The sequence below is a fragment of the Colias eurytheme genome, chromosome 1 (genome assembly GCF_061535395.1).
Source record: "Colias eurytheme isolate Ceu_HAF_F1 chromosome 1, ilColEury1 Martin Lab GWU primary, whole genome shotgun sequence".
NCBI lineage: Eukaryota > Metazoa > Arthropoda > Insecta > Lepidoptera > Pieridae > Colias > Colias eurytheme.
Window position 1 is genome coordinate 4248726 of NC_142980.1, and position 288358 is coordinate 4537083.

The 288358-nt window shown below is 32.6% G+C and overlaps 2 protein-coding genes and 1 long non-coding RNA gene across 3 annotated transcripts; 2 read left to right on the forward strand and 1 right to left on the reverse strand.

The window, feature by feature from the left end:
- Nucleotides 1-21988: 21988 nt before the first annotated feature.
- On the reverse strand, nt 21989-169544 carry LOC149910973 (glutamate receptor 1-like). Its single transcript, XM_090101549.1, has 19 exons — nt 169379-169544; nt 116375-116407; nt 102078-102224; nt 83487-83614; nt 70438-70564; nt 43432-43685; nt 42953-43087; nt 40013-40216; nt 34766-34873; nt 33569-33776; nt 32648-32742; nt 30157-30318; nt 29636-29764; nt 29197-29285; nt 28701-28851; nt 28413-28504; nt 28174-28270; nt 27473-27733; nt 21989-24474 (listed from the first exon to the last, which is right to left on the reverse strand). Exons 1-19 carry the CDS (start codon nt 169482-169484, stop codon nt 24406-24408), a joined length of 2595 nt encoding a protein of 864 aa, XP_089957675.1. The 5' UTR covers nt 169485-169544; the 3' UTR covers nt 21989-24405.
- LOC149910974 (uncharacterized) lies at nt 128426-131283 on the forward strand. Its single transcript, XR_016457064.1, has 2 exons — nt 128426-128489; nt 130423-131283. It is a non-coding gene; the product is annotated as an uncharacterized LOC149910974 (long non-coding RNA).
- Nucleotides 169545-206120: 36576 nt separating the features above from the next.
- On the forward strand, nt 206121-281224 carry LOC149910975 (glutamate receptor 1-like). Its single transcript, XM_090101523.1, has 18 exons — nt 206121-206356; nt 221923-222075; nt 231025-231152; nt 235445-235574; nt 249666-249919; nt 250983-251132; nt 257082-257288; nt 258202-258309; nt 260793-261018; nt 261344-261429; nt 263177-263344; nt 265413-265544; nt 266426-266514; nt 274968-275121; nt 275632-275795; nt 278994-279108; nt 279236-279493; nt 280936-281224. Exons 1-18 carry the CDS (start codon nt 206260-206262, stop codon nt 280999-281001), a joined length of 2685 nt encoding a protein of 894 aa, XP_089957649.1. The 5' UTR covers nt 206121-206259; the 3' UTR covers nt 281002-281224.
- Nucleotides 281225-288358: the final 7134 nt, after the last annotated feature.

Here is a 288358-nt window from a genome sequence, read left to right on the forward strand (position 1 = left end):
TGGGAACGGTTACAATTGTTTCTAATTTCTCCTATTGTTACTGAAAATTTAAGACCCGCTCAATTACTTCTCAATGTGAACAAAGTCCTTCTAATATCACAATCCTTTTAAGAACCGAGAAAACAATAAGACTGGAAAGAAAATTGGACCTTTTCTTACGTCTATACCTACTTATACTGTCCCTAACTTGTAACTAAGATAAATTTGGCAGATGCCCGAATGTAGGTACCGTTCCCTCAATTAAGCAATTAGAAAAGGTTTACCCTTTCAAGATTCAATAATGCTTCGTTATAAAGGCGCACAATGTCGCTCTAATAAATGTGAGTGCATTTAAACTCTTTTGTTAATCCTGACTAAAATAACTACATACTTTTTAAGCTATTGCATAGCTTCTATTGCGGGCCTTGAGCGCGGGGACCGAATCCAGAAATTCCGTAACGAAAAAACCTCACGCTCTCCACTCCGACGGGCGCGGAGGTGTGGCTTGAAGGAAGCTTGAAGGCATAGCTTGCAATAGCTTTACCGCGGCTGCGGCAGTCCCCGAGTGCCACACGTATTTTTTTGATAAAGTCACGATTTAGAAGAGAAAGATTTTTAGGTAGCTTCATCCATATTTGTCATGATGATAAATAGAATAGCTATCTTCATGCACAGTTCGTTTATTAAATCTTATGTTGTAAGTAGTATAGGCGCAGTGGTCAGTAACAAATTCGGCGTTTAATAAAGTTTATATGGAAATTGAGGGGTTCATGTCAAAGTTACAAGCCTTTAAGAAGTTGTTTCTTTCAGAAGTCGGTCACTTGCAGTTTACCTGTGTTTATTTAATGTAATTAATTTTGTAATTATTTATCGTGCCTTGAAAGTTCATAATTTCTTTGTAAATTCGTTTATTGCATGAATAATCTTACAAAGCATTTTCTCATTAGGAATTACATGAAAAGGATAGACATGTATTGCCGCTATTTAGACCATTCAGTATCTATTATAAAGGTTCTATCTACTATCTTGGTGAAATCACCATCAGATATCCTTCAAGATTCGGATATCCTTCAGATATCCTTCAAAGTTCGGTATATTGTGTAATTAATCCCAGGATACGGTTCGATCAACATTCCACTTAGCACTTGGATGCATTGCGAAATACAGATCATATGTGTATTTGCTTACAATATTGGTTATTTCTCTACTTGCTAGACTTTGTTTGTTTAAGCTTTATTGTACTTTTATAGCAATTTACTTGATTGAGAAACAATTCGTGTAAAATATTGTTTAATTGATGTGTTAGATTTGTTATTTTTTATCTACTTTTAAATTTCATCACATTGTTTTACAAAATAAAGATATTTGGAAATTCATATTATTTTTTATGTCACACTTGGAAATTTCAAAAGATACCTATGTATATTAAAATAATTTGGAAAATCCAAAAGTGCACGCCTCATAATTTTTTTTAATAAATATTTATTAATTATTATTTTTGTTTATTTAATAACAATTAAACCACATCGAATCAGACCCTGAAAAATGAAAGGGTTCTATTCCTGAGCATACTCAAGCGTAAGAGAAAAAAAAAGACTCGATTAGTAAAGTATTTCGGTCGTGTTAACAAGAAAAAGGATCCGCACATACAGACACACGGACGTCCAAGACAGAACTTTTTTAAACTGTTTTTTAACTAGTTTAAATAAAAAAATGACATCAAAAATATCATGAACGTTAAAAATAGTGTTTTTTCTTAATATGTGTGTGTATGTATTATCTTACAAGTGCAATGTATGATACATAAAGACATTTTAAGTTTGAAAAATCAGATGTTTTGCGCGAAGTGACAGTAGTACCCACCTCAACGCTTCGCTTATGAGGCGTGCAATAAAATAAACGAACAATGTTGGTAAAGTAAAAATATGTGTTTACCTACAAACATTTATAAACGTCCAATGCTATTTAGATTCCATTTGTCTCCAATTCTCGATACATAAAAAAGTGAAGTCCCTTGTCCCCTAGTGGGGTAATGGGGCGATTTTCACTGAGAATCGAACCCAGGACCCCTCGGTTCTACGCTCACGCGTCAACCACTGTACCAAGCAGGCGGTCAATTCTCAATACATGCTTTCCACGAAAAACAGAACATCAACAATATCTATTTTAAATCCAATCACCTGTAAAAACCCAAATCAAAGGGGAATGTATTTTTTTCACGTTCAAATATTTTCATTCATTCTTCATTTTATAGCGTAAATACCTTCCGTTCCACTTAATCCATTCACCGTCCATTACACAGAAAGAAGAGCAGGCGATCTCGGAAATTAATATAATCCGCCTTTAATTTTTCGTGTGATCTAAAGATTAAAGTTAGGAGGGGGACCGCCCCACAATTCTACCCTGTTCCAGTCAATTACTTTTCAAGTGTCTAAGGTATACCTGTTATAAATTCACGCCGTGACCTGCATCAACAAACCCGAATAAACTCCCCGAATTTTATCCCTCCTTTTATCTTATTTACGTAAAGAAAATTTTAAAAGCGACACGTAGTAAAAATATCAAGGGACTGTTAAAAGGTGGATTTTAGATACGTGCTCGAAATTATGAACTGCCTTTTATTTTTGCTTCATATATTATGTTAATGGCTAGTCAGTCACTCGATCGCTGTTGTTTTAACGTATGGTGCTTGTAAAATTGGTGGATTTTAGGTACTTGTGGGCCAAACCATATAAGGAAAAATGAAATGAATTTGTGTAATGAATATTAATGCTTTTAATTCACACTTTTTTTCCTTGGGGTACATGTCAATTAGGGCGTCAAAAAATAAATATTAAAAATTTATGAACATTATTCCATACCAATGCTCTATTCAGTGAAAAGAAATATTATGATATACCCAGCTGTCCAATAACCGAAAGAGTTGGACATGCGACATGCGACACATAGCGCACTTGACCAGTCGATGAATAAAGCACGGTACCTATATCGTGAGTGTAATACTGCAGAGCGTAAATGTAACAACTGAAAGAAACTTATTGAATCACGGTGGTGACTAATAAAAATCATAATTTAACAGAGTTTTCCTTCCTCACATAGAAAATCGAACAGTTATTCACCGATATCACGGGGCTCTACGTTTTATAAAATCCACTCTGAAAAAAATCACCTATGCCTCCTTTTATTTCATCAAATAGAACTAAAGGATTGTTTGTCGATGCTTTTTTTCGTCCGATGTTTTTTTGCCTTTACAAACAAAGGTAAAAGTTTCAGATGGGTGTAGAGTTGGAAAATAAATTGACAAAAGCAATGTCGGTAACTGTGACCAACGGGTTTTAGGAATTTTTCAAAAATCCCAGACGAAATAGATCACTAAATCGCCCGGGATTTTTACACGTCCAGCGAGATTTTACCTTATTCAAGAAATGATAATATTATACTTTATGTTACTCCCGTATATTCCTTAGACTACGCCTTCCTCACCTTATTATTTTTTACAAATATGTAAGATGTTTGTATAATTTTGACAAATGCGAAATATTTACTAGTTTAGGACACCTAATGCTGATTCCTTATAATATTATGCCTCGATTATGTCTATGATGTCTATGCCTAATTGGTAGATTGTTCGCCTTAATCATACTAGTGTAATCACATCACTGCACACGTATAATCAACCATAAATTGACTGCTTTTGATAATAACCTTGAAGGAAATTTCTGCAGGCTATTATCGATACTATATCCATACTAATACCGGTCAAATGTGGCTACTTGACCACATTTTTTTACTTTTTCTTAGCTAACTTATTTATATTAAACTTTTATTAACATTTTATGATTTGTTCATGTCATGAATGATTTCATCATTCACTTTTACTAGGTATTTCTTTAAATATATTGAATCTGACATTATTTACAAATAAACGTAATACAGGTCAAGTTGACACTGATGTGGTATCTTGACCTTGCACATCAGTTTTCATAGGTAGATGCTTAACATTCTTGTTTTAGGCTAAGTTGCTATTACTTTTTAATTCTTCGACTTTTTAAATATTGCAGCCCGAAGCTTTACAATAAACTGTTAGGCTCTGGCTACCTGGTCAAGTTGCCACGGGATTTGTAATGATTTCATACAAAGCATTACATGTCGGATAGGGTTGTCACAAACAAGACACAAATTTTAATGAACTATTTATTTATTAAACTAAATTTAATACATATGTATATGTATATTACTTAATACTTATAGGTATTTATTAATAGGTAAGGAAACATTTATTTTTCATTAGAAATATGCTAAATCGTTGTCATCAAAGAGAGTATAAGTATCTGGATTGTCCGAAATTTGCAGCAAATTTATTGATTTTACTATGCAAAACTCGAAACAGATAAAAAAAGGAAAAAATGCAGTCACGTTATTTTTTGTGTCAACCCTAGGCGTAGGTCAAGTTGCCACGCAGCGGTCAATGGCAACTTGACCTAACCTGAGGCATCAATGCCCAAGCAAATATTTCGACAGATGAGCCTAAAGTTGGATAGTTCCCACTGTAAAATCAATCTCTAGGGTTTATTACACAACATATCAAAACTGTACTCACCTGAGATGTGCAGTTTAAGCTCTACAAACATAATAATACTGACACCGGCAAAAGATCCTTAGTCACAGTCACACTTCGATACGTTATATTGCGAGAACCAACAGCGTTACCGCTTTAAAATTAAAATATGTTGCCAATTAATATTTTAAAAACCTACCAACATCGATACGTTAGGTCAATTTGCTTTCAATTCTACAAAATTTGATATTTTGTTGTTAAACGGAAGGTGTGGTCAAGTTGCCAAGTAAAGGTCAAGTAGCCACATTTGACGGTATTATAAATGCGAAAGTAACTCTGTCTGTCTGTCTGTTACTCAATCACGCCTAAACTACTGAACCAATTTGCATGAAATTTGGTATGGAGATATTTTGATACCCGAGAAAGGACATAGGCTACCTTTTATTGCGAAATATGTACCACGGGCGAAGCCGGGGCGGACCACTAGTACTAAATAAATAGCGTAATAAACCATTTAATACTGATTTTCATTCATACATAATATTTCATACTCTACATAAAATACATAATATAGAAATATAAAATCTGAACATGTAGACCCGGCACAGCGAGTGTTTTGGAACAGAGGCTAAGCCCGAAACCGAAATATTATATTTAAACAATCCCAAAGCACTTACGTGTTTTATTTCATTTTATACAGTCTCGTAAAATATTTAAGGAGAAGTTTAATTCACTGCCATATTTCTCGCCGATGAAAAAACATTCAATTCATTGTAAGTCGTAAATTCATTTACTTTCCGACAAGGAATAAAAGCTATTGCGAAGTTTTCTTGCATCCAAATTGAGCCTCGGAGGCTTTTCAATCCAACTTTCGTAAGAACAATTCTGGGGAAAACCAGAGAAAGGATAATATTAATGTTGGGGGCTGTGTCTTGTGCTAGTTCTGAATAAGCCTGTTGGTTGACGAGCGCCTGTGTCCATGCGAACCATTGTACAGTCCTGAACATCTATTCCTGGGGGTCCTATAAAAAATCATCAATATCGTATATATTTGTCTAGAATTCGCCTGTAAAATAGTAGTAAATTAAAAAGGTTTGTTATTACAGGTAAATCAAATCTAGCCTTAATTACCTACTTTAAATTCAAACCGTTCGACACATTAAGAATTAAGATGCTCTGGACAAGTGGAATTTTTATATGAAAATATTGCGTAATTGTCGGATTTAACGATTAAGGGTGCACTCACACACATCAGTCACCGTCACGGCACGTCACCGGACAGGATTAAAAAAAAATATGTATCAATAGTTCTAGTATGACTCTGTTCCCACACGACAGTCGCCGGCACGAAATCTATCAGTGATGTCACCGGTCAGGCACGTCAAATAATCTTTCCATACATGTATCATACTTTTATCCCCACTCACCCGGTGCCGTCACGTCTCAGTTCAGTCAGCGTCGTGCTACCGTCAATTGCTACATGTTCTCTAGCGTGACACACGTCTAATCACTGACTAACCTGATGTATGTGTTCAATGATTCAGTCAAACCGGCGACGTGACTGACGGACAATATGACGGTGACTGGTGTTTGTGGATACGTACACAAACCGTCACCGATCAGTCATCGGTGACTTGACGGTGACTGATGTGTGTGAGTGCACCCTAATACGGATTGAAAACTATATTAACATAGAATGACAGATTAAGAACTTTGAATTTCGTTTAAACGAATAGAAATTGAACAAAATATTATCACAAATCGATGTAGGATACTTACATAGCTAGAATTTATTTTATAAAAGGACAGTATCGAATTTTATTGACAAAGACATAAAACTGCTGTTAGACTTTCTCCATCCCTTAATCGTACGAACTAGTTTGCTCAAGTGAATGTTATTTACTTCGCAATGAAAAAAGGCTATACAAATAAAACAAACATCCCTTTATACGTTTAAGAAATACTCAAAAGCATCTAAACGGATGCCAGTAGCATTGAATTAGGCTGTAAATTTACGGCATCACACGAACGCAATCAAGATGAAAGCTTTGCTAACACAGATGAGGGCTCTTCACCTCCTTACGTATTATTCGAAAATATTGACCATTCTTTGTACATTTTACATTGCTTGCTTTGCATACGTGGCAACGAGTTCCACTGTCCGAGAGAAGCAATGTACACAAAGCAATTTGTTAACGTCGATATCTGTTTTATGATGGTGATAAGCGTTTAGCTCGCATCTGAAAAGGGGATCTCGATTCTCGGGTCCAAGCCATGTGTAATAATCACTAGCTGAACCAAAGCGATATTAATTTTAAAACTTTCCTAAACCAGTGCGGAGGGATGACACCAAACTAGAGTTTATGTTATAACAAACTTGAAATTAGGATTTTTAGGGTCTAATGGCTTTTTGTGACGGGTTTACTAATAAATCAAAGTTAAATTGTATCGCAGAACATTTTATGGATCCTTCGTTTATTAATACGTTGGGACTTTATGTTATGAGATGAGCACGAATTTAGATAAACACCGAGTAAGATTAAATTTGCTAAATTATTATCCAATATAGATGGAAATTATTATTGAATAACGTAATCCTAATACAATTTGCTTCATATTAATATCTATTTAGAAACGTATTGTTATATTAGTATAATCCCTATGCAATCAGACGGAGAAGAAGATTAATAAAATCACTATGAATTATTTTCAAGTAAACCGCAATGGAAGTCATCGGTTTAAAAACACAAATTCCTACGTCTTTCCGCTTATACTAATCCGTCTTTCCCTCCGCCATTTCAATAATTATTTCCATTTATTTTATAAAATGAATATTTTCAATTACTTAGTATCTCTTCAGAATGAAGCTTAGAGATTATCGTGTGATGAAAGTTCTTAAGTTATTATGGTTGAAAGAGTATGCATAAAGACTGAATGAATATTCATACATACAAGTATGATTAAATTTATTTTATTTTTATAGACATTTATTTTATTTTTATTTATTATTACACTTTAACGTGCTGGTATACAAATACATTCTTAAAACTAAAACTTATAACTAGGCGAGCCTTTTATCTTCCATTCATATTAATTGATTTTAGTGTAAAAAAGAGAATAAATTAATAATCGCCATGTAAATCTAAACATAATAATATGTTACGCATACGCAAGCTCTTCTAGCTCTGCTCAAGAAATAAATGTTTGGGAAATTCTTATATAAAAATATATGAATGGCGTAAAAGTGATAATTTGGTCTCGAATTCTATACTTTAATTCATTGAATTCTCGTCTGTCGTTAAGTCTAACTTACCGCTGTATGATTAATGGTAGTATCACGTCCATTCTAATTAAATGCCGGCAAACTAGGTAATAAAGATATATTTTATTCAGTTGACTGACCTTGCTTCGGCTTTTACAGTATATTAAAGGAAAAGTACACCATTTGAGATTTGAACTTTTCCTTTTTTTATCGTATATTAATTTCAAAACTATATCAATTAAGAAAATACCCATATTGTATGCTCGTATCAATATTGTATCTATAATTATTATGGTAAAGATTATATATTTTTTACAATAGTAAAGCCTTGGTAATAACTAATAACCAAGTTTTATAATATAAAAGTGATACGCTTGTATACGATTATTGTTTTTTCGTAAATTATTAAGTCGGGATGACCCGAGCGGGACGAGAACCTAGTGAAATGTCTAAAATATAAAAGTGGAACAAAACATGACACAACATGTAAGTTACAAATGTTTTATTGAAGTATTTATCATCTTTTACTTTTCAATTTTTACATCTCTTTTTAAGAATATGTAAACCACGAGACAACTAATGCATTCTTCAGAACATATTCATTAGGCTATCGATAGGTCCCCAAGGACAAACAATGCTCACCTAGTCAATTTAATCACGTTAATGGAGGTTTGAAACTTAGCAAATCCCTCTAACGCGCTTATGTAATTGTGAACCAGTTGCTTCAGATACAAGCGATACTAAAAGGGTTTCACTCAACAGTGGTTAGAAAGAACCGCCTTTTCCGAATGTCGGTTATAAATAAAAGTTTACACCGCATTGAGAGTTTCAAACAACTTTTAAAATATGTTTTTATTGATCCAATTTATTGCGAGTTTTTTTACTATATAAAGGAATATTATTTTAATTAGGTTTATGTCCATATTTTGAAGTTAATTGTTTGAATTAATTTGCTGTTTCAAATACTAATATAATTTGTCTATGGATACGTTCATCATCATCATCAGCTTATAATTTTCTCACTGCTGGGACACGACGTGGCTGTAATCCATCACGCTGGCCAATTGCTAGATTAAATAATAATTTTGATGTTTTGTTCTAAGTAGTGACAATATTTTGCACACACATCTTATTTCTATTTTGAGACATGTTCCAAAGGTTCTGAGTACTTAACCAGCATAACAACCAATGTTCTTGAACTTCAAAATGCTACATCAACCGTGAGGTTCTGTGCACGTGTACATCTCGCTTCGCTCAGACGATTCGAGCGATTCATACCTCAGCCATAACAACTATGTTCTCGTGAGCTTCACGCAGAATTGTTCGAAAACAAAATTAATTGTACATTCAACGTGCAGCCTGAGTGAGGCTTATTCAATTCGTAGCTGAGCAACAAGTCTATTGAAATGTTTATGTTTGCCTAACAACCTGTTGGTTTCTCCATTGATATGATGCACAGTTTGCGGTAAGACAAAAAATCCAATCATACTTTGAATATGCTTGCAGTTTTAATGGGGATATTTGGAATGTTTGGGCTCATTCTTATTGAACGATGAATGGAATAGTGTCCTATTTAATCCAATAAGTCATACTTATTCCATGTGGAGATTAACATTCTTTTGTAATAATGGTTTTAGATCCAGATATTAGACGTTGATGACATTGATTCATATCGCACAGATCAAGGCATTAGATTTACATTTTTTTATAAAACTCAGGAGTAAGAATCTTCAACAACGGTTCTTGAACTTCTCTTCAAGTCTAGATCGGCCGACGCGAGTTTAAAATCAAAGTAAGTTTTTTCTAACATAATTAATTCTATTTCGAAATCAACCAAATTATTTATAACAATCAATTTAGACTAGCTAATCAAAAGTAAAAATTGTCTTACATAATTTGTTAAAAAATTTATTCATCTAAAATTGTTTTCAAAAAGTAATAATAATAAATGACCAATTATGGCACTGGAATAGAATTCCTTAGGCGTTTGTAAAACAAAAATAAAATGAATAAAATAACAAACAACATTGACATATCTACAAAAGGTCGAACATCACTGCCGCAGGGGATTCTTCTCTAAACTCCAGGTCAGCAACATTCATATATACAGAATGAAAATTTTCCATGGAGGAAAAGTACTTTAAATACTGAAGATAGCATTTTGCGGAAAGAAAACATTCATTTATTTTTAAAAAGAATTAGAACTGCATTTAAAGATCGTCGAATACTCTACGTCCGGTAATCTCTGTTTTGCTAACTTTAGCTCCAGTACCAAAACCAAAGAGTCTCCTCTCTGTGGTGGTTCCATTAAAACGCCTTAAAATTATTTTAAATTTTTTTCTATTCTTAATAATATTGGGTAAAATTAACTCATATTGTGGTCATAGAGAACTCACACATAAATTAAAACAACTACGAAACATATTTTGAATGCATATCAAAAATATTCTAGAGCTTAAAAAATGTTATTTTTTATGTTCAAGACCTTTACAATTATGTCATTAAAATTCAAAATCCATTCAAACAACAGTATCACAGTAACATAGTTCAAGCAAAGCAGCTACTAATTAGTATCGAGAGTTGCAAATAGCAATCTTCGAACAATCGGTGCTACTCGCCCCGACTGATTACAACGCAATCTCTCGTCAACCAACTAAATTAACCGGCTCTTTAGATACATCGATAGTTTTCAATTTGAGGTTTATTTTCGTTACTGACCACATTTAAATATGCATAGGACTTGTACCATTTTGGAAATGTAAGACGTAAAAAAATTGACCGATTTTTTTGTCGTATCTTGCGTATGATGCTTAATTACTAATTACGTTATTTATTGACCTCTTGAATTTGAATGTGTAGAGAACCTTCTTGTACCTTTTTGAACGTAAGCCGTAAAAAAATAACGATTATCTTTTTCCTAATTCCTAATTATCAATATTATTATTAATTTTAAAGAAAATCTAAACAATCTCTTATTTGTTACATAACACTTTTTACAAAATCCTCTGATACTCCATCATTCACTGTATTGTAATTGAAGATTCGCACATCAAGTATGTAACATTCATTCATCCTCATAAATGTTAGCATATTTTATTATAGTCGTAGAGGATATTACTTCGAAATGAAATATTAAATGCATTTACTATGCAATTTTAGTAGCGTGATCGAAATTCTGCTCAATATTTGATACCAATTTCATCATAAAATATTTGGATCTAACTCAAATGTGTTATAGCATTGACTACGGAAATAATGATGTAAGATATTGATGAAGTCATTATCATATTATCAGAAAACTACGATAAATATTGACTGTGACATTTTTTTTTCTTATTGTGATTTTGATAAATAGTGAGTATGGAATTACGCATAACCTTCGTGTGTTTAATTTTACGCGATTAATAGATTGTGTTTAAAATCCGTTAAATTCCCATTATCCAGTCTGCTGGCCATTCCAGAACAAAATCAGTAACCAATATAAAAATATCTGTGAAAATATCTTAAAGCGGCTAACCATTATTATTCTCAACAGCGAATTTTCAAGTCTCGTGCATTTTATACGATTGCAATCGACGTCCGCTATTATCGATGTAAGTTTCCGATTTAGCAAACAGAGAGGAATGAGAATTTGTTCTGAAAATGGCCATGCGAGATCTTCATGGAATTAGGACATTCACCAGCTCGTTGGTCAATAGAAGTTTGAGCCAATCGGGACTGCAAACAACGCGCAAAGTTGAACCATTCTATTGACCAATACGTAGCACAGGTAGAACTGTTTTAAAGGGATACGTTCTTATGTGAAATGGGTTTGGTACACATTTGAAAGCAATTTAAAATGGATACTGGAATATTCAGGACATCTTCGAAATGAAATGTTTACAGCTAAATGAACTGCGAGATTGGGAATTAGTAACGTGTGAGGATCCTGACCGATTTACAGTTTATGGAAACGGGTAGATTACAAATTATCGAACTAAACAGTTTAACTATATATATAAGTAGAGTTGGCTTAAAATATAGTTATACAATTATATTAGTTCTATACTAATATTATAAAGCTGAAGAGTTTGTTTGTTTGAACGCGCTAATATCAGGAACTACTGGTCCGATTTGAAAAGTTCTTTCGGTGTTAGATAGCCCATTTATCGAGAAAGGCTATAAGGCTATACATCATCACGCTAAGACCAACAGGAGTGGAGCACAGCTAGGTAAATTTTTATTACTTCGAAATACTAAAAGATGTTATGCATTACATCAACATTATTCACAGTTCCCTTTATTAGCTTCGTATTAAAATTGTTATTAGAGTAAAAGCATTAATTACGATAGATTGGTGGTAATTCAATATACAGGTCTATTAAAACTAAGTTTTAGAAGAGCTCTTATTAGTACTTGATACTCTAGAGTCTAGAATGTTCTTGAAGTATGAAGCTAAAGGTTTAACCTTTTGCAACTAATGAGGAAATAATTGAGCAACAATTTTTCATTTCATTAATTTTGTTTGAAAACCTTGCCATAATATTATATGAGTAGAGAAGTGAACTTTTGTCTTTTGACCTTAAATAACTCGATTGTTACATGATAGAAAATAATTGGGGAATAGTGTCTGATGAAAATAGTGTTTTTGAGTCTGGAATATTATGTATGTTAAGTAGTAGTTTTCATTTTAGTTTAGAGTTAGTTTGTACAAATAATATGTATTTATTAAGTCTAAAGGTAAAATAATAATATGGATTGCTATTCTATTAAAAAGTCTTGTTCCTTTGTGTATGCAGATTTAGTTTTCTATGACCGCATTCTCATTACATAGAATTTGAACTCGCGCGACAAGAGCCCTTATGTATCTCTGAGTTAAGGTCGAGTTTCAATTGTATAATTAGTGCATTTCTTTGTCTGGGAAGATATCACTTACATGCTGAAGGTCAAATTGCTTTTTTTAGCTTTGTGTACCGAATTACCTCCTTAAAAACGTTCTTTGGGAAAAAAGAATATGCTGTAGTTAAACCTGACTATAGATATTGTCCATACTAATATTTTAAATGCGAAAGTAAACTTGTCTATCAGTTTGTTTGCATGTCTGTATATATATCTTCTTCACGTCTCACTAAACCGATGAATTAAATTTGATACAAATATAAAGTCACCAAATTCACAAGGGAATGGGAACTATGCGGGTTTTCCTTTGACAACGCGGTTGAAGCCGCGGGCGAAAACCTAATGTGTTAATAAAAATGTGAAACATTAATATTTATCACAAATATAAATGAGATTAGAGGTCCAGATTAAGTTTCGCTACACACAAGGTTTAATTTCACAATGTGTCAACGGCCTTAGGGATATAAAATCTAGAATGCGAATAAAGCCTAAACGACGTCATAATAATTTTAATATGTCGGGATTACGAGACGATAACTTCTCACTCATTTGCTCTGAGTGCACTTTGCTATAGTATAAATGAACTAAATCATTAAATTTTATGGTATCCAATAATGCGGGGCACTTCCATAAGTTCCAATATTTGAAATAACTGCAGGTTATTAAATCTTACCTAATTCTACTTAACTCATTAATGCATATGTATTTACCTATTATAAGAAATAGCTGTGTAAGTTAAAAAGGAATATAAAACTATTATATTTGAACAAAAAACATAACCTCCTTTAATTCGAGAAAATTTAAAGAAGTTCAATGAAGGCACCGTATTTCAATTAAAATAAGATACATCGAAATCCTGTCAATGTTTTGAGGTAATAGTTATAATATACGAAAAAATAATTGAATTGATAAACTCTTATCTCTTTCTGTTCCTCTCTTTCTCCTCTCTCTCTCTCTCCTCTTTTTTCGAAGTTGGTTAGTATAAATAACACCTCATATAATACAATATGGTATATAAGATTCCTTTCTTCGCGTTGTGACGCTATGTGGATTTACGCAGACCTAAGAACGATTTTAAGTAAGTATCACAACAGAATTAAAAAAAATCCACAACAAAGCAAAAAAAGATTCGCATACAAAACTAAATTCAATCATAACACTAGGCCGGTTACCTAATTACAAGTTGTTTTATATAAAAGAGCAATCTATCTTGATTATTTTCGGCTGTGCTCAGAATGTGGTAATAAATTAGATGTTAATCAGTGTGAGCAGATCGTTTGCTCCAATATTGTACTGGAGTTAATGTGGACTGGCCGAAGGATTATGCCTTGTGCTTCGTTTAACGTACTTTTGCGAGTATCTTTGCCTTTTTTTTCACGAACATGTCGTGTACCTATAAGTAGTGTTAAACAAAAACGTAATCCTCTTCAAAGTTGAAAGGGCCAGACTGAACAAAATTGAAATCGTCAAATATGACGGCACTACCAATCAAATAAAACTAGAGTCATAAAAATCATGTCACCTAGTCGAAAGTTCTGAGGTAACTAACCCAATAAAATACAGTCGAATTGAGGAGCTTCTCCTTTTTTGCAGTCGCTTGAAAGTAGATATTCCTGACCAATACTGAGTTTATCTACGGTTCTCGAGATATAGCGTACAAATGCAAGTGCATTCCCTATTTCATCATTCTGTCGTTTCATATTCAATTTGAATATTATAATAGATAGTAAAACAGCTATAGATAAGCTTATTAATCGAGATACCCATTTTATAAATCACATAAAATATTAATGTTTTTTCTGATACTCGTACCTATATTAATCCTTTCAATCTATTTGTATTAAAATACAAGTCTCAATACGGCTTAATACTATAATTTATAAGAGAATTAATTAGCTCTTGATCCTTTACAGCTTATAATGAAGTACGCATGAACAACTACAAGAAACAATCCTGGGCAATGTTATGTGAACCGTTTTGTACTATTGCTAGAGAAATGTGAAACGGTTTAATTAATATTTATTTTTATTTATTGATTTTTACAAACTTTATATTACACAGAAGAGAAACAATGTTAATACATGAACATGACATGAACGTACTTCATTTTTGGTTTGGTTTAACATTCAACTTTATTTCTAGATTTGAAACTTTTTTGTCACTAATTATAGGCGAACGTACGTGTTGTCCGTAGTATTTTTTTTGGTACAACATTTTGTAGATGTTCATAGTAATTAAAATTACCAATCTGTCTCTAAGGAGTAAGGAGACAGATTGGTAATTTTAATTATATACAAAATAAGTTTTGTTTATAAAATATGCGACACGATAATCGACAACACGATCTATTATAGTCAAGCGAATAGAGCCTTATGTCACAGTAACGAAAACAATTCTTTAGAACTTTATGACCATACAATATATTATGTATATATGTATCGTACTTAATAAACCCTTTAAATACATTTTTATGTAACCTTCCAGTAACACATGTCTAAACAATTTTTGGGTAGTGGCTAAAGTCTGCTATAATCATTCTTAGTTAGGAACATAGCAATAATGGTGTAGATCAACACCATCTGCCGCCGTCTGATTTATGACATCTACAGAAAAAAGTTTCCACCTACGCAACGTTTATACGATATCGTTACGATATTTCGACTTTTATAGTCGTAAGGAGTTCACTATAAGTTGTGTCTTGTAAATTCGTGAAAATCTAAAGTGATACTATGTTATGCAATGTTACATATTAAAAAAGAGACTAATTTATCAGATTTATCGTGGCGTTCATGACGTGTATTTTTGTGTATCTTAATCGTCTGTAATTATGGTAAAAACTCGGTCAGAGTAGTTTTTATATAGAAATGCAGTTTGTATTCCTTTCTTCAGTGTCAGTTTAAGATTATCTTAAATACTTTGGTCAAAAAATCCTTTTCCCTAATATGAAATGGCTAACTCTAAAATTAAATGTCCAATAACGCCTAGCTATCATGTGAACAAGCCTCAACGCTCAGTTCTTTCTGTAAATGACGAAAAAAGATTTTTAGCACAATTCAGCAAATCTGCACTGGAGACCGCCCACTGATATTGCACTTTCCGGTTTTTATAAATTCGACGCAGTTCAGTATTTTATAGGTTAATACCTTTTATCGTGGCAAAGCCTTTCTTTGTTTAAAGTGTTATATATTTTGATGAAACTCATTGTGTGAAAATCACATGAATGAGATTATAATGTAAAATGAGCAGTTATTTCTTCTGTATCTCTGCAAAGGTTTCATCTGTTTATGTTTATGAGTATTATCGTAATAAAGTATGTTCTATATGTCGGAGATCCCCCCCCCTGATATTACCGAACGCAAGCGCATGACTCACGAAGTGCACTTGGACATGGCCGTGGTAGCGGACGGGCATTCTAGTGTTGGAGCTCGTGCCGAGCGGACTTGTCTGTTCGAGTCTATATCAGTCTCTATATTAGTTTGAGTTTAGATTCGCTATACAAAGTATTCATTTCAGTTCATTAGTGATTATCAGTGTTAGATTCCGTTTATGTCTTTTGAGTTTTGATGCTCGAAGTTACCCAAGACGCCCAATGTAGAGGATATAACCAACCCACATAGTCTTAGAATCCAGCCGCCGCCGATATCAGAAGCGGGATTGCTTTGAGCACAAAGAATAAACGTGATTTTTACAATCGTCATGTGCTAATGTAGACACGTTATAAAATTATTTTGGAGGTGCAAATAGTATCATGCGACGTTTAATCGTAGCCATAAGAAAACCGGTGAGTGCTTACAACATACAACAAGTGGAACAACAACGTGCGTTATGTAATGCCATTGTCCGTTGATCTGTGTTTTGAAAAAAGCCGTTAAAGTTATTATTTGTTACTATTTGCTATTTATGATGCGTTAAAGTGCTTTGCAGTGTCTATCATGTCCCTTAATTTATTTTCTGGTAGCAGAGGGACACAGTAAGGAGAATTGTTACCGTATTGTGTAGCGTAATGTGACTATGTTGAGCCCGCTGCGGCTGCTTGTGTTAACTTGCAGGGTGGCGAGCCAAGCGACGTGAGTGCCTGTCGGTGTGTGTCGTCGGGTTGTGTGCGTCAGTGGCTTCGTGGCGATATGTGAGTGTGAAGGAAGTTGCCACTTTAACCGTGTTGTCGCGTGTTTCACGGTTTGACAAGCGTTTGCAGCGTGTGGCCCTTGCTACTACTGAGATTGATGCCGGGGATTGCTGCAGCGAGAGCTCAGGGCAGCCGTCTTTATGCGGTGAAGGGCTTCGCAAATTAGTGACATTTACAGGACAAGTGCGAGGCGTAACAGGGCTGCTTCGCTGACTGTGTGCTATCAATAAGCCTGTATGAGACCTGCGTGTGAATGCTATTCGCAGACAGCAGATGGAGGGCGCGCGACGGATCAGCAGTCCTCTTAGTGCAGGGTTTAACCATCGCGAGTCATTTGTTTCATGTGTGGCGTGTCTGGCCACTTTGCATCGGATTGCACGAGCGGACAAGGTGCTAATGATTGCACTAGGCATAGAATCACCGAAAACCAGCGGGTCAGGTACATCCAGGTTCCATGAGTGCAATCATTGAGTCAACACGTGCCGTGTGGCAAACTTATGGACAACTGTGAGTCATACATGTTTAGTTTTGTTTTTTTGGTGCTGAGTGTACCCTTATCAGAGATATAATTGCTAGTAGCAAATTGACTAGAAAGCGTTTTTAATAATAACATTGATTTTAAAATAATCTGTTAACATGTTGTAGACAGTTCATAACAAGGTTTATGGCAAGTTACAATAGGCGATTACTTTTTAGTAATTTTAATTTGTGTTTTGCCTAATCATTATTATGATAGCGATGCTAGCTTATTAGGCTGAGAAATTAAATACAAAGTTTACATGTGTGATATTCTAATGTGTTACATTATTGCGTAATAATGTTCTTAATTGTAACAAGTCTGATACGACAAATTGTTTTGATATTTATCACGCTTACATTGGCTTCTTTTATTGTTCGTATATAACGGACTCGATTTTGAACCTACTTTAATGAGACAGATTTAGTTCACACTGTGTACATTTACTAAGGAATAGTCACAATACAATAATTTCATCTTATTGAAGCGTGTTGCTTAGTTAATTGAGTTTCTCTCTATTATACACTGGTACCGATAGAAGAGAGATAGGTACCATAGAGATTAGGGACATAAGTCCAACATGCAGAGGCGTGAATTTCAATTAGAGAATTTCAATGTGTTGTGTTTTAGTGTATTATTAGCACTAATTTACCATCTGAGTTACAGCTGTTGAAATGTGTCTGTTCTAAGGAGTTTTGTGCGTTGAACGAACAGCAGATTGCGTAACAAAGTCAATGGGTTTTTAACAGCTTGATTAATGAAACCAAGTAGCTATCTGGTTAGCTTCTGACGTGGAACAAGGTACAGTGCGCTTCCAGATTGTAGTGAGGAGTGGAGTGGATGCTTTGAGGAAGGTAGTATCTTCTGTAAACCTATCCAAATGTGAGTTTTGAAAGCAAAGTGTTGAATACTTAGGCTTTGTTATTAAGGATGGTAAAGTACAGTCACATAGCTTATACAGCTTTTTATATTTTCTGTTTGTTTATTAACAGTTTTCTTAAATTATAGCACTATTGTTTGTGCTTACAAGTTAAAAGGGAAGTAAAATTGATTAGTGATTACTCATCATCACATGAGCTAATCAGTCGAACGTTTATTAGTCTTTTAACATCACAGCCTATTCTTATGGTGTATGACCGCAGTTCACATAGATGCGAGCGCGGATGGATGTGGTACTGAACTGATACACAAACATGACGGTTAATAACATCTAGTTGCTTACTACAGACGTAGAACTACCTACTGCCTTAGAGACCAGGTTTTACTCCCATGCACACGAGACCGTAGTTTAAGTTGCAGCAGCATAGCAGTGGTTAATTCAGTTATGCACTTCAGGTATTATTTACAGGTTTGCAAGTTTGCAGTGGTGACTGATTGCAATTCGGTGGGAGCCGTTTAGTAAAAAGAGTACCTAGTGTCTTCACGTGTTCACAGGTAGAGAGGGTCTGCCTCCAGTCTTTCGACTTTGATATTATTTGGGGAAAGGGCGCTACGATAAAGCATGTTGTTTGCTTTTCGCGCAATCCACATTCACTGTCACAGTATGTATTTCGATTATTGCAAATTGTATGGGGCAGAATGAAGTCAACCTAGCTGAGCTTTCCGTTGACTGGCTGCCAGGACCATGAGAGGCATTTGGACGTGCAGAATGAGTTGTTACATGTTGAGTTATTACTGTTGTCTGGAAGACATATGCGGTAAGGTTGCAAATTATTTGTCAAGGTGCAGATAAAATGGTAAAAGATCATTACAGTGGTACATAATATCCACGATTTAGTCATGCATCTGGGCTACATGTCTAAGTTCGGGCGTAAGTTCGTTGTGACTTCTTGCTAAATCTCTAAGCCTAGCTCAGGTAGAATTCAAGCAAAACTCTTAAGTTAGTATTCCGTGCAAATTGATGCTACAGGGGAAACTTAGTGGGAAGAATGATGTTAAGGAGTATGTTTCAGTCTAATTGATTCTTTCACCCGATATGTTTTGCTCTATTACTTTAAAAATGTGTAGAGTGGTTTAGTAGTACTAGTAGTAGTATAATGGCACTAGAGGCCAGTGTTAATTTGTTTTGATAACTAGCCAGTACGATTGATAATCGGGCAGGTGCTTAGAAAGTAAATGTTTTCTCAGTTATTTTGTAAAAAATAATAAAGTTACATTAAGATGTAGTCTCCACCAGGGGTAGTGGTGTTAATGATCAGGTAGATAGTGACGAGTACCTACGCTGAAAAGGTGTGCTCATGGCAGTCATCATTCATCATCGTCATCGATATAGTCCACTACTGGACATGGAAGTCATCATCATCGTCATCGTCAACATCATCTGCCTTTCGTAGTAACAGCTGAACATGGAAGTCGTCATCGTCATCATCATCAACATCATCAGCCTTTGGTTGTTCACTGCTAGACATAGCAGTAGAGTCTAGCAAACATCGATATTGTCAAAGATACGTTAGGTGACGTATGACTGGCAAATTGGCAATGGACTTCACTATAAACCGTGTTACAAAAGCTAGATAGCTGAAGGAGCTATTATTTGTTAAAGGAGACTTTGGGGTTAATGTCTGTAAGTAATTGATAATGAAGTCGATCAAGTTGTGATAAAAGTACCTAAAGCTAAATAATGGAAATTTAATATTGGTGATAATCTTCTTTTCGAAATTGAGGAAATAAATCAGAGCAAGCTTGACTTGAAGTTGAAGGGTACGCTTAAAATTGTTGAGGTGTAGTTATTAGTACCACTTTAAATCATTAAATCCCAAAACCCTCATAACATAGTCAGGAAAATATCCGACCATGAGGTTATTAGTAGTAGCTAGTAGTATTGGTAGTTAAAATGACGTAAGAGCTTTGTGTAAAAGGGGAGACGTTAAATGTTTTATCTGGATTTTGTAATGCATTGTAGTGACGTTTGTTGAGTGGGAGTAGATGCAGTTGCCATTTGTCTCTTGTCTTGTTCTTCGTTACGTTGGTGCGTTAACGAGTAATGTCGTTGTAGCGACGGGTTATCCTTGCTTTCGTTGGTGCAAAAGCAAGATGAGTCGTTGTAGCGACGACATTTAGAGTTGTCCTTGTTTACGTTGGTGCGTTTACGAGAGGAGTCGTTGAAGCGACGATATTTTGAGATATCCTTGTTTTCGTTGTTGCGAAGCGAGATAAGTCGTTGTAGCGACGTTATTAAGTGTTAGCCTCATTTCGTTGGTGCGAAATTGTGGTGTGTCGTTGTAGCGACGATGTTCCGTGCTTTATTTATTTCGTTGGTGCGAAATTGCGGTGAGTCATTGTATTAACATTATTCAGTGTTGTGTTCGTTTCGTTGGTGCGAAATCGACATGAGTCGTTGGTGCGACGTTATTCAGAGCTATATTACGTTTCGTAGGTGCGAAATCGAGGAGAGCTGTTGGTGCGGCGCTGATTGATGAATAATGATTATTGTTTGTTTTAGTGACGACCTAAAATGGTTGACGAGAATCAGTATGGCCGAGCAGGATACTGTGAGTATGTAGTCTTTGCAGAGACCTCACACGAGGACGTGTGATCGTCAGAGATGGCCGTGTCGGAGATCCCCCCCCCCTGATATTACCGAACGCAAGCGCATGACTCACGAAGTGCACTTGGACATGGCCGTGGTAGCGGACGGGCATTCTAGTGTTGGAGCTCGTGCCGAGCGGACTTGTCTGTTCGAGTCTATATCAGTCTCTATATTAGTTTGAGTTTAGATTCGCTATACAAAGTATTCATTTCAGTTCATTAGTGATTATCAGTGTTAGATTCCGTTTATGTCTTTTGAGTTTTGATGCTCGAAGTTACCCAAGACGCCCAATGTAGAGGATATAACCAACCCACATAGTCTTAGAATCCAGCCGCCGCCGATATATATATATGTCTTAATTACAATTACGTATTGATATCTAAAACAGTAATAGGTACTTACTACTATTACTGAAAATCATTGCTTCACAACAGTACATGCTGAGCAGCGACCCTTTTTATCACCACACTCATTAGGAATAAGTACTATTTTTGGTTTTATGTTTTATTTTATTCTTTTGTCTTGTTTGTATTTTTTTTCTTTACAAATGCACACCAAAGATTTGACAAATAAAGTTAAAGATTTCGGAAACCGTAGGTAATTATTTTTTTTATAAACAAATATAAAAATTCAGAATAAAAGTGTGCTACGATAAAATTTTAAATCTATCCTTATGTTTGTAAACAAGTCAATGTTTTTACAACTGTATAAATACAGCAATACAGGTGCGCATTTGAATTATTACCAATGTTTTATTTATTTACTAAATAACTTTCTATCTCTATTTAAATGGATTACACTGTTTGGAATTCTGATATTATTGGCTGAGATTAAATGATATTATTGGTGTTTTATGATGGATGATATCTTCGAAACAAATTGCTTCTACTTAGTAACCATTTAGTTGACTGACTAAGACTATATTCTATTTCTACCAAACATAATAAACCATGTACAAGTATTTCAATTTATAAAGCTTCAAAGAAACACAATATACGAGTAACATTGAGTCAATAATACTCGATCGATTGTGAGTTAAAAATGGATGCTTTCGTTTGTTTTGGGTAAGGAAATCAAAATAAAACACGTATTGGGTTTTATACCTTTATTGAATATATCAACACTTATAATTTCCACAATTGGATACATGTACCTTAATTCTATTTGCGTTAAACACATAAAAGATCTCTGAAGTAGTAACAAAATGATATAGATGAAAAATATAAAACAGAGTAAGATGTATAGGGATGTAAACGATTATGTAAGTCAGTCAAAATAAATATATTATTATAACTAATTGAAACAAATTAAATATATTTTAATGGAAAAGTACGATCAGGTTTCAGGTGTACATTGAAAATATTCCTATTCATAGAAAAAAATAGTCAAAATATGTAGGTATCAATATTTTCAGAACCACAATAGTATTAGACAGGTTAGAAGGTCGTGCCGTCAATGACACGAGACATATCATATATTAATTTGTATCGAAAATGAATTTAGTTCTGGAATATTTTCATCCCAATTTGGCATCACCGACCGTATTTTTCCACCCAATTAAGTCATAAATGTGTAGATATTAAAGTTAACGTACAAAGATATGTGACAATAAATTAGGCGTAATGGGGCTTGTATTTAGACCTGAATGAAAGAGCTCTGTATATTTTCTCGTTAGGCCCGGTCCAGACCCTTCCACAATTATGACTTATCCTTTGACGCAACCTCCAACACCAATTTTCGAAAAATGTAATCAAATTACACACTTCCCACACAGGCTTACCTCCCAGGGTGAGGATTTATAAATTTCAAATATAAATTAACGTTTTAAACTTTAAAACTATGACTGTGTCCAAAAACCATAACCTAAAGAATGCAAATTGAGATCAATACCAAATTAGGTTTAAATTTCCTCCCCTGGTTTTTAAATTCAGCCTTTTACAGATGGACGGACATTACCGTACATCCATTTTAAATTTATTAGTAACAATCCTCTCTTATTTCATACCATTTCTAACTTATCAATTATTTGGCACTTTCCACAATTTTATGATCTTCGCCGTTTAAAATTACACGTTAAGTTTGGCACGAAACCAGCTGTTCTGCTGCAATCATTGTTCAATCATCAAATATTTAATGTTCTGTAAATTGCATCGACAATAAAATAAATCCTATTAAACATTTATTCCGGACGGAAGCTCGCCGAAAACAAATTAAATAATTATAGCCTCAACGTTCATCAAGTGTTCTTATATTCATGATATGATCTGTTCAATTATATGCCTTTGGCATTACATTATATCTTATCGTAGAAAATTTTTAATTTCATAAAGGCTCGTGTGAACATTATCTATATTTTTAAACAAAACCGCCGTTACAATACAGTTTTAAGAGCCCTTTATTACAAAATAAAGTGATCTTCACAGAATACTTAAATGTATTAAGAAATTATATAAAAAATATATGAATCACTTAAGGACAGGTGTTTAAAAATAAACATACAAGAGTTCTTAAACAGGAAAACATACTTACTAACATCGAGATTGGATTATGTATGAATTGATTTATTAATAATAATCATTGTTTTATTACTACCTAACCTAATAATCATAAGAGGAGAATAATTAATAATACTACAAATCTCAGTAAGTAGTAGGTATAAAATAGCTTACAATATTTTAGGATAAAAAAATATGTCCAAAAGTGTTTCAGCAAAATAAACTATTTACCGAAATGAGATCAATAGAAAGTTGAAACAATGTAACATAACTGTGCCGCATTTGGAGATTTATCATTAAAATAAAATAATAGATTGACCTTACCGACTACAATTTACTAACTATGGGAGAGTAACGCGTACAATAAATATTACGTTACCATATCTAATTGAAGGATATTACTAAACATTTATCTTAAGAGACCCTGATACTCATCTACTCGATGAGATCCGATTTAAAGAGAGAGGACACCTAATGTGGTTATAGAACTGTATTATATCAGTTTATCATGGTACCATTGAGCGATATCTAGTCGTTTCATTGATTCCACTGAAGATAGTTACAATAATGTAAGAGAACTCTACAGTTATCCTCAATATGCAAGCTCCTTAAATGTTCAGCAAATTAAATTATACCAAAATATAAAACTAACACTCTTCGTAAACAAAACCCTAACTTAAGCACGCCTTGAATGTGCATAACGTATAATATAAATCCGTTTTATCCAGTCAGTAACTAAATAACAGTTCGATTTGGTAAAAGCTTTAATCTTTTGGAAACAGCAACCAAATGCAAGTTGAGGTATAAAAAGCTGACTCATGTCCAGTCCGCGCGGAACTATCGTTTTGGCATCGACTGCTCTTTTTTTTTCGGGTACGTCGACGAGCGTCGTTGTACGGTTAGCAATGTATAGTCAATGCTTTGTTGAGCAGCGAGCAAAATGTTGTTCCGCGGCGGCTTTAAGCATTGGTCGCCTCTTACAGCTGGTACAACTCGATGGAGTCGGACAGACGGCGACGCTGGGACGCTCGACGCGCACGGCCGGCATCCCGTGGTGAACATCAGACTTGCCTGAACGTGCCGTGCATGACCGTCTCCTCTTGGGCGGGCTGGTGGGTCGGGGAGCCGTACTGTGGAATAAATACAATGTTATTGTTGGGAGCAGAGATAAACTGCACTGCATGAATTTATTTTGTCATGGAGAGTAAGCGTCTAGACTCTTACATAAACGAAAAAGTTATTAAGGTGGTAAAATTTTCTTGCTAATTTAAGCAGGATAGTGGTGATGATTATAATATTATCCGTTTCAGGATATTTTTTAAAATAAATATATCCAAAAAAACACTTCTGTTCTATGGACTCTGTCTATTTCAAAAGCATAATATAGAAATAAAATTTATTCTTGTACAATTATAACATTTTAATGTAATGCGTATCGCTTCAACACAGGACTACAATTTCATTGCCAAAGTACACAACTCACAAGTGCTGTCTCTGTACTGGCCACAATAGGTCTTTATATACTAATGGCTGACAGGTTTTGATTAGGCTCGGTCTGAACTCAGGCGTCTCAGCCAGGAGTTAAGCGGATTGGAGCAATTACGAACAATCGGAAGTGGGGTGTTTGTGTCAAATTAGACCTGAATTAGACGGTTGGATATCGGGCACCATATCTGTAATTAATGACACTTCAACATTAGCTGAATACGGGGTGTTAGTACAGGAGTATATATAGTTATCTTGAATCGATATCACGCTGAACAATTCATTAAATTGATGTTGCATGAACTAGTAACTCCTTTTCTCGAGTTTGCAAAGAAAAATAAGCCATTAATACAACCAGTAAGGTTTGACTTCCCTATTGTATTGTTAGCGTTGAGAAAGAAAGCAAGAAATCCGGAGTTTCTTGGTTCCTTGTATGTAAGTATCAGATTTATTGTTTAAATTAAAATCTTGAAAATTAAAAGCCATTACGAACTACATAATATGACATATTTGCCAAAAAGAGATTCAGAAAGTTAAAACTTATATTTTCTTGCTACAAAATAATTATGTAATTATTAAATTGAACTCAAAATATTTTATAACATAATATTGTGATTGATATAATATGATGCATATTAAATGTTCATAGTAACATCTTGATCAATTTGGAATATTTTTTTCTCTTCTCCATAACTTCCTGCATTTTATTCTATTCGTGAGACCAATCATTTTCATAGACGGATTTAAAAGTTTTCTTTAAATTAATTTATAGATAAAACCAAGTCAAACTGTAAAACACAGACAATCAATTCAGTTTCCGTTTTAATAGATAAGTTTGAAGTAGCATAAACGGAACATCTCCGGATATTAGCTATAGAACTGCAGATATTAATAATTGAGATCCTGTGTGCCTATTTAAATCAATTTTATGTTGTTGGAAAAGTATGTAAAGTTATATGGACTTCAAGCACAACTATTTTTCCTCATATCTATGCGTATCAATGTTATTTTGTTTACAAAGGAAGGAAGTAAATAAATCTGAATAAGTCAATTTGCGAGTTATTTGAAGTTTCGTTTTTGTCTTGTTTTTTGTGTTGTTGTCTTAAAAGATAGATTTTAAGAAGCACTTAAAGTATTATGCTTGTTCATTTAAATTTGAGTATGTTCCTCATAAGTAACAAAGGTTTCAAACATGATTTTCTTCAAATTTCTCTACAAGCTATTATTTATTAATAATTTTAACAAGTTTGATTTAATTTCTGTAAACATAGTAATTTTGTATGAGACATTCCTTGCATAATAGTAATATTTTGTTCTCTATGTATTTTTTTCATAATAAAGAAAGGTACAACTTGAAAACCTTTTCTGAAGACGTTGGTTGAGTAACAAAACTAATTTTATTATCTTTGATCTCGGACCCCACTTTGGTGTAATATGCCAAAATACAATAAGAAATGAAAGCGATAATTGAGTTTAACGGTCTTATAAGAAGCGGTGAGGGATAAGTAATTTATGATACGCATGTTGTTTATCCTCTTTATAGGAACGAACGCAGTTTTGACCTACTGCGTCAAGAGGAGTGATGTGTTTTTTAAGCTATTGCATAGCTTCTTTCGCGGGCCTTGAGCGCGGGGACCGAATCCAGAAATTCCGTAACGAAAAACCTCACGCTCCCCACGGGGATGGGCAGAGGTGTGGCTTGAAGGCATAGCATGCAATAGCTTTACCGCGGCAGTCCCCGAGTGCCACACGTCTTTTTTTAGTTAAGTTACAAACTATACTACAAAAATATAACAGTGGTAAGGAATTTTAGATATCAGATTAGATAAATGGATGTGTTAATTGTTACAGAGAAAATGGGTTTGAAAAATTATGAAAAAGTAATGGCGAATATTTTTTTTCATGCAAGGATGTGGAAATTTGATGTTGAATATATACATGTAAGGTAGGTGATCGTCCGACTAAAACTGTTAATTTTTCGTTTATTTTAATTACTCCACCCCTACTCATACTCCGTAAAGGAAAATACCTGACACCTTATTATATTCAGGGCATTTTAAAATATTACAACCGGAGATTTAAATTTGCTTCAATCTTTACCTTTTGTTAGCTGTGTTGATATAGAGTTCAAAAAGTTCGTCTAAAACAAGCCGGTAAGAAACTCAGTAATAACTGTTTTAAACAACTTTTATAAAATATCGGTAAAATTATAATATGATTTTCCGATGTTCTGCAAATTTTGTGGAGGTGAAAATCGATGTTGATGTCTTATTTTTAGACAAGATAAGCTGCTTTGGTCACGAATTTTCCTGTTAATTTTTTGATGTTATGCATTCCTAAAATAGATTTGGAAATAATTGGTACTTGAAAAGCTTTTCATATGTTGGCCTTTCTATAGATCATTATGTCAAAATCTTTTCCTCATATAATTGCTGCCTTTATAAAGAATCTGATGAAATCTGACATATCAAACATATTATGTGAATATCAGGATCAATAATTAATAAAATATTAATTGTGAAGTAAAATTACAATGGTAATTATGTTTTCACCCTTAGTTCTTACAGCATCTATGTAGAACAAAATCATCTGCCGCTATAGAATATGAATGAAAACATAAAATGAAACCAAAAAATAACTTACTGTATAGTTAACAGCATTCCAGTCAATCGGTTCCCGCTCGCGAAGCGTCCTGTGTGGTGTGGACTTAATAGTCCTCATGGTTGGGCTACTCGGAGTACGGATTGGTGTCCCAGGGGGGGAGATGTCTGGGGGAGCCTCGCGAGCACATTTGCGATGCACAAGATACTCGATGAACGACGTGACCAGACCGAGGCCTAAGCCAGCTAGCAGAATGTAGAAGAGACCAGCTATCTGACTCAGGGTTAACTCCTTGCCGTGGTTCTGAAAATAAAAGTGGTTGAGTGATGCTGGATTGATCGATTTGATTGGTTTTTTGGGGAGTGATGTTATGAAGGCTTCATAGGTTAATTTTTAACGTCAACATCGTTTTGGAGTAAAACGGTGGATATGAAGGACATTGATGGGACTGACATATCCAGAATAAGACTGACTCACTTAAAATTTGTAGGAAAAATGTATTCAGCAAAATAATATCTACACTCTCAGTTCAATTTAGAAACTAAATCAAAAATTATTTACTCTAAACTTCTGATATTTCGTAAAAGATAAATAAAACTACTGGACTACAAAATAATATCATTTAAAAGTTATCGTCAATTCGTAGGAACGGATGAGGGTGAGGAGCTAAGTCCGACTATCATCTTCATACAATGTAATGAAAAGGGGAAAATAGTGATCATAAATACCAAAACATTTCTAACCTTTCCGTTGCACGTCAGGGGTATAAACCATTTGCGAATTAGGCGGTACAATTCACCCTCATTCCTAAGAGTCTGAAGCGCCATGTTCACACCATCCCTAAAACGACACGTAACGCTAAAGTAATAAAGATGAAATTCGAAAGCACAGCACAGCGCAAATTGCAATCGCGTCGCGCAAAGACCTTATAATATCAATTCGCAATGACATATTTATTTACGTTCTATTGGAAATAACTGACCGTAACGGAGATCCTTTCGGGAAGGCGACCGCAAAATCTTGGAGCCCAGACTCCATTACCGAGATCAGCATTTCGCATGGTTTGGTGTTTTCCTGAATGAGAAACGTAAAATTAGTATGGATTTGGGTTTTGTGTGCGATCATTCACCTTGAAGATTGGAGATTGAGATGTATTGAACTTTAAATATTGGCATGTTATCATATATATCCGTTTATATCCTTGTAACATAGAAATCAATTATTTTCTTTCCAGTATTCATCAAAGTTGTGATAATTTTTAAATACTTACAATAGGGCATTTCGTGACTCTGTGAACTGGGTTTAAAGGAGGTTGTAGCTGAGCGAGGGTCAGATGAGTTGCCAAATTAGCCGTGTATATAACAATGATGAACAACGTCACAAACCACCAGACACCACTTATGATCCTTCCAGATAAGGATCTAAAAGGGCAATTGATAATTTAGTTTTAGTTTATTGTTTGAATAAAACGTTTCTGAATAAGAGAATTCTTTTAAATAGGTATCGATAGAAATTGATAAAAAACGCAATCTTTAAAATAAGAATATGGAAAATAGAAATTAAAAATAATACCTCTCAGGCAGATTATACAAAAGAATGAATCCAGCGTGTCCAATTAGAGGACTTATATTTTCAATACGTAAAAGAGCGATAATGAGTTCGTCTGATACTTTAAAATGTTTAGGAATTTGTCTGCGTTTATTGACAATGATGTTTTACAAAGTATTTTTTTAAAAGAATCAAGTATTCATATGAATATATCTAACCTCGGAGTGTAACCGCTCGATTGTTGCATGAACGAGCCCACAGCAAACCAAAGGGCATTCCATAATGTAAACGTATTCTCAAACGTAGCCTGCAAAGATATTTGTATAGTAAATATGATAAAAATGAAATTTTGTGTAATACCTGACGAGATTTCTTAGACAAAGAGTCTTGATTAAATAAAACCCATTGTTCTCCAGACCCAAAGACTAAAAGAAATTTTGTGTCAGAAAAAAAATACAACGACTTTTGTAAACAACTGTTATCTTGTAATTAAATGTGATGTTAATTTAAATGCTTACCCATTTGCTATTACTAAATTTAGATTCGACTAGTTATTCATTACCAATATTCCCTTTAATGGGTCCTCCGTTTCCACAATTCACGTTCCTCTGATTAATATTGTATATTAGTCTTAAATAGATGTTACTGATAACTCACCTGCGGTTTGTTCCGAACATTTCTGGAACGTCTATTTGTCTTCAAATGCAGCTGATATTCGTCTGGCGAGTATTTAGAGACGAGATACAAGCAGAAGCTAACAGCCAGGAGGCTTCCTAACACGGCTAGCTGTAAGTTCAATAATTCTGTCAATTCTGGTTGTTCTATATTGGTTCAATAATTATTGGCGTGTTAACGTTTGTAGCGGTTCCAGTTTGTTAATTAATTTGATAGTGACTTAGCTTTTCTTAGCGCTATCAAGATGTTTTTGTTTTTAACTAATTAGTACGTGGGAGTAGTATTTTCGTTTATTTTTATTATTTTGTCGAGACAAATTGACAACATTTGAAAAAATTGAGCGGGGTCAATTATTTTTGGAAACCTTCACTTTTATTCACTATACTTACACGTTTCTTAATATATCATCATTTAATTAGAAATCAAAGTTTTAAAACCATAGGTACTTTTTGCCAATTACAAAAATAACATTTTTCGCTACAAATAAGTTCGCAAATACGCACCCATACTTCCTTAGACAGCGGTAGGAGGAAGGTAAATATAGTGTCGGTCGGGGAAGGCACATCCTGCGGCACCGTGTCGAACGACAGGAAGGTCTTACTGAAATCCACCGCCTCTTCTCTGTCGACCGTTACCGTGAGCGATGATATGGACAAATCCGCTTCCTATAATAAACAGTTATTTTATTTCCGCGAAGGGATTTCTTGCGTAGCATTCCGTTTTGAAGTATTATGTCGTTGTGATGCGTGTTTGTGTGTGCGTGTACCATTCATTGTTCTTTTTTGAAGTATGGGATCATTTTGATATGTGTGTGTGTTTATTGCAAATAATCTACGAAAGGATTTGTTCAGTTGTAATATTTAGATATGTGTGAATATTCACACACTTGCAACTACTAAACAAAAACTACGAATAACCACGTGTAACCACCGTGGATATCTAAATATTACAACTGAACAAATCCTTTCGTAGATTATTTGCAATAAATGCCTAAAACCTATGCGTGTTTTTTCGTGAATTGCACATATATTATACTTTTTGTTCAGTGGTTAGATTGGTTAATGGTCAATATATATTTTAGAGCTATCTACCTAAATTTTCTGCTGATTTACAAATCGGTTTTGGTACAGAGGCAATTACCATAAATTGACGCTTTAACTTCAATTTTATAACAAATTAATATAAGTGCTTTATGAATAAAACGTCAAAGAATATTATGTATTTTTTGGGGAATTCTAGAAGAACATTATAAGTGTCTCTAGCTTTTTCTTTAGCGTTTGAATTGTGTGTCAAAGTCGAGCCTAGGTATTTTTAGGCTTCGTTCAAATGTTCAAGCTTGAATGGTACTTCAGAGCCTAAAACAATAGGATCATTCTATCAACCCACTACAATAATATTAGAATTTGTGCAAAATATTATTCTGGTATAATTTTCGTATGAATAGTTCAATACTTTGTTTGTATTATTTCAATAAATACTAAAACAAATATACCACAAAACTAAATACGTGGAAAATTTGTGTCATTTAATAAATATACATAGCAGGCCAAATAATTTTCATCAAGGGAAGTTTGGTTTAAATAAAAGTATCATATCACAGGTGACTAATTATGCTTTAATTAAAATGTTCATTAAAATACTTCAAACATCATCAACATCATTATGTTAATCAAAACTTACATGTATGTTTATATTAATTTATTATTATGCCTTTGAGAACTGGATTTGTGAATTTCGTATTAAGTATAACAAATTAAAAAATACTTTCATAAAACAGAATATTTCGTAACTAGTACAAAGACGACAACTACCATTTCAACGATACTAAAAAATATCTGCCTTAAAACCATCTAATCTTCCCATTAAAAACTTCAATACGAAAGTACGATTTTACTAACACTTCTCTAATCAATATTATAAAGCTGAAGAGTTTGTTTGTTTGAACGCGCTAATCTCGGGAACTACTGGTCCGATTTGTAAAATTCTTTCGGTGTTAGATAGCTCATTAATCGAGGAAGGCCATTATAGGCTACTAGCTTACCGCCCGCGGCTTCGCCCGCTTTGTCTAAAACCTAATAAATTATATACTAAAACCTGCCTCTTGAATCACTCTATCTATTAAAAAAAACCGCATCAAAATCCGTTGCGTTGTTTCAAAGATTTAAGCGTACAAAGGGACATAGGGACATAGGGACAGAGAAAGCGACTTTGTTTTATACTATGTAGTGATAGATCATCACGCTACGACCAACAGGAGTGGAGCCACGGGGGTGAAACCACGCGGAGCAGATAGTGTATTATAATACCGAAGCTGATTGAAAATCTGGTAAAATCCCGTATACTATCCCTACAACGTATCATAAGTTATGAATGCGTGCTAGGGAAGCGGCTCTAGAGATTTACTCCAACAACAGCTAGATACACTCATTTTCGGAATATTATATTGCACTTTAGATATTTACAGCGAATATCGAAAATCAGCTTGTCTAAGGTTCAAGTTGTTGGGCATCTGCATCGTGCTCGGGGGGATTTGGGAAATTGTTAATTATTACTGGCTTGTGTTTGATTTCTGAGACGTTTCAGTGCTGTTAGTACTCTAGACGTAGTACCTACAAGATACGTATTAAATAGCCTTCAATAATTGCAAGTCAGTAGCTAGGTTTTTAGACTTCTTGTTCATAAAGAGATGTTACTATGTTATTTCATACTTATTTATAATTTAGAAATTTAGGGATATCCTTCTTGTGTTATCGATTTAAATAAAACATGAGTTTTAAATACCTATTGGATACTATGTTATGTAATTTAAAAAAAAAGATAGGTATATATTTTGAGTGTAGTTTCCACACAATCGCCGTAAGAGAACGTCTACTTTTAAATCATAAGCGTCTCTAATAATAATTATTGAGGACCGGTCGTTTCAAAAATGTCCCTATAAAAACTATTTATGTATTATCACATAAGATTATAATTATATAAAGCATTAGTACTTACCTTGCGAACCAATTCTCCAATGATTCCGTCCCAGCCTCCCGGAGCGTCGGGGTTCTCTTGCCCGTACTTTCCATCCTTGACTAATCTCATTTCATCTATAAAATATTAATGTTTATTGTATAAGCTTAATATGAGATAAAACTATTACCTACTACATAAAAAAAAACTAATGTAGTAACATTTTTGTCTTATAAATTACTAGAGGTCCGCCCCGGCTTCGCCCGTAAATAAAAGCAGCCGGCTCGCAATAAAAGGTAGCCTATGTCCTTTCTCGGGTATCAAAATATCTCCATACCAAATTTCATGCAAATTGGTTCAGTAGTTTAGGCGTGATTGAGTAACAGACAGACAGACAGAGTTACTTTCGCATTTATAATATTAGTATGGATAATATAGTACTTGAAGAATATTCATCTAGTATCTATAAGACTTGTATTGGGCACTATGAAAATATTAAAAACGTTGTATTTTAAAGGATTTAAGAAAATCTCAAAGAAAGTGTATTTAACATTAGCAATACCTACTCCTGATAGTTTAGAATGTATATTATACATTCTCCTTAAGTGCATCCAACTAAATGCTAACTATTGTAGTGAATTAACTGCATGACTATTACTTAAATAATAAAACTTTCATATAAACTCCACATAACTTTATTTTAATATAAAGTTATTATATTTGTTCTAGTTTATTAGGTTTTTCTTTCTTAATATTATCTAAAAATTGATAATTATGTAACTACACGTTAAATGTTCACATAATATTGATTGAATCTTCGGTCTACATAAAAATCTATCTATATCTTCTTCTAATATTATGTGCCTAACACTAACGTATGTATGATCTGATTCAAAATGTAAACCTTAATTATATCCATCAACATTCAAATTTGATTTCAAACACCAACTGAATAAAACTCACATTTCAACTCAAGTTTTTCCATGATCAATTTAGCGAGGTCCACACAAAAGCCTTTGTACTTTGTCTTGGAGGTATAGTCTATGACTGGTATGACATACGGATCTTCGTCTATCGTTGTTATAATGTACGTCTTATTGTTCTGGTATGAAGGCATCCAACGCAGCGGGTTGAGTGTGGAGAGCCCTTTATCGTCGTACCAGGTGCCGACCTGATATGCAGACGATAATAATGAAAGACGTTTTGTCATGCATCAGTGTATACTGTATAGACGACAATACATAGAATCTTGTAGCGCTCTGAATTTTGAAAGTAACTTGAATATGATGTGAATGCATTGTGAATGTTATGTGAATCGTGTTCGTAATACTCGTAGTAATGTATTGAAATGTATTAAATAACGAATTTAATAGGTATCCAATTTATATCGTCATTTTTCAATAGTAAAATTGCTGCTTTTAACAAACTTAGGTAGTATCTTTTACTATCAGACATTATTCTATAAGTGTCTATCTTTGAACCACAAAATGACTAAGATTAAAGATCTGTAACTATAGTATTGTAAAAAAAGGAAATCCATCCATATAAGCCTTTCACAATCAAATCAAAATGTACGCTGAATTCAGATTGATGTATGGAAAATGGACGAATACATCGGTACTTTTGCGTACAAAAACTTTTGTCCCAATATGCGTCCGTTAATGGCGTGAATCTGATATTCAGTTTCCAATGAAATATACATTGCTTGTGGTGTTAGAAATTCTGGCTCGGTAATTGTACACTAGCTTACATAAGGATTAATGTATGATAAGAAGAAAGATGTGTATAAATACTGTCTAAATAAAAGAAGGTTGTTATTTGATTGTATCCTGTTTGGACGGTATTAAATCTTATATCTAATCATTAAATCATCATCATCATCTTTAATTTGTTGAGAATATTTCCGATGTGTCGATTAAAAAATAGTGGTTTTGTCATCTATTCATTAAAGCCCCAGATTATATTATTTGAAATAAAAGAATGTTTCAACTAAAGTATCGTAGCATCTGCTACGTAGGTTGTAGATATAAACTTATCAAAAATATAGGTATGATTAGATTAGTTGCAGACTTGTAAACATGAATTATTAGGTGTTGTTAATATGTCCAAATTGTGAATATAGAAGTACCTAATATGTTAAATAAATACGCAAATACGTACCGTCTCCAGCTTCGACCCGGTGGTCATTTGAACCACGCGCAGTGTAAAGTTGCGTCGACGTCCATCCTCGTCGAACTTGATGAAGCCGGTAAGACCATCTATCTCCGTCTGAAGCAAACAACGACCACTCTTGGCTTACAATTTATTAGGATCTTTCCTCTCAAGAGTCCTCGCAAACAGATGCTATAGAAGGAGTTTAAACGTATTGGATTATAGACAACCGCCTATATCTACGCTTATACACTTATTATGGGTACTTCGTTTTGTTTTGTTCTTACCAGGTAAACATACACCTTATTCAATATTTGATTATATTTAAAGTGCGCATTGAAAAATGTAAAACACAAATATAGAATAATCACATAAAGTAATGCTTAACTAAAATATTTGAAAGCATCAAGAGCATAACATGTATTCTTCTCTTTATCGCTTAAATTTTATTTATTCTCCCTAGAAAGGCGTTACATTTAAAGTGTTTGTGTAATTGTCCTGAAGAATTTCACCTCCAAAAGAAAGCTGAGGGTTTTAATGAAATTCGAGTTACATTACGTTCCACCTTCCTTCCTTTTGACGTTTGAAGCACAGACTAAAGCAATTTCTTGTTTCCTTGAGCGAAATATGTATAAGACCGTAGCAACTTATGGTTTAAGAATCTTCACTGCACAAAGGGACACTTTGTACTTCACACCTCAAATGTTATATAATATCTTTTTAAAATTTCACGTTGCGTTACCACATTTTATTTTTATCAAATTGCTGTGGAATTACAAAGGACTTTCAAGCGTACTTACTTCTTCTGTGTTCTGCTTTTGACTAAGACATTTACTATTTCAAGTGTTTTTACCTTTCTTTGTATTTTATATACTAAAACTGAGTTTGTTGATAACGTCGAATACATTCGTAAACTATAACGAATCGTATTACAAAGTCATCATATACTTACAAAATTTTCACGAACATAATGTAACTCCAACTCTATATACAAAAGAATACACATTACGTAATTTTTCACACACGTAAAAGTACGTTATCTCACAAATACTTTCAAGACATCGTCGAAGCGACGTCTCTTTCAGCACTCAGTAATATGTAATGGAAAATTTAGCTATTGATTTTTTGAGACATAACAAGCCTCGTACATAGTATAAAGAGAGAAGTAGGCGAACTCCCGGGGTTTAGGAGCACAAGGTTCTCTAAACTCACGAGGCGCATGGTTGTCACTTGTCACATTGATATTTTTAATAATTGTATAAACAAACACCGAGCGCTCACAGCAATCTCCCGGCCCGTACGAGACCGGTCCATGAGTAGGAACCGAGCGGCGTTGTGTGCGTGCACATACATGAATGGGGGGCGTAGCCAAGCGCTCCGCGTACCTACATACAAACGGCGCGATGTACCTTTTTCGAACATAACTTACTTTTCTCTTTATACTAGGCCTCGTACGAAGTGCGTACGTATCGACAATTCGCTTACTCCTAACGTAATTTTTCACATCGACGTCACATCTCGTTTCAGAGGCGTAATGAAGCATTCGCTCGAGCTCATTCAATATTATGAATTGGCGTCATTCATTCGCATAAGCAATGGTGAAATTCGAAATTATCTGTGAGAAATGTTCACAAAAATTTCTTTTGGAACTAACCGTAACTGCTAAACGTAGACGGCGTTTGGATAATTGTTCAGTTTATACGGTGATAACACCTGCACCGTACACATTAACATAAGTTAATGTTATTGTATTTGATGAATATTCAATATTATATTGATAGTAAACAAATTATACCTAAAGTTAATTTTTGGGTAACAACCACGACATATGCCACAAAAAATTATAACAGATAGGTAATATTATAATATAAATATTAAGTAGGTACCTAAACCTTAACATTAACACGTGAAGCGTTTATATCTGCTTTCTATGAGAACATGTTAAATCATAAAATGCACAGAAAGAAATTATTGTATTCTCGCGAAAGAATTGCTCCTCAAGCGTCAAATTGAAAATCTAGTTTGAAACTAGATGCGGTTGTGTAAGAAAACAAGACCTAGAATCAAGGTAAAATAAATTCCCGGCAAAGGGTAGCAGCGGTTTTAAAGTTTTTCCGACCGCGGATGCATTCATTCCTCCGCCGAAAGTAGGGCAGAAGTCATGCTGGTTGGTATTATGCGACACTACTGGATTATTACTAAGACTTGCTTTATCTATACTAATATTATAAAGCTGAAGAGTTTGTTTGTTTCAACGCCCTAATCTCAGAAACTACTGGCCCGATTTGAAAAATTATTTCGGTGTTAGTTACCTATTTATCGAGGAAGGGTATATAATAGGGTAAAAGTGGGATAGATGCCGCACGGGGATAGATGCCTCATTTTCAAAAAACCTCACTTCCCAGAGTCGTGACTACGAATTAATGATTTAAATAGGAGCTCCTATCACCCCGCACCTCGGGTACGCATGAGCTGTTGTTTGGTGAAGACGTGTTTCGCTAGTGCGTGTTATAATATACGCGGTGAACTTCACGAACACGTTAAAATTTAAAAAGGTTGATATTTGCCTTTGCATAACTTTATAAGTATTAATAAATTTCACTATATTTCTTATTATGTCTATACACTGGTTCATTAAGTACAAATCTAAGTGAAAATAGTGGCTCTTTTGTTTTTATTTAATAAAAAAAATACTGGGGCAGCTATCCTTATCAAAAAGGATAGTTGCCCCTTTTTTTTCGAGGGATAGATGCCCTTAGGGGCCTCTAAGGGCATCTATCCCTCAATACATATGTACATGTTATTATCGATAATCACAAGTACTGTTTATATTTTTACCTGATTGCGTCAGAGGTTTTCTCTACATTAACCGATTTTACTCGTTTAATTTGCTTTTTTTGTTATGTATACTTACTTATTAATGATCTGTCCTTATACTGATTGTAGGAGAACCACGCCACGAAAATACAAAAGAAAAGAAGGAGTGCGAGCGCAAGTATATTCTTGGACAACAGAACAACTATGTTAATATGACATTTGCTGGTTTATCATATTAATTTTATTAGATTTCGCGTTTATAGAGTATGTAAGGCATCTATCCCACTCTGCAGGCATCAATCCTCCTTAGTATTTTCATGGTGGGGCAACTATCCAACTAGGTAGGCATCTATCCTCAAAAAAGGTGTTCTACAAAAATATTTATTACACATTATCTATAAATGATAGGATAAAAAATATATATAGTAATTCAAAACAGATAATTAACCTAGCTATATTCATACAAAGTGTTCGTATAAGATTCATGTATTTAAAATTATGAGGCTATTTCAAAAAGTAGGGCATCTATCCCACTTTTACCCTAGCTATCACGCTAAGACCAACAGGAGTGGAGCACTGTGGGTAAAACTGCAGGGCACAGCTAGTGTGGAATAAACGGGGTGTTGATAAACGTAGTTGGGAAAGCGTCCATGTTAATTTAGCGTCGAATTTACCAATAAATAATTGTTATCGCGAACTTTGAGTTACAAAAATAATCGGAACATTGTTTATGTAGCCTGATGTTTGGTAGTATAATTTATACAATAATACAGGCAAAATTATATTTTATTGCGAAATAATATTGTTGCTTTTATTATAGTATATTCTAACTTGGTTTAGTAAGATTTTTTTAAATATCATTCATTATTTTGGTTTGCTAGAATTCTCCAAAAAGTTTTTTTTGTTGGTTCTTGCCTAAAAATTATCGCTTCGGTTATAAGAAGGTTCAGGTGTGATTTCCGCGTGCAAATGCAAATTTTAATTTTTGGAAAGTGAATACCGCAGAACGATTTTAATAATCCACTTCAATGTGAGGTCCATTTTACCCTACAAAGTTCTGGAAACGGCATACTTTTGTGATATTATGTTTCCTATGGGTCGAATTTCTTAGGAAGAAGATAAGCATTGTGTGTCCTCTAAGACTGATTCATTAATCTCCCAATGGATGACCCAGAACCACTTGCTTGTAAACTACAACTAATTACTTCGCATGCGGTCATATATAGTTATGTTTTAGTTATAGGTACAATATGTATTATGCATTTGTTTACAGAACTAAATTAGGACCTTTAAACCTTTAAAAATTTTAATAATTATAAAAAAGACAATGAAAATTAAATTAGGACCTTTATACATTTAAAAAATTTCTTTAGTTTACATATTAAAAAGCAAAGATTTTAACTAATTTTGTTGGATTAGGTATGTCTAATGGCTATAATATATTTTATAGCCTGTTTTTATTATATGTATAATAATTATACATAATTGTTTAGCTCTGGTTAATCAAGACAAGTTAACCAACTAATTATATTCATTTAATTAAAATGAATAAGTTTTGACCTAAATGACTGAAAGCACGATACTGTTAAGTATTTTATAGTTCAAACTTACATATAAAACTAACGGGTTATACTGAAAAAGGCCTATTTTTCACTGAAAAATTGTTTAGGTTGCATATAGGTAATTTATTTTATTATTTTTTGAAAACGAAAACGTTCCGATTTTAACATTTCTAATTTATTTATTTATTTATTTGCATGTATTATAATGATGTTTAGTTAATATATTTTCTTCAGATACGTCTAAGATTTTTATATGCATAGAACGAAAGATTAATACGAAAAAGAGACATACGTTTAGCAGTCTTATAATATCAAAAATATACAGGTAAAATCTTGACAAGAACCCTAATAGTACTCTAGTTAAAGTGTAATCTATGAGAGCAAATATCTATTAATAATAGATACCCAAACGCAACAATAGTTGCATATATTATCGATTTTATAGGGAAATGGGACATAAATGAGATTGCCATTATTATGATGAAGGCTTATGGATTTTCGCCACCCAAATTGTGCTATAAGCGGTAGATAAACAATTATGCTGACACTGCTCCGGATTCCGGGAGCTAGAACACAGTTTTAATACTTTAAAACCTCATAAAATATAATAAAGCACTCAACCTATTTTATATACCTACAAATTATAACGAACTTTTCAGATAGTCATTATAATTTGGCTGTGAATTTTGATTTTATCCTGTATATTTGTTATTTTATTCCTAGATAAATATTTCTAAATAGAGCATTAAAACAAACACTTTAAAAAAAATGACACACACAAACATGTGAACTTATCAACACAACACTTCTTGTAAAATCATCAAAATTTTACAAGAAGTGTAGCTTCGCTTATCATAAGATTGTTCAAAAGACCTACCTTCCGTATCATCTTAGCCAGTCTCTCTCCATACTCGAAGGGTGTGATGCCTTTCTCTTCTATATTGCAGTCAGAAACCTTGGTGCTGTTGGGTGGGACGCTTCTGCGAGCTGCAGCACGAAGGAACTCTGGTTTCTTACGGAGGAGGCGCAGTATCGCCTCGATGACTAGGTTGACAGAGTCAAACATCATCGCGGCTTGTGCCTGTATAAATGAATAGATAGTGATAAACATGTATCAAATAAATCCTATTATGAAAATCGGTTATTTTGGCAATAGAGTAACAGATAGTAAGTCGTCTACCCCAGAGCCCTAAGCGCTGTTTTTCAGAATTCTTCCATCATTAAAAAGTTTACATAGGTATATCATCTAACAAGAACAAATTTAAGGGTTCCTTTTACAATATATCATTACAATCAAATTGTAAAGCTAATCAGTGATTTGTATTTCTGGATATTTTTTCAATGAAATTAAAGCCTATTGACTAGCCATGTTTTGAATTTGGGTTAACATAATATTATACCCGACTTCTTTTTATAAAAATAAATATAAGTCTAATTCACATTTATTGTGTAACGAGGCTAACAAAAGCCTGATAAGCAAACTAATTACCAATATACATCATTACTTCGTATTCAAAAAGATTTATTTTGATACTATCAAGAAAAAAGTTAAATGACACCAATCTAAGTTCTTTTCCCCCATTAAACTCATAATTTAGACCACATTTAACATTACGCTAAGGATAGAACAATGAATTCATTGCTTGCTTTAATACTAATGCAATTTGAAACTTGGAGTATCTTTGTTCTAAAAGCTTGGCATTATTTGGCATCGTCCAAGCGATTTTCCTTTAGAATGAATGCGGTGTTTAATAATCCAAAGTGTGATATTGGCAGATGAAAATAACGTTACTTTTCGAATGTATTCTCTGAATAAAACAATTTAGTAAACGGCTAATGTGATTAAAATCTTGAAATATTATGCTTAATCGTATTGAGAACAATTTTCAACTAGGCATATAATAATATTTTCTTTGTGATAAGAAGACAAAGTTTTTATTATCATTTTAATGAATGTTTGTCAGGTTGTACCTACGTACGGGAAACCCAGTTTAGATGTTTTTAAAATTGCTGCTTTTTAAAAAAAAATGCAGAATGATAATTGGTGTAAAAGTAGGTATGTATGAGATTTGAAGAATAAAGGACTTACATATTATAATATAGTAATAGAGGAAACGTTTTTGTGACAGTCATCTTGGACAAGGATTTACGAACTCTATAATTACGATAGTTCTCTTCGATAAACGATTATGTAGTTTATTCGATTAAGGGCCGATTTTTCAATGCTTGGATAAAACTTATTCGTCGAATAATGTATAAAACTACCATTTTAAAAACGTATCTATTCTAATTGCCCGTATTTGACAGTTTACGTGATATTTTAATATTATCGTGTAATACTTTATTGGACGGATAAGCTTTATCCAAGCATTGAAAAATCGGCCCTAAGTTCTTACAAATATAAATGCTGACATTTTGTTTGTCAAAATTTATATCCAACTTCTAATGAAATTTAATTCTATCAATTACGATCAATGAATTCACATGCCTAGACATTTAATTAATTAGATTATTCAAGCAACTATAATAATTAAACTAATACAGACTTTGTGAATATTTTAACAGAAATTGTTTTCTATTACAACTTCCAAAGTAATAGAGTTAAGACGTTTTGAAACACGACCGTCTAACGTACTTTGAATGCATAATTAGAATTTAATGATTATTTTGGTGAACTCGAATTAATAATAATTGATATTGGTATCACGTATGTGACTGCACACAATGTTAATTATTATGTCTTCTAATTTATGTAAACAATTGTTTCAGCTTTAGAAGTGCAGTGACCAATTTATGTAGATGTTTCTAGAAGTTAGATCGTAGTTTAATTATTGTATTTGGATTGAGATGTAAATTGCGGATGTTTATTTTGACTTATTTGTTTGAAGCTAGATAATGACTAGAATTTCCACATGGGAATTTTGGGTAGTATTTACTTAACGATAATAATGTAGTTGGTGATATACTGTTTTGGGATGAATATATTATGTATTTTTTAAATTGTAATTTAAGTCAAAATTTGAGATTTTTGTAAGGAATATATTTATTTTAAGAAAAATGTAATTAAATGTATACTTTATCCCTTAATTATAAGAAGGTTGTTTGTCCAATAATCCGAACTTTTGTAGATTTTTAATTTTTATAGACCTGTTTTAGACGACCATTATTATAATAAATTATGTTTTACTATAAATAAAGTCTGGTAGCGGTAACACAGAATATTGATCGCACATTGATCAACTGATTGAACAAAGCCCGAACAGCCGATAAAAGTGGTATAAATCTTACAGAATAACCATTAGCACTCTTCAATCTTCGTACTTAGCGAGCGCGAGTCCGCACTTAGTCAAGTACAATCGATGGGTATTGTTTAAGTGTATCATTTTAATAAGAAATACTAGGTTTTACTATATTTTTAGGGATTGTATGCTATGTTATTTAGACCTATAGTTGCATCAGAACTCAAATAATGACCTCAAGTAAAAAGGTGGCTATAGAAGGAGTACTACTCGTCGTAATTACTATCTATTATGTTAAAAGACGACAAGGAAACTGCTTGTTTACTAGAATAAATACATCATCACGATGATATTCTATACAATTTGCATTTTATATATATGTTAGTATTTTCTTGTGTTTGGTTTTACGCGAGTATATAAAAAAAAATTAAATTTAGAAATTGAAGACTTTAACTGACGTCTCTGTGTACCTACGCTCGCTATAAAAGTGTTTGAAACGTCGGTTAAAATAATAAATGACGTTTAAATCGGGCAAAAAGTCTAATCTATAAATATTTATATTACAAAGGTAAACTCACCGACATGTGTGATCCCATCTTCCAGCTATCCAGGAAGTCCCTAACTTTCTTATTCGAATAGTCCAACACGCGAAAGCCTGTTATATTGAGCGTGCCGAATTCGTGCACAGCCTCACTCCACAGGTCATCCATTACCTAATAAAACATATATTTTTATCAATTCATTAATATTTAAAGACATTCTAGAACTACATGAATTCTCTTTGAATGTATCTGTATTGTTTGTAACGTAATAAATAATCTTAATATTAAGAATTGTGTGAGCATAAATAAAAAGGAGTACCTTGAAGATAGGCAGTAATTTCAATTTTGTAGTATTTAATTTAAATTATTAAAATTGCTCTTCTCTTGGCAACGACAATAATTCTTTACGGTGTGGTATTTTTAAATTTAAATTTTATCGACTTTCTGATATTCCAAATAACTTTTGCATAGACAGTATAGTATAATAAAAGAAAAATATTCGGTCTAATACTTACAAAACCACTAAGCAAGTAATGATAGGTGCGCCTCCCCAGCTTCAGACTACGAGCGTGATTTATAACGGTTTCCTTGGCAACGTCCGTGGAAGAATCTAGAACCACGTATTTGTTGCTCCAGCGGTCCACTTCTTCAACTTTGGAGAGAAACTCGATGACGTCATCGGATTTGGCGACGCGCTTCACTTGGGTGATACGGAAGGGACTGTTGCCGGGTCCCATGCTTTCGTATATGCTCTGGAGGCGAAGGAGACCTGGGAACAAATTTATACGTTGTAGCGGAAATGCAGCTGAGCGGAAGTAACGTAGTTTGAGGCCATAAAGACTAGACTATTAGGCTAGAATAGTCACGTGAAATTTTAAACGTATTTTATTTTTTTCCTTCAAATAGATAAACGAAATTAACTTAATATTAAAACTATAGGTACTTATTAATGCATAACTATTCATAACTATAGGTATAGGTATAACTATATTGGTTCTAAGACATATTATGTTACTACAATATCAACAGGATATACGAAAATTTCTAAGCCAAAATAAAGTCCAACAAAAAAGTCAGGGCAAATTACGAAATCTCTTACGTCACAAACTATTTCAGCGGATTATCGTCCAATAATGTACAAAACTTCTACGTATTAGGCTGTGGACACTGGACATGGTCATAAGAACCCAAAAAAAGAAAATACTTTTACAAGTACTTATAAATTTAACAAATGTGCTTGTAATTAGCTGATTGTAATAAAAAAATGTAATAGTCATTGTAATGAAGAGTAGAAAGAGAAGCATAAGGCATATAGGTATTCTTTCTATATTTATTGCACCTTCTTTGTATTATTAGTAAATATAACATTATCTGTGGTGTAATAAAGACAATAATATGTAATAAACACAATTTTATTCTAGACTTAGAGTTAACGTGCTCACGCCTCACTTTGTATACATACGGACTATATAGACATTTTTGTATATATCCAATAACTGTTAAAGGATCCTTTAGAAGTTAACAATATCAATTTCAATAGACATGCATACTTTAAAAAACTCTTTCTTTAGTTTGTGAACGCATCCTTATAAGCGACTGAACTTGCTAACTTGTCATAAGGATTATTGGTTACAATCTCATCTCGAGGTGGATGTCTGGATGTGGGTATTCCATTTTGTTTTCGTGCTCCATTAAATGCTCTTAATCGTCGAGTATCTTCTGGTAAATTAAAAAGCTCAAGGTGTTTTTAAATGTTTTGATAACACCACTTATATGTTAAAGTGTTGCTATATTTATAGAAAGAAAATTTTAAAATTGTGTTCAGCAGGTCAAATTTCAAAGAAGAAAGTTTCCTGCCCTAGATTCTGATCGTTGACTCAAGATTACATTTGATTGGACAGCCGTGAAGCTCGCAATTTTTTTTTAATTCTAAGTAAGTTGCGAAAATGCAATGAGTTGTTGACAATAAATGTTATCCCATAATAATTCCCGTTTGGTTACATAAGATGGTATGGTTACTTACCTATGAGATCATTCCCCAAAATCAATACTAGAACGGTATGAGAAGCAGTATTGATGATATTTAAAATTTCACTAGGACCTAGTCTATATCTAAATAGACAGCTCGTTTTAACTGATACAAAGAAGTATCAGAGGTCAGTAAAGATCCTTCTAATCAGTCCTCTATTGGACCGTGTGGCCGTTGCACATAACATGGACTAAATTTATGCATCTGGAGAAATTAATATATTGTTGAATATATGATCAAAGATTTAGTTTCTTTAGTAAAATAAAATAACTTTCCGAAAACTTGACTTTCTTCAAAACCCATTAAAATTTATTGAACAAACGCATTTGTTTGAACCTATCTCCACTTTTAGGAACCATGAAAAAATAACCACATCGGGTATTTATATTGGATTTTGCTCACAAAGCTTGTCATGACTATTGCAGTATTGCTTGACAGAACAGAAATTGGATCAGGTAGAGTATTTTTGGTCTTCAAAATTGACTTTTGGTTCAAAGTCAAAAGTATTGCATAGTGAACAAAAGTGTAAACAAATAAAATTTTTGATAACTTCTAATACTAGAAGTATTTTAAAATTACATGGGTCAGTAATGAATAATATAATGCCGATAAATTCCATCTGTATTTACGTTTTAATTTTATTAAGTTAAGCCCGATTTTTAAAAGTATTAATACTAAAAAAAACGTTATGAATGCCTAATGTTTAATCAACTGAAGAATGTTAATTATGCCATTAATATTTACTCGTCGTAATAACACAGTTGGTAATAACGTCTTAACGAAAATAGGAATTAAAAACTTAAACACCATCAGTCGTGTTGAATAAAAAATGAAATCAAAGTGATCTAATTAAACGGTGCGTTGTTAATATCGCCCGTTAAATTTATCAATTTAACGTTGTGGTTATCAGTCAATTGTTATGAATTATTGTTTCGAAATTATTTAAGCACCGGATTACTACGCCGTTCTGCATGAAAATTGAATATTAATTTCGATACGTAATTATAAAAGTTTTTATGTCCCCGTGTGGTCTTGACACATTTATATTTGATCGTTCAGATTTAATTATTATCAGTTAACTTCGTTCATTTTGATACCCGAGAAAGGACATAGGCTACCTTTTATTGCGAAATATGTACCACGGGCGAAGCCGAGGCGGACCTCCAGATAAGAATATATTCTATTAGTAATTTGTGTAATTGTACCTTAACCTTAAAAAACCAAGACTTATGCAAAAAGACGAAGATTTTGAACAGTAGAACTGAAAGCCTTTTACTACTCCTGAAACCATGTATTTTAAAAAAAGTAATATTATTTATAATATTATTGTTAATACGTAAGTTTTCATCAATCTAAACGGTACTTGTAACTAAAGTAATCTGCCAATCGCGTCGCTCATAAGAGCAACTGTGGTAACTAACATACCTAACTATAAATTGAGTACCATTGGTGGTTCACATAAAAAATGTCACATGTAAATGTCGATCGGACCATTCATCATCGCGGACTCATTATGCGTTTTCCAAGTGGCTTTTGTCATAATTTCGGCAATATCCGCGATGAGATTGAAGCGGAGACGCCGAGATGAGGGTTGACGTGGGGTAATGAAGGTGTAATCGTTAGATTTGTGACATCTTGCCGGTCGACAATGGCCTCTAATACGAAATCGATTTCTTTGTTTACTATAATTGGAATCAAGTTTACGTAGACAGATGTCTTAAGATGTTTACACGCTGCTTAGAAATATAATTATGAATTTATGAAAATAAGTGTTAAAAATCCGATGTCATTTTTTGGTTAATAAATGTAGATGTTGCAAAACTCTTGATACACTGCAAAAATTAAACGTAGGTACTCAGGTAGTCATAATATGTAAAACAGGTGATTAAACACACGGTGTTATTTTTCGAATATCAAATGCAGACTTTACAAAATTAATTGACGCAATTGTAAAATTAAAAATAATTTGGAAAATCCAAAAGTGCACGCCTCATAATTTTTTTTAATAAATATTTATTAATTATTATTTTTGTTTATTTAATAACAATTAAACCACATCGAATCAGACCCTGAAAAATGAAAGGGTTCTATTCCTGAGCATACTCAAGCGTAAGAGAAAAAAAAAGACTCGATTAGTAAAGTATTTCGGTCGCTATCGTGTTAACAAGAAAAAGGATCCGCACATACAGACACACGGACGTCCAAGACAGAACTTTTTTAAACTGTTTTTTAACTAGTTTAATCCATCAGTCCTCGGAATCACAGACACAATAGAAAATCTATTGTGTCGCGCCCCGATCGGGCCTTACGGTGGTCAATGGGTTAAATAACAAAAATGACATCAAAAATATCATGAACGTTAAAAATAGTGTTTTTTCTTAATATGTGTGTGTATGTATTATCTTACAAGTGCAATGTATGATACATAAAGACATTTTAAGTTTGAAAAATCAGATGTTTTGCGCGAAGTGACAGTAGTACCCACCTCAACCCTTCGCTTATGAGGCGTGCAATATATTTATCGTGACAACGCCTTAACAAGGTTATTCAACGACAGATGACAGTGATATCCAAAGGTGTTAAATTCGATTATGGCGCCGCTGGACCGGTGATATTTAATGGTGTCATGCGGTCTTTTCATACATTATGTTAAAATTATCGCTAACAATGCCAATAGCTGTCGATTTTATTGCGCAATTATAATTTATTTAACGAAGGACAATGTGTTTGCTGGTACCCTGATTGAGTACAATTATTTTTGTTATGATAGACATTATGTAGTAACTACTACAGATATGTAGTTGTACTGGGTACTACATGAGCCAAATTTTCTGTATGAGAAACTGTAAATCATAATTGATCTAAAAAAAATAGTTAGCAACAATTAACGTTTTCAGGAAATAATTTTAGTAGGTATTTAATTAGATTTTTGCTATTAGCCTAAAGTGAATTGTGTTGACATAGTTTCGACCAATGCCATAAGACGATCACTGTTTTTAAGACATAATTATTAATCACTATTTTTAAAACATTTCTTTCAAAAACATGTGCAAGGACAAGGACATTTACAATAAAAATATTAACGGGTACAAAAACCTCTATTTTCAAATATCCGTAGCAGCATAAGCCGCAGTCTGACTTTCATAAGATGCACCTTTAAGCCCGTGACAATAAAAAGAAAGCGGGCGCTTGCTCCTCGTCCTAGAATTGTGGAAATGAGTTTGTTATTAGAAATCAATTAGCTTTTATGAATGCAGGAATCTAGCATTGTAGTGGTCTTTAACCGTTGCTACAAGTTCACATAAAATTAGTTTGTATTTCGTTTAAAAATCTCATTATGGAGGAGTTATTTATGTATAACAAATCCTGGTGTACGCTTATGATATGTATAAAGAATACAATCCATTTATCGTTTGGGTTGCTCTTACAAAAAGTGGGAATTATTTTTAATCCCACAGTAGTTATATTGCATCCCACAGCAATATTTTGGATCAACGTATGATTCATACAGTGATGAAATTTTTTCTATCGATTTCTATCGCCGCTTAAACGAATAGGCAGGATAACTGCCCTATGCTTTTACAATCAGCTGAATTCGATTCGAAAAATGAAAAATCAAAACAACCAACTAACTACCTATAGATTAATCCCGGGAAAGTTCTGGGATGTTTGTAATTCGGACTCGCAGGACTCTGCTAACACTAACTTTATCTCTTTACATCTGCCAAATTCGAATCGAACTTTTCTTTATCTTTTCCAGTCCAGTTGAGTAAAAACTCGAAGATTCCGCTCTTGAAAATCACGACAAACTTTTAGCTCCAAGTCGCTCCAATGTTTGACTTGTTGATTTTTTGCAAATCTCCGCTCAAGGTAATAACGGACAACAATACCTACCACCTCGTTCATTCTTCTACAACTCAGTCGATTAAATATTTTCATTTGCTTAGTAGCATTACAGAACTATTTCCCTGCGGATTGGTCAATCGATTTAATTCATTTTACGAGTAGGTAGCATCTTTTGGGGGTTTCATTACACACTTGTTAACTTTACTTGACGCTCTCCCAGAGATCTATGATACCTGAGACTCCTCAAATAAAATTGGCAATAACCGAGGAATAACCGCATGGATTGAAATGTGAAGTTGAAATAACTTGTATTGATTCTATATTGAGAGGAAATTCACTATCACATGGTATCAACTTGGCAATGCATCGGGAAGCCGACATCGTAATGAAAATGTTATGTGCGGCTCTATTTGCTTTTATATGGCTTTATTATAGAAAATACGTTTCCTATTGGCATTAAGAAATATAATAGACCGGGAGATACTGACACAAAATTTCGAATCATTTGTAACAGGATGGCGGTTCTACAGGGGTCTTAGTACGCAATGACAAAAAGAAAAACGATGGCGTGAACGCTGGTACCGGCGGCTTAGTCGCGTGGCCGTTAGTCGAACTCGTCGGAAAATAGCGAAAGTCAAACGATTTGTAACAGTATGGCACTTATTTTTCCTGTAAGTTTGAGGATCAACAAATATAAATACAAAATTTCAAAGATCTAAGTGTTGGAAATCCTCACTTATATAAATTAATAATAAATTAAGTTTTCAAGTATAACAGCACTTTTTCCCCCTACTAGAAGTATGGCAAATATAATAATGGTCACATTTTATCAAATACTCTCCAAAAATCCAAATGCAATACTGGTACAAAAAGTTTGGCGAAATAAAATTTTTTTGCAGATTTTCGGCGGTATGGCGACCATTTGGAATCGTCCGAAAAGTATGGCATGGCGATTTTCGTAAATGACTGCACGACGATAGTTACCTGTGCAAAAGTTAGCCTGGAACAAATGGTTGAATGATTGTTTTATTTAAATCAACACATACGCGTCGGTATGGCGGGCTGTAAGTCACACCGGAAAAGTATGGCATGACACTACCGCCTACTTTTTTATGGGCTATCGGTAAATTCTAAAATTTTTGTGTTACAAATCGTTTGACTTTCGCTATTTTACCGACGAGTTCGACAAACGCCCACGCGACTAAGACACCGGTACCAGGGTTCACACCATCATTTTTCTTTTTGTCATTGCGTACTAAGACCCCTGTAGAACCGCCATCCTTGTTACAAATGACTCGAAATTTTGTGTCAGTATCTCCCGGTCTATAAATATAATGGATCTTACGTATTGATGCTTTACAATGGACGTTACTATCCGTAATGGAACTTGGTTGTATTGAAAACTGAATTGTTGATAATGATATTGATTTCAATTAGAATTATTAGTTTTATCTTTATATAAGTTTTTTGTTTATGTTATATAAATAATTTTATGTATTATTTTGCTATTAGCAAATATATAGACCAAAGTACAATTATACCACGAGCTATATTATTTTATACCAGTAGTGATAACAACAATTAAGACGGGTGAGATTTGTTTTTAATTTTAAATTTGCCTTTGGCTGGGTTGTGGTCTATTTAGTCGAGTCTAGTCTAGTATTTTTTTGTATTGTACTAAATTTCAGTGGCGGTATGAATATGTAGAAAAAATGAACAGCAAAAAGTTATAGAAATTTGGAATAAAAATGCCGATCAAAAGGCCCGTTATTCAAATGAATCATAGTGAGTATGAATTGGTATATCAAGTTGATTTATGTAAAAATGCTGTTTGATTTAAACACTGTTAGATCGTATACCACACGAACAATTCATTTAAACCACAATGAAAATTCTGACGGCTTTCATATTGCAATACACATTTTTCGGAACTCGTTTTCACAGATAAATTCAATCTGGTTTGGCCAAAAGAATAAAAATCAATATCAATGCTTAGTATCTATTGTTGATTTTACATTGTATGACTTGTATTAAAATAGTTAGCGTTGGACCACGCGCAGTGTTCACCATATTGGAAAATTTCTGTAGATTTTATAGAAACCGTTACTGTAACAAAGGAAAATTTATTTATTAACACTCTATACCTTTCGTGATGGTGTAAAAACATAATCACAATGCATTTTCGCCACTAGTTATCGTCAAATTGGTGTTGCGTAATTGAATAAATATCGAATAGTTCACACTCCACGCATTTTATCTCGGCTATAGTTCAAAATTAAATTTGAAAACCGAAAATGTCGTTTATGAAAATTTCGTCGATACGAAATCCAGATGTTGCCTGGCGAATTAACTTTATCGCTGAAGTAATAAAAATATCTCTGTGTTACATTGTATTAATGAAAATATTTTGTATTACAATGATATCGGCACTGATTGGAAATTTCGAATAAGTAATAATTATTTCGCTCGGTATAACTCGATTAAAGGGTAATTTATGGAAATTGTATCTTATTGCAAATGTGGTTTATAGTTTATGGAAGGCGGTCGTGCACAAAGTTTGTTTAATACAAAATATAATACGGGGCTCGCAAAAGTTAACTGCCGCAGTGATACAAAGGATCTCGACTCCTTAAATTCGTCGATTTGCTCGCAGACTATTGGTCCATTGAAGGCACAATGTGAAGCAATCATTTCGTTGGAATCACGTCCGGACAGCGACATCTCCGGAATTCCGTTGGCCCTCCTCCGAGTTGAGATAATTTTCTTTACAAAAAGTACCAGCTTTGTATTGGTCTAATGCTTGAACACGTGCAATACTTGTTGTACATACGTGGCGTAGACATGACTACGACATTCCATTAATCAAGGGTAGGGGAAACTGCAGTTTTAACGACGCAGTGCTGAGGTAGGTAGTGACAGCAATGTAGATAGATATGACTTGTCTACCTTAATCATGTCACGCTTGCAAAAATAATTCCAAGGTATGGATAAATATTACAGAATGTATACGTGCGTAAAGTCAAAAGCTTCAGGAGATAATACTTTCTACATTTTCATCACTTTATGGAGATCCCAAGTACTTGTATACGTACCATTATTATTTCTATTGGAATATATAAAAATATTATTTGTTTGTTTTATCTCAAATACATTGCCTTCACTATTTGGAATATAATACTGTGAACATTCGTTTCTTCTATATTCTTTCTGTACATCTAACGTACGAAGGCACTCAGTGGCATATTAAGGCTTTTAACATTTAATAATGTCATATTCATAATGCTTCCCCTGGTGGCTAGGCCATATAGGGACACCATAGCTTTGCAGATGCAGGAAGTGGTAGGGTTCCTATAATCTCATTGATAGCATAAAGTACCGGATATTCTTTATAGAGTTTAATGTGGTTTTAATGACAGCTTTTTTCTTTATTAAAAGCTTTGAGCTACTTATCAATAAAGAGAATATACTCCATGTCATTCAATGGAAGTGAATTGATAAACGAGATATTAAGTTTTATTTTAATCCGTAAATATACACGTAAATATATACGTAAATGTTGTCACCAGCTACAACGTTATTATGTTAATACGTGCTAAAAAGACGGCTTAAAATAAAAGCGTCCAATTGCTGGAAATAAGCCCGCTGAAATAACGATGAAGTTTGAAATGATTTTTCACTTTTCATGTCGGATTACCTTCGTTTCCCTCAACCTTAAATCGAAACACAGAAGCAATGAACACGCAGCGAATTCAAAGAGTCATCCCCTAATCTATATAGAAGACAGTGATCGCCGATCAGAATTTTTCAATTACAATTTTGCTTCCTTGCTGAATTTTTTTCGCAATTTGAAAGGGAATTTTGTTTACTGCTTTAAGCGTAGGGCGCTTCTTAAAACAATATCCATTTAAACTTTCCGGCGAGAAGCGTCGAGGAATAAGACTCGACGATTATAAGTATAGATCGAAAAATAAAGATACAAATAATGTGTTCTTACCTATATAAATACTTAATAATGAAACCATTTTTGAGAGTAGGTATGAGTTGGTAATAATAGCACTCAAAAAATGTCTTTGAGTCTACTTGTCAACTTGTTTTTATAATTAACTAGCGGTCCGCCCCAGCTTCGCCCGTGGTACATATTTACATTTTCTCTACATAAAAACCATCCTCGTACTTCAAGGAATATAATAAAAAAAGAATTATCGAAATCGGTTCAGCCGTTCTCGAGTTATGCGCTTACCAACACATTTTGCGATTCATTTTTATATATAAGAAGAAGAAGATAAAGAAAAATTAATATGTATACTTAATGCGAAAACTACTTCATCATAATGTTAATAGCGATCAACTTATAAAACAGTCATAGGAAAATATGAGAACCATTTACTTCTAGAAACTACTAAAACAATAAATGCACCATTAGACGCTAATTGAAGCGTATAAAAGTATATGGAAATTTATGGACGAATACGCTGCACTGAAATTAGAATAATTTCATAACAATATAAAAGGGGTAATGAGTTATATAACTAATTCATTGCATTTCAATATAATACAAGCATTGCATGAAATGCAATTTACATAACATAATATTGTTTTTAAATATTATATTATAAAGTTCATGGAAGAGGACGAAATTAACTAATTGAAGTTCTTTAGACGCGTTGAGAGTAAAATTTCAATGTCACGTCATGGCAATACCGTCACGCCATGGAGTAAGGCAACGATTTTGGTATCTTTGAATCTTGCCAAAGAAGTTTCACTTTTTTTTCTTAAAAATTTCCATATTTAACTCACGTTTCAATGATTTTATAACTGAAAGATGAATTACAGTTAAGACTCGTTACAATAACAATTTATAAGCTTTAAAACAATAATATTTGATATAGCGATACAAATTTCACCAGAAATAGCTACATTGTTGATTATTTGGTGACATTTTGTGAGCACTTCCACTAATCCCCTAATCCGATCACGTAAAATCTTTGTTATTAGCAAAGCCAGTGTAGGTATAACGTAGGCAACTACATTTGCTATACGACTATATTTTATATTGCTTAGTTATTTATGATATATAATGTGTTTAGTAAAAATAAAATATATTTTTATTCCAAAAATTGTATATGTTGAATAATTAAATGTTCTAAAGACTATACAAAAAATTGGTTGTCTGTAAAGTCGGTTTACTGACGATAGTTGAACGTGACAACGGCCGATTGTGCTTCGTCGCTCGTTCCGCGCTCTCGCTTGTACTTCAAGCCTTACGGAACGCCTCAGAGCGCGAGGTAACGCCGCATGAGTCATGTTTTTTTCGTACGTGTAGCCGGCTATCGAATTATAAGACGTTGTCACGTCAAAAAGTATTAATTATACAAATAAAGTTCCATGGTGAATAAAGCTCAATCATGAAATTCGAACCTTAGTTCACGTAATTTACGTAATTCATTTAACGTACAAACTGTCAACCTTCTTATTTAAATACTATGTATTATGCACAACTAGTATGGGATCATTAGGATCCCGTAACTAGAGAGACAACGGGACCCTATTACCAAGGCTAAGCTGTCTGTCTATCCGTCTCTCAGCGAACAAAAGATACATCTTTTGATCCTTAAAAGCAAACGAACGATAAATACATACAAGTTTTAACTTTGCTTGGATTAGGATGGCAGAACAAGGATACTGAAAGTATTCTGTAAATATAAAAACATGTTGCAAGACTATTTCTTTATGTGTATTTATAACGTAGAATAAAAAGTAGGTATAATAGTGGTATACCCTGGCGTCCCTTTCAAATAAACTCCTTTACAATAAAACTATAATAAGCTCTATAATGACAGTAGATATTCGTGAAAGCTTAGTACGTTATTAAAATACGTAAGTTTTACGCAGGATGGCTAGAGACAAAAGCGCAGTGAAATTCTTTTGAAAAGCCAAACACAGTTCGCAGTCTGCTATTTAGAAAATGCTTAATTTCTTGAACAAAGGCTCTCCAATAAAATATTCTTCAGCACAAAGAAAATCTAATAACCCGGAATTGTAAAAAGCAAATTTATTCTTTGATGTCATCGCGGCGTCGGAAATTTCTGTAACGATTCTAATTTAACCTTGAATAACCTTTGCGAGCCGTTGATTCCAATCCCGCGTCAATATTGTGGAACAGAACCATATAGTATGTATTTACTAACACGAGTGGTAATAATTCTATTGTTATGATTGTGATGGAGCTGTATGTGTTCTGTGTATAGCTAAATACGTTTAGTGTGAATACAGGGAGACGTAGAGAATGAGAATGTACCAAGTACCAACATTATAAAGATCAAATGAAAATGATGCTGTAATACAATAAATAAATAGTAAATGCTCATGGTATAATGGATAGATTATTCTTAAATAAAATGATGATAACACTAATTATAAAAATTTGAGCTCTTAAAAATAAACTTTTAAATAAAAACTTAATTTCTGTGCTACATAACTATACATGAAGCTTAAATGCATACAAAATCATATATTTTTTACAGTTTTATATGGTTAGGTATGGTTTTATAAACATAATTAATATTACCTAACTCTCTGTTATAATTGCTGAAAATATACATTCAAAGTATGTATAAATGTGATTGATATGCGCCGCTTGTACGTTACTTCTTATGAATGCATAAAGCAATTCTGTGTTATCTACGCAAAACTAACAAGCGTGCTAACAAGTATAAATTAACATATTTTATTACGCTTCCAAAGCCTTTTAAATTTGTTCATTTGGTACTTCATTAAGTCACATAATATTATTATATATAGAGTATTTTTAATTGAGGATGTTTCAGAGGGATCAAATGCCGCAATCAGCCGTAAATAAAGACATTTTTTATTTTATTTTAATTCTTTTAATTTTTACAATATGATAACAATATATTGTAACAATAAGAGAATAGGTAGTCGATAAGCATAATTTACCAAAAATAAGTTATTTTATGAACTGTTTTTTAACTTCAAATAAACTAAGAGAGTAATAGCCTGTAAATGATAATAAAGCATTTAGATACAAATGATGTACACCAATACCACACCCCGGACACTCCATACAAAATTATCGTTTTGACAGTCACACTGTAGAGACTGCAAATGTGTGTGTTAACGCTTTGTGGTTGGCACATTTGTGACTAGCGTAAAAAAAATCGCGTTTTTCTGATGAAATACATCCGTAAACAGCACAATATCTAACCATTTTCTACGAAAAACGATAATCACAAATCCAAAATAATAAAATTACTTTAAGTCCATTTGATTAATGTTGTCAATCTTCGTTGCGTATCGTCCTTGCAGAAAAATGTGGCCCATTTTAATCACGATCGCGCGGGGTGAGGTAAGTGTTTAATTTTGGCGGGAGGCGGAGAGTGTCTGTTGACAATACACTCAGTTACATGTTAAATTTAATACCTCTTATTGTAGGGGTTTAAAAATTCCTTTTCTCGAATACCTACTTGAAATCTGCCCGAGAGAACAATTATTATAGTCACGCTTAAGGTAATAAGAAGCTTTAAGGAAATGTTTGTAAATAGCTCTGTTATGAGAATACCTAATACCTGATTTGTTTTGATTCATGTGCTTCGAATTATATTCTTATTTTGAGAATATGTGTGTTCTATTTACAGACCTCGAATCTTATTTCTTTATACGAAAGATGAACTGGAAAGCGGAAGAATAAACACATACTATTGAAATAAAAAATAACATTTATATTATGTTGATTCAGTAAATTGTCTTCTTATTTGTAAAGCAATGTAATGTCGAATTTCATAACTTAAAGTGAAGGTAAATGAACAAGAAGCTAAAAATTTGCTGCTGATCTTTTTAAAAAATAATAATAATAGATTTATTTTTAATCCCAAATATTGTTTACAATAACGGATGAGCATAAAAAGGATTTTTGTATAGACATCCCTCCCACGCGAAGTTATGTGTATCGAAATCAATACCTTCTAAAAATAGCCAATACACTGAAAAGTTCGTTAATTATATATATCCGGTACATCTTTGGGATTATTGTTAGACTATTTATAAATAAAATCGATGTTAGTTCTTGATTGAGTTCCCTCTTAATTAACTACGTTTATTATTTTTATGAGAAGAATCCAAATCTTTGTAAATATTTTATTTTTTTACACGAATGTAGAAATTATTTTAATTGTTATATGAAATAAAAACAATGTTTTGTTTTGTGAATAATTTTGCGGTTTACTATTGCGTTAATTAATAGCGAAACAATACCGTAAGTATAAATTACTTAAATTTTACGGGAAATTTGAATGCGGTTGTTACGTTGTACTGCTATAAAATAAAATTGGTGAACGTAATTTTCCATAATAAACTTTTATCGTGTTACACATTATTAATAAGAAGGTTTTACTTCAACATTTCACTAAATAGCATGACCTTAGAAGTGTTTAGCACTTTAGCAGTTATGTTATAACTTATAACTTTACAATATACGATATATTATATTACTAGCTGCGCCCCGCGGTTTCACCCGCGTTGCTCCGCTCCTGCTGGTCTTAGCGTGATGATATAATATAGCCTATAGCCTTCCTCGATAAATGGGCTATCTAACAGTGACAGAATTTTTCAAATCGGACCAGTAGTTCCCTAGATTAGCGCGTTCAAACAAACAAACTCTTCAGCTTTATAATATTAGTATAGATAACTTTACAATATACGAATTATCTTTCTAAAGCCCCCATCAATGACGTATACAAAATGTACATAAAACACGCCATTCTGTGTACTTAACATACTTTCAATTTACTAACCCCGATGAGACCCGATTTTCATTGTAGAATGCTTGTTATAAAAATTCATTTTTCGTAATGTGAGCTAGACTAGCCAGTCCACAATTCACTGTCGGAAACGGAATTCTGCAAAACTAAATTTTGCGACTACGGCTGGCCTCGGTCAGTAATGTTATAGTAATAAAATTCATTATGGCAGTAAGGAATACCCAGAACAGTTGGGAGAGGAAATCCCGGGATTATACATTATACTTGGTGAATAAATTGAAAGTCGATAAAACCATTTCGATCCAGAATTTGCGCCGAAAAGCGTACTGCTAAAATAGCACGTGATAAAATTTTATTACATGTATTATTATCTTTGTATTGGTGGGGTTAGAATCTTGGGAACTCTGGAAGGGCTTGAAGGGATATTACCGTTAAACCGTACAGAAATGTTACGGATAATGTCATTTTTTTTATAAGGTGATATGTCGACTGGCCTGTATTAAGGCCCAATTTATTTCGATTATCTTGCCTCTGGCCCAGTCCTAGCAGGACAGAACAAAAGTATTAATTAGTAAGTATTACTTGTATACGTAGTATATTATTATTAGTCTGTGGTATTACCTATGTTACCTAGGAAAAATGTAAGTTACTGCCGATGAAAATAAAAATAACTTGAACGCTCTTAAACGATTTTGAAAATAAAGATGTTATGTTATAAATATGAGGGTGGACGTAGAAATGTATAATTGTAGAAACATTGAGGAATAAACAGGCGAAAAATTAGCAGGCGCGAAACAATTAGTAAATAATAAAAAAGTACTTGAAATATAACATTATCACTACAGTCGTACTATATTTTAATCTCTTGACACCAAGTGCATCTCAGAACTATTTATATTTGCTACAGTGAAGTTTTGACGTAAAATTAGATAAAATAGAAGTCAGTTCTATATAATTCTATTGAATCTTTGATATGTAGTGTTGTATAATATCTGCATAATATTTACTACATTTGCATATGCGTTGGCTGGGCGGTAGTTTGAGCAGATAGAGTGGAATATTATTAGGATTTTTGTTCTAAAAACTGAGTAACAACTTCAAGTATATAGCATAATATTGCCTCCATTGCAAGTTGCAACCCCTTTCTGAGATCGTCTGTGAAGTTTTAAGCACACGGTCGAGGAAGTTTCATCTTATCGAATTATAAAATCGAAGGTGATTCGTTTGTTCGATGAAAAACCGATATAATGAACTGGGAAGGTGTAGGCTCTTAATTTAGTACTTATATTATAAATGCGAAAGTTTGTGAAGAGTGATAAATTAGTTTGTGACTCTCTCACGAAAAAACTAGTAGTCTGACTTGAATGAAACTTTACGGTAATATAGGTTCATCAGAATAATACATATTAAGCTATAATAGAAATACTTGTTTTTCCCCTGTTAGTGGGTTCGTCCCCGACTAAAAACGCGCGGCACCGCTGGTCTAAATAAAAACATGTTTTTGTTGGTACTATTTCTGTATAACATATTTTACAATAAAAAGTCGATGTTTATTTGTGAAATGTTGGGATGGATACATCAGATCAATGATTTTGGCTGAGTCAACAAATAAACCAATATCGGTTGGGCTTTTACATTTTTGTTTCCATTTATTTGTTTAGCTCTTAATATGTCTGTATTGATTTTATGCGGTCCCTCATAATTTGCAGCGTTGAATGGAATTTTCCGAATGTGATGGACTGAAATATTAACATTCATTTGGGATAGATACAGAGTCAATTTGAGAACGTCACTTTTAATAAAAAGGATCAATGAGGGTTTATTCGACAACTCTAGTATATTTTATTTTGAATACATTATAGTTCTAATGCCCGATTATACAAAAACAATCCAACCCCACTAACATAGGAGAATTTATACAATGTGAACACAATTTCAAAGATTAAATCAAATCCACGTTCAACTAAAAAGCCGGATCAGACTGCAAGTTCCATAACTTACGTCTAAAGGCAAATAAAACGGACTTCCACTCTTTGTTATAATGTTAGTGCAGATGCAGAAGTTTATCGCAGTCAAATCACAGATTAAATAAGCTGTTGGAAGTTTACCGGGCAAATGATTCACAAATAAACTGAATAGACAGGGATTCTTTCCAGCTTCTTTCGCATTTGGCCAGGAAACAGTTGTGGAATGTGATTACTGAAGCGTTTACTGGAGTGAATCGAGTCGCTAGGTTATTTTATTCAGTGCCGGTAAATCCAACGTATTCTGTTGGTACAATGCAGGGATCACGCGCCATTGTTGGCTGTGTGGAGCTACACGATTAGGTGTTTCAATTATATTCTCCATTTACGTCAGTTACACTGAATGTACTAAGATTATGTCACAGATTCTGCTGTCGCAACCACGACGTTCACGGTCTTTTGGGGCGATCAGCTTTAAGTGGGTAATCGATATACTGTCTGAAATAATGAACAGTGCAGTCGTTACGATATTATACATTACTAGCTGTCCCGGCAAAGGTTGTTCTGCCTTAAACTTAGGGGTATGAAAAGTTGTCGATTCTCAGATATACCCAACAGGCACACAAATTTAATAAGAATCGATGCAGCACTTTCGGAGGAGTATGGTAACTAACATTGTGACACGAGAATTTTATGTATATAGAGATTAATACAAAAAAAATCCTCATGAGACGTTACACTAAAATATAATACTCAGAAGCTGATGTAACAAGATCGTGACATTTGTGCCAAACAGTCGAATGTTTGCTATAAAAAGAGGACTAATGATGCATGTTTGCTGTTTTCTTTCGTTCTATGACTGCTACTGTCTAACTATTATATATTATGTGTGAAATAGCATTTACAGAATATTACATATTTATGTATGTAAAGTCTTTCAACATTACGAATATATTTGGCCTCCCCGCCTCCTAGACTTTAGTAGTACTTATCTTGTTAAGTCGTCAAATCTTCTCTTGAATTACATTAATTAATTGTGCTATAACGTTGTACATTTGACATAGATAACACATAGCTACTACTGCTTATCGCATCAAAAATTACTCCAAAGCCCGAATCATGTCCTCATTATAGGACATAATAAAATTAACATCACAATTACAATGTAAGATGGTCTTCTTGTAATTACACCAATAAATTGCTTCTCATGAATATTACCAATTGCCCTTTAGTATTTCACAGCGTAATCATTTAATGCCAATAATGAATACATATGTAATCGTTTCCACGTGAAGGTATTTTCGTGTGAATAAAATATATTGCTCTCTTGTGTCGTTCCAAAAACAAGCTGCTTAAAATTTTAAATGCTATAATGCCATAAAATTGTGAAGAACGCAAGATTATTGTAAAATACGATTAATTTAACAATATGTTAAATTAATCGTATTTGAGAAAAAATCGCATGTGAGAAAATAAACTTAAGTACCTTTATTTATTTGTTCTAATGAATTATATTTACTTCGATTTTATATAAATTCTGGCTAGTTTGTAAGTAAGTTGTACTACATAATAATAAAGCAATTTTCTTTTCATATTTCAGATCATAATATTACGATACTCTATCTGAGTATTTTTCAAAACAATTCTCGTATAAAGTCCCAATAGGTTAGGAATTCAAGGATTAGAATGAAAATGTTTGTGTGTCGTCAGATTTCCTGAGATTGAACCAGACTAATACCAAATTGAAATATTCAAGCTATGACATGTTATTTTCATATATTTAAGTAGCTTGTAGCCAAAATTGTTAGTCCTTTGTGCAGATTAAGTTATTACTTATTTATCACAAGGGTAAATTATTGCTTAATAGGACGGAATAGAAAGAAATGTCAATAAATTTACTATGTTTTATAATTATTTAAACCAATTTAATTCTATTTGTTCGTACTTCGCAGTGATAGATAGATTTAAATAATAATATAATATGTTCTTAAACTGGAGTAAGGAGAAGCTTGACTAGGATAACTGGTGTCTATTTGAGCGAAGCCGCCCGCGGAAGCTTGTAAAATAAGTTTTTTTGTCTGTTTTTCAGCTGCTCTCTCAATTAATACTATGTAACTATCTCTGGGATAGTCTTTAGAATCTCGACAATTGTATTAAATTGTCTCTATATTGGACTTTGCACAATGGACCATTTAAAACCTTTTAGTTGGTTTTTAGTACTTCTAAATGTTCAATATCCGTGCTCTGTCAGGTGTGATTTCTTCGCTAAGACGCCAACTGTGTCTCGAAAGCCGATCGGTCACGCAACCAAGCACGTTTTCATACATTTCAAGAGGATTCCTATAATCTTAAGACCCTGTTTATATTTAAAGCTGATTTTTAAATGTGTGTTTGTCAAATTTCTTGAAAATAGCGTTTTAAGTTTGTAACAATTGCAGTATTTATGTTTTGGCCCAAGCTGAATGGAGGTATTTTTCATAATACCCGCGCATTATGAATAATGACCAGCCACTAAGGGCGAAATAATTTGCGGTGGGAATGGGACAATTGCAACTACATGGAAGTAGGTGTAGGTGTATATTCGTTGACTTGTGACGCGATAATTATGACGCGTTATAGGTACGTGGGCAATATCAGAAATTTCCGTAATTAGTTACTACATAGATAACAAATTAAAGTATAACATCCATATGTGAATACATAGATAGTTTAGTAAAACTAACTGCGTTTGAGTTCAAATCGTGCTTGATGTTTTGTAACATAGAAACTGTTCTCGATTTTTTTTTTATAATTGGAATAGGAACAAAATTTAAACAACAGTTTTACAGTGCAGTAATTACAGTAATCGACTTTCACAGTTGAAAACTGAAAGTTTGAATGCACTAGAAACGAAAATGTAAGCTACGCCTTTTAACATTTTTGCAAAGAGCTGCAATTAATCTCATTTTCAAACTTTACATTATGTACAAATTACGTTCATGTTTTATTTATTGGTGTAAGATGTACCTTGTTAATTCTTAAAATGATTAGTAGCAAAAATTCTTGTGAATTAAATTTTTAAGTTGTAACGAATTGGCATAATTGAAATTATTACATATTCCAGATTTGAATATCTTTCTGTTGTAATAATTACCTAGTATAAAACTATCTCTTACTAGATTTCCGCCCGCGGCTTCGCCCGCGTTTTCAAAGAAAAAACCCGCATAGTTCCCGTTCCCGTAGGATTTCCGGGATATAACTTATCCTGTGTGTTAATCCAAGTTACCTTCTATATGTGTGCTAAATTTCATTGTAATCGGTTCAGTAGTTTTTACGGGAAAGAGTAACAAACATCCATACATCCATACAAACTTTCGCCTTTATAATAGTATTAAGAAGATAATGTTGCTTATAATTTTAATATTTAAAACATTGTTATATTTTTACGGGAAAGAGTAACAAACATCCATACATCCATACAAACTTTCGCCTTTATTATAGTATTAAGAAGATAATGTTGCTTATAATTTTAATATTTAAAACATTGTTATATTACGTTTAATTATTTGAAGAATTCTTCTAATAAATACATTCATGTATATCGTACCTTCTCGGAAACACAAAAAACATAGGTTCATATTACATATAAAAAAATATAGCAATCTTGAAAGCTCAGTTATTATATAACAGGTGCATTCTAGATATAACCGTCCCATGGAATCTAGCAGCGTGGTCACCCCGTTTATTACTCAGATTGCAGCCTGATCTCAGCTTTATTTCTATTAGGCTGCGTTTTCACCAGATGTGCGAGGATGCATAGCGAGGGATGTGTTTGTAAAGAACCAAAAGTATCGCTTCATTTTCCTCAACTGGATCAGCACAGCTCTGGTGGAAACGACTCAGCGGTGCTAGATCTTTACGCATACAAAACAAGCGAGAGATGTCTGCGAGGAATGAGTTCGAGGTGTGTTTATTAGTTCTTTAATTTTGAGTAATAGAAGACATTTTAACGCATTCTCGCACCGCACATTTTCCTTGCAAAGCTTTTGGTGGAAACTTCTACACATTGAAAAACATGCACATTGCACAGCTAGACATCCACCTATACATTTGCCACTCACATCTCTTGTGAAAACGCAGCCTAAGCTCTTGATATCGCAATCTCGACATCTTATAAGCTTCCCGATTTAAAAGAAAATTTGACTGCCGGCCGCTTTTGTAAATTCAGTGATTACAGTTCTTAGTAATCTATTAAAATAGGGTGCGCATTCATTTCGTAAGCTGCTTTTTATGAAGTTTCGCTGATTGATCACCCGTTCAAATAGATTTGGGGCTTTTGTACATTTTTGCGATTGGACTTTTTTCTACTTTCAGTAATTAAAGTTGCAAAATTATTCAGATATCAGAATTTTTACAAGTACTTTTCTGATAATGAACGAATGCAATACGTGGTCTATAACAAATAATATTATACCTATATAATTTAGATACCTATTATAAAATTTAGATTCGCTAAATTTGGGTTACAATTTTCTTCATTATCCTCCGCTTCTGGAATGAGTTTCCAATGTCTTATACTTATAACAAATAGATTTACATATTATATTAAGCTAGTCATTACAATATTTAGTTGAGTAATTCAGGTCTACAACCCTTTTAGCATGTAACTAATACTAACAATTATTGTATTAGATCAACGTGATGGAAACTAACATGTGTCTAAATTATATGTTCACTATAAATAATTGTCTTCTATTCAAGTTTGCTTTGTAATTTAGAGTTTACACAAGATGTTGGATTTATCGTGTCTCAACATAAACTAAATTTAGTTTACATACACGTGTCAGAAGTGAAACTTCTTTGGCAAAATTCAAAGATACCAAAATCGTCGCCTTACTCCATTACGCGACCTTGAAATTTTACTCTCAACGCGCCTAAAGAAGTTTCACTTCAATAAACGTCGGTATTATTTTGAGGACCTATAATAGTGTTTCTTAAACCCAAGAATTCAATGCCAATAAAATATATATATGGGAATTCTCTGTGAGAACTCCTTAGAATAGAATAAGACTGGAAAATCGGTTAACAGCAGAGAAAATTCTGCAATATTATATTTATGCAAGGCTATTTATTGCATATAGAAACTCCTTCGTTTGGAAGTCGGTTTTTCTGATCTCTGTGCTATAATTTTTGACATATAGATATATAATTTCTTAGTATAATTTAATATAAATATATATAAATAAATAATTTTAGCAGATTAATCGATGGATATATTATTTATGAATCGATTAGATTTTTGGTCACATTCATTTAGTAATTAACCACGAACTGAATATACAAATCAAAGTTATAATCGAATGATAAATATCTACGAGCGTATATATTAAATAATTATATCAAATATTTATCCTTAGATATTTATCATAATCTATAGGTACCTATACAAAATAGCATTAACATAAAAACACAGAATTTAAAAGCTTTAACGATGTTTATTTTATTATCAAATATATTTAATACTAGAGGTCCGCCCCGGCTTCGCCAGTGGACCGTGGTACATATTTCGCAATAAAAGGTAGCCTATGTCCTTTCTCGGGTCTCAAAATATCTCCATACCAAATTTCATGAAAATTGGTTCAGTAGTTTAGGCGTAATTGAGTAACAGACAGACAGACAGAGTTACTTTCGCATTTATAATATTAGTATGTTCGCAATAAAAGGTAGCCTATGTCCTTTCTCGGGTCTCAAAATATCTCCATACCAAATTTCATGCAAATTGGTTCAGTAGTTTAGGCGTGATTGAGTGACAGACAGACAGACAGAGTTACTTTCGCATTTATAATATTAGTATAGATGGCAAAATCTTTCTTTCATTTTGTTTTCAACACACTTCGTTACAGGTGACCCTCGGTTTCGAACATAAAAAGTATATTAATTACATCATTATTTCCAAATGTTTTGACGCACTTATTTTTATACTTTCTTCATTTTTATTCACGTCACTCTTCTAGTAACGTGTAACGACTGTAATACTAATAACTGTTTTCTGCTTTAGGGCATAAATATAAGTATGCCGAATGTTGTAGTTACAACAAATATTTATAAAATGTTTTTAGTAATCTCTATAGTCTATATAAAATCAGTTAGTTCGAAATGAAACTCCGTTTTATTATCGATGTACATTTCAAAATTAAAGACATAGTAATTATCTTTATAATAAAAATTATCTAATAAAGAAAGTTAAAAAGTCGTAAGACTGCGCTTCAATTAGTAAATAAATAATCGATTAATTAAATGTATAAATCGATTATATTTGCACAAATCTATTTCACTTATTGCAAATAACAAAATTGTAAATTATTTTAAGAGAAGTAGGAGTAGAAGAGTTTATTAGGAATTAACATTCCATAAAATCTTCATATACATTTCACAAACCAAAAATCCTTTCTACAAACACACAATAGAGAACAAAGAACGTTTATATGTAAACGAGCTGTAGTGTTCACAAAATGCTCTTCAATAGTATGTGATTCTCTGATTGTGACATAAACGAAATTTACTCCGCAACCGTAACAAGATTCCCGTTAAAAGTCTTTCGTAAAACATTTTGTATCTAATGGCTTACAATAACCGCATTTAATATCTTTTAGTATTTCCTGGGTTTGAGCGTTTATTTAGAAATTAAAGGCGTTATTTGAGACCAGTCTGGATAATTTACTAGACAAACAGACTTTAAATACGCTATAATAGTTTAACTTTTAGACATTGTGTCACTGATATATATTTGTTGAAAAATATGGAGACATCGTTCTTTCAACAAATAGAAGCCCATGCTTTATGCTGCTAGTAAATTTGACCGTAAAATTTCTTGGACGAATTATTGTTTATTGTCCTACGTGAAATGAAATTATGTTATTCAATATCTGATAACGTTTACAGTTGTTTTCATTTTTATTTGTCTAATACATATTATGTATTTTATATATTGAACTATTTTTTTATTGAGTTATTATTGCTCCTACTTTCTTTCAAAATGTGAAACAACAATTGTAAGATAGAACAACTCTATAGGTACACAAAATAAACACACACACAGTACACACACACACATGAACACATTCATTGAATTTGTTTATTTTCTAAATAGCACAAATTATAGAAAAAGTTTTAACTACGAAAGACTTATTTATTCTTCATCTATAAAGAAACGGAACTTCGCAAGAACACTTTTAAAAAGTGCAATCCATGTTAATGACTACAAATAAAGCAAAAATTGCAATCCAGACTACCTTTTAAAAGTTAATTCATAGTTCGTATAATATGTACGCAAACAAAAACGTTTAGATATGGCTAAATAATTAGTTCTAGTCTCACTTTTAACACGTGCAAAAGTTTTATAGTTGATCAATTTTGCATACGATTTTACGCAGTTAATAAACGTGGACTAAATTAAAACTTCAACAGGATAGATAGGCATCATTCAAGTTTAATTTGTATGAACTGTGTACAGAAAGGCTTTATTCAGTTGTATATCATAATTTAACCAGCTAAATGTTTGGATTTTTTCCAGGTTAAAAAAATATATAGATTGAGACGAACAAGATTAAGATCTTGTACGTTTAAACATAACTTAACTATATTACAAAAGAACATGTAATTTGAGCTACAATAGACATAAACTAAAATTCATGACGACACGATTCTTTAAACTGTTTCTAGTCGTCTAACTTTTATTCTCCGAGACGTCTACGCATATGAAATTGTAGTTACGACTTTTGTAAGCCAGCGTGGGTTTTGTCTAATATTGCACATGTGTCCCGTAATTTGAAACAGTGAATATTGAAACATGAAATCGAGACGACATTAAATCCAAGGGCATGAAAACATAAATTGGCAATGTAGCTGATTTACGATAGGTCAGCAAAATATATATTGACACGTCCCAGTGAATCGAGACGGTGAAAATATTTCATCTCGTTCGATACGCGACTTAAGTGGAGCGTGTGATGTATAAAACATATCACCGTGCCGCGTGTTCCCCTCACAAATTGCAACGTGCGAATGTTACAGGAAACTCGTAAATACATGTGGCACATTCAATTAGAACGGATAATAATCCAGATCCATAATTTGGTGGTATGACAAATGTTATGTCAAAGGGATTGGTGCAATTAATTTTCGTTTGGTATTTATTTGGTTTCAGTATTGACCAAGTTAAAATTGGAATGCTATGAGCATCAAACAAGCCTTATATACATGAATGAAAACAATATATTAAACATTTTACGAACCTATAGTACAACAATGCTTTGCAATTGCATTGTTGTTACATTGTTGCAGTACTTGTGATAAATATTGTTCTATTTTTGTTTCCTTTTCAAACACTAGTCACGTCCTCAATGCTATGTTATCCTTGAACTCGAAATGTCATATGAATAAAGAGTATAGAGAAAAAGAACAATTACATTACCTGGAATGTAAGACAGATCAATATCTGTACTACGTATATTTTACTAATCTACTTATTTTAATCGTGGAAGAAAAAACACACTCTTAGACAGAGTGGTAAGTACTATCGTGGATAGATTTACGACAGTTCTCAAGACAAACGCAATTTAAAAAAACGCTAGTATATATTTAGACATAGTTATAGTGCTTTTAATCGGAATGCAATGACAGAGTGATAGCTAAGCCATTAGCTACTATTAAGTATTCTGTGCTAAAGACTCGTTTCTCTATTACCTCACGATGTACAATCCTGTAAACATATTACAGCTAAGTCGGTATGTCATTGTTTGAAACTAGCATCCCATTAGTGCTTGATAATGTTTCTAAAATATCGCACACAGTATGGGGATATGCACATCGCATTAGAGTACATATAAAATGCATATACCCTAATTAGAGCGCCGCGTACAAGCTAATTGACAATTAAGGTACCTACTTGTTATCTATACCAATAATAAAATGGGACTGTTTGTAATATTAGAATAACCGTTTATAAATTCATATGGATGTGTACAAGGTACTGTCTGTCTGTTTGTTCTGGATAATCTCTGGAACGGCTGTACCGATTTTGATGGGACTCTTACTAACAGATAGCTGGTAAAATAAGGAGTCACTTAGGCTACGTTCGGAGTTAGGATTAGGAAAATTAAACTCACTTACGCGGATGAAACCAAGAGACGCAGGTCTTAATAAATATATCGTGGGATCCGTATATTTCATTTTTTATATAACTAAATCGTTGATATCGCTAAACGGCTTACGTGGTTTTGAACAATGCATATTTGCGATATTCTCGATAAGATGCAGGATGTTTGTACAGAATATTATCTCTGTTCATATCAGCTATGCAATACTTTAACAATCTTGAAAACATCTACATTATACAATTTACATGTTTGCTCTCAATGTTTCATTTCAAGGGTATCTGAAGACTCAATAACGTTTTAAATTTTATTGAATAAGCTAAGTTGTGTTGACGTTATAAGATGAGATAAGAAATATATTTATAATCTTTTGTGAATAACTTCGATCAATGCTTCAAGAATTTTTCATCAAGTAACTCTGTTTATTTAAACCGTACATTACACTGTACACCGAAAAGATTTTGTACTTTATGAATAGGACTTAATCGCGTCATCGGTAGAGCGGTCTTTCGTTTATATATCTCCTTACAAATGTTTTCAACATAGCTATCGTATATAAAATGTGTTTTCAGAAACATTTTGATAAACACAGTAACAACCACAACAACAGTACTTGGGTTAATGATCCATACACAACATCAATCTTTCTTCAAAAACTTTTCTCCATTAATATCAGTTTGATTGACACTGTATTTAGGAATGACTTTTAAATTTCAATTTGACCCCTTCCTTAGATAGAGAGGTACAGTGGTACAGAGGTACAGAGGTACAGTGGTAGATAGAGAGGTACACAGCGTGAGCGTAGTATCGAGGGCTCCTGGGTTCGATTCCAAGTGGAGGCGAAGAAAAAAAATTGTCTCGGTCTAGCAGGACACAGAAAGCTGATCCTAAAGAAAAATAGACCAGTGAAACAGATGTATGCATAATGCATCTGCCCCTTACCCCACCAGGGGACACGGGACTTCACTTTTAAAATTAATGTCATATTAAATGCATTGCTTACATTAATCAAGCTATTTAATTCGAAATGCAAATTCCCGGAGGGGATTAAATAATAGCGATACATCTAATCTGTAATCGTAACTAATTCGATTATTTAGACAGACAACGGTAACTATTGATTGCAATGTTCAATGTATGTTAAACTGGGGATAACATTATTGGCTGTTTGTAGAATTCCATTTGATAACTGAAAGGGATTTCTTAATCAATCATAAATTATAATTAAACATGTTAATTAGGATGTTCATTATTTATGTTTAATTTGCAAATATTTGATAAAGTTTATATTGAGGTAAAATCTTCAATGCGTAAATAATTATGTTTTCACCTGTAAGTACTGTTCAGTGAACAAATTTTCATAATTCTATGTTATGCAAAGTTCAAACCTATATTATTTTATCTACGGTTTTCGAATTAACCTGAAGAACTCTCTAGAAGCCGTTTAAAATAGAATTCCAAATATGCATAGAAAACACAAATATAAGTCACTCAAGTAAAATATCTTTAGCTTCCTTCCATCTTTCTCTTTATTTACAATTCATCTCTAAACCTATATTAAAATAAAAAAATTGGTTGTCTGTAAAGTCGGTTTACTGACGATAGTTGAACGTGACAACGTCCGATTGTGCTTCTTTGTCGCTCGTTCCGCGCTCTCGCTTGCACTTCAAGCCTTACATGGAACGCCTCACGAGCGAGGTAACGCCGCATGAGTCATGTTTTTTCTATCGAATTATAAGGCGTTGTCACGTCAAAATAAAAAAGCACTTACCATCATGCGAGTCATAGATGTAAATGATGTTGGACCAGCCGTAATGTCGGATTGTATCCATGATCGCTCGGTGGTAGTCGGGACGGAGGCTCACCGCGTAGTCTGTGCCTGATATCGAAGATAACACCTGTATACAGAAAAGAAATTTAGTTTATGATATAGTATTTCTGTTTATGGGAACAAAGGGACTATTTATTTTTTTAATGGGAAAATTTAATTTTTAAATATTACATTTTCCCATTTAAAAAATAAATTATAAATTTACTTAAATAAAAGATAATAGGAGAGTTGAGTCAGCGTTTTTCGCTTTAGGTTTCCCACGTGTTTAAAAAGAACTTCTTTTATTTTGGTTTTAAGTGGTAATTATTTCTATTTGTACTCAAATTGATTCGATATTGAGAATGCTCAAATTTTGCGTCGTTTGTCACAAAATTTAATTAATTTAAACAAAATAAAAATGCCCCATTTGTTACAATAACTATTGACGAAATACATCATCATAAGGACAAAGTATAAAATACTATAGAAAACTGGCTGTATTGGAAATACTTTGAAATAAGCCACCCTCTAGAAAGTTATCAGCGGTCACAAAACGAAAGTAGAAGATTAATTTACGGCTAACTCCGTACGACATACAGATGAAAAATTCCAGTCACGATAGCGAGTAATGAAGAACTCCAATGCTAGTGTTATTAGACAACTTAGTAGGAATTCAACAAAAATGTGTATGTTCTTGAATGAAATACCGACGTACGTATTGCTTAATTTTATACTGCAATCAAGTTCGGACAATACTGGGGGACTTTTAATTATTTCTGTGACTTATTTTATTGGTGTAGTATGATGGAACCGACATTCTTCTGTTGAATTTAATTGAGCATAGTAATTGGTGTAAGTAATTGAGCATAGTAGTTCTAACAGGTTTTTGTAGTTTTTAAGGGTAGGTATATTCGTTTATTTTGATAGATAATATTATAACGTAGGTATAACGTTTTCTATATTTGTATATTTTTTAAGGTTTCACGGCAATACAACTAGATAATGAAAGATAGTTTTGGATGAATTTTCGAGCGTTATTTCCTAATTATTAAAGAAACTGGATAAGAATAAAGAATGGGTACTTTTGACACATCATCAATACCTCTCAATTGAATTCAAATCAATTCAATAACAGATTTTGTTTACTTGTAACATAAGTAAACTAAAGGCTAGACAAGAAAATTAATAAATGCCTGTTATTGCATCCTAAGCGCAAGAAAATAAAAAGTGTAATAGCCGCCTCTTCATTGTTTATTTTTAACATAAAACATTGTATATTAGCTGCAATTTTCTGCGTAGGAAGAAGAATTGTAATAACATTTTAATATCTTCTATGAAATAATCCCTATTGTTTTAGAGGAAAATTTATGTAGAGCAAAATAGAAAACGCAACTTATTTATACTGGCTAAGTTAATAAAACTTCTAGTAAAATACTTTATCAAACACATATGGAGGTTTTTAGAAATCATGATAATCAGCAAGTGATGTTTAAATATATGTTACTGTGCATATCCGAATATATAGGTAAGTTTATGTTAAGACGTAACGATTTTTGTCGACAATCACCAAAGTGGCTGGTGTAAATCAGAAACTGTATTTAATTAATTATTCATACTTTAATCGGACACACACCGGTGAATGTTAACATACACAGAGGAGATAGAGCAAATCTTAGATAAGATATTTACAATTTGTATGAAACATGATCACGTGTGTTTGTTCGCAACCAGAAAATTTTACAAAAACATGACCACTGATAATAATTTAAAAATACCCAAGACTTCTACCCTTACTACCCTTAAGCGCGTCACACACGGTGAAGATACTATAATATTTTATCTTAAGATACTGTTATATTTTATATTACAGTATCTTAACGCATCCGGTATCAGCGTTCGGACCATCATTTTTATTTTTGTCATTGCGTACTAAGACCCCTGTAGAACCGCCATCCTGTTACAAATGACGCGAAATTTTGTGGTTCATTATCATAGTACGCAATGACAAAAAGAAAAATGATGGTCCGAACGCTGATACCGGATGCGTTAAGATACCGTAATATAAAATATAACAGTATCTTAAGATAAAATATTATGGTACTATCTTCACCATGTAAGACGCGCTTTATTCTGGAAATTATACGACATATAAAGGAATTGTAAAGATACAACATTGAAACAATTCGCACATTCACCGTATACTAACGTTAAACTCATTAAGATAAACGTATTTTCCACTAATTAATAGCGCGAAAATCATTGTGGTATTTCAGTAATTATTAGGGGAAATTTATGATGTTTATACGGATGTGTACATTTCGGTGTTTATCATGTTAAAATGTGCGCAACTCTGTAAACGCAGCCTTGTCAAACAACGTCATTTAGGGCGAATACGAGGATTAAAATGGGATATCATTTTACGTTTGAGATTGAAATATTCATGCTGCTTGTCGATAGTTTCTAATACACTGATACAGGGATGTGATAGTCTCTGGATATCGTCGGATGTTAGCATGTCAATCGCGCTTAAACAGCTAATCTGAAATCAGTTGAAATACACTGAAACTATTCAATATAATCTTTAGTATATCCATAGGATATTAAGTCCAGAAAATAGAAGATCAGTGAAGCAGTAAATACGGACATTGACGAAGATTTGAATGTATTATCGACTGTCAAAATGTTTGTAATCAACAATTTTAGTTTATAATCAAGTGGGACAGCCGCTGGCAGTCTAATAGATGTAAAATATAATTCTGATAATACTGTTTTCCATGATAGGCATACAACGATACTCTTCCGCCAAAATAGGCTTTGGACATGCTCCAAACGTCGTATAATGTCGAGTGATAATTTCAACAACACTAATCCAGGTTTTTAGCAGGAATAAATAAGCATTGGCATACATATAATTTAAATTTAAAAAATACCGCTTTCTGTTTCAATTGCTAGAGCATCATTTAATTGCTATTTTTATTTAAAAATTGCGCTATTTTTTATATTTTTGTTTGAAAATGAAAATGTACTAAAAATATTCTGTGATATAATTGTTGTGATAGAGCATAGATACATAGATATTATAAATATGTTAACACATAAATGAAAAAAAGAATTTCACATTTACAATTACATGAAATAAAAACCTATAGATATACATAATTAATTTTAGATAGTCAAAATACAACGTAAGAAGGTGTAATATTATTATTATTATTTACTTTATTATAAAATAAGTTTTATATAAAGAAAGTGCCAGCCTCAACGTAATTAGTTTTACGAAAAAATTAAATTTGAATTAAAATACTTAATAAGATGCAGATATTATGGAAATCTAAAAAGTTTGCTTGTGATGTTTATGAAGTTCACTCCGATCAAAACTTTTGAATTACGGGCGGAAAAAACATTATATTCTTAATAAAATATTATCTTATTTCTTCGATCTTTCCGCAGCAGATTTAATTTATAAAAACCATACAAACTTCACGTCCCAATTTAACTTCAGAATGTGACGTCACATGAAAATTTTATTATTAATAAGCATTACTTACGATTAATTTAATAAATAACACGTGGTGTTGGTGTAACTACAAAATATTATGATAGGTATATACATATTATGAAGATTGAAAAAAAAAAGATTTTTAATTTTTAGCTGAAAATATACTGATAATTGCATTGAATTTAAAAAAAACGCGCTGTCTGTGGAACGCTATCAATGATTTACCACAGATATTAAAAAAGAAAAAAAAGACCACAGATAAAACATTTCTTTCATTATTTTCTTTAAATAGTCTATGTTGCAATACTTTTCCGTACTTAAAAATAAATGTTATGTTACTACACAATAATAAAAACATTCTATTGATCGTCGTTTTTGACTGCAATAATATTTAAGTTATGCAAATACAGTCCCGTCAATGCTCTCAAGGCAATAGCTCAAGTAACGCGAAAAATGTATTGTCATCAACCGAGTGCTCTCTTCGGGAATTTTAGGAAATTTTCAAGATAAAAAATGTCTTAGTTTGAACAAAATATTACTCCATAAACGTGGGAATTGCAAATAATTATTCTTTTCTTTTATGAAAATTTTAGAGGGCTATTATTAAAAATGTTATTTTAATAGCGGCAGCTTTTACGGCGGTATTGTTACTTCGGAGCAGCCGATGTTATTTTTATTTAAATTGACAGTTTCTACATAATTTTATAATCCTATCCTATCCTATCCTACTAATATAGTATTATAAATGAGAAAGTTGTTTGTGAGGATGGATGTATGTGTATGTGTATGTATTAATGTTTCTTACACTTTCACACAAATACTACTGAACCGATTAAAATGAATGAAATTTAGCACCCATAAAGAGGGTAACTTGGATTAACACATAGGATAGGTTTTATCCCGGAAATCCTACGGGAATGGGAACTATGCGGGTTTTTCTTTGAAAACGCAATGCCGCGGGTGGAAGGCTAGTATAATATATTTTTGGCTATGCATATAATCAGCTGTGCAAAGGGTTTCTAAAAAATGATATACATTCAAACGAATCAATTTACCAAATATAGTGTTTGCTTTTGATTATAGCGTTTGCAATATGGCCGCTGATGAGCACTCAACTAGGTTCAAATAAACGGAAATCTATACAAAGCGGAAACTTCGTATTTGGTTTGAATTCAACTTTTAAAATAGTTTAAATACAAAAATAAAAGAAGGAGTGGACATTTCGCTCGTTGGTCATGTTTTATATTTATTTTGTCAATAGGTTTGATAAATCAAATTCTTGTTAAACAATGGATCAAATATAAATTTGAAAATATTGTGCTATTTGGAAAAAGCTTTGAAATAGAAAATCAATAAATAAAAAACGACATAAATGGCACGGTTTTGATATTGGACTGCGTGTTTGGCACATGCTTTTTTTAATATTTATAAATGGAAATTTCAATTTTTATTATATGTAGTGGAAGAAATATAAAAATATTACACATTCTCACGTTATGTATCTAATACTCAAGGCATTTAATCTTTCTGGTGACATCTTATTTTTCAGTCTAATTGACTGTTGTTGCAGTGTAGTTTTAAACTCAATTCTTTTCTGTACTTCGCCTCTCACGGTATATCTTTTGATTAAATAATTATGAATTTAGAAAACCAACAACAACTGTTAGTTCTCAGGTGTAACGAGTAGAGTATGTTACTTGAAGGGCACAATTAGTTCTACGCACGTGATGATATTTCTAAACTTAATATCTGAGGAATTTGCAGGAAGTTCTTAAGATTATGCTTTGGGTAACAACTGCGTTCTGTAATAACTGATTAAAAATATCAGAACTTTTATTAGTTTTGAATTAAAACGGTCGCTGACAAAATTAGAAACCTTCCTGTGTAAATGTAAATATTTTTTTTATTTTTACCCTTCTTGATTTAAACTGAGCGTATCGTATAAGTAGATTTTACAAAAAATTTACAGTTTTACAAAATAATCCCTCAGTCCCTGAATCACAGACACAATAGAAAATCTATTGTGTCGCGGCCCGATCGGGCCGCTCGGTGGTCAATGGGATAATAAACAAAATATGTAATATATTGACAACGTTTGGTGTTAATAGACATAATATTTATTAAAACGATTGAACGACAGAATAGATGCTATAGTGCCACAAACTTATCTGACCCGGTGACAGTGTCACTGATGTCGCTTTCTTTTATATAAACAAAATATTCCGTATGAAAAGTCTGTGAAAATGTGACATTTCAAAATGGCGGCACGTAGTTCCAGTTTTTGCCACCGGGTCAGATAAGTTTGTGGCACTGTACATTGATTTGCATTGTTAAACTATCAAGTATCTAGAAATTAATTAGGCATTCATTGCTTTTCCCGCTTGCATAGCAAAGTCATGTCTCCCATGTTTAAGTTTAGTGTACTAGCGGTTTCGGAGTATAGTAAAGCAAACTAATTTGCGGTGAACACAATTTATGTGCATTTGTCTTTATATTTATGTTGGTTTTATTGGCATATAATGTACGTTTCGCTGAATTATTTTGATTGGCAACTACGTATAATTACGCGAGAATTTCGCTTTTGTTTTATCGAAGAGAATTTGTGTTTTAATGTTTGAGTAAGATTTTATGTGTGTGGAATTATTGTTGTTGCAATAGATCGCAATATGGCTATGGCTCGCATTCTTGGATCGAATAAAATACTTAAGTGGGAGATTGTATAAATATCCCATCCCAAAAAACAGGAAATTGTTAAGAGCGTTTTAAATTATAGTTAATGCGAGATAGAATTACATATTTATGGAATGTTAAAGCTCAGAATCTGACCGTCTCTACCAGAAATATAACAGCATAATATAATAATGTAAATTTAATTACTCAGATAAACCCACTGCTTTTATTAAACGTGTGATAAATGCAAAAGAGCGATTAACAAATTTACGTCAATTACAAGTTACTTAATTACAATAAGCTGAAGCCTGATGCATGGCTGATTTACAACACGTAGTAAATTCAGTTTAATTATACGTTTTCCAAATAATTATAAGTAGGTATATGATGTTCTTGACCGCCTCCTTGGTACAGTGGTTCGTCAACCACTGTACCAAGTCGTGGTGAGCGTAGCACCGTGGGGTCCTCGGTTCGATTCCCGGTGGAGACGAAGAAAAAAAATGTCTTGGTCTGGTAGGACACAGAAGGCTGATCACCTACTTGTCCCTAAAGAAAATCGATCAGTGAAACAGGTGCATTATGCATTTGACCCTTACCCCACTTAGGGACTTGGTACTTCACTTCACTTCACTTTTATATGATGTTCTTTCTGTACCTCCGTACAGAAAGAGTATTTTACAAATAGCTTATTAAAGTGATAGATATCGATAGATATCTTTTTGAGCAATAGTTAATTCAAATCGATTGTAGTCAAATACAAAAAGACGATTATAATGTTTTGAGTAAGATTTAAAATTTACGAAACATTGCAAGATTTTTTACTTCTAAAATCTACATCATATTAATTCACACTTCTAGATTCCTACTGTGTCATTTTAGAATGTTTTAATACCATAGATGTAACAATTTGAGGGTATTTTAATATTATATTTGGAAAGCTGGTGGCATTGGTCGGAGAGAGAAGCTCTTTGTGAGCGGTTTTGGAACAATTATAAATGAAGCTAGGCTGAGATCGTCCAGAATATTACAATAAAAAATTGAAGATGTCTTCCACATTACACAATATACTTGATTAGGCGTATTTTGGAAGACGTTTATATATTTAAACGCGAAACGAATTATGTAAAGTAATAAAAGTTTCACTTTAAAAGTAAATAATATAAATTTCAATGATGGATAATCCGTACTTAATCCATACTAATATTATAAATGGGAAAGTAACTCTGTCTGTCTGTCTGTTACTCAATCACGCCTTAACTACTGAACCAATTTGCATGTAATTTGATATAGAGATATTTTGATACCCCAGAAAGGACATAGGATTCGTTTTATCCCGGAAATCCCACGAGAACGGGATTTCCTTTTCCTTCCTTTTACTTTGCGGGTTTTTCTTAAACTGCGCGGGCGATGCCGCGGGCGGAAAGCTAGTTCTAAATACAAATGAAATAATCTGATTCATTTTTTATCCGAAATTTATTATTTTCATGAAGAATTCTGTTAACAATATTTTTCATTCATTACAAAATAATTACAAATTATGTGTACAAAAAAGCGAATTTATAAACCAATATACCACAATTCCCTTAACTACTCGACGCTCTCCAAACGAGCTTCAGAAAAGATTATGACAATATTAAAACATTAAAGGGCAAATGTGAAAGCATTTTTGCCCCTGCCTTTTTTTCTTAATGACACAATTTATCTGAGTCCCGGTGAAATTTAATTTTGACTAAAATGTCCTCTTTGATCTTAAACGTCTATATTTATGTGTATTGATTAGAGCCAAGGCACAAGGTAAGATATTGTGTGGAATTTTTGGTGTAATATTATTTTAAGCTCAATACTGTTCAAGAATTTAATTTGTAGCGTGTCGTATATTTACAAACGGTTTACGGACGAATTGAAAATGCAGGAAATGAGGAATCGTTTTACTTTAAAGTTATTTCGGTTCGTATTTTTAAATTCTTTTTAATTTTATAGTAAAGTTAATAGTTATGTTCCTCTAACGAACGGTTGCAGAGACAACGCGATCAAAATGTAAAGTCTTTGATAAATAAGTGGTATTGTTTTTTAATTAGTCGTTTAGATTGGCCTAATAGCAGTTTTGTATTGTGACGAAATTACTAAGCGATTGTAATAGAAACTATTTTTATTACCTAACAATAAAAATCATAGTGTCATAATTCGTTTGAGGTTCAACAGTTTTGTATTGTATCTAGATTAGCTTTAAAAGTGTAATTCATACTATTGAAATGCAGTAACCCGGTAACATCAACGGAATAATATTAACCTGGCATCGAGATTCAAACTGTATACATTATTCAGGATACAGAAGTGTTTCGTCTTCGCTGTCGTTTTATACCAGGCCCATAAAGCATATTTTGTTTGGATATATTCGCTGTTCTATGATGGATTCTACTCGGGAATACGGGTTAATAAAATTGTAAGATTGTAGGATAATATAGAATTTGTGGGTTTAATTAGCTATATTGGTGATAAGTACCTACTAGAGTTACTAAACAACACAAAGCAACACATTAATTAACGTATTCTTCTCTCGTAATATATGCGTCAGATACATAAAAGAATAGCCAGAAAACGTTTGGTTATATTTGTATCCTATTTTTTACACAATCGTGTAGTTGTCTCATAAATTATAATATACTTTGTCTTTCATATTACGTATAAATTAAAACCGTTTATTTAAGTAATTTAAGGTTAATTTCGCTATAGGTCCAAACACACCATGATTAAAAAATACTTACAGCTAACTGCATGCAATGATTGGATTACAGAAGCAGGGCTCTACTTACCAAGCAATCTCGGAGGATAAAACAAGATGAACTATATAAATAAGCTTATCTTCTAGCGCTAGAAAACATTCTCTCGAAGAGATAGTGAATTTCTGGTCTTTTTTAATATTAATTTGCAAATAACTAGTGTCGCGGACAGGATTGGAACAGTAATCACTACATAGTATAAAACAAAGTCGCTTTCTCTGTCCCTATGTCCCTATGTCCCTTTGTACGCTTAAATCTTTGAAACTACGCAACCGATTTTGATGCAGTTTTTTTTAATAGATAGAGTGATTCAAGAGGAAGGTTTATATGTATAATAACATCCATTAAATAGTGGAGAAGTACTGTTATTTTTGAGGTTTCTAATGTGATGTCGTAAAAAATTACATTTTTTCCGCTTACATTGCAATTTGCAAACACAGGCTGAACCCTACGAGTTTTATCAAAATAATGTACTAAGTATTTATACACATTGAAAAGGTCTACAGAAAAGTCCGCGATGGTATATGTCTATCTCTTATGGATAACCCACAATAACTTATTTTTGTCATTTACTTTTTACGACAAATAATGGCTAATTTTCGAAGCGATTTTAACCAATACAGCATTAATCCTTAACCAATTAAATACCTTGAATACATTGTTCATTGAATATAGATCTATATGGCCCTTTACACCGTATGATTTAAGTGAATATTTTCGAAGATATTACATTAAAAATTCCGGGACGTATTGCGGCGGTACCGGCCGGCCGCCCGGCTATATATTTTATACCCGTGCGAAGCCGGAGCGGGCCGCTATGTTTTTATATTGTACAACGTTCACAGTTTTTCTGTAGTGTATTTAGAATCAGCATTGCACCCGTGCGAAGCCGGGGCGGGTCGCTAGTAAAAGATATAAGCTTTAGGCTTTGAGTGAATGATACTTGTGACTATATTTATTTGAACAATTTACGTGTCAACTTGGTTGAATTCATAAACGAAAGACGTATATGACGGGCGTATGTTTTATTTTAAATAGATTACACAGATATGCAACTGGAACTGTCTTTTCATTTCAGTACGCGCCTACTTCTCAAGTTTTTTATTTATTTATTTATTCACACACATATCAATTATCTTTACAGGATTAACCCAATGCGGTACTGACTAAAACTAATATTCTTATTACAAGTCAATACCTTATGAAATTAAAATGCAGAATATAAAAAATATGAACAATTATAACTCAATCATTATGAGCAGAAATACATGAAATACACTAAAACACCAATACATATACCGTTATTTTGATATAAAGGTACTCGTTATCACAAATGTACGTAGCAAATGATGCAGGCCAGTGATCTACCAATGAAATGGTCCGTATAATTCTACACTAGTTAACTTCTATTGCTTGGTTTACACCAATACAGTAGTCAATGGGAACATACGGTTTATGTTAAACCATATGTATATGATTGATTACTTAATGTAATTTTCACTATCGATTATTGCAATAAAAATCTCGATGTCGAAGCAGAAAACAATTCCTTACATATACAAAATTACTCACAAATTATTTTCATTTCTATCTTTAAATAATTTATTTTCATTTTTTCAACAATAAAGAAATTGTGATACTTACTTCATTGTAAATATACCTATGTAAAAAGTTACATATTATATCAATGTATGAGAACCGCATACATAACCTTCTCACATGCTAGCGAAATGGCCCAGTTACTTCGTAGATGGTTTAAATACATTTTGCAACGCATTCGTTTTTGCGAACGAAATTTCAAAACTCACTAATTATCTTGCACAAAATATGTTTCATGGAACGTCTTTGTTCTTAGCGCATGTAATAAGTTTATGAAAGTTGAATAAATTAAGTTCAAAAGATTGCACTGTAAATAGTAAGTAAATTACCTTCATTTGCGTATTTGTGAATGTAGTTTCCTCTATAAAGTAAATATAATAATTGAATATGCTACTTCTCTTTATCTTGGTTAATTCAATGATATTATTGACTAGTTTAATTACAACGCTCAAATCGAATTCGAGGCAACAGTTATTGCAGCAATTTGTGTTTAACCTGCTTTTACTGAATTAAGTCTCTATTTCTGAAACGATCTAGAATGGTACTTAGGATATTCTACATAGCGCCTAAAGGTGGTCGGTTGTGTACACTGATCAAAGACTTTACTAGGGAGGAAAAATATGACAGCACGCAACGGAGTTGGTGGGTCACCTCATGGTAAGATTAAAATATCTTAATCTTCTTCTTCTTATATATAAAAATGAATCGCAAAATGTGTTGGTAAGCGTATGCGCTAAATCGGTTCAGCCGTTCTCGAGTTATGACTCGAGAACGGCTGAACCGATTTCGATAATTCTTTTTTTATTATATTCCTTGAAGTACGAGGATGGTTTTTATGTAGAGAAAACGTAAATATGTACCACGGGCGAAGCCGGGGTGGACCGCTAGTACTATTATAAAGGCGAAAGTTTGTATGGATGTTTGTTACTCTTTCACGTAAAAACTACTGAACCGATTACAATGAAATTTAGCACACATATAGAAGGTAACTTTGATTAACACATAGAATAGGTTTTATCCCGGAAATCCCACGGGAACGGGAACTATGCGGGTTTTCCTTTGAAAACGCGGGCGAAGCCGCGGGCGGAAATCTAGTATATGTAGATAATGGAAGAACTGAAGAAGATAGAAGATACGTGCTCTAGCTTTTATTATAACCTTCATACACTCACTTTATTTTTTTTCGCTATTACGCGGTTACTTATTGAACATTGTCACATTTCAAAGCCGCCACATAACAAACTGACTTTTGAAGGGTTTGTTTTGCTTTAATTTTCAATTCGCATTAATAAAATTGAATTCATTTGAATCACCAAAATCCGTTGTTGTATCTGGACAGTGGACAGTGCTCATGATTTTTAAGCTATTGCATAGCTTCTATCGCGAGCCTTGAGCGAGGACCGAATCGAGAAATTCTGTAACAAAAAAACCTCACGCTCCATACTCCGACGGACACGGAAGTGTGGCTTGAAGGCATAGCATGCAATAGCTTTACCGCGGCAGTCCCCGAGTGCCACACGTCTTTTTTTTTCGGTGCGACGAGAAGGCAACATTTCGATTGGATAGTTTCTTTTTTTACGTCGTTTTTTAATAAGGCACGGACGGACGAATAACTCCTGATAGGATTCGATTTAAGATGCTGAATGAAAGTGGCTCTTTATCGGTAAAGTAGGTAGAGAAATAAGAAAATCAGAACTACGAAATAACTCCCAATATAAATACTTGTTTTTCAGAATAGCAAAGAGCTTCAATAAATTCTTAGTATCTTTATAATTGGTTCATTACTAAACAACTCCCTTATATTCTGCTCGTCTCAGAATAAACAACAAGCCAATTAAGTTTTTCCCATAATCCACGATAACTATCAAAATCACGCTTCGTTATTAGAGATTGATTCCCACACCATTTATTAACCCAAGGCCTGGAGCTCGACGAAATAGCTCAGCACTGAAGGACGCTGGTAATTGAAGTCACCGCAACAGATCGCTCCGATTAACTAACGTCTTGCTGATTTAACACTCGAATACGTCATGTATCAAGTGGAGCCATTTTGAATCTTGACACGTACTCTGTGTTTCGTTTGGGGAATTAAGAGTTGCTTGGATTTCTGGCTTGCCGGATGTAGGCGAGTGTGGGTTAGGCGATTATTTTAAAGTCAGATTTGGTATTTGGAAGTAAAATCAGTGTCGTTTTGAATGCTTTTTCTAAAAAGTAAACGTAACTAAATATCTCTAGTTATTTGTTTTAAGAATTGTACTGATCAAAAAACATGTGTTCTAAACTAATATTTTTCTCTCAACCTCCTTAGTTCTTGCGCCTTCTTGTGTTACTACTCCTCTTATTATTGACTACTAACCTAAATAGAAATATTATTATGATGTACCAAATGCTTACCTTTATCCCAAACTTTTTACTTCAAGATTGATAATAATAAAAAATAAAGAAACTAGATAAAGTCTTACCTTCTCAGGAAACCAGGGCGTGATGAACGGCATTTGGAACGTATTGGCATACGAATGGAGGGTATCAAAGGAGTCCGAAGGCACGGAGCCGAGCATGGCAACGGCACCGCGAGTGTACTGGTTGCAAACTGTAAATAAAAGGGAGTTAGAATCTCTTTGGTAGCGGTAAAAGTGTTATAGATAGAAGAGTCTTGGCTAATGTGTTGGAAAAGAGGTTGAAAAAGTAAATGAGGGAACAGGAATACATATTGTTGATGGCACTGTAGATTTATTTTATTTATTTATAACACTTTATTATGCTAGTTATACAAATTACTTAAAACTAAAACTTATAGCTCAACTAGCACAGAGGGCGACCTTATCACTATAAAGAGTGATCTGATCTAGATTATAGTACAGAGGTACGCAATAGTATTATAATTGATATCAAACAACGATTAAATCTAATCTAAAACGATTTAGAAAGCCTAATAGGTTTCTACTACGCTGTTTCACCAAAAACTCTCAAAAACATTTACATTTATAATGAGCATTAATTTTATTCAATAGATTTTGCTTGGACGCACAAAAAATGCCCGACGTTTTGTTTATTTTTACGCCAGCATTATCGGGTTGGAAAAAGTGACGAAACTGAGCATTGCCGAAAAAACGGCAAAAGTTTTTTAACCATTATTCCAGAAGCTTAGCACAGTTCGGTATTTCGTTGGTATTTGCAGTGGATTTTATTTTTTACATACATGAATTCTAATTTACGTTGTTCTTTTTAATTTGACGTTTACTTGCGAGTGGGCCATTTGGACGCAATGTGCCTTGGGCTTGAAAATATATAATATTATAGCGAAAAGTGTTTTTGTATAAAATAAAGGTGCACTTTAGAATAAACCTTTTTTACTGCGTCCAAAAACCAGGATTCAGGTCAGATTTCAGTACAATATGGAAACTTTTAGGGCTGATTTTTCAATCCTTGGTTAATACTTATTCGTCGAATAACGTATTACACTTAGATTACAAAATAAAAGACAGATGGAGCGATGCCGAACTAAACCGAAAGATTTATCGTCATTTCCATAAAGCTATGTGTGCTGTCATTTCGCCGCTGCACTGTACGAACACGGTGCTTCTGTGTGCGTGATATGTTACCAGATAATGAAAAATTTCCCAAATTTTTGCCCGACTACGGAAGAAAGAGGGTTATGTTTTTCGAGTGTAGGTATGTACGTATAATATTTCTTTGACACGCCCTGCAGTATAAACTGTTGGATCGATTTTGAGTTGTGACTTGTGAGGTGTCATTGCAATCATCTGAATTATGAAGGTAGCTGTGGTGGTAGTGACGTAGGCTACATAAATTATTAGCAGTCATGTTTTAATTTTTATTTTAACATAAATTCGGGTTTTTAATATTATATTATAATATTGTAAAAATTATTTTGTTACATAAAGCACCTATCTACTAAAGTTATACATGGACAAAATAATTTTATTCAATTTTTATTAAATAAATTACATTAAATTTATTAAATAAATTACATTAAAAAAAGTTTTTATTTTTTCAAAATATATGAATGCGAATAGCGGTAGTTTTTAGTCGAGAATGCGGGACATTTTATTTTCATCATATCCATCATGGAGTTCATATGAATTAATTAATCGCAAGCGAAAACGACGCTTTTTATAAAAGTAACAAAAAAATGTATAATGCTTTTTAAAATAATCTAATAATGACCATGAACTTTTATTGCACTATACAAATAATCACATTCACGATCGAAAAATCCAACAGCACTACCCCGAATATCTTTTAACCATTTTACCCCTAAAAATGGCAAATTCATTTTCAAAATACTGGCAGCATACGTTGAAGTTTTGAATTCCTTCGTATTTGTAAAATTATTATTTGTATACAAAATTAAATAAGCCAAATAATCTACAGAAAATCTGTAAAACGATGTTTTATCTTTTTGTTTGTTTTCGGGAACAAGTTTTACAGCGTTTTAATATCACAAGACAGCATTTTTTTACTAAAATATCAAACCCCTTTTGACGTATTGCATGACACTAGAATCGCTATAGCACTAGCGGAGGAACGTATTCGTTTTTGATTTCGTATTTTCTTTGACAAGGGCGATGAATGATTGACATGCTCTATCTGTATTTTATTTTGTAATCTAAGGTATTACACTACAATTTCAAAAATGTATTCTTTGCCCGTCTTTGACAGTTTACGAGTGACATTTTAATATTATCGTGTAATACTTTATTGGGCGGATAAGTTTAAACCATGGATTGAAAAATCGGCTCTTATTATAATTAATTAGTCGTTGTTGTTGTAATTTATGGTGAGAGATATTATTTTATTGTTAAAACCCTTAAAAATAACAATGATTTTATCTCTTCTAAAAAAAAGAAATACTTCAAAAATTACTTTATAAGCAGTCAAAGTCAAAGATCAAATTAGAATTTGACATAAATTTTCACAAGAAAGGATCGTTATCACCTTAATTTCCGTTAAATCGACAAAATTCAATCATCAATTTTATTCAGTCACTTCACTAATAAATTGAGATATAATTATATTTTAATAATACTTATATTATTAACATATTGAACTCTATAGCTGGTTCGTTAACATATAATTTAAATGTATTTTGTTTATTTTAAAAACTAAATACTAATTAAATTACGACTAATTTCAAATGTAGCTAACAGCGTAAATTTAACATATTATAAAACGGAGTGCATTACTCCGTTTTTAAGAAAAAAAAAATCAAACAGTATTTTGTGTATTATAGAGTTATTGTTTTAACATTCTTTTTATCTCTAAAATTAGCGAACTATTATCAAATTGATTACAGTTAGCACAATAAACTTCCAAACACAATCCTCACTCAAAACATCCGCACAGTTACTGCTCAAAGGGAATTTACATGTGAATTATCAAGAAGAATTATCCAGCTTTCGAGCTTCGTTGTCATACCATCGAATATTGAACTCGGCGTGGAAGCATAAAAGTACTATGGGGTTGGAACGGTTTTACACGGTCCGATTATCTAATTCGTCAATAGCATTCACTGGGAAATAACTAGTGTAGAAAAAAAATCGAATTGAAAAATGACAATTCCTTGCATATGTAGAAAAAAAAAACGATTTTAACAAGGGCACGGCATGACCCATGGCAGCATGCGTTTAAATCATCAATTGGACCATTTGAAGAGCGTATAAAAAAATTAAGCCGGATGGTTTTCGGTAGTCATGCGGCAATTTGGGCTGCTCTTAATATCAAGCTAAGTTGCAAACAGAATTCTAACAATTTGGCAGTTCAATTAAGAAGGGATTCTACATATTACATCGCAAATATCTCGTAGGAACGATATCGAATCGGAACGTATAAAACGCTGTAAGAATGAATGACGGTTACTGCATTTGATTTACAGCGCGCTAATACCCTGCACTTTGAGTCCGTAATCCGAAATCAATGAACCTCGCGTCTTCTTAATATATCTTGAGAAATGAAAGTGATTCGCGTTTTTATTTTCTGTGGGTTTGTACGAGACTTCATAATGTTCGGATATTGAGTGATGTTTTAAAGTTTAAATACAAGTCTGGTTGTAAAAACTATGTACTTCGATTGCAATTTTGAACCGCTAATAAAGATAGTTTTAGGTATGTTTAATGAAGCATAATTTATGGATGAACTTATAAATAATGATGTTTTAATATACTTAGGTAGTTAATTAAAAAATTGATAATAATATTAATAGTTTAATTATTAATACATAGGTTTATCTATAACGTTGGCTCTGGTATTGCAAACTAAAACGAGTAAATAGATTTTTTGTTGTACATCTGCTTTTTGTTCAACAAAACAACTATAATAACATTAAAAATAAAATAAATTGTAAAAATGTTAACCGTCAATTTAAAATCATACTATATAATATTAACTCAGGCCGCGGAATCACAGACACAATAGAAAATCTATTGTGTCGTGGACCGATCGGGACCGACCGTTCTGGGCTCAATGGGATATCACGTTTATAAAGACTCGGCCAGCACAGTAGGTGATCGCAAATATTTTTTTCCAATAGTACCCTCTTGTACGTCATATTTTTCTGTTGTGTAATTTACTTGCCATCTTAATGTATTTTTCAATGTAATTTCATAATTTGTAATGGAACAATATTTATATTAATCTATCTAGTAGTTGTTTTACGCCTAGAATGCATGTACACCACGATCAAATCGTGTCGATTTATGTGGTGTTTCTTCTGTATGCTTAATGTATGTTTATTTGTTTCTATCAATAAATGGTTAAAAAGAAACTTTCGATATTAAATAATATAAGGATATCTTTTTTAAATGCTTTCTATACAAAAGGATACAGTTTTTGGTTTGTCTTGTGGCTATACTTGTACCTCTAATACATATAATGGTACTGTTTAAAAACTATCCGACAATGTAAATAAATAAACACAAGTCTAACAAGATTCTGGATTGAATCGTATTACTAAAAGATTGTTCAGCAAATATGACACGAATAGCGTGGACTAGTTCCCATATCAAACAAATTTCGGGCGTGTAAATTGTTGGCTCGGATATCTTGAGTTTGTGTCAACATTTACTGAAGTCATATCTGGAAATACAGGGTGCTTCTTGTAATGATTGTTTGATTAAGAACAATGTAAAGTGTTTGTTAGAACGCCGTTTTTAGGAGAGATATAAATGGATTTGAAAATGTGTCTGAGCGCGTTTTTTATACAAAAAACTAGAAAATCTATTTTGTGAAGTTCACTGTAACGAACCAAGCACTATTTCACACACACATGTCATCGAAATCCAATAAAGTCTATCAGGATCGATTCATCAACACTTCACTCAAATAAAAGACCTCAAACAATAATACATATTAACAACTAAATACAAAGGACGAAAAAACATCGTGAACATAATTTAAAAATCGTTCTCTTTCAAATTACTTCCAAAAGAATCTAATTACATAACTTTTCAAAACACACTGTACAAGTGTACAACCAGAAAGTTGTTAGCAATATTTATTACTATAATACCTACATATTTAACTTTTTTATTAAAGATTTATAGGGACGAGATAATAAAATTGAATTTTTATGTTTGAAACGTAATCAAATTTAAATCGACGCGATCGACGAGAAGCGTTTATAAATAAAAATATTTTTTATATCGGATTTTCTATTGGAGCCCGATAGAGAATATTAAGTGCCTGACGCTCTGGGGTAAAGCTTGAATTAAACAAATGAATTGCAATTTTAATACGCCAAGTCTATTCGCAGTTATCAATAGGGAATAGCCATTGAATTGCGTTATTTAGATAATAGTTTTCAATATAAAATAATATATATAGTTAGATCTATTTGTGAACTGTGAAATTGATGTTTTAACCATTTTTATCAAGGTTATGTATCTTTAAAGGCGGTATATGTGTATTTATTATTTCTTTACTGATTTTGGTTCTTAGTATTACTTACTTGATTTTAACTCATGCATAATATTATTAGTGCAAACGATTTACAAGTGATTTTATTTCATCTTTAAGATACTGATGTAGAGGAAGAGACATGGACGAAAGTTTTCATCATTAAATAATCCACATATTCACGAATTTGCCCGCAAAGACAATTGGTGAAACAGATGTGCAATACATCTGCAACCCACAAGAAGATTTTGTTTAATAAAAGACGAACCACGTTGGACAGCCTGTTATAAAATACTCCCTGCAATCAATGATTTAGAACGATTAACTTTCTTAAAACGAGCAATTTACGCTATTGGACAAACATGATCCAGAAGGCATTGCTATCTCGTTATGTGACCAATTGCCAAGAATGTAAGGTCGACTCTTGGCGGGGCTTTCAGTGGTCAAACGTGACCAAGCTAGCAATGAGCCCCCTGCGGCCACCGGGTGTGTTTGCTTTTTTTTATTACCGCATCCATATTTCAACAGGACGATCCCACAATATTTGGAACCACTGAAAGCAGTAATGCGTGCGTGGTAGGAAAGATGATTCCGACCTCTTTTCAATATTCCTCACAAAAACCCACAAGTGAATTGTTAATAGAAAGAAAACGGGAGAGGTTTTTTTCCTCTCCTAACGTATTTTAACCGATGTTTATCTTTCGAGGTACGATTGTATGAAGCATCTAATAAAAGGTCCGTGAAATTACATACTCCTGAATAATGTTTCACGAATTTGATTTTATTAGGCCTTTTTAAGTCTCCCGGAATGTTTATTTGGGGGAAATGTGACCTAGATTTGTATTGAATCAAATATACCATGTGGAATGCGTATATTAATAAGTGGAATTGTGTGAAACCAAATTTTTATCTTTTGAGAAATCTTGGTATTGGATGAGTATTTATATTTTTAATATAAGCTTTGTAAATGGGGTTACGAATTCCGTATCAAGTGATAATGGTTCCTTGGAGCAGCTTAAAGTTTCGCACCCAACTTCATGCTTTGACCCCAAACTCTATGGTCTCATTTATTCAGCACTAGCAACATCTGTTCAATATCTGAAGTGTCGTAATGATACTTTGAAGTTGTCAAATTATCGCTAACAGTAAGCGAAGATCGGAATGTTGGCGAAGTTTGTTCAAAATTAGTCCTTGTGCCTTGGTGATTAGATATATACGACCTTGTGCAAGGTGTTTGTTGTCGTATTACTAATTGGTACAAGTTTTAGGTAGTGATTTATTCGCTAATGAGTAAGAAGTTTGTTTCGAAGTTTTTAGTGAAGCGATATTGTATACACCCACTTCTCAAATAATGTTCTATTTTGATAGTTACATGGATATATCAAAGGCATGGGTTTAATACATCAATAGAGAAATTGTAGATCGTTTTATCAGATATTATTTTTATATTGCTAGCGAATCATAAGACTAATCTGTTCAGGATTGTATATTCTTAAATTATTTGAACCGTGCTACCACAGTGTACGAAGTACAGAAAAATGAAAATGTACATCATACATACTTACCGTCCTTGGAAGATATGAATTTAATTTTACACAAACTCCAGTAGAGAATATGAAACTTGCGAAAGGAAGGAAATTGACCACAACGAGAAGTACAAAGATTAAATTGAGCCTGGCAGCTTTCCAGGTAAACTGCACTGGAATTACGAAATATTATATGCTGATTTTATATTTTAAGACCTCTTGCTTACCGGTGGTTCTATAGGTATTGAATGGCCATTTCTAATTGACGTTATTAAAATAGTATACTTGAGGGATAATGTTAACCGCATAATAATTAAAGATTGTTATGCGGTTAACATTTTCAAATACCTAATGTTTTAATATAAATTGATAAAAATGGAATTATCTGAAAGTACTTATAGTTTGTTGGGAATGAAAAACAATAATGTTTCTTGCCAATTCTTCTTGTTTGAAACATATATATGTTACCGGAAATGTATGTAATCCGTCATTGTATACAATTCCTAGGAAATGTATACAATTCCTTGATTTCATACATTTCCGGTAACATATACACATACTGCATTGGTTGCCTAACAGTAAGTTTGATATTAAGTTCACAAAGAATTTGTATATTCACTCAAGTTTATTCAAAACTCTAATAAGAATCATATCTGCTTTCCCTATACAGTCAGGGTTTTTGAGAAATCGCTAACAAGCCACTAGTTCTAAGAATTGGGAGAATTTTTCATTCATCATGCTTTCCTTTATATTGAGTCCAGAAAAAGTATTATCGTAAGTAGTAAGATCGGTATTCCCAAGATTATGGTGAAATTTTCCTCTGTTCTGAATGTAAACAAAAAAAAATATAATATATATATACCGGCCGAATTGATAACCTCCTCCTTTTTTTTGAAGTCGGTTAAAAATGTTAGGTATGCTGGAATAATAAAGGATTTAAAAATAAACTGAGATAAAAGGAAAATTCGTCTCATGGCGATATACTCTGCTGGCAGAGCCTAAAGATTATTTCGGAGGAAAAATAAAAAAAATAAAATATAATAAAAAAAAATTATTTTGAAACTATTAAGCGTGAAGGTTGCAGTATTTTTTAAACTTCTATTCTTTAAAGTCTTTACAGTCAAAAAACAATCGAGCACGAGTTAAATTTACAATTTATTGCACTTGAATCCTTTTATTCACCAAAACACACAAACTAGATGACCTCAGAATAGCTAGATATCTCTTACGTCACGTAATTGCTTCTGGATTGAGTATTTGACAGAAGTGACAATTCGTGACAGAGGTATTGTGGGTGTATGTCGTACGCACGCCAAATCACATGTCCAATTTGCTTGCCACTGTAATCAAATAAGATTCTTGGATTGCAAAGAGCGTTATTTTCATAGATAGGTAATTGTTTAGGATTGTTTCAGGAATATATGGACGATAAAAACCCATGGAGGGTTGTCGCGTAAAAACCACAGGACAGTTTTGGCATATTATGATCTATTATGTAGTTAGATATAAGTTACATATTATGTAATATTGACATGATTTTAAAAGAGCAACCAACTATGGAGTTTCTTACCGATTCTTCTCCATAGATACTGCATTCTGAATCGGTGGTAAATGTTAAAAATACTTATGTAATGACGATTCGAAAGTGCTACTAAATAGTAGTCTAATTGAATAAATGAATGTTTGAGTTTTGTTTGAGTTTGAGTTTAGTGGAGCAAGTAATTTTTAGGATGTGAAATTGATATGGTAGGTTAGAAGCACGTTTTTACTATATAATATTGAATTTATAAAAACATTTTGTTCAACATTACCTATCTTGTTGGTGAGAAAGAGCAAAAGAGGTAAAAATAACATTCCATAAATTTAATTTAGGTGGCTATATTTTTCAAGACGGATTTTTCTTCAAGCTTCATAATGTATTCTTACAACTAGGGATGTAACGATACATGATTTTGCCGATACGATACCGATACCGATATTTGTGGTAATGTATCGGCGATACCGATATCGATGGCTTGGTAGAAAAATAAATAGTGAATTATGCATAAAAAGTTACCAACATTTAACAGAGACAACTGTTAATCGTATTCTTTTAAATAAAAATGCCAAATCAAAAAACAACAAAACCATTTATTTTAGTATTATTATTTTACGAAGTCAGTTAAACTTTAAGTAATACACATACAATCAGTACCTAATAAAAGTTTACTATGGTAGAGTTTTTTCAGAAAACAAAGTGCGCACGCGCGGGCGGCCTCCAGCATCGTTCATTGGGCGCGGATTTTTGAATTATTTGATATCAAACAAATTGGTTGTTTGTAAAGTAGGTTTACGATCGAGATGTTTACGTGATAACATAATGCAGTGGCAGCGCTCGAGATGAAACGGGAGATCGGTCCGTCTCTCTCTCGTTATACCTGCGATCGCGCTCGTGAGGTTTTGGTGTGACACAAGTTTATGAACATGTCACCCGACTAAAACGATTTTAAAAACGTTATCACGTTAAAAATTAAAAAAATTCAAAATTATTTATTTCTTTCCTTTACATAAACAAATTTGTGATTGGAACACTCCTAGTAAGCAAATAAAATGCTTGTGTCAGGAGGTTCCGCTCTTCCTTAACACTATTACAGAAACAGAAATATAACAATATGAATGAATACAATGCAAAAACATAAAAGAAAAGAAAGAATTTAATAAAAAAATATCGGTATCGGTATCGGTATCGTTACATCCCTACTTACAACTTATTATACAGTATTATAAAGTACTTTTGAAAAATCACTAGAAATTCGTATTTACTCAAAATACAACATTTCAGTGTACATCTCGCAATTAAAAACTAGATCTATATAACTAGATCAACACAGAATATAAATAGATCACTATAAAATAAATACCTATCCCGCCTATCCGATATATATATATAGCAACCAGCATACATACATCAACATAGCAGCGTAGCAACGTAGATAATCACGAAATATCTCCCAATAATGATTCTTCATTAATTTCGATTCAAGACTAGGAAAAATTGGGTCCAAAGATTCGGTATTCAAATGTGTTCGAATTAACCGGCGACTTTAACGAACGTGAAATATTCGCGTCAGTTTGTCATTTGGGATAGGGCGAATCGTGAGGCCTCATTTAAAATGTCGAAAGGCAGATTCTTGATCAAAGCTCATCTGTGTGTAATGACGGTTCTGTGGATTTTTATGTTCTAGTTCTTAGGGTGTCGATACACTTGGAATGTGATTTGGCTGTAGAGAACAATAGATATTTTGATTTTTCATAATTCTTTATTATTTTGGGTTGCACGAGAAGACAACATTTCGATTAATAATAATTATAATTGGGTTATGGCTGTGAATCGCGAGGCTTCATTTAAAATTTCAAATGGCAGATTCTTGATCAAAGCTCATCTGACTATTCTGTGGATATTTATGTTCTAGTTCTTAGGGTGTCGATACACTTGGAATGTGATTGTGATTTTGCTGTAGAGAACAATAGATATTTTGATATTTTATTAATTTCTATTGGAACAAAGTTTTATATAGCATGGTACGCTGGCTAATGGGGCTAGGCGAGCGTAACGAAAAATCCTCACGACATTTTTGCAATGCACTATAACAAAAATGTCGTGAGGTTGCGCTCGGAGAGCAGCATGAACTCTTAAAAATAAATCAACAATATTTAGGAGTTAAATGATAAATGAAATAAGTGAATGCTAATGAGTTCATATTAAACATTTTTATGCTATTGCATAGCATCTATCGCGAGCCTTGAGCGCGGGGACCGAATCGAGAAATTCCGTAACGAAAAAACCTCACGCTCCCCACTCCGACGGACACGGAGGTGTGGCTTGAATGTATGCAATGCAATAGCTTTACCGCGGCAGTTCCTGAGTGCCACACGTCTTTTTAAGCTATTGCATAGCTTCTATCGCGGGCCATGAGCGCGGGAACCGTAGGTATCGAGAAATTCCGTAACGAAAACACCTCACGCTCCCCACTCCGACGGACACGAAGGTGTGGCTTGAAGGCATGCTATGCAATAGCTTTACCTCGCAGTCCCCGAGTGCCACACGTCTTTTTTTTAGGTGCAACGAGAAGGCAACATTTCGATTGGGTAATAATCATAATAAATGATTAACAGCCGATAGTTACTATGTAAGTAAAACATTCATTAATTTTAAGACGGTAAAGTTAAATTGGTGCAATCTGATGATATTATAAGTTTTTATTATTCCCTTTAGTTACGTCTATACAATATAAAAGTACTCACTTTACACTGAATGTTTGTTATTTATAAAAATCTAATCTCAGTAATGGATTGGCAGGATCTAAAACCTCCAGCTTGGTCTGCGTTAAACTTCGTGGTTGGTACACTTTTTGTATACTAACGTCCAAAAAACGAAAAACCACTGAGCGTAGTATCATACTTCGATCTTATAGAAGCCGTACGTTGAAAGATTAAAGTGTAGGAACTTTTATTTATTATATTTGCTACGAGAGGAATAACGATACATGATATCATTGACAATAGACTTGAAACATTCTTTAAGGAATAGCGAGGAAAGTATTATGTTAGAGTTCTCTAGGTATTACATACATTCTAGGTACTGTTTTAATTCGAGCTTTGAAAATATATTTTTAATCTTGCAAAAAGATAATTTATCTCTGGCATAATCAACATCTCTACAAGAATGAACATAATGTACGAATATTTTTGATATAGGCATCTCAAAATCAACAAATAAGAATACATTTTGCCACTGGAAAAGGTTAAAAGCGTTTATTAAAGTTTGAGTGTCATCATAGCAAAGCCAATTCCGAGCGTCACCTATAGAAGCAATTCTTTTGATCACACAGTAGCCTCTCCAGGCATTAAAAAAGCAATTTATTCTGACGTTTTCAAATTACTCGAAAACAATGAACTCAAATCCGTCACCTGTACACTATACAGATTACCTGTTGCTCTCAAATGCAATTTGGGCAACTCTATTTCACAATAGGGAACGAAACAATGAATGATAAAAAACAACGAGCCTTTACATTGGAATTTATATAGAAGTTAGAAATGCGGTCCCCAGAGGACACCCGAATTAGGTTCGTAACGTATTTTTGGTGAAATAAAATCGAAACGGTAATATAAGACTGTAGAACGTTCCGATAAGATTTTGTAGAGATTTGTTGGTATTTGTTACAATTTACGGTATTTCTTTCAAGCGAATGTGTTTTTGTTTAGTTGATATGTCCTCGTGTGTTAACATATCAGTGTGTATCACTAAGTATTGTCTTAAAGTAAATATGGTTTTCTGGAATATAAGTCTATTAGCTCTAGGGCTTTTTGAGATATGTAATGTTATATACAGAATAATATAAAAATGAATCGCAAAATGTGTTGGTAAGCGCATAACTCGAGAACGGCTGAACCGATTTCGATAATTCTTTTTTTATTATATTCCTTGAAGTACGAGGATGGTTATTATGTAGAGAAAACGTAAATATGTACCACGGGCGAAGCCGGGGCGGACTGCTAGTACAGAATAACTATTTTGTACGCATTCCAACTTTACTAGTAAACACATTTTAAAATTTAAGTTTTGCGCAAAAACACAATATTAAAAATGAAATAAAATACTCTTGAATAAACTAAAAATAACTAACTAAATAAATTCGAAAACCTAATTACAAAAACGGTCAAAATACTCGTGAAAGTAGGCCATAATTACGCGTAGATGAAGAGTTTTTACAGACTTTGCGAATACGTCTAATTAAACTATACCTAACTAGTTGAGGCCACATAAGGTTGCAATTAAAAACTTTTTAGTATGTGGGTGTTTGCAATATTCTTGAGTTTAATCTTTCTTAATTTTGAGTTGGAGTATGAAATATGCATCTTTCAGCGTAAATAAGTTCACGCTCCAAGTGACATTGTGGAGGATGTAGTCCGGGATACATCGCCCATTTTTGCAAGTGATTACTATCAAGCTAATTTTTCGTGAGTAGCTTTATTTTGATGAGATGCCCAATAATTTCATGTACGAAACTCTCAATTGTGGTAGCTACCAGAGGAAACAAGGATAAAATATTTTGATTTGATGGTTCTCAAATATTAATTACCAACTGAATGTTTTTTTTTGTTCAATCTCAAGATAATTATCTAAATTATTAGAAAAAATATTTGTCCTACAAAATCTATGGTTTGATCAAAGAGTCCCCCTTTCCAATGTGTATCGATAACGAAGTCATCATAAATGATTACTAACCAGCTGATTTTTTTTATTTTCACTTATTTAATACTTGTATAATTCAACGGACATATTGTCCTACAAATTGCGTAATAAATATCTGAGAACCGTCAAATCAAAAATTCCTTGTTACCTCTGTAAGCTACCACAATCGAGAGTTTCGTACATGAAATTATTGGGCATCTCATCAAAATAAAGCTACTCACGAAAAATTAGCTTGATAGTAATCACTTGCAAAAATGGGCGATGTATCCCGGACTAATGGTGTAATACCAAAAAAAAGGGGAATTTTCAACCAGTTTTCAAATTAATCTCAAAATACAAATAAAAGGATTCATAGATTTTGATCATTGTGGGTAAAGAAGGGCTTTGGGTAAAGTTTGCGTCGTGATGAACTTTCGCGGCCAGTGATGAAATTTGGTTATATTCAAAGAGCAATATATTGTGAGCAAAAGTTATTATGGATATAAATCGAAACGTATTAGGAACATAAATATTTGGTTTTGTATTATAAGATTTTTCTGGGTTTTTTAGGTTTCTCCTTTATTTAGGTATATAAGAATTCTAATGAAAACGATGTATATATACGCAATATAAATATATATATATATTTTTTAATATCCAAGTTTCATTACTGGCCGCGAAAGTTCATCACGACGCCACTAACCCGTACAAAAGTACCTAAACCCCTTTTAAAGGAATGTGTGGCAAATGTCGCGTAGATACCTACTCGTTTACATGCGTTATTTTCTAAAAGAGTTGAAGTAATTGAATTGCAGCAAAGATCACAAGATACAGGAAGAAAATATTTACATTTACTTATATAAATTACATCCACGCTCAAATGCATTGTACAACTCGATTGTGCCAAAGCGATTCTTGGAATACCCCTTGATTTTCGCGAGTTTTACGCAAAAATACAGTTGCAATATAGCCAATGTATTTTTGGGTATTCCAAATGTTTAAATATTTGTAAATTTTTCGTATCAAAGTTTTACCTATTTGATATGTTGAAAAAACAAAAAAAAAAAAACTAGAATACCCGCCAGCAGTATTTGTATACGATCTGGGCCAGCCTTTAACATCTAACACCGGCTGACTTTTTCTATTTTACTGTATTTTTGTGAAAATTGTTTATACTACGAATGTAAACGGCTTTTTGAATTGAATTTCCACTGAAAATCATTTTATTTTGAATTTCAAAACTATCCATCCGAAATATGGTTTATGTCAATGAATATATATACATATATATATTATTTACTTTGCATTTACCGTGGTGAAATCAATATTATATTTTGTGAAACGTTAAATATTTTTTTCATAGAATAGATATAGGTATATTTTACCCATGTTGCAATAAATGTAAAAAAAGAGGACAGCTTAAAATAAAAGTGATAAAATATAAAATGTAGTGTATTATTGTAATATCAAGCAGCTTTATCCAAAATAAAGATTGAAAAATGAAAATAGAGTTTTCTTTTCGTTGATTAAATTTACGAATGTTTCAGATTGAGGTCAAAGTAGATGTTTGTATATTATTTGGATAAGAGAATATTAAAATTATAATCATATGAAATAGATTGGTATTTTGTCGTTTAAAAGGTTACTTATCAGGTATGACATGAAATCTATGGTTCATGAGGTTAATTTTACTGTTATTTACCTGTTTTCAAATTTGCGAATGTTTTTTGTAATTTTAACAAACGAAGGTATGAAACTTACCATTCTTAAAAATACAGTTTAAATAGTGATATTAAACTAGGTTTAAAAGTTATTAAATTACAGAAATAAAACTTTATTTTTCCTAAAGCTATAAAAACGCTTAACACACAAAATAAAACTGCAATATAACGATCAAAATGGATTCATATTAGCATTCAACGTTCGTATTAAAGTCATACAAAGAGAGGCCTGTGGCTTCAATACAACCAACACTACGTCCGCAGCATCTTTTGATCTTTTCGCTTTTAACTTACACATAAATACCAAAATACAGCCATATTTCGCTGTAAACGAGTTTGTTTAACTTTCTTTTAAAGATCCCCGATATTAAAGTTTGCGTAAACTTTGTATTTTTTTTCGTAAACTTCGATTTGAATACAGCTGGTAATAGTAGCTCATTTAAGGTGTCGATTGAAATATATATTAAAACAAACTTATTTAAGTAGTGTCGTATCGTTTCAGGATCTTAATTATTAATTATTTACCTAAATTTTAATGGTAACACATAAATTATGTTACATAATTTTATGATTGCTTTTCTAAAAATAAGTGATAACAAACATGACTTAAATAAGAATTTTCCTCGCCATCGTTACGTCACGTTAAAATAGATAAGTAATCTACGTAATAATGTCAACATTCTACGAAGAATATTGCTCAAGATGTCTATAAAAATAAACATCAAAGTGCGCATAATAATAGGGTAGATAATAGCCGCAAATCTTATAACGGCGGTGACGGACAAAAAGAATGCTTCTTTGTGGAAGCGTGAAAGAGGGGACAAGTATAGGGCAGTTAGGGATTTCACTCTCAAAGCTCAAAGTGTTTTGATCAGTCCACCGTGACGGGGCAAAATAAAAAGATATCACCGTGTTGCATTTAAATGAAGCGCCCGTTGAGAACACCGCAAAGAAACTTGGCTTCTCGCTTTAAAATTGCGTTATCTTTATGAATTGGAGGAGGGAAATTTGCCTCCGATGTATTCTTATGAGAAATAGATTTCGGTTTAAAGAAAATTCGTATGTAAATTGTGAGAGGTTTAGAAAATCTGTGTGTGACAAGATTTTTCCTAGAACATGTAAGTACATGGCTCGGGAGAAATTATATTTGGGTTTCGTAATTTTATTTGTAAGTTAAAGTGAGCTGGGAGCTATTGGCTAACCTAAAAATAAATCTCATTTAAGAGAAAGCCCTAAGTATGAAGCTAAATTATGATTGTGCGCAAAAACGATACCCTGTGGGGTCTTGATTATTATCTAAGTATGCCGTAGGCGTCCAACCATTGTCCCGTACAATCCAATATATTTAACAGTATACAAATCGATACTAATACAATCATTTTGGAATCTAACATCTGGTTATTATTATTGGCAATATCGTGACATGAATCCGAATTGTATAATTGATAATAATAATCGTTCTAGTTTATCTTATGGGTAGTTTTTTGCTCTGCTAATTGTATAAAATTGAAACTATCTTATATTAATATTGTGATTAACATATTGTTAAAAATAAAATTGATTGTACGTTTACTATGCTAGTTTATATCTTTTACCGCTAGATACGAGATTTCCCACTTATTTTTTTTTAAATTATAAGTTTAATTCTATAATTTAAACTTTACTCTGCTTTAATATTTATAAGGCAGTGTCGATGCAAGCAGATATATAGGTATATCTTAAAGAGGACCAATCATAGCCCCGTAATAGCTTATTACAGCCAATAATGCTATCCAGATTATTGGCCCCAGCGTTGTTGCTGGATATTTATTGCAGGAAATTAATTAGGAATACTTCGTGCTAAAGACAGCAGATAAATTAAGGTTATTGGAATTTCGTATAACGTTATGAAATACTTTGCCATGTCTCTTATGACTGTAGACAGTTGTATAATTGTCAATATTGATACGTTGATTTGTAAAAAATAGTGTGAACTTTTTCACGAAATCTTTTGAAATTTTTATTTTTATTGAACTAAGTAATATACTTAGTTTTATATTTAGAAATGAGAAATTATTGAAATGTTTACAGATTAGAACTACTTATCATATTTAAATAACATATTATGATAGTTGGTATGAAACAGTACAGTGAAAAAGTAAAAAAAGACGAATTTAAAAATTTTGCTCTATACTTAAGATTGTACTGAAAGATTCTATAGGTACTATACTTATCTATACTATACTTATCTATACTATACTTAAGATTTTACTGAAAGATTCGTTGATTGATGAACGTTGTATCTAAATGTAAACAAAAATCTGATATAATTCGTTAGCGATAACTCAAATTTCATACGACATTACGATTAGCGCAAGTCACGTCTGTTTGGGCAAAAAGTTTCCTTGTTTCTGTCGACAATGAATGTCTCAACTCAAAATGTTTTGTATTCGAGTGTAAATAAAATGCAATATAAATCATCCTTTCGAGGTGTTTCGACAAAAGTCTAAACAGAAGATTAATTACAGTTCAACAAACTCGAGAGCAAAATTCAATAATACAATATAAAGTTCCTGACGTAAATTACTTTGAAGTCCGATTCATAAAGTTTTGGTGAATAAAAGTTGTATTATTTCGCGTTTTCTACTCTAGTTCTGAATGTGATACATCATTTTCGTTTTAGCTGATCTATTCTAAAGTGAATACTTTATACGGTAGGTATTCTATTTTCAGCATAGTATATAATAGCAGAAAACCGCCTTTTCTGCTGACAATTTTGAACAAGTTATTAAAAAATATACCACGTAAACATAAATAATCAGCTCGAAAATAATGTTTATGTAAAATCTCTTAAACTTAAAAATATAAATAGGAATTCATACCATTTAAGGATGGATACACATTCCCTTTTCGCTATATTTTCCTTCTCTAAACTATCCCGGTAAACATTAACATGCACTATAATTTTAAGCATAACAAGAGTATTTGAACAATACCGTAAATGCTGAAATATCATTGATATTGATTTTGTTAATCGTCTAACACCTACAGTCAATGGGGTACTACTCAAAAACCGCAATTTCAAGCCTACTATAATATGCAACTAAAATTAATAAGCTTTGCAAGAATTTAATTCACGGGACGTTATCACAATGAGACTGGAGGCAGAATATTTCATTACAATATTACGGGATGAATGTATTTATTATAAAGGATTAAAGTGCTTACAGGAGCGATGTTTTATAAATATTATAAATTGCTTGATTTAGGAAGTTTGGGTGCACTCTTGATATTTTTGTTCCGCAATACGCATTCTCCTAGGTGCATTGTGTAATAAATAGTTGCTAAAGATTTAAACTTTTTAATTCTGTGCCTTGCTAATAAATATACACAAGCTTGAAACTTTATCGAGATTTGAAAACCTAGTTGGTGTTCATTATTTACATTTTACATTTGGTATTGCACATAGATGCATGTGTATTATGAAATTTATTGCATTTTTTCTCTTTGTATTATATTATTATTCTAACTGCTAAGCTTTACTTTTTCCTATTTATGTTTTTTCATAATATTTTCATTTGGTTGCCTGGGAGAAATCACTTATGCAACGCCGTGTGTTTTTCTGTTCCTTGAGTTACATATATGTAAATGCTTTTTACTGTTTTGTTATGTGTAAATAAAATAAACAATACTTACTCAGCCGCGAAAGCTTGTACACATCGGCGGTGTTAATAACGTCTATGTAAAGCTGGAACTCGGTTGGTGCTTTCTTGGAATTGTACATCATCATGGCCGTTTTGAACGCGTTCTGTACTTCATCGGAATCCTTCTCGAAAATCAGACCTGGGAATAAAAAATATACATAAATATGCGGATAATACATGGACTTATAATGAAAACTCTAAATAATTTATTCTTTCTGCATATGGACACAAGTTTTGTTTGTTTTTAATTAATCAGAACTTTAGTTAACATTGACTTTTATACGCTCTTATTCGTTAGTCCGCTGAGGAATACATTATCATGTTCTTAATGGTGTTTCACGAACAAAAGCTTTATAATTTACGCAATAAAAATTGTCATTCTATATTTCTTCGTTTACATGAAAAGTTAAGGTCTATAATAGGATATTGTATCTATAAAGGATTAAACGTGATTTATTGTGAGAATGACAAGAAGCTAAAGGGAAAGTAAGTTTTTCTATTATTTTTGCTGTAAATTAGCTGAGGCCCTATATGCTTCTTGAAGAGTCAAAGGAGCAATAATTAAATGTATCATTCTATATTAACGAATGTTTTCTGATCTTTCACGTATTAATATCCAAAACTAATCAAGATTTTGAATTTAAAGAACTGATCGATATCTCCTATATAGCTCCTTCATATATCATACGTAATTGAATATCCACAATCCACACATCAGAAAAGCAAAATGTCCATCACACGACTCTCAAATTCGTATTGCATCCACGTCAATGCAATCGTCAGGTCAATAGCCTCTATGTCAACTGAGAATTACCTTTAAATCAGAAAATAATCTATCTATACTATAATATCATAAAGCTGAAGAGTTTGTTTGTTTGTTTGTTTAAACGCTCTAATCTCAGGAACTACTGGTTCGGTTGAAAAATTCTTGCAGTGTTAGATAGCCTATTCATCGAGGAAGACTATCTATCATCTCGCTAAGACCAACAGGAGCGGAGCCACGCGGGTGAAAACGCGAAGCGCAGCAACTGATAAATCTGCTCTATGACTTTACCTCCTTTGGAAGTATTTACCAGCAAAGACATTTGCTTTCGTCTAAAATCTGTTAATACGAAGCTTTGCGATAGAAATCTCTTAGAAGGACTACTCTTATCATTTGCAGACGTCTTTTAAAGTTTGATGCAAAAAGGTTGCACAATTTTATACACCAATGCATCATGACATTGCTTATTAAAAGTTCTCTCCGATATTATTTATGCAAATGCGGATGAACCTGCGTTTTAGAAGAAAATTAAAAACTGCCGTGAGTTCATCTTCAGTTTTTTTCTTTGCTGTTATTATTATTTAGCAAGTTTTTCCACTGAACTTATCTTTTTGTAGAAATTTTTTTACAAAAAGATAAGTTCAGTAGAAAAACTTGCTAAATAATAATATTTTTACAGATAATGACGTATAGTCAACATTTTAACTACCTACTGATTCTTAATTTACACTAGTGAAAATACAAGAAGGAAGGAGTTATTTTCATAATGAAAAAAAAAAAAAACTACTAATGATAAACTAATTGAAAGGAATAATACTGACAAAGATCTTTAAAGTTTTTATCCTGGTCAACAACCTGGACAGAGCCGGGGCTAGTGGCTAGTCATATAAGTAAGTACTGCATTGATTACATTACATTACTTTACTATATACATTACATTTGTTTTCCATTGTAGTGTACCATACATATGCAATACTAATTCAGCCATTCATATATCTAATTTATACGATGTGTGAAATGTTAATCTTTATAGCCCAGTAGCGCTGATTCATATCAAAGTAATACAAACAGTATTACCGCAAATTATTGTGATAACGTGTACATTCGCATTAAAATTATCAACACAACACTATATAACACCATAATGTGATTAGTAATCCAGTAATATCACAATTAAATATTCCACACAAAACTATTTTAATAAGAGATATTGGAATGAAGCGTCATTATCATAATGAGCTTAATAACATTGTTTATTTATGAATATTGAGGTCATATTTCATTTTGTGTCCACCAAATGCTGATACTAGGTTGCATTGTTTTTATTTGCTCAAACCAAATGCATTTAATGCAGCTTTTCAAGTCGATTATAGTACATGGCTTATATAGAGAGAATAAAGGAAAGTCCTGTGAACTCTTGTTGGTGCAGATGCATTTTACAACTTCACTGATCGATTTACTTTGCAAGTAGTGTTGACCTTCAATGCCCTGCAAAGCTTCTTAAAGTCACTATCCGTAAACCGAAACTACATTCGGTAATAAGTAAGAAAATAGGAAAATAAGAATTAAAGTCCCAATACATATGGGATGAGCCTTTTTATTACGTTTTCTCTGGGGATTTAACTTTCGTTAAGTTGAACAAGGTCACAAGATTATAAGGAATGTTTCATATTTTAGATTTTAAGTCAAAATTATTAAATAATATTACACTTGGTGACCTGCGAATTGGATTGACAGATCAATGAATTCAATCAATTTGAACCATCAATCTCTAATGGAAATAAAGCGAGCAAAGTAACAAGCTTATGCAGTAAAAATAATAGATATCCAGTGAATTGAGAGGGAATGGAGTTCTAGAGAGAATAGTATAATTGCTGACGATATGCAGTGGTCACTTAGTGGAACGTTTTATTTCTTATCCTGAAAAATGCGGTAGTCATGTGAAAACGAAACGGGCGTTTAGAAAAAAGTATAGTAATAAATAGTCTGAGGAATATTTTTTGACTATATTTCCTCTTCAGATATAAAAAATTCTATACGTCGGCTTCTTTTGTTATTGTAATACGGATAAGATGGCATTATTTATTTGTCTTTCAAATGAATTAAAAGATCGGCCGAAATCGCATTAAAGCATTTCTTAATCTTATCACAAAAACAAGTATTACAGTAACAGAAACGTTGAGAATTCCTTAAAAAGCTTACAAAGGATTGCCTGGATTGCCTGTGTAAATATATAAAAGCAAAAAATAAACATTACACTGTGGGTTTAATCGGAAAATTTTATATTATTGAGGTCGGCATATATTAAAGATAAAAATATATTTAAAATGTCGAAGAACCAAAAAATTGGCCACGTTCTTTATTACTCAGAGCGAGCCAAGCGGCAGTTCGTACTTAAATATATTACAATATAAAAAAAAAACTTTACGTGAAATATATTCTACCATAAAACGTATTCGGTCTCTTTGGCACAGCGGTTATTGACGCATTACAATCTCTGCATGGATGTTTTATGAATATGATGTGAAATGTATAGAAAAAATTATAACAATGTTAAAATGTAACATGATTCTTTGTCGTAGAAAACAGTACTCTTATGACAATGCATTTAACTGGTTAATATAAAGTTGTATGCAGAAAAGTGATAATATTATAAGGCTTTTTTTATTATTATCGTTGTCTTTATTGTTTACAAAGTTTAAATCCTTAACAATTAATTTGATCCAGACTTTTTATTTAAAAACGGGTAATATTAAAAAAAGTACATCTCATAATATGTATAGAAGGCTTAAAAAGTATTTCACATCACAGAAGCATCTTAACCGCATATAGAATATAGGATCCGGTTTATAACGAGAGAAGACTAAAGATGTGATCTCAATAATTAATTAGGCGAGGTGCACATGCACTCCGCTCTCGACAGTGTACACCGAAAACTTTCCTTATTTTTTCACACTCCACATGTCGGTAACGCATAGAGTTTTTGCTCCATTTCTTGTTTTCTATTCCCGAACGCTATTCGGAAACTAAACTACGAAGTTATTTCATTTGCTTTTTTTGGTCAAACGGGCAAGGGAATCTTCAACATTCTTGGATGTACGGTATTAAATGTATCTAGATTTGATTGTTACTGATAATGTAACTATTATAGCTATAGAGCTCGTTACTATTTATGCCTAAAGTTGACTTTTGTAAGGGAGTGAACCTTCTGTACGTAGTAATATTATAATATATTATGTGGCAATGGCCTCGATAAGACAACGGCGTTGTTACCGATTGGAACAAAATTCCTCTTACATAACCCTTTTACCGTCGGGTATTCTAACAACAAAGATTCCAAAATTTTCGCTCTGATCCTAAGGGATACATTAAAGAGCTCGACAGCCAAGCCTCGGGCCAGCTTCTACAAAAGGGCAGCCGGTGACATTTGAGGATGGTAATGTCCTTTAGATTCGTTAGGATTGGGCAAAAGAATTTGAAACAATAATGGGTAAATGTTTCCACCTACGCTCAAATGGGCTAAAAAAATTGTGTTTATAAATGTTATTTGATATTATTTTGTTCTGTATTTGTTTATTCAATCTTACGGAGGTATTTATTTAGTTAATATGTTTAAGCGAACAATTTGTTTTATTTACTTTGCCATTTAAGTGTGTAATTAGAAATCTCTAATAAGAGGTTTCGAAATGCTTTTAAAGGTTTTCTATTTCATAACAAAGGCTTTACTGAAGAAACCTTTACATTTTACCTTTACATTAGGTGATGGATTAATGAAGGCGCTGACCACGTATGACACTTTATTGAAAAATGATACCTGCGTTTTATTTCAGGCTGTTCTTTGACGTTCTATTACAAAATCAGAATCAAATTATTCGTAAAATATAAAACTGGTAATTTTTTATATAATGGAATTGGTTATCATGACATTGGCATTGTTTTATTAATGATATGAATACCAAATGTTAAGTTAACATAATTTGTTGTCTCTACAGTTGGTTTAGTGACGATAGTTGAACGTGACAACGTCCGATTATGCTTCTTTGTCGCTCGTTCCGCGCTCTCGCTTGCACTTCAAGCCTATAGAACGCCTCAGAGCGAGGTAACGCCGCATGAGTCATGTTTTTTCGTGCGTGCAGCCGGCTCTATCGAATTATAAGACGTTGTCACGTCAAAAAAGACGTGTGGCACTCGGGGACTGCCGCGGTAAAGCGGAGTGGAGCGTGGGGAGCGTGAGGTTTTTTCGTTACGGAATTTCTGGATTCGGTCCCCGCGTCAAGGCCCGCGATAGAAGCTATGCAATAGCTTAAAAATAATTAACGTATAATAAAAAGGTGATTTGGTTTCTACAAGTTCAATACTCGTAATTTAATTTAATTTATACATATTAAACAGTGTATTCATAATTTTAATATTTTACAGCTTAGACTTTTATGTGAGATTTAATGCTCGTAAAAATTGTAGGTTAAAAAAAATATATTAAATAATGGGACGTAGGTAAATATCGTACTTTCCTTTAATGTGTATATTAAATACTTGCCTCGATAAAGAAATTTCCATTTAGGTGTCTCCGTGTCTCTAATGGTAAAATACGATTTTATCTAAAATATAGGTATTTTTATAACAAGCAAGTTTGTTACTTTCAAAGGGAACGTATTTTCGCCTTGCGTGTTGTTACACGTTATTTATCACAACATGTATGAAAAATATTAGTTTTTATCGCAACTAATATTTTAAATGAGAATCTCTTTCTTTAGAAAATAGTCTGAACCTTAGAAACAGGCTACTTTATAATATCAAAGTGATGCATTTAATACTCGATTCCTATGATTGATTTAAATGTTCCTTGCTGTATACCTTCCTATAGTCACGTACGTATATAATACTAGCGGTCCGCCCCGGCTTCGCCCGTGGTACATATGAAAAATAGATGTTGGCCGATTCTCAGACTTACCCGATATGCACAGAAAATTTCATGAGAATCGGTCCACCCGTTTCGGAGGAGTATGCAGACTAACATTGTGACACGAGAATTTTATATATAAGAAGATTTTATATATAAGATATAGTAAAAAATAATATAAGAATATTCGTTTATATTAATAAAGTTACCTACTGGAACGAAATTTCATACCAATATTATAGTACGTTTTACGGAAGTATTCCGTAAAGCTCTTTTATTTTGACATCACCTCAATTTACTCTATTTCCAATACACTATTATTTTATCCTCAATCTATAAGACACCTTTCAAACGAACATGATATTATATCAAAGATAGTGTCAATGTTACCACAAAACAATTTAAAATTCCCCAACTCCCTCCCACCGAGGTAATAAATTTTTCAAACACCGAAATGGGGTCACAGAAGTTCGCGATTCATTTCCTATCATTTAATTCGAGTTCAACCAAACAGTAAGTAAGCAAGAACAATGGGAACTTTTGATTGATAAGTTCATAAATCTATACATGGGTTAGTACAAAGTGCGAGTTGGGTGTGCTTCGTAATTTAGTTACGTTATCGGTATTATGCTGCCAATTTATAAAGGTAGAAGATTCTAGAATTTTAACGTCTGTTTCTTTTGCAAATAAAGAGGTATAACATTTGAGTAATATAATATTTGGTGTTCTAAAACATTTTGTTATAAGACATGTTTAGTGTTTCTTGCAAGTAGGTAATTAAGGCGCATACAATTAATAACATTTACCTGAATGGCACATTCAATAACTTAATTATTACAGTAACACTTTATAGTTCGCAATGAAAATTTCGTGGTTGTATAACCAATTGAATGTATATTCATCAATGCAATAAAATCGACCACTAAATATGAGAATCGGTTATACACTGTTCCAAAGTCCAATTTTGTAATTTAACTCTTTCAAGCATTAGAGAAGAGTAAAAGCGAGCATTGAAATTTCCACCTCATAATAGAGTTACTACGTTAAATATAAACCTCAGATTACACGTTTCTAATTAATTTGTATACATAATTAGTTAATACCTACACCAGCCCACTAATATTCGCAAACGAATTGGTTATCTGCATGTCATCATCACTACATAGTATAAAACAAAGTCGCTTTCACTGTCCCTATATCCTTATATCTTTAAAACTACGCAACGGATTTTGATGCGTTTTTTTGATAGATAGAGTGATTCAAGTGGAAGGTTTTAGTTTCTAGACAAAGGCAAAGACGTGCTAGTTTTTAAATATAGCTTTCAATGAAGTTACTTTTATTACTTTTCTTCTTATATTGTGTCTATTTATTGTAATTAAGAGCCCTTGGGCAACATGCACTTATTATGAATTATGACGTTCCAATGTTTTATTGGCTATAAAAAAGTTTTACGTTTTATTACTGTCATCTTTTTCTATGATCGATTTTTCTTCTTCATTTATTGTAAGAAAAAATTGAACTATTCGATAAGTTTATATTTATTAACTTAGTTCTAGTTCATATAAAAATAAGATACTTATTAGAGCTATGCTTATTTCTGGCGGTTAAGATTTTAATAATTTTCAATAGAAATATGGCTTCGGTCACAAGACAAAAGCCGTTATAGTACATAAAGTTACGTAACTTATGAATTTGTGCAATCCAAATTAATAAACTATGAATAGATCACATAATATCATCCCATTCAAATTCAAAATGTTCAAAGTATAAGCATTAAGTAGTACAAATGTTACAATGCTCGTATAACCCATTTTTGAACATACTAAGGGTAGAATACACGATGTCATTAAAGTAACTATTGCATATCGCTAGTGATTCATCTTCTATAATATAATGCCTTTGATGTTTGGAGAAATGTAACATTTCGCAGAACACATTTGAAAGAGTTGATATCTCGATTCAAAATAACAATATGATGTTACTTGGCATTTTTTAGATAATACAACTTACTATTAAATTTAGGAATAAAATGTAATTGAGGAGTACAAATATAATATACTAGCTTTCCGCCTGCGGCTTTGCCCGCTTTGTCTAAAACCTAACAAATTATATATAACATCTTCTTGAATCACTCTTTCTATTAAAAAACTACATGAAATCTGTTGCGTTGTTGTAAAGATTTAAGAATACATAGGGACATAGGGAGCGACTTTGTTTCATACTATGTAGTGATATATCTTAAATTATTACAAATGCATGCATATAGTAAAACATTATCATAATCATTATTCATTATGACAGAATAGCGCACCCCGTGCTTTCTGCATCAATACAGCTGACACTTGCGGACGATTAATACTGTATTCTTGTACACAAATCTTCCTTTATTCCTCCTATGTCCTACCATTATCACACAGTAAGGTATTCCGCTATTACACAGGAAAACAATCCCTACTTCTCAGTTATCACAAGTCCTTTGTCAACTCTGGTTAGATCATTAGCTGCTGCAAACAATCCACTGGATTTATACGTAGCTATGATTGAACATCCTGTGAATGTGTGCAGAATGACGCGGTATTAATCTGTGTCTGTAAATAAATGTGAGGCGTATGTCAGTGTGGCGTCGTCTAGTCTCAGGAAACTGTAGCTGTACATATTGGAGTCACTCGCCAAATATGCCGAAATTAGGGATGTAACGATACATGATTTTGCCGATACGATACCGATACCGATATTTGTAGTAATGTATCGGCGATACCGATACCGATATCGATGGCTTGGTAGAAAAATAAATAGTGAATTATGCATAAAAAGTTACCAACATTTAACAGAGACTCAACTGTTAATCGTATTCTTTTAAATAAAAATGCCAAATCAAAAAACAACAAAACCATTTATTTTAGTATTATTATTTTACAAAGTCAGTTAAACTTTAAGTAATACACATACAATCAGTACCTAATAAAAGTTTACAGTTTACTATTGGTAGAGTTTTTTCAGAAAACAAAGTGCGCACGCGCGGGCGGCCTCCCGCATCGTTCATTGGGCGCGGTTTTTTTAATTGTTTGATATCGGTATCGGTTGTTTTATTATCGGCGATACCGATATATCGGCTTGCCGATTATATCGGCCGATATATCGGTATCGGTATCGGTATCGTTACATCCCTAGCCGAAATATTCCAGTCGTATCACCCTGTATATTTGTAGTGGGGTAATGAGATGTAGCTTGATTTTACTTTGATTTACGGGTGTTCATGTTTTCGGGGTTAAATTGGGTTAAATTTGTTTGTCAAAATGAAATTTAACTGCAAATTGTAATAATAATTGTTTTATTATGTTAAAACATTCGAAGTTGTTGTTAAGAATATTTTTAATATTTTATTTATTGTTTATTGAAAAGCATACATGAAAAGATTCGTCCAGTTATCTACCATATGGTTTCGTTTTCATATTTTATCCCTGCCTATATAAAATAATATTATGCACAGGCAATCTAACTAACTCTACTACTAAGTATAAAATCGACCAATCAGCTTAAAGCTCAAATAAACACCCACTATCCAATAAACAATATTATATAATCGTACATCCAAAAAATCCATTCATTTTTCAAAAACATAAATGCACGTCATTCCCAGATATGGAATATCATGAAAGCCAAAATATTCAGGTGTACTGATAAATGAAGTAAGGTGCTAATTAATTCACCAATCGATGTCGACTCACACTTCTAGCAATTAAAAACGTCGGCTTAATTTCATTTGCAGTAATTTGATTGGCATAATGCAGTACAATAGATCCTCAACGTTAAATGCTTAATTACCGATTGACAAATGACGTTAATTGAACGAATCTTTATAATGTGGGAGCGCATTTTAAAATATTCGATTTTAATGTGTATTATGCACCGTACATTGACGATTCTAGAGTTAGTATTTTAATAGATTTTGATATGTGATCTTAGATAGTTTAGTGTGCAAAAAAATGCCTATTTGATTTTACGTCTCTTTCTTGTACTCTGATTAACAGTGTTAAAATTAAATAGCTTTAACTGGGCTACGTATTGGGCTCCAATTACTACTTCATATCTACAATTAATTCTTCATATTTCACAAAAAATTCTTGAAACTGATATATTTTCGAAAAGTTGTGGCGGCCAGCTGAGCGAGCGCATAACGGGACTACGCGCCCTTCACCCCGCGCCCCGCTCCGGCCGCACACGAGAGTCGTCCGCTACGCTTCGCGGCTCGCGAGCCTTCACCCCACTCCGCGGCGACCAGCTTTAGACGACGGATGTGCGCTCAGTTTTTCTATCCTATTGAATTATTGTAACGTGCGAATAAACGCATCTTCGTGGATGTTTTGAGATTTTATTTCAACGCTCCTCAAGCATCCCACAAAGTAATTGCTATCCGAGTAACACTCGAATTGGAAAACTATTTACTACTTTACTGTATAATATACAGAACTTAGTTGTATAACATTACCTAAGATATGTTTTGCTTCCTATAAAATAGCGTCTATTTACATAACATTGAATTACCAAGTAGTTAGCTATGGGACTTTTTAAATTCAAACAGGTTTTTTATTCGAGTTTTTTGATTGTTATTAAATATGCAAAAAGTTTGGGCAATCAAAAATTTTTACTGTAAAAGTCTTTCATTTGGGACCAATTTGAAACCGGCCGGCGTTTCTTAGACGTTAAGTTTACTTATTATTTTTCTGTTTTATTTTCTGTAAGGACATATAAAAATATTTTAGAGCAGTAGAGAAGACTTCAAATGTGCTATGTTTGTATAAATGTAAAATGTATTTCATTGTGTTTTACAAAATTTGTATGTTAAGAAAGTGAAAATATTACAAACCAAACAAAATAATAAGTGATCAAAATATGTCTTTTTACTTCAATAACAACATGATAATATATTAGTTTACAACATTAAATTATCAGTCCAAACACAGTTTACATTGACAAAAGAGGATATGGAAATAAAAAAGAAATAAGCACATTCTTCCCTTCTTTATACCCCAGATCAAAAGCTCTCAACTACCTTTCTTAAATATGAAATGACAGTTGTTAAATCCCCATTGCAAAAAAATCATTTTTACATACGAATAACAGTTAGTACGTTTATTGCTACATATTAAAAACAAAACTGCATTCAAAATCAAATTCAATTAATGTGTTTAAAAACAATTTAATTACTCCGGCAAAGGTTATTACGAGGCACATTGCCTGAATGACAGTTGACCAGAATTTTCATTAATAATACAGGGTGGCTATAAATGCATATGGTCACTTTAATTGAAACACGACCCACCTTAAAGTGTACTTTATTCAAAATGCTTTAAAATTCATCGCAATAACAATATAGCCACTAGGGTTTTATGTTAAAATTTAAATTCTTAACGATTGGCTTTTATCATTTAGTATAGTAGTTTTTATTACAAGATTAATAATAAAAGACGTTTCAGTTTGTTGCTTTTATGGACTTAAAAACAATAATATGATCTTAGTGATCTGTTTTACTTTATACTTAAAAGGTTATGATTTCAATTTTTCATTTTTATCTTGTATGTTTGGGAGACAATTGCATACAGTTATTTATTTATTTCCTTTCTTATCTGTTATGGTATGTCTTTCTAGATACTTTTTTCGAAAATGACTTATTGCTTTTCAAAAATAAAACAAAATACCCAGTTAACGTTTTAGTTAGTTGTTCTTAAGTTGGTACAAGTACACTTGTAATATTGGAGACGGTTCTTGCTTTTGTCCTACGACATTAATAATTATTCATTTTGTTTAAGAGACATTTCACAAACAACTGAAACATAAACCAAAACTTGCAAGGAGAAATCTAAATATGGACCATTAAAAAATACTACGTTTTTAAAATTGTTAGATATATGAGTGAAAACGATATTCATAATTAAAAATTTCCATAGCTCATATAAGTAAGACCTTTGAATGTCGCCATTACCGACGTACGCTGGATATTTTTTTATTAAAGTAACGGATAGCAAAGGAATATCACGAGCATTAAGACAATCCTAAGCTTGAAATGTACCGTTATGTAACGTACCTTTTTCTCATTTACTTCGAGAAATTGTAGATATGCATTTTAATTACGCCTGTCTTGCTGTTGGGAAATATTAAAAATTCCTTATACAGGGGCAGAGTAAGAAAAATGAAGAGGTGGGAACTTAGTTAAAAATAAGTACAATAATATAAAATGCCACGGTTTATTCTCGTCATGTCTAAGTCTAAGGCTAGACCACCATTTGTTTTAATAAAGTCTGGTGCTTCGAGAAAAATGTGATAATTTATATGACGTACACAGAGTAGGATGGAGCAGAGAAATTGTGAAACTTTTTATGCTTTCAGATAGTGCCTTTTTATTTATTTTCTTCTTGTTACCGGCGCAAATGAACGGCGTCTATTATTATTTTTATTGTATCTTCTTGTTCGATGTTATCGGTGGAGCTGGCGTTTTATAAAATTCTAAACGCTTTCCGATTGAGTTTTAACTGGTTTTAATTTCCAAAATTGAGCATCCACTGTAGATGCTCAATTTTGGAAATTCGACGAATATGTACAACTGATTTGAGAGTAAAGTAGTGAAAAACTATGCCTAAATATTTTCGTAATCCATCCAACACTAAAATTCCTCAAAATTGTACCAATAAAATTTTCCGAAATATGCTTTAACTAATAGCCTTACCGTAGGACGACAGATGGTGTATACCCGATACAACTGGGATACAAATTTTCCTGACCGTCTGTCAGTGACATCTTGGCATCTTTGTTAGCCTCTCCATGCTTCGTTCAAAGTAAGGAGTGGTCGTAAGTCGCACAAACTATGATCACAGTACTATGGTGAGTACACACGAGTGAAAACAAATAGATGAAAGTGGCGTTAATTTGTAAATGAATAGAGTACTAGGGTATCAGGAGGCCGGGGAAAGTATTATTAGTTAGATATTAAATAAAAATTGATTTGATATGTGTTTGTTCGTACCTTATTCTGTAGAGCATTTCTTCTCATACTCAGTTTGTATTATTGCAAAGCGTGAGTTTTGAAGCATTGTGATAAAGTTTTGTTTATTAACGCTCTGTAACATAGTATTAAATGAACTTTGAAAATTTTTATAATCAATAACTCTCATGAAATATATAGGTCGTAAGGGCTATTAATATTTGTTACTATTATCCTAAAAGTGAAAGTGCTACCGAACCCACTGTCACTTATTTCTTAATCCAAATTGTATTGTCTTCTATCTCCTACATCATAATAGCTCAGTTCATACCCGTGACACAAATACAATGGATTAACCATACACTTTATAATCGAAAGGGAAACCTCAAGATTGCGCCATAAGTATAATAATATAATTAATCTCAATATTTGGAATTTAATCATCGGTATACAAATTATGATTAACAGCGCCCTATTAAATTAGTTTCTATAGGAAGATCGTGGTTAACAGGCGTGTTCATAGCTAAATTGAGCGTTGTGTAAGCTCACCGTTTTATACGGGGAAATTTGCGAACGAATATTATCAAGGTTCCGTTTTCATTAACGTCATTATTAAACTAATACTTTGTTTTAAGGCTTCCTCGGTGTAAATTCGTTTGACGGGACCTTTGTTTTAACGCTTGCGACGTTTGCGACTTAATTTAGGTTTAATCTCTTGAACTGTAATAAGCATTAGGACTATAGTGACCTCTTTTATAGGTTTTTTGCTATTGATTTGGATCGGTTTTTACCAATACAAATCCTTGCGTTTACATGCTGTTAGAAGTTAACTTTTACAAGTGAAACTTTTTAAGTCGCGTTGAGAGTAAAATTCAAGGACACGTCATGACAATACCGTCACGTAATGGATTAAGGCGACGATTTCGGTATCTCTAAATTTGCCAAAGAAGTTTCACTTCTGACACGTGTGCTTGGCACACACTCTTTTTTGTATGAAAAAAGAGAGTGTGTGCACAAAACAGATGATCAATAGAAGACGCAATTCTTTCTAACTACACCACAATTCAAGGTCAATCCGTCAGTCGGTCAAACATGTTAATGGCATCACCGTGTCACGTTTTTGTAACCGTTGTAGGGAACAAGCAAAATATAAGAGCGGCTTGTAGTCTTTGTGCTTGCAGAAATGTACACTCAAACTTTTTCAATTCTCCGGCACGGTGAGAGGGCAGGCTCTGTCATTATTAAGCCTTAGGCTCCCTGAAAGAAACTCCTACGTTCGTTTTTGTTCTATCTAGACCACAGGGGTGTTATTACTGACAATATTTCACGGTAAGTATGAAAATAGATGTATTTTTCTTGACTGTTTTCCTTTAATCGGAATGGCTTTATTTGAACGTTAGGTTCATCAAATAAAGCCTGATTGATAATGGTGGTTTCATAAGTTGTAATTTTTGATGTATATTTTGCACATGAAGCTAAAATAGGCTTTTATAATTTATATTATTTTAATATCATTATATCGATCCAGAAAAGGCAATGAGACTGATTTTATGCTACGAGTAGACTACGAAATATATCATTTCAATAAAAATAAGTATAGAGTAACATTATAACCGTGTAAAAGGTTATATGAATTTTTCTACTTACCAAGGGTGACGGTGGCGTGAGGATTCTTTGGACCTGGAACAAAATACATTACATTAATAAAGAAGAATAATTATAGGTACCATTTCCTTAAATTTATTTCTATTAGGTATGAAAATTATTTTTTCTTCAATTAATTATACGTATAAAAAAGTATGGAGTATTTTAGTGCTACGCGATGAGGAAGTAGAATCCTTACTAACTTAATGTAAAACATTTAGACTATAGCCAATTCATATCTACCTATTAAATAATTAATAAACTAGGTTCAGCAATTCCATACATTGTTTTGGACACTTACACTATATTATCATTATAATATTATAACGACAGTACCCGATGCAGGCTACTAGACAGTATGGACTAGAAATTTCTAAACGCATAATCCATAATCAATTTTATACTGCGCCTGAATGTACATTAGCTTAGCTATACCAGTAATTACTTCGATATACCCTAATATTACAGCAAAACAGCATACAATGACATAGCAGACAATTTGTACCCGCTTAGCAAATAATTAACTTTGGGGCCATATTATTATGACCTCTTATTTCCAGACAGTTTACGCCGTGAATTGAAGTGACTGGAAAATTCATATAATACCATAATTAACCACGATCGCAGCAACCAGTAATGGCAATTGCTATCATTATATGAATTTGCCAGTCAGTTCAATTCGGCGTAAACTGTGGAAATAAGAGGTCATAACACGGCCCTAGTACTAATATTTGCCGAAATATAAAGACATAGGCGCACTATTCGAACGAGGGTACCATGCGGCCACATCCCACTTAACTTTGGTCGCCACAACGTACATCTTTATGCTTTAACGGGAGTGCTTATGAATTTAATTAAACCACCCCTTGATGTAAGTACAAGTAAAACCTTAATTGCATTTGGAGCGGAGTAATGAATATGAAATTTGACAGTTATATGTTTCGAGCTTACACTGCTGCTCTTCCTTGCTAAATTAGTCCAATATTAATTTCATTTTAAAGCACAGTAATGTTATACTTATCGTAATATAATGGCAGTTTTAATGGGAAATTAATAATTGCATTACGTTAATGTAAGTACCATACCATATAGCAATCAATTAACGGTTATGAAGAAAATTCATTATGATTTCGATATATTGACATTTCAATTCGATCTGTAAAATTTTATATCATTACTTCTTAAATTGATGAAAAGTTCATTCAAAATGAAACAGAATTAATGAGATTGTTTTTTAATGTTATAAACGGTACATGTTTGTTATGCGTCCATAATATTTCTATTAATACTGATACAAAATATTAATATCAAATATATATTTTCATTCCATTTGTTGGCTATATACTCGAAATACAATACTCTAATACCAAAATGAAATGACTGGAAATTTTATCAAGCATCAATTTATTATAAGCTCATATTATTCCCGATAAGGAAAAACATTTTCTTTTGCGTAGGAGTGATGTTTTTCTTAAACTTTCAAGTGTGGTTTTTTATTTTGATTAATTATTGATATACTTTGATATTAACTCATATTTTTCTGAATTACTATAATTATATATAATCTACAACAAACATTGATTAACAATGTATCTAAAAAGCTTAGAAAAATGCTTCTATCATCAGTGTCAATAGAACCACATAAAACTAGAGAATTATCATAACATAAATGGTTGTATAACTTTACATAATTAGGATTATAACATTTATTTTATTTATTAACACTTTATTGTTCTGGCATACAAATTAATCCTTAAAATTAAAACTTATAACTAGTCCAGCACAGAAGGCGGCCTTATCACTTAAGAGTGATCTCTTCCAGGCAACCTACTGTGTGGAGTAATATTATGAAAGAGGAGGTAGGTAGGAAGTACAAAAATAAACGATGTTTCTTGTGAAAATAAAGTTGATTGAATTTAAGCAACGTTGATAAGAATTCAATACGTTCAAGCGTAAATGTAGACACAAATTTCCTGTTCTTGATATCATATTTGTATAGCCTTTTGTTTGATTAAAACATTAGATGTTTGCCAAGAAGCCAATAATATATTTTATACTTATATACTGAATATAAGTAGAAAATCTAGAAATTAGGTACTACCCAACAGCTGCCATTTATCAAAAAATTAAGACATATTTCAATGTACATTCATATTGATAGTGTTACGTTCTAAATGCTCTTTAAATATCAAAGTACCAAAGAACAAAGAGCAAAAAACCCAGAACCTTCCAGAACAATATAATATAAGCTAATCATGCTCAACTAATTCTTCCGTGTCGAGAACAAATCGTCCGTCAGCTGACAAATTGTGGGCTATTAAACTACATCATGTGACTGTGTAAGCGGCTCTGTACCATGTCTCATTAAGCACCCACGGAATGATTAACAATCTCCTCGTTACTATTAATTAGTACGTAAAGATCATACATTATGTAGACAGGTGCATAGCTTGCGGTGACCGCTGTGTGCGTCATAATCCCGGATTTGGTTTTAATAAGGAATGCGCTTAGTAAAGGATCTTTGGATATTATATTATACAAGTGGTTTAATCGAATTAAATGTTAATGTAGTTATTGAGTAAGCGACTCTACTTCATTTAGAGGTTATCACTTCTTATACCATATCCATAAATTATGTTCATAACATTTACTGTTTTTTTTATGAAGTGGGAGGAAATAGTGTATGTTATAATACAGATTATAAACTATTGTTAGTACCACATTATCCGTTTTCACCGTATTAAACTTACTTTTCAATCATACCGTCAGGGTTTAGACGGAAAAATACTGTACTCAGCGTATTGTGTTATTTATAAAAAATAGTGTTTTATTCTATCATACAAAAACAATACCTACAATATTTACAATCTGGTTTTGTAAAAAATGTCCATTGTCCATTAATAGTCATAAAATTTCATGTCACCCAAAAGGAATTCCAGAGCGAAATATTTTGAAATTCATTCATTTATTAATAAACATATTATCCATATTGTGGTCGTATGTAAAATACGAAATAAGCTGCATAATTAACTCAAGAATATATCTATAAATATTGCGGTAAAATGGTATATGAATTAAAACATAATATTTCACCGTAAATTCCATGTTTTTGAATTTTTTTAAACGCATTTACTTTTAAAACTAGACTAGATTAATTATATAAAAATATTGACTAGATTAATTATATAAAAATATTGTTACGTTCTAAATGCTCTTTAAATATCAAAGTACCAAAGAACAAAGAGCAAAAAACCCAGAACCTTCCAGAACAATATAATATAAGCTAATCATGCTCAACTAATTCTTCCGTGTCGAGAACAAATCGTCCGTCAGCTGACAAATTGTGGGCTATTAAACTACATCATGTGACTGTGTAAGCGGCTCTGTACCATGTCTCATTAAGCACCCACGGAATGATTAACAATCTCCTCGTTACTATTAATTAGTACGTAAAGATCATACATTATGTAGACAGGTGCATAGCTTGCGGTGACCGCTGTGTGCGTCATAATCCCGGATTTGGTTTTAATAAGGAATGCGCTTAGTAAAGGATCTTTGGATATTATATTATACAAGTGGTTTAATCGAATTAAATGTTAATGTAGTTATTGAGTAAGCGACTCTACTTCATTTAGAGGTTATCACTTCTTATACCATATCCATAAATTATGTTCATAACATTTACTGTTTTTTTTATGAAGTGGGAGGAAATAGTGTATGTTATAATACAGATTATAAACTATTGTTAGTACCACATTATCCGTTTTCACCGTATTAAACTTACTTTTCAATCATACCGTCAGGGTTTAGACGGAAAAATACTGTACTCAGCGTATTGTGTTATTTATAAAAAATAGTGTTTTATTCTATCATACAAAAACAATACCTACAATATTTACAATCTGGTTTTGTAAAAAATGTCCATTGTCCATTAATAGTCATAAAATTTCATGTCACCCAAAAGGAATTCCAGAGCGAAATATTTTGAAATTCATTCATTTATTAATAAACATATTATCCATATTGTGGTCGTATGTAAAATACGAAATAAGCTGCATAATTAACTCAAGAATATATCTATAAATATTGCGGTAATATGGTATATGAATTAAAACATAATATTTCAACGTAAATTCCATGTTTTTGAATTTTGTTATACGCATTTACTTTTAAAACTAGACTAGACTAAGAACACAAAAAGTCCTTTGAGCCGAGCTAGGGTTTTCCCGATTAATTATATAAAAATATCTTATAAAAGCTGATACCTGAACAGTGGATCCTCAGTGGGCTATTCTCTGAAAGGAAAACTAAATGACGTGTCAAAAACATTAGGTACTTAAAAGTTCCGAGGGAATTTCTGGACGAGCATGAAAACCTTATTGAAGAGAATTTTTCAAAGAAAAATTTCCAGGTAGTTCCTTTAGTGGAGGACGCAGACAGGTAAACGAATTCTAAACGGTCTTAAGTGTTCTGAAGCATTCTGGGACACGATTGAAGCTTGCGCTTACATAGGACTGTTTTTTCGGTTCTAATGTCTGAATAGAGGTTTATACTTATTTTTATTAGTATGTTTCGGTCATGGTTAATTTTTTGATGCAATTTTGTACTTATGTATGCTTCATTTTGAATTGTGTATAAATAGTGACTATGTAAATTATAAATTTACTTGTAGGATACCGTCGTAGTAAGTTACGTCTCTTGAGTGAAACATCATACGTAAATCTGTATTTCTTATGTTTGAATTGTACATAATCAGAACAAACATTGGATCACGCAGTTGTTTAATGCCAACAGAAAAAAACAGCAACGAACAAAGTTTACACGTTATTGTCTAAGTTTTTTGCTCAGACATAATGCCGGTTCACAAAAACCGGGCAGCGTAGCGTAACGTATAACTACGACTTTGAAATATACCCTCAAGTATGATTCTACCGACAATGCGAGAAGCACTTTTAGTTGAACTCATAATTTACTTCGCTTTGTGATTTTTCATCGCGCCGACGAGTCATTTGTACAAACCGAACCCGGGTCACTTTTCAGCCGCGACGCCGTGATTTTGTGTCAATTTTCCTTCTCGAAGTTATGAGTACTCTCATGTTGAGTGTTTTTGCAAGATGTTTACTATTTACCCTTGGTGGACGATCAGGACAACATTTCTGAATTTACTTTCTTATACCTAAGAATTTGCAGTCACACACTAAACAATTTATGCTTCGTATGTATGTCTCCCGTTTCGTTAAAAATGTTTGGATTCAGAATTGTAAATAGTAAAACCACAATACTAAACCTAAATATAACCATTAACCCATCTTTTAACTGTGCAGTTAAACCACTGTGGAAATGTAAGTCAAATATTACGTAAATTACGAAAATAGAGAATAATAAATCCACACAATATGCATTACAGACATCGATACGTTTACGAAATTGCCAAACGGAAACGTTCATGTCCATTAAAAACTTTGGATGCACATCCAAGCTATCTGTAATCACCGAAACGATTTGAACGTAGGAACCATGTAGGAACTGAACTTTTCTGACGCCCAACTCATTAATTCGTTTTGCCCGCATGACGTCCGTATGTTGATCCACACATCGTTAGGAAATTTGTCAAACTAATACAAAGTTCCATCAGATCCGGGCTCCGGCGTGTTTCCAAAATCTCAAATGTTCGGCTAATTAATGAAAACTATTGTCATGAGCGATCTAGATAAAATATCGGGGTGGTTTTTGTGAACTGTGTGAAATAAAGTTTATGGAAAGGGAACTCGAGATAGTACCTACGTATCTATTAGAGTTTCGATTGATATGCAATTAATTGTTTGTGCAATTTAGTTTTTCAATACGACGAATAGGTCCATTACAAAATAAGGATATACTTTGTCGGTAATCAGATTTCATCATACAAGACTTGTATTAAGGTACTTGTCATAGTAGTATTCATTTAATGTATAGTTAAAAATTGTGTAGCATATTTTTATAACTCATTTAATTTAAGAATATCGTCTTAAATGTAGTATGTACTCAACTCTACTATTTGTTTTGTTTACAAGGGATACACTGAAATGTATTCAACCCCGTTACTAGGTCAACATAGTAAATTAATCACCAGCATTCTGAACATAGTTTCCAAGTATTTTAATCAATTGTCATTAAGCAACCGAATGAAGTGGAGCTATTCGTAGTTCGCAAGCGTCTACAGGTGGTAAACGTTTTAATTTAGCTGCATAATACAACTCGAAACACTTTATTATCTTGACCTTGTTGGGCTAAGTATCCATTAAGCGTGATAAATACATCATTAGTGAGGCTGTGGTGAAATATTATTTCACAATTCTGAAGTGAAGGTGAGTACTTAAATTTTAATGATTATGATAAAAACTTCCGTCGTGAAGCTCTTACAGAAACTGTATTCAAATGTCTGAATCAATGTACTTAAATTTGGGAAGGTTACATTATATCTAGAACATTCAGAACAATCTACAAGATGCTAATAAAATGATGTGAAGCCCATTAACGTCAGAATGGGTCCTCATTCAAATATTCTGGTGAAATAGCGGGTGAAAAGAAAGCTAAAAAACATTATGTTCCGCTTATACACTTACGTTAATAAGGCAACGTTTATGCTGAAAAGTACATAATTATCTGAAAAGATTCTCCTCAGTTTACAAAACATATTACGACAAAAATACTGCAGATAGAGTTGACGACAAAATCCGGCTAGAATTTTTAATTCATATCCAATCAGGTAATTAATCACATTAAATAATACAGCTAGATATTAAACAACAAGGTTTTGTGCATGCAAAGTGCATAATTTTTACTTTATTCCATAGCACCAGAAATAGGAACGAACGTTAAGTACTTAGTTTTATAAAAGGAGGTCAAATACAATTAGAGCAGTCGAATTGGTGCATAGGGGAGAGCTGTTCACGTTTATAAGTTTCGCAGATAGAGGGGAATATTATCAAATTGAAATATAAAATTGTCTGGTTCAGAGGTGACGTTAATTTTTCACACGGATTTTAGTCTGCTCTAGTTTTAAAGTTTCGTACCAGATAGTCCATTTCACAAAAATACTAAGTTTTATTAATTCAGGTAATGGTGTAATTAGGGCTAAGCTTATAGGATTGTAGGACGGGATTTGGTTTTATCTTCTCAGAATGTAAATGTAATAGAAATCTTTGATACTGAAAGTCATTAAAATGTTCAATTAACCGCAAAAGTGTTTAAAGGTATAGACGAGTCCTGAGAGACATCTCAGTCCTAGTAAATGTCCATAAAAATTAAATTACAGTTAAGTTAATTTCTGTAAATAAATCTATCTTCGGCCTTCGAGGGGTATTAATGGCAGCAAAAAGGAGCAAGAGCAAGGGATCAAATCTCTTTTGCTTCCGACTTTTCACTGCATATCGGTTCTAAGAATTGAACCTAGCGAAACTTTATAGATCTCCTTTTGCAATACGTTTAGATAGGATTACCCGAATGGCATTCTAGGGTTCATGTCAACCCCTGTTTACTTGATAATCTTTTATTATATTTTGATAAAATAAAACTATAATATGTGTTTCAAAGACTTAAAATAAAGCATAGGGTATAAAAACATGTACAAGATGAGATCATGAGAGCCAGAGCAGTAAGCCAGTCAAAGTATTATTTTTAGAGTTCTGTCAGCCTTATATTGACCATGGTGATATTTTTAAGCCAGGTTTATAATTTCAGAATATCGTCAAGTGGGAACAGTCAGTCTCACTGAATAAAATAACATAATATTATTATTAGCGGGTACAATGTAATTGGCCCATTTGAGGGGTGAAATTAAATGGCTTATCTACAAAGAATATTAGACAATTTTAAAGAGAAATGGTAAAGGGGTGCATAAAAAGTAGTTTACCAGGTAACTACCGAATAATACGAGGATTCCCATTTTATTAATTATTGTACGTGTGAGATGCGAGTTTCATGTAATTTTATTTCTAAATTGGCAGAAATGGCGTGTGAATAACACAATAAATTTTGAATCAAGTATATTTAAGCTCAAATAACGGAAAATGTTAATGATTGTTTTATTTGAAATCATTTTACTGTTTTGTGACTGTCAACATAATATTATCTACATATTAATCACTATACACATTTCTACAATAACAGTATAGTTTTATTATAATGAAGGGTAATTTGAAAAGACGTAAATTTATGCGGAACCGCAAAATTTACAGATACCGTCTCTTTTTATTGTTGTTAATGGTTTTTAATTTTCAGTAAATTTCATTCACTCCGTTTTCGTTCGTTTCACTTGCGTCAAGTAAAAGCCGTATTTTCTGTGGACTTAAAATGAATCTAATTACGCCTTAAATTTGGGTTACTTAAATTAAGTTTCCGTAAATTGTATTACACTTAAAACTCTTGGTTTTTTCAACCGTAAAACGTGGAAATGAGGTGTTTGAGTTTGGTACTTAGTAGCATGTGTTTTTATATTACTGGCAGCTTAAATTGTGTAATCATGTGTTTGGTATACACATATTTATTAAATCCTTTACGCAAAATCTTACATACAAAAAGTAAAAAGGTCATTTGACTACAGTTCTAGGAAATTATCAATGCCTGGCTATTGATTCAGCTTGACCATAATGTGTTTATAATACTACTAATTACACATATAGGTCGGTAGCCTCAATCCAAGCATGCATGGGCTATTACTTAGCGTTTATCGAACTGATTGAATAATAATTCGGTTATCGGGTCACCTTGAGACGTAATTTATCATATTTCGTGTCCCGAACACGCTTGGCAATCAATGTGTCAGCTCAGTTAATGTGTTGTGGACTTTATTGATGTAAGTCTGGTACGAATTACATAATGGTTTATAACTATTTTTTTTTATATAGGTTACACAAAATTTTGTTAGAAGTACACAAATTTTTTTTTGAATATCCAATGTTGGATAGGTATAACCTAGATTTCAAAAAGTTAAGAAAACAATTTCACAATTTCTATCTAATAATTTTACTTGATTAAAAACTTTAGTTGTTATTTCTAAAAGGGTCACTTTAAATATCATCAATACATTATAATAAAATTGTAGAAAAGTAGTGTCTGTACAATTGAAATATGTAAAAAAAAATAGCAGGTGTTATTATTTAATCGTGCCCGAATCCAAAACTGTTGTTGAAAAAATTTTTGTCTGTTTGTCTGTATGTTTGAACACGCTAATCTCAGAAACGGCTTATCCGTTTTTGATGCGGTTTTCAGAAATATATTGTGGTAAGCTTCATTTAACATTTAGTGTTTATTTCATGTTAATCGGTAAATAAATAAAAAAGTTATGACCATTTAAGTAATCACGGCGAACATTTGCTACGGCATTCTATTGATACACTGTACAGTGTACGATAATAACACATAAAATATAAATTTATTACGTAAGTTATACGCTACAGTTATTCCTTGACAAGTCCAGATTGTCATATCGAAAGTCCCCAAGGGGGGGCGGGGTAAGCTGAGGGTGCAGTAGGGGGGGAGGAGTTCAAAGGACCTTTATTTACATTTTTGCTCAGCCTAAAACCTGCACAAATTGCATTATTAAGTAATTACTTCTAGGTAAATTTTCTACATAAAATTTCCTTTAAATAATGTCGTAGGTACGTATTATATTTTTAACCCCCGACGCAAAAAGAGGGGTTATGACCACGTGTTATGACCGCTATGTGTGTTTGTGTGTCTGTCTGTGGCACCGTAGCCCGCTAACGAGTAATAAGAATTAGATGCAGTATTTGTGAGGGGGAATATTTTCCGACGCTGGTTCTTAGACATAGTTTATCAAAATCTGTTCATCCGTTTATTATATATAGGGGTAAAAGTGGGAATGAAAAAAAATTTATTACTAAACTGAGCTAAAAAACTTAGCTGCAAAAGAGTTCAAAATTTCCAGGGTATGGCTATCCTCCCGCTGCCATATCCTTCTACTTTCACAGACTTTCAGCTTTTCCCTTTCACCTCTAGTAAATGGCAGAACCGATTTAATATTTGAGAACCATCAAATCAAAATATTTTATCCTTGTTTCCTCTGGTAGCTACCACAATCGAGAGTTTCGTACATGAAATTATTGGGTATCTCATCAAAATAAAGCTACTCACGAAAAATTAGCTTGATAGTAATCACTTGCAAAAATGGGCGATGGATCCCGGACTATAACGTTAAAAAGCTACTTAATGCATGTGTCCCGAAATAAAGGGTAATCTCGAAAGTAGACGGGAAGTATTTGCAATTGAAATAGTGTGAACAGCTGTAAATTCAGCTATGTTTACAAAAGGCTTAAAACTGAGCATGTTTGAATATACCTCGCTTTGTAGTTTAGTCTTTTCTGAATAATCAACATAACCTCTTGAAAACGGAACACTTTTGAAACTCTCCGGATTATTTATTTAAATCTTGCCTCGCCTTGCGAAATTAAAATATCGCGTTTTTTCTTTTAAACATATTCATTGTTGTGATAGCGGTACAATGTAATCGTGTGTTTGTTCAGTATATAAGCTGAGGAATTGTCGTAATTTTTAATCTGGATGAGTTTTATCATTGAAAATACATACAAAACTTTGTACTTTTAACTTGGTATATGACGATTTAAAACTGATTGTTTTAGTTATATGTATAGACTGTGGTATAGACCGTATATAAGAATTTACTCAGAGCGTATGAAAAGTATAACCGCATGTAGTTAGTATCAAAATTAAGGACGAAATAAAGCTTTGCAGGTACCTTACCTACGGGCAGGGGACAAATATTTTATTAATAACATCAATTCCATGCTGTACTATAGTATTATTTCACAGGACTATACCTAAATTACATTTTGTAATAAGCTTTTAATACATGAATCAGTCTATCGGATTTTCAGTGACAAAGACATAAAATTCCAACATTAGGCCGTGAACACATTGAAGCAGTCTGTGGGTTCGAAGCACCTTTTTTGAATAGCGAAGAAGCATTTTTCGGTAGAATGAGCTTGGCTTTTCCGATGAGTTCATTCGTATTCATTTGCTTAGTGTATTCACACCATTAGACAGGCTGTATATATTGCAACTGATAGAATGGAAAACATTGGAATACTTGGCTTTTATTTTCATACTTCATTACTCTGATTTGTGCATATTTACTAATAACAAGTTATTGCTTTTCTTGTGGGTATTTCACGTTATCGCGGTAGAGTTGTTGCCCATACATTTTGACCTATTTCATCTCCTGCAAATAAGACCTAGGTCCTAGGCTATTAATGTTGTGGCTATGCGTTTTCCAAATATGAACTATAATTTCGGTTGAGTTCTATTTCAGCAAACTGTGTATTTGATATTTTTAGTTTTATAGCATTCAAATGCTTTATAATTTATATAATTTTTTATTTAAAAATTCGCTCAAGAGGGTCTGGGGTGTGCCTTAGACACTTAAAACCGATTTTTTTAAAATATAAAATGTTAAATTTATTGATTCTTTGCAAAATATAATATATTTCATATGGTTTCAGGATTTCACACCCAACGTACGGCCATCGGCTTTATACAGAAAAAGTTAATAAAAAAACGAGATTGAAGTTTAAATCGGAATAATATTTATTTCATACACTATCTTTATTTTGACGTGGTGGCAATATGAATTGAACTTTTGCTAGTTGTATATAAACTTTGTAAAACATGTTATCATATCGATTTCAAATTAAACGTAATCCTTTATGGACAAAAAAGTGAAATATTTTAAAAAATGAATGCGCAGTTTAAATCAAAATATATTTTTGCATATTTTGACGTGTTTATAATATGAATAGAATGCATTGTATATAATATAGCACATAATAATGAGCTTGTACAATAAGATATTATTCATGGATTTGCCACTACAATAACAAGAAGAAAAATGTTTTTCACAATAATGAATTTAATAGCACACACACACCCACACACACATGATATTTTTCTCAGTAATGTTTGTGTGGAAAAAGGTGGATGTTGAAAAATTCCCAGCTTCGGTTATTTCTTATACTCGTGCGAGTGTTGGCGAAGGGCAGACATGTCTCGTTTTGTATTCTTTTTCTATATTGTGATCATTCTCCTGGAGAATTTCATAGTAAGTTAAATGATGAATATTTTTTGGGATAGAAAAGTTTGTTTGACATTGACAAGTGTTTCAAGAAGTTTTTGTTAATATTTTATTGGAGTTTAAAGCGAAAAAAAAAAATTTTTTTTCATAAATTTTCAAGAATAACTTTTTATGATGATTTTGTAGCTTTTTTTATTGCTTTCAATTGAAAGATTTCTTCACTTTCCTTTTAAGCTCTTGTAGCCAGATTTCAACCTGAGGAATTTCCTTTGATTATTCTCTTTTTTATAACCATATTCCATAAAACATTTCGTTCGATTTTTGTATAGTTGTATGCGCTAATCTCAAACACAGCTAACGGCTTTTTGTTGCAGTTTTTTTAATGGGTTTTTAAACAAAATTTCCGATAATTTAGAAAAAAATATGGTGGGTTTACAAAAATTAATTTTGCGTCATCGTAATAATTAATCCAAAAAGTTTTTTTTTATATAATTTTATGTATCTAATTTATAAAGTTCCTACTTACATTCAAGTGGGAATTAAAAAAAATATTTGATACTTGCCTCCGCGTTACGTCTATAATTATTGTTGCATAGGTCTTTAAAATTTAGACGGAGGTTCCTTACTTCATGATTTTTCGTAATTTCGAAAAAAAAGTTGATGAAAAATTATTTTTGACTCGGGTTGCTTTATCAAACTAATGGAGGAAAAATTTACTATTTTATTACACCAGTTGAAAAACACATAATATCTATAGATAAATAAAATTTAAAAGTAAAGTTATTACAAAATATCTGCTTTTTCCCAAATAATTTTGCACGCCTCATAAGCGAAGCGTTGAGGTGGGTACTACCTGTCACTTCGCGCAAAACATCTGATTTTTCAAACTTAAAATGTCTTTATGTATCATACATTGCACTTGTAAGATAATACATACACACACATATTAAGAAAAAACACTATTTTTAACGTTCATGATATTTTTGATGTCATTTTTGTTATTTAAACTAGTTAAAAAACAGTTTAAAAAAGTTCTGTCTTGGACGTCCGTGTGTCTGTATGTGCGGATCCTTTTTCTTGTTAACACGATAGCGACCCAAAACACTTTACTAATCGAGTCTTTTTTTTTCTCTTACGCTTGAGTATGCTCAGGAATAGAACCCTTTCATTTTTCAGGGTCTGATTCGATGTGGTTTAATTGTTATTAAATAAACAAAAATAATAATTAATAAATATTTATTAAAAAAAAATTATGAGGCGTGCACTTTTGGATTTTCCAAATTATTTAAATTTATAGAATAAAAAACATATTCAAACTTTTTTTGTCTTTCTATCTGTATATCTGTATGCATTTCTAGACAGTAAATTAGACAGTAAATTGTTGCAAATAAATAAAGGAAAAAATTGAAGACAAATTCTAATAAACACCTATGATATGTTAACATAAATACATCATTATAATATTATGACCCTGCGATACCTACGCGAGTGGGAAAAGCGTCTAATTAACCCCTACGCGAACGAAGTCAAGGGTAAAGCCAGTCTATCATAAAGGTCATAAATAAAAAGTTACGAATCAATTATTTTTGTAAGTTAAACGATAATTGCTTAATAACTTTGTTTTATTAATTACTAGCGGTCCGCCCCGGCTTCGCCCGTGGTACATGTTTACGTTTTCTCTACATAAGAACTATCCTCGTACTTCAAGGAATATAATAAAAAAAGAATTATCGAAATCGGTTCAGCCGTTCTCGAGTTATGCGCTTACCAACACATTTTGCGATTCATTTTTATATATATATAAGAAAGATTAGTGACGCAAATCAATAAGTATGAAAACCACAGACTATAACTAGTGACATTAGAGTGACCAGAGACGGATTTGACAAAAAAGGCGGCTATTTCAAATTAAAAGTTTCATAATATTGTTACTATAAATATTATTAATTGTTCGTTTCAGGTGAGCGCTGATCACTATGATGAAAAGGCCGTCGACGGAATGATTTTGAAGATGCTCTGGGAAAAAGTTTACGCTAAATATGACCCTAAAACAAAGGAACAAGTCATCAAGTCGATACGAAAAGGCAATGACTACGATAATTTAGTAAGACAGCTCACGAGAGTGGACAAGTCGAAAGCTAAGAAGATCATTAATTTGGTAGCAGAAGTGATGCTGGTGTATATTGGTTGAATATTGAATTATTTTCTTTTTATTTTATAGATAATAAGCCTGGATAGTGGATATCCATAGTTTTGTAGTTTATGCATTTCCATACAAAAATTCCAATGTAATACCTGAAGGTGTAGGTAGGTAATTGTTTACGCAGACAGAGGCCGCGAAAATCCAGAGGATTTCAAAAAATCTGTAAATTTTCTTATTTCATTTTGGCATGCTTTTATCCTTTTAGCCGACATTATTCGGAAAACCTTTATTTATTCAATTTTTCGTAACTCGACGCGATATTGTTGTGAAATTCTCTGCCACCGCTTATTGTAAGAATGTCATTCGTAGAACCACTGATTTTCTGATAAAGCATTATTGAACGATGTTTTGATTGCATAGAAAGATTTGTTCACCTTCAGGTTAAATTGCATCATTGCATAATAAGTATTTTAAGAATTTTTAAGTTGTTTTAAATGAAGATGTAAGTATGAAATAAATTCAAAATCTTTATGTTATTATCTGCTGTTAAGCAGTAATAGTTACAAAAATACAAAATGTTATTACTCATATTATTTTATTCAAATCAAATCAATTCAAATTTACTAGAATTTGTTGGTGGTGGTGGTGGATGATATTAATTATATGTTTGAATGGTTACTTTTGTGTTTTTATTGTAAAACTAAGTTTTTCCCTTTATTAATTATGAAATCTCACGTATAATTTTGAAAAACATTGATTTGGCTGAAGATGGAGGAGGTGATGTTTAATTGATGAAATAAATCGCGACGACAATTAGGCGATCGTTTGAACATTATATCTTAAAGTAAATATTATGGTATTTTATTAGTTACATGCGCTAATAAGCACGGCGAATAGGATAATCTTCTCTATTTGCGAAATAGACAATTTTTAAATAGCAAAAACTAAAAAGTATAAATCAATACGCACAAAACACTATCTTAATTTATGTTATCACTATAGTATGTACTATTTAAATAGTGACAGAAATTCTTTTGCTAAAATAACATTTATAAAATTTCCTTCACTCCGTACCTCGTACCTCATTCTTCAATTTAATTAATGTAATTGTTCGCAATTATCATTATAAAGTGTTCTGAGTATTCCTTTGAGAATAATCCCGTGATGTGGTGAGACTACCGATCCATTTCGTTACGACGCTTAGGAAATAAATTCATTAGAGTAAGTTGATAATGTAATTTCTACCTTTGATTCTCGCCTCATTAACTTTACCAAACAACTAGTTTCATTCTGTACTACTCAACCGATTAATTCCACAGTCATTTATGATACCTCTATAATATATCACTATCCATACTATAATATTATAAATGCGAAAGTAACTCTGTCTGTCTGTCTGTTACTCAATCACGCCTAAACTACTGAACCAATTTGCATGTAATTTGGTATGGAGATATTTTGATACCCGAGAAAGGACATAGGCTACCTTTTATTGCGAAATATGTACCACGGGCGAAGCCGGGGCGGACCTCTAGTACCTATAGTATAAAATAAAGTCGCTTTCTCTGTCCTGTATGCTTAAATCTTTAAATCTACGCAACGAATTTTAATGCGGTTTTTTAATACATAGAGTGGTTCAAGGGGAAGGTTCTAGCATATAATTTATTAGGTTTTAGAAAAAGCGGGCGTAGCAACGGGCGGTAAGCTAGTAGCTTATATAGTTCGAAAACTCATCCACACCATTCGATATTGTTAGCAGAGATGGCTGGCAAATAAACAATGCTATTAATTAATACGTATTATAATAATGAAAATAATGACATATGCAAAACATATATCAAATTCCTGCTCGTAAAATTCTATACACAACTATTTAACTGAACAATGATTAACCAAGTTCCTAGAATAATTGTATTAATGCCCAAATTGCATGGAAATTACATTACGCTGTGCGTACAAAAGCGACCTTTTCATACATTCACCGATTCTGGATGGATACAAATCCATTATCACAAAGAGCTTTGCTAAACAATGCGATATACCGTTAACTATAATAAATAGGCGTTGACATTTGTTCAATTTAAACAAACATTAGCATGGAATCTGTTTGGACCAATTAAGGTATTATTTATTATTGCACCAAAAAGTATACATACCTATATTGTGTTGTATTATCGCTGCCCTTATGCTATATAATATCTATGGTGACGTCACACCAAACATGCATTTCATTCACGCATTTCATCATTCAAAATCGCTTCTTCGTTGTGGATATCCGAACTGAGAATACGCTAACCTAATTCTAAGCTAAGCTCTATTAGTCTTGAAAGGCTACATTCTGTCATGAGATCCGTTTTCGTGAATATCAAGGAGATTCGAATGAATATGATCTATATAGAATATTCGATATCCATTCGTTCTTGGACCGTTTTGTAAAGGGGATTTTAAGGGGCACTGGCATGTAGAGATCTATACGTATAAGAGTATTATATTCGCTTTATGATACCTATATCTCTGCCTATCTTGAAGCTGTAGTATCAATGAAATAAACGGACGCATTGCTATCTAAAGGAATAATAGAAAACAATGAAACATTTTAGTACCTACAGATTAATAAGAAAGAAAAATTCTTAGATTATTTAAAAGTGTAAGAATATAAAAATAATCCTTTCGAATACTTACTTAATAAAGTCTAATTTATGTTATAGTAAAAAAGTTCCTTTTTATTACATATTATTACAAATTAGATTTCGACTGTTAAAATAACTACATAATTATAACGTTTTAGTCCATTAGCAATACTTGTCCAAAAAACACCCCTCATTGAATTAACGGTCTCACGTAACTTAGAAACGAATGAAAATTGTATTTGCTTGGACACTTAGGGCCTTTATAATTTGGTTTCACGTGTGGTCACTCGTCGCACATAATTACATTTCGTACACTGCGAATGTACAAGTACTGATTGTAACTCAACATCCATTAGCCGACTAATTCATACATTTGTGTTGTTCCATGTTGGCTAACCATCAATTTTTGAACCAACATAATGCGGCCAATTTACGAGGTGGCAGCGAATCTTAAATTTACTCGGAACGTTTAACTCGGATAAATTGTACGGGTAATAACATGCGATTCGTTTTCACTTATGAATTTTAATGATCTTGTCTCTTCCTGCCAATTGTGAGAGAGTTTCTCGACTATTATGAAATGGAAATACTTTTGAGAGATGTCTTTATTAAATTCAGCTATCGTCGGCGGTGACATTGTTTAATTCACAAAAGTTACGGGGTTTTAAAATGTAGATAATTGTGAAAGGGATGAATGCAAATTTATGTACAATGGCACTAATAAAGTACTTATTATAAATCTACGATTAGACTAATGTAGTATGCGTATTAATAGTAAATGAATATCTAACAGATTTTATAATCTTCTATTTTTTTGTATTGTGTATAAAATTGGCGTAGCTTAGGAATTGAACTCTCTAGAAATGTCGTTTTTATATTATTGCATAATTATACTACGTTCGCGTTGGTATTACCTGAACATTACTATACCAATGTGGATTCTCATTATAATATAAGGCGTATACGTAATTTCGCTCAGATTTATTAGGTATTCCGGCAATGAAATCCAGCTCAGTTCAACTGAAAAGTCTAGGCTTTATTTCTGTATGTAAATAGTTAGTTATTAAACATAGTTTGACACGTGTTTATACTAAGTTTAAACCTTATTTAAACTCAGTTTGCGGCCGAATAACTAGCTTATTCGGGTTGATTTGTAGACTAATAATTAAGCACGCAATTCTTCCAGTTTGGTTAGTTAGTAAATTTAGGTATAGTTAGCAGCTCCAGGTTCCACTGCTCATTTGATTACGCACGTTGGTCAAATCGTGGCGATTTGTGGATACGGGGACTGATAGCGTTAGTGTTATGTACATAGGTAGTACTCGAAAATAGTTTGGTTTAATGGATTTGTCCCTTTATTATTTAATTCTATGGTATGTGTCAAGATGTAGGTAGTAATTTATAGATTATTTTTTTTATTATTAGGATTAATAAGGCGTTAACAGACGTAAAAATTTAATAACATTGATCTATGTGAAGACGAAAAAAAATAAAAAAAAAATGTCACAAAACGTTAAAAGTTACAACGGTAAACGTCAATTCTAGCAACTTCGCATATTTCTATTCCATCGAGTGAATCGAATCGTTAATTGTCGCTAAAAGCTAAAACACGGCTTGGCCATGTCCACTGACCAATTGCGTCTTTATATAGCTACATAGAACGGCTATAAAATAAATTCCCTCATCAGAGAAGAGACGGGGACAATTTATTATCATTACACACTTACAAAGGACAGAACTCCGTTTTGCACTCCACAAGTGAGCGGCAAATTAACTTGAAATCCCTGCTGCTGATTAGGTTGAGTGAACATATACCTCATACTTAGCTGATTCTTTTTGCCATTTACTTTGTTTAGAGTATTGTTTGAAACAAAACGCTCTTAAATAGTTACCTATGCATTTAATAAAAGAAAGAATATTATGGTAAAAATATTGTAATAAATATTGTGTGGTGAATCCTTTTATTACAACGAAGAAAAATCTTATATTGTCCTGCTAAAGAACATTGTAATAAACGAGGACATACATAAATGCAACCACACTATAATATTTTTCAATGTTATAAAGTAATGAGTCGAATAATAGATTTAAGAATAAATAAAAACACACCTTTCCATGTAAATGAACACGTTAGCTTGCCTTTAGCTGAGTATATTGAAAAATCATAAAATGTTTTTTAGCCACAGCTTTCCATTTTCTAATTTCACGATGCAGGATATGGGTGAAAGAATTTCTCTACCACAAAAAGAGTAAACGATATAAAAACATGTAAAGAACAGTCGATATGTCGTATGACATGCTCGTCATTACATTTAATAATAAAAGTCCATCTTCGCGTTTGTATGACTGTTCGCGATATACTCAAAAATTACTTAATTTTATTCTGGTTTCACCAAAACATAGCATGGTTCTTCGAGGTTTCAGTATCTATAAAGTTTTAGACAGTACGGGTGAAGCCGCTGGCAGAAAGCTGAAAGCTTAATATATGCTAGAGTGGATTGACAAAATATGCATATGATTCCGCCAATGGAAATTCAGGTTGTACTCCATATCACTCTATCAGAACTGTCCAGCATCGGCGAATTAGTACTGTACATGGCTCTCATAGCAAATTCGTTAACGAATCCGAACCATCAACGTAGTATAGCCGCTTTCCTACACGAAACCGGTTTAAACCAGAACAAATATGGTTGTCTTTAATTGTTGAAGGTTGTTTTAATTTTATTAAAATTAGTTTTCTCGTTATTGTAAAAGCTTGGCTGGTGACAGTACTTAGAATATACAAAGACAAGTTTCAAGAGTTTGTTTGGTATAGCTTCGTAGTCAAGGTTCTAATGACAAAAAATATATGAATATGGGAAGATAATATATTTATCTGAAATATGCTTAAAGTATGTCAAAACAACTAAGGATGGCGATTCCAATCTGTTCAAGACGTATTGTATTAGTTTTGTGTCAAAGTTGTTTTTGATAACATAATAATATAATCCAATCTGATCTGATTTATTTTTATAAATTATTAATACCTCTATTATTCCAGTTACTCTCATATACATTGCTTATTTTTAAATTGATTTGGTTTCATATAATTGTTGAAATTTTATTTTCATTGTTAGAATGTACAAACTTTTAGCTTGTTAATGGAATATTCTATATCCATTCAAAACATTTTTTAATCTAGCTCTGAAGCTATGAAATAGCTTTGCGTGAATATTTTATTGGCGTTAATTTTGTATAGAATAAAGTGGATTTTATTTCACCAAACAAAATAAAAATTCACTGTCCAAAGTATAGCTATACAAAACTTCTCTTTTTTTATATAAATTGAACTAGAGTAGAGAAAAATATAAAGAAATATATATTTGTAGAAACATGATATTATTATGTGTAATAAAATGTTGTTTATTTTTTGACAAGTAGGTAAGTAGTTTAGTGTTAGTTATTACTAAACTAACTCCGTAGAGTTCTACGCTTTAGTTCAAATTATCTAAAACAAAATAAAACAAGCATACAAACATAAAAAAATGTAGAAAATTTGTATTATTATTAAAAAGCGTAGCAAATGTGTTAACGTAATTTTAGCAATCAAGATTCATCTATGACTATAAAAAGTGAAGTCCCATGTCCCCAAGTGGGGTAAGGGGCAGATGCATTATACATCTGTTTCACTGATCGATTTTCTTTAGGGACAAGTAGGTGATCAGTCTTCTGTGTCCTACCAAACCAAGACATTTTTTTTCTTCGTCTCCACCGGGAATCGAACCCAGGACCCCTCGGTGTTACGCTCACGCGTCAACCACTGTACCGAGGAGGCGGTCAACTATCTATGACTATAGTAATTACAATAATATTATAAGACTCATTCAATTAAAAGTGATACACTTCAGCTTTATATTGTTACGGTATAAAATATAAATGCCAACGTTTTCACATCGCGCCGGTATATCATAAAGTTGCATTATAGTTATCCTTTACACGCATTTGTTAAATAGGGCACTCTCAATACAACTCCAACAAATAATGTTAAATGTTTTTATATAGTTTCAGTGGATATGAAATTTTGAAACGTCAATACATATTTTTTACATTTACCACCGATTCGGAAAGTAGTATCTATGGAGAAGAACCGACAAGAAACTCCATAGTTGCTCTTTTAAAACATATCAGTATTACAATTTAATTTTACAAAATATGTAACTGTATATAATAATATTATGCCAGAGAACTGTCCTGTGGTTTTTACGCGACAATCCTCCATGGGTTTTTATCTTCCATATATTCCTTAATGCTGTAATAGGCTCTCTGAACTAATACGTTTTTTACATAATTTTTAAATTAAGCACTACTACACTTTGATACTATGAGGAATTCTGTTGTAAAAAAGTATACCTTGGCCCTTAAATGAATTTTTAACTTTCACTAACCGATAAAATGGCATTTCAATTTTATTTGGGTGTTTTTGCAACATTTTGCAACAATAAATCACTGTAAATATGATAATAATGAGATAACAATCTACGCTTTCACCGTAACGGCACAGACTTTATTCTACAAAATATACGACAATATAATATTATTATAATTTCAAGTCATATTTTAAACCGCAGTGTAATAACACAGAGTTCAGCTCGGAAGCCGAGTCGACGCATACTTAAAATCTCTGTGGTAGGTACTAAGATGAAATTTTATTATCTTAAAGCAAGTTACGATTTATAAGCTACATTTTGCCGGGCCGTAAACGCGTGATAAGCCTACCCTAGCAGGAAAGTTTGTAAAACTACTATCTTCTCGGGCGAAGTTAAAAATTAAAAATAAACAAAATTACGCTTGGCTTATAAGTATAGTTATAAAAGTTTCCCCGGCCTAAGCTAGTACATTTGAGCAATAATTATGCATTATATTATGCTCCGTTCTCTAGAACTAACGTTTATGGAGATATATTGGGACTTTAGGAACTCACATTCAAATGTTCTGCGGAGAGCCGTATAACATGTTACGTAATGAACATGCACGATTAAAATCTATTTTAGTAGTTTACTAGTTGTTTCTGTTCTTGATGTATTGGTATTTAGGGAGATTTCAGATGCAACTTTATAATTTAGGTTTTAACAAACTACCAGTACCTAAGTCAAAATTACAACTGTATTGTATCTTTGGTAACTGTCGTAGCAATGAGCTACGCCGATACAAAATACATCCATTAAAACATTACATTTCAAAATTATACTAAAATATAATTATAATATCAATATATAATGTCATACTTATTTGAATAGAGATGATTTGATCACATATCTACTAGGTACTGGTTACTTATCAGTAAAACATATTCTGAACAAAGAGGTGGGGGTAGGTGAGGGCACGCTTAATTTATTTCCTTAAATTTCAGTACATTAATAATATTATCACATAATTATACACCAACATTCACGACGGTAAACGTCAACACAAGTCGTCTATAAAAGGTAGAAACATTTTATTGTATGATCTGAAACTCATACGTAAGATTAACTTGTTGGGTCCGTCCGTACTAAATAGTTAGAGTATCCCAGAGCCATTATTGGCTATAGATTTATGACACTGGAGCAATCCTGACCTGTCTAACCCTTGTGAAATAAGGACGATAAAATTCAACGCCTTCCGATTTGTTTTTCTGCGTCAGCAATTATTTCGGACCTTAATACAAATACCCTTTATATTTGTCGAAACAGTAGTGAATTTATTTGTTTGGAGAGCTTAAGATGTAATGATTTTGGTGTTCTTATTAACCATTATGATAATATAGATTCCAGGTATTTCTTTCGCCGTTGAATCCTAATAAAAGCTCTTAGATAAGTATAATGCTAAGTGCTTCAAAATATGTACAGTTAATATGTTATATTACATATTTTAGTATCACGAGAGTGATGACTAGCAAGGTGAATGCAATTCATTCATATCTTATTTGCCTAATGCATACTATTGTTTTAATACTCCATGTACTCTAATGTTAGCGTTTCGCCATATTAACGCCTCAAGCTAAACATTATTGTTGATAATATAATTGATTAGTTACCCAACCACATGATTAGGGTTATGATTGTGATGTTACCTTACAAGCTTGTGGTATGAGTTCGATATTCCTAATAAATTGTGAGAAAGGTTCAAATCTCAAATTATTGAGTCGGCCTTTGGTTGTGTCGTGATAGATTTTGTGAGACCTTGCCTAATTGATAGGCTTTGGTATTGGTTCAGGAATTAGAGGTTCTAATGATTTTATTTAACTTTTATTCATTCTACAATATGAATAAAAGTCACTAATAGTTTTTCACAAGAAATAGTGATGTCTTTTTAAAAACAAATAGGCTTCCAACTTCCATTGTATTTTTAACAATTCGACGGATGATTTTTATGACGCTCAACAAAAGAAATCACATATCACATCATCTTTAATTATATGAATTAAACATCGTCTACTTAATCATGTTCCTTTAAAGTCTATCTATAAGTTACACTTGCAGTACACAAACGCAAACAAGAAAACACTCACACAAAGTTTGTACGTGTGGCTTGTATAACCGCAGTTTCCGCTAGTTCTCACCCAATCACCTCCTACATTGAGTTCAATAAGCAGGAAATCAAATACTAAGCTGAACGCATCAAGGTGATAAATTGCATAGAAAGACGTATTCTGTGTCATATCGGATAGAATGCATATGCCTCCGATAGGATTATCATACAACGTATCATACAATGACCGTAATAGGTACGTCTCAGGATCGAAACGTAATATTATTATGTTGCTGTATGTGGGTATATAAATTAGGCATCAAAGCTGTACCTATTTACTGGATGCCACGTGACAATAATCATTTAGATTTGCCTAATATTAGAATATTGGATAGAAATAAAATAATAATAATTGGACAAAAATATGTTTTATAACAGCGTACTCAAAATCATATTTCATAAAAGATACACCCGTAAATTAAGGCATATTAAATGCTTACCATTTGTAGCAAGATAAATTAACCGTCCTTATAATGATTACGAATTGAGCTTGAAAAATGAACTAAGTTGGTAAAAGTGAAATATGTTTAAACAATAAAAGCGAATTAGAAGTTCACTGCAGATGATTGTTATTAAAACACGCGTTTTAATATTGTTCGTGGGACATTTATTTTGTTTTAAAGCAAAACTTTTGATTACATTAAACTCGAGGTCCAAACAATGCATTGGTTTGGTTTCGCCGTTTTAAATTATGCTTATTGTTGGCTTCTTTTGGTATTTTATTCATCGTCTTAGGGAAGTATTGTGTTTCTTGGATAATATTATTGATGCTTAGCGGTATTTTTATGGCTCGTTCTTTTAATAATGTTGTTTTATTAATAGGTTAGATAATAATTGTTATAAAACATTTTAGCCAGTTTTACTAATTATTTTAAGCCTTAACAACAATTGTAAGATTGTGTATAGATTTAAGGTAATAATTATTCTAAAATTTTATTATTTAATATAATAATTCATTCAATAACTTTCCGAATGGAGTTTGCCTCTGCAACATTATGCTGAGCCAGGGCCTTTTTTGCAGCTACAATGCAAGTTTGATATAATTAATTTATTTTATTTATTTATTTCATTTATTTCAGATAAATTTAATATCCATATAGTTGTTAGTAAAATTTATTAACAGTTATAATTCGATTGTTATCATGTTATTTTATTTTTGTATTTTTTTTGTATTTTTTGATGGTGTCTTAGAATGTATAAGCATACCATTGTGTTGTTTGGTTGCAATAAATCTTTTTGTATTGTATTGTATTGAATATCAGCCAAAGTAATTAGTAAGAACTACAGAAATCTCAATTGAAACCATCTGATTAACTCGGACGGTTTTATTATAGTTAATAGAAAAATCTTTAAAGCTTATAATATTCTAGTAATAATAATATTAGATTACCATTATATCTCCGAATGCTTACTTAGAATATTACATTTTCCCAAACAATGTTAGTTTCAAATTCCCATTACCGCTAAAAAAGCTTTTTGTTCTTAAAAAAGTCTCTGCGCGCGCTTAGTAATTATTAGGTACATAATTGACCAAATATCTTACTTTAATTTTGATCTTGTTCATAATTTATCTAAACATCTCTTAAATTTATAATATTTTAATACATAGTCCAGAGCACCAAAGATAATAGGTACTACACAATAACAATACATTCTTATATATTAAGAATAATAATTTCTTATCATTACAATATCTAAGATTTTTTATTTGTAATAGGTACATAGAAACTCTAAAGATTCGTTACTAAAAATATTATTTAATCTTAAAAACAAACTCAATACTAGTGATATAATATGAAGAAAGAGTAAACAAATATTACGTACATAAACAAAATTAGAAACGTAAGTATTTATCTTTTTATTGCTCCATTTCCTCCTGGACATCATAAATATTTACTGAACCATAGTTCTTTGTTCAATTTTGTAATAGAAATAAATAAGAATATCTCTATATAGGAAAGCATCAAGTATCGTTATAACTATGATACGTCTTAGAAATGGATGATGGAATCCATTGCATGCGTTTGGTTTTCCTATGTTAAAGTTATAGTGCAAAAATACAATATTGTTATGTGTTATATACAAGTAGAACATACATTTATGGTAAGATATATTCGCAAATTATATATATAATTATGTTACTTACAACATTTAAAAAAAGCTATTAGTATTTTTGAAACGAATATTTTACTTATGTAAATCTATGTTACCAAATAATTAGCAGGACAAACAAAAACCTTGTATAAATAATAATAATATCATCTAAATTATTCGGAAATAGGCAAGACCATATACCTTATACTTTGCCATGTAGCCTCGAAGGACCAATAGAACTGTCAAACTATCAATTCATTGAATTTCTTTTTTCTATATGATTATTCGTCTCGTAAAATCAACAAGAGGGTGTGAAGTATCTAAAAGCTAGCATTAATATTATCTAGCTTAATTCAAAGTTTATTCATAAATGCGAGCTCGCTGCCCAATGCGCTGTTTGTATTAATTTAGACTCATGTTTTTGCATCACACATGCATACGTGTACGAATAAATATTAGCACCATTACAAACGTGATGAGTTTATTTAATAGTATGCAAAGACAATATCATGCTACAACGTTTCAAGTGAATTATATAGCATGTAGTCGTAGCGAGTGTGAATCGGCTACATTGTGGTAGCACGGCTTTGCCAACCACGTGAAAGGACCAAGCTCAGACCTCTCAGCGCAAACCCTATGGTTCTTTAATGCAAGTGGAACAGACTAAGAAAATATTTGAACAATATTGTATACCTACTCTAATTGTCTTTGTCCTACCTACCTACTTATAATATCGTTTAATCTTTTAATTCATGGCCGTTTAATACAAATATATGAATTCAATACTAATGTATACTTTTCAATTTCGAATGAAGCAAGATTGAAAGCAACTGATTGGCATTTCTACTTATAGTTAAAATTACTTTTTCATTTATAAGGCATATAGTTAGGCAAGTAATTATATTCTGATTGACTCGGATTGAAATGTTAATTTTAGTTCTAGCATAGTTATCATAGTAACTTAGGAATTAGTTATTAACTAATCTATATAAGATAGGAAAATTTGCGCATAATAAATAATAATATGAATTATAAGCACTTCGTTCTTAATTAATAAACATGCTAGGGAATACAGGGATTTTAATTAAATATGTATTTTATTGGCCGAATGTAATTTCGGTTAACATTGCAAAGTAATATTATTTTTATCTAAAAAATGTTCACGATATTATTATATACAAGTACCTCGTTAATAAGACCTACGCAACTTTTAATTGATATTTAACATTATTATATTTTATATTTAAGCGGGATTGTCGTGTTGTTTACACTTTTATTTCTTATCTTTTTATTCATAATAATTAATTAATTTGTTTTGTTGATGGTAATGAAAGCGCAATGCCTGATACAGGGAGCTGAGTATTAATTTTTATAGCTTTTCATCAGAGATAAAACCCAATTTCTGTAAGTGTAGACGCTAATAACTATGAGTATAAATAAATAAATGTAATACTAATAACTCCTTTGTGCAGTGCTATTATATTAGTAAATCTCTTAGTCAAGTTTTCAGTACTTTCGAAAGACCACACTGAAAAAAGTTTTCTCTATTTTTCTATCAGCTGACCATAATATAATGTTACTAAACAAATAATAATGTTTATTAAACAATACTCCAAGAGTGCTTAACTGAAATAGTATTAGAACACACTACACAGGTACAAGACTTCGCGAACTTGGCTAAGAAACTTTATTGTAATAATAACAGCTACCGACGTCTAGTCTATTAGAGTTCCATGTACTATAATAGAACCATATACGTGATATAACTTTGTCATTTTAACTGTAGTTTAACGTTCTCACCGTTATTGATAAAGGGACAATTTGTTCGAGTAGGTTGTGTGTTCATTTGTGCCTGAGTTCAGTGATGTTTATTTCTTTTCGTTTTATTATGTTTAGTTTTAAGTTCTTGCTTCGTTAATAATTCATCTTTAGATGCGTTATCGATTGATTGATATTTTATTTAAACTTTATACTCTGCCCCATTTATTCTATTTTTATACAATTCAATTGAACTAGATTTTTTAAGAAAACAACAGTGGTCTTTTCGTCAGTTACAATAAATATTATTAGACTACATAATATAATAACAGGCATGCTTTTCATAGTCAGGCTTTTACTGGTAATTTTGCGAACTTCCATACTAATTTAATGAAGTTATCTACGACTATCTATTTATCTAAATTACATCCGTATGAAAGCATATTTTACGCCGCGCCTACTAAAAGAACTTCCTAAGGCGCGGGTCAAACACAAGCGGCGCGGGCGCGGGCGTGCCATAAGCGTACCTCTTGAATCTGTTTTGCACCACGTCCTTCTTATACATTTTGTATGAAAGAATTTTGGAAAGGCGACGAGGCGGCACGCCACGGTTGCGCCGCGGGCGTACCGCAGGCGTACCGCAGGCGCGCTTCCCCCATCGCATCCAAATAGAGGTCAATTCACGGTCATACACAATCAAAAACAAATCGGGTGGTAGGAGACGGTAGCCTGTCAGTCAAAAATGTGTTCTCTCTGTGTGGAATTATATAGAGCTGCTATTACATACCCTTCTTCGTTTTGTTTTTAAAGGTGAATTGAATTAATCGATGAAATGATTTACACAGGTGATGGCAGTAGGGAAAGTGAAAATGAAGAAGAGCATAATGAAAGTTCCCATGTATTTACAATGTCAGAAATAAAGATAATCCTGATTTTGATTGTGTTTTTTATTTATTTGTAATTGTAATAATATTGTGGAATGATCAGTACTGTAAATACTTTTGAACTGAGATTTTAATGATAAGATTTATATGGTTTAAATGTAAACCTGTGTTTGAAAACCATATTTTATCTATGTTATAGGCAAACTCCGAAGCTCCGGCGCTCCTAGGTTGGACTGGTCAATCCTCGGGTCAGACTGAATGACTTAGTCAAAGCCCAAACAAATGTAAATTTTCGGCCTTTGACTAAACAATTTTCGTCAAACCTGGGAGAGACTAATTTGGTCAGGCAAACGTCAAAACACAATTTTATTAAATCGGGGTTTGACGAGTCAAACTCCGATATAGGTATGAAGTGTCTTATCTTCGTATATTTGGAAGCATTTTATCATTTAAGCAGCTTTCAAGTCTTAAGAACCGCTTAACTCTGCCAGTTCTGACACCTGATTGGTCAGCTTACGTGATTTTCACTTTTATATTTGAGATGCTTTGAGAGAATGCCGTGTGGCATTAGGCCAGCCTTTTGTACGATGTGCAATAAAGTATAAAATAAATAAATAAATGCTTTGGAATATACGAAAGTTAGTTTGTATAAGATTAAGTATAAAAAAAAAAACATTTTTAAAATTTTGATGTTTATTGTTTTAATAATTTCTTAAGTAATTAAAATGAAAAATTAATCATTTTTCTGACATGGTGAGGCATTAACTTTATTGTTAATTGTTTTAATAATTTCTTAGGTAATTAAAGTGACAAATTAATCATTTTTCTTACATGGTGAGGCATTAATGTTAATTGTTTTAATCATTTCTTAGGTAATTAAAATGAAAAATTAATCTTTATTCTGGCATGGTGAGTCATTATGACATTTAGAATTGCACAATACATTAGACCTTTTACATTTGCATAATTTTGAAGAGCATTTTTTATTGCAGTGGCATTTTATAAAGCCTTGGCCACCAAATTTTGAATCCTTTGCACTGATTTCTCTAAGAGACAGCCGAACGTCAGGCACATCTTCGATCTTAAGAAATTTTTCTTTGCATTCTTTTATTTGATTCCTCGAAAAAAGTGTGTTTATTGTCCCGTGTTTCGTGCCTACTCTGTATAAACCATCATCCGTTTTATCTTGTATGATACCCAAAACATTTCGAGCATCTCCTTTGGCTCTGTCAAAGCTGGGAATAGGTAAGGTTACAGTTTTTCCAATCGCGATTGGCGGAAATTTTTGATCAGATAATTGTTTCATAATATCAGCCTGAGCTTGAAGACCTTCTATCGCCTTTTCTTTATTTTTTTTTATATTTTCTGTCTGCGCACTAGTCCTAGTCGGAACACCGCGGTCCGCGAAAGACATTATGAACCTGTTTAAACATGTTCAGATCAACGTTTGACCGAGAATTGCAGTCGCTTCTAGGATTGACTAGGCCAAAACCGAAACAGAATAATTTACTTTCGACGTTTGACTGAAAAGTTAGGAGCTCCTGGGTTTGACTAAAAATACTTCAGTCAAAGGGCGAAATTGAAATGTATTTCGGGGATTGCCTGATGGCTTTGGCCAAACCTAGGATAAAACAGTCCTTCCGCGAAGAGACTGTGTATCGGACTTTGACTATAACATCTATACTAATATTATAAAGAGGATAGGTTTGTATGTATGTATGTATTTATGTATGTATGTATGGTTTTCACGCATAAACTAGGTACTGGACCGATTTTGATGAAATTTGGCACAGATAATCTTTAGACCCTGAGAAAGAACATAGGCTACCTTTTATTGCGAAATATGTACCACGGGCGAAGCCGGGGCGGACCGCTAGTACAATATAAATTTTGTGTTATTTTAACCTTCTTTTCTTCCATCATTACACCAGTACTACTTTAAAATTACTTTAAAAGTACTATAACATTTTCCAAGTAAATTTCAACATTTCCAACAAAGATATATTTGCAATCGTGGGGTTATCCTCGCTATTTACTTACAAGGAATTATCAAAACAAAATCGTTACTTTCAAATTAATGTTAATCTCTTTTAGCACAAAAAACATAATTTTACTAAATTATGCATGAAGAAAATGCATTTAACCACTCTATATAAATATCATTTTCGGACGCCAACAGCGCGCCCGATGCGCGCCGGCAGCGCGCCCGAGGCGCGCCCGCAGCGCGCCCGAGGCGCGCCGGCAGCGCGCCCGCGGCGCGCCGGCAGTGCGCCCGCGGTGCGCCCGATGCGCGCCGCGCCGCTTGTATATGTCCCGCGCCTTATTGTATTATATTGTGTTAAAATATATGCCTAAGCCTCCATTAAAACGCGTATTAGTATTTCTTCTCTTTTAACACGTGACCAATATCTAAAATAAAATAATTCCAAAATTTTATGTACCTCAAGTAAATTGTTTATTGATTAAACCTTATATCAGAAAAATGCGCAAAACATAGTGCCTTAAGAGCAACGATACTAGCCAATTGTTTCAATCCAGACGTATACTACCAGGGACTTGGCCCAGCGCCCGCCTCACTATTTATTGTTCATCGTTTATCAATTATTTGAAAGCGACCAAATACACCAACATAGAAATATTTGATAGTTTACTAGCTGAAAAATTGTTATACCTTTTTATTTGGACACTGGTAGAGATAGTGTTGTTAGAGTGATGATTAAAAATGTAGCTAGCTGTATAATCGGCTATAGATGGTATAGATATATTTTATTGTATTCCGAATTAACCTTTCGGCTGTGACGGCCATTTTGCATGGTTTCGCACAATTTTTTTTTGCCTGACAAGTTCATGTTACGGTCATAGTAAAATACCCTGTAGTGGGTAGTCCTTTGAAATTTTAAATGTTAAAAATGAAACATTATGTTAGCTGTTAGAATTCAACTAAAATAGCTCGGATGTGATGAAAATGCTTAACACGACACAAAATGTATAAATAATTTCGAAATAGCTCATAAAAATCCAACAGCTTATCTGACTGTTATAGCGAAGTGAATCAGAATTAAACAGAATAAAAATTATTTTTAAATGAAAAATTGTCAAGAGGCAACTTTTATTCTATTCATGAGTATCTGTTGCATTTAATATTTGAGTACAATAAATATTTTCCGATGAAATAGACATAAAACCTTTTTGGGCTGACAAGAGATCGCGTCTCGACCGACAAAGGAAAGTATTGAGTTGCAAGAAGAATATTCATCTGAATACCGTTTTTCCTTTTTAATTTAACTTCCCTTCGTATGTGTAAATTAATTTCCTCGGGAGGTCACGAGGCCTATATATTGGGGACGTTTTGATAAATGTGTGAAATGATTTATAGAAGAGTACGTTTTTCAATTAACTCTCGATATCTAATATCTATATTTAGTTTGAATCAAGTTATATGAATGTTTTTGATGAAAGATTCAAAATTAATTTTCATTTCAAAATATTTCAGACATGCTGAGAGATATACGAGTATGGAACTTTCGCTGTGAATTAAGCATTTTATTTAATTATACGGTAATATCGTTAAAAATTAAGAATGTAATTATTCAAGCTCCGTTAAGTTCCTTAATTGTTTCATACTATCTGTAATGATTTAATTTTTAAGAGCCATACTCAGGGAAATTAATACCTTTTTTAAAATATTATAAATATTTTAAAAAGGTATTCACGTACATTTCAACAACTTGACCCTAAGACCAGCATAAATATCCAACTATCCATATTTGTATTACAATCGCGCTTCAAGCCGAATATTATGTTCAAATTTAATATAAAATTTCGCGGTTCGAATGGTTATATTTCCGAAACGGGGGCAGGTCGTTCGGTGTGTGTAAGCAAATGAGGGGCTCAAGTGGTCACTATGGACGCCATTGAAAAAATATGGTTAAATTTCACGTTGAAATATTTTGACCGTTTTGCTGTTTGAGTTTTCGTATGTGTGTACAATATGTAGGTACTAAGTTTACTCCCGCGGATTCACCCGCTAAGTAATTCCTGTGAAGTAATAAAGATCAAATTATTAGGCAAATCAATTTGATCAGGCGATTAGGGCAAAATAACAAACAAATAAACAATTAGTAATAATCAATTCAATCACACTTTTGACTACTCGTTATACTTTTTGGATATGAGACTACATACTTGCCAATATAATGCGTTTAAGATCTGCATTATTCGATGTACATAAATAAATTTAAAATGAATGGAAGCCTCTAATTCATGTAGCCTCAAATATTAATTATACAATATTAAAACATCACATTACCTTACAGAAAGTTGTTATAGTAAAACGTTATCACTGTAATGCTGGCACTAAAATTGTAAAAACCTGCACCTTTCCTCATCCTTACATTAAAAGAAGTACCTCGGTGAATGCCACAAATTCAATAAAATCGAAAAGCACAGTATATCGCTTGAAATAACGTACCCTTTTTAAATTACTGGCTCCGATTCTTGGCACAGTCTTAAATTATAGATATTCTTCCGATGAAGCTCAATCGCTTTTTGCTCTATACTTTTAATAAAAAATGGATTGATGAATTATGCTAAAATTGTGGTTCTGCTATTCAATATTTTATGCTTGTAAGCTATGTCTTAAATATTTTTTCAGTTTAGTTCTTACTCGTACTACTTTAATTTAACATAACATACTATATAAGATGTATTATTATATAAAGTAGTATGTATTATTATTGTATTAAGAGTAGGTATTCATTACAACTTATTTTTTATCCGTTGTAAATAAACCAAAAGTTATAGAACTATCAAAGCTAGACAAATGCCACAAAGATACTTCAACAAATGATATTACATGATATTAATCAAACTATTCCTACACGCGCTAATGGAGATATTTCTATCACTTTTACCTTGTAACTATGTATTATCATAGATATTAATGTTCGCAACACACATTTACTAGGTACGTGTGTTATCAGAACATCAAAGACTCCGTTACTATTCAAATATTGTATCATATAAGGATTATGAAACTTATATGAATAGTTATTAGTTTAATGGGTGATTATTATATTATATTAGATTTGGTATTTGATTTTCTTTGTATTATTTTAAAGCAACATCCTACTTAACGTGGTTAGAAATGTAGCTAATAAGTACTTCAGAACTCAATCTCTGAGATTAAACTGTTAGACGTAACTTTTGATTTAATATTTTTGTGGATAAATAGTTGTCAATATAGTTGTCACTGTTTCCTGTCCGAACATGCTTAGCTGTCGAATACTATAAATTGCCGCTTTTGGCGCATTCGTAAGAATCGTGCCTAGGGGCTCGGACGTTGTTTATACGACGTTCGACCCAACTACCCTCACTTTAATAATAGTCGTTGACTTGCTGCGTTTTGTTATCAACTACCTACATCAATTAGGTAGCTGTGTAAAATCGCAGTACATTCTTATTACATTCAAACTAATATTTAACCCGACCACGCGTGATATTTCTTACAAAACAATCTTTACTTAATATTATAAAGCTGAAGAGTTTGTTTGTTTGTTTGAACGCCCTTATCTCAGGAACTACTGGTCCGATTTGAAAAATTATTTCAGTGTTAGATAGCCCATTTATCGAGGAAGGCTATATATTATTATTACTCTAATACCAACAGGAGACATATTATAAAGGAAAAAAATTTCGCATAAAAGGGATAAAAAACAAATTAAAAAATATACCGTCCAAGATGTCATATCGTAGCTTCAAATACATCTATATGTGTCTGTTTGTTTTATTGATCATTAGAAAACATGTGGTCGCATTTGGCTTCCACTGCTATAGAAAATATTGGATCCGAATTAAAAAGTTTACAATCAATTAATCTGTCGTGAGCATGCTTCGTGAAAAGTGTTCGATGAAATTTTATTACATCGCACGACTATCAAATTGAAAATTGACTTTAATTTTGTTGTTTTAATTAAACTTTTTATAATTATATGGAATTGTGTTATAGACTCAAGCTCATTGACTAAAGAGAGAGAACTTGGTTTCTTATTATAATATAATATAATAGAATTCATTTATTCGTGGTAAAACAATTCCGCAATCATGCGGAAAAGAGCGGCATCCATCATGATACTAACATAGTTTTAAGGTATACTAACAACTATATGGATGAAAATCTGATTTAAATGATATAAATAAAAAACAAAAAATACAAACAAACAAAAAAAATGCATGGACATATTATTAGCCTCAAGGCCTAAAATGGCCATGCCATACATGCCTTAAATGACCTATTTATTCTCAATTCTGTCTATTTATGAGGAATTTAGTCATGGACTAAGATATCCCGACATTAGACTAACCAGTAGTGGAAGAATTATTTACCTTTGTAAAGAGTTGGAAATCTTTTCGTCCAGATGCACCAAATTCTACAATGCAATCCAATTAAAGTAGGCAGCTTGTTGCGCGCAATACCGCTCTAAGCTTTAAAACATTATTATGATTACTGCGATATTGCCTCGCGATTGCCTCGGGTAAAGCCAGTCCTAAATAAATAAGCTCTCACACGTTTGAGGAAAATCACTGTTAGCTTGTTTCATCAATTTTTGATCTATTGTGTTCAACCGCTCGGGTTTTCAGGTGTACACTGTTTCACTTCGCGGCGCCGCGTAATCATTCAAACTATATCGCTGTTTATTTTTGTTTCTTTGTAGCTCTGTGTAATTATGTTTTCATATGTTTTCATACAAAATATGTATGGCTTACTTGCAACCTGTATGGAGTTATTGAATGTATCGGTCTGCAATTTATTTTCATTTTTTTGTTTTATAAATTGTATCTTGTAACATATTTTAGTATATAAGTCTGTTTAGTTGTGTTAAAGAGTAAAATAAAATAAATAATAAATAAAAATAATATAACATCAATATTAGAGTGATATTATTTAATCTAAGCTTAGTCTTTCATAATTTTATCGAAGCTTTCATCGTTAAATATGAATCAAAAGATATCAAGATAATATTTTTCCTATTTCCCGCACGTGTATCTCTTACACGTGATAAATTATACTCTGTTTCTATTCATTGAATATATTCATAACTACTATAATGTTCTTAGTTTCATGAACGTAAGAATACCTATCAAGTCGACTTTTACACGTCACTAGTTAATCCAGCCGGAATGAATTTTCCCGGGACGATACCCATTTCGATTAATCACTGCCCAAAACTCCCTTATTTCTAATTTAGTTGCAAATATCAGGATAGTTGTGCTCCGCGGTTTTACCCGCAGTGCTCCGCTCTTGTTGGCTTTAGGCCTATAGCCTTCCTCAATAAATGTGCTATCAAACACCGAAATAATTTTTCAAATCGTAGTTCCTGATATTAGCGCGTTCAAACAAACAAACTTAAACTTTATAAAATTAATTCCAGATTTTTATTTCTTGTTTACATAAACGAATTTAGTCTCAAAGTAATGAAATGATAGCTGTTGAGCATTGCTGCATAGGTAAGAACGTAAAATCGATTGTTCATTACTATTATGCAATGGAAGCGTCGCTGCTTATTGTCGCGAAGGCACGAGTGTGACATTCGCAACGCATGCAAGTTCTCTATCACGCTGGCAAATAATAACTTCATGCATATATAATGAGAGCCAACTGACATTGTGGCTTCTTCCGCTCACTCGTTAGGGTGCCTTTCCACCAGAGATGTGCTATGCAGCTATGCTACGAAATTTTTATGGCTATGCTATGAAACCATGTGTATGTTTCCACTAATGCTACGCTATGTAGCGGAGTAAGATGTGCTATGAAGATGCGCCGCCTCAAAGTAGCTGTGCGAAGAAGATACGCAGTTCGAGTTTTGTGATGTTTGATACACTAGGCGCTCTGTAGTATGCATCCAAAGCACGCATCCAAAGCACGCATCTATAACACGCATCCTTCTATATAAAATACAGTAGTGGTCCGCCCCGGCTTCGCCCGTGGTACCTACATGTTTAAACTATCCTATCTCTCAAGTTGGATCGAACTGCACATGGTGTGCGAATTTTATTATAATCGGTTAAGTGGTTTAGGAGTCCATTGAGGACAAACATTGTGACACGAGATTTATATATATTAAGAAGATATCTTAGCTGCGACCGATTCCACTAGTGCTACGCTATGTGCATGAATAAATATGATTGGCTGATTACAAACGCACCCACAGCAACGTAACGCACATCTCTGTTGGAAAAGCACCTTAACACTTGAATATATCGCACGAAATAAGTACGGAATTATCCCGTTGTTTTATTTCACGTTGGAGAAGATTTCGCAGTCCATTCATCAGATTATTTGCCGTACAATATTTTGTGGTTCCTGACTTTTGTGTTTTTATCGTTTTGGGACGTGAGAACTGCGTGTCTGTTTGGTTGATATTGTTATAATAATTTTTATTATAATGGAAATAAAACATTAAAATTGAGTATCACTACATACCATCGAATTGAAACTTCCTTTATCCACTTGATGTATTTACTGTAGACTATTCATTTGATGAATAATTTGATGAATAACAACAAAAACGGAACAATAAAAATACATCAGCTTTTAGCACGGTACAGACGATAGAATATAAATTCTCAAAATAACGATCATAGTGAAAGAACATCGTTTAATTCTGTGATTCGAAGCGAAAACTCTATTGAGCACTTATTGCACTTTTTGGTTGCAGTATTTCGTATGTGATAATTTAATTTGTTTGTTCTATCTCCGTGTGTAGGTGTCGGGGATTTTTCTTCTTTTAAATTGCTAACTTTTAAATAGTACCTACTGCGAGTATTTAGGTGGTCAATACACTAAGTATGTATTTATTCGATGTATGTGCATCAGAGATTACGTTATCTTGAGTTACAAGGAATACTAATCAATATTATCTGAATCTTTAAGATCTTTGTTATATTTAGGACAACATTATTGGGGATAGAAAATTTCTATTTAAATTCCATCTCGTATTATGGAATACAAAAAAAGTAAAAAAGTAAATGCTATCTATAAATTGTAGCAAATCAAAAATAGATGCAATTTATATTCCTTTACGATTAAAATTAGATTATGAGTTGTACCATGGAAACGAAATATATTGTTATAAAATAATATTTTAGAAATTTATTATATATAATATTTGCAAATTGGTTAATAGAATTTCATTGTTTTAAATAGATTTTTTTGTATTGCTTTTGAACGTTGTATATAGTGTATCGGGAAGGCATAGGCTCCTGAAACACAGCGAAAGCTATATTAGGAGTCTGGGGTCCTCTTTTTTTGTGTAATGTATTTTGGTTCAATAAATGATTTTTATTTTTTATTTTTTTTTAGAATGCCAAAAGTGTATTCTCATATTTTCATCGAACATGCTAGGTCAGTACTCTGTAATTTTAATATCGTATTGAATCCAATTTTAAAATCATGTCAATACTCTAATCCTGTAGGTTTGCATTGTGTATAGCCAGCCTAATGCCGAAGCGACGTCCTCAGAAATTTTTATACATCACGGAAAATTAATTTTAAGCTAGCAAACTCAGAAAACTATATGAAAAGGAATAATTCGTTAGAACTGATATTTTTTTTAATCGACATAGTTTTGTAGTTTGTGAATATGACGAAACTTTTTAATGTTATTTTGAATATCGTGCGCTTCTGGAACTACTGTTTGTTTTTTAAGTTTAAAATTCGTATGCTGCGTTGAATTTTTGAGTATGTTTAAAAAGAGTGGAATAAAATAATATTATGTGGACTCATTTAGTTTATTACAAACACAATATTCTTATTTATTTGTAAGTACACAAACATGTTTCCAATTAGTATTTACTTGGAATTTTTAAATACATTAGTAACGTTCTCCAACGTTGTAAAACCAATTTCTAAATCTACTAGCTGCTCCGCGCGGTTTCACCCCCGTGGCTCCACCCCTGTTGGTCGTAGCGCGATGATAACCTTCTCGATAAATAGGCTATCTAACATCGAAAGAATTTTTTAAATCGGACCAGTAGTTCCCGAGATTAGCGCGTTCAAACAAACAAACAAACTCTTCAGCTTTATAATATAAGTATAGATTATAAAAGTTTCAATACTTAAAACAACGAACATCCAACACCAGCCATATTGTTTAACTAAACAACGCATTGATAACACTTAAACGTTCATGCTATTATGCTCACGCTGCAATATATTTCCCTCACGCGTTTGAAGACCAAGTATCAATACAACGGTCTCAATCGGCGCAATATATTGTCAACTCGAACGCTCTAAATCATACTAATGGTATACAAGAGCATTCAAGCGATGTACAGATTACCTTACCTTCCTTTTGTCTCTCAAGACCACTGTCCGAGTGTAAGGCGGTGTTCACAATGATTCAAGTCGGAAGAAGGTAGAAAATCGAACATTTTGTGTCTTGTAACTGTCTGACGATTGTATCTTAAGCTCAAGATTGCGTAGCTTTGAGCGATCGGCATTAAATATCTCAATAGCCAATTATTTAGGGATTTAAATTTGAAGATTGGCGTACAAATTTCCTTGTTGTACACTGCTATTAAACCCAAATAAGATACGCGGTGTAAAATGTGAGGGATTTTTTATTACATAATAAATTTTTTTTACAAGTTTTACATTGTCTGTGGATTCAGAAAAAATGGACTGTTGCTTGCTAAGCATGACGTGACTATTATAAATTTGCGCGGTTAAAGTGCTTGATTTTCCTTTAAAACAATAGATAAAAAATATGGTTAGCAAGCAACGTTCAAAGGTTTGTGCATTTACTAGCTAACGTCTCGGTCAGAGTAGCCCTTTGCGGCGCTTACTGTCTTGGATCCGCCCTGCGGTATTGCCAGCCCAAACGCAACCTTACTGTCCAAGCACAAAGCAAGTTTAATTGTTATTGGGTGTCAGAATTTGATGGCAACCCGAAGCTTCGGAGTTCAAGAGGTGAGGCAATTCCAACTTTATCATTTAAGCTTACACTGTTATAGCATTAGCGTCAGAAAGGGATCGTGGTTTATATCCATCAGCAATAATATAACCAGTTTTCATAACTTGAGGGTTAATTCTACGACAGAAATTGAAGTAGGACGTAATTTTAACGGCTTCCCGAAACCCGATTAAGATCGTCTTATAATTATTTGTTTGGCGTTCGTGTAATGGAGATTGTTTTACTTAAGTAATTTCAATAGTTTAATAAATTTACGTTAAAATGTTTATTGGATTGTAAGGTTATTGTTTGAATTTATTTGTATTTGTGAATATTTTAATTCTAAGAATGATCATCGGTGTTTATACTAAAAAGAAGGATTTTAGTATATTATTTATTATGTTTTAACCAAAGCGGGTGAAACAGCGGGCATAAGGCTAGTTTGAAATAATGCGATACAAATACATATACGTTTTCCTAACACTTAATCCCCAAGTTTAGTATTAGTCAGACACCTCACGTCGTTTGTACCGTTTTATCATTCGGTTATAATATTATAATGTTATCTTTAGTGTGAAACGTGATCAAATATTGTTAAGTACTTCGCGATGTATGCTACAGATACGGCTATTATACTATTTTGAATTGTATTGCGATATTTAGAAGATAAAATTATTAATTTGACTATCTATACTAATATTATAAAGAGGAAAGGTTTGTATGTATGTATGTATGGTTTTCACGCATAAACTACTGGACCAATTTTGATGAAATTTGGCACAGATAATCTTTAGACCCTGAGAAAGAACATAGGCTACCTTTTATTGCGAAATATGTACCACGGGCGAAGCCGGGGCGGACCACTAGTACTAAATATTTGTAAATGTCTAAAAGGAATCAATGCTAATAATTAAATTATTGCTATGTAATACAAAATCAATACTTTTAAAATGTTAAATTAAATGTGGAATTTACTCAAAATCTTGATGGACCTATTATTATATTGTCCGTGTAAATTATTCAGTGTTGAAAGATTAGCCAACTTCGTAATTTAAAACTTTAACATTAAAATATTATTTGAACTTTAATTATATGATCGTAACTTTATCAATTGAACGCGAGTACAAAGTTTATTTTAGATAACTATAAGTTCAGTACTTTCATTGTCTATATATTTATAATAATATATAAAATCTCATTTATAAGTACAATAACTGCGCTGCAAGGTTTCTCTCGCTTCCGAAGCATACAAACTTTCATCATTATTATATAGCTTGAAAAACTCAGTGTGTAAGTATCTTAATATGTATTTTTAATAGAAGCAGTGTTTAATTATGTTTAAGGAATATACACGCAAATGTCTTGAGCAGAGTCCTTTCTCTACCGCGGTAACTTCCATCTTTTAGACCGGACTCTCAGTGGAGTTTCGTTTGCAAAAATCGCGGACCTAAATCTGACTTCTGATATATATTGTATAGATCCCAGACATCCTATAGACAGATGTTGCCAACCAGTTTTGTGGTCCCCCTGCCCGCACCCCGGTAATTAAATATGGCATACAAAGAAAAAAATAAAAATTTCCAAAACATGCCGTGTGGGGTATCAAATGAAAGAGCTTATTGAGTAGATCACGAATATATAGCATACTATATACATTTCTTACACTTTCTCTAAGATTTTTTAGAAAATTTACGAAAATGGTCCATTTTTGAGTTAACTTTAAACCACTATAGATTGAAAACTCATGAATATATTTTTTCAATTATTATTTTAAATAATTAACAATAGTCCATTGTTTACGATTCAATATTTCGTACAGTGAAATAGTTGCATGGGGGAGTGGGGGGAGCATTCAAAGATGGCGAGTATATTTTCAAGTTCATATAGTATATAGTTATTTTCATCAAATCCACCACATAGCTCACTTATATTATATTACGAACTATTGAATCATAAACAATGGACTGTTGTTAATTATTTAAAATAATAATTCAAAAAATATATTCATGAGTTTTCAATCTATAGTGGTTTAAAGTTAACTCAAAAATGGACCATTTTCGTAAATTTTATAAAAAGTCTTAGAGAAATTGTAAGAAATGTATATAGTATGCTATATATTCGTGATCTACTCAATAAGCTCTTTCATTTGATACCCCACACGGCATGTTTTGGAAATTTTTATTTTTTTCTTTGTATGCCATATTTAATTACCGGGGTGCGGGCAGGGGGGCCACAAAACTGGTTGGCAACATCTGTCTATAGGATGTCTGGGATCTATACAATATATAAGAGAAGTCAGATTTAGGTCTGCGATTTTTGCAAACGAACATCTCCTTGGAGCCTGCTCTATTTCCACATCGAAGGTAAAGGAAGCTCTAACTCAAAATTAATTATTACTTATTCATAGTTTTATGAACTTTTTTAAATCATTATTTCAATTAGCTAGGGTACAATCCGATTGGACAGTTTATACAGTTATGCAATTGTTGCAATAGATAATGACAAATTTTAAAAGAAGATTTTTGTAAATTGTAATAAACTACTTGAGTTAATAAATGCTAAACGTTCAACCAGGTAATCTATAGCCGTAATAAAGCGCTATTTTCGCAACGGCTTAATTAGTCATACCGCTCGCACAAAGAACGCTATATTTATATCCTCATTCATACCATGAGTCCAAGCTGTGACCATATAAATGTCCTACGGCTGCACTATTTTTATTTTCATACACCGAGTTTATTCAGCTGTCGAGCCATTTGTCAGGGAATTTTCCCCTGCGTCCTGTCACATTCAGCGCCGAAATGGGCCGGATGCGTTTGTCTCATGCATTTGAAACTAGCCTAAATGACATGAGATATGTAGTGTGGTGCTGCGAGGTGAGCGTATGATTTTTTGTGAGTTATGGCTTTGGTTCGGACTGGCGTGAAATAATGCAGATTCTACGGACGCTGTTTTGTGACCATGTAAGTTATTTGAGGCGAAGTGTCCGTGTGGGTCTGAGAGTTTGTTTGCTGTGAAAATTCCAGAGTATTCATGAAATCATTTTATTAGTAATACGTTGGTTTTACGTTCCGCCGTTAAATTTTCTTTAAAATACAAATCTGAGGCAAACATTAATTATATAAATTTCAAAAATGTATAAGGAAATAAATCTAGAGCTTGCTTAAGCTTTAAACATTAATAAGGTATTTATTCTTTGCCTCATTCACCTTTACGCTATTGACACTTTGTTATAGTTACAAAAATAAAAGTACACAACACATTCGACAACACGAAAAATATTCTATTAGCTTCCGAATAAATTGCTTTCAAATTCAACAATTGTAGTTTGTTAATACAAACTTTGAACATTCTGTTTGTGCGACTGTAATTGAAATTTTAATAGCTTTTTTGAAATTTGTCACAATCATTTTTCAATCAACACATTTATGTTGGACGTGTTTTGTTTTATTAACTATTACTATGTATATTATGTTGGTGTGTTACATGTTCTATTATTTTAACATGACATGGATTCTGTTTTATTAAATACTAATTAAATTTTACACATTGTATAGTTTAGCTATATTTTAAAGGAGGATTTGTTGTGACTATGCGAGGGGATATAATATGAAGCATTATACATATACATACTTTTGAATATACTATGTATACCATCATATTATATTAGTCTAATCAAATATCTGAAATCTGTATTATTGAGAGAAAGGTGAAAATGATTTTTGTAAATCTTCAATATCTGAACTCTTGATTATTTTGGAAATGGTTTTATGACTAGTGTCTGTTTTATCTTTCAGATTTTATTTTCTTTAGTGAATTGCCATAAATATAGTATTAATTTAGGTTAAGACATTTAGGTATGTATTTATTTAAACATTACCGTTGGTGTGTTGGCATATAATACACGTTAATCCCAATGAAGTAGTGGACCCACTCAAAGTCTTAAGTGAACATTGATTGGACGGCTAACTAAGTGTTAAGCCGTTGCTTAAAGTTAGCATCCATAGATCAGGCTTGACTCTGTTTCAGCCCTTAGCGGGCAACTTGACCCGTAATCAATTTTAAGTTAAATCTTTGTTGGATAAAATAGTTTACACTTTGAGGTTGAGTTGATTGTATTGTTCGATACAAGGTAATGTAGTATCTATATTATAGATAATACTGTATACTAGTTGCTCGCTCCAGCTTCACCCAGGTAGATGAAAAGGATGGCTAATTTTTCCTGAATATTTCATGTGTACTAGTTAAATACGTATTTTCGTAATGTCCTGTTTCCATAATAAAGCGATTAAATCGAATATGGTCAAATAAATATTATAAGAATTTAGAGATAGAATTATTATGTAATCTGCTACTTAGTTGTAAATAACAAATTTTAGGGGATGAAATAAAGGGTGGAAATTTATATAAGGCACGTCTGTCGTGTGATAATGAGAACTGCATGTGAGTGAAGTCGCGGGCGGAAGCCATTACATAATATTTATGTGGCATATGTGCCATGTTAAGGGAAAACGAATATGTACGTATAATGTATATACTACAATTGTTCTACGCATTACACCAATATGGTAGCGAAACCTCTGGTTTCATATTTTTATAGTTTTAAAATTCAACCTGATCGCCAAAATCATAATATTATTCATAAAAAATAATACAGACGTATTTGAAATTGGTTTCATAAATTACCTATGCAAAAGTATAGACAGATTAATCAATGTGAAAATATATAGAATATTGCTCATATTTTATAAGATTTAATGGCATACATACATAGGTGTCTCAAGACGTCTTGCTGCGGCTCGGCAGGCGGTGTACTCAGGGTCTATTTCACCAATTAAACGCAGAAAACTAATTAAAAGAACAAAGTTCAACGTGTTAGCATTCAACGCACTTTGTTGAGTCTTAAGTGTAAGTGAAGAACCTGGACACTCTTTTAAATAGTTTTTGAGCTGTTGTAAAATATTTAAATAATATAAGTAAATACTTTATTTGAAAGTTAATTTGAAAACATCATTATAATAATTAAATGTCACATTTTTTCTCTGTTCAACATTATAATTAGATTTGCATATAGCATCTGTTTCATTGTTAGATTTCAAGATTAGTTAAGTGTAGGTCTACAAAAATTATCCTATGTTTAGTTTGTAATAAAGCTGGATTTAATTTAAACAAATATTAATGACTAGCTTCCCCGCCCGCGACTCCGTCCGCGCGGATGTCGGTCTTCGCGTGGATGGTAAACCTCCATTTTGAGTAACTCTGACAATTACATCTTATAAATATCTATTGGACCCAAATACGGCTAGGCCTATAATAATACGCAACGTGTGTTCGTGGTTCTACAGAACAACGTCTATGGATAAAACTGAAAAATTAAGATTATTTTTTTTCTACGTATTTTTCCAGGATAAAAAGTATCCTATTTTACGCCCAGGATAATAAGGTATAATTATACCAAGTTTCATCGAAATCGAATCGTTAGTTTTCACGTGATGTCTTCACATACAGACAGACAGACAGACAGACAAAAATTTTTTTAATCACATATTTGGGTTAAGTATCGATGTAGTAACACCCCCCTGCTATTTATTTTTTCAATATTTTTTAATGTACAGAATTGAATCTTCTACAGATTTATTATATGTATAGATTCTCTTTTTATAGTAATACAATTTCCGAGTTTAATGTCCTAGGTATATTTCATTGAGTTAAACAAGATGATAGTCCACAATCCATGGGATGGCGTTAATGGGTGCTTAAAATTATGTATTACCAAGCTTTCAGACCTTAGTCAATAACTGAACTAACTGTGATTTGTATAATCTTGTATTAGAATGTATTACTTTAACTAATTTACTTTGAAACTCTGTATGATACATGCTGATATATATATATATACATTCTCGTGTCACAATGTTAGTCTGCATACTTCTCCGAAACGGGTGGACCGATTGTCATGAAATTTTCTGTGCATATCGGGTAAGTCTGAGAATCGGCCAACATCTATTTTTCATATGTACCACGGGCGAAGCCGGCTCGGACCGCTAGTATATATATATATATATATATCTACTTGACATCGATTTAGGGATATTAAAGAAAATTTAAGATTATTGGCCCTGTGCTGTGCTGACACAGGATTTTTGGTCACGTCGCACGTTCACACCACGTCGCCCCACAGTTGTCCCGTGACTCGCGCCACCAAAAGTATATTTTTGTGTAACTTAGAGGAATATATAATTTCTATTGACTCCATTCTTAATTTCATCTCCCTACACACAGCTACACTAAAGCCCTATCATATATAGTCAAAACTTTCATAAAAATCGAGATGTATAACAGCCAAAAAGCATATATATTATAACACTGACGACATAATTTTAATTATATAGATAAAACTACTAAAAGTACTAAAAACCGTATCATAAAAAGGATTCTCAGAATTCAAGTAATCTTAACCGTCAACTTATGATTTGTGCTACGAAATTGTTATTCGTATTATTAACACAAAAAACAAGTTAAAATAGTTATATTCATTGATGAATTTTCAAATGAAATATTTCTCAATATTTTTTTAAGACAAAGAATAAAATGACCAATTAAACGTTCAATGCAGCCATAGAAAAGTGAAAACCCATAACAATTTTACGTAATTCAATGTAACTAAACAATATCAAAGCTAATGAAACATACTAAGTTTCACCAATATGCCACAAACGGGGATAAATTGGTGCACATGTTGCAATGACATCGGCCGAAGAAAAACTTACACAGTGTACATGACTTTGTTATATGAGCTTAAGAAATTATAGCCGACGATATTTTACGCCGCATTTCTGCGAACAGGCAATTTGGAAGTCTTGAAATATCGATTTTTATCCTGTTTTGTGGCCGAAATAGTTACTGGTACTTAATGTCTTAGTTTTGGAAGTGAATAATGTTTGAATTGTTTTAAAATCGTTTGTTATGTATTAAACCTTAATTAATTAATATTTTAATTGTACCATTTATTGTAGACAGGGATGGGTTATCTGAAAAATCGTGAATTGATACGCAATAATCAATATAGTAACAACTTTATTAATTCTTTATGTTTATCAAGAAGAAGTTTATTTATTATGACACTATAATACATTTAACATTTAAATTGACAAAAAGCAGTGCCTACAATACTGAGCTCACTTCTTTATAATAGTATACCTATCGCTTAGGTCTGATAAATCTTTAAAATATGATTACCTGCATCGCGATGTTTTAATATTTCCAAACAGTTTGTTATTGATTGCATCAGAGATAAGATATAAAAAAAATATTGGAAATAAGTATTCACAAAAAGAAAAAAAAACGAAAATCGCACAAGAACAGACAAACATACATACAAAAGAGGCCACGGTCAATAGCTAAATTACCGTTTCACCATAACCAATCTCACGACCTTACTCAACTGAGATTTCATTCATCAAATTGAATTTGATTGTACACATCCTGCAGACATTATTGCTTCGTGTCAATCGGTGCTCGTTTACATATGTATCTTTCACTTTTCATCTGTCTGGACGAAACACTAATGGCTAAGGATCTGAGTGGTACTGTGTATTGTTTATGCGATAAGCACACATAGACTTTATTTATTTATTTATTTATGATAAGGTACCTTACAGCTCGTGATACAATTTTTGAGATGAATAAATACTTAGCTAGGTAGTAAAAATAATATACGAATGAGAACAAAGACTAGTATAAGAATTTTACAAATGATAAGAGAAAAGATTTTAATTATTGTAGGTATAAGTAAGCATTGATCAAGCCCAATAAGTATTTATAAAGAAAGGAAATGTCTTCGAATTCATAATAAATTAAAACCAATTTAATGTAATATTAAGTAAAACCTGGTAAGTAGTATGAGCTTGTAACTCTTTGTATGACAATTCAAAAACTAGTCTATAGATATGTATTCATTTAGGTTTTCAAATAAAGATTGAACTTTGTAAAGTAATGACTAAAATGTTTAAGAACCTAACTTAATAAGTGAAAAACTTATTAATAATATTATATGAGGATATTATAAAGACGGACTCTACATACGAAGTCGAAAGTCTAATACTATAATTACAGTTTTTTTAATTAAATTATACTCTAATAAATACCAGTCTATGAAGCAGTTACTATATTATAGAAGATCTATACAGAAAATAATATACTTGTTCTATTCAAATCATATAGATACATTGTATGATAAATTACGAAAATTTTACCAAACAAAAATATCAACAATATTGGCAATACCATACCCAAAAATAAAAATAAAATATAATTTCATAGCAAGGAAAGTAGGTAGAATACATACGTATACTAAATACTATAACGTAGCTGAAGAATTGTCGGTATATTGATCCGAATTCTAGACACATAGCACTTACATTATGTGGGTTATAACGCTCTTTATTTCGATATTAAATGTAATGTGAACATATTTTTCTTTATAACATTTCCACTAATTGATTGATATCGTGGATATTTGTTGTTATTTTTACAAAAAGGGTTGTTGTTATATTGTTGTTAATAGCTTTTATTAGTTTATCTTGTTATAGTAGTAATAGGTTTACAAGACGACAAATCTAATGTTTTTAAGCTTTATAATAAATGGTTTATTATATTATTTTGTCTGAGTTATAATAAAAATATATAATAATACTTGAAGCGGTAGAATCTGGTGTGTTTGTTGTAAGGCAAAGTAGTAGATTTAAGTAGTTTTATATTATAAAGTTACAACATAATTCCGTTTGTTGAACATCCATTGCCTATACCACGCGTAAAAAAATATTTTTCGACTTTGCAAATGCCGTCGTGTCTAAAAGATACACACACACTTATAAAACATAATGATTCGCGCTACACCGCGTCGCGATCGGCCGTGCCCCGTCCGGGGCTCTATCAAAAATTATTGTATACTTTATGTATGAAGTACCTAATTCATGCTTGACCGTGGCTCGGCCGTGCATGGCCGGGGCCGGACAGGACACTGCGTTAAAGTGTCGATGAATATTGTTTCATTTGTTTCCCGGCTCCAGCACGGCTCATCCCCGGCATGTAGCGTGAATCATGCTATCATCCTTTATATTGCATCGGATTTATATTCTTCTCTTGTAGGATTGATCCTGATTTATATATAGGTAAAGGTCACGCACCATTGACATATCTCATATTGGGATCGAATCAAATTTTATGACAGAGATATATGTACGAGAGTGGTGAAAATTATTTGGATGGGTTTCCCGATGCGGCACTTTTGTTTTATGGATAGAATTTACCATTTACATTATTATTAATTGTTTACGAAACCCGATATGTGAAACTGATATTTTTGAATGTATCCAGCTGGTTGGGGTGGTTTTTATATATGCAGCGTAAAGTGAGTTTGTGATCTCGTAGCTCTTTAAGCGATGAACAGATTTGAGTTAGATTTTTAGTAGAAAATATTGTTTGTTAAAATAGTTTTTAGGTGTTGAATATAGATATTTAGGTATTTATGATTACAGCCAATATTGTAGTAACAAAATTATATTTTTCTTAACATATTGCATTTCTTATAAGTACATCTTAGTGGTCGTTGTTTTTAAATGTTTTATTCATATTTGTGCAGTTCCAGCTATCTTAAGTCAAGTGAAACATTCTCTAGGATAGTGTTATCAGTAAATAAAAGAGAAGAGAGAAAATAAATAAATTCAGGTTTCTAGTAGTTCTGTCTGCACTAAACCAGTTTCTCAGATATCCAATTCCTATTCCATCGGAGAGTAAAGGAACGGCGAATGTATCATGTATTCATGTTTTGTGCCTTTAATATATTTAGAAGCTACTTAGCCTTTCTTAAATGAATTTCAGTCAAATAAAATAAAAAAAGACGTGTGGCACTCGGGGACTGCCGTGGTAAAGCTATTGCATGCTATGCCTTCAAGCCACACCTCCGCGCCCGTCGGAGTGGGGAGCGTGAGGTTTTTCGTTACTAAATTTCTGGATTCGGTCCCCGCGCTCAAGGCTAGATAGAAGCTATGCAATAGCTTAAAAGATGATCGTCTTGCTCCAGGAGCCAATTAGAAAACCTCCCAAATTGGCTTAGTGCTCAAGCAAAAAGCCTTCGAACAAAGATATTTACGATAATGGCAGCATTTACGGGTAGAAGTAAAGTTGAATTACATTGTACACGAAACAAGTTGGTTTACGAAAGAGCCGGGGCCGAGAACTTTTTCCGCTTAATTTATCCCACTATTCATTTATTCCGTGTGTCATTTGACGGGAATCTTAGGACAATATTAACGTAATGAGTTCCTTTGCAGCGCTCTTGGCTTGTATGCGCTAACAAGACATCTGTTTTGAGGTAAAAATTACAAGTACTAGTGATGTGCCAAATGCTTCTTTCAGCTTCTTTCTGTTATAATATGAAGAAATGCTCTTTGTATCTTTTTAATTATCTTCTGTTAATAAAAATAAAAAAAGAAACTAAATTGTAAAAATTGCATAAATTTAAAAATATGTATGTATAGTTTTCAATTAAGCATTACTTATGTTCACTTTAAAACCAGTGCGGCGCTGTTATTTGATTTATTCTTGGATTTATTTATTACTAGCTTACCACCCGCGGCTTCGCCCGCTTTGTCTAAAACCTAATAAATTATATATTTAAACCTTCCTCTTGAATCACTCTATCTATTAAAAAAACCGCATCAAAATCCGTTGCGTAGTTTTAAAGATTTAAGCATACAAAGGGACATAGGGACAGAGAAAGCGACTTTGTTTTATACTATAATAGCGGTCCGCCCCGGCTTCGCCCGTGGTACATGTTTACGTTTTCTCTACATAAGAACCATCCTCGTACTTCAAGGAATATAATAAAGAAGAATTATCGAAATCGGTTCAGCCGTTCTCGAGTTATGCGCTTACCAACACATTTTGCGATTCATTTTTAAGTAGTGAAGGGACTTAGTTGCTTAGCGACCACGTTGTTAGTGAATATTAAATTTTGAGTGAGAAATTCTGTCAATTAATATTCAAATACATTGTAAGAATTTTTACAAATTTTTAATTTTAGAAGATGTTATGAGAATAATAGGAATCATTAAAATAAATAAAGATGTAAAAATAAAGATTAGTACTGTATCAAACATTTCCATCCAATGTCAAATCGTAGTGATACTTTACTCAAACCTCAAACATTCAACCTGTTGTCGAACAAAAAGTTATCTAATCTACGATTTTTTCATCAAAACTTACCCTAGGTTTTATCACGCCCTCAATTTCCCGCGAGAGACGAAATATTATGAGAATACGTATAAAGTACATTATCGTAAACTTTTTGGAAAATTTTATTATGATTAATTTTATTAAGGGTTTTATAAAGTATTGAAAAATGTTTTTTTGCATATTGTTTACTTATATTAAATATAAAAACCGCATGTTAATGTTTAATGATACGCATAAAACAAAAAAAAATCCATGTATTTTTTTATACGTACTGAAGCATAATAATTGACTGATTTAGGTACAACTATTTAATCGCTGCAATTATTGAATTTAAATATTTTATTATTACGAGTGAATAGTTGTGTATTTTAAGCTATTGCATAGCTTCTATCGCGGGCCTTGAGCGCGGGGACCGAATCCAGAAATTCCGTAACGAAAAAACCTCACACTCCCCACTCCGACGGGCGCGGAGGTGTGGCTTGAAGGCATAGCATGCAATAGCTTTACCGCGGCAGTCCCCGAGTGCCACACGTCTTTTTATTTTAAGATATTTTATTCGATTGTCTTTATAAACATGCATTTGTGAAGTGTATCATAAAAAATGGATTTAGTATTAACCGATCATTAAACGCAGCTGGAATCCTAAATTACTATAACACAGCTTTTAAAACACATACAAACTCATTCAGAAAGCATGAAAAGATCTCAAAGGCATCAAAAACCGATTTAAACTACAATTAGAACTCTATTCGCCTAATGAAGAGCGAAGGGATATTAAGATGATGAGCTGAGACCACTTAAAGCAACGCTTTAGGCATTAAATTAAATGTAACATTATAAACCGTCACGATAATTTTACAATAAAGCGCTTCAATGTTTTGTTTTATGTGTCTTTCAAATACTATTGTCTACTTCCGAAGTAACTCCACTTCTTAGTATGGAAACTAAAAAACTGTTAATTGTTGTAAATTATTCTTTAGTAACTGGAGTAAAGCATGGCCTCGGGACAAAGTTTCAGTTTTAAATTTAAAGACAGAGATTTTATATATTTATATTCCATTATTTTAAGAAAGCACGATATTGATATCAGGGGGAAGATAGTAAGCAATAATTTTGTGGCGTATAAAATATTTATGTGTTTGTACAATCTACATCGCCGCTTAACGACAAGTATAGTGATCTATCATACACAGCCCAAACCGCTGGACTTATCGGGCTGAAATTTGGCATGCAGGTAGATGTTACGACGTAGGCATCCGCTAAGAAAGGATTTCCCGAAATTATTGCGGGAACGGGGAAAAACGGGAATGCAATACAAAGTCGTGGGCGGAAGCTAGTCTATAATATAAGAAGTTCTTAATCGCCCTCCCCGTACATATAAGTTATGAGTAAAAACCTTTAATATAAATGTTCGTAAATTTTACCTATCTGCAAATTTCAAACCAGCGCGACATGTGTATAATTTATAAGAGAATTAATGAGTACTAAATAGTATATAGGGTTCATATAAATTCAATCTTATTGAATCAAATTAATCTAAAATGTTATTGTAATATTTAAATTTAAATGCGTGTGCGCATAGTAGCAATCGATATGTAGCGCGTAGCAATGGCGTAGCACCATAACGTAGCACCATAGCGTAGCGCTATGAAATGACTATTGAAGTTTTATTAAAGATTCTGTTTTTCGTTTGCGGTTCCGATACTTCAAAGTGAATCTCATTTCGAAGACATTCCAACTATAGAATAAATGAATATTTATGACTATGGATCAAGCGGATAAAGTTAATGTCATAAAACCGTGTTATTTGTTTGTTCGAGAACATTCAATATTACATGCTTTCAGTAGCTATTGTATGATTTTCAATCTCTTATTTCATTTGGCGTCCTTGAAATATCTCATATAATAGTTATTGCGTACGTTATAATGTATGAGAACATGTTTGTATTCTGCGAATACTCTTTCTATCTTGCTAATAAATTGCTTCATATGTAACTTAACCAATCGATGTAACAAAACGCATTGAAAATCTAAATCAAAGTATTAATAATAGATGAATAAAAAATAAAATTGTTAGAATACATAAAGCTCTGATCGGTGCTAAATAAAAAGTCTTTGTGACGTTGTAATAACTCAACTATTTTTTATTATTTTACAATGATAAAAGACAATTTAATTAATTTAACTAAAATTTTATACATTTCTTAATACATATAACAATTTATTATTTAAAAAACAAAACAACATAAAAATCAACTAAATAAAGAAATTAAAAACAAGTGAAAATTACAAAACTCTATCTTGATTTAACATTTAAACGTTAACTATCCTAATTACCTTAAAATTTCTCCATTAGCTAAGTAATTAGAAGAAACTATGACGATCATTTTGAGATATTAATCCATCTTGTCCAAACTTTACTTGATATCACATTATTTATTTAAAGAGGTAACTAAATACCGATGCAAGAAGTCCATACATTCTTTAGAAACTCGTTTTATAATTATTTATAAAACAAAAGCTCATTGTTATTTCATAGAATTTATTTGGGCATTAGCTCATTTTTAATTTAAAAAACCTAATATAAAAATCGCAAATACTTTGCAGAATATTTAACTAATTTTATTTTTATAAGTACTACAATTTATTTATACAAAAAAAAACTTACCCTGCGCCCTGTCCGCATACACATGGTCCCTCATGTAAAAATAAATAAGTATGTAAACGTAAAAAAAAAGTTTAAACAGTCTGATCATCATTTTTAACCTCATCATTGTTTAAAGCAACATATTATTACTCCATGCACAAAACCGCGATTGAACGCGCCGGTTAAAAGTTTTTCAAACACCAAGACACGTCAGGCTCCGAGAGTAGTCGAGCGCCGACTGCACCGTGCTCTGGCTTACATCCCTCCGCCCCGCTATACGCACACCCTTTATTAGTTTTGTTTATATTTTAATCCGAAAGCTATTAAGTTTAACATGTTAAATAATTTGTTCGCGTTTTTTGCTCTCCCGTTTCGCTGAAATGTAATTTGTAGACTGGATTTATGTATATGTATTTGATTTTTGGATTCATGTTTAATTTATTTTTTGGGTATTTTAAGTAAAATTTTCGAGTTAAAAGTTATCAGGCGAATTTCTAAGAAAAGTGAATTTTTTTTATTGGAATACAATAATGTTAAAATATTTATAGAAATATTATAAAATGGAATTATTCACTGTTAAAATGGAGTAAACTAAAATTACTTTAACCCATTCGAGAATGCTTTCGAATCAAGAATATGATGTGCTACGAGAATCCGTAGCAGTTTTTCGTAGAATCAAGTCTACGCTGATGTAGAGGGTTGCGTCTTTGGGTAAATATAGAAAACGTGATCTTGCCATTGAGTCATCTGAATTTTATTTTTAGTATAATTGTATTGATAAATTTATAATTGAATATAACACTATTGTAGTCTTTTACAGACATTAATTCAAAAATATTATATAACAATGCACAAAATATTTTATTAGCCTTAGTATTTTTTAAGTGAAACATTTGAACAAAGAGTATATTAAAAAATAAAATAAATATATAATGATATTAAAATTATCACAATTATAGTAACTATGCTCTTTCTGGCTCATACTTCATTATCGCAGGCGTGTCATTATTGAAGAATATATATTTTCTTGTCCATTTGCATTTTAATGAAAGGTATGTAATATTAATTATGTTTTACTGTCGTTAATCATAGTCAGAAAATAAATGTAAAATCAAATTGAATGAATTTTTTTATTTCCTTATATTGATTTCTTCATAACTAAGACTATAGAGTATAGGTATGGTTAAGAATAATATTAGACACAGGTCAGTTCGAAGTCACTATATAATTAAATTTCAACTAATATGAATACACCTAATAAGGTATATTTAAAGATAAGGCGGGTGATTTCTACAACTATGGATTGATTATTTGAGCACATTTACGGACAAAGAACTGGTCATTATGTATGTTATTTATTGAATCCTGGATTAGTATAAAAGCGCTTATGGTTGTAATGTTAATGCCAATTAATACGAATAATGCATGGTACAAATATTGAATAATTTAGATAGAGTTGAGAGGAAACATTCAAAATATAAAAGCAATTCCGAAATGATTTTTTGTAATATCATCAAACATACGAGTACATAGGTTTAGTTAGGTATACATGTGACGTGCCATATAATAATTAATTTATATAAAAATAAAAACTAAAAATCACACTTAAACCCATGACGTTATTGTATTGTCACCGATCTTTTATAGGTTTGGCAAGTTAAGAAGATATAATTCAAACTTTGCACACTTTATTTAAGGAGTGTTAAAATTGAGTGTAAAGGAGTCGGTTACATACAGGTGAAGCTTATAAAAGCGTCTAAAAACCGTCTTAAATCGACATCTATTTAAACATTTATTTCTAGTTTGCATTTGACTAACGTTACTTACCACCTGGGCTATCTTCACACTGCCACTATCCCATAAACTGAAACATAATGTTGAATGTCTCGCAGCAATTCTGTTAGGCGCTGACTCCACGAGTGAGAGAATCGCGACGAGTCCGCCCTTATATCGTCGGATCATATCCACGAACGAGCGATAATTCCGCCGCGTATCGTCACGAATCGTAACGGAATCGCAGCGTTTCCGCGGCGACTCGTAACGGTATCGTCACGTTTCCTTGAAGAGAACTACGAGAAGACCAGAGGCAACGCTGAAATGACGCTGCGTTTGACAGCGGGCCCGCCGCGCGCTCGTCGCTAGCCCGCCGCGACTAGCAGCGGGCTAGCGACGATGTAATGACGTTTCGCGCGCTCATTGCCACTCGTCGCATCACAGCGATAATATCGCCGTGTGGAGACGGTTCCATAGAGAGTATATAGAAATACGTGGCACGACGATAATATCGCCGCGATTCTCTCGCTCGTGGAGTCAGCGCCTTAGATATATAGATACATATGTATTGATAGTATCAGCTTCTAGTTTATGATTTCATTAAGCCTTATAGTTGCTAGCGTTTATTTAGTTTATTTGACGTTTACGCACTATGTAATATATTTTACATGATACGTAAAGTTCCGTTTTTATTCAACTAGACAAGAGATAAAAAACGTTGGATTAATTTAGTATTTTTAATTGTTAAGTTAAAGTAGTTAGTTTACTACCGAATGCATCGGAATAATCTGCATATAATTCTTAATTTGTCTCTAAAATACTAATTCTGAATCAAAAACACAGAGTATTAATTTTCGTAATTCTAAGGATAATCTATTTAATAGTTTAATGCTACAAAATCACATCAGTATATACTTTGTATTCATTTACTTTTTTCCTTTGAATCGCTCTCCGAGCTTTTCCACATTCCGCTATCCATCCATTACTTTGTTTAGAGAATCTACCACGCGATGAAAGTATTCCATATTAGAATTCCTAAACGCTAAGCAGTTAAGTCGCTTTTGCTGTATTATTTAATTGCAACTGACTGAATGACATATAGGATCTAGGTTAAATGGTGTTACTGGGATTTTTCCTCACAGCACTCACTCGGAAATAGAGCTTAGCTTGCTTAGACTGAAACAGAGTAAAGAGTATTATATAGGAAGGAGTTAGGTAAAGTGGATGTGGGATGTATTGTTTGTTTTATTCTGTAATAGTATGTACTATATAATGCCGACCGCCTCCTTGGTACAGTGATTGACGCGTGAGCGTAGAACCGAGGGGTCCTGGGTTCGATTCCCGGTGGAGACGAAGAAAAAATGTCTCGGTCTGGTAGGACACAGATGGCTGATCACCTACTTGTCCCTAAAGAAGATCGATCAGTGAAACAGATGTATGCATAATGCATCTGCCCCTTACCCCACTACGGGGACACGGGACTTCACTTTTTTTTATATACTATATAATATTAGTAATTTTTAAGGCGTATTTATATAGAAATGTTATGCGGTATGCAATTTGTAATAGTTCATTAATAAACGATACATTTAAGGGGTTCTTTGTCCAATAATGTAAGTACAAGGTGGTACAAGTCTGATTGATTTTATTGCACATGGACAATATAGAAGACAATACAAATCGTCGCATTGAATATAATATTATCTACGAAATATTCATATTTTTACTTAGTAAGTTGTAAGTGCATTTCAGGTTTTTAAACATGAAGGCATGCTCGATTATCCCAGTCTGGCTGCTCGTCATGGCTACACCCGATTTCACATGGGATAAAAATAGGCCTATGTTTCTCGTAAACTGTATCTGGTTTCTAGAAAAAAAAAGGGTGAGTAGATTTTGAGTTCTATAAAATAAAAATCTTTGTAGTTTTTTAACTCTTGATTCAAGACACACATCTTATATATAAAAATGAATCGCAAAATGTGTTGGTAAGCGCATAACTCGAGAACGGCTGAACCGATTTCGATAATTCTTTTTTTATTATATTCCTTGAAGTACGAGGATGGTTTTTATGTAGAGAAAACGTAAATATGTACCACGGGCGAAGCCGGGGCGGACCGCTAGTATTTAAATAAAAATGTCGCCTACAATATGTCAAAAGACGGGCAATTAAAACCCATTCTTGAGATTAATTTACTACGACATTCTCCGAATTTTTAAACAAATTTTAAAAACACTTATAATATTACTAAACATGTGTGTCGTAGTGTAAACTGTACATATAATAGATAATTCGTTCATGTGTTTCTACACATACAAGTACTGGGATTATCACGCTTTGCCGGCGTCCAACGCTGCCAAATATATCAGATCGTAAATAACTGCTGTTTGACGCATTATGGTGGAATCTATTACATCCAAGGAATTGTTAGGGACCGTGGGATAAAAACACTATGTTGTATATTATACAGTTTTAATATAAATTAAAAGCTTATGTTATAAGATTAGATTTTATTAGATACTTTTTGAGATTATTTCTTGCATTACCATGCCTTCAAGCCCCATATCTGTGTCCGTCGGAGTGGGGAGCGTGAGGTTTTTCGTTACGCAATTTCTGGATTCTGTCCCCGCGCTCAAGGCCCGCGATAGAAGCTATGCAATAGCTTAATAAACAAAAATGAAACTAAGAGATCACATTTCTTTTTTTAATATTAGTAGTATGAAAATTGTATATTGAGTTTAGTTTCATTAGTTTCTTCATCTAATAAATAAAACAATATATAAAAAGTAAAAAGCATATGGCAACCTTTCTCTCAGATTATTTTACTTCGCTACTAATCTATAAGAATTATACAAATACATTCTCGTTAATAGAGCCTTGGTCAAGCAACTGTATTTGACCTTAATAAATAACCCTTTTGGATCATAACACTTGTAATTTGATTTATAAAGACACCTTATAGGGTTTCATAACATAATACTTATTTTGGGAACAAAAATTGTTGATGGGAAAGAACCATTTTATAAGCGACAAACTTGTAATGAAAAGATGTTATTTTTAATTAAAGTTTTTCGGATGTCAAAAGAACAGATGTAGTGATTTGTTTTACTGTTTTTGTATCTAGCAATTATTTTTTACTATGCTTTTATTGAAGGACATTTGTTTTAATTTTCTAATTATCACAGATCACAGATTACGTGGATAATAAATATACATTTTTGTTTCACTTTAAATAAGTGCTCCACACATTGGTCCCAATTTATTTAACTAATAAATAGCTGTAATAAAAAATATATGTTTAAGTATATAATCAGAACCAATATCTTTGATGAGTTTTTGAACGATATAATTGAAATTACAATATTTTTCGTTACGTTTCCGCCATTTACGTGGCATATTAATGAAAATATTTCAATGTCGACATAATTAGCATTTCGTTTATAAGAGCATTTGCACAAATTATTTTCCGTTCATGTTCCAATTAAATATTTCCCTTTGAACTATTATCAGTACCTTATCAAAGCCATCAATTGAAAACGTGTACTTTTTATATTTCATGCCAATTTTAGTTATTTCATACGAACAGCATTTACTGGGTATTAATTTTGTACTTTTCTACGTAATTGGTTTTTAAAATGGGGCGATTATCGCCCTTTGAATTGAGGTTACGTGCGTAATGTATGCTGTTTATGTAATTAAATAAATTATATGTAACTCTGATAGTTCCCACATTAAAGGTTAATTGCTCGTTATGATTTTGATATAAAATTTGTCATTAATGCGGTACATACGAAAAATTCATTTATTTATATCTACATTACATATTTATACGTAATAAAAAATACACGACGATCACCTAAACTTGGAATTATGTTTAGGTGACCAACGGTTTCTACTCCATGAGACTTAGAGAGAATTATAACGTGGATGTATGTGTGTCTGTGTGTGTGAGAGCTAGTGTCTCTGTGTGCGTATGAGTGCGTTTGAGAGTGCACGTCTGACTGTACGTTGATATCTTATTATTGTAGAGCTATATCATTATTTTTTTATGAATTCTTAGAAATTCCTCATTTCTGCGTATTGTAATCACATTATATCGGTAGATACTTTTAAAGTAAGGTGCATAAAGTACCAAATTAAATTGGTGGTTTTACAGAATAGTTAAAACAAATATTGAAGATATTGGAGGTATGATAATTTAATTACATTCACCAATCGTTAAGTTGTTTAGTGTATAATGATCGATACTGAGTTTGTTGTTGTGTGACTTTGTGTTGATGCCAAGAAGCTTATATCTAATACACTGGAGATTGCACTATGACCATTAACTTGTCACAAGAAAAAATAACCTTGAATGACGTCAGTGTTGTTTTTTGTCTCTTTCTGTGGGTGACCACACTGGTTTGTATATTCAGGATTTTTCGAAATAAAAAAAACTAAAAATCATGGTCTATAAATAATAACGACATATATTTTTAACAGTATTTATATTATAATATTACTGGTCAACTTACATTAATAATTATCCTCTTTATAGGTACATACCATTTTAATTGGTAGAGAATGATAGTTTTAAATAACGCTTGATAACTTTTGATCTCATACTACGATTTTTTTATTAAAATGAGTGCTACATACATTAAAACATCGTTTTGGTTACTCAAGCTTCAGTCTAAAACTTTTCAATATTCCAAAGGGAGAGTTGCATCGCTAGTGTTGATGTGTGGTAACGATATTACAGTTCTCAGAAATTCGTATGTCTTTCAGGAGCTGTACTTACGGTTACTAATGGTTTCATGGTGGTTAATTATAATATAATTAAAATTACTTTATCAGTTGAGACGCAGTTACAAGAATGTGGTAAATAAAAAGGTATAGTACTTTTCAAAAGGTATTTTTTTTCTGGACCGTAATCCTCAGGCTTAAAATGCAAACTGCATATTCTGGCATGTTGATAAATTTTACCCTTGATAGGCACTATGGACAGCCATTTATTTCTTTTTATTTCATTTTTGGAAAGCTGAAATACGTAAAACAAAAAAATATTAGGTTAAAAAGTATAAATTTCAATGTAAAAAAGAACAAACCACAATATGTGAGTGCAATACCGATGTCGTGTGTTGTTTCATTACTAGTATAAAAAAATTTAAAATGGTGTTCTAAATGTTCATCATAATATTGTTTAGCAATATATTATCGTCGCTATCCGTAAAAACCTATCATCATGGTTACCTTACTTGTTAAATTTGTTTGTTGAAAACTTGTTGAAAAATGATGAAAGTATTAGGAAAAGAACTTATTTAACATGATTGCTTAGTAAAATGATGATAAATTTGACGATTTTTGCCATTAAAATGATTCTAAAAAGGTAAATGCATGAGTATTGAAGAATATTGTAAATAACGTAAATACATATATACTTGCCTGTGAAATTATAGGCCAGAATTTGGTGTCCAAAAACTTCTGCAATTTTTTACAATGCAATACATTATTAATATTCGGAAAATATTTATTAAATACGCAACAATATTAACTTAAATATTCGAAGCGACGCAATTTTTTTGACACTTATGCCATATTGTCAAAGTGAGAGTTGCTACAATTTTATTATGGTAACTACCCATAATCAGGGAATATCGCTTTTTAATAATTGGTTCAGATACTTATTTTATTTAGCATAAATAATAATTGTCTCATCCAACAATGCTTCTGAATGACGTTGTTGGCAATTTATCAACAAACTCATGTACAAAAACTAACCTTTTGCACAGAATATTACAGCATACATAGTAGCCTTGGGAAAACTTCGTATTAACAGTGGCAATACCAAGTTTGGTGTGAAAGTGATAGAACACAACAATTTTCTTGTTACACGTCAAATGTTCATACCGAAATCTCCAGTGTATAAGATATAAGCTTCTTGGTTGATGCGAACTTTTCAAAACTCGGTGGAGGACTTTTATTCATCATAAACCCTTTATTTAGTGGTAATTTAATTAACAGTATACATACGGATTCTGCCAAAAAACTGAAGTTTAGTTACGCATTTTTAAAATAAGAGTAGGTGCAATATCTTCTTTATATATAAAAATGAATCGCAAAATGTGTTGGTAAGCGCATAACTTGAGAACGGCTGAACCGATTTCGATAATTCTTTTTTTATTATATTCCTTGAAGTACGAGGATGGTTCTTATGTAGAGAAAACGTAAATATGTACCACGGGCGAAGCCGGGGCGGACCGCTAGTATCTTTATAAAATTATGATAGTTTTACGTTTTTGAATGATGATCACGTAGTTAGGAATAATTGCGCTGTTGCCGTGTAAAGTTTGCTCTTAAGTTAAGTGGCTTATAAATTTAATGTCGCGATGCATAGCCGAGATACTTAAACATCGTCTCTACTAAATCCTGGAGATAAAGTAATGTACACTTTATATTTTACTGCATATCGAGAGTTTATATAAAAATGTAGTGTTTTCTGTTGGAATCTTGTTTCTAGAAACTATTATAGTATCAGTACGAACAGCATTTAATGGGTATTAAATTATTATACACAATTGGTAAATAAACATACGTATATTGCAAACTAGCTTATCGCCCGCGGCTTCACCCGCTTTGTCTAAAACCTAATAAATTATATACTAAAACCTTCCTGTTGAATAACTCTATCTATTAAAAAAAAACATCAAAATCCGTTGCGTAGTTTTTAAGATTTAAGCATACAAAGGGACATAGGGACAGAGAAAGTGACTTTGTTTTATACTATGTAGTGATAGTGAGGTAAGATTCAATAAAGTGTTATAAGGAAAATGTCGGATAAATATCCATTGCTTAAAATATAACGATCGTACGCTCGGCTCGATGCGTGAGCGTAGAAAGAAAAGGTCCAAGAATTGATCACGGGCACTAACAATATAAGTTTCAGTGTAATATTACACAAACCTACTTCAACTTACAGACATACAAAAGGGAAACAGATGCGAAATGCATGTATTTATACTTTTTCACGATAAGCAAGTCGAAATTTGAACTATCTTTGAAATGGAAAGTAAGTTGTTCCAATCAAACATTCATTTAGCTGAGAACATTCTTGCTAGACGGGTTTGTAAGTCAGTAGTTTCTCAAATATTGGTTCACTAATAAGTTTGTCCTAGATTGTATCCGAGAGACGGCTATAGCGCCCTCAAAATTAATCATATTAAAAATAAATGTAATCTTATCAATGCTTTGTAAGGCAATAAAGCCGAACGATCTCATGGCAGCTGCGTCATTCCTGAAATTTGATTTCAATTAAGGAAACAAAAGGCAGAACTTTTATTAAATATCTCTTGCGGTTGGACGTTTAATATTTAAGAATACATTCCACGAAGTCCAAAGATAAATTGAATTTCACATCTAAATGTAACAATCTGTTTCTCTAAATTATAAAGTTTTCGAAACGATTTTTTAGATGTAATTCAGAAGTAGTTCAGAATTGGTGAATATTAGAATAGTTATCAATGTTGAGAGTTTTCTTGTGTTGGTCGGATGTGACATGATAAACTGAACAATTATTAGTATTATGACATCTTGTAGATGTCAGCTGAATCAACTAGTAGATGTAAGCTGAAGGTTTTATTCTTATTTCTATCTATATTTATTCGATTTTGCTGGTAAGCTTAGGATTTGCGCTTGTCCTTTTATGCTGTTTCACTTTTCTGTATAAATATTCGTATAAAATACGTATAACATTTATTATTCCCATAAGAACGTTGTCGCATCGATCACAAAAAGTGTTCTTTATCCCCATTTTCTTACAGTTTAGAACAATAAATTCATGGTTGTTTATTTAAGACACTCGAATATAAACTTAGCACTTATAACTTTCGACAGGTTTTCGACCATTAAAAAAGCAATTAAAGCAACATAACCATACATTCCCAGGCCGATGAACTTTGAAGTGTAGGAACGGCTTTTTTCGGGAGCATTTGGCATGCAGTATCGTATTTTTCCCCGTGAGTGAGTTGTTAATGGCACGAGTGGATTGTTTTGTTATTTTTCGTACGAAATAAAGTTTATTACTTTTGGTTCTCGAACCTGTTTTATGTATTGTAACATTGAGTATGTTTTGTATTGGGTATCAATTTTCTTTTTGATAATGAGGTGATGATAATTTTGTTAATTACGTTCATATTATTTATACACGACATGTACATTATATTTTATCTATTATTTGTGTACTAGTGAATTTGGAATAGACAATAGAATACATTAGTAATTTTTTTATTTTATTTATTTATTTGATTTACCAACGTTTCTTTACATCACAGATAAAACATCAAAGTTAAAATACAATTTTATATGATCAATGTAAAAAAACACTTATAGGTAAACACAGCATGCGTAAAGTAAGTTTAAAAGTATACAATTAATGAATTAACTACTAAGTATCTTAAACAATGAAAAATTGTAATATATATTAATTCTTATTATAATATATTATGCTATATAGATAAACGATGACGAAATCGGTTATTGGAAGACAATAATTAATATTAAAAGATAAATAAGAAGCTATAAAGTTGCATTATTACAAAATACCTACTATTTTGCATCACAATTATCGAGAAACGTCATTCATCGTTACATTGCTGTAAATTAGTATATAAACCATACCATTGTATATAACATTAGATGTGATCGAATAAGGTCGAGTCGTTAGATTTCATTAGGGTTACAAAGGTAAGTTAAATAAAGGAGTACATTGTATCGAAAGTTCGGGCAACCGATTTGCTTTACCGCCTTGTGAAACTAGTGTAGCAATTTAATGTCGAATCGATCGCGATTCGATCTCACTCAAATCCGGGTTCAAGTTAAATAGTTCGCTCGTACTAATGCGAATAAGCCTGGAATCAATTTGGGTTTTTGGATAATCTGACTTTAATTTGTTAAAATTGGAATTTTTAGCTGTAGTCAACCATTCTATAGTTACCCGTTAGATTTTCTTTATTCTTGAATAGCAAAATTAAATTAGAAAAAACATCTGTAATATCAGCATATTGTAGTTTTAAAAGCTGTTACCGTGTAAATAGATCAATAAGAAACGTATTAAAATTGACACAATTTGCCTTTTATGGTGGAGTAACAAATGAAGTCAGAAAATAGGATCCAGTTAAGTATAAGTATTACTGAATGGCTCCTGGCAGCTATGAAATTTGTTTGAAAGGAAAAAATACAAAATAGAACAAATCATCGGTTGATCAAAGGAAGATTCCAGATTAGTAAGCTATTGATAAAATAATTTATCCCTTGATTAAGTGTTTGTTTGGGTTTTGTCCTAGATAAATTTCATGATGGAAATATTCGGGATTCATAATATTTTTTGATGAGGGTTATGAATCTATTAGCACAACCTTTGAGTTTTTCCTTGTCAATATATACTATCTACAGATATTGAGTATCCATGCAAAGTTATTTTACTCAGCGGGCAGTCAAATTAAAATCTTAATAAAATTGTATTATAAAGAGAGAAAGTGAGACATCCTATAATAATACTTTTTAACTTCATCTTTAAGTCCTTTTTAGTAAAATTATGTCGATATATTAATAAGATAATATCCAATTTTTTTGGCCTGTAATGCAAAATATATTATTAAAGTTTTAAATAATTTGACACTAGAATTACTATAATTAAAACATGTTTAATTAAACCGCGTTATTTTAACCAAAAATCTGAGCTCGACATGATTATGCCGACGTTTCCTGACAATCTTAATTACTTTTTTGCAATTACAGCTTAATAATATTATTACTTTGATTATTTAAATTAAATACGCAATTTTAAGTATACATTTATAGAACAATGGTCAAATTATTGGATAACTTTTTTAACTTTTTGATTGTCTTAATTATAACAACAATAATTGTTTGATAGATTTAATTTATCTTAAATAAAAAAACGTTATATTAATTTTGTACTTTAATTGTAAATTTAAAATGTTAACATGTTTTCGAGATAGATTTTAAGCTATAATCCACCAAGTTTTTCGAGTGTAGTGCTGGCTGAGAGATGTCACAATCATGTCGTCATACTTGTCGAATATATTATTTCATGGATATTTTGCAGCTTGCAGACAAAACAGGTATTTTAATAAGAAAAAAAAATAAAAACTAATGTTTAACAGATTAAAATGTCAAAAATTTAATGTTTAATGTCCATCAAACTCGTATTTTTTGACATTTGAAAAACACATCAGTTTATGTAGTCATCATTTTATATCATCAAATGATAGTTCATTTTATTTAGTAAGAATAAAATATGATATGAACCAGGTCAGCCATTTGCTATAAGAAACAGTGAATCCTTATTCCTTAAGGATATTATCAGACCTTGCCAGTATAATAATCAATAGAAAATATTAATTACCTCCATGTGGTTAATCAATTTTCGATGAATATCTGAGCATAGGATCTAATTCATGCGTGATAATTGAGTAGGTACAATATTATGGCATTATCTTGGCATCTGTTGTCATTTAATTGAAATATTATATTCTATTGTAATTTAATACTGTTGAGCTTACTATTGATGAAATAACGCTTCAAGTGTATATTCAATTATTATACAAATTGTTTATGATTTTGTATTATTTGTGATCATTACGCGAATGAGCATTTTGTTTTAATCCGAATAGATAATAATTTATGAAATTTAAATTCAGAGATGGAAATAAATAATGAGCGCTTATTTTAACGAGTGTGAATAATCGCATAGGTAGGTATGTACTTAAATTTAATATAACGAAATTGGTTGAGCTGATAGGATAATCACTCTTTTTATGTTTCATTTTTAAATAATAAAATGTAGTTCATAAATCATTGAATAATTACAATAATCGGGAATATATTTATATTTTTTCTAGCATAAATAGATAACTGATATGTTTTATTGACGACGTAATAAATAACATAATCTATGATAAGTATAATATCATCTATGCTAAATGAATACAATTAAAGATCTAGATGACGCTGCATCAAATGCTTTGTTTGAGCTTTTCAGAGTTGTTAGATTCAAAACATAACCTATTGTGAGAAACGATAAAAAATCTTTTATTCCTAATGATAGAAATCTATCATAAACTATGTGCTGACTTTAAATATAAGTGCTCAGAAACATAACTAATCATAACTCAACTAACACTAAATTCCCGTTAAATATTCAAATGCATTCCTAAATCTAAACTGAACATTTAATATTAATATTAGAATTCATATCATTGATAGGCGGCCAGAGCGAAGTCACCATTAATCCGTAGCTAAGCACAACTATACGTCACAACACACGTGCACTAACAGATAAGCGTGATCTACTGCAAGTTATCTTCCCACTGAGAAATATTTCAGTGTTTCAAACGGATTTTTAACCCTATAAATCTTAGGATTACGTGCTGAACCGATAATTACTTCTTGTTTTGCTTGAAGAATGTGTCGGATTAAATTTTGCATTAAAACTTTAGTGAAAAGCTTTGGAATAGTTCAACGTTTTACACGTGGTTAGTTCCTTTTTATTTTAAGATCACTTTTTGATAGATGGGGCATTTTATGCCTGTATTATCCTATTAAAAGAACGAGGCGTCAGATGTGGAATTTAGTCCAGTACTTTGGAGTTAGAAGTGTATTGGCATCAGATGTCACAGCGTATGAAGGCCAGTATCCTTCTTTGTGGCTAGTTAGGCAGATGATTTTTAGCTTTACAGAAAAACTAAGCTCTCTTTGTCTTAATATGACTACAATAGGTAACAATAAACATTTCAATGAAATCAATTCTCGCAAACATCTCCAAGGATTCAAATCAGAGATCACACAGATATGTATGAGATGCTAGCCGCTATAAATCTCAATGAGTAAACTAACAATTTTCTGGACGTCCAACAATATTATAAAGACATCAATATTGTTAATAAATTGCGCCGTAGGGAATATCGCTATACTTCATTCTCGAAGCGGAAAGTCGGTGAAGAATGTATGAATATTTGTTGAACTATTTAGCACACAATGTATGAAGAGTTATCTGAGGAAATTTTTATAAATGAGACATTTTTAAACTAGCGATTTAAAACACATAAGTCTGCATATTTAATAAAAGCAGCTTTTTATCTATCTATTATTAATATAATATTCCTTTAAATATGAAGATGGTTCTTATGGAGAGAAAACGTAAACCACCGAAAATGTACCACGGGCGAAGCCGAGGCGGACCGTTAGATAGCGAAATATAAGCATAAAAAGATTGACTTGTGCAGTATGTATATTTGTATACATTTCTGCATATATTTCAACTCTCTAAAGAGAGTAGAAGTAGTAATTTGACATACGTGGATTTGGATACGTGGTAAACCACGTATCATCGCACGTATCAAATTTATTTTTGTAGTATAAATCTGTATAATGAGTCAAATTGTAACAATTTCTACCCGCAAAGAAAACAAGAAAGGATTTTAATAAAATCATATAAAACTTAAATTCATCTGCGTGTAATATCGAGCAGGGAAATCAGAGTATTTAAAAACAAACATTGTAAAAGAATATCATACTTTTAAAACATTTTACATTTCAGTCAATAATTATTATTTCATATAAATGTTTTCAGAAGAGTTTTATAACGTTAACTTATAGACTACAGGCCCATGTTGAAAAAATTATGGGTCATTTGACCCACCACCTGACCTATCTAGAATGATATAAGAGCATAAAATAATAAGATTCAGCACTATGACGTCACTCGTAAGCTGTCCACCTGAGTGTAGGTGAGAATTCGAAAGTTCAGGTAGAGATTTTCTCCCCTTGGCTCCATGATTTTTGTACGGCGTTGCGGAATAATGGCTTAAAAGCAGTATAGAAATAGTATGACACAGATGCCGTACAAAAATGGTGGTCCAGTAGTCGGAATTTATTTTTATTTTTCGACAGTTGCCGGGGTAAATTTGGTCATTTGATTTTGTACGGCATCTGTGTCATACTATTTCTATACTACTTTTAATCAATTATTCCGCAACGCCGTACAAAAATCACGGAGACAAGGGGAGAAAATCTCTACCTGAACCTTCGAATTCTCATCTGCACTCAGGTGGACAGCTTACAAGTGACGTCATAGTGCTGAATCTTATTATTTTATGCTCTTACATCATTCTAGATAGGTCAGGTGGTCGGTCAAATGACCCATAATTTTTTCAACACGGGCCTGTAGTCTATTAATATCATTTGCAGTATCTTGTTTATATGCACGGGTTATTATTATCTGAAGGTAAAAAATGTTTTCCAAGCTTCGACTAATTATAAGTCAATAGTAAACAAAAATCATGAGTTTATTCCACTTAATTATTCTTCGAGTTTCATAGTGCTATTAAAATACGATAGTTCTTATAAACGTAGAATATTTTTATTGAACACTAGTGGTCGCCTCGCGAAAAGGTAGCCTATGTCCTTTCTCGGGTATCAAAATATCTCCATACCAAATTTCATGCAAATTGGTTCAGTAGTTTAGGCGTGATTGAGTAACAGATAGACAGAAAGAGTTACTTTCGCATTTATAATAATATTAGGATGGATTTTACACCGAGAATTTTATTAATTTTTAAACATCGAGATTGATCGTAGCAAAATGATTAATGCTTTTAAAAACCTATAGAGTTTTGAGCTATTTGTCACGCAGATCAGTAAGTATAGAGTTAGTAAAAATCTTAATTAAATCAATAAAATCCATGTTATTTATGAAGAATTTGATAAATTCTTATAATAGTTGCCAAACTGTTGTTTGAAGGTATTATACGTTTCTAAATTCGATATGACATTACGCACTTTATTTTATCCTATATATTTTTACATGAACGCTAAAAGAGAGCTTAAAGATAAATGAGCTCCCCTTAATCATACGTGTGAACTAACTATCAAAGCCGTTATACTAATAGGAATTCCCTAAACGTAATCGGAGGAAGGTTGTAAATTAGTTTTGTAAACTTTAATCAGTCGCCTTTAGCTGTTACGAGTACATTAGAGGGTAATAGAGAAAGTAGAACTTTTTGCTCACCTTTCACATTTAGAGTTAAATTAGTTCTAGTATGAAATATTCTTAAGAGACATAAAAGATGATAATAATATATAAATTATTTTCTTTGTACTTGCTAACGGTACTACTTTGCCCTATTTGGTCAACGGTACTTCCGTGCCCTGTTTGCCCTGTTTGGTTGCCAAGATGTTCTTAGTCTTCATACGGCATAGTATTTTTAATGTCCAATTTTCATTCAATCCAGTTAGTTTTTATAATTTTTTAATCGTCTTAATTTTTAATAAGAAACAATAGTAATATAAATGAAATATAATTTGGAAAATCCAAAAGTGCACGCCTCATAATTTTTTTTTAATAAATATTTATTAATTATTATTTTTGTTTATTTAATAACAATTAAACCACATCGAATCAGACCCTGAAAAATGAAAGGGTTCTATTCCTGAGCATACTCAAGCGTAAGAGAAAAAAAAAGACTCGATTAGTAAAGTATTTTGGTCGCTATCGTGTTAACAAGAAAAAGGATCCGCACATACAGACACACGGACGTCCAAGACAGAACTTTTTTAAACTGTTTTTTAACTAGTTTAAATAACAAAAATGACATCAAAAATATCATGAATGTTAAAAATAGTGTTTTTTCTTAATATGTGTGTGTATGTATTATCTTACAAGTGCAATGTATGATACATAAAGGCATTTTAAGTTTGAAAAATCAGATGTTTTGCGCGAAGTGACAGTAGTACCCACCTCAACGCTTCGCTTATGAGGCGTGCAAAATAATATAGAAGCATTAGGTACAGCCTTTGAGTTTAGGATAAGGCATTGAACAAAATCCATATTTTTATACTTAAACACACCTAAAATACTCAAACGTATAATAGTGCTGGGGTTCAGTTCCATGGTAGAGAGTGAGGGAAAGCGTGCAACTATGTTTGCTCATAGATTAATTTTGATAGTGGGCGGCATGCCGTTTATCAATTCGTTTGACCGTTTACATTACTGAATAGAGTTTAACATTTTTCAAATGGAAGCTAACTTTTGCAAGCGGAATACTAATATTGAACGGCTACGTATCAATTTAAAAGTTTCATTTTTTGTAACACAATTATACAGATGTAGTGCGAGTTAGTTTTTTTTTATTTACGTACTGGTAGTTGACGGTATTATGTAATAATTTTAGTAATGGTTGCAATGTTAAATAACAACGTAGTATATGATTGATATTTAGTCTAAAGATGTGATCTAATAAATGAGTTAAACCTGCCTTAGTCATAATGTAATCCAATATCAAACACCTGACTAAGCTATTCTGCAATTTCCCCATTTTCCTATAACATATGGTCCTCAAAGTACCTTACGTTTAGGAAAGATAACTGCTAACGCGAGAGCGTCTCAGGAGAAATTTTGAAGATGTCTAAAGTGCTCGCAAGATCGCATGTAGGTATTGCTTTGCGTCCTATGTTGACATTTTCTCCATACGAAGTGTATCCAATATGTTTTTGTACAGGTATTGATTTTTTCGTACAAAATATTTGGTACGTCACGTTTGTAGCCGCTTTTAATCTATTGAGAGCTGTGATACAAAGAGATGGAAACTATGGGAATACAAAGGTGAATAGTAATCAAACTAAAAAATAATAAAGATTTGTATATGTATTTGTTATAATTTACTTATTGTTACGTCGTCGTCGTCGTGCCAGTTGCATTCGTGAGACGCCCACTAGATATTGACTTAAAAAGGCTGATCGCCAGCGGCTTGTATCCGTTTGAAACCGAAGCTGCGTCGTCCTGAACGTGGTATTCATTCGTGGTCCATTCGAAAACCTTTCTATCTCAATGGCCTTTCTATCTTAATGTTTATGTTTTTATTAATAATTAATTAATCATAAATAATGATATGTATAACAGTATAGAAACGTTTTCATCATCATAGCCTACATTTTGTCCACTGAGTCCGGTCGTTCGCTCATTGTCGCCAATTTTGACCAACATCCCTACGGAAGCCGTCATTCCTACATAGAAACGTTTTAATTAGCTACTATTTGCCTCAGCCCCCGGAATCACAGACACAATAGAAAATCCATTGTGACGTGGCCCGATGGGGCCGCTCGGTGGTCAAAGGGTTTACGAGTAACAAAATAATATACATAATTTATTTGCCATTAATTGATTTTACATAAATAATTGATTACCTACTAAACTACACTTTCCTTCCTAGTTTCACTTTAACGGTTAAATATACAATACAATTATATAATAAGCTGTATATTGAATTAATTATTATAGTTCAGAAATGTATATATAATTAACATAGTAAGTACCTATCTGGTCTTTGTGAACGCGAATATAAGTTTTGTGGGTTTCTCTTTGTTCCCAATTGCACTTTCTGGGATTCACTGTAAGATGATTACTAGGGAGCGACAGAATTTAGTAAACAAAAAATATACATATATGTATAAGTGGACTAGCTTTTATCTATGAATTCAATAGACGGGTCTACACACCTTGGTCAATATCTTAATCTTAATCTTATCTTATCTTATCCTAATATTCTTTAATATATATAAATCTCGTGTCACAATGTTTGTCCTCAATGGACTCCTAAACCACTTAACCGATTATAATAAAATTCGCACACCATGTGCAGTTCGATCCAACTTGAGAGATAGGATAATTTAAGCATGTAGGTAGGTACCACGGGCGAAGCCGGGGCGGACCGCTTGTATTGTATATAAATCTCGTGTCACAATGTTTGTCCTCAATGGACTCCTAAACCACTTAATCGATTATAATAAAATTCGCACACCATGTGCAGTTCCATCCAACTTGAGAGATAGGATAGTTTAAACATGTAGGTACCACGGGCGAAGCCGGGGCGGACCGCTAGTTATATTATATGTAGGTACATGTATGTTTATTTTCTCATAATTTAGTTAATTTGAGAAAAGAGTTGATTTTATATTAGCAGACTCACACATGAATGTTTGATGAATTAGTTGCAATTTCAAGTGAAATATGTACTTAAATAAAAAAGTGAATATATATAAGGTTTATTAAATTTGAACTTATATAGCATACAATTTATTTAATGGTAAATGTACAAATAAAACTAATAAATCAGTTAATTTTAAGTCTGCAGAAATACAATTTAACTAGAGTCCGTTCTGAGAATTTATACCATATTGAAGGATCCAATAACAATTGTGTTAGTATTGAATAGGTTCCTGGAAAGTCATAGCATTTCAGTCCTATTTGCGAATACTAACTAGCCTAACTACATTATATTAATTAATACTACAAAACCATTTATATATAAAATTATATTTATTAATCAAACATGATAACTACATTATATTAATTAATACTACAAAACCATTTATATATAAAATTATATTTATTAATCAAACATGATATTTCTTGTATAATACTATTCTATATCATTTAGCTTGTTATAATTTATTCTGCTGTCGACAGCCCTGTGACCTATAGCCCTGACAATGGACTTTTTAAAAAAAAAAAATAATAAAAGAATTTTCGTGACCGTTGTAAAAATTACAATAAATTAGAGGTAATGGTATTATTATTTTAATATGCGGTGTTTTAAAGTGTATACGAAATCTGCAGTTTATTTTAATTGTAAAGCGAAGTCATTGTAATACTATGTTACCTATATAAATGGTATTTTGGGTAATAAGTATTTAGGGTTGTTTATTAGTACTTCAGATTGCTAGCTTTAATTTTGCACTGAACTCAAATACATTATAGGAATCTATATAATGAAGTAACGCCTCCTCGGTTCAGTGGTTCTTGCCTGTGCGTAAAATCGAGAAGACCTTGGATTGTTTATCGGTAGATACTGACAAACAGCGTAGGTTTGACAGGATGCAGTAGGCTGAAAACCTACTCGTGTGTTAAGAAAATTGATTAGTGAAACACGTCAAATGCATCCCTACGCACGTTAAAAACAGGATTTCATTTGCTTCTATTTATATGATGTTGTTAGTTCTAGAACATAAAATTGAGCACAAATTAAAGGACACTACCCACTACAGCATATCTTAGCATGACCGTAAAAGGTACGTGTCAGGATCGGAAAGCAACACGATAATAATATGCTCTACAATGCACACAAGAGCGTAACAATTACGTATCAAAGCTGTATGTATGGAGATTTTTTGGTACTTCTTGGCACGTGATGGTGCTGTCTGGTGACGGAAAGATGTAGTGGGCATAGTCTCATATTTTTCAATACAGATAATTGTGCCTACCTGTTAAGGTCATATTAAACGTTGTAGTAGGTAGGGACCTTACGGTTAATAAATAAATTACGCGCTATAACAACACACAATAATGGAATATTCCACGATTGTTTATTGTGTCTAAAGTCGTGCTCTTACTGATAAGCCCCCAGATCTGCGCTCACAAACATGCGCGGCCCAAATCTCAATGTTTAACTGTGATAATGAAGTGGCGAAAGGCAAAACGAGTCCAGAGTTTGAGACACCGCGCATGACGGTGAATAAGTAATGAATCTTACGTCGTGCCTAGACGGTAATGCAGACATGCGTTACGTGCTATCATGCAAAAATAATCTTTGATCAAATGATTGAATAAAAAAAAGATTGAAATGAATGTCATGCAAACTGATTGACCTTCCAATTTTCTATCCTGCAAGTTAGACAGTATGATCGTTTAAATCGATGCAAGTCATGCTAAAGCTTAGAGTGTTTCACGCACCATAGAAGGCTCGATACACTCAGGCTTCAAGCGAGTTGTACATGATTAGATTTTTGACAACTCATGCAGCATGACAATTTAAACGCATGTCATGCCTTTACCGTCTAGGAACTACATTATACGTACATTTATTGTAGATTTATATACGACAACACCATGAGCGTTTATAGACTCTAAACAGATTTATGTGGAAAGTTCAAAGCGTCGGCCAATTAAAATTTGTTTTTAAACTGTGTTTTACAGCTTTGTGAATGGTTGAGGTTTGGAATCGGCTTAAAGAGGGATTAGTGTTGTTAGTTGATGTTTTAAAGCTTTTTCTTGCGTATGTAAATTTAAAAGTGTCAGTCAGGTGGTGGTATCTCTGTATAGGTGATATCGGGGTATTTCTGTGTAACTGTTCATACTTTAAAATTAACAAAAAAAAGTCTGAATCGAAGAAGCCGGAGCGATAAATTAGTATTTTCTAAATTATTATGTTGCAGTAAAGTTAAAAATTAATAAATATTTATTTCCTATTTTTGATATCATTGTTGTCCAGGTACCAAAAATCTCTGTCATCAGATTATCGTAGCTAATTTCGTAGACATTATTTATCTCAAATATAAATAATTAAATTCTGGCACATATTTTTTAAGGACTAAACCGATTTAATAATAAAAATATTTCAGTGCTTTTCTTATTAAAGCAATCTTTGTCTTAGTATATCGAGGCCTTTTGTCGCTTTCGGGCGTTATTAAATTCCAAATCAAATATCCCTCGATCCATGAAAACCACTGACTAGCCAACACAATATGTTATAAATTCATACTCTGTATTTTACAATAAGAGCAAAATATACCGGAAAACCGAAAAGAATAGCCTAAAACGCAGATAATATAAAACGTTATGTTCTTCCTTTTATCCCAGAAAGTTTGTGAAGCTTTCAAAATGCGCCATATCTCTCTAAGCCAGCTACCCGACAAGTTACTTCATGACACATTCTCTACATCGATTTTTCCCAAGAACTTATATATTTATAAAATTTTCATCATGTGTATTTTAGCATTGTTTCGCGTCTAGTGTTACTCGTTATATCTACTGGCTGAATATAAGTGGAAATCTGTAGTGTACAATACAATACAATACAAAATACTTTATTTAACACACACATAGGTACAGAAGATAAGAAAAAGAAAAGAGAAAAACATATAAGATAGGTTCACATGTTAAATAGGCGGCCTTATCGCTTTCAAGCGATCTCTGCCAGGCAACCTTTGGATAGGATTAGTTTTATGCAGTAGAATGAGATAGGAGGTGTTTAAATTAAATAAAATTAAAAAAGATAACAGACAAAAAAAAATGATATAGTTAGTAGAAATAATTAAAGTACAAAAAAAATAAAATAAAATACATAAATATAATTTAAAATGATATAGTTACATACATAATATATAATAATACGAAAATAATGACTATAATACACATACATACATTCATACATACAAAATACATACATACATACATACATACATGCAAATATATACATATAGATATATAAATATATACGTCAAATATTACAGCTGATTAAAGAAATGGTCAAATATTTCTTTTTTAAATATGTTTAGCGATTGAGCGCGTCTTATGCTTATTGGAAGAGCATTCCACAAGAGTATAGCTTGCACATGAAACGAGTTTTGGTAAAATTTGGTCTTATGAGGTGGAATTTTTAAAAGTAATTTTTCAGAGCAGCGCAGATTAAAGTCAGTGCTCTCTCGAAATTGAAATTTTTCCTTTAGGTAGCCGGGAGTTTTAGGATTAAACAGGACACGGTATAGGAGTTGGAGAAGGTGGGTGTTCCGACGCTGACGTATTGGTAGCCACTTGAGCTTTGTCCTGTATTGCGAGACGTGGTCATACTTGCGCAAGCCAAAAATGAAGCGTATGCAAACATTTTGGAGTCGCTCAAGTTTGTCCAACTGGATTTCGGTCAGGTCGGGATAACAGACATCGGCATAATCGAGGATGGGAAGGAGGAGGGATTGTGCAAGAGAAGTTCTGGTTGAGATGGGCAAGAAGTTACGGATTCTCATGAGTGAATGAGATGAGGCAAAGATTTTCTTGTTAAGCTCATTTATTTGTGGTTGCCAAGATAGTGTTCGGTCAATAGTGATGCCTAAGCTTTTAATGCTATCACTGAATGGGATTATGGTACCGTCCACAGTAATAGGGGGCAAACTAGACCAGCCTACCCTTGATATGAATGAAGAGCTGCCGATAAGGATAGTTTTGGTCTTAGTAGGGTTAACTACCAAGCCATGAGATCTACTCCAATTCATGATCAAGGCCAGGTCGTTATTTGTGGTTGCTATGGCAGACGGTAAATTCTCGAACGTGGACATAGTGTAGATTTGGAGATCATCTGCATACATGTGGGAGAAGGAAGTAAGAGAAAGAGAGATAGAGTTGATAAATATAGAGAAGAGAAGAGGAGAGAGGACGCCACCTTGTGGAACGCCAGCAGTGATGTCAGACCAGCTAGAAAATACGTCGTCAATTTTAATCCTTTGCTGACGTCCCAACAAGTAACTTTTGAACCATACAATCACCGATGGAGATATGTTAATTGAGCGTAGCAGTCCCAATAGGATGTCAAAATCTACGGTATTGAAAGCATTACTGAAGTCCAGTAACGTGAGAATGGTGAGCTGCTTATCATCCAATGCTGACCGTATATCGTCGGTGATCTTAGTGAGAGCAGTAGCCGTACTATGTCCGGGACGGAAGCCGGATTGGAAGGTATTTAGGATATTGTTTTTATTAAGGAAATAGCTTAATTGTTCATGAACTAACCGTTCGAGAACTTTGGATAGGAACGGAAGGATGGATATAGGACGATAGTCGGAAAAGGAAGTAGGGTTTGGCTTTTTCGGCAGTGGAACGACATGGGCGTCTTTCCAGGCATTAGGAAATATTCCGTTGCTGATGGAGGAGTTGAATATGTGGGTTAAGACGGGAGCAAGGATATCTAGGATAGGAAGGATCATATTACGACCGATGCTATCACTACCGACGGCTTTGGATGAAATAGATGATATGCTCTTCTTAACACCACATACGGTGAATTGTTTGAAAGTGAACGGTTGATATTGAGGAGTCGGACAAGATGAAAGATTATTCAATGTGCGTGACTTAAGTTCTGGGTTAAATACAAGAGAATTATGGGTAAAGTGGTTGTTCATTAAATCGATATTAGTGTTAGGAGGGAGAGATAGTTGCTGATGTTTGCCAACTCCTAAGGACTTAAGAAATTTCCAAATCTTAGCTGGGTCGCCGTTCTCGACCGAATTGGAAACGTGGCGTCGCTGAGCATCTCTACACAAAGTATTGCAGTGATTCCGTATCCTATTGTACTTCTCCCTGTTAACCGGTGAGTTATTCGATTTCAATTTGGATTTCGCCCTATTTTTTGAGTTAATAACTGCCTTGATTTCATTAGTCAACCATGGTGCCGGTAATTGTTTAATTCTTACAGGTTTAATGGGAGCATGAATATCATATAATTGCGTTAGTAACGAATTAAACACAGTGACCATATCGTTGACGTCACTTGCACCATACACCTGTCCCCAGTCCAGCTTTTCAGCGTCATCCGCCAGACGATTCAAGTCCATATCACCAAAACTTCTCTGCATGAGGATTTGAGGTTTAGGTTTAGGGGATCGCAACTTGTAGGAAAGGAAAAGGAGGTCATGGTAAGAAAAAGCCTCGGCTGGTAACTGCCCGTGCTTGCCCACAAGTTCAGTATTAGAAACAAGGATAAGGTCTAAAAGTGATGGAGAACAGTTTGGGAAGAAATGAGTAGGGTTGAGTGGCAGAACATGTAGATTGAACGAATCAACAGTAGAGAGTAGTCTTTTGGAACGAACATCATCCTTGAGCAAGCAAGTATTGAAGTCGCCCATAAGAACAATATGTTTGTACGATGGTACATATTTCTCTAAAAGCTGATCGAAGGAGGAAAAATAGTCTACGTGACAGGAGGGACTGTAAAGGACACCGAGGAGCAATTTGGTATGGGATAGGGAAATCTCGATAAGGAGGTGCTCTGCCGCATCGGAAGGAGGTGGTTGGGTCGAGCAGTTAAGAATGGAGAATGGTATATTACATCGAAGGTAAATAGCCACCCCACCGCCTGTCCTACCGATGCGATCATTGCGAAGGAGTCGAAAACCGGGAATGGAGTAACAGGTGGAGGGAAGGGAAGGCTTAAGCCAGGATTCGGAGACAAGGATAGCATGGATGTTATTATTGGATTCAAAAGACATAAGAAAATCGGGATAGTGCGCTGGAATGCTTTGCGCATTTACGTGAACGACGTTAAAGTTTTTTGAGCAGTCAGAGAAGTTACTTAAAAGTGTGGATTGAAGAGGAAGTGTAGAGCTATAGTAGCTATCTTCACTGCTGACAGTACTGTCAGATGAAGATATAAAAGAATGAAAGCTATCGTCATTTGACATAATTGTTAATAAAATATAGATATGTATTATGTTTATGTATAGATAAATTATAAATGTATAGTAATAATAATCTTATATAGTAACAAAATAAATATTTATTATCTAGTAAGTATACAATAAATTATAAAAATAATATATATATATATATATATATAATAAAAATATAAATAATAAAAAAAAATAAACAAAAATATATTCAAATAACCAAAAAAAAAATAAAAATTTGTATGCAGGCATAACCTCTACCCAAAAGTTACCTTACGTACAAGATTACGGTAATTTACGGTGTTATATAATTTTGTACACAACACATTTCAACGGCCAAAAGACTAGTATTCAAACATGAAATAGGCATTATCTTTGTGATGGCAATTGCAACATTTGACATGTGACAAATGTCAATTGTCAACTGAATTATGAGTGACACATAACTAGTAAACAATATATGTATATGGACACCTACATAGTACATCTTAAACAAGTCAAAAGTTAAAAGTAAACTGAGAACCGACATAATACTAAAAGTAAAGTAATAAAGTGAAAGCTAATCGATATTATAATCTGAAACGGTGCTTCAAGTTGCATATATTAAAAAAGTAACTTAACTGAGAGAAAAGTTGAAAAACAAATTAGGATAAATTACTAAGTGCTTACTTATATAATATATGTATAAATAGCCACAAAATAAGTACAGGAGATAAAAGAAAGTATATTCTAGATAACAAGAAAGTTATGACATATAAGGGAAAAGGATTCTTACTACTTCTTGACTACTCTTCTTGATCTTGAAGCGAATTTACTGTCCTTCAGAGAAGTGGCTGGATTAGGTGCTGATGGGACCTTGCCTGTAGGCTGTTGTTGTACTGCTGCAGCATTGCTTGTACACCCAGATATGTCATCCAAGTCAGAAATTGTAGTTATGTGGTGGCGAGTACCATCTGGTCCGAGCAAGAAGATATTGCCATCACGGGTCCAGCACTTTTCAACGCCAAACCTCTTGCGAGCAGCCACAAATACTGCATGTCTTTGCTTAGTCAAGAATTCTGAGAGTGTGGTACCGGAACCTTTTAATTCTTTTTTAGCTGACCAAACCTTGCGCTTAAGAGAGACATCATGAAATTCTACAACTATGGGACGGGGTTGATCACCTTTAGCACGGCCCATACGATGACATCTGCTAAAAGAATTGACTGAGATGTTAGGTATATTCATACTGTCTGTTAAGATACCGGCAACTGCAGTATTAACTCTCTCATTCTTCTCCTCCGTCACTCCATGAATCAGAAGAATTTTATTTCTGCTACGCATCTCCTGTTGATCTACGAGCTTGCTCAGGAGGATAACCTCAGACTGTAGACACTGTAGTGATGTCAAGACAAATGTGCGAAAGACTGTAAAGTCAGACGCTAATTTAGAAGACGGGCTACCCATTGGGGCTGTTGAAATTGTCTGGAGATCCTTTTGGAACTCATCCATTCTGTGGTTAAACACTTCAAACATCTGATCAATAGACTGTGTGATGGATTCCATATTAGTTTTAGTGCAGTGGCAGTGTAAATGTTGTTGTTGAGGTTATGTAAATTTAACACTTTAGTTAACTACCAAGATATAAAGAAATGAGGATAGGACACAATAACTATTGGTTGAGGTATTTATAAACTCATAATATACTTTTAAAAAATCACGTTTTAATAAATTTCTAGAATTAAATTAGAACAGCTGATTCAAACATATGTTAACTGTCACACACCTACCCTCGAAAAAAAAAAGTGTGTATTTTTGATAAGCACATTTTTATTATCTTAGGCAAAGTGATCCTTCTTTTTCTAATTTGCTTATACAAATTAAGAAGTAACAATAGAAAAAAAATACCAGCTGAATCTCAAACCTCTTTATGAATTTTAAAGTATTGGCTCAATAATTATATTATTATGGCCTACATGTTATATTTTTTAGAGATTTTATAAACAAATTTAAACTTTTATTTTGTAAAATCCTTCTATGTGAACCATTTAACAAAGCACCTAGTTTCCCTCGTTACAATAAAATTGTTAAAGCTTAATCGATAATTGCACATAACTGCAAGAATGTAATTAAAGGAAACTAACGAACATTGCAACTTATATCATTTCGTTCCTCATGTCTTCAATTATTACGTAACTATCTTTTCGCCCGTGGTTTCGCCCGCTTTGACAAAAACATGATAAATTATATACTAAAACCTCCCTCTTGAATCACACTATCTATTAAAAAACCGCATCACAATCCGTTGCGTAGTTTTAAAGATTTAAGCATACATACATACATAGGGACAGAGAAAGCGACTTTGTTTTATACTATGTAGTGATAATTTCTTAGTATAGAATAATTTACGTTTACCAAGTCTGATCTATTAAGACACAGGACAGAATAATTGCGGAGGGTTCTAGAAAAAATGCAATTACAATAAAACCAGTGACGTAATAATATTATGTTATACAGAAATCCTAGTTGATCTGGGTCCGTACGGTTGGCATTCAGGCGGGTTCAGTACGCCTCACGTGACTTTTCTTTGTGATAATTTAATGCGATTTTCGATAAGATACAGAATCTGAGAAACTCAACTCGATACGCTCAGATGGAGCTCAATGCAATTTTATTTTAAACGTAAGTTTTAACATCGTTTTCAAATATGGTCCTTTTGATTCTACGGATTTCTCCTGTATCATAAATACAATTGTAATAAAATAATCCTAATAATATTTTTTCATTGCACTAATACATTGATTAACAGGTGAGCGCAGAATTGAGAGATTCTGGGTTCGATTTTGAATGGGGAAAAACAATCTCAGTTTGGAAGGAAACAGAAAACTAAAATTGATAATGATTGACTTATATTGATCAAATGTATTGCTTATTCTTATAGATACTAAAACGGGAGCTTTGAAAATACGTCATAAAACTATTGATTTTTTTGTATATTTTTTTTAATTAATTGATGAGGGTTATTATTAATAATTGATTCTGCAAACATCTTTGGTATCTATTTAAATTGTTAGACGACAAACACTAATTTTTTTATAATCGAAACCTTCAATTTTGGCGAGTCTGTATAAGAGAGCAATTTAAACGGTATTTTTCACGCAAGTTATTTCAAAACCTTAAACATAAACAGAAAATTAATTGTTACGAGACTAGCTCAAATCTCTAAAACGACTTTTGTTCTCAGCAATAAAGTTTCGCGAAAGTCTTTAAGTAGCCATCTAAACCCGACTTAAAAAGGAAAATTATAATTTATTTCGACATTTATATTCATCGCCTACATTAATTAGGGATTTAATTTAAGTACTGTTATAGCTATATTATAATATTATACAAAGATTATTTGGCAGAAACAAGATAACATAATATGTTGTAAAAACAAGTTAAAAACCTATTTATAAATTACTAGGTGTCCCTGCAAAAGTTGTTCTGCCTTACTCTTATCACTATAGGTATGCAGGCTTTTGTTTGATTCAAAGACCTACCCGATATGTACACACATGAAAATCTTAAGCTTGAGAAGAGCTTAAGTTTAAACCTGAGACTTTTATACATTGGATATAAAATGCCACAATACAAGAACCACGCTTTACTGTACTTTTACTACATATTACATAATATTATATACTATATAGTAACTACAACGAGTGTAACGCGACAAAAGTAAAGAGGGCAAGAGTCTCATACACCCAGAGCTTAATTGCTACAGCTATTAATGATCGCCATTACATCGCTTTATCCAATACGTGCATTTTTCTTTTCTTATATAGACACTGCAATATTTTCTATAATCACCATCTGTATTCGTATGATATCTGTAGTGAATTCATTTACGTATATTATAGTCTTAAAAACAAAGTACACAGTTATTCCCGGAACCAATTTTTATTTTCACTAAACATAAAGAACAGCGCAAGACTCGAAATCCTTTTGCGTCCAATGGATTTGTTTAGTCAGAAATAAAATTATGGAATAATTGCATCACTTTGGTTAACCAACCATAAAATCATTCCTCCTTGCATTCACAACAAAGAGAATAGTTATTTACGTAATGATAAAGCTTTGCCCACGTTTCTTCAAATAAATGAAAAAGTAATTCAACATAAAAAGGCTTCTGACATGCTTTAAGGAGACCAAAAATAAATTGATCACAAAAGCATAAATTTAGAATTTGATGATTGATCTTTTCGCCCATTATCTATTTGGTTAATAAGGTTTCTGATGAAACCAGTGGCATTTATAATTTTTTTGGTAAATTATGAATGACGTCACTTTTCTTTGTAAATGTAAAGCGTGGGTAGGTAACAATTAGGTAATGATTTCATACAGGTTCTAATCTCCGTCACCTCTTCATTTTTGTTAATAAGTTAAAATAGCAAAATATCACAAATACTCTTGACATTAATTATGCCCAAAACGGTATTTTTCTATTTGTAAAACAAACAACTTTAAACTTTGAATTACTTTGAAGAAATTCAATTTTTATAACGACATAAGTAAAATAAATAAAAGACGCACTAAGCTTTTGATTGCGCACATAGCTAGTCTCCGTTAAAAATGATAACATAGCACAAACTTCTATAAAACGACATACGTTTACTTGTTTTAACTTTTTTATCTCCCTTTACATGTCAGCTAGTCAGTAAAAATTCAGTTAAAAATGATTACTTTCTAAATTGCGTCCCATCTTAAAGACTTGAGACACTTTGCTCGGGTTTTTTCGACGACAATTTTAACAGTTAGCTGTGGACTGTAAAGTTTCCAACTAGTCTCTTTACGACGGCGCAAGTCGTAACTCGTAACAGAATGATTGCGCTCAGAGTTTCCAAATGCAATAAGCTAAAAAAGAGTAACGTGGCTTGAATGCGTCATTGATATGGGGATAGATATCGTGTAATACACGAATACGTATTCTAATGAATACAAAGGCATGCGACGAGTAATTCGGTGATGTTTGGCGAATGTTCGATGACGAGGCGCAGACTGAAATGTATTCGATTTATGACTTTTTATCATTTGTATTGTTATGACGTCGTTGTTTGTATTTCTGCTGTAGCAAATGACGTCATATTGTAAGATGTAGCAAAATATTGTATTGATAACATTTGAATCCTTAATGCCTAATTTAACATCAGGAAATTAGGCATTAGCATTTAGTACATAACATCATAGTCACTTTATCAGATAAATGTGCTGAGACTTGTCTTGCCTTAGTTAAATATATTTTATGGTACTTGATATTTTATATACTACTAGCGGTCCGCCCCGGCTTCGCCCGTGGTACTTACGTTTTCTCTACATAAAAACCATCCTCGTACTTCAAGGAATATAATAAAAAAAGAATTATCGAAATCGGTTCAGCCGTTCTCGAGTTATGCGCTTACCAACACATTTTGCGATTCATTTTTATATATAAGACTATTGCGTAACTTTAAACTTCAAAATTTAGACCTTAGCAAACAAAAAGCACCTTCCAGATGTACTTCTTTAACCATATACGTACCTACAAGTTCTAAACAAATATGAAATCCACAATGAAAATTGCATTGGAAAAAACAATACCCATAGAAAAATTGAGCTACTACTGTTGAGCTCGTTTAGAAATATATGCAATACTAGCAATTCCGAGTTCTGTCCGTGTTTCTGACACCAACGTGCGTGTGAAATTTGCTGGGGAACAGCATTTTACCATTTCACTGTGCTTGCTACGAAAACAAGAGATAATCTCTATCTCTTAGTTGTATCCAAGTTAGTTGACTTACTATAGTAGGAACATATTCATGACAACGATCTTATTAATATTCTTAACGAATAATAATTAGAAATCATAAAAATCGGTCCCGCCGTTCTTAAGTCATTTTTGGATATTGGTATATTTTTTTCTATTATAATAATATTATGTATATCTTTTATATTTAGTATGTACCTATTGCATGAATGACATAACAGTGGTCAAGTATATTCTTACTCACTTATAATTATTACTAATGAAAAATATTCGTTTATGAACATATTCAAATTCTAGTAGATTTTACAAATGTTACATGCATTTCGCTGAGCATGTTAATCCTATTACTAGTATTAGTCAAACCTGAAATCTTGCCTTGAAATTAACAAAACACTTAACCCACAAGAGGTATCGCAGACTGCAACTGATGTATTCATTGAGAAAGCTCGCATTAACCAAATATTTTATTCAAACACAAACTTCCAGTCGTTCTCTGAAATCAATCTTAAACTGTAACTTTTCCTGCAAGTATTCGGCTCAAATAATGGGAATCTGAATGTGTAATGAACTCATCTTAGCTAGAGGCGCTTTCACACAAGCAATTGATACAATGCAATGTCTTGCCTCTAGCGATCCGTGTTCATAAGCATCCGCATAAATAGAGTTGCTTTTACATTAACTGCTGTTTAGAAAGAGTTAACAAATAGTTACATATTATGTGTACTTGTATGAAATGAGATCGATTGATTTCACACTAAGATATCAATGTGCTACTGTGGGTCTTCGGATAAATGAAATACAAATTACCTTTTATTATTGGTCTTATTAATGGTCAATCGCTGTAGCTTAAAGAAAATTGAAGAGACTGTATTATTAATAAATTAAATACTTAAAAATAGATACTTTAAATTAATAAATACTTAAATAATAAATATTATAGGACATATAATATGTACATGCAAATTGACGATTTCATATAATGTTTTTTAATGCATGCGACACTGGCTGTAGTTACGGCATTAGAAAATAATATTGCAATTATTATTTTTATTATCAGTCAAACCAAAACTAATAATATTATGTTATGGTCTAAGATCCGAATATAGGTCGACCTGCACCGGCGTGATAATAGAATGAGACCAATTTTATAATAAACTAGAGGTCCGCCCCGGCTTCGCCCGTGGTACATATTTCGCAATAAAAGGTAGCCTATGTCCTTTCTCGGGTATCAAAATATCTCCATACCAAATTTCATGCAAATTAGTTCAGTAATTTAGGCGTGATTGAGTAACAGACAGACTGACAGAGCTACTTTCGCATTTATAATATTAATATAATACGGATTTTTTTTTTTATTTATATATTTTTTTTTTATTATCTTGATAAGTACTGCAATTCATTAAAAAAAATATTTTTTTTAAATTAATAAAAATGTCCTGTCCAGGATTTTTTCAGTCAACCCATCTTTAATAGATTTTTAGACTACATTTATTATAAAATTGGTCTCATTCTATTATCACGTCGGTGCAGGTCGACCTATATTCGGATCTTAGACCATTATCAAAACAGGTTAAAAATAAAAGCTAAGAAAGCCATATTTACAAAAGGTAAATAAAAATTTATTTCCAAATTTAATTCTTGCATTGTTCGCCGTTTAACGTTCAAAGAACCTGTATCCATCGCTTTGTATCAAATAATTCGACCAAATTTCACTCTTCCTTTTCTGTTCCTTTGAAATGAAATGTTTGTGCAACTGCCTTAATTTCTACAAATCAGTCAAGTGTGGACGATCCTCAGCGGTTCAATTAATTAACTGTTTTGGCATTTATTCTGAACTTTATCGTTTACACGTTTCTTTATGGGAATAATTGGCTACTCAATAAATATAATGAAAGCAATTTTTGGACATAATAGGATAAGGTTTTTTTATCGTTTGTTTCTAATACATAATAGATAAAGTTGTTGTAATAGTACATATTATTATTCTTCAGAATTCACCATCCATAAGTTGCTGTATGGACGTATGGTTTATAAAACAAAAACTAACGTAGCTCTATGCTAAGAAACTAGAAAGGATTTCATTTCAAAATCGTTTAAACACCACAAAACAGAATGCTTTTGACGCATTCAGATGTGCTTGAAGAACATTGAAATTTTGACATAAACCGTTTAAAAGTGTCCACAGACAGAGCACTAAATATTATAGAAAAACTGTGAATAGCCACTTGAGTGTGGCCGCCGCATCCGCTCACCAACTTTTATTTTGTACAACTTGTCTGTTTGCGCTTGACATTTATTGCTTTTATATTTTACGACCTCTCCACTGTTGCAGGATGTAATAATGTATTAGAACATATTAGCGCAGACAAGTATTAGTCTGGATTAGCTGGTTTGACTTGAAAGTCGGTTACACGTCGACTTTAACAGAAATAGAAGTATTTTTTTCGCAAACACTGCAACCGTCGCAAAGTTATAGAGAGGAAATACAAGGAAAAACCAAAACAAATCTGAAAAATCAAGAACGCCCGATCTATAGTATTGGAAAAACGTCATGTGGGTGTCAAATCTATTCGTGTTTCTTTGAGTTTGATGCTAGGTTTTCCATAATCCTAGAGCTCCACTTCATTTCTACATTTCAATGGCAGACTTTTCAACGTGTGGGACAGGGATACTGTGTGCGTCGTCTCTTTCGCGCAGCAAAGCGTCTGCAGATGAATCACAATTAACACGTTGTGGTTATAGTCCTGATCTAATTATTGAAACAGGATCGTAATAGTCGTTGCTTTTGCATTTAAAAAGTGACATTTTTAGTCTATGTTGGAAACACCCATGATTTCCATTGATACGGAAATCTCAGTCGACTGTCATTTAAAGAGCTACTTGTTTACTATATCTACCATTGAATATTTGTTTTTATTTGCTTAAGATTTTATGCTCTTACGTTTGGAAATATGTCACGTGCCTAATCTGATTTCCTATCGCATGTCGATATAATATAACACCAACAACTCACAACAAGTAAAAAATGTATAGGTATATTGCCATTTTTTTCCATTTTTTATTTCTTCGTACATATTATGCCCTAATTGGCAAATAGTTCTAGAATTCTCTTACGAGCACACGTAATACGCCTTCCTTTAACCATATTGCTCATAATTAACTTTGATGGGATTTGCTATAATTACCTCGCTTAGAAATGCTCGGCGAACGCTGCCCGATTCCTGGCGTAACGATCCTTTAGTAATCCCGTAATAATCTTTTACTATTAATAACTAGCTTCCGCCCGAGGCTTCGTCTGCATGTTCAAAGGAAATTTCAAGGGAATGTAGATGGATCACTGCGGTAAAAAGTAGCATAAATCATTCCTTAGTCTTTTTTTTACCCATCTCCAGACACGAAAATCGTTCAAGAAAATCGTTACGTTGCGACATGAAATGTGAAACAAACGAATTAACAAGCGCACTTTCACATACAATAATATGAATGTTTTCTATATTTAATGTGAGTTTAGATTAACAAGGATTCGAGATTGCAATCCTGAGGTGCAAAACGCTCCTATGTTCAAAACAATGGCAAGCCATGGCATTATACATTTAATTCGGCAGTATTCGAAGTTGGTACTTCGAGACAAAGGTAGCATTCCTGTCAAAGGAGTCAGAGTCAATTGCTATTGTAATCAGGGGATGGACAGGTAAGTTCATAATATATTACGCTAGGTATATATTATTATACATTACTTTTATCGTCGTTTTGTAATCTATGATACTGTAATGGGAACAGCATGTTTTATGTCTGGATTAATTTAAAGGCAATTTTTATAAGTACAATAAATATGACGTTATATAAAATAACATTGATAGTCCTTAACTTGAATGCTATAATTGCAAAAGTATAAATAATTCCTCCTTAAACATAAACATCCTTTTAGGGTCCTAGTTCTACCTCCAGTTCGAAAATATGTTCGTCATGAAATATTCCTAACAAAATCTTGGTAACTAGCAGAATTTTTTGGCTATATACTCGATATATATTATACATTTAATATCTTCAGAATTTCGACGTTCAACAAGGCTAATTTCTTCTCATTGGCAACGCTACGGTAAGGGTAAGATCGAATTCAAACTAAGCCGAATTTGCAAGGGAAATATCTTTTTATTTCCCCTTTGAGCTTGCCAGACTTAAAACGACGGATTGTCAATTGCTGAGATATTAAACTTTTGGGCTACATTTTTTGCATGGATACGAATTTAATCGGCGCAAAGGATCGACGCTTAGCACTAACTTATTCATATAATGTGTTTTTTCGTAGCACAATTAAAGCTATTTTGCTAAATAATATAGGTATATTATTAATTTTTTTAAGTAATATATCGCGTATTTCTAAAAAACGTTCATATATAGGTATATTCTAAGGAAAAAATCGATCTCATACTAAAGATAATATATGAAAAAATACCTTCTATAAAGAAGGATTTCCATGTCGAAGCATTAAACGCTTCATTGCAATAAGAGCAAGGAAAGTATTTGCTCTACTTACCATTTGCTTAATGAATACTCTTCTAGTTTCTTTAATCAACAATCGATTGTACAAGCTTTACACACGGCTTCACCTCCGTGGACTATAAGAAAAAGTCAATTAAAACGTGAATTTGACCCATATAAAAATCACACGTTAAACTGCTATGAGAATAGAAAAAGTATTATGCAAAGTCGCGTCCCGCGTTGTCTGTATGTATGTATGTATGATTAGATGTTTTAAACTACATTACTAATTTTTTAATAGATAGAGTGATTCTTGAAGAAGGTCTTAGTAGGTTTATAATTTATTAGGCTTTAGACAAAGTGGGCGAAGCCGCGGGCGGAAAGCTGGTACTTATGTACGTACCAGCTTTCCGCCCGCGGCTATCTTTATATTAGGTATTATAAACAATTTGAAATTGATCCTTAGTGAGGCTAAGAATATATCTCAATGTTTTTAGATTATATTATTATATTGTATATATGTAAACAAGTATCAAATGTTATTTATTTACAATCAAAAGTTATCTAAACAACAACTTATTGAAACGGTAAACTGTAATAAATATCTACGCTTGAATAACTTTTTACTTTTTGCAGATAAAATAATATTTATCGTCTAAGTTAATAATAACAATCACAAACCTTTCCATTTAATATTCATTGATACGAATTATGATTTCAAAATTATTTACTAGTAATTATTATTCATCAAATAATATTTGATATCTCTTGTAACATTAGACATATCCGAATGTGATTATTTGAAGTTATTTATGATATTAATATTACTTTTACAAAAAACTGTAAAGAATAAAAATGGATATATTCTTTCGATAATATAATAATAAATATTATGTTACCTAAGTCATTTGTGTTAACATTGGTAATATAGAATGGTTCTAAGCTTCACATGGACGTTTTCAAGGTTCAGCTAAAACTTGGCTATAATGCGAGGGATCAGGGGTGAGACGCGAGGGGCGACCCTTTTGATCAGCGACGACGCGCGCAACATCCCATGTGCTTATTATTTTTAGAAATTTCTGGTAAGAAATGAATTTCCCCTTTGCCAACTAGTTACGTCTCTTTTGAGAACTGCGCTTATTATAATACACAATACATTTTTTATAACTAGTATGTTATATTATTTAGTAATAGTAGTAATAATATCGCTATTTTTATTAGTAAAGTAAAAACAAAAGCCGAACAAAAAAGTTTTAAAATTGTATGCCAAGTTACATTGTATTTTAAAACGCGCAATCCATAATGTAGTTTCGTTCATTTAGTTATTGCGTGACATGGCTTCAATAGCGAAGTTAAGAGATTGCGGTTAAAGTTGATACTATTTGGAGAGAGAATTTCCCAATGTAGGAGAGGCAGAGGGGCGCCGCCCCCGCGCCCCACGCTCCGGCGTTCGCCATCAGTTGGCCCGAAGTCACAGGTTTGCACGCAGCAGCCCGACACTTTATTTCATCACTTTTGACAGATAATCAACTTTAACCGCGCGTTTAACAGTCTGTCGTATCATGTGATGGCCCGTGAATAACTTTCTTCGACGGTTTAAGAGATTTTAATAGAAAAATGTTTAAATTACGGCTCGTAAGCCTGCTCGCCGGCACATTGTTGTATCTCCTCGGTGTATCGGGGCAGCCTTTTCCCGTCGAGAAAATCGCTGTTGGTAAGTTTTTCGAACACTTTTATTTCGTTTGAATACGTATTTTTAGAAATATTTTTTGCGATGCGTATTTTTTTATTTGGTTTTTAAATGTCAATGTTTTGAAAAAAAATTATGCTTGATTTGTGCGTGCTTTTTTGTTTTTGTTTTTTAAAATGTGAAAGATTATTTATTGTTTTCGTTCCCTCTCGCTTCGTTAACCAACCTTTTGGACGTGCGAAAATATATCGATTTTCTCTTTCTTTCTTTAAGCGACTGTCTCTTTCGCACACTCTTCGCCTAAGCTTGACGACGGAATGTGCTTTGACGAAAATCTTTTTCAGATGTCAAGTTATATTGCGATATAAGTATCTAATTATTTAGACAATTGCGGGTATTAGCGGAGCTGAATTTTTCTTTTTCTTTTATGAATACGCTGAATTTATTTAAGTAATTTCTTTTTCTACATTTATGTTTAACACCGATTTGCCAGCAATAGTTAAATATATTATAGAAAATAATAACTTATCATTATTTATTTTCACGTTGATTGTCAGTACATGTAAATGAATATTAAACAGCGAGCGGTCAATGCATTACAGTAGTATAAGCCGACAATATCTGTTTTTCAAAGCTCAACAGTGGTTTCACTTTGTGCAGTCACAATCATTTATCTGGTTAACAATGTTTTGCGATTAATTGCGCATATTGGTCTTAATTTAACTCATGTAATAACATATAATGATATAGTGTGTTTAATATAATCCTACTAATATTATAAATTCGAAAGTTTGTGAGGATGGATGTATGTTTTTTATTCTTTCACGCAAATACTACAGATACAGATTACTATGAAATTTGGTATGTTGGTAGCTGAAGGCCCAGAATAAGACATACGCTTTTTATCCCGGAAATCGCACTGGAACTATGCGGGGCTTTCTTTAAAAACGCGGGCGAAGTCGCGGGCGGAATCTAGTCTGGTACTTAAATAAATATTGAAATCGTTTTGTATGTGGGATTGGAAACTTTCTGTTCGTAATGATTAATGTAGTTGTTTTAAGAAATACGATATTGACGATTAATTTAAATACGCGTTATTTGATATGAAAACCGCGCGGCTGCTAATTATTTATTCAAAAATATATTGCAAATGTGTATAAAGAATATTGGGCCTTAATTAAATAATAATTGAAGATTATATTATACGTAATTAGTTTTTAATCGATTTCTTATTGCTTAGACTAATTAAGTTAATGCTTATTTATTTAATCAGAGTAAATAAATACACATTGCACGTTGCAGCTCGAGTTTGAAATTTCACTGGTCCTTTTCCTCAACTGTCAAAGTGACATTTCATATTATATACCCGCCATTTTGTTATTGCCCAGCCCAGGCTTATGGCTGGGGCCATATTGGTGGGGCCATAAACAAAGAAGACAAATTATTATTTAGTAATATAACGAACCTACATTTCCTTCCTTTTGTATAATTTGTATTTCATAACATAGCATATTATGCAAATAACATGTACCTATGGTACCTATGCATAAAACATATATACAAATTATGAAGCATGGCTTTTCTAAAGCGCGGCTACACTAGGTAGTAGTTTACATATTAATTATTTAATACATAGATTTTTCTTTTACTCTAATTTATTCACATTAAATAAAACCTCTTTTCGAATATTAAAAAACATTGTTTATCCGGTTATTAATGGGCGAGATATTTTTCATTTCGCAAATCCTTCTGTTTCCTACTTAAAAATTCCGGCTTGAGGGGTTTTTATTAACGGGAAAAGGGATGGGGATAACTGGTATCGAGATATTTTTGAAGATTAGGATTACTAAAGGGATGCGGTCCAGAATAAGTTCGCGGTGATGGAAAAGAAAAATTCTTAAAGATTTTTTTCAATTTTAATGTTATTTCTTAATAACGTACTCTTGTTAATTATTATTCTATTTATGAAAATACTTTTTTCATAGTTTTTTTTTGTTTCAGGTTAAATTTATTAACTAAGTATGTTTGAACAACACTGAAAAGTTTTTTTTACTAGAAATATAATCTTCCAAATAACCTTTGATTATTTAAAGTCATTGCTCCTACTAAAAGTTTATTCTTGTAGACGAGCGCACCATTTCAAAAATTTCACCGTCATAACATCGATCGCAAAGAGTTACAAAAAATATTTCCTCACAATAAACCGACCGCGCTGACGATGCAAAAAGCTGACCTTTATAAGATAATAGCTACCCATTGGAACATGTAATGTCCAATAGTGTAGTGGGGCTTGAGAACAAAGGCTGCAGTGGACTGGATCGAGCCGGTCTTGTGGAATATTCTGGAATGTTCTCGAATGTTCTGCTCAATACGCCTAAACTGCTGACGATTCTTGTCAAACATTGTTTATGCTTCGTAGCGGTGCGCGCAACGGGGGAACTTTTAATTTGGAATGGCGATTTTAAATGTGTTTGGAATGGATTTTGAGTTGTTGTGATTGTAAATGTTCTAGAACAATTGTATGGTGAAAAAAGCTGTTTAAATTTATTTGGGAATTAACTACTCATTAGCTTTCCGATTTAATGTAATGTAATGCTGGCATAGTACCATGTATGTAGGAGATATTAACATTTAATTGTCATTTAAGTTTTGATAAAGGCCTTTTACTGCCGAAAATATTCTCAGTATAATATAACTTTATTTTTTGTCACTAACGAGTCCATCTCGATCAAGCAATTACACGCTCTTTGTCGCTTATTAAAGCCGTATAAGATTTCGTTCAATTATTATTGTAGCAATTGTCGATACAACATACAACTTAATTACTGAGGAAAGGAAAGATGTAATAAAAACTTAGTTTAATATAACAAAGATGAAAGTTAAACATTCGAAATATTCGTATATGAGTTGATGGGCCGTGAAAAAATTACTGATCGCCTTTCGCGCGAATTTGCCCGGATACGGAAATCTGTCAGCACTATATACAGAAAAAACTGATTTGGACGCGAATTGGATCTTGAATATTGTAGGCGTGTTGCCATGGTAACCGTTCTCAGTATAGTCTGTGGTCTTAGTCTATGGTATAGTGCAGTGTGTGCACACATAGATGGGTAGTTCAAGCGTCTTTACAGCCAATTTGTTATCCCATTGGGTAAGGACATTGGCAATTTATTCCATAATCTTGCTTGACAAGAGAGAGATTAATAACAGCCAACGTGCTACAATAAATCATGTGATGACAATCACTACCCTACTGAAGGTAAGATCATATTTTGAGGTGCGTACGTTGAGGATGACTACAAAATCTTATCGTATTTGATTAATTAGGTATTATTAGCGAATATAGATAATAATATAGTACCTATGAACTGTATCTTCTCTTATTTCTTTTATAATACGTAAAAAATTCTCGTGTCACAATGTTAGTTACCATACCCCTCCGAAACGAGTTGACCGATTTTCATGAATTTGTGAAAAGTAGATTTGAGAATCGACCATTTGTAGCAAAAAGTGTCGCTACAACTTTTCGTCCTATTTTTTTCCGTCTAAAACCCATTCGCAACTCGCGATAAGGAACTCCTTTCCAATAAAAGTTAAAGAAATTTGAAAAATGACCATTGAACACAGCTGAAATTTTTCACTTACCAGCTTAATCAGATCAGCTAATCTACGCTTGAGTTCCCACCCATAAATCAATCTTGGTTTGCCATTGATAAGCGGTGTCTTTGTGGTTAATGCAACCAATTACAGGATACTTTAGTAAATACTCAATCAGAGTATATTTTGCAATAGCAAATTGCATAATTGGTCATTTTACAAGCTCTCCTCTCTGAAATGTCGCTGGTTTGGTAAAAGCCGATTACGTGAGTATAATGAAGAAAAAGGACCGCTTCGCTCGCTTCGGTTCGCTCATTATTCCTCATAATGTAAACGTCTTTGTTTGAATAACGTGTTTTATTACAACAGTTTGAATTGCATTAGTACACTTACTACCCAATTGTTTTAAAGAAAGTATATTGTTTTCTATATTTTACGGAAAAAAGTAAAAGAAAATATATAATATCATAGATCTATCAAAGATCATGTTGGATTCCTGAAGAGCGAAAGGAAAAGTATTTGAACGTATTTATATTGTATTGATATAAAACAGCACAACAAAAACAGAGACAATAACATTCGGTTCGATCGAAAAGCAATGCCAGGTATTCCCTGTAATGTCATTATGTACTGAAGTATACCTAAATGAAAAGCCATTTATATAAAAATGTATACCGGGCTCTGCTATACAGATAGCGGTAAAGGAATTTCCAGGCAATACGATATTTTACGCGATAGGAAGGAATAGGGCGACACCCATACAGATCCACAAATATTTGCTTCGAAAATGTTACTGAATGTAGCTCGAAATACGATGGTATTTGAGTTGGAAAAGTGTTGGGTTCGAATTGAATTCTCTTATAGAATAATGACCGTGGTTTCACACAAGATAGTCTATGTGCATCATAATTCGTTTGGATGTTTGTTTTTAGATTTGTTTTGTAGTTAATACTAGCTTTGCCCTGCGGTTTTACTCTGCTACTAATAGTGTGATGATATTATATTATTATTATTAAATAGTCTATAGCGTTTCTCAATAAATGGGCTATCTAACACTGACATATTTTGTCTAATTAGACTCGTACTTCCTGAGATTAGCGCGTTCAACCAAACAAACTCATCAACTTTATAATATTAGTATTGATAGGTGGTACAAAAGTACCTTTGCGAAATTTAAAAGATATTTTGGTTAAAATTAAACCTGATAAGAGTGGAATAAAAGATCGAAATTTATATGCGAATGTGTATCGTGCGAAAATATTATGACGAGCACGCGATCGAATTTACTGTGGAATGGCTACACCTGGTGCTTTGTTAATTTTTAATATACGTTTAAAATTTTACTACTATTTATTTTTAACGCCCGAAAAGAGAGGGATAGCCTTATAAGCTTGACGTCTATGTGAATTTGTGAATTGAGAACTACCATGTCATAGAAACACACAGTTTCTATGACATGGTAGTTCTCAAACGGATAGACAGGACCAATCGGAGAATCAAATAACAGATGTTTTATGTTTAGTTTTTTAGTTTTTAAAACTCTTTCACCAATAGGTGCACAATAATGGAGTAACATAGGCAATATTTTTTTTAAATTTTAAATCGGACCAATGCGGAGACGTTTACCTGATATATGAAGCTACGTTGTAATTGAGATGACACTTGATAAACAAGAACTATATATTCGACTAGAACTAAATTGTTTAAACCCTTCGTACTTTAAAATAATCGTACATTATGCAATCACAAAATAATATTTGTAGATAATCATGTTTAAACCGTATGAATTTTAAGAGCGTTTCGATTTTAATAGCTTTATATGTAAACGATGTTATTTGCACATATTGTAGTGGATAAAGCGTGGGAAGGGTCATTGTCCGATCGTCGCATTTGCTATTGTTTCGGAACTGCAATCGAAATTAATCGTGCAGTAACAATAAGCGGGGTATTGGGTAGGCTAGGGTTTAAAGGCGCTGTAAATTATAAAGTTTCTATAGTGACTTGGAAATGGAATATTTAAAAATAAAATTAAGGAGCTTTATTGAGATAGAAGAGGAGCCTGTATCCTCATAGGAGACCCGTGTCATCAGGAACATAATGGGACATAATTAGCAATACTCTTAAAGATTATATTGATCTCATATATTATGAAATGATTTTAAATTAGGGTTAGATGATTACAAGGCTAAAATGTACGTTAGATGATGATACGATATTAACATGGTTTCGTCTGTATAAATAATAATAAACATCACTGAAATGAAAATGAAATTATAAAATTCCTACGAAATATTTCCATATAAAAATAGCAATACATTTTACACTCATACGTTCACACAACGCATTTGTTAGTAAAGTTTAATTACTTCACCTCCATTACATTTAGTTGCATATTTCAATGTATATTTTTTGCAGAATCTCTTTCTAAAGCTCGGCAAAACAATGATTTATTCATTCCGTGGAGCATAGCCACAGGGTCCTATTTTTACAGAGTGTGAAATATACATTCCACGCGTTTACACTCATTTACTGTATATTTTAATAGATATTTTTACAGCGATTTCACCTGTTATTGTTAGTGTATCGTTTAGCATTGCATTTTTATCCGGCATAGATTGGTTTTTCTGTTTTGTGGTACACATGGATTATAAAAGAAAAGGTTAAATTCTTCGATTGGATTGATGAAAAAATGGTGGATGAGAAATTGAAATGAAATTAGATTAATGAGGATGGTATCGCAATACCGCAGCGCGTCACGAAGATAGGCCACTGTACTGTCACTGTTTGCTGCAAAATGTCTTAAAATCTTTCTACAAATAAATAAAAAAAAAGACGTGTGGCACTCGGGGACTACCGCGGTAAAGCTATTGCATAGCATGCCTTCAAGCCACACCTCCATGCCCGTCGGAGTGGGGAGCGTGAGGTTTTTTCGTTACGGAATTTCTGGATTCAGTCCCCACGCTCAAAACCCGCGATAGAAGATATGCAATAGCTTAAAATAAAATATTAAATGTCTACCACATGAAAAATATCAAATCATGCAACGCAAAGCAAAGGTTTACGGTTTTGGTTGCACGTATAGAAAAGCGCTCTTATGTGGTTTTCCCATGTCTTAACAAGAGCTTAGAATATCAAAGCGGGCTCATTAAAGAATGTTTGAGAATGAGGAAAAGAGACGTTTATTAACGCATGCTGTGTCAGATGGGGTGGGATAAAGTGAAGTTGTAAATATTTACAGCTAGAATTTATACTTGTAATATGGGGGCTTTAATGTTTGTAAACTATGAATATTTTATAGTTAGAAGAAATGGTAAATTTATTGATGTGAAATTTAGTTAAGAGTAAAATTTCAAAGTCCCGTCATGACAATACCGCCACATCCTGGAGTAAGGCGACGATTTTGGTATCTTTGAATCTTGCTAAAGCAGTTTCACTTCTGACACGTGTGCTCGGCACATACGCTCTTTTTTATAGATCGGTCTACTGATTGATAATAATATATGACTCAATAGTCAATACTTAGTGGCAATCTACGACTGAAATAACGAACTGATATTTTAAAATGAAATTAATCCTTCATTGCTGTACTGGTTATAAGCCAATAAAGGCATATTCTGCAGCTGTGCGTTCCCGTAACTGCGTTTATATTATGGGAGTCGATAAGAGGTTTCCCGCGAAATTTGCAACTCTTTACATTGATGATTTGCCATAATATTAAGGCCATCGACTTTCTCGATAAAAATTAATTGAGCTAAGAGTTTTATTTGAACGAGTAGGGTGGAGTAGGTCTCGGACTAACCTACAAACGAAGCTTTAACTTCTAATAAGAGTTACTTTTATTGGTTTTAATTTTTTGTCCTTATATAAAAACAAACAAGCTACCGATTTACAAATTCAGTTTATTCATATGTTTTACATGCATGTTCGATTTTGCCAACATGGATTATAAAATCATAAATCAAATCAAGCATTCGAAATGATGTTGTTTACAAAACAAAATATTTGTACAATATTTACGATTTGAATGTTCATAAATACAAAAACAGACAGAAATCGTGTTTTAAAAGTTTTTATAATTTTACCGAATGTTTTGATAATATTGTCTAAAATTTTAAGTGTTTAAACTATATTTTTATAATCATTTAATAGTCTGAAATTATATGCAATTCGTAACATCGTTTAGTTAATTATTATTTTCTTGGAATGTAGGTACAAACAATTTGCAATACTACATATTACGAGGCAAAGAGGCTAACTTCAGCTACTCGTTCTCAACTTCATCCAAACGTTGTTACAACTTTTCACTGCGTTGTTTTGAGAAAACTCAATACTGTTGGAATATTACAGAAACAAAATATTATCGTACATAGAAGATGCGTCCTGGGAGAGTACAACTTATAATGTATCATACTTAAATACTTTGGTAATGTGAGCTATATTTGAAAGGTTTGCGATTTAGTAAAATACATATTTTTGATTGAACTACATTTTTTTTGAGTAAACTCAAGGTGTGATAACAAATCATAAAACTTGAGACTATAATTTCAACGTTGAAAGTACCCTTCCATCTTGAGTTCTTAATAACTGAAATAAAATAAATAAATAGCCCATTTTTTCTGAACTAAAAACTTCTACACTACATATATTTTCTTATACACTATACAATTATAAATAAATATAATACAAACTTAATACTAATTACTTATGTAATGACGATTCGAAAGTGCTACTAAAAGTAGTCTAATTGAATAAATAAATGTTTGAATGTTTGAATAACATGGCAAATATAATTAAAGTGAACGAAAATAAAAAAAAGTACAAACGCAACGGTATGCCACCCTGTATGTTCGCGACCAAACACTAACCCCAAATAGAAATAAAATCGCTCATTCTTTTGGGTATTTTGTAAAAATAATTTAACTTATAAATATAATAATATTATAATATATTTAATAAAATATTAATTTTTCAACATATTTCATGTACCTACAGAAAGCGACCGATTACATTATATTTTAGTGTTCCATTATATAAACCTCGTTCATCCTGCTTCTCAGGTTATTAAAAATAGCAATTTTCAAACTAAAGGTTATTTATTTATTTTAAATTCTATGCATTGAAAGATAAAACGATATCAACTGTACATTTTGAACGTGAGTTTAAAAATTAGGTTTAAATTTAAATAAGTGGTGAGGCTAAATTAATAACACAAATTCACTCTTTACACCTGCCAACTTGTAAACGGGTCGAGATAAAACCAACCAACCTATTTTTAGTCCCTTATGCTAATGTACTGAATTACGAGCCTTTTTTCAGTAAATATTTTCAAACGAATAATCATTTATTTTCAGTCTTCACTTGAATATTTAACTTGTTATGTAAGTTTCAGTTTATTAATAATCTATTTTATCTGGTAGGTACTACTTTATTACGCAGTAGGTGAACCGACGGCAAAGTCGGTCTAGCCGTTCCCTGACTATGGGAAATAGGGACTCATTTACGGAGATAATTACATCAACCACGTATTTTACGCTACATTTGATATATATATATATATATATATATATATATATATATATATATATATATATATATATATATATAAGATTATTTAATTAGTTACATATTGTTAAATTTAATAAACAATAGCTACTTTGTTCATTAACAAAAACTGGTCTAGACTTTAGAACAACACAGCCTTTCATTGCCATCACAACAGAATGGTCCCTTTCACGTTATTCCTATATACAGGCCCTACTAATTACCAAGCGAAAGCCGTTACTAGCCGTATTGTTATTCTATCACAAAGCACGAATGATCAATTGTATATAGATCAGAAATTATAGACTAATTATTGCATAAATTACGCTGATCTACGGTGAGCGAATAACTACTAAATTAGTGAGGATACATGCAATATGCATATTACATTATATTATGTAATGCGTTGGCTGCATTTCGTGTTGGGTCTGCATAAGATTAGATGTCGTAGTTGCATTTATTGTTAGAACTATTAAAATTTTATTTAAAATATAGAGCTAGTTTTGTTTCACCTGGAGTTGCTTATACATTTTTTATTACCTAAAACCAAGATCAGATTTTTATTTGTCTCTCGAAAAACCACCGTCTTTAGTCTGGTCAGCGTTTTAAAATTCAAAACTTTTGATAAGTTAAAGTAACTTACATTAAAAGCCTAAAAAAGATAAAAAAAATAAAAAAAAATTGCTAGATAAACGTGCATTATTACTATTTCCCTTTTTCACACAACATAATCGATAAAACAATTATTAAAAGAAACATAAGAATTTATAAGTTACTAGCTTTCCGCCCGCGGTTTCGCCCGCGTTTTCAGAGAAGATTTCCGGGAAGATTTTCCGTTCCCGTAGGATTTCCGGTATAAAACCTATCCTTCTATTCCTATGTCCTTTCTCGGGTATCAAAATATATTTATACCAAATTTCATGGAAATTGGTTCAGTAGTTCAGGCGTGATTGAGTAACAGACAGACAGACAGAGTTACTTTCGCATTTATAATATTAGTATGGATTTACATATTGTTAATCAAGTCAGCCTTGCATCTGTCTTGATTATAACAATTGTGGTTAAGCGTGACATAACTATGTTTACGTTTGTTATGATAATAATTATATAAACCTAGGTTAGTTAAAATCTAAACCGCAAGATTCAAGTCATTACTAACAATATATTTTATTTCTAATAAATTAAATATATTTAAAGACACATATATTTTTTTAAACTCGTTTTAAACTCGTTTGCCAAATCCAAATGGTTATGCGCTGCACCTTCAGCGTGAATTCGAATATTACTTACCATGTTGACGACACCTTACTACAGAAATTTATAGAATAATTTCGTAATCTTTCATCATTCGAAAATCATGCATTGCGATTTTTGATGCTTATTCATAAAAAAGTATTTTTCGTCAAAGACACAAGAACTAATAAAACAATATATACAATTATACAATAACAAATTATACAATTTTAAAAATGCTCATAAACGTCCTAAAGTTTGAATCTGCGTTTCACTAAAACCTTTTTCTTGACACGTACGAGTATTTTACGATCAGCACCGCTACATAAATATTATCTCAAATTACACAGGTTTTACTTAAAACTTATTTATGTGACGGAGAACGCAATTATATGAAGAATTCGCATATGAGCTGGCTTCTAGCCAAACCGCAAGGAACCTACTATTTATTTACCTTCTTCCTAATGATGCCACTGTTCTGTTGCAGGTCATGAAATATTTATAGAACGTTGATCAGAAGGCAATTGGGAGGTCAATACGTCGTTGCATACTCAAGATTATTGCTAATGACGGCTTTTTCTCTACGACTTTATTTTTATAATGTGAGGCGCTTTATTTCACACTATGAGTAGAATGTCTTTGCTATATAAACGTGCGAGAGTCGTATTCTTATGAAACAACTGTTATTATTAAATTTGGCACTATTTTCTAGAGAGAATTGTCTACATTTAAAACGGTAAAATTTAAACAGTATACCTTTAAATAATGTGGGCTTATAACATTATAAACACTGAATTATCTCTGAACAAATACCTAAATGTATGCACTTAACTAATTCGCGCGCCGTCTCGATAAGGTTTAAAATACGTTAGTTAGGGTGTCACAATGGGACTAAACGGTTACAACAAATGTGGTAATATTGTAATAGTATTCTGACAGCCCTAACACTGCGATGAAACAGTTTGTTGCGTGAAAATATTCTTGCCTTTATTATATAAAAATTTCATAAGTTATTCATATAAGTTTGTATTCAAATATCAGTTGCTGTTAGATAGTTTGATTATAAACTATACGAATATTATAAAAGTGAAAAGTTTGAACGTGCTACTCTAAAACTACTGTTTCGAATCTAAAAATTCATTTTGTGATGGATATTCCATATATGGAGGAGGGCTAAAGGCTATAATATAACATCATGCTTTGATCAATAGGAGTGGAGAAACAATGAACAAAAAATATTCGTTTTGAGAGCAGACAAAGTTGCGTAGGTCAGGCCCATAGAAATCTAAATAACAAGACACATAGAAGGGCTATAATGTCATAATTCGTATGAAAACCGCTGTCGCCAAAATCAACACATTCAAACCGAAAGCTAAACTGTACACACAAGTAAACTATGCCTTTTATTGGACAACTTGATTTTAGTGAAAACTAACTTATTTTTTAAATTAAGCATTTGAATATGTATCCTAACGCACGAATTTACGGTTTATTTTAGAATAACATCCCTAAGTATATGAGACTTTTTGCTCCAATACGAACAAACGTGATAATAAGAATGGTCGACTGTGTCATTCATTGTTATTTCGATTACTATGGTGACACTCGTAATACTTGTAAATATTCTATAATTTTAAGGAAAAACGGCATTATTTCTAAAAAAAAATATTTTCCGATGAAATATTATTCCTTTATAAGTATAATTACAACTTGTGGAAGAATTTCCGCAATGGGAATTGCTGAAACACACCATGTATACACTCATACGTCTCCAGAGCAACTGAACAGTGACGAATGCACTGGTGATGTGCAAATCACCTGAGTGGCGACAAGGTCACGCACGCTTACGACTTCTAGTGTCTTGTTATTTAGATTTCTATGGTCAGGCCATATTTTGGTGTTCCAAAAAATAACGAATGAAATATTTTTCTACCAATATTTAAGTACCTAATGCAGAGAGGCTTTTAAGATAAAATAAAGTTCAATAAGTTGACATATAGGTACTTATTATATAAGAGAAGTGCTAAAATACTAAATTTGTGTAGGAGTATATTTTGTGATCTTAAATTCTTAAAAAAATGTACTATGATGATACGGCCAAATTCTGAATGATTTATTCCTGTAGATACGTTTTTCGAATGTTTTCCATTAATCTACGTAAATTTGCATGAAGCATATCTAAAGATACGGAATATTTAGAAAAAGGAAGATAATTTTATGAGGCCGTACAAGTAACCGTACAAATGAATAGATGAAGCTATACATATTCCTGTTTCAGAAGAAAAGAAGAAAAATACGTACAAATTATTCTTAACATTTGCACCAGTATAAAAATGATGCATATTTATTGTATTGATATATAAACATAGGTATAAGTCTGTGCGTTGATTATCTAAACTTATCTAGCCTCCTAAAAAGACGTAGAAATCGTTCTTAATTACATTTAAAATCCGTTGATTGGAAAATTAATTACATGCAATTCAATTTCAACGTAGTTGGGAGAAGACAGGTTTTGGAACATGTGACAGGTGAATTTGATATAGAGCCGACGCGGACGGAGTGACGGATTGACGATGCTTCATTCACAGCGGTCTTTAAATCGTATGGTTATTAAGGCTTGATTGTTGAATTAATTGTTATGAACAATATGTTTGGTAAAGAGCTTTAAACATTTATAGAACGTTTCAGTGTGTATTATATTACTAGCGGACCGCCCGCTAGTGTTGTTGTATATGTAATGTTGATAGATTTTAACATTAATTTATCATTCCTTCGTGATAAGATAATAATATAAAACGGAAATTATTTGTGTATATTGGCGCTATGAATTTGGAATTTAATTTCCCTTCTTGTTTAATTAAGGTAGCATCTAATTTAAAATAACAGTTTCATTAATAATAATAACCGTACTACAAAATTATAGTAGTTAATCATTTGGTTCTTATCTCTTATCTCGTATCCAACATACTCCTTCCAAAGTACATACTATACAGGTACTTTCATGTTAAAGGAACACTTTGAAAAACTAACATCCCTTTTCCACCAAAAAAATACCATCGTATACCACTATTACAGCTTAACCGCAAAAAGTTCAAAAACGGTCTCACGACAGAAATATTTTCCAGGAAGTATTGCGAATTATGCAAAAGATTAAACACAGCGATCGCCATCTTGCTACAAAAAAGACGTAAACACTAGTAGACACTTACTGCAGTAATATCGCAACTTGTATTATCTTTCATAATATCCCGGGCTCGGCGCTGCAATACTTTTGTGTTGGAAACTTCTTTTAATCTCCTTTTAATGAAGTTACAGGGCTCTCTGCAGGTACGGTACTTGAGCAAACGAATCCGTTTAATAAGAGAAAATACTGAGATAAAGCTATAATTAACTATCTTTCTATTGTAGAACGATTATTTAAAATTTTATAAGTGGAAGCTTAGCTGACGCAGCCTTTGGTATTTAATAAATTTCTACTTAATATTCAAGAGAAACTTATATTATTCAAATAACAATGCAATTACTATAAAGGTGCATATTAATTATCGTACGGTGATTTTAATGGACATATTGTAACTCAATACACTATTTGTAATTTTGATAATAATATTATGATGTTCTATTCATTGGATGAATAGGTATAAATATCATACAACAAATAATGCAAGACGATACGTACATTCATCAAAAATTTAACTACATTGTTGTTTATTCTTCATTTTGGGAAACAAACACAATGTAACAAAAGTATTTTCATAAACTACTAACATTTAAACATGTAAGCATTAAAATATTTCAAGTTTACGAAGCGATTTTCTATTTAACAAAGTCCGCTTAGTGATTCAATTTGAAAATAATAAACAAATAGAAAAATCTTTAAATAAGAACGGGAAGAGAATTATAATGGAACGGAACGGAAGGAATTCAATTGCTAGACCTGGTAAATCTAACGAAGACTAACTAGGACCAATAAAATACTGGTTCTTAGCGAAAGAGCCATTAAGTTCGTTTAAAGGTCATTAGAGTTTTTCCTTTCTAACTGCAGGAAACAATTGCCGAAAGTTCCCTGAATAGAAAACGCACAATATATTTTTAAATAGAGTTTTGTGAATAGTCATGATTATTATCATAATTCAATTGAGCTTTAAAGGAAAAATATGAATCGTTTAACTTAGAAAATGTAAAATTATGCTAGCTCAACTTATACGATTGAGGTTTCATATTAAACCTCAACTTTTAGAATATGCTTGTTCCATCTGCAGTTACTATAAGATTATGCATGCCCGGTCGATAAAAAACGTGGTATTTCAAATCATAGATAAAATACAAAGCATCGAAGCCGTTAAAGAAGCAACCAGTAGTGCTAGATTAAACCACAAATATCTTAATCTCTTCGTAAATGATGAAATAATATTGCCACGGCATGCTTTAAGTTCATACGTCGTGCTCCATAAAAAAAAACGGGATACCAAACCAAAAATGGAAGCTACCAGAAGTAACAGATTAAACCAGTAATAACATTCTTGCATTAAATACTTAAATACAAATATTCAATCTCTTTGTAAATAATGAATAACAGCGCTGCTTTAAGGTTATGCGTGTTCCGTCGATAAAAAGTCAGGATTTCAAACCACAGATACAACGCAGAACTCGGTAGCATGGAAGCCATTAAAGAAGTAGTAGACTAGTGAGATAAACGGTTCGTCCAGGGCCATACATCAGCGATGACGTCATGCGGGCGCCCCTGATAAGAGCTAATAATGGGATCTTTTATTTTACTGCTCGGTTTCACATGTCCGTGCTCGTTCGATTGTTATATATTGTGAATGGATTTTGACGCTATTTGTTCAGATTTACTGCTAAGAATTATAAGGGGTGTTTTTCGATTTGGTGGTATGCTTTGAAAGATGGCGGGATTAGAGTTTATTAGATGAGAAAAGGACGTTCTATATTTTACTGCAGGATTGGGAAATGGTGCAACGTTTTGAAAAAAAGGTCGCTTAACCAAGTGTGTGTAGGAATATGTTTGCAGGTATATTGTTAAGTTACTAGCAATTTTACCTTCTCTAAATTTTATTTACCTGGTGCTGATATTTGTTAATCGATAAATATGTCCTGTTATAAATCAAATATATTTGTATCAAAGAAAATTGTTCCATCCATTTTCCAAAGCAAGTAGTTAATTGACGTAAATGATTTATATTTTATTTTGTCCACAGGAGCGATATTCGACCAGAACACCGAAGAAATCCAGAATGTATTCAAGTACGCGATGACGGTTCACAACCAGAACATAAGCAGCCGGCGACTGGAGCTGCAAGCGTATGTTGACGTCATCAATACCGCTGATGCTTTTAAACTCTCGCGGTTGAGTAAGTACTTTTGTTTTTGAGTACCTATGCGTAATATAGAGATGTATATTTTATAACTTTATGGTCTATACGACATTTTATTCTATTTTTTTTTATTTGTATATTTTATCACGAAAATATGGTCTTTATGGCCCTATTACTACTGATGAAATAACAGGTTGAGTACGAGTGTAGTGTAGAGTACGAATAATATATACAATTATATTACTTGACTAAAATAAGTGTATTTTTTATTTTTGTATTCAATCAATAATTAAGAAGCAAATAATACATACAATAAAAGAACAATATTTACTGACTAAAAACTAGAAGAAGAAAGAAATACTAAATCAATATTCACTGAGGTAAATTTGTAAAGCGATTTGAATTTTCCCAAGAAGGTTTGACCCGGCGGACCCACACCTATGACCTAATATGACCACGGCGGTCAAATGATCTAAAATAGCAGCATAGCAGTGTATTGAAAGACAATTGAGACATTGTATCGTTATATTGAGAATAATACGACATACGTTTTCAAACTACAGAATGTATAATCCAAATTATTATGTATTGTCCAAATTAATTCTAGTTACGCAATAAAGGATTGTCACAGAATTCTAGAATTGAAAAGATATACTTTTACATTTATTTTCATACAATGGACAATTTGAAACAAAGAAATACGCTAAATAGTCAGAATAATTCAAAATGAGTTCTGCGTTTAATGGTAACTTGTAATTTAAACAGTAGCATTTGGCTACTGCTGCAATGTTTTGTCGTTCTTTTTAGGGTACATTATTTTTGATGTTTAGAACTTATTATGACGCTCTAGTTTATTCTATTCCACTAAATTGTTTCGTTTAATTGATGTTAATTACCGGTTCTTCTTCTAGAAACTGCTTTCCGAATCGGTGGTGAATGGTAAAACTATATTATTATGATGTTTTAAAAGTGCTTCTAGAAGTCTAATTCAATAAATAAATGTTTGAGTTCAGTTTGCCTTATTGCTTTAGCTGTTTTATTATCTCTTTGTATGTTTATCCATTTTATTCTTACCTCTGTTATTCCGAAATAAACACTATATTAACTCGAAAATGTCAAAACACTCCCAGATTTCGTTTCTAAACTGGAAATACGCTTTGTATTTTTATTCGACCGCAATATCAAGCTGCGAATAAAACGAAACAGAGCATGGAATTCTAACAATTTTCCATTGTTTCTGGTGACGTTCTTGTTAATTGTATTCAATTGTTTCAACTATTTCACGATCTGTGCAAGTTAGTGTTATAAATGAATAGTTTGTTTGAAATGTTGTCCCACAGTTTATTCAATAAACGGACAGTTCTATTGGAAACAATCAAGGATTCTTTTTGCTTTTTGTGAAAAACAAACCATACAACCTGCTCTTTCATGTACGAAATAAGATATTTATCAATAATGTAGTTAATATCCTCTTTGAAAAAATATCGTATCTTAGAGCAAAATCTTCGTTGCCGCCGAGCACAGAATTTCTCTTAATAAAATAGGAAATAACGTTTCATTTTGAGGAACTAAAGTCTCTGTCAAAGTCTGGAGTGAGAATGTAGAGAAATCGGTTGTTATTGTAACCTAAGATTTGACATGACTCCTATAAGTGAACAAACACCGACCATTTCATCATAATTGTTAGTTTATTAGACAGGAGTTCAAGCAAGAAGCAGTTATATCAAAGAAATTGCATGCGAATCGAACATATTATAATTAAATGCATGCAATTTCACCGATACTGATCGAAGTGATATCTTACAAATACCGCAGACATGGTGAATAATATCCTGACAACGGGCATCATGTTTGAGAAATATCCAGTTTCGCAAAGAAGCAAATATTGCGACGCTAACGAAACCTTACAAAATTAGATGGAAAAATAAATATGTACCCTTTGGAACGGAAATTTACGTCCGATAAATATTATAGATAATCAAACACCTACAAGGTACGTAAATTGAAAATGAATGCTCATACAATATACAGCCATTTGTGTGCGGCGTCGGTCGTTAAAAATTCCAAGGTAATTTTTAGGTAAGAATACGTTTTCTTGCACACTTTGTACATCACACGAGGTACTAAAGAGCTCTAAATTTACATACACAAAACTTCGTTGCCTCAGGAGTTATTTTATACGAGGAAAGAACGTCTTTGAATTTCAACTTCCAAAGTACACCTTGGGTCGATGTTATGTTTTCATAACGTGTGTTTGATGCAATTTTGTATAAACTTGTTGTGGTTTTACCAAAAATAATACGGTGAGAATATATTTTATTACTCAACAATGTTTTAAATGAACTTATACAATAATTATATAGTGAAATAGGTGGTCGCACTGACTTACAAGGCCACACTGGTATACAAGTGGTAATTTATCAAAAAGCCTCACAATTGGGCAATTTGCTTTATCAAAGAGCCAATAAAAAAAGTAAAAAAAAACATCTGAACCATCCAACAAAAGATACCAAAAAAGCTGACACTTCTCGGAGACATGAAACGTATCGCAGCTCGTTTATTTCAATGCGTCCAAGATACGACTTGAAAACCAGAAAGAGCCGGCAACATATTTCGTATCTCTGGAAAAAGTAATTCCTAAATACCATAGTAAAAAGAGAGAAGTAGGTCAACTCCCGGCGATTAGGAGCCCACGATACCTAAATTCGTGAGGCGCAGGGTTGTCATTTTGTCACATTGATATTTTAAAATATATAATTATTTTGTATAAACAAACACCGACCACTCACAGCAATGGCGCGGTCCTCACGAGACTTGTACCACAGAGGGAATCGAGGCGCGTTGTGTGCGTGCGTCAAGCATGCGTACGTACATGAACGGGGGCGTGGTCACTCCGCGTACATACAAACTGCGCGATGTACTTTTGTTCCAAGATAACATACTTCTCTCTTTTTACTATGTAAATACTGACGCGGAAATTAAAAGGAGGAACAAAAGCAAATCGCCCGTAAGAGGATGAAGGTGGAGGCGTTATTTGTCCTAATGATGGGAACTTTCTGCTATTTCAACGAGGCACAATATAAGAATGCTTCCCTCAAATCCACTGAAAGGGGCCGTGAATTTTTTATTTGATCGCTAACTTTCTCGCCCGTTTATTGTTCAGGTATAATTTCTTGCTTTAACCAGACAGTCGCTGTAAAACAAAAAGAGTAAAATACGTATGTTACAATTACATGAAGACTGTTGGTATGAGGTTCATAAAGTAGGCTTAATTAAATATGTTTTAAAGTCGTCCTAGTTTTGTAGGAATAACAAATATAAATTAGTAGGTGTAGTTTATTACTTTCTGTTGTTTTCCGACTTCTGATGGGTATTAAGTTTTTTTTTAAATACTTGTATACTACTTATTATCTTCATAAAATATTTAGATGGCCTTTATTTAATGTCTAGCTTTGCTTCGCTCTTTCGAAGCTCAGAAGTTTAATGTACTCAAAAAAGTAGCCTATATTCTTCATCATAGTTTCATCTATAAAATTCGTTTGGACATTCAAGCGTGTGCATTCAAATCAGAAATAAAGTTATTTAATTCAACAAGATTTCCATATCTCCTTTCTATACGATGTCAAGTATGAATTATAAATAAATGTATTTAAAATTGTAAAGGCAGTTTATATTAATAGAATTTCTAGGTATTTTCAAATCGGTCTCTCGGCTCTTTGTAGAAATGCAAATGGCTATACTATCATGAATGGTATCACCGCTGCCGACGACGGACTCTTATCAGCCAACTTGGCAAATATTTATATGGAGAAAATACTTGGCTTATAGTATCGTATTAGATTATAATATTTCATATGAATTTAAGTTTACTATTAGCGGATAGATTATGAGTATCAAGGGCGTATTTCTACCTTTCAAATCGTGTATGTAAACAATTATTTAGTTCTGGATTGATAAACATATTGGCTCTGAGTTCAGCATTAAATTTTACAATCTAATAAAAATTGTACTTTCATTTATTTCCCGAAAAGAAGGAAGTTTATTTTGTAGCCTACTTTTTAATATATTTTGCTCATAAATCTCCGCAGCTTCCCAATTGATAGTCATTATTCTTTTTTGTTTCTCGTGTTGCGGTCTTATTTGGAAATTAAATAGAAAATCGAGGTATTACGAATAAGGCCCGATTTTTCAATGGTTGGATAAAACTTATTCGTCGAATAATGTATAAAACTACCATTTTAAAAACGTATTTTAATTGCCCGTATTTGACAGTTTACGTGACATTTTAATATCATCGTGTAATACTTTATTGGACGGATAAGTTTTATACAAGCATTGAAAAATCGGCCCGTCGAGCTTAATATACACAATTATTATTAGATTTTAACTTTATTGAAGTGAATCCTCTGAAGCGCGTTGAGAGTAAAATTTAAGGTCGCGTCTATACCGTCACGTCATTGAGTAAGGCGACGATTTTGGTATTTTTGAATCTTGAAAAAGAAGTTTCACTTCTGTCACGTGTGATCGGTACACACGCTCTTTTTATCAACACCACGTTTTCACTTGTAATTACGTACCTACTAAAGATTCGTAAAATGGTTGGGGATGCTCTTTGTGAAATTTAAGCTAAATTTAAAAACTACATCACTTTGATTTCGGAACCTCAGTTTAAACTAAGCTTCAGAGTTAAATACCCTTCACAATGGAGAGATCTGTGTTAAAACCGTTCCAGGAAACCCGGCTAAAGAAGACAGAAGTTTAATGTTCAAATTGAATAGTATTCAACGTGTTTATTATGTGAAATGTGCTAACTTACTTGTTTTATAGACGGTCTATTAACGCGGCGTATAAGATTTTAATTTGAATGTGTCGTTCAGCGATTATTAGGAAATTATATATACATTACTAAAGTTTTGCAACGTAACATACTAGTATTCGTGTGGATATGATTGGTTTTTAACCGACTTCAAAAAAAGGAGGAGGTTATCAATTCGGCCGGTAGGTACAAATATTTTTTTTTTCAATCATCAATGCGCATTTTGCTTATCTTTCTCTAAATTGGAACGTACCATAAGATAATTTATTATGTTATAATATTAAATTTATTATGTTATAATATTAGCTTTTACAAAGTAAATGATTTATTTTTATTCAATGTTAAGTCACTTTTTGTTACCATCAAATAAGGATTTATTTGAGAAAAATATAAATCAAATTACACCACAGAAAAGTGCTTAATGAACATTTTATTTTTATTCGAGGTTCTTGTATAATAATCATGGATTCTGGAATTTACTAATCCCCAAAGATTTGTGGTGTCTTAAATTAATGGAAGGTTATTTTCTTTATAAATTATAAACAAAAGTGACAGATCAACGTTACTTTTAAAGACCTATTTATTAGTATTAGAAACTAAAGGTTAAAATCAATATAATATAAAACTAATGAATTTAATCATGTGCTAACAACATAAATGAACTGTGTCGGATCAACGCAGTATTGGAAAATCATCACTATCAAATGTTTTTATTGTTTCAGTAATTATTGTTTTAATGCATTTGTGTTGTGTAATGAACTTATTATCGTACTAATCCTAATTTGCAAAGATTTATATATCATATAAAGTGTACACACAAGAGCCTTTTTTTTATAGTGGGGAAATCTTCCAAAGATACCCACGGCCCCCGGGGAAGGAGTCGTGGGTTATGTCGGATTCTTACCGACTAAAACCCCACTGTATTCCGTCGAGCCGCTTTAATGATGGGGCCGCGGGTATTTGTTAGAATTCTTCCGCGACCCCCTCGGCGGCAGCCCATCTCCAGGCCAGGCGCAAGCCAAGAACAGGAAAGACACACAAGAGCCTACGAAATGTCTTTCCAATACAAACAGGTGTTAAAATTTTAATTTCTATATCTTTGCACCTCGGGCGCTTGTAATTGTACCCTAAAGTAATTATCTTAAAAGCCTGTCACTGGGGCTAAATTTAATGAACTCGAAAATAAAGTGAATTGTCTTAAATTTAATCTGGGTGGAAGTTTTTTGTGTCCAACGCAAATACGTGGTATTCACCCAGGCACGTTTTAACGTCTTCGTTCCTTAAAAAAGCTTTATATAATCTTTAGCGACTTTATTTCCATTATCTGTGCTTTACATTCAGAACTGGGTGAAACTCCGAGTTATAATTATGCAAATAACATTAGCGTTTCGGCTTAAGATTATTAGCGGTTTACTTTAATTGTGAGCGCTTCAAGTTCATCACTCAATATGGGCTAATCTACGCTTTGTGGACTGTGTGAGATTCAATGTATTAATTTATACATTTGAATATGTGTATTTAGATGTTTTATTTTTTAGGGTTCCGTAACCAAATGCTAAAACGGGACCCTATTACTAAGACTTCGTTGTCTGTCTGTCTGTCTCCAGGCTGTATCTCATAAGCCGTGATAGCTTGAAAGCTGAAATTTTCACAAATGATGTATTTTCGTTGCCACTATACTAACACGTAGTTCAGAATACTTCGTGCACGAGTCCGACTCGCAGTTAGCCGCTTTTATTTCTTTAACAACATCGATAATTATATGAATTAATTAGGTCTTTTTGGAAAGCGAGTGTACCGCCATTTTCTTCGAGCCACGTCCACACAGGACGAATTGCCTCGCGCGGTATATGCTTTTCCAGGCTGCTTGCTCTGTGTAGACCCGTCTCATAAATCTAAGTAATTCTTAGGATCGTTTTGAAATAAAAAAATAAAATTTATTTGGCATAATTCCAAGAAAGTATAGAATGAATTACCAATTTACCATTAATTCATTTATTAAAATGCAATGGGCGTCTCCCTCGTCATCATACGCTTTTTTATTAAGTTTTATAATAGTTTTAAAACTGTTACATTTAAATGTAAACTTATAATGTTTATGTTACAATCCATCATAAAAGCGGTATTTGTATAACCATAAGAGAGAATATAGTAAAAGTATGCATTCACCCATTCCCATATTATAACGTATCTAATACTTACGTAGGTACGTAATATACGTTATCTAATACATGATAACATTGACCAGCACATTATAGGTGACCTCTTCTATACAATTCCACCCTCAGATGGATCTAAAGTGGGACGCATTCTAATTCACTTTGCGACAATAGGATCACCGCCAATGTCTAACTAAACAAGCAACGTTGCAGCAAAAGTTCAATCTAACACTGATGAGTTTCAACCGACCACAACATATTTAATCCACACCTATTTTGCATAGACCCATATAATTCGAATATGTATTTGTAAATTGGAAATACGTGATATTAATGGTTACGAACCGAAACTGCGTCATTGGAGAATATTACGCAAAATTTTGTTAAAGCGTTCGTTCGTACGTAAATTATAATATGGATTTATTTGCTGTGGCAATTTCCAATTCAAATAATACGGTTTAAATACACGACTTTTAATGGTACTACCTAATTTGATTATGAATCTTTGTTTGTGCTGTTTAGTTTGGTAATGCATAACTAAAATTATTAAGTGAATTTAGAATTTAATTTACTGATGCTATTTGTGAACTCGTGATTATTACTGTGTTCCTATGAATAGGTGGTCAATTTAATACCTATTTCTCTGTAGTCCATGATCAGTAATTGAATTTTTGCTTTGAATTTAAATTAATTTGAAAATTTTAACAGAGGATTTTTTTTTTTTTAATTATGACTAAACTATGATGTGAATGTTGAATTCAAGTTTATTGAATAACCCAAACTTTAACTTTTAGGTATAACAGTAAAACTAAAAAGTTATATTTTATTAAACACAAGTATTAAGATTTATAATGATAGATAGATAGGTATATAATATACTGACGCAATTAACTGTTATTAATTTAAGATTATTTGCTATTGATCTGAACGAAAATTATATCAGTTAGCAACGTCACATTGGTATGTTAATTAAATTACTAGCGGTCTCTGTGAACTTTCTTAATATAATATACAAGGTTAGTTACCTTTAATTCCCTCTTCTTACCTTGAGAAATGAGTACCTACAGTAAAAGTGCCTAATTATCTAAAATTCCAAATGATACTGTTCGCGTTATGATCATAATATGATATAGGTACTTAGTTTAAAAAAACACGCTTTAACGATCGAATAACAAAATGAAAAAAAAATATTCTTATGATAAACTATTGAAATAATTATTGTATTGTCACTAATCTTATATATAAAAATGAATCGCAAAATGTGTTGGTAAGCGCATAACTCGAGAACGGCTGAACCGATTTCGATAATTCTTTTTTTATTATGTTCCTTGAAGTACGAGGATGGTTTTTATGTAGAGAAAACGTAAATATTATGTACCACGGGCGAAGCCGGGGCGGACCGCTAGTCTTCTTATATATAAAAATGAATCGCAAAATGTGTTGGTAAGCGCATAACTCGAGAACGGCTGAACCGATTTCGATAATTCTTTTTTTATTATATTCCTTGAAGTACGAGGATGGTTTTTACGTAGAGAAAACGTAAATATGTACCACGGGCGAAGCCGGGGCGGACTGCTAGTGCTTGATAAATTAATGTAGGTAAACAAAGTTCAAATTAAATTTCTCTGTTAAAAGTGAGTCAAATTCGAGTCTAAAGCAATCGATTACACTCGGTTCCATCCAAACATACAGGTAGAGCTTAGAAACAACAAAGCTATGCCAAGTAATATAGTGTTATAGAGCAATAAGCATTCCTTAAAACTTTCACAGTATAGTCACCTTAAAATACATGTCTGTGATAATCACGTATAGTATACCCGTACTTAAAAATGACACTAGCTATGTAGCATTGTGCATAATAAGTAATAACTGTAGTCAGTTAATACTCATAATGCTAAACAACACTTATGGAATTTAATTAACGCCGCGTGCTAACAATGTAAGCACAATGTTCGATTATCTCTGCCTAATGTAATGAAGTTAGCAATTAATTTCACCATTTGTCCACAGTCTGCACCCAGTTTGCCCGGGGCGTGTTCGCAATGCTTGGAGCTGTGAACCCGGAATCGTTTGATACCCTACACTCCTACACTAATACCTTCCAAATGCCCTTTGTTACGCCGTGGTTCCCGGAAAAGGTACGTTTATTCGTAAATTCTAGACGTAAAAATGTGTGATGTACATTGTACAATGTACATGTGTGTTATCTGTTGATTTGTAAAATTTGTTCTCAGTTATCATGCTGCAAAATATTTTCGATATTATTTTTGTATTTTTTTAAATTATTCTGTAGGTGTTTTACGAGGTTGTCATCCAAACTACACAAACCAAACTAACTTTATAAAAATATAAAACACGTTTCAACAGCAATTATTATTAAATAGGAAAAGTTACTTAAGGAACTTAACAGATTTATATTAAAACGTGTTTACCAAACTTCTATATTGAAAGTTCTTTAAAATTATTGTTTTGACCTTAAAATAAACGAAGAACAGCAAAAGTTTCTACAATAAATGTTTATAAACAAACTTGTTTAAACATGCCTAGTAAAATAATCGTAATATAATTCCAATGAAATTTCCGTTTCCATTGATGAGTATAAATGTGCTGTCGAAGTTAGATATTTTCGCTGACAATCGCTATTCCTGATTCGTTTCCGATCCCTAAGGCAGAGGCTCTATGGAGCAGTAGATAGACGTGATAATCTGGTTTACGGCACCAAGAACAAATTAAAAAGTAGAACACTTTTTAAATTGTTCAATTTCAAGTTCATCTTTACGTAGAAATTTGAAAACAATCGGCCGCCATGTTGTGACGTCATAGCTGTCACGAAGGCACGGTGGACGCATAATGTCATAAGAAGGTCTTGAAATCATTTCAAAGGACAGTTGACAGAATCACCGACCTACGTTCTTGTTTGCTTAAGTAGATCATAATTCTTATTAAGCGTATGAAACTATTTTTGGTATATTTCAGTACAATCTTTTTTGCATATCTATAAAGTTTATAAAAGGATATATTTTCTTATTTTATTATTATCATACATCCTACTTATACTTTACTACGAAAAACCCATAAAATCAAAGAAAACCTCTAATAGACCGGACTCTCAGTGGAGTTTCGTTTGCAAAAATCGCGGACCTAAATCTGACTTCTGATATATATTGTATAGATCCCAGACATCCTATAGACAGATGTTGCCAACCAGTTTTGTGGTCCCCCTGCCCGCACCCCGGTAATTAAATATGGCATACAAAGAAAAAAATAAAAATTTCCAAAACATGCCGTGTGGGGTATCAAATGAAAGAACTTATTGAGTAGATCACGAATATATAGCATACTATATACATTTCTTATACTTTCTCTAAGATTTTTTAGAAAATTTACGAAAATGGTCCATTTTTGAGTTAACTTTAAACCACTATAGATTGAAAACTCATGAATATATTTTTTAAATTATTATTTTAAATAATTAACAATAGTCCATTGTTTACGATTCAATATTTCGTACAGTGAAATAGTTGCATGGGGGAGTGGGGGGAGCATTCAAAGATGGCGAGTATATTTTCAAGTTCATATAGTATATAATTATTTTCATCAAATCCACCACATAGCTCACTTATATTATATTACGAACTATTGAATCATAAACAATGGACTATTGTTAATTATTTAAAATAATAATTTAAAAAATATATTCATGAGTTTTCAATCTATAGTGGTTTAAAGTTAACTCAAAAATGGACCATTTTCGTAAATTTTCTAAAAAATCTTAGAGAAAGTGTAAGAAATGTATATAGTATGCTATATATTCGTGATCTACTCAATAAGCTCTTTCATTTGATACCCCACACGGCATGTTTTGGAAATTTTTATTTTTTTCTTTGTAAGTATGCCATATTTAATTACCGGGGTGCGGGCAGGGGGACCACAAAACTGGTTGGCAACATCTGTCTATAGGATGTCTGGGACCTATACAATATATATCAGAAGTCAGATTTAGGTCCGCTATTTTTGCAAACGAACATCTCCTTGGAGCCTGCTCTATAAAATAACATCTCAATCCTTACTCAAATAATCCTAACACAAATAATTAATATTCACAATTTCATATAGTACCGTGTGCACTCACACTTCCAAACTCCCAATATTACACACTCACACTTCCACAACTCACAATCATGTGTGCGTTTCTAGTTAGTTCCCGTTAACGTGTCGCGGCTGAGCTAAATCGTTTGTAACAAAAGTTACGCATAACTTCGTCGATGTACAGATAAACGTATTTAGGTATATGCACTAGGTCATAGACAAGATTAATGCACATAATATAGTGTAAGCGTTGCTTTATTAGTTGAAAGTTGGAGTAAATCCCAACATATTGTTATCATCAAATTTAACACACACAGCTTGCAGACAGTATCTGTTTTATTAGTTTTAATCTATCTCTCCTGTCTCCAAATATAAATAACAATCTCCTCCACAAAGTGCTTTCAGTAGAAGTTGCGAGCGTAACTCAGTAATTATAATTGCGTTGATAGAATCTTTGCACAAACATAATAACAGTTTCTAAATGCCTCGTGTTTTCTATTACCCATTATAGTGTACTCTGGAAGCCCAAAGTTAAACATAACTGAACCAACATTACTCAGCGTTGCTTTATCTACTCATACAGAGGCAGTGCCCTCAATAAAAGTTCGAACGCACATTTACCTCATCTAAAACACGAATTTGCAAATAGAATAATATATCTGCATTTCAAACACATTGATATTCCACCGGGAATAGCATCAATCGAAAGTTCGTTTTACTCCGCTATTAGCCCAAAGTATCGGCCAATGTAAATTCAGTGGATGTTTGGATGCGCTAACATTTCACATTAGCGCCTTCCGGGCGTAACCCGATGTTATACAGCTTAAGATTAAAATCGCTTTGAGATGCATGCATTTAATTCACGGATTACACGAGTAAAACGTTTAACAACAGTAATCTTTGTGCTTAGGAAGAAGAGTAGGTATCTATCCTGAAAAATGAAGAGATAAATCCGTCAAGTACTACAATTAATATTACTTATAACTAATTTATTTTTGAAAAATTTTACTGCATCAAGAAAAGAAGTTTCTCTTTATCAAGAAAAGCCAATATCTAGTCTAGTGCATAATACACGTAATTGTATTATGCACTAGACTAGATATTGGCTTCAGGGGACTCTTCTGTAACTAATCCTCATTATATACAGTCTCATACGGAAGCCCATTTTATATTGTTAAACGTTTGACAGTAATTGTAGACACACGTCACACGTCGCTCATCATGAAGCGGCGCCTCTTTTGCTTTCAAGAAAATACGTAATTTCAGCCCGCGAAATCCCTTCCACTGAGCATCTCTCTTTCAGTCATTAATACTTGAGTTGAATCTGTTAGATTAATGTGTAAAGCCTTTCACGAGTTGAATCTTTTGTTTTATTTTCAATAGAAATTGGACGAACCTTTTATTCGACAAGTTATTACTTCCCTGAGTCTGAGTACGAATGAATTTTTTGAGATTTAGTTAGAATTGATAAATGGTCCGTTGACGGGAGGATAATGAAGTTCGAAAGCTGTCTGCTAGTGAAATAGGTACTGAATGATTATGTTACGTTCTTTGAAACCTTGGTATATGATATGATAATATTAGCCCGGAATATTTGTGCAAGTAATCCAAAGATAATTTGTTACAGTTATTTTAAGACAAATACTACATCCTATATAAGAATGTTAAGACTATATAAGTTATATTCATTAATACAGGTAGGTTATACGATTTAATAGAAGATTAGGTACACGTTATAGTTGAGCAGAAATGTTATATTTCATTTATTTTTTATGAATTCTACATTTTCATGATTTGATGAGTACGTTGTAAATACCTGGCGAAATATCATCCAAACAAAATATACAAACATTCGAAACCAAATATCAGTCTTTCGAATTTTTCATCCGTGTGCACGGATCATTTTAAAACTAATTAACTACAGATTTCCCCAATGTAACCTAGGTAAATTAAAATATAGATTCTATTTGAAAAAATTAAACATCACACAAAATCTCTCATACCTGAACAACGTCGCGTCGCAGACATAAGCATATCAGACATAAGCGTATAATGATTTGAGTGTATTTTTATTATAATAGGTATCCTATCCTATCCTAATATTATAAATGCAAAAGTTTGTGAGGATTAATATATGTGTATGTATGTTTGTTACTCTTTCACGCAAATACCACTGAACCGATTACAATGAAATTTAGCACACATCTAGAAGGTAACTTGGATTACCACATAGGATAAGTTTTATCCCGTAAATCCCTCGGATTTTTTTTTTGAAAACGCGGTTGAAGCCGCGGGGGGAAAGCTAGTTAATATATGCTCTAATATAATGAATTGTTTCTAGGTTATTCCACCGTCTTCTGGTCTAATAGACCACGCGATCAGCATGAGACCAGACTATCATCGGGCTATCTTCGACGTCATCACACACTATGGGTGGAAGGAAATTATCTACATGTACGACTCGCATGATGGTAAGTTCATTTTATCAACTTTTATTGTATTATTAAACGAACTTAATGATTTTATAAAAGTAGAAAGAAATGGAATTGAAAATGAGAGGAATATTTCATAATAAATAAATAAAATAAAAATACTTTATTGTACGATGCACGCAAAAATAACATTTACAGAAATAAACTTGAAAAAAATGTACAATTTGGCGGCCTTATCGCTTAAAAGCGATTTCTACCAGGCAACCTTGATAAAAAGGAAAAAATTAATCATAAAAATATTTCGTGATATTATAATATCTAGTACATAAATAGATCATATTAGCTCGGAATATTTAATTATCATTAAACTAAGATATTAGTATGTATAGTAAGTATGTATCTTTTTAATTAGGTATATCGTTTTAAGATGGAAAGCATTTCAAGTACATATTATGTAATTCATTTCTAGTGTAATTAATATTTATTTATTTAATTCTAGAAAAGAAGACTTAAATTACCTTAACGTAATTATATTTGTGGAATTAAAGAAGAATCTGTAGCTTCCTTAAGATGAAGATGAGTCTGTATATTTTATATTTTAAATTTGTGCTAGAAACTTCATCAAAACTAAATAAGACACTTTTAGAAGTAACCTCTAACTAAATCTATAATATAAAATAAAACGCTAAATTTGTTGCTCAGCGCAAAACTCGAGAAATTCTCGTGTCACAATGTTAGTCTGCATACTCCTCCGAAACGGGTGAACCGATTCTCATGAAATTTTCTGTGCATATCGGGTAAGTCTGAGAATCGGCCAACATCTATTTTTCATATGTACCACGGGCGAAGCCGGGGCGGACCGCTAGTAAGTATATAACATTCAATAAATCATCCTTAGCGTTCTAAACAAGGAATACTGTTAAAACATATGGAATAACAAGACGATAGAAACCAGGTAAACCTCGGTCAAACACTCATTATTGAAAAGATATACCAGCAAAGAACATTGAGTCTTAGAATATTTTCCAACTATATCCTTGAAGTATATTTAAAAACATGGTCCCATTAGTGGAGGATATGAAAAACAGATTCTTGGAATAACCCAAGATAATATAAGCATAAAGTTTTATGACCGTGCACGGATTGCAACCTCTATTAAAAATGTAAGCACGTTTATTTCTGATTGTGCTTTCTTTGCATCTATGAAGAAAAACAAAGAATCTCATATTAAATATGCACCTCTCACATTAAATATGCTTATACTAGCGTTAATCTAAACAAAAATTCTAACAATAAGCTTGTTTTGTATTGTAAAACAAAAAACAGGTTTCCAAAAAACATTGAAATAACGTGTTTCATTACCTGCAATGCAATGCTAACGTGAGTTAGCATTGCATTGCAGGTAAAAGCTTTATTTGAAACTATAGCCCGGACATACATACCTACCGACAAACGGACAAACAGGCAAACAGACGAAAATTCTAAAAACTACATTTTTGGCTTCGATATCTATTGTTGATCACGCCCCAAGAATTCTTTAAAAAAATATTAAATGTATCTACAGTTTTGACTTTCCTACGATTTGATTATATGCATAGATCAAGGACGTCAACAAAAAATTATATAATTTTATAAATCCATACTAATATTATTATAAATGCGAAAGTAACTCTGTCTGTCTGTCTGTTACTCAATCACGCCTGAACTACTGTACCAATTTGCATTTGAGTTTGAGTTTGAGGACATAGGATAGGTTTTATCCCGGAAATCCTACGAGAACGGGTTTTTCTCTGAAAACACGGGCGAAGCCGTGGGCGGAAAGCTAGTACATAATATACACCGCGTATAACATCCATAAACAATTAATCTAATGATACAAAATATATTACATCCCCTATCATATACTTAAGAATATGTATCGAACAGAAACGCGGCATACCATAATTGTTAATATTATATTGTTTCAAAATACTTTACGCATAGCCAACCTAGAAACTCCAAGTTAATCAAAGATGCTCTAACTATAAGGTTAATTTGTTTGCGATATACACCTGCACCATACTTCTGCATGATTAGTTTTAGCACGAACGGTACTCCAAACTTATTCTGTTGCGAAACATCAATTATAGTATACCGATATTCTAGTAGCATTGAAAAATCGGCCCTAAATTGTTTAATACATTGATTAGACATCCATTGGGAATGTGGAATTATTTAACGATATTCTAGTAGGTTAAGGGCCGATTTTTCAATGCTTGGATTAAACTTATCCGTCCAATAAAGTATTACACGATAATATTAAAATGTCTCCTAAACTGTCAAATACGGTATGTATTGTAGTTTTATACATTATTCGACGAATAAGTTTTATCTACGCATTGAAAAATCGGCCCTAAATTGTTTAATACATTGATTAGACATCCATTGGGAATGTGGAATTACGAAGAATACAGAGATAGGATTTAGCTTTCAGTTGCACTTTCAATGCACGGCTTTGGATAATTTTGTTAATGCATTCTACATCCAATTAGGATATATAAACTTTAATGCTGTTCTAAATAGAACCATTTGCATATTGGGTGATAATATTTTTAACCAAAAATATTTTATTCCTACTATACTCAGTAAATATAAATAGATTGAAAACTTCCAAAGCTATATGTATCTTAAGGCCTATGGAGTATAGCCTAAAACATGTTCTATAAAACCTGCAACTTTAGAAGCTGACTTTTCGAAGACTAAACAGAATCCTCCATTGAATTCGGAGACGTATCGCAAAGATCAATTACTTCACTTTAAAGCGTCCCATTCGATCCCAGACTTATTACCCGACGTTAGATAAAACATACATTCAAATGTAAAGGGTGCAAGTGAACAGTGCGATCATATCTATTCAATTTATTCAATAACCTAAGTCAGTGCGAGCAGCCAGCATTTTATGTCCGCTGCAGTACAGTGCAGTATAGTGCAGTATAGTAAGTGTCCACATGCATGGCGAAACGTGTTAAGTTTCCACTCGCAAACACTTATTGTGTACTGTATTATGGCTTTGTTATAGTGCAAATTATACTTAATATGATCGTGAATTGCGGAATTTCATTCACGCAGATTTTAATATTATCTTGATTCAATAAATGTGTGCTGGGAAGGAGTTATGTACCTGTACACTGACTTTTCGTTAATAGTTTAAGAGTTACATATCAATGGTGTTTTTAATCGAGTATTTTAAATCTAATAACGTATTTTAGTATGCAGCACTAAAACACTAATAACTAATATAAAAAACTACAAATGTAGGTATATAAGACTATTATTTTCTGAAGAAAAGATTAAGTATCTGATTTAAATTAATTTTAAATACTCCAATTACGTTACGATAATTATCCACGGATATTATTTGATATTGAATAAATTATCGAAAAGCTCGTAAGCTTCATATCTTTAATTTATTATTTCACGGAATAATCAGATATCAGGAGTTAATAATTGAAATCGAATATTTCATTACTACAAATTAATTATGGTATTTTAAAAATGCGGGTTCGCGTGAAGTTTATAAAATGTATTGTCAATTTTCTCTCATGCTTTTTTGAATTATTGAGTAATATAATTAATTTTATGGCTATTAATCATGATGATAATTAAATTAAATTTTCAACATCATTGATTATTATTACAGCTTACATTATAAGATTTATACATCTTCTAATGTACAGATTTATACTCTATGTTTTAGTTTCTTTTTTTTGATACAAATAAATACCTAATAATATTATTTTTAACTTACAACAATGTTGTTTTAAAATACATAGTACAGCTTATGTAAATGTTAACTATCTCTAAATCTATAATATTACCTTTTTAACAAAAGATTATAATAAGATTATAATAATTATAAACGATTTTATTGATATTTCTGAATAAGTAGTAATATAATATTATAATATAATAATTTTAGTGCGTTATTCTACTTCTAATATCAATACCCATTCCATAATTGATAATAATACAAAAATTAATTTTTATAACCGTGCCAACCTATACAATCGAGGCATGATTTTTTGTTCAGCTAATAACACTAAAAATACGGTTACTCCGACGGAATATACAGCTATAGCTAAGTGAAATATCGTTGTATACCTAATCATTAACATCGTTCCCTCGAGCGGCATATAATACAAAATGTAAATTTATCGAAAATATCGTCCAAATATAAATTTACGGAGAGCTGTAAATTGTATTACGGAAAGTAACCTTGACGTTGAGTTGTTTTGAGAGTTCCCCCGAAATAAGAGCGAGCTTAGAAGCTTCACTAGAACAAATACCAATCAATTTTGATGAAAAATTGTTAACGACACGCCATAGATATCACAGTGTCTTCATTTGTGTCGTTTTATATAATAATTGAAATTGCCGTGTTGATTTGTTATCAATTTTGAGGCAATTTTTCGCAAAATTTATTTATAAATTGATGGAAACTTTAGGTGGAATGGTATTGTTCGATATCGTTACATTAGGTATGGTTTATTATCGTTCTTTTGAATTCAATGAAATGTGCCTGTTTGGCCTTTTTCTATTATAGAATAAAAAAATATACTTTGTATTCTTTTAGAAAACAAACCGATTATATAGTGAATGCATGCACTTTCATGAATAAAGTTTTAAATATACGAATAATGTTCAGATATATCAAAAGCATATGGGCTGAAAATCCACGTTCGCGTTCTAAGTTTGCTTTTAATCTAATTAGAGCTAGCTTTGTTTGCGATATAGAGAGAATTTTGTGGCCAGATAGTGTTGAATGTACGAACTATTTCTCAAATTGAAATGTTGCTGTAGCATTAACTTGTGGTTTAACACGGTTGAAAGAGAAATGATAATATCATGAGTAGATATAGCGCTTTTTGAATGCTTTTCCTGGAAGCATTATTTTTCGGATCGTTTGGTTTATTCTACACTTTATCTACTCTACATTCAATGTATTGAAATATTTGAGTAATTAAGGATCCTTTTTTGGTTTCTTTTGTTAAACATAAATAAATATTTCAGGACATTTTTCACACGCGCCACAATCTGATCCCATACTAAGCTCTTCACTAGTATTATGGAAACAAAATGGTTGATAAACGTACAAATAAAATTTTCAATATATACTTAATACTTATATATAAATTAATACCCAGACACAGAGGAAGCATCGATGTTCATCACACATGTTTCCCCTGGTTGGGAATCGAACCCACGACCTCTGAAAGGCAGGGTCGCTTCCAACTAAGCCAACCGACCAGTCGATATGCTGATTATGTGTGGCTTGTAAATTAATTTCTGAACTTTGATGGCGATAAGCATTTTGATCTAAAAAGAAGTCTACTAGAGATAGACACAACTGTTAAAATACAATTAATTAAAAAGTCGGTACTGTTCCTCCTGAATCAACATTACATCCGTACAAAATCATACCTCGTGTACCAAAGATTGTTTACAACGTTAATTAAAAATTCCAGAAACTTCTAAAGGGCCGTAGCATAATATTATATAAATCTCGATCAAGTTTATTATTATTGTGTGATGCCTGATCTTATTGTAATTCTGATCGTAATCATCTTAAAAAGCGTTGGAATTGTTTAAATTGTCAAGCCGCTATTAAGTTTTTGTGAAACAAGCAAATAAACGCAGAAAAAAGTATTATTCTTAAATAAAAATAGGTTAATTATTTGCATGAAAATTAGTATAAATACATTTATTTATCCAACAATAGTAATTCATTGCCCATTTGTTAAGAAACCAAAGATCTTACGGTATATAGTTTACTGTAAACGATGAGCTCAGCTGGCGAAGACGAAGGGCCTAGCTAAAGGACTATTAAGAGCTCGATATAATTTTACCCTCTAATAATAATATATTAACCTTCCTAAATACGGGTTTCGCTTCCAATTAAAATGTATCTAACCTTGAGAATTCCGGGCTTAATATTGAGGAGTAAAATAAGCAATGTTTGAAGGAAATAAATAAAATAGTCTGCCAAAAGTCTGCCAATATCAACGCTGAACGTGAATACTTGCGTAATTTATAGGCTTCTCTTTTGATTTTATTTCATTAAATATGGCCTTTTTGTACTGCACTGATGTGGTATTTTAAAAGTCATGCCATATTTTGTATATGAAACGAAATAATATGCTACAGTTGATGTGAAGGTATTCCCAAATCGGGTAATTATTCGGCCGATTTCAAAAGTTCTTTTTATCAAATTATTGCCAATTTCGAATATAATGAATAGTCCCCAGATAAGTACGACATAATAATCAGTTTTACATAATATTAGATATATAAAAAATATTCAACTCTAATTTTATCTGCATTATAGTTGTTTTTTTGCAAAGAAAAACTTGGAATAAACCAAACAGTGCTAAAATTGAATTGATGTCAATCAACGGTCGATGGTATTGCGAAATTGGTGTTTCCTATTGGATTTTCTATATTATGGAGCGATGTCAAGATCGGTGTTTATTTTATTTTTTATTGTATTATAGAGATGATTGATATGAGTTTTTGATTGTTCTGATTCAACACAAAAACTCTGCTGAATTGAAAATAAAAGATTCGATAAGAAACCTTATCTTACCACTGTAATGCTTGTTTAAAAGTAATAAAGGCTATTAATTATTCTGTAATACCCCGAATCACTACGGCAAATCCCGAACACAACCGAAATACACATTTCCAAGTAGTCTACTTTACGCGTAAAATCAATCCACATTAAGTACTTAAAAATATATATTATTCATTTGGTTTTAATGTGAATTATAATTTATTGGTCTTTAAATCATACTAGAGGGTTTTTGGTTTTTAATTATTCCACAAACGCGCTCGTTCCGATTTAAACATTTACTCATTTAACCAGAAATCCAAACGAATTCGGCCAACTTGTTCTAGTTTCGTTTTATATAGTATATACGTAAATACAAATGAAAGCAATCACAGTACTATCGGTAGTACAATGCAAAATGTGGCGTAGGTATTTGTAATAAAAGTGCATTTCCATTGCAGTAAAGTAGCCAGTTTAATATACAAGAAATATTATGTCGGGATTTCTCTCGATAAAAATCACGATTTTCCATCGTTAACGTTTTAAGGGGCAGAGGACGTCTAGTTTTACAAAAGGTTAACTTCCATGATATGAGGTATTGAGAGACTTTAGTACATACTTTACAGAATGCTATGCCCTATTTTCTGAGCTCATTTAAGAGCGATTAGAATATATTTAAATTTTTCCGTTATTAAACGTTTAAATTGAGGATTTATTTTCCGAAATGCTAATTGCTATTTTGAACTATATTTTACAAGAAATGATTTTGTACTATTATGTCCATTCTAGGAGTTGTGTTTCGTGTTATTAATGAATAATTTTCTCAGAACCCTTCTATTTTGTATTTGTTTACTTTAATGATAAACTCAGTGATTCTTAATACAAAATATTATATCACGACAAAATATTTTATTAAAAGTAGATGAGCGTTTAACATATTCCTCGAAAAAATGTTATCAATAAAAATAAATTTTCTACGAGCCGCAAAAAGTTAAGTCATTTGCACAAATTCTTTAAAACATTTAAATATATTAAAATGAAATATTTACTACACAAACATTATACGAGAAATTCAAGTCCGGATAATTTGGGAAGTCATACTTTTTGTTCGTTGAGAGGCAAAAAAGCGACAAGTAGTGTCTAAGGCGCGTCTGAAGAGACTGGTTATAATTTTTTTCACTTAGGAAAAGTTAGAAGAAAATCCTACTATTATTATAAATGTGAAAGTTTGTGAGGATGGATGGATGTTTGTTACTCTTTCACCCAAATATTACTGAACCGATTACAATTATATTTGGTATGTAGCTGAAGACCCAGAATAAGACATAGGCTACTTTTTATATTCGGCAATCCCACAGGAACTATGCGGGTTTTTATTTGAATACTCGAGCGAAGCCGCAGGCGGAAATCTAGTCGTTCATAATCAAGACTTTGTTTAGTATAAATATTATGGAATTATCCTCAGTATAAGGCTGTTTTGTTCAGATTAGCGGCAGATTATTTTTTAACGAACTTGAAATACGTCGTGAATTTGTTATATATATTAATTATTGTTATAAATTAATAGAAATAAAAGTAAAATAAATATTATTTATTTCACCTTTGTTCATACAATTTTAATGAGGCTCTGGCTCTCTACCTGTACCTGTATAACCTGTGATAAGACAGCCTTTCTTTGATCATTACATTTAGGTTTAAAGTAAGAAAAAAAACACAGACAAAGAAGTACATAATAATAAGAAGCCATGAAAATGAATAAATTAAGAATTTCTCTTACAAGAAGTCAAAGAATTGAAATTAATCAAGTTTTAACGATATTATTATGCTTGAATATAGTTGTAACTTTCTGATTTAATATCTATACTATTTTCCTCAAGAAAGAAGTGCATGTGATTTCCCCGATAATATCAGTTTCGTAGTTTTATGAATATAAAATAAACAACATTCGTATCTTCGCAAACTTTTCAATTTCGATTTCAATTTAACTTCTCCCATTCTGACATATACTGGACATAATATAACGCTTGGAAATTATCATACAAAATAGGGCGGATAATTTTGTATATGTATAGTATTTTATCTTAATACTAGCGGTCCGCCCCGGCTTCGCCCGTGGTTACATATGAAAAATAGATGTTGGCCGATTCTCAGACTTACCCAATATGCACAGAAAATTTCATGAGAATCGGTCCACCCGTTTCGGAGGAGTATGCAGACTAACATTGTGACACGAGAATTTTATATACAGGGTGTCCCACTGTTGGTATACTAAGCTCAAAGGAGGTTATAGTTTTGCATACGCTGAGTACGTAAAAAATAATTAAAAAATTCCAGACGCTTTTTTTTTTCAAATAGATGAATTCTTAAAACTCTATGTCTACCCATAACAAGCGAGCCGCCCAACTTTGCCACCAGCACGTGAGCTATCGTTTAAGATTATGTTTTCATAGATAAAATGCTCATATTAGAGAAGCGGTATATGCCGGCTGCGCGAAGCTAGAGAAGAAAACATGGATTTTCAGGAAAAATTTAGCAAAAAATTTTGGACGTAATTTTTTTTTAAGTATTTTTTACGTGATCAGTCTATGCAAAACTACAAGTTCCTTCGCGCTTAGTATACCAATAGTGGGACACCCTGTATAAGAAGATAAATCTCGTGTCACAATGTTTGTCCTCAATGGACTCCTAAACCACTTAACCGATTATAATATAATTCGCACCCCATGTGCAGTTCGATCCAACTTGAGAAATAGAATAGTTTAAACAGGTAGGATCACGGGCGAAGCCGGGGCGGACCACTAGTTTTATATAGGTATATGCTATTCTTCATAAAACGTGAAAACTATTGAGTTGTATGAATTGTCACTTTTTGTGGGTGTTTTTCTGTCATGTCTTTTAAAACATTTTATTCCGAGCAATTCTGACAATTCTCGTAAAAATAGAGCTGATTTTTCTATCTATTTAGATAAGAAAAAGTAGGTAATAATAGTAAGTAATAAGTATTTGACTCGAAGCCGATTATAAAACTTAAAATCATCGATTGCATTTTAAGGATAAAATATACGAAAAGGTTAATTTGACACTTAATATAGTCGAGACATTTTCACGGTATAAATAAATAAACAGGAAACATTTTACATATATTTAAGAAATAAGGGAGTTTTAACTTCTAAAACTCCTGTCTCGCATAAAGTACCTAATTGAATCTAAAGAGTTTGGAAAACTTCCAAGTACTTATTTGAATTTTACTTGGTTCTATAGGCAATTAATTTTGCCACAATAATTTATATTTTACTCTGCTTAAGGCTTAAAGGATATTTCAATGTAATTTATATTGACTTAGACTTCATTTTTTATAGATTAATAGAATAGAATAATATAATAAACATCCTACATCCATTTAACTCTTTCAAAATTATAACAATATCTATTTAGATGAATTAATTAAATCACTTTCTCCTACGTTCTAGTACCTACTGCAAATTACTACAATGACGACGCGGTTGACGCAGTGGTAAAGTAACTGCCCACTGAGCCGACGGTCCCGGGTTCGATCCCCGGTCAGGGCAAATATTTGTGTGATGAACTCAATTATTTGTTCTTGGGTCTGGGTGTTATTATCTATATATTATGTATTTATTAAATATTATATTAATTATCGTCGCCTAGTACCCACAACACAAGCCTTAATTGAGCTTACTGTGGGACTAGGTCGATCTGTGTAATAATGTCCTATAATATTTATTTATTATTATTATTACTACAATTTTTATAAGTAGGTATACCATTGTTTCATCAAGTTAATGTAGCACATATCCTTAACGACCCGAATCACTCGAAACATCAATATGCCGATACTAAAGCTGGAATCATACAATTTATTGTACCGTAAGAAAACACCGCACCGAATAAACAGGGAACAATCAATCTTCTATCCGCGATCGGCTAACGACAAATTGAAACAGAATCCCGCAAATCGGTCACAAATCACTTAATGGTGACGCTCTTGCAAACGTGGAAGATCTCCAAATAAATTGTAATGACTTTCCAACATTTACTACACCTACTACGAACCGAGCCCCGAACCGTACTCATCATCAGCCCATACACGTTCCCACTTGTATGGGCTGATGATGAGTACGGTTCCCACTGCAGACTGCCGGGTCCCTTATGAGCGTGGCCATAATCCACCACGCTGGCCTAGTGCGGGTTGGTAAGTGTACCAAGTACCATATCGTCGAACTTTTGATTCTTCCACATGTAGGTTTCCTCATGATATTTTCCTTCACCGTTCGAGCAGTGGTGATGTTATAACATGCGCAGATAAATTGAAAACTACACGCCTACACGTTACACAAGCACGGCACTCGCGTACATTCACATGCGATTTGTTCGCGTACTAGTCTGGCGACAAGTTCGGTGGATGGATGCGCCAATGAATGGTACAATAATAGCCAATAGAGTTTAGACCCGACAATACGAACGAGCGATCAAAGCTTTGACCGCCGTGTTTGATTAAGATTCGTCCAAGTCGCAGGAAAATGTTAAATTATTTAAACACCGGTTTGAATGTAGATTTTTCTGGGACGTTTTTATTTGGCAAAGTGGAACAAACGAGGAAGTCAATTTACTTGTGGGCACTGCCAAGTTCAAACAATTCATAGTATTGTAATACGGCGAGGAGAGGAATTTTTAAAAGATTTCCTTACACATGTAAATAAAATAATTTATTGGATCTGTATAGTTTGAAATACACGTATTTAAATCAGATTATTTTTTTAATAAAATATTATAAGAAATAACACGAGAGGCCGGGTTAAATATTATTTTGAATGTAATGTAAGAATGTACTGGGATTCTACACAGCTACCTAATTGATGTAGGTAGTTGATAACAAATCACAGTGAGTCAACGACTATTATCAAAGTGAAGGTCGAACGTCGTATAAACAACGTCCAGCCCCTAGGCACGATTCGTACGAATGCGCCACGAGTTTTTTTTTTGTATGGTGTTTCTCAATGTTAGCCAGAAAGGCTTCTACATTTTAACGCGGACGCGGGGGTGAACTGAAGGTTCACCCTGGTAGCGACATGCGCAAGGGCGTCCCCACTTGTCGGGGATCTCGAACCTCGGCTTGGACTGTCGCTTGAGTGGAGGAGGCCAGAAGGGCCCTAGTCGGACGGGCGCTCACCTGGGTGGGCGCGGGAACGCGGAACAAGGATGCGCCACGCGTCAAAGGAACGCGGCAATTTATACAGGAAACAGTGTCAACTATATTCACAACTATTCATCGACAAAAATATTAAATCAAAAGTTACGTCACAGTTACGTCTAACAATATTAATTATGACAATTAACCATCAAAATAGTTGTTTGAAAAACATCTTACATATCACACCAAAATTATATTTATAAATTTAAATATGTAACTACGAGTATTTAAACGTAAGATCACATTTTTAGCCTGATTCACTTTAATAATTAATAATTAACAATTATACAGAACTTTGGTTATAGATTCGTTAATAAAAGGTATTTCATATCTCATCTAATACTCACGTAATACTACACACCACTGCCTTACTGCTTATAATAAAAGTGTTCCAGATTTTTAAATTCTATAACATTATAACAAGGAAAAGTCACTTAGTGAAGTGTAAAAGTAATTAATACCCAGAACATAATTGCACAAATCAAGTGAAGTTCACAAGTCGAGTTTTGGACTCCTTTGTTGTAACAAGTGCGCAGTCTATTGTTAATGGTAATACTACTTTATGAGTTCTACAGTTATCTAGCCATTTCTCAAACTCAAATATATTTTAAGAGGTTTCCTCAACTTTAGCATTGGAGAGGTTAATTTTAAGCTCTGCGAATGACTATCTCATTTTGTACCTATCAATGTTTATTGTAAAGGTGGGCTCCAAATGCTACTATGTTTTTAAAGTATCTTCTTAGTACTCGTAATAACTTATTATATAAGGTCCATAGTATATCTAGTTAATAGAGGTAGCAAATTTATTATACTGAATTATATTAATTCTTCATCTAGTAAATCCTTGAATATGCAGTACTTCTGCAGTAAGCCTATGATTGATAACTTATGATTTGGGTATATCTCTTTCATTGATCCATTATGTAATAATCAGAATTTTGAAACAGAAGTAATTCTGGCAGGGATGAATTCTTATAAGAAAATATTAAACGTATTTTCGATGATTATAGTCTATAGCTTAGATGTTATTGAACCTTATCGCTTACACGACAGCGTCAGAGCCATGATAATAATCGAAAACATCGGAAGACAAACACATCTTATAAATACTGATTTAACACCTACCATACTATGGACACTTATTATTTTACACCTTCAATATGACATTTTGAAATATTACACCTACCATATGATATTTTGGAAACAAATACGTATCGCGCTCAAAGTATTTCTCGTTCCGTATAGATATGGGTATAAAATGAGGAATTCAGAAACGTGGTATCCCGTTAGCGGTTGTGGTGTGACCTCAAGGCCCACGGTAGCGTCACATGTTTGGAATTGCTCGACAAGTTTCAGTCCGTACATTCATCTAGCTGGCTTACGATTAGGGTACTGGAAGAGTTTTGGTACCGCTGTAATTAAGAATGGGGATTAGTGGTGTTACGTGTTATGTAATATGCTTTAGGTAAGGTGTTGCATAGTAGGGAATGATCTAGAAATATGTTATCTGTATTATAAGTAGTTTACAAGGACAGTATCTTGTGAAATCGACTGTTTAAATAAAAATTCAATGTATACGCCATTACATAAAAATTATATTATCTTATATGTTTTGGTGAATAATAATCATACTGTTCTAATTTTTAAGAATAGTTGAATATAAAAAGCTATTCTAAACAGTTTATTGTTGTATACAAAGCCTACATAATGCAATACACTTCACAATATGTTCCAGTTAAAAAACGCATTTTCAAAATGTAATATCATCACGGTAACTCGTGAATAACATAAAAAGCCGGCCATTGATATAATCTCTGAACATCCGCTATTGTTATGAGTTAAATATTTTGCTTTTTGCCTTTGTTGAAAGCTTATCGACGGAATATTGTGCGGATTAGAATCGTATCAAGTGCCGGCTTTGCTTTATTTACATTTTTTATAACGATGTAAAAATATCTTTTGTGGTATAAAATTGTAAGATTTAAGAATAACAGTAAAATACATTGAGGAGGTTTAATGTTTTGTTATGTTTATTATTTATACTAATGTGGTATATTTGCAGCACGTATGTTCAAAATTCTAACCATTTCTCTAACATAGTAAAACATTGTGATCGGTCCGATAGGTTACGTGATTTTAGGTCGACCAGTCCAAGTTAAATTTTGAATATTTTTCCACAATTTTGGTGAAGTAAATTTTTTACATTTTTTCCAATATTTTCAGTTCACTTTTTAAGCCCCTAAAACCTTTTGCATATCAGTTAACACGATATAAATAACCAAGAACGTGTCAACGTAAATAATACGACCTTAAATTCGCACATTGTCCACAGGTCTCTTGCGGTTACAGCAGCTATACCAAACAATGCAACCAGGCCGCACCTCATTCAAGATATCTTTGGTGAAACGCATCAACTCCCCCGCGGAAGCTATGGAATTCCTCATGGCGGTAGAGGAACATGATCGGTGGAGCAGCAAGCGTATAGTCCTGGACTGTAATGCGAAAAACGCTAAGAGTGTGCTCGTAGAACATGTGAGGAAGGTGGAACTGGGGAGGAGGACTTACCACTATCTGCTCAGTGGACTGGTTAGTTGAAAATATTATAGTGCCTTAGAGTTCGTTTGTTTCTTACGCGATTGTTATGTGCTAATCTCAGGTCCAATACTGTAAATCTCAGATCCAGTATTGGACCAATTTCAAAAATTTATTTATATTTTCACAATAATATGTGCTATGTGTGCTCCTAGTGGTAAAGACTATATTTGTAACTTCGGAGAAGCCGGGGCGGACTGCTAGTATAATAATGTATTAGTTAGCCTTTTTATATAACCGTATTATGTCTGCTAAGTAATTGATAATATAATAACTGATTTTTATAGCGATAAATTCGAGTTAAATAGAAATATAATGCTTATAGCAATTTTATTGATAAACTCTGGAGGATAAGTGCATTTGATCCATTGGCTATTGCAATTGAAAAAACTTTTTATTCCCAGAAATGATAAAATAAAAATGTAGCATTAAAAACTAATCTCCTATTTCAAATGGTTTTCTTTATTTGAAATATCTAACGAGAATGAAAAAACAAACTACTTTAACCCAGCTTATGAGAGTTATGAGTACATACCCAGTTTAACTTATCTGGATTATCATGTATTTATTTTATTTACCTTCAAAATCAAATGTTCTTTATTTTTTTTTCAAGTGGGGAAATCTTGCCTAAGATACCCACGGCTCCCGGGGAAGGAGCCGTGGGTTATGTCGGATTCCTACCGACTAAAACTCCACCGTGTACCAACGCGCTGCATGTCCCGCCCAGCAGTTGCCCGTTTCCAGGCCCTCCGCCACTTGCCCGTTTCCAGGCCCTCCACCAAATGCCCACCCCAAAATCAAATGATCTAATCCAAGCTTCGAACGACAATAACTCCATCGCAAAAAGCAACAAAAAATCGCTACATCTTATTCACATTCTAAATAGCTTCCGAGTTGCTTATTATTCCTTAGAGTATTCCTAATTACAAAGTATAAACTAAATTAAACTTTGTCGAGACAATAAGATAAATGACTGTCGGATGCGCTAAAGGCTTTAGTCGAGTCACGTCTCCGGCTTGTGGTAGCAGATAGGAATTTAAGGCGTTCGCATTATCAGGTTATGGACGATCAATGGGAAAACGAGGTTACGGAATATGGAGCGGTCAATATTACCGGCTTCCGCATAGTGGACCATTCGAGGAAGGTGGTGCGCGACTTCATAGAGGGGCTCAGGAGGATGGACCCGCGCTTCAAGGGGACTATTTCGGTAAGTTAATTAGATAGTCATTTGCATAGGATTATAGGTGAATAACAGTATAATTATGTAAATATTAAGGTCTATTCCATAGAAAGATTTTATAAACGGTTCGATTGATTGGTTATTTGTTAAGTTTTTTCATTCGATCAATATTTTTTTAAAATCATATGAAAGTATATAATATGAATTGTGTTCTACATAAATTATAACGTTTAAATACAAATATAACTTCAAACTGTTATGTTTGCAGTAAATCTATAAGAATCTTTGAAAATAATATAATTAATTCTCATAAAATCGCTCATAATAATTCACTGAAAATAAAATTAACGACATCACAAAATCAGATTATAAAATGCACACTTATTCACACATCAAAAACGTCAATATTCATTCATAAGTTCACACATTTCAGGCCTTATTACGGCTCCGTAAAAGCTATGCAAAAAAAAACTGCACTCCGTTTTTCGCTCGTCTGAATCACAATGGGGATCTACAAGCCAGTCTTCTGTTAATAATATAAGCAATCAATACAGAATGTAAATTAAATTCTGATACTTAACTTTTTTCATTATAACACGGATTTATCGAGATAATAATGAACGATTTTATACGCAATTACTTTTTAACTGGATGTTATTAATCTATTTATTGGAGTTTATATGTGATCCTTCTCGACTTTATTGTAATTTGACACTACTATATATTGCACGCCTCATAAGCGAAGCGTTGAGGTGGGTACCTACTACTGTCACTTCGCGCAAAACATCTGATTTTTCAAACTTAAAATGTCTTTATGTATCATACATTGCACTTGTAAGATAATACATACACACACGTATTAAAAAAAACACTATTTTTAACATTCATGATATTTTTGATGTCATTTTTGTTATTTAAACTAGTTAAAAAACAGTTTAAAAAAGTTCTGTCTTGGACGTCCGTGTGTCTGTATGTGCGGAGGATTTTCTTGTTAACACGATAGCGACCGAAATACTTTACTAATCGAGTCTTTTTTTTTCTCTTACGCTTGAGTATGCTCAGGAATAGAACCCTTTCATTTTTCAGGGTCTGTTCGATGTGGTTTAATTGTTATTAAATAAACAAAAATAATAATTAATAAATAATTATTTAAAAAAAATTATGAGGCGTGCACTTTTGGATTTTCCAAATTATTTTAATATCTCACATATTTTCATTCTTCTATCAAATTGCATTTATTATTTTACAACAACAAACATAACAAACTTCCTTCACTTCCTAATTCTCAAATTAATAAATCTGTTTCTTGACATATCAAAAATTATAATAACCTTGAATTTAATAGTAAATAACTATCCAATAAAGCAAACTAGGACAACCACATGAATCTATCCCTTACATAAATTTAATATCTACATGCATTATATTATACTGCCGAAGATATTTCTAAATCACCATTACATAAAATCAACAAAATTTTACGACTTACCCAAGACATAACATAATATTCGTGGAGGTGCTAAATATAAGACGATGGGAGTACACACACACTGAGTAGTTAAAGGCCCTGATAAATAACTTAAGTTCTATATTTGTAATAACTTTCCAATATTCTGGCCATCAAAAATTGGACCGAAAATGAAATTAATTACAAGTCAAATCATAATTATTATACCATAACATTTTACAAACATTTTATTAATATACATTAACCACTATTTAAATATTTTATTATTACGGATAAAATATTATATTATAATAATTAAAAATAATTCGCCTAGTTACAAATTTACTTTGTTGGCGCAGCGACCCGAAACGGATCGTGACCTCAAAAATTATTTGAAATGCTATAAATAATTTCGTTCATTATTACAGCTCATACTTATTAATTAAAAATTTAATTATTGAATGCTCAGCTTAAATTATTCTGAAAACGGAATATCGATTGGTTTGGTTTATTTCCAAAATCGTCTAAAACATGTCTATCACTGTTTACAGTGATGCAACGGATAAATACCTACTGGTTATTTCAATGATAACCCGATCTCTAATGCTCGACCAACAGAAATAACGTACTACGGCAGGTCGCTAACAACCTTGCTAGTTCTGTTCATACGAGAACCAGATATTCAATCAGAAAATCGGCCTAGTCTAGGAAAATAGGATGTGCTTTTGAATCGAATAAATCTATATTACTCGTAATACTCTGTACTGCGTAAACGTTTTCTAGTATTGGATCTAATATTAAATATTAAAGTAATCGAACACAAATTTTCTATTATAATTAATATGATTTAAATATAATATTATACTAATAGATAAAATGTTTTTTTTTCAGTATCAAAGCTATTGTATACGGCCCAAGATGTACACTTGTATTATAATGTAGTATAGGTACCTATATTTTGTGCTTGGATTTTACAAAAGCACGTCACGTACCTACATCTAATTAAATAAATAAATAATTATTATAATACGGATGCTATTTCTTTAGTTTCATAGCAAAATTATATCTTACCTTGGTATCTATTATTAGTATCGTTTAATAAGCTCCTCTCTGAAGAATTAAGAGCTAAAAATAACGTAAAATTATTATAAAGCTTCATAGTAAATCTATCTAGAAGTAGCTTTAAAGACGGTGAAGATGTATTTCAAATAGCAGAGGAAATTCTTAGCTTTTATTAGAGTAATAATAATGCAGGCTATTTTAGTTTTCGCTGTGTTTCCTACACTATAATATTATGTGCTATTGTGTATATTTGATAACATGCTAGTTGTATATTCAAAACTGTTTGCTAATTGTAAAATGTTCTATGTTAATAAATAATCATAACTATACATAGTCAAAATAGCCAAAGTAAACGCTTTGATAAGAATCTAAATTTGTATATTGCCACCGATTCGAAGTGTACGAAGGTTGATTAATTCAGCAGTCTGTTTAAAGTGGACCAATATCAATTCTAAAGGAGACGGTTACATACAACCATACAAGTGAAGCTAATAAGCGAGGTAAAAAGTCGAAATCTTGCTCGAAACACATCAGTTTAGAAGAAGCCTTGTAATTCATTAAGTCTTCTAAATCTTAAAAGAATTATTACTTAAATTTCATAATAAAAACACAGTCTCTTATATAATTAATATGTGCACACATTATTCATGCAGTTATACTTACACTATACTTATAACTAATTCCAACCAACTTTAGATATATTTGACGCTTACCACACTGGAAGTGTTATCAAAGTTTGTTTGTAAGCTATTACGTGACCAACGCCTGCAAATTTAGCGATATAATCTCCAGTACAAAGTGCACATCAGTGCTTTTCAAATTAATGGCCACTTGCTAATAATAATCAGTTTGATTACATTTTAGTTCGAACTCTCGGCTTTGATTAAGAGCTCATTCTACGTTCCGATCTGTAAGTAACAGGATCATTAGTTCAGAGAAATGGTTTTAATATTAAACTACGAGTTTACCGAATTTGATATTTTTGGTTTTATGGCATTCAAATGCTTTATAAACATAAATTTATAAAGAATAGAAAAAGATCGATCAGTTCGAGTTGGTCAGGCATCCGCCCCGGTTTGGCGCGAAAGGATGCGGGTTCGAGTCCCGCCTCGTTATCGAATTTTTCTATTCTTTATAAATTTATACGAGTTTACTGTTAAAGTTATTCATAGTTAACTCGTTTGTAAATTGCTATAGGTAAAGACGAATTTACCATGGCACTAACATGAACTTACCATTTATTTTATCATTTCCCAGATTAATATTGACTTGTAACACGAAAAGTAAGCTCTCACAGGCAATGTTTAATTTTGGCTTCCACCGTGTTTATATAGAAAACTAAAAACATTCAACCGGGAAACAAAATTGAACTCCGATCTCGAAATGAAATGAACATTCGAAGCTATTTTATTAATATCTCTCATTTTTTAGGGTTCCGTAGCCAAAATGGCAAAAACGGAACCCTTATAGTTTCGTCATGTCCGTCTGTCCGTCTGTCCGTCTGTCCGTCTGTCACAGCCGATTTACTCGGAAACTATAAGTACTACAGTGATGAAATTTGATGGGAATATGTGTTGTATGAACCGCTACAAAAATATGACACTAAATAGTAAAAAAAAGAATTGGGGGTGGGGCCCCCCATACATGTAACTGAGGGATGAAATTTTTTTTTTCGATGTACATACCCGTGTGGGGTATCAATGGAAAGGTCTTTTAAAATGATATAAAGTTTTCTAAAAAACATTTTTCTTAAAGTGAACGGTTTTTGAGATATCAGCTCTCAAAGTCGTAAAAAGTATGTCCCCCCCCCTCTATTTTTATAACTACGGGGTATAAAATTCTAAAAAAAATAGAGGTGATGCATGCTAATTAACTCTTTCAACGATTTTTGGTTTGATCAAAGTATCTCTTATAGTTTTTGAGATAGGTTGATTTAACTGTAATTTATTATATTTGCTGCTACGGAACCCTTTGTGCGCGAGCCCGACTCGCACTTGGCCGGTTTTTTTTATACTGGATTGTCGATATGACGTTTTTGCATCCGCCCGTGTTTTTATGGAGGCTATTTGCGTTACTGTGTTAGAATTTTATTTAAATGCGCTAGACTGATTTTTAATATACCATTCAAAACGTTTGCTACACATGGTTCTATTTTTTATTGCTGGAATTCAAAGCTTTTCTACTAGGCATCGTAATAAAATAAACATTCAAATTATTTAATATTTTTATTTTTTATTTAATAACACAGCGTTAGAACAGTAATTATAACACATTATATATAGGTACATATAAGTATAAACACATGCTCATATTACAAGTGATTTAGAAACTAAGGCCTGCATCAAATCAATGATTCATTAATTTTAGTTTTCATGGCCAATTAAACCAACGTTTTCCATCCACCCGGTTCAATCTTCATCTTGACTGCGACCTTGTTATATAATACTAGCAATGGCCTGCGGTTTCACCCGCATACTTCTCGTCTACTATAGGTCGGACTATAGGTTTAATTTTTAATCACATGAAAATCACCTTTACCCCGTCCCGCACTACGGCCTTTTTTTTTGTTTTAGTGGGGAAATCTTTCATAGACACCCACGGCCTCCGGGGGAGGGGCCGTGGGTTATGTCGGATTCCTACCGACCAAAACCCCACTGTGTTCCGTCAAGACGCATATTGGTAGAATTCCTCCGTGACCCCCGCACTACGGCCTGCTCGAACAGTATACCTACTATTTTCTGTAGATTGACACTTTTAAAATTCGTTATATCTTTTGCATGGAATATCCAATTCTTTTCATTTAAAAAGTATTTTGCTGGTATTGAAACAGTCTATAATAAAACATCGTTTAATGGGATAAGGATTTATATTATATGTGCATGGATAACATGGTTTGATTACTGTCGGCACTTCTATTTACTTTGAAAACGTAAAAAAGTTGTTGTAGTAACATAACTACTGAAGATGGACATATTATGGTATCGCGGACTTTCTTGTAGATATTGATACATTCTATAATACCGTAGAACATTTTTTTTGTTCTATCTTCAATAGATTCCGCAGCGCACGCGATGACAGAAGTTTTATTGAGGATTTTTTTACACATTGGGTTACATTATTGCATTTTTGGTAAGGATCTCTAATTTTTTTGAAAATACAATATAGCCTATGTTGCTCAGTAAAGATGCAGCTTTCTAATGGTGAAAGAATTTTTGAAATCGGTCTAGTAGTTTATGCGTGAAAACCATACATACATACATACATACTTACAAACTTTTCCTCTTTATAATATTAGTATAGAAGTATAGATTATTTACTATTACTAGTTCCCTAACATATTATTTAAACTACATAGCCGAAGTTTTAACTCAGATGAATATAATAAACCACTACTTGTTTCTTCATTTTTAGCTTATCCTACTTATTCTAATGTGATTAGAAGAATACTTAACTCCTATTTCATACAGGCGCAAACAGCACTAATGTACGATGGAGTTCAAGTCCTGATGGATGCTCTTGGAAGGCTGTGGAGGAAGAAGCCAGATGCGTTCAGGGCTGCACTGCGAAGGGCTGCCGCGCTTGCAAATACCACTAAAGTGATTGATTGCAACCCTGGTAAGGGCTGGGTGGTGCCCTTTGAACATGGGGATAAAATATCGAGGTTGATTAAAAAGGTATGTGGTGTTGTGTGTGCATAAAAATTATCATATGTGCAGCATCAAACATTAAAAAAGGGAACCACTCGGTGATATTCTGTGATGCAGAGGCATCGCAGCACCGGTTTCTACACCTTAGTCAAACTATGTGGCTTGGCCGTTCGTTACTACAAGAACTATTGTATAACACAAAAGTAATGAACAGTGAATTAATTTTTCACCTAACGCCGATGTGAATGTAGCGAAACGGCCAAGCCACATATTTTGACTAAAGTGTAGAGTTAGTGAAGTTAGGCCTTGTAGAGTTAGGGCGTGTAGTGTTAGAAGCTTGGCTCTACAGGAGATCTGATAACTTTTTGATAGTGCGAGTCATATGGGCTCGTCTTGGCAACATTTTACATGAAAATGTTTTTGGTGGGATAGTCATGTTTTAATAGTATTTGTAAATTATAATGTGGTATAAGACGTGGAACTTTAACATTATTAAAAAACAGTTTATAATAGAATAATAAATAATATTAAGTCAAAAATACCGTCTCCAATGTAATTAGGTAATGTATTCTAGCAGCCTCAATAAAAAAATCAGTCAATTATGAAAAAAAATTTCAAAGGATCAACAAAATAAAGTCCGTCCCGTTAAACTGCTGAAACTTAGAAATATAATATTACATAACAAATTTAGTGCTGGCCTTTTACAAGACATTTATGAAAGGGCGCAGTAATAAAATGCTATTATTTATGTCCTATCGTAACAGTTCTTATAGTCCGTGGAAAATATTGGGTCCAGCGCGACACGGTAAAAAAGGTATTGCCAAAGTACTTAGGAAGTTGGGAACATTAGTCCACGAACAGATGTTCGACCACCTTTACTTTATGCGTTCCGTCCCAAATCAGGGAAGAGATTTATTTGAACTTTTTAAATGTATTTTAGACGGATATCGAGGGTCTAACGGGGAATATTTCGTTCAACGAGGAGGGACACCGGTGTAATTTCACCCTGCAAGTTGTTGAAATGACTGTGCAGAGTGCGATGGTTAAGGTAAGGTATATTGTTTCATGAAATGTTATTTTTTGAGGTCTTGTTCATGAAGATTTGTTATGGGGATGTATGAATTCAACGTTTTACATGAGTTTCATTGTTTGTGCGATATATTTTAATCAGTTAAATTATAGAAGGATATCACTAACCGACTTCAAAAAAGGAGAAGATTAAATTTAATTTGAAAAATTCGACCGTATATACCTATATAATATTTTATTTGTGATCTTTTAGGTTTAGATATGAGTTGTAATATACGTTAGATCCACTAAAAAAAAAATGGTTTACTCACTAATATTCCTATTAGATTTTTCAACGTGTCGCATTCTTTCTATTAGATTAGCTCAATTAATGAAGCCATACATTAATTAGTATCATCGAAATTTTCCACCAAACTAAACTTTTATCCATACTAATATTATAAATGCGAAAGTAACTCTGTCTGTCTGTCTGTCTGTTACTCAATCACGCCTAAACTACTGAATCGATTTTCATGAAATTTGGTATGGAGATATTTTAATACCCGAGAAAGGACATAGGCTACTTTTTATCCCGGTAAAATGACGCAATCCCGGAAATGCCACGGGAACGGGAACTATGCGGGTTTTTCTTTTACTGCGCGGGCGAAGCCGTGGGCGGAAACCTAGTTTACTATAAATCTGTATTCAAATAAAAAACACTGTATCTAATTCTAAAACGCCCACGTCCATTAAGCTGCGATTTACCAATGAATAATTTTAAAATACGCTCACGTAATAAGGTTTACAAAATCTTAGGTGCGTAAAACTTTGCACATCAGTTACGTGGTAACAACTTTTGTTGAAAGTTACGTAATATAAAGTTTATTTCACTCCATCTTTTCAGCGTTAGACGGGGTTATGGTAGCTTTCCGACAATAATTATAAATCAATGTTACATACCGACTTGATGATTTAACGACTTGAGATTTGAACGATTTCTTGGATATAACTTTTCGGTAACATGGAATTAGTTAGAAATAAATGTTTTCATATTATAACATTTTTACATTATTATTTTTACATTTTTATTATAACATTTTTTATATTATAACATCATCTAAATAAATTTAATAATGTTTTCGATAAAGGATGATTGTATTTATGAATAAAAAAATCTCACTAGCAAAGATTAAAACGACACACACCATTGTACAAAATTGTTTTTATCTCTTATAATATCTTTTTCATGATTTCTTCAATAAACCCTATTTTTAGAGACGTCTAGACGATAAATTGTTAATTAATTATTAGCGATCTCCTGCATGGGATTTGTAAAATAATCTTTTATGTAAAAATGTGTATTTTTGATTGTTGCAAATGCTCACCTTTATATTTTGTGGAATCCTTATAAATAAATCATACAAATTATTAAATCTTCATATAAATTTCATGAATGTATACAGTAATGGATTGGAGAATAATTCAGTAACAGCTACCCTCAAGCACGATTTTCATTTTTCATGATTAACCTTTTACACACAGAATAGTTACAATAATTACTTCATACATAAACAACAAGACTATCCAATGAATATTACGATCCAGTCAAATGTTATAACTTGACCAAATTAATTGCTCTCTGACCGTACAGAGAATATTTGAATATAGATAGTTTCCATCGATGCTGATAAATATATTCTATGTTAAACCTTGGCTGTAATACTAGATCAAAGTCAGACCGGAGATTGAGAAACTCAGGCTTTTGAGAGAAGCTAATAGGTTTATAACGTTAACAGCTCAGAGGCCTCCTTGGACATGATTCTTGGTTATAGGCATAGTCAGTTGGTCATTTGTAAATTGGTTTGTAATTAATGGATTGTGGGAATTATATAGAGGTCGGTAGTGTCTGGATGGTCTAGCATTCAAATTCAAATTCAAATTCAAATATATTTATTTGCTCGTATATGGTTCATAAGTATATGGTTCATTAGATGTAATGATTTTGTTTCGTATTCATGCATTCGATAATAACCTGCGATGATAATACCTTAATGTATTTTTTTATAAATTAAATTTTTCGTGTAACTATTTTTATTATTATTACACGCTTTATATTAGCTTCACCTGTATGTTTGTAACCGACTTCTTTGGGCGCGATTTTGACCCACTTTAAACGGCCAGATTTCGTTCAAACTTTGTAGATTTATTGAGGACCGATGACAATACACTAATTTGATAAAAATTTTCTATTTTTTAGTTCGGTTTTCTATAAAAAGCGTGTTTTTTAGTTTTTTTTAACTATTATTATTTAAACTAATAATCTTCAATTATTTTATGGTTACTCACTTATAAAACGCCCAGTAAAGGAAACGAATAACTTATGTAGTTAACTCGTCTAAATTACATTTATATTTAAACAACTTTGTAATTAGGAGTTCGGGAAGTCCCCTACAAAAGTGGGACAGTATCCGGTTTATAAATACATTTAATAAAGAATTTCATTAAAGACCTATCCTTTATTAGGTTGCGACGTGGTCTGACAAGCAAGGTTTGCATCTCCTGTCACCAAAATACGTTCGTCTGTACACGCCAACAACATTCGAGACAAACAGAACATTTATAATCACGACAATGCTGCAAGAGCCATACTTGATGATAAAGCCAAAGGAATATGGACAGAGGGAGGAACAGTACCATGGCTTTTTGAAGGACTTGGCCGATTTCCTTGCGAAGAGACTGGGGATAAAATGTACGTATTTTGAGTTACAACCAGCCTCCAAACCATGATGTCTTAAAGCAGTATTATTTCCAGCGTTATATTATTATTTCTAGCGTCATCACTTTCCCACACTGGTAATAATACTGCTATAAGAAATAATGGGCAGGTCAGGCCGTTTTATAATATGGAAAAGGTTTCAATATTTTAATATGCTACTCTATAATTTCGACTAATTATTTTATTATGCCCATTTAATGTCGGTTATGGTATCTATATTTTATTAATGTTTGCTACATTAATTATATGTTTTAATTAGTTAAATGTATGCAATATTTATACGGTTATTTTTTTAAAGATGAAATAAGGATAGTAAAAGATGGACAATTTGGAAGCGAAACAGTAGACGGCTGGTCCGGCTTAGTGGGTGAAGTTCTAAAGAAGGTAAGTTTAGCTGTTATAATTGATATTAAATAATTTTATAGCATAAATAATTTTGTTATTTTGTTTTGTTCCTAAGGATGATCCTTTAATAAGAAATCAGGTTGCTGAGAAAAAATCTATAAACTGTGCATTAAAATTATTAATTATTGTCAAGCCAAACAGACCATTGCGCGTTAATAAACTTAATTTCTACGCTTATAAAATAAAAATTCCATTTCAATTCGTAATAACGTTATTTATGTTAATTTCCAGAAAGATTAACTAGCTTTGGAATTGTATTTATTTATTAATATTATATTAAACATATATTTAAACTTCATCAAACCATATTGTACCAAATGCGTATTAACTTTCATAATTTATTAGCATAAAATATTCCAGCTTCCTAAAACTAGTGATGCTAAGAGCTTATACGTAAATAATAAATTAAACTGAAAGCGTGTTCAAAGAAGCTAAAAACATTTGTGTTAAAGTGTAGCAGTTTTTCTTAGATGTGATGATCAAAGAAAAATATCAGGATCCGATTTGTAAGGGATAAAGTGTTTTATTCTATTAAGCAGTGGAGTACAAAGGCTTGCCTTCGGGGGTGTGTGGTTTGCAGTGCATTAAATGCCTCAATACTTTGCTTAACAATTTAACTTTCTTTTGTATTTCGAGTGCATAACGATCGGGATATGTCTCTTTTATTTTATTGTGTCTTCGGACACTTTAGTACCTTTTATTCAGTATTTAAACATAGATTTAAAATAAGAAGTAGTCTGATAGAAATGAATCATCAATTTCTAATGTTGTATTTAATGTTTCGAAAAATAAATTGGTTAAAAGCGTATTAAAAGTAGTTTGGAAAAAACAATATTCCGAACAACACAAAACGGATTTTTCCCGAGGCATGAATTGGACGGCTTGTCCGGGAAAAATAGTTTATCTTCCATCCTATAAAGTCAGTTATGCTTTTGTTGTATTGCGTGCGATGTGTCTGTGAAGGCTTTGATTATTTGCAACACTGGCCAAAAATGGAAAGCGTTTCGTTTTATTCACAAGCAATATTCTATGAAATTGTTTAGCTAATAAAAAAGAGCACGCACACGTGTCAGAACTAAAACTTCCTTGGCAAGATTAAAAGATACCAAAATCGTCGCCTTACTCCATAACGTGACGGTATTACCATAATATGTAGGTATGCCATTGCTCACGCGCCTAAAGATGTTTCACGTCCATAACACGCGGGATTTATAAAATATAGACATGTAAAACGACTTGTAAAATACTTGAAGAAGCGTCTTGCATGTGTAATTAGATGCAGTGACAACCTCTCAGGGCTTAAATAAGATGAGTTCTCAAGAGGAGTATGATACATAAATAGAGTAATTATAACTCTGCTGTTAGCTACACATGAGGAAACTTTCATAATATCCATATTTTTTAAGATGTGTTAGTTATTCACTGTTTTAGGAAATAATGAAACACAATGCCAATTAAATACTTATGGACGTATCTTTACTATATTTTAATTCCTCTATTTTTGTTTTATAATCTCTGCATTATTTAAAATTAGACAACAAATATCTACGGACTACTTACATTATTTGAAAATGAAGCCAAACCCCAACTTACCAAAATCCTGCTTACTCCTTTGCTCAGTTCCACGTATTACTACTATCGAACAACATACCCTATTAGTTGTGATGCTGGTTTGAAAATATGTTTATCGATTAACTATGAAACTTACATATCATTATATCTACAGGAAGCAGACTTGGCCTTAGCACCATTAGCCATAACATCTGTAAGGGAGCGTGTGGTGGATTTCACTGAACCATTCCTGTCTGTAGAAAATCCGATTATACAAACAAAGGCACCTAAGCAGCTCTCCGATACATTCAGCTTTTTACGGCCTTTGTCTAAGGAAATATGGGTAAGTATACATTATTTGGCTAATGTAATAAATACGTAATGTGCTTTGATTTTATTAAAGCCGGATAATGTAGGGCAGAAGTAAAAGGAATTATTGAGGTAGATTCTATTTCTTTAAGACATTCTTGGAACGTGTAGCGCATTAACGTACATATTTTTATTTGCAATAAATAATATTATAACGCTTTAACTTAAGTTTATTGTCTAATGAGCAAGAAGTGCCTTTTTGGATTTTTTAATAAAGCCCAGGAGTCGTGACTTTTCTTTTTTAATCCTTATCTCTTTTTTATTTACTAGACATATATCAAAGGTTTTTAGCGAAGGGAATTCTTTCACGCGGGATTTAATCAAAGATATACACATAATTATAAGATTCTGAAACTGATACTGTAATATTTTATATTACAGTATCTTAAGGTATCCGGTATCAGCGTTCTGATCATCATTTTTCATTTGTCATTGCGTATTAAGACCCCTGTTAACCGCCATCCTGTTACAAATGACCCGAAATTTTATGGGTAGTTTATAGTATCTTAAGATAAAATATTATAGTATCTTCACCGTGTGTGACGCACTTTACGGTAATTCTAACTATGTTTTGATAACATAGTTATCATCACTAACTTCACACACGTTTTCTGTTCTTTTTCTCTCGAAATTCAAGCGACAAATAGTGTTCAAGTCACAAGCATTTGAGCTCTTAGAAGTGGCTGCGCTCTTCGAATTCAAACAGTGTCTCGATAAAATGTTGTTTAAACGTGGATGTTTATTATAGCAGGTCTTGAGCACAACGTCGAGATACACACTGACTTATGGACTTTAGTTTCTTTAGACATTTTGTTATCATTCTATGTTACGATTGCCTTGATAGAGGAATAAGTTTTAGTGTATATTGGGTGTATATTTAATATACCGGTCCATAATATATTACGTTCTAGAATAGATGGCTTGAAAGGTTCTAAGAAGGACAGATATATTTCTATAGTAACATATTTTTTTCCTCCATACCTATTATTTCATTGGTTATGTCGTCGTCGTCGTTTCAGCCGTGGGACGTCCACTGCTGGACAAAGGCCTCCCTCAGGGTTTTCCACCACGACCAGTCACCGGCGGCCTGCATCCAGCGGCTCCCTGCCACTCGGACCAGGTCGTCTGTCCATCTTGTGGGTGGTCGTCCCACGCTTCTTCGTCCAGTACGATTATTATATTACATTGGTTATGTAATTTAATTAAATTTCGTCCGAAATTTGTTGGAAAAATAATACTTGGAGCTTGCAAAGTATTTTCAGTAAATATGCATGATATAAGTGTGTAACATTTGTCTATCGTGGACAACGAAGATATTATTTTTCTTTTGATAAAACCACCCAATTTCGACCCACGTCAACAATTGCGGTGATGTCATGCATCTGTTTAATAATTGTGGATTTTCATTATACTGTCATCTGCAGCACAATAGATTGCTTCCTCATTGATGATAATGTTGGTAAAATGCTTTTACAAACATCAATCTGTGGACAAGTCTTTATTATGAAATTTGAAATGCATGTTTAGAGCTAGGAAATTTGGTTTGCAGTTTAGTGTACTCTACATTAATTTACTACCTATTTTATATATAATCATGTAAGATACTCGTGTAAAAAAAAACACGTATTTTACATCCAGGTAATAATATTAAATAAGGCTTACTTTTACATTCGTTCAAATAACATTTTCAAAGGTCAAAGAATAGAAATGTTTCAGCGTTTTATGTTAGACACGAAATATAAGATTTTAGATTTCATTTCCCTAATAAATCTAGCAAATGTAATAAATTTCAATAAATATAAAGGTTTTTGTTTGTTTTTATTACTACAAGTTTTTTATTACCATTATAATAAAACGTGTCTATTAGCTTAGGTGAGCTCCTGTCGTAGTTAAATTTTGATGCAATATGTAAAATATTGTAAATTAATTAAGCTTTCTCTTAACTCCTCAATGAATCAATGCTTTGATAAAAAAGTCAACAATTTTAAACTTTAATTCGCATACAATAAAGTTCAATTTTGAACTAATTCTATTATTTCTAGCTCTGTGTACTATTCAGCTTCTTCGCAGTGAGCATAGTTCTGTTCTTGGTGTCAAGATTTTCACCGCACGAGTGGAAATCGGTATCTATATCTGATACCCAATTGGATCATCCTGTCAGCAGTACTAATGAGGTAATTACTATAGTATTAAATTAATATTATATAGAGATAGTATTTAGTTGTGTATTGTGTTACTAAATTGTACATAAAACTATTAAAGTGAAACTTTTATTACATCGTCTCAAACTTTTTGGTCAGTGAAGCGCATGTCGCGTGACGGTCGAACCGTACGATAAATATCAATAAGAAGATGTGAAATTAGAAAAAAAATTTGTGTGGTTTTATGAAACCACGGTAAAAGTGAAACTTAGGCACAAAATTATCGTATTTGTACGATAATTATTATCGTACGATAATAATTATCGTACAAATATTCTTATTATATAATTATCGTACAAATACGATAATTTTGTGCCTAAGTTTCACTTTTACCGTGGTTTCATAAAACCACACAAAAATTTATTCTAATTTCACATCTTCTTATTGATATATGTACTTAGATTATAAGTCTAATAATTAAGTAAGCCTTTTGGCATTTTTTTTAATATTATTCCGGAACCTTTGTTAGGAAATTTTCTAATTTCTCCTTCTTTTGAATCCTTATTTATTTATTTTTTATGTTCAAGACTAGATTTCGCAATATATTGGTTGGTTTATTAGAAAGGCTTTCTGTCTTTGTCTAAGAAGGTCGATTTTCCTTGATATGATAGTAAACTCCTCTTCAGTACTACATAGCAAGTATTGCGTACCTGCTACTTACTACTGTACCGTGTATATTATATTGTAAAGAACACTACGTCGTAAATTAAAAGCAAAAGACACTATGGCCATATCCATAGAAATCTAAATAACAATTATATTTCTATGGTCATATCATTTGATATAACATTCGTTCATGATTTGTTCAGTTTTAAGAATAAATTATGGTATTTCATGGTTGAAATTCCTTTCAGATTATCTTGCATAATGAATTTAGCATTTGGAATTCGTTCTGGTTCTCTCTGGGATCATTTATGCAACAAGGCAGTGACGTTGTACCGAGGTAAGATTTCTTATGAAAATATTTTTAATTTTCTACGCCTTGAGCTCGACTGTCTGCAAATGAACAAATTCATCTGAAATTGTTTTCATATTCTGCTTGTAACACAAAGATGGATACTTTGGAAATATTACATTGATGTCCCAACTTTACAAAAGGATAGACAATAATATAGTTAAACCGAACCATGATTGAAAATAGAATTTTCATAAAACCCTGTGACAGCTAGTAAATATTTCCTCTATTTTAATACAACCTAGCGTACAGAGAATGCATAAAGTTTGAGATTACCTTTAGATTAAAGATTCAAGGAATACTGGGTCTAGTGAATTTTAAGCATTGCGGTCAATATCGTTTCTAAGAGAATATATTAAATTCCTTGTCTCGAGTTAAATCGTGCTTACAATACAATATTGTTTCCGTAAAGTAGTTTACACGCAATCCGATATTGGAAAATGGTTCATCTTATATTCCATACATTTTACATACTATCAACATATTTGAGGAAGCATAAAAGACAAAGCATTGTTTTTATAATATACTGTACTAAAAGAATGTGAATTGTTGAGAAATTAATTGATTTTACTTTGTAGTAACAAGTTACGTTTCCATATCTAGGTGATGTTACAATAATCTACTAATAATAAAAATTCTTAAATATAATCAGAACTGCTGCTCTATATAATATGTATGTAGATACTAAATTACTTATCTACTAATATTAATAATAGAGCTTTTTTAAAATATAACTGTATATACTATATCTGTACATAATATTATACATAATATCTAGGGTCGTTCAATACTGTCATACATTTCTAATCTCATTTAATTATCCAATACATTATATCTGGCAGATAATTGTTCGCTAATCGTACTGGTACTTGCTTTATCCATGGTTCGAGCTTTGATATTAGCTGTGTTTTACCTGAAAATAAAACACATATTAAATACTTACCTATATTTGAAGCTTACTTCATTGAGAGAAGGAACCTAGCTTTTTCCGCCTATATTTCCCTCTCTTTCCGTTGTATATATGCTATCTCTCTCGCACACCTCTCCACCAGGTGGCGGGGCGCACGATAATGTCGGGCGCTGGATGTTTTTCATTGAGTCGAAATCCACAACAGGTGGACGTTAAGTGTAAGCTTCAAATATAGGTAAGTATTTAATATGTGTTTTATTTTCAGGTAAAACACAGCTATTAAACACTTGACCGTAATTTGAAGCTTACTTCATTGAGACCTGTTTGTTACCCACCTGGTGTACAATATATGGACGCCAATGTGAATTTGAACACATAAGTAATTACTTATTTCTTTATTTGAAAGAGTAAGGTGTGCAGATAGTATACCTACCAATAAATCACACAAATTTTTATATTATATAATATATTAACAATCCCAGATGAAAAGTTAATCAAATAAGAACCAAAAAGTTAATCATAATGATTAAAAGTATTAGAACTTATGAGATTGGTTCAAGCGTACCTTAGTTAACCTTTTTGGCTTGAAAAGTTAAAGTTACTACAATTTTCACTATCTTTAGCGTAAATCTGCGAAAGCGCCAGTAACGACTTTCAATTACGCATTTAGATGTTACTTACAAAATGAAGCAACAGCTGATCCCGACGAGGCAAAAATACCTCAAACTCAAACCTTTATTTATTCAATTAGAACTCTGTAGAAGCACAATTGAATCATCTTAACATAGAATTACCACCTGTCTCAACCCACACAGTTTTAACCCAACCTGCTACAAGCGGACAAGAAGAGAACTTGGTCCTTACTTTTGGGGTCAGAAATAAATTTAAAAGGTCACCCCTTGAATAAGGCAATAAAATATCAAAACAGGTAAACGGTTTTAATTATAATACAGATTTTTAACATCAAACCAAACCGTGCGGTATCTATTAATGTTTAGAGCCAACGCCACCAATCATAATCTAAACATGGCTAGTACTTTCAGTACAATGCATGAATTATTTATTTAAAACTGATAGGTCATAAACTCTGTACTGGAAACAAATATACTGAACTTAAGAGACTAAAATGATAAGGAGCTTATCTGTGTCCCAAAACTGCAATTACTACAGCCAAGTACGTTACTTTTAATCAATTCGGTTTTAAGATATAATTATGATTTACATCAGAACTTATATACCGAAAGCCTCGGGACTACATAACGTGACTTATCTTCTTATACTTATATAAAAATGAATCGCAAAATGTGTTGGTAAGCGCATAACTCGAGAACGGCTGAACCGATTTCGATAATTCTTTTTATATTCCTTGAAGTACGAGGATGGTTTTTATGTAGAGAAAACGTAAGTACCACGAGCGAAGCCGGGGCGGACCGCTTGTTTATAATAATAGTGTTTGTGCACAACACTAGGCAGTCAACAGCTATATGAACGTCAGATAGGAAAAGAGCCAAATTTATCCAGTCAGTAACAAAGGATTTTAACTATAGTTACTTTATTCTAATTCAACCAACTACTACTAGCTACTCCGTATGTCTTTTGGATAGACGGAGGCAAATAGGATTTTTATTCCAACTATATCATTTGATATTTTGAAAATGTACTCCACATTTTCATACCGTCAGAGTCATTTTGCAGATTATAGTGGTGCAGCACTGAACACTGTCTATTAGGTGGCTGATGCTGCTGACCGGGCCTTCAGTTCCGCTTTCCAGAATACCTTCACCCTTCTAGGTGTTACTACTACTGAAATAGCGGTACTCTATCGCGTCGTTCAGGTCTCTAACTGACTAGGATTTCTCATATTATCGTAACAACCCTCGCTCGTTCTAACGAGGATAAATTATCGCCAAGGAATTCTGCTGCAGGATAATGGCAAGAGAGATTATAAGCTTAACTATGCATTATTATGTTAAGGAATATGGTGGGTTTTGAATACTATCGTCGTCTGAAAGTATCTCCTTTCGATTAACTGCATTAAGGATGCAGATCTGATCCCATCTTTGTTCCGTAAGAATGCTACGACAGTCTAAACGTTACACTGAACAAAGAAAATTGCCCTGAATATAGTCGGTTGTTCCAACATCCGTAATATGGCTAGCCTTAGGTTAGTTATCCCTTGATTGTAACTGCTACCAATGGAGGCATTGCTCTTGTGTTGTCCACAGTTGTGCGAGTGCAAAAATGAAGAACTGAGCTCGTGGGGAGCTATGCCGAATGAATCTGTGTTAAGATTATGACAGTATAGGACAGTTAGCTGTGGATGCGAAGACAGGACATTACTTTATTCATCCGTAAACACGCGAGGCAGCCACGGACAGCGATATAGCAAGAACTAAACTAGCAAAGTTTAGTTCGCTTACCAGACTTTGTCATGTTTTAAATGCAGTATATCCTCTGAATAGCATTGCATTTATGACTATTGATAAACTTAATTCACCCGTAAACACGAGAAGCAGGCACGGATAGCGATATAGTAAGAACTAAACCAGCAAAGTTTAGTTCGCTTACCAGACTTATATTTTAAAAGCCGTATAGCCTGTACATTTCATTTATTGCCCCCCCCCCCCCCTCAAAGCAAAGAAATGAGAAGTCATTTGGCAGAGCTTTCTCGTTAAGGGTAGGGGTTCCAAGTAATATCTAATAATAAGAGGCTTTTGTTTGGAAAGATTGACTTTCCGTTATTTATCCTCTATCCTATGTAACTCAACAGTCAGTATTCTCAGCATTCGTTGAGTACTTAAACGTTTTACATTAATAGTTGTATATAACTTTATTATACAATATAATAATCCTGGTGGGATGACAAAAAACTTGTCTAACAAACGATTATCCTAATCCCTCAGCGATTTATTGTTTGAGCCCCGAAGAAAAATCTCATGGGTGCAATAATGAGGTCAAATGGGTTGAAAAACGAGTCAAATAAATTGCCTACAAGACCGGGCAACTAAAATAGGCCTATGAGAGGTCAACTATACGTAATCAATCGTCATTTGTTACATTCAATCGCTTTGCGATTAAAAAATCTCTTCCGATGTTTGTATATGAAAATTGGTTGGCTAGTGCCATTTAATTACGATACCAAACATACCGTTGACACAAGGCTTGGTGACAATCCTCGAAACCACCGCCACAAATCATCTGCGAGATGATATTTGATCCGACTCGCCTTCCTTTGTTGTGATTAGGCTTTGCATTGGTAAATACAATTTGTTCAATTCCAATTTCCATAATTGGTAAACCAATGGTGGTTTCCTGATTCCTGAAGCGTAAACTTTTAGGATACGAAGTATCAATTTCATGCGCCCATTATTTGACGTATCTAACCTTTATTGTATTTATTAGGTCATTTACTATACTGCCCACTGTCAAGTAGATTTCAAAACCTTTTTCTACCTACCTTAGAAGAGTGAAGATCCGATACGGTCATATCCAAAACTTCTTTCGTGGGTCCTCGTTGACGAAAGCAAATATCTATGATCATTTTAATGATCAATCCTTTGTATATTTGCACCAATCGCCATTAAAGCCCCGCGAGGGCTGATATATATTTGCACCATTTCCCCGTGGGGACGGTTGTTATCAAAGCCCCGCGAAGGCTGATATATATTTGCACCATGTCTCCGTGAGGTACTGTTGTAATCAAAGCCCCGCGAGGGCTGATATATATTTGCACCATTTCTCCATGAGGGACGGTTGTAATCAAAGCCCCGCGAGGGCTGATATATATTCGCACCATCTTTTCCGTGAGGGACGATTGTAATCAAAGCCCCGCGAGGGCCGATATATATTTGCACCATTTCCCTGCGAGCGACAGCTGCGCGAGGGATGTTTGTAACTAGAAATAAGTAGGGCCTGCCAAAAAATGCTTAAGAGACACCCTGCGAGGGTGAATTTGACCTGGCTAACCCCTGCGAGGAGTAGTGGCCACATTTATGTATTCTGCTTCGAGCAAGAATACACCTTAGTGCTAATATAAAAATAGCAGTAAATAATCATTTAAATAATATAGCAATTAACAAGGTCCTTTAACTTATTTTCCAATGTTAGCGACATTTAATAAATTCATAATTCAAATCAATTCACTAAATTTTAAAATGAACTTCGATTCATATTTATTTTTGTTCATGCAATCGATGTAAAATTTAGTTGCTTTATATCCGTTAACATTCCTTACGAACGCAACCATACCGTCGTAGGACGTTATAATTTAATTGCACAAAATAATCTCCACTCACCCGCAATTTTTTACTTTTTGTCAAGGTGTACAAGTTTATAATATTATTCTAAAACGTTAGAAGTGAATTGTAAATCCTTTGAAATAAGTGTATCTAAATCTAATTTATATTAAGATATCTCGATAATTATTATACGATAACCCTTTCAGCACAAGTTCAGTAAACCAAAGAATTTAATTGTAAAATTTTTGGTACTTACTCGTTTTAACAAAAAAGTTGCATCATTTGAACATAGGAAACGTAATTTTCAATCAAATTAGCCGTGTGTAATATGTCTATTTTCACATAAAAACGGATCAGAATAATACTCATAAAAGGACACGTATAGACTACGGATAGTTTTGAATGTGTGGAACATTCATGGTACGTATCTACTATACATGAGCGAATTCCATCATTATTCAGTTGAGCGGTAACTCCCGTACGATTTATAAAATAATATCACAACATGTTCTGACATGTCGTGACTTCTTGGAGCTGACTCATCTCGTTCGATAATTTTTAGTAATAAACTATGATAGGAATTCCGAACCGTTCCTAGCGATAACGACAATGTAATAAAGTCGTAGCAATGGATTGTATGCCTGTAAAGCTTTGAGTTGGCTCATATCCATACTAAGTATTAATTGTAATTTTTCCACGAAAAATTCACTTGTACCCTTGTAATAAAAACACATTATTAAAAATGAAATAAAATATTAAAAATATCTATATACAAGAGAGGGTATTTGATATATCTAGTAATATCAAATAATCACAAAAGTAATATTAACGATTCGAGTAAAGCCGAACGGTAACACCGTTAAAATAGCTTTACTCACAGTATTAAAAATGCAAATATTAATTAGTACATATTGCATAATGAAATATTTCAAAAAAAAAGTTACTATTTCAAGTAAAATGTAACGGTTGTATCGTTAATTTTAAATATCTTTATTCATGCTATTAAGTATTTAAGCATATTGAAAAATAAACTATTGCTGAAGGATTCATTAAAAACCTCAGCATTTTAAATAAAGTCCAACGATTATACCGTTGACTTTAAAGATTTTTACTCATTTTTAAGTAAAATATTATTAGAATAGATGTATATAAAAATAACTCACTGTACCGATCCGACGGGATACACTTTTTAACACTTTTAGCACTTGCTTTAAGCAATACTTAATACTTAATAGCACCAAGGTTGTAGTCTTGTAGACAACCTTCTCGCGGCGGAAGCTAGACGCCAATGAAAAACATCCAGCGCCCGACATTATCGTGCGCCCCGCCACCTGGTGGAGAGGTGTGCGAGAGAGATAGCATATATACAACGGAAAGAGAGGGAAATATAGGCGGAAAAAGCTAGGTTCCTTCTCTCAATGAAGTAAGCTTCAAATTACGGTCAAGTGTTTAATGCATATTCCAATGTATTAAATTTTCATATAATAACAATATTAATACCTTCAATCTTATGAATTAATATTTACTAAGTATATACATATGTCACAATTTTAGTTTTAAATTAGTCCAAAGAAAAATAAAAAAAGCCGCGCGGCACTCAGGGACTGCCGCGGTAAAGAGTGGGGAGCGTGAAGTTTTTTCGTTACGGAATTTCTGGATTCGGTCCCCGCGCTCAAGGCCCGCGATAGAAGCTATGCAATAGCTTAAAAATTACTTATTTGAACACAATAATAAGTTATATTAACTTAAAGATCAGATAAAATAAAAAAGTGTTCCTCGTTATATTGATAAAAGTTTTCTATTTAATTCAAGATATCATTTTTGTAGAGTTCTGAGCAGTTTTAGATGATATTAATTAAACTACATGCGTTAATTTTAGTTGGGTCAGCAATTAACTTTCGCTCATTAGTTTTTTTCCCAATTAGAGTTCTAACAGACGAACGGCTGGTTGTGAACGGCAGAGGCTACTTAAGCCGTGCGTCGTCACATGTTGATGGCAGTCGTCAGCATGTCGACGGCAGCAGTCAATATGTCGATGGCTGCCGTCGACACGCAAAAACGGATGCCGTCAAACGCTTGCAGTTTGCCGTCATCATCAAACTGCAAGCGTCGCCACTTGTTGACGGCAACCGTCGACATATTGACTGCTGCCGCTGACGCTTCGACGATTGACGTCGACATGATTGTGGCGACGGCTGAAGTAGCTTCTGCCGTTCGCAACTTGCCGTTCGTCTTTTAGAAAACTTATTTTAATTAATGTAAATACTGCAAATATCATACTCGACGCTGACGTTTTTAAATGCCTGTAATTTCAATTTCTATATAAAAAACTCTATATTATATAAAAATGGATCCATGTTTCTCTTTTATCACGGCTTTACTCGTGAACTACTGCACCGATATCGATAGTTAATTATTTTATATATTTGTTATCGTCTGGAGAAGCATCTTATGAAGAATGTGAAATGCATCATTTTAAATCTTTTTTAATTTATGGATGAAGGGTATAGATGTGAAAGCCACCTTTTTGTTTCTATACAAATTATGCAATCTGATTAAAGTAATTTGTTTAAAGATTTGAAGAAACATAATATACTTGTTAACTTTAAAAAAATATCTGCTGTAGTTGACTGTCATTCAATGTTTGAAAATGTTTATTTTTTTAACAACACACAAAGTGAGTCTTCTTAGAAATTTCTTCTAACAAGTAAAAAATACCGCCAACATAGACGATTTCTTACAAATGCTGAAGCTGAATGCTGCTCCCATTTAGAAGGGAATTTTTATTTTTGTATAATAATGTTGATCAGCAAGTTCTCAGAGTAAGATGAGATCTCTGTATGTCATGCATTTTGTTGGTTTTAGTTTTTAACTTCTGTGAGTGACTTTTAACGTTCGTAGATTATGAAGAAGTCTGATTACTTTTCCATTTAAAAGCCCTATAAGTGTGTTTTGAAATGAAACTTCTTTAGGCGCGTTGAGAGTAAAATTTTGAAGGTTGCCTCATGGCAATGGTATCTTTGAATCTTTCCTAAGAAGTTTCACTTCTGACACGCCTCGCAAATAAAAAATGAAATTTAAACTTAAAATATTAGATACGGCAAATATTGCAATAATACAAGATATTATTTTCTTTTTCTATTGAGTTATAAAAAAAAATTAATAAGCTACACACTCCTATGGCTAAATTTTGTACACAAAAAGTTTCACTAAGAATAATGTTTCCATGTAAATTTTGTTCTTCTAAATACTACCGATCCTCTACTATTTTCTCTAACGAAAGTCTCTTTTAGATCGCTCTCTGGAAGAATAGTGGGCACAGTCTGGTGGTTCTTTGCCCTCATCCTTGTGTGTTCGTACACAGCGAACCTCGCCGCATATCTCATTATCGAAAGAATCTCGGAGCCAGCCCAATTTCTCACCTACAGCTCGAAGATTAATTTCGAAGTAAGATTGCACTATTACAATAAAAGGTAACAATTATGTCATGTGCGCTGAGCGATGCCACGGCGAGTGTTATGTACCAGGGTATTATTTTCAAATTATAACGGTAATGTGTTGAATAAAGAATTTTTATCGTCATTGCTTATTGATTACATTTTACTTAATTCCATAGTAACTCTTATAATATACAATTATTATTTATCAAATCTTTACAATTACATATATACTCATCACGACATCATTGTTATTGCCTGTGAATTCGACCCATAACTATATTATTATTATTATAAGTTCATGACCACATGGTTATCGCCTACTTACCATATCATCTCTTCTCTGATCGCTTAAACAAACTTATACTCATGCAAACTAATACAAACTGATTGAGATTAGACAAATGCGTGTACAGTTTACATTAATTATTATTCGAACAGCAGCATCCCCTTTTCAATTTAGAACGAATACCATAATTTTTATCGTAGGTACTGTCTACAAGTCACGCTATATTTTCAGAGTCAGTTCCTACCAAACAACGATCTAGTGAAGGACCCGGAGGTGGCCAACGATCCCCCATATACGATTGACAGCCGCTATGAACGCTCCTGTCTGACACCGCCCATTTGCAGATACAAGCACGTTGACTTCGGGATTGCTCTGCCCAGGGGATCTAATATGAAGTGAGTTATATGTACTACTAGCTTTCCACCCGCAGCTTCGCCCGCGCAGTCAAAGAAAAACCCGCATAGTTACCGTTCCCGTGGGATTTCCGGGATAAAACCTAAAAAGTAGCCTATGTCCTTTCTCGGGTATCAAAATATCTCTATACCAAATTTCATGCAAATTGGTTCAGTAGTTAAGGCGTGATTGAGTAACAGACAGACAGAGTTACTTTCGCATTTATAATATTATAGTATGGATAGTATCAAATCTAGGGTGTGTGTGTATTTAATATGATGCACGTACATTAGCTAGGGAATCTAAAGGTGTGTGTGATTTGCGTTTTTTCTATATGTTATCGTTAGTACACTCATGCCTGTGACCCAACAGTGGGAACTTAAGTGGGCTGATGACGATGATGACATGCTTACTTACTTACTTATAATATTACGGCAGTATACTGCAGAAGGCTGGCGATCTGAGAAATTAGTTTATGTGCAATATGTATAATATTTAATAGCAATTGAGAATCTAAAGGTCTTTGTGTGCATGTGTGATTTTGTTAAGTTTATAAGGATAAATGATAGGGAAAGTAATAATATGTAGTGAGTTATATTTTATCACAATAGTACATATATGTAAACAAGTCTATGATTTATGATAATAATAAATAATAATATAAATAAAATCATCTTGATTTGGTTAATATGTTAATTGTTATTAGTTAAGAATTTTATTGAATATAGTACTTAATAGGTGTTAAAAAAATATTAACAATAATTTTTAACAAGAAAACGAAATACACGTTTCCGGGAAAGAAATTACAGAACCTTTTATATTGTTATTTTGTAAGTATGGTCGAATGGTCAATTATTGAAGAATTAAAAACGATTGTTTTCACGTTACGAGAATTTTCGATATTGTTCGGCTCTCGATAACAAACTGTGTTTCTTGTAAATATTAATTTACATCGACACATAAACGATAATCACAACTATGAAATTCACAAAAGAAACTGATACTATGAACACAAAAAAATATAATCCTATCGGTGTTACTAATAGACACACACACAGCACACTGCGTCAGGTAACCTGATCGTTACAATTACAAACAATACCATTGCTTTAAAGTTTAAATTAAAAATAAAACTGATTGGCTGAACGGTAGAAGCATATCGAATTATTCATCAATTATTTAGGTTTACAAAACGGCGTGCAAAAAAAAAACAAACAATGCGGTATTTTATTTAATCAATCCCGACGCTCCATACCCAACGTTTTGATGTTATTTGACGTCCTCATGCATGACGCATTGATTAAAACCGACGATAGCAAAGCAATATTTCAAAAGAGTAAACAGCACCGATATATTCTTGAAAATCAATTCACTTGATTAATGTTTGCCGGCGCTAAAAATAATCGTGTTTTGATCGTTGCCCGATAAAAGATGCAATTATATTTATAAAGGCATTGTTAGCACAAAAAGTCTTGCAATGAGACACGCGCTTTGACCAGTCTTGCATACGCTATTGCTCGTCAAAGCCATGCTAACGGTAACGGGGAAACGAGATTGAAAAATGTATTAAAATGAACTAGACTTTCAGATTTTGCTTTAAAAGCATATTAGGGGTTTGTTTGTGCGGCCTGCGTGATTATGTGGTCGCGTTGTTTCAATGCTGTATTCATAATATTAAATGCCGCTGCAATTTAGAAATTAAAATGTTTTTTATCATAAATTCGTTTTAAACGCAATTTTTCCAGGATTGTGTGGTGGTCTTCTTTATAGACTAGAGTGGACTTTATCTAGACGTTTAGGTATGCATTTTTATTTTCATAAAAAGCCTCGTCCACAAATTTAACCTATGGTACTACGTACAACGATATTATTAAAATTGAGATCTACTGTTAGAAAAAGAAAACACAAAATACACATAACATTTTCTACACTCAAAATAACCAAAATGATCTAGCTGGGAAGATACTCAAGCAGTATATTATGTAAAAATATGAGTGTATTTCTTCGCCTAGTTTGCTATCAGGATGAAATCGTTCTATGAGGTAATTCCCCGTTGAATACTGAATGGTCGTAAATTTACATGGGCCGTCAGGACAAAATGAGCCTTCAGCATTTCGAATTTACACACCCCATTTTTATGATACCGCGATTTGCGAACGTGATTTTTAACAACAAGTTAAAATTTACATTTTATAACAGACAGCTGTGGTTTTATGATAGCTCGAATCGCTGGGGAAGTTTATTGGATGTACGATATAGCATTTTTACGAAGGGGACGTGGTTTAAGTTTAAACTCTGGCCCGGATTTGAGACCTTGCCTGAATGAGGAATTACGTCCGCGTGAGGTAGACGGTTCCGCTGCACGGCGCTGGAGATATTAAAGTTGTAAATTCGCTCCCAGAAGAATATTTTGCGAGGATTTTTGAACTGAACAAAATGTAGTGGTTAGTTTCGCGAATCCTTTCTAATCCCGTCGTTTATTTTACCTTTACGCTGATGGTTATGGACGGTTTCGGACTTCGTTCTCATAAAAAAGGCATAACAAAAAGGTCAAATATCAGACGCGTTATCAGGTAGCTAGCGGAGAAAATTATACAAACAATAAACTTGAGATAGACTTTCTTATACATGTAATATTATCCATATATGTAAAAAGAGCTACCTTCTAAGGTCCCTGGAGTAATAAAAAGTTGAAAGTTTCACGTTCTTCGTGAATTTGATCTCGATACTAGAGACTAAGTTGCCTTCGGATTAGAGTACTTCGCTTTTATAACATGCTTCGAATTATGTGCAAAGCAAATAGCTTTTAACATAAACGAATCGAATTTAACATAAAATGTAAATGAAATTTTTTTCGTTATATTGTGTTTGCTCAGGTTTAAGATTGATATTTGGTTTTAAATTTAAAATTGTTTTAATCGGTTTTTATCATCCTCTTAATTACTCTTTACTGTTTAACGGCTGCGCAAAAGATTAGTTAATTTTTAATGGATCTGGCTTATGCTATATGGAATCCCGAACTTAATGTTGTGTACATTCACGTTATTAATAGATGTAAGCAAAGAATCAAGAACAAATTATTGTACCTAATTAACTTTTTCATTTTTACGTAACGGTAGCTCATTGTAATTTCAGAAACAATAAGGATACATAATTAACTGCATGTCTTTAATAACCCAATAATTATTTAATAATTTCAGAGAATCACTGAATCTTGTCATTGTGGATCTGAAGAAGGATGGAATAATTACAAGACTCTGGCGGAAGTGGATGCTGTATATTAACAAGCCGCAATGCGAAAATAACAAAGAAAAGGTATGCGAAAATATGAAGTTTTTATTAATTTTAATTTAAAACATACCCAATTTTAAAAATCTTATCGTCTATTTATTAAGTACTTAATTTTAAAGGTATCTTAAATAACATTTTCTTTGAATTCCAGGAATCAGAAATATCCGAAATGTCGCTGAGCCAAGTTGCTGGAATATTCTACGTGCTCGTCGGAGGTTTGGGTCTTGCCCTAGGAGTAGCCCTTCTAGAATTCTGTCACCACGGACGCAATGAAGCTGTACGAAGCAACGTGTCTCTAAGCGCTGCACTAAAAGCCAAAGCCAAGATGTCTTCCCGCTCTGATCGTAAGACGCCTCAACGTTCCCGCGATCAAGACAGACTTGGATGGAACGGGGCTGCGTTCGCTGGAGTAAGTAACACATACATTCCTTCATTTCCTCCCGCGCACGACTGCTCCGTCAGCACAAACGAGCAATGTAAATGTTGACTCGATACACGTACAACTTGAGCGACTACAAAGAGCACGTAGTACGGGGCGAGCGACCCGAGAGTTAATTAGCTTTAATGAATAGATAGGTAATGCAATATGCAGTTAACTGCACGTTAAATTGTTGTACTTGATTGAATTTGCTTGTCAATGTCATTGATTACTACGTTACAGCTGGTATTATGAAGTTAATTTCTTGAGTTTGAATGCAAAAGTATGCACTAGAGTTTAAGAACATTATAAAGCCTTCTACAAAGAACTATGTACATATGTATAGGAAAACACAAAAATTGTTTCAACACTCTAGCACTGTAATTTGAGTCTTATTTTAATTTTACTAATGTATATTTTACATTTATATATTCGTAGTACACAGACTTCCTCCTAGGACGAGAATCGGCAGGAAGCACTCATCGGAAATTGTTTTAGACATTACAATTCGTAAGTTAAGTACGGTCCGTATGAGCGTCAAATACCCAGTGAGCGTTTACCTTTTCAAGTGTATTTCCTATCGAAACGGGTAGACATTGAAATAAACTGTTCAATTGATACCCACTACAATAAAATACCCTTTAACGTTCCTGTGTGTGTGTGTTCCGAAGATAGATCGTTAGATAAAGTTCAGAGAATGTTAGATTTCTACATAATATTTTTATTAAAAACGCTGGACTTTTATAACTTCAGTTTGTTTCCATGTTTGTTATAAGTCCATAATATCGTTACGAACAATATTCCAATAATATAATATTATTGCTCCTATGTTTGGTAATTGTTAGAAAGTCCTAATTCTGTTTATAAAACTGTGAATGTTAATCTCTATTTCAACTTTTGTGTCGTTCTAATTGTCATGTTACTTTAACCTTCTTGTTAATCATATTATACGCATTAATAATCCGTTTGTAATTCAGCTAGATTTTCATGTAGAGATTGGGCCAATTATTCATGTTTTCATTCACTTTACATAATCTATATTTTTTATATAATATTGCAAGACTATAAAATAAATAGTATACCTACGGTATTTATTATATTAATTACTAGAAGTGACCATAGATTGATTAATGATTGTGCCACTGTTATGCAACTGTGTCACAGTTTAACTACAAAGCACTCAATCACGTTGCATAATTCAGACCAATTTATACCATCTTCGAATCGTCTACATTAATCTCTGTCCCAGATTTTTATTACTTTATTAAACCTTTATCTCATAAAATCATAATTTCGTTTAAAATCGATATTAAAATTATTTCGAAATTGATGTATTGTCCAAAATATTATATTCGCGTAGCTGCTCACTTTGTGTAGACCCGCCTTTAAAAATTTGCACTTAAAGTATATGAGCATTATTCTTATTTTTCCAGTACTTCCCTGCTGGTAACCAGATCTCGCAGGAGGATGCTGTGCACGCGAGTTTCACGCACGTCTGATCCGAGAAGTGCGGCGTCAACAACCGCCGCCAGTCGCCGGCTAAGCAGCCGAATAATGTTGACCTCTTCCAGCTCTAAATTCTATTGCTCTAACTGTCCATTTGATATAGCATCATTGTATCCGTGATGTGTAATTGTTATGTTTATTTCGTTTAGGAAGGGGTGTTTCTTGTATTGATCAGAATTACATCTATAAGAGTTATTTTGTCTTCAATTTCTAATAATGCTCTGTGTACAAGACACAATTAATTTTCACTTTCAATTGTAAAAGTAATATGTTACATGTACTTAACTACATGTTTACAATAAAAATAAAATGACAAAAAATAATATTATTGCAACAGTTCTTGTTCTCGCTCAACTGAATGTAAAAAACAGTACCTATTGTATTGCTCCATGTGAAAAATACTAAATATTATAGTCACTGCCATTTAGAAACAATCTATTTTCTTAATTATACAGAAACCACACTCAATTTCAAATCCCACTTCATAAAAATATCATTAGTTATTAATGTCTGTTAAAACTGTATACTTGGTAGTGTTTCTCATTGCGTTAGTTTAAATTAAAACATATCCTTTAGAATTTTCGAGAATTGAGGATATAAGTAAGGTGCGAACAACCGGGAAAATGAATATTTAAGGGCTCATTTCTTAAAATAACAGAGAATTCGACGAAGAAAATACTTCGTAACAACTTTAATGTGTATTTTTTAAAAATCATACAAAGAGACGTTCTATGGGTGTACTAATTAGTAATTACAAGGTATATCATATAGTACACACATCATTTTAGTCTTGGTAAAAAGAGCCTCAAAGTTAACATTACGAGTATTATGAAAATGTTGTCTTAGTGAAGAGCACACCGTTACGACGGCGCTCTGCAATCGTATAGTATAAAGCTTACTAGTCATCTTTCAAATTTAATGTTAATGTTCATCTAATTATGTTATAGAATACGAATCAATATATAATCGTTCATTAGAATAATTCATCAAAGCGTCACTCATGAGTTTTTCACGAAATACTTAGGCAATTCCAATGAAAGTTAGTTGAAAATGTAAGAAAAGTAGCGGAAAGGCGGGTCAGGTTCAATAACCAGGACTGGATAAAATATATCTTACTATTAAAAAAAGGCTTAGAAAGAAGATCAGCTACATGCTCTTAAAAAAATCTTCTTACTGGCAAGGAACAGGGACTTGACTTTTAATGAATAAAACTCATGATAGACTCTATGTAGTAATCATGTTTGTATTTTAAAGCATTTGATCTATACGTAGCGTAAGTTTTAGCTCATTTACGATACTATATCCTTTTACGGGTTACGATCTCAATATAATATTTACTATTGGAAAAGGTTTTTGAAGAAGCCAATTTTGCAATAAGTCTTCTAGAATAATTGTTTTGCGGCAAAACGTAGGCAAAACTTATAAGCTTCTTGTTAAACATCATTAATTGTTTTGTACCTGACTTTATGCATTTAAATTTAATAATTTTATCTTTAAATCTGTTACTAAAGCACAAACTTAGTTTATATTGTGAAACATATTTATTTCCTCGTTATTTCTCCGTTATGTTGTGTTTTGTTCTTCACAATGTTTATTAGAATATCAATCTTAAATACTTAATATAAGGTATATTACTTGAATTCCATTATTATAGTATTAAAGTATATTATCGTTAGTTATAGATAGGATTATGATGTTCATTCCATATGTAGTCAGCCAATCATTTTTTTTCTGCTACATTTTAATAATATTGAACTGGTAGTGGATTATTAACTTTTAAACAATATTAAATTTTATCTGTAATGCGCTCATGCATGATATTATGATTAATGTGTAGAAACAAGTTCAGTGGGTATCCATTTTCCTTTATGCCAATTTTGTTAATAGATATATCATATTCAAGTGAAGTTAGTAGTTAGTGTAGTGTGGTTATTATGTTTATAAGTAAACATTGTTAAAGGCATAAACGCGACATACACCCGACGATTTAATAATTACACAGAGAATGCAATAATATTAGTAATATTTTGGATTTACTTAGTATTGAATTACGTATTAATGAAATTGAATGACGATTAAAGCAAAACCATCTTCTTTAAATTTAGGTAAGAAATAGCGGTAGGTACTGTTATTTTCTACGTAAACAATTGAATGTACTAACTAACATCATACGAATACATTAATATTAATTAATTAACACACTATATTTTATATTATTTTATCATCGAATAACAACTCCGATACCTATACCAAAATATTTCAAATAATATCAAGATACCTACTGAACAATCTGTGCCAATTTTATTCAAGTAAGCTAAGATTAATAATTCTTCGTAATATTTCACTTGAATGTACGATTAAATTTTTATGTCGTGTATTAAAATGTGTTTTATTTTTTTTTTACCTTTTCTCTATTGTAACTAAGTATTAATAAATAACATAATTGTTAAAATTTACTACATAATATTTTTTAAGCTATTGCATAGCTTCTATCGCGGGCCTTGAGCGCGGGGACCGAATCCAGAAATCCCGTTACGAAAAAACCTCACGCTCCCCACTCCGACGGACACGGACTACGGAGATGTGGCTTGAAGGCATGCTATGCAATAGCTTTACCTCGGCAGTCCCCGAGTGCCACACGTCTTTTTTTAATTCATTTAAAATTAGCCCCAGTGACATCTATGTGATTCTAAACAAATCACAACTATGCAAAATAATATGATGTGGATTATATAATAGTGTATGCAGAGTTATGTATTATTTCGCCTTTGTATTAAAATTAACTTCTCCATATTCCACCAGATAGCGCGTCTAACAATAATCGATAGAACAGCCGCTTGTATAACAGCGCCATCTATACAAATAGTTTAATATTGATACAAAGTTATAAGGTTACAGGAAAGCTAAATTTTTGTTTCTAGATAAAATAGGTACGCAGGGTAGCAATAGATGGGTCTGTGATTGAACGAAGTTTCAGGATAGTATTAACTATAGATACAGTGCCACAAACTTATCTGACCCGGTGGCAAAAACTGGAACTACGTGCCGCCATTTTGAAATGTCACATTTTCACAGACTTTTTATACGGTATATTTTGTTTATATAAAAGAAAGCGACATCAGTGACACTGTCACCGGGTCAGATAAGTTTGTGGCACTATACTTGAACATCTATATGAAAAGTTGCATAGCGCAACCTCGTCTGAAAGTATAAGTTTTTAGTCTATATTTAGCCAGCTACTTCCATTAGCACTGGTTTTAAATATTTTAACTGTAGTATATTTTAATCGTAGTATATTTCTGTGATGGCATTTACTTGAAGCGAAAAATGCTTAGATGTGCACTTTATAACAGCGCCAGCGCTACAAATTTGGCAGATTGAAATAATAACATTGTTGACCAATAATATTATATTGTGTGCATAATCCAACTACTACCCTAGACGCACGATCATAAAGGGCTTATATGCTAGAGGTCCTTAACCTGATGTATTGTAACCCTTGCGCTGGCTACACGAGCGAGAGAATCGCGACGAGTCCGCCCTTATATCGTCGGATAATCTCCACGAACGAGCGATAATTCCGCCGCGTATCGTCGTGAGTCGTAACGGAATCGCCACGTTTCCTTGAAGAGAACTACGAGTAGACCCACAGTAGACCAGATGCAATGCTGAAATGACGCTGCGTTTGACAGCGCGCCCGCTGCTAGTCGCGGCGGGCTAGCGACGATGTAACGAGGTTTCGCGCGCTCATTGCCACTCGTCGCATCGCGGCGATAATATCGCCGTGTAGAGACGGTTCCATAGAGAGTGTATAGAAATACGTGGCACGACGATAATATCGCCGCGATTCTCTCGCCCATGGAGCCAGCGCCTTGTTTGTATGCCACCCTCAAGTTAATCGCTATATTTATTGGGTTCCAGACTACAATGATAGGTTTTTGGAATTCATAGACAGTAAACATTAATCGTGTATTTAATGGATGAAAACCTTCGATTAAAATAAAACTAGCTAATTAAAGACGAAAACTCGACGAAATGGATTCCATACTAAACGGTCTATGTATCTGTAAAAATATTTGAGATAATATATTATAATTGTAAATTTGGCCTCTATTCTGAAATATAAGCACGATCGATTATCAATAATATTTCCACTAGATCTAGTAAATGTTTGTTTTCAAAATAACCACTATCGAGTTATAGTAGGCATTCATAATATATTTCAAAGCTCTAATACGAAAATAAAATAATAAATGGCCATGCAGTGGCGCGATGGACAGTAAATATGCCTGTCCATCCGTCGATATCATGTCAAAACATACTTTCTCATTCTGAATATTTTAAAGCTTCTATAAGCACAATAAACTGGTATATATGTAGATAAAAAAGGGAAAATAATGTTTGTTTTTCACAAACAATATCATCACTGGATTGGGATTTTGCGTAGGTACTTATACAATTAACTTTCCCATTTTGTTTTTAATAACATTTTCTTCTCGTTTGAGCTCACATTTATTTGCTTGGTACCTCAATAAATAGTAGCCTATGTGCTAGTCCAGATTATAATCTAGAAGCGAATTTTTACACAGTCGATCACATGCTTTTGAGTCATAAACATCCATCCATCCATCATCCCAAAATTCCACATTTATAAGATTACGGACTAGAAAATATATAAAAGATTTAGGATACTTACTTTTATATTAATAAAAAAGTACCACTATTATATAGTTCAGTCCGATATTATGCATGATAAGTACTCAGATTATAATAGTTTTTGATTTTCCAAACTATAACTGTTAATCTCTGCAAAATTTCCCAATCCGTTCAACTCAAATTGAGTAACAAGCGTCCTTCAAACGTTCCCATTTATAGCATTAATACAGTAAAACATTTGTAATTTTCCGATAATACACCGCAAACATCGCTCCATCACGTATCTCATTTGCAATATTGAATCGAAATCAACGCTACTAACCAGTAACATAGTATAAAGAGAACAAGTACTTAAGTTATCTTGGAACAAAGATACATCACGCTGTTTGTATGTACGCGGAGAGGTTGGCTACGCTCCCCATTCATGTACTTACGCAATATGACGCACGCACACAACGCCACTCGGTTCCTTCTCATGGACCATTCTCGTGAGGGTCGCGCCCGCACCATTGCTGTAAGGGGTCGATGTCAAAATCAACTCAATCTCAATTATTTAAAATATAAATATATGACAAGTGACAACCTTGCTCCTCGAGTTTAGGTATCGTGCGCTCCTAACACCGGGAGACGGCCTACTTGTTCTCTTTATACTATGTCAGTAACCACGTTCAAAACTTAATATTGTGACTGTCATTGAACTATAATTATTAGATATTCACGCGTTGGGAAGGATAAACATTTCCATTTACCTTTGCTAACATCAAAATGAGCGTTGCTCCATGCAGTTCGGAGTACTTTTCAACTAAAGTGACGAGAGGCTAAATGTTGGACTATTTTAGCCATCTGAAGCGGCGGTATGCAAACATTTTCCACCGCCTGTTAATTAACGTTATTATTTCGAAACTGTTTCATACGTTAGGTTGGTCATAGTTGGTTTTCGCTTTTTAGTTAATGCAGTGTCCTACGTGTGGAATTATTTCTGAATTCAATTTTCGAGCGAGGAAGTAAATTTAAAATATTATGTTTGATGATTTTAGTCTAATTATGGCAGTGTTATTTTTGAATGTTAAATTAGCGGACTGCTCGTATTTATTGTAAGCATCCTAGACATATTAAGTAAATAATAGATATAATGTAATAAAATTGTATGTTATATTTTTCATTTATCACTATAACTATTAACCATTTATTGAATTGATTTATTGATTGAATATAACTATACCTAGCTTAGTTGTTAGAGTTATATTAAGATTTAAAAGCGACCTCCATTTAAAACAAAGCTAAAAATTTAACATTTGGATACAACTTTGCTGTTTCGTTAACGTTGGCAATTTGAATAATATCCAATTGATTAATAATATTCAAGTTGGTCGAAATTCACTCTCCTAATATCAATTAATAGCTTGGAAAATAAAACTCTTAGTAAAATATTGATAGATAAAAATGATCTCAATAGAATTTTCAAGACCATATTTATTCGAGCAACAGAAGCATATTTGATGTGCTGATTGATAAAGTTGCTTCGAGAATATTGAATGCAATAAATAATATTTTTCTTATTAAATGATATGAAATAAATTCAATGAGCTTCAACTCGTTTATTCTATACAGTGCAGTAATATTGTGAAGACACGTGCAACACAAATTCAACTTTATTTTTAATCAAGAGAGACTTTTTACCTGATCTTATTCAATATTTGAACGTAAGAAAATTAGAATACGAAATATTTGGAAACTTTAATTATGATTAAAATTATAAATTTTATTATGATTGAAATAAGATTGTACTCCTTTGTGCAATGATAAATTCTAAATGAGCCTTATTCTGAAAAGTGACAATTTATTTTCCAAAATATACAGGGTGTAATCGTTAAGTGTGCACAGGCGATTATTCCGTAACTATTGCAGATATCAAAAAACTTTATACTGATATCGAAAGCCCTTTACCTAATGAGTAAAATGAAAACAATAACTTTTTAAAAATAACTTAACTGAGTAACAAACATCCATACATCCATACTTACAAACTTTCGCCTCTATAATAGTATGTAGTAGGATAAAAATGGAATATTATATTGCGGTCTAAATACTGTATAGAAAAGTTACACCTTCACTAAGAAATACCTGTAAAACTGAAAAAGGAAAATAAACTTCTACTTCCAAGCTTCTAAGCTTGTGAGAAGTCAAAGTGAGAAATAAAGTTTTCTTACCACGGAAAAGCATCAAAGTATACGTTCCATTTCCTCGCTTCGGGACTTTACATTCAATTCAATATCAATATATCGTATTAAATTGTGTGTATTTTCGAAATAGACTATTAAGAAAATATGAAGCGTAAAACTAAACGGCATTTATGTCGTTTTACAGGAAAGTGTGACATGTCATTTGTATAAGTACGTGGAGAACGATTCAGTAACTTTTTGAAGTAAAACTTCTTTGAATTCGTTGGTAGTAAAATTAAAATTTCAAGGTTGCGTCATGGCAATACCGTCACGTCATGGAGTAGAGCGACGATTTTGGTATCTTTGAATCTTAATAAAGAAGTTTCACACAGGTGTGATCGGCACACACGCTCTCTTTTTAAATCTTATTTTCAATGGAACCTCTACGGCTCCGAAATAAATGGTTTCGGAAGAGCATTAGAATAATAATGATTTTCAAAATGACCAAAAACCTACTAAAGGAGAAAGCACC

What these genes read in the sequence shown, in the direction of transcription:
- LOC149910973 (XM_090101549.1), bottom strand. Translation starts at nt 169,484, where the DNA reads ATGATGAGGTTAAAAATGATGATCAGACTGTTTAAACTTTTTTTTTAC. An exon ending in CCCTGACGTGCAACGGAAAG is followed by an intron (nt 27,734 to 28,173) that starts GTTAGAAATGTT and finishes TTTTATTTTCAG; the next exon opens with AACCACGGCAAGGAGTTAAC. An exon ending in GGAATGCTGTTAACTATACA is followed by an intron (nt 24,475 to 27,472) that starts GTAAGTTATTTT and finishes TTTATTCCACAG; the next exon opens with TACGGCTCCCCGACCCACCA.
- LOC149910975 (XM_090101523.1), top strand. Translation starts at nt 206,260, where the DNA reads ATGTTTAAATTACGGCTCGTAAGCCTGCTCGCCGGCACATTGTTGTAT. An exon ending in CGCCGTGGTTCCCGGAAAAG is followed by an intron (nt 231,153 to 235,444) that starts GTACGTTTATTC and finishes AATTGTTTCTAG; the next exon opens with GTTATTCCACCGTCTTCTGG. An exon ending in ACGGGGCTGCGTTCGCTGGA is followed by an intron (nt 279,494 to 280,935) that starts GTAAGTAACACA and finishes TTATTTTTCCAG; the next exon opens with TACTTCCCTGCTGGTAACCA.